We start from the raw sequence: 217,500 nt of genomic DNA on the forward strand, positions 1-217,500 counted from the left end.
GGACAACCTGTCCAGCTGCAATAAATACCAATGAGTTAGGAACCCCAGCATGTTTACCACACCTGTGTGCATGGCCCAGCTCCTGAAGAGAGTGGCGTCTCGGTCGATACTCCAGCTGTGACGAGCTGCGTGTTTCCACGGGATTTGGAAAACTTTCTCTGACTGAAGACAAAAATGAAAGGGGGGTAAAAATGCTACATCAGTACTATTGTTATCGTTTCACTACTCAAAGGCCATTGACCAGACATACATGCACATTTAATTGGATGTATTTAATTGAATTTGTTACATTTATGTAACACATATGTAAGGCGTCTTTTGCGAAGCACTCACTGTAAATTTTTCTGCACAATAAATTTAATTGAATTCAATTTATTGTATTTCAATTTTATTTTATTTTATCTATACAGTTAGATTTATTTTATAAATAAATAAGGTATGTTTTGCACATCATTCACTTTATATTCAGTGGCATAATACATTTAATTTAATTCATATAGTTACTGATCATTGAAAAATAATGACATCTTTTGCACAGTACTCACTGAATATTCATACGCACAATGCATTTAATTAAATTTAATTCAGTTTAAATAAATTGTTACGGTTGCATTTCACATCAATAAGGTTTCTTTTACACACAACTTACTGTGTATTCATCTACACAAACTTTTTGACTCGGGGGAGCCGCATTGGGTTAAAAAAATTTGACCGGGGGCCAGGCTCAATATATATATATATATATATATATATATACACACACAGTGGGGCAAAAAAGCATTTAGTCAGCCACCGATTGTGCAAGTTCTCCCACTTAAAATGATGACAGAGGTCTATAATTTTCATCATAGGTACACTTCAACTGTGAGAGACAGAATGTGGAAAAAAAATCCAGGAATTCACTTTGTAGGAATTTTAAAGAATTTATTTGTAAATTATGGTGGAAAATAAGTATTTGGTCAACCATTCAAAGCTCTCACTGATGGAAGGAGGTTTTGGCTCAAAATCTCACGATACATGGCCCCATTCATTCTTTCCTTAACACGGATCAATCGTCCTGTCCCCTTAGCAGAAAAACAGCCCCAAAGCATGATGTTTCCACCCCCATGCTTCACAGTAGTTATGGTGTTCTTGGGATGCAACTCAGTATTCTTCTTCCCCCAAACACCACAAGTTGAGTTCAAACTTGGGACTTCCCGCGGGCGGGATTTTGGACGCTGTCGGGCCAGATCTGGGCCGTAGTTTGGGCACCGATGATTGATTCTCAAACTGTGGTAGGCAGAGTGGTGTATGAAGAGAGTGTGGCCAACTAAAAAACAGGCGCCATGTCTGCTACTAAGAATCTGTGCGGCTGTGCTCGGGTGCATGCAATTGTAGTTTTGACGTTAGTTTTTCTGACGAAATAAACCAAAATAATATCTGTGTATATTTACAAACATACTCCAGCTCATAAACTTACAATAAAGCATGCTTTTGTTTCATGAAAGTATAATTTTGCGGCCGTATTTGACGCTCTCTGCTTTTTCATTCCTGCAGGGTTTCGTGACCAGCAGGTACTCTAACACGCACCTTACAGTGCAATAAACATATAAGAAATACACAGAACGACCAAAAAAATAAGTTATAATCCTCATTTTGCCAAACTCTTCATTAACCTTGGATCAACAATCACAGACAAATAATGACTTTTGTGTGACGCATGTCAACTGTGGTGTCGACCTCAAATGTATTTGTAATCACTTACTCATGTTTTATTACAACTCACTTTTTATTTTTCTAACATGCTAAGTGAATAAATGTACTTTTTTCATATTACCCCATATTTCTGCATAATAATTGAGATATGATCACACTATCGAGCGGTAGAGAATATGGAGTGACTATTGGTCCACAACATATTTTGTTTAATCGTTATTGACATTTTTCTCGCCACTTTATGATGTATATTTTTCAATGAGATTTCCAGTTCATTTTTCCATCTACTATTACCCCCCAAATTTGGTTTCTTTTATTCTTTCAAATGTCCGTAGTTGTATTTGTCCTTGACTTTCTTTTCTATTGTTACAGAATTGCATTATTTTAGTTTTACTGAGATTCAAAATCTCTTTTGATTATTAATTTCTTCAGTTATTATTTGTATTATCTTCTGAGTGTTCTCACCTGAAAAAAACGCAGACGTTTTGTGGTGTGTTTACCTGGCACAAGATGCTGTAATTGGTGGTTCTACGGTGTTGTTCACGAACCTTCACTTCCCATACTTGTCTTCTTTCCGGGTTGTGGGGAAAGCGATGTTAAAACTTTCCACAATTTCTACGGTTGAAGCAGCTCAATGCAGCACAACAGGGCATTTTTACAGCTTTTTTTTTTGCCCCCAGCCTTTTTATAGACATATGCATGGTAGTTCTAGCTATTAGGCTGTTCTAGTTTTTATTTAATTTTATTTTTATCATCTTTTTATCATTATTATTATTTTCTTTTCTTTAATTTATTTTTTTAATACACTGTAGCACTTTGAGGTGGTTTGCTCAATGTAATGTGCTTTATTTTTTATTTTTTTATTTTTTTTTACAAATCAAATCTATTATAATTATTATTTTACACTTAGAAAAACTAACAAGGAAGCGCCGCAAACACATAGCATCATCTCAAAGTTGGTAGCAGTCATGGCGCCCTGTAGTCACGTGACTGCCTTTTTAACCAATCATTGAGGAGATCACCTGAAACAGAGTTGGCCATTCTCTTTTTATATGCAACTCTGCCAATAGTGGTACGCGGGCTTCATTTAGTGGTGCGCCAAAAAAAAATCACTTCATAACATGACATTTTTTTATTGTCCTATATTCAAACACGGTATTGCTGTTCAAATTGCATGTAATGTTACAGTGGCCGAAACTACAAACCCTGTTTCCATATGAGTTGGAAAATTGTGTTAGATTTAAATGTAAACGGAATACAATTATTTGCAAATCCTTTTCAACCCATATTCAGTTGAATGCACTACAAAGACAACATATTTGATGTTCAAACTCATAAACTAAATTTTCCTGAGGGATTAAAGGTCTGTAACATCATAGCTTATGTGCATTTATTTCTCCATATTCTCTGAACCTTTTGATGATTTTACGGACCGTAGATGGTAAAATCCCTAAATTTCTTGCAATAGCTCTTGGAGAAATGTTGTTCTAAAACTTTGCCTACAAATTGGTGACCTTCGCCCCATCCTTGTTTGTGAATTACTTAGCATTTCATGGAAGCTGCTTTTATACCCAATCATGGCACCCACCTGTTTCCAATTAGCCTGCACACCTGTGGGATGTTCCAAATAAGTGTTTGATGAGCATTCCTCAAATTTATCAGTATTTATTGCCACCTTTCCCAACTTCTTTGTCATGTGTTGCTGGCATCAAATTCCAAAGTTAATGATTATTTGCAAAAAAAAAATGTTTATCAGTTTGAACTTCAAATATGTTGTCTTTGTAGCATATTCAACTGAATATGGGTTGAGAATGACTTGCAAATCATTGTATTGCGTTTATATTTACATCTAACACAATTTCCCAACTCCTATGGAAACGGGGTTTGTAATAAATATACTTGTTAAATAAAACCTCCGCTTTGTTTTCAATGAATACTTACACCTACAAGGCTACTGTATTTTTAAGTTGGTCAGTATGGTGGTACTTGGAGAGCAAAGTTTTTTTTTTTGAGTTTGAAACCACTGATCCAAACGATACATTCAATTCAATTTAATTAATACTGTAGTTAGGTTTGCATGAACAAAAATATTCACACATCTTTTGCAAAACACTCACTGAATAATAATCTGCACAATGCATTTAATTGACTTAAATTTTACATTCACATTAAAAAATAAATAACGCATCTTTTGTGCAGCACTTGCTGTATATTCATTTGCACAATAAATGTAATTTAACGCACTTACATTTTTACAGTACATTTACATACAAAATTAAAGCTTGGCACAATTCTTTTTTTTTTACATTTACATAAAAACGTAATGAATAAAACATACAACAAAACGATGATTTACTATTTATAAATAAATGTAATTATGATTATCACAAGAGCTGTATCAAAGTTTCTGCCTTTCCAAAGATAATAATGCTCACATTTGATTGACACTTGTGAGACAAGTATTCATATTAAGCTCCATGACAAGGTACTAATATTGAAAGATGCTGTGAAACTTTGCAGCCACAAAAAAAAACAAAAACACCATGTGTTATTATAATGAATATTTGACACAGCTCTTGTATTGGTTTAAACTGTGCAGGTGTCCTTAATTTTCTGGCCGATGAGCGTCTACCTGGTCCAGCCAGCGAACTCCGGGATATTTCCCAGACTGGATCTGCTCCTCCAACCACATCCTCAGCCTGAGGCGCCCGGCTGGTCGCATGCTTCGGTCCAAAGCTTCAGGTGTGTGGCTGCATGTACAGTACAGGTGTATGTAGAGGTGTCAGCATTACACTTCATTTTTTTAACATCCCTCCTATATTCTCCGCCCCTATCAAGCATCTACTTTACTGGCTACTCTAATTACAGGAAATGTTGCACAGCCTTTTTTTTAAAACAACTAAAAAAGGCAGGTTTAAAATGAAGAAAACATATGACAAGTACAAGTTGACATGTCCGTGTTATGAACATCCCCCCATTTTCTACCGCTTATTCCCTTTGGGGTCAGCTACAATCGGGCGGAAGGCGGGGTACACCCTGTACAAGTCGCTACCTCATCACAGTGTTATGAACACATGTACTGTATTTTTATGGACGTTCCAGAGAGGTGGTGAAGAAGCACTACAGTATCTGTTGCGCAACAGTTCAATTGTTGCTGACGCTTCACCATGTTGTGACATGAAATGTGTTTAAAAAGTCACATTTCTCAGACAGAACACAGAAAATATATGATGTGCAGAAATCACCCCTTCCGGGATTTCGAGATTTTTGTGAATGTTTCGGCCTGAAATTCCTGAATTTGCTGCAGATTTTTCAGACTGTTGTGGCTAAAACTGCAATGTTTTGGGGCCTTTTGTCTTTTCAATAACATTTAATCCCCTTGTTATTTCGTTTTTTATGTTTAAAGCAGGGCACCACGGTGGAACAGGGGTTAGTGCATGTGCCTCACAATACGAAGGTCCTGAGTAGTCCTGAGTTCAATCCCGGGCTTGGGATCTTTCTGTGTGGAGTTTGCATGTTCTCCCGTGACTTTGTGGGTTCCCTCCGGGTACTCCGGCTTCCTCCCACTTCCAAAGACATGCACCTGGGGATAGGTTGATTGGCAACACTAAATTGGCCCTAGTGTGTGAATGTTGTCTGTCTATCTGTGTTGGCCCTGCGATGAGGTGGCGACTTGTCCAGGGTGTACCCCGCCTTCCGCCCGGATGCAGCTGAGATAGGCTCCAGTTCCCCCCAAAGGGACAAGCGGTAAAAAATGGATGGATGTTTTAAAGGCCTACTGAAATGAGATTTTATTATTCAAACGGGGATAGCAGGTCCATTCTACGTGTCATACTTGATCATTTCGCGATATTGCCATATTTTTGCTGAAAGGATTTAGTAGAGAACATCCACGATAAAGTTTGCAACTTTTGGTCGCTAATGAAAAAGCCCTGCCTTTACCGGAAGTAGCAGACGATGACGTCACCGGTGTGAGGACTCCTCACATTGTATATAATGTGAGCCTCCAGCATCAAGAGCTATTTGGACCGAGAAAGCGACAATTTCCCCATTAATTTGAGCGAGGATGAAAGATTTGTGGATGAGGATACTGATAGTGAAGGACTAGAGAAAATAAAATAAAAATAAAATAAAATAAAAAAATGAAAAGGCGATTGCATTGGGAGCGATTCAGATGTTTTTAGACACATTTACTAGGATAATTCTTGGAAATCCCTTATCTTTCTGTTGTGTTGCTAGTGTTTTAGTGAGTTAAATAGTACCTGATAGTCGGAGGGGTGTGTCCACGGGTGTGTTGACGCCAGTCTCTGAGGGAAGTCACGGCAGCTGCATGAATGGCGCAAGCTCCGCTGATCTCCGCTGATCTCTGGTAAGAGGCGACTTTTTACCACAATTTTCACACCGAAACCTGCCGGTTGACAAGTGGTCGGGAACCATGTCCGCTTGACCGCTCTGATCCATAGTAAAGCTTCACCTCCGGGAATTTTAAACAAGGAAACACCGTGTGTTTGTGTGGATAAAGGCTAAAGCTTCCCACCTCCGTGTTTCTACTTTGACTTCTCCATTATTAATTGAACAAATTGCAAAAGATTCAGCAACACAGATTTCCAAAATACTGTGTAATTGCGCGATGAAAAGAGGCAACTTTTAGCCGCAAATAGTGCTGGGCTAATATGTCCCCTCCAACCTATAACGTCACAAACACGCGTTATCATATGCGTCATCATTTCGCAACGTTTTCAACAGGACACTTCGCGGGAAATTTAAAATTGTAATTTAGTAAACTAAACCGGCCGTATTGGCATGTGTTGCAATGTTAACATTTCATCATTGATGTATAAACTACCAGACTGCGTCGTCGGTAGTAGTGGGTTTCAGTAAGCCTTTAAGAGTTAACAAGGGGGGATTTTAACGAAAATTGGAAAACAAATACTGTATCGATGTTTTACTCCTTTTATACTACACAGATTCAAAAGTAGAGTCTAGACCAGCGGTGTCAAACGTAGGGCCTGCGAACAGGTTTTATCCGACCCACGAGATTATTTTGGAGAGTATAAAAGTTAGCTGAATTTTTTTGAATGGAAAAAAACTGCTATTCTAAATGTGTCCACTGGATGTCGCAATAGCAATTTTATTTTACCTCCTGCAGCAGTAGTGCGGGTGACTTTAAAGGGGGCGGAGCTAAGTGCCCTGTTAAGATAGAGCAGTGGTTCTCAAATGGGGGTACGCGTACCCCTGGGGGTACTTGAAGGTATGCCAAGGGGTACGTGAGATTTTTTTTTAAAATATCCTAAAAATAGCAACAATTCAAAAATCCTTTATAAATATATTTATTGAATAATACTTCAACAAACTATGCATGTAAGTTCATAAACTGTGAAAAGAAATGCAACAAAGCAATATTCAGTTTTGACAGCTAGATTTTTTGTGGACATGTTCCATAAATATTGATGCAAAAGCTTTCTTTTTTTGTGAAGAAATGTTTAGTTCATGAATCTAGATGGATCTCTACTACAATCCCAAAAGAGTGCACTTTAAGTTGATGATTACTTCTATGTGTAGAAATATTTATTCATATCTGAATCACTTTTGTATTTTTCAACAAGTTTTTAGTTATTTTTATATCTTTTTTTTTTTTTACAAATAGTTCAAGAAAGACCACTACAAATGAGCAATATTTTGCACTGTTATACAATTTAATAAATCAGAAACTGATGACATAGTGCTGTATTTTACTTCTTTATCTCTTTTTTTCCAATCAAAAAAGCTTTGCTCTGATTAGGGGGTACTTGAATTTAAAAAAAATGTTGACAGGGGCTACATCACTGAAAAAAGGTTGCGAACCACTGAGATAGAGGACTGGGCACACATTATCTGGGCGCACATAAATATGCTGAAATAACATGTATCCTCTTATAACTTCCTGTGTGATTCATGAAATGAGTCCAAATTCACAGGTTTTGTTGTAGATGATGCTACAAACAGTATGTACAGAATAAACCACATGATGTTTCTACATCCTTTCAGGAAAATGAGTAAATTACATGAATTACATGCTGTAATTTGATTTTGATATTACTATTTCTTACATCTTCTGATAGATTCAAATTTAACACCAAAGAGAGCATTTTAAAACTCTGCCAGACTCACACCTATTTGACTGATGAACATTATCACATAATTTATTCAGAAATTATAAATCACGACAAAAGAAGATAGACTACTATGAACATCAACATGTAAGTGTATAAAAAACAACAAAAAACATAATGATTTGTATGTTTTCAAATTGTGCTTTGAATAAAGAAAACAATCTGAAGTTGTCTTTATTTTTAAGTTATCATGACATGATTTGACCAGTCTTGCCCACTTGGGAATAAATGCTCCTCTATGTGGCCCCTGAGCTAAAATGAGTTTGACACCCCTGCTGTAGACAGCAGTAAAATTATAAATTATATACTCATAACTTGTTGTCAAATTACTGTACTGTTTTAATTAATTACATCTACAAATAAATAGTTGTAATATTAGAAAAAAGACATCACAGAGGGCTTCCTTATTGTTTGTTGTCATGCAAACTCCATACAGAAAGATCCCGAGCCTGGGATTGAACCCAGGACTATTCAGGACCTTCGTGCAGATGCACTAACCCCTGTCCCACCGTGCTGCCCAACATTTATTGTAATAGGGTAAACAATTAGGAACAGATTTTCATTTGCAATGCTGACCAAGCAATGAGTCAACAGTTACATCAATCAATCAATGTTTATTTATATAGTCCGAAATCATAAGTGTCTCAAAGGGCTGCACAAGCCACAGCATGTTGAGGAGAGATGATCAGCTCTCGTTGTCTCTTTTTTGTTGTTGTTATTCCAAGTTTATTTCAAACATGCATACAGTGACAGTATGATACATCACATATTTTTTTATATTTTCTCATTACAACTTGTCTGAAAGGGAGTAGGAAGAAGCACTCCATAGCAATTACTAACAGATTTGTTCAATTCCTGTTCTAAAATTGGAACGCCATTAATTAATTAAAAATACAAAGTTTCTTTTTACATCCTGATTTACTAAAGGTCTTTAAGTGTTGTACGTACATCCAAATGTTTTAAATTACATTTTTCCCTTAAATCATATTTCTTCTCTTTTTGTTGCGAAGAATTGTTATACATTTTTGGGGTTATAATTTGTCTTGTACTTAGATTTAGCTTTTTGCAAATGCACCACATCATTGAATGTCAATATATTTGATTAAATAAGTAATGGTTTGCTTATTCTCTATATCCAGCATTATGTATTATTCCAGCTGACCTCTTTAGTAATATGGTGAGTGAATGAAATGTACTTATGTAGTTGTTTCCCCATATTTCTGCACAATAACTCAGAAATGGTAACACGAGCGAGCAGTAGAGAATATGAAGTAATTTTTGGTCTAGAACATGTTTTATTCATGCTTTATTCACTATTGATGCATTTTTTTGCCACCTTACAGTATGTTGTATATTTTTACATGAGATTTCCACTTCATTTTATCGTCTATTATTACACCCAAAAATGTGATTTATTTTGTATTTGTGTTTGACTTTCTCTTCTACTGTTCAATCAATCAATCAATCAATCAATCAATCAATCAATCAATCAATGTTTACTTATATAGCCCTAAATCACTAGTGTCTCAAAGGGCTGCACAAACCACTACGACATCCTCGGTAGGCCCACATAAGGGCAAGGAAAACTCACACCCAGTGGGACGTCGGTGACAATGATGACTATGAGAACCTTGGAGAGGAGGAAAGCGATGGATACCAAATAGCACAATTTAATTTTTACTGAGATTTAAAGACTATTTTTGTCAAGCCATCTTTTTAATTTGTTCTTTCTTCTGTTATTATTTGAATTAGCTTTTGTGTCTTCTCTCCTGAACAAAATGCAGTTCTGTCGTCTGCAAATAATTTTGGTCCCAGTATTGATCCCTGAGGTACGCCACAAGATTAATTTACTCTGTAAACCTGTCTATCTTCCCATATTGCTTCCTGTTGGTTAAGTAGTTTCTTACCCAGTTCAAGACCAACCCTCTGATGCCACACCGTTTTGATTTGTTAATTAAGATAATATGATTAATTGTGTTAAATATTTTCGATAGATCAACAAACAATAAAGCTGCACAGTTTACTATCTATTGCATTGGTAATACTCTATCATTTTTTTATTTCGATTGATGCCATCAATGTTTGCTCTGTATCTGTACCGACTATCCGCGAGTATTCCCCTTCTACTTATGAATTTGTCCAATCCGTTGTTGAATAATTTTTCAGTTATTTTAGAAAATTGTAGAAGTAAAGAAACAGGTCTGTAATATGTAAATTGGCGTTTGTCTCCTGTCTTTAAATCAGTACAACTTTTAATATTTTTATTTTTTGTTTGGGGATGTAACAGTTTGAATACATTAAAGGTTCTCAAATCTCTTTAAAAAAACTTTTTTTAATCGTTTCCATATAAATTCTATTGTAGTCAGTTGAGGTCTCGGATTTACATTTTTTCACAATTTTCATTACATGTTTATTTCGAGTAAGGTTTTCAGTCTATGGTGTCATTTAAGCTCTTAACTGACCGAAGTTCTAGAATCTTTTCTTCCGGATTGTGTAAAATTTTACATTGTAGTTTTTGAAACTTTCAACTACTTCATTCATATTGTCATTTTTTTAACGTTTCCATCTGAGAAGTATTGAGGGTAATCCTTCTTAGCACCATTTTCAATGATGCTATTTGGGACGCGCCATGTTGCCAGAAGGCTTCGACTGGAACGAGGACTTGAATTGTACTTTTCACTCGATAAACACAAAAGAACATACGTTTTGATGTGCGCTTTTGAACTGGGATAGTCTCTAACACACCTGTGACCCAAGTGAGGACAAGCGGTATAAAAATGGATGGATGTATTACCAGCAACATAATTAACAAATACATATTGAAATAATGTTGACTCTGATTATTCAATAACAAAAAACTGCACAGCAAAAAAAATGGAGCTTTTACATTAACCAGGGAGGTTATATTTGGCATTGGTTGTCTGGGAGTGAGGGACGGGCTTTTCCCAATTAAGGTTGTCATACGTGGTTGAAGTCTGCATCCACTGAGTGACGTTGTAGTTGATATCATTGAATAGGTCCTCTCCAAATGTCATTTTCTAGCAGGCAACAAGTTCTTACATAAAGGGCTCCAGGTTTTGATTGATTGATACTTTTATTAGTAGATTGCACAGTTCAGTACATATTCCGTACAATTGACCACTAAATGGTAACACCCGAATAAGTTTTTCAACTTGTTTAAGTCGGGGACCACGTTAATCAATTCATGGTAGTCACAAACAAACACACACACACACACACACACACACACACACACACACACACACACACACACACACACACACACACACACACACACACGCACACACACGCACACACACACACACACACACACACACACACACACACACACACGAACACACAAACACACACAATGTACTGTTAAGTAAAACATACGCAAACGATCAAAAGCATTAAAGAAGCAGCACGCTACACATTTTTGTAGCCGCTCACAGTGATAATTTCATGCTGCTGGTCAGTAGCGGGCAAAAAAGGCGTCTGCATGTGATGTGAAACTAAGTCAAGAAACTTCAATTGTTCTTCTCCTCCAGTACTTTTCTGCGCTGCAAATGTATTTCCAGAATGCTTCACTAAACCATTCAATGCTTTGTCCTCCACTAAAAGACTAGCTTCTGATCTTGCGAGCATGAAGCTGTCTGACTTATCACCTTTACTGGACTTTTCTGATGTTTTTCCTCGAAACTTCTCCAAGTCTTCTTCTTTCCCAACACGTTTCTGGTGTGCAGTCATAGAACAAGGTAGCGTCACTAAACCCTGCATTGCTTTGTAGTTGCTATCGACTAGAAGACTATCTTGTGATCTTACGAGCATGATTCCGTCAGACTTTTTACCTTCACTGGCATCTTCTGATGTTTTTTCTAGAAACTTCTCTAAGTCTTCCTCTTTCCTGCTACTTGTCAGGTCTGCAAACTTAATGTCAGATTGCCTATTTAAACCCTGCAATGCTTTGTAGTTGCCATTGACTGGAAGACTGTCTTGTGACTTTGCGAACATGAAGCCGTCCGCCTTTTTACCTTTACTGGCATCTTCTATTGTTTCTAGAAACTTCTCCAAGTCTTCATTATTGCCAGCACTTTTTTGGTCTGCAATCTTAGCACCTGGCTGTTTCACTAAACCCTGAAATGCTTGATAGTCGCCATGCACCAGAAGACTGTCTTGTGATCTTGCAAGCATGAAGCTGTTGACCTTATTGCTTTTACTGGCATCTTCTGTTGTTTCTAGAAATGTCTCCAAGGCTTCATCTTTGCCAACACTTTTCTGATCTGCAATTTTAGCACCAGGCTGTTTCACTATACCCTGAAATGCCTGGTAGTCGCCATGCACTAGAAGACTCTCTTGTGATCTTGCAAGGGTGAAGCTGTCAGCCGTATCACCTTTAATGGCATCTTCTGTTTTTTGTGGAAACTTCCCAGAGTTCTCACCTTTTCCACTACTTTTCAAGTCGGTAAACAAAATGCCAGTGTGCATTCTTAAACCCTGAAACATTTGGTAGTTGCTACAGACTGGAAGACTGCCGTCATCATCACCTGCAAACATCTGCTTCAGGCTCATGTGTCCGTCCCCCGTTTTAGATGCGACGTCTCCATTCACGCTTGCTTTGCTGCAGTTGAGGGACTCGTCAGAGTGTGAAAATCTGCCCGAGTCTCGAGTTCCCTGCTGGCAAAACGTACTAGTCAGTATGTAAGATGAAACCATGGTTGGTAATGCGATGTCTTCGCAAGCCGACGCTTGCTTGTCGGGGCAGGTGGACGTGACACCTGCGTCTTGGTACTCAAATTGGCACATTGTTCCAGACTGGGACTGTTCGGTCTTCATCTGGGGTGGACAGCTTGGCACGATGGAGGAGTATGTTGTTGTATTGTCACATTCGTATGAACCTAAAAAGTGCTCGCGATTGCAGGGACCGAGGCAAGCGGGCTGTAGACTACTGGTCAGGGGATGGTTGGTCGACAGTGACATTGGGCTGATGTTCATCAGGGCTTTGCTGATCGCCACCTGGACACCCGTGATAATGTCAACAGCGTCTGTGCACGTGCCACTGAGAGAAGACGGGCCGCTGCTGATTCCGCTGCTTTGAAGGAGGCTCTCGGTGCTGGAACCTTTAGACCTGCAAGCAAAATGACTTGTTAGATCAAATGGCTACAATAACTTTTATCCATCCATCAATATGTCTGTAGTACATATTCTGTTGAGCCTCACGACTGTGAAAGAGCCTATACCAGCTGACTTTAGGATGAAACACAGACTACACACTGGACTACTTGATGGTCAACCGACAATAGTGTGTACAAATCAAAATCACTAGAGAGTTAACTACGTGAGCCACTGCACTTCCAAAAGTCACCACTGGCAGTTATAAAAAACACAATATAAGTATCTACACTGGATGAGTAGCGACTGTTGGTTTTCAGCTGCTCTTTAAACACGTGTACAGTCTCCAATAACAGATTAAAGATACAAAGATGCTAGATTTTCAAAAGAAAACATCACTTGGAGGATTGTAAAATTCTCTATATAAACTCTGAACAATGGACAGTTGACAAATTATCTGGTAGTGGTTTATATTTCAAAATCGCTGATTTGTTCATGGGATCTGTCTGTGTGGAGTTTGCATGTCCTCCCCGTGACTGCGTGGGTTCCCTCCGGGTACTCCGGCTTCCTCCCACTTCCAAAGACATGCACCTAGGGATAGGTTGATTGGCAACACTAAATTGACCCTAGTGTGTGAATGTGAGTGTGAATGTTATCTGTCTATATGTGTTAGCCCTGCGATGAGGTGGCGACTTGTCCAGAGTGTACCCCACCTTCCGCCTGATTGTAGCTGAGATAGGCGCCAGCGCCCCCCGCGACCCCTAAAGGGAAGAAGCGGTAGAAAATGGATGGATGGATGGATGATTTGTTCATTTAGCCGTCAATCAAAAAGGGATTCCGCCTCAGACAGATCATCCAATCATCATGCGGAAGCTCACCGTCCAGGCCAGCCGAGGTCAAGCCCACTTTCCATAAACGTCCAGAGACGCCCAGCGTGTGATGGGCGAGACAAAGCTGAGCATTTATCTAATGATTGCCTACTGTGGCTGCAGTGGAACTACCCACTTTATGCTCCCACATTGAAGTCCAAAGTTGAACGCATCCTACTTGGTCAATGAAATGTAAACACAAAAGTACCTAATTTGACCACTTGTTTTTTTTTTTTTACATCTTAGGGTAAACTGAGCTTCCATTGAAGTATTACAGCAATCACCACTGCTTTAGAAGTATCACATATTATCCAAAAATGTTTTACAGTAGTGTTGTGTATTACTTCCTTTATGGAATGTACTTGTATAGCGCTTTTCTACCTTCAAGGTACTCAAAGTACTTTGACACTACTTCCACATTTATCCATTCACACACACATTCACACACTGATGGAGGGAGCTGTCATGCAAGGCGCTAACCAGCACCCATCAGGAGCAAGGGTGACGTGTCTTGCTCAAGGACACAACGGACGTGACGAGGTTGGTACTAGGTGGGGATTGAACCAAGGACCCCCGGGTTGCGCACAGCCACTCTTCCACTACGCCACGCCGTCCCTTACGGGATTATGAGACAGACCCTGTTTTTGGAAAACTCTTTTAGAAAATCAAATTACCTTGAGAGGGACAAGCGGTAGACAATGGATGGATAATTAAATGCAAAGCAGTATTTGTTTATTCCATCCATCCATTTCTACCTTTTGGGGTGGCGGGGGGCGCTGGCGCCTATCTCAGCTGCAATCGGGCGGAAGGCGGGGTACACCCTGGACAAGTCGCCACCTCATCGCAGGGCCGTATTTGTTTATTTAAAAATAATAATATCAGTATCACCACCGACACACTAAAGGTCTGTCTAAACGCTCCACACACAGAAATAGCAACCAATGGCAGCTATTGTGGATTGCTCCCAATAGTTGAATTTTCAGCTACCAATGAAGAAACATTTTTTTACAAATTAGAATGAAGAAAATATTAAAAGTTTGTCTTCTCTCATAAGGATTGTGGACGAAAAAAGTGAAGTTCCCCTTTAAAGGGCACCTATTATGATTTATTTGTGGTCGAGGTGGTATGGATCATTGCTGTGTTTGGAGCGTTTGTACTTTGCAGCGTGTTTTGCCCCTGTTGTTTAAACAGGGGCAACAAAATCGCAGAGTAGGATTAAAAAAACATGAATCATATTTTTTAGCTCATCGACCGAGGGTCGCCAACCAATCGATCGCGATCGACAGGTCGATCTTTGTGACCCTACCGGTCGATCCCGAAAGTATATTTAATATAAAAAAGTATTAACATGACATCAGTGACAACCTTACCAGGAGAGTGAATGACAGACCCGCAAACAGGCGTGCATTTTAACTCCTGAACGCGCTTCGCCTCTCTTGGCCTCAACCCCGCTCGTCTCGCAAACGTGGATTTCATGACGTGCTCATTAATCGTTGTGCTGCAACAATGCGTTAAGGCTGACTGTTGCAACGCATTGGACTTTTTGTAGTCTTGCATGCGAGGACTTGCATTTTGGGGACGCATCAGGAGAAAGGCCCCCACACTTTCTGGGGAACAATCAACTGGGTTCCATTCTCCAGCAATGCTGGAAATTCTGCCACGTCTTCCACAAACTGTAAGGTTCCGCAAAGGCGAGTGGCCCGTTCTCCGATCACGCAGCCCACCGTCATCATCATCATCATCGCTCAACTCCAATAGGAAGCTAACAAGCCGAATAATCAAGTCCTTGAACATTGTTCCAAAGTACGAATTTTGTGTTGATTTATATACAAAAGTAAACATTGACATATGCTAAGGCAGAAATATATGATAAAACAAGGTGGAGGCTAAAGAAGGACTCTCCCGTTTCTCCCCTCTTTATCACACAGGAAAATCCCGCCAAGTGAAGAGCTGATTTTACTACTTCTTGCGCTGACGTAACCTGACTCACATCCCATTTGTGACCATGGGATGAACAAATATAGTACAGCCCAAGGACTATATAAACCATAAAGAGTTAGTTAGTTTGTACAGCAGCGGTACTGTAGACATGTTGACATCAGCCAATAAAAGACAACTTTTTTTTTTTTACTATGTATATATATATCCATCTATCCGTGTTCTACCGCTTGTCCCTTTCGGGGTCACAGGGGGTGCTGGAGCCTATCTCAGCTGCACACGGGCGGTGGGCGGGGTACATATGTATATATATATATCTACATGTATATATACACATATACATATATATATACTGTGTATATATATATATATATATATATATATATATATATATATATATATATATATATATATATATGTATGTATATATATATATATATATATATATATATATATATATATATGTATGTATGTATGTATGTATGTATGTGTGTATATATATATATATATATATATATATATATACATGTATGTATGTAAAGTGATGTATTAAACCAGGGATAGAAAAGGTTGGTGATCACTGTGCTAGACAGTTATTTGACAATTCTTCTGACTTCTTCATTGATCAACATTAGCATCATAACTCCTCCTCTGTTGCTTAATAACTTTTCCAGTCATGGATATTACATGTCACTAGTGTGTGTGTGTGTGTGTGTGTGTGTGTGACTGGAGGAAAACCTCTGTTTCCTGTTGTACAAATCACTGGAATCTCTTTTTGAAGTTTTTATACAGAAAAAATACTGTATAGTTGGTGGTTTTAGACAAAAATGTGCCATGTTTTGGTCAAATAGGGACGCACAAAGGTAGCTTAGGTTATCGAATCAGACGTCTTTGTGTGTAGTTTTTGTTCTGTATCTGGATTTTCTCTGCATACTCTGGTTTCCTCCCTCATCCCAAAAACAAGTTAGTTAAATGGAGACTCTAATTTGTCCATACATTAATTGTCCACAGGTGTAAATATGAGTGTGAATGGTTGTGTATATGATTGAGGTTGTTTCTTTGTTCACAATACCAACCATGATTTGATGTTATCTGTGGGCGGCTCAACATAGATAGATGAGATGATGGGCGCTGTAGGCTTCAAAACCTTCAACAACAACAAAATCTCCATCAACTTGCTGTCCATTTTAAGAGTTAAATAAACATTCATGAAGAGGGTCAAAGTTCATGAGGAAGTACGGTCAACAAACCTCTTGTTCACTACGATTTAAATCGAGAAGTTTGGAATTTTGATAATCTCCGACCGAGTCCCAGTACTTGGCTCGACACCTAAAATAAAAACCAAGACAGGTGTGAATAACCGCCATCTCTGTGGTATCTATTATGAAAGAGGAAAAAAATAACTTACTTCACATAACAGCCATACGTCGCACAGGTGGCAATGACGGCTACCAGGCTGAGGCTGATGATGACTGCCACCAGTAAGCGTTGAGGTGATGGGGCTGAAGAGTTAGAAAATGTACAAAGTACACCATTGGTTTCCATTTCATGATGCTGAAACAATAGAATAGCGAGTCTCTCTAGGATTTTGCTAAATTATGATCGCGACAATCCCTGCAATTTTCTCCAATGACCGCACCTTCACTGCAAATTTGACTTGGACAGTTAGGCCCTGATTCACTAAGTTCCAAATACCACGTGCTAAACATCATGTGCATTGTGTGTATGGGCATTTTGGAAGCCATCCTGCAGTGACTCTACATTGAAAACACATTTTTTTTTTTTTTTTTGCCGGTGTAAATGCGCTCATTGGAGAGAGGCAGCACTTACTCCACTCGAGGAAAAAAATGCACACTTAAAATATTTTTTATATGTAAGATCATATTTTAATAATATATATTCTATGTCAGTGTTTCTCAAACTTTTTTTTTTTTTTTTTTACCAAATACCACCTCAGAAAAAAACACAATATTTACTGTACTACTCGTGGTACATGTACCAGATTTTAACAATCCCTGATGTGCGCCACAGGTGCCAAATTCCCAGAAAAAAAAAGAAAACAAATGAAAACTGTGCAAATGAAAATTGTTATTTTTAAATTAAAATCATTAGGGAACCCACTGCGTGGGTCCCCTCTGGGTACTCCGGCTTCCTCCCACCGCCAAAAATATGCACCTGGGGATAAAATGATTGGCAACACTAAATTGGCCCTAGTGTGTGAATGCGAGTGTGAATGTTGTCTGTCTATCTGTGTTGGCCTTGCGATGAGGAGGCGACTTGTCCAGGGTGTACCCCGCCTTCCCCCCGATTGTAGCTGAGATAGGCACCAGCACCCCCCCGCGACCCCAAAGGGAATAAGCGGTAGAAAATGAATGGATGGATAACTTCTTACCCACGGGTTTTTAGGTTGGTGCACTAATTGTAATTGTATCTTGTGTTGTAAATGTTGATTTGTTAATAACAATAAAACTTAAATTACTAATGAGAACTTATTATATATGTAGTCATCTGTACATCGAACTGTGGGTTACATTCTTTTTACATGCCGTTGACGACAATTCATTTTTTTAAAAATCCCAAACTTCTCCACTACTTCCAATCGGTTGGACAGGGTGCCTGTTGATTAGATTGCGGCCAAGCTTTAGGCTTGTGTATCTTTCTAACATGAATATTGGCGTGTAGATGCAAATAACATAAATCCCAGGGGGCCCCAACTCACTATTCGAAAAACACCGCTTTACACGATACTATACAATGTCCTGTAAGGTGCATTCATGGGACTACCCAGGAGTTATAAACGTACATTGTTGAAATATTTTAACTCCAAACATATTTATCATACAAACAGCCTTCACAGTAAAACATTGAACACACATTGGTAACACCATATGCTCACAAAATGATGTTACAAAAAAAGCCTCAAAACATTGCAACTTTTCCCGCAACTTTTTGAAAAAGCTGCTGCAAATTCATTTTTGACCAAAACGTCCAAAAAAAAAAATCCTACAAAATGCTGAAGGGACTGAACAGAATTAAAACTGAACAGAATTAAAAGCCAGACTACACAAGTTTTGGCTGAAAAACTATTTTTCTGAAACATATTTTCTGCAGCTCTTTTCTTCAATCGGGGTCTGCTCACAATACGAACTGAAAATGTGCAAATTTTGCCTTCGACATAACTTAATAAAAAAAATAATAATAATGGATTAGATTTATATTGCGCTTTTCTATTGTTATATACTCAAAGCGCTCACAGAGAAGTGGGAACCCATCATTCATTCACACCTGGTGGTGGTAAGCTACATCTGTAGCCACGGCTGCCCTGGGGTAGACTGACGGAAGCGTGGCTGCCAGTTTTCGCCTACGGCCCCTCCGACCACCACCTATCATTCATTCATCATTCATTCACCGGTGTGAGCGGTACCAGGGGCAAAGGGTGAAGTGTCCTGCCCAAGGACACAACGGCAGCGATTTGGATGTCAATAGGTGGGAAGCGAACCTGCAACCCTCAGGTTTCTTAAGCTAGCTTAGCAGGTTTAAAAATATTGTTTTCTTTATTTTCTTAAAGCCGTCTCACACTTTGAAAATTGATAGCGCATCGGGTAGTGACTTTTATGATGCCGATGAAGACTCACGGCTCGTAAATCTGTACTCCTCGCTGCGGTCGCTCGGCTGGTATCCCCGTTCCAGAAAGTTCTGCGCGGTGACCACATATGTTGTGCTGGGCGCCAAGTGTTCCCCGAGTATTTCAAGGTAACACGGCTCATCTGCTGTTAGAACCCTGACAATTTCAGACACCTGGTGATGAGAAAGGGGAGAAATGAGTCAAAACAGTTCAAATTCTGAAGTCCAATATAAACCAGGCAGCTTTTTTCTCACCTCTTTTGTGTCTCCTTCTTTGCGATAAGTCACATTTGTCATCATGTCTTCCCTTAAACTGATTCTATTGATGTGTGACTGCCACTTCACTACAACATTCCCATTTGACTCCTTCACTGAGACGATGGATGGGGCGTTTGGTTTTACTGCAACAAGCCAAGACATATCAATCAATCCATTTTTTTTTGTATAGCTCTTTTCATACACATTCAATGTAGCACAAAGTGCCAAGCTCAACCAGTTAGCCAGTCCGTCGTATGTGACTGAGAACGGAGGAACCAGGTGAAAAAACACTGTCATTAGGACTCTGACCCAGGGTACACAGCAGTTGCAGCACATTAGAGCTCCCAGTGCAGAAGGCTCTTCAAGGGGAGCAGCACTTGTTTGTTTTTTGTTTTTTTTAATTTTGCCTATCATTCACAATCATTACGAAAGGCATGATAACGGATGTATTTTGTTTTTTAATGCATTTTAACTTGTAAATAAACATAAATAAAAGTCCACTTACAATGGAGCCTATGTGAGCCGCTCTATTCTGCCTATGTAGCCTCTAAAAAAACATCCAAACACCAAAATTATGGTTTTAGATACATGATGTAAGCATACATGTAGTGTAGTAACTGGTACATTCATATTAACATTTAGTATTTAAATTTTTGCCCATATTAAGCATATGTGGCACATTAAAAACACATCACTACGTTCGCTTTTTTTCAACAACGTCACTTACTGTACAACGTCTGCTGTCATTAGGATTCCAACAGCTAGGATGCTAATATATTCCCACTTAGATGAGGAATGATTCTTAATTCTCGCAAAAAAAAGCGTCTTTTGTGTCGTTCTCGCCATAAATTGGCTTTTAAAGTGTGCCAACTTGTCAGAACACGCCCTCGTCCTTCTACTATCCAAGTGAGAGGCATGATTTATGATCTACAATAAACGTCCACGAGCAAAGAAGCGAGGAAGTAGCTTACCACTCAATTATGTAAACATTATACACACGCTCGTGATCACGGTACCGCTAAAAATAGTTAATCTGCATTAGCGCTTATAAAAACAATATCACTAATACTTGGTTAATATTCAAATCACAAAATGTAAATTAAGTATTGTGGGCGCTTTTTGGACAGTTTTTTCTTATGTTATACTGGCGGAAAAGAGGACCTCCCATTAGCTCCGCTGTAATCAGACTTTTATTTAGGTTTATTTAATATTTAGAATACATTAAAAAAATACAATGATGATTGTGAACGAAAGGGAAAATTCCCAAAAAAGTCCCCCTTTCATACCAAATACTATAAAAATGTGCCCCATTACCTCCCTGCTTGGCACTCAGCATTAAGGGTTGGAATTGGGAGTTAAATCACCGTAAATGATTCCCGGGCGCTGCACCGCTGCTGCTCACTGCTCCCCGCACCTCCCAGGGGGTGATCAAGGGTGATGGGTCAAATGCAGAGAATAATTTTGCCACATCTAGTATGTGTGTGACAATCATTGGTAATTTAACTTTAAGTCTCTTAAGGGTCAATGAGAGACTCTGAGTTGTGAACTCACTGTGGTATTTTACTGTGATGTTTTTGGATTCCACATCTTTTCCGCCTCTCTGAAGAGATGCCAGGTGAGTCTCGTCTGGTACCAGAGTCATATCCACGGAGCAGAGACATATTCCACTCGCAGACTGAAGAGGAAGACAGTAGCGCTCACTGTGGAGCCAAAACAAAACCAATCATCATTAGCTCATTACCACCACTGATGGATTGCTTCCAGTGGTTTTTGGGGGATAGTGGACAAGCTTTTTCATTTGGGGTCATGTCAAGAGTATTGTACACTGCATTGATGTCACACATTCATAGGTGCATTTATGTACATAGATTACTCACCCATACCCTTCGTGGCTCCAGAGGGACACGTTGTAGTCAGTGCAATTTTGAGCCTCAAAGTTACATGTCATCAGCCTCTCACCGTTGTTGGTACAATCAAAATTCACTCCTGTTGGGGTGGATTGACAAAATTGAAGGTCACTGCACTGGAATACAATCTGTGGGTATTTTTCCTCTACCTGCAATATTGCAACTATTTATGTACAGTATATTTCCTCTACCAGAGGTTCTCAAACCTTTTCCCCCAAGTATCACCACAGAAAAAACTTGGCCCTCTAAGTACCACTACAATGACCAATATTAAAATACTGTACGGCAGCGTTGTATGCCTAAATATTCATTAAAAACAAGGCAGAGGTTTTATTTAAAAAGTATATTTAATATTTGTAGCCACTGTAACATCACACACAGTTTGAACAGTAAGACTGTTTGAAGGAAAATAAAACATCAAGTGATTCTTTGGTGTACCACTTGATGAAGCCCACATACCACTAATGGTAGACCTACCACAGTATGAGAATCACTGATCTACACCACAGGTTCAAACTCCCGCCAGCGAGACAAAATGAAAATCAACATGCATCTGGTCAGTATGACAAACTTCAGCATGTAAATACCCTGATTTACCGGGGTATCACTACCCATTAAATCTGGGGTGCCAAACGTATGGCCGGCGGGCCGAATCCGGCCCGTAAACAGGTTTTATCCGGCCTGCAGGAGGAGTTTGCTAAGTATAAAAATGAGGCAACATTTTTGAATAAAAGAAACTGCTGTTCTAAATATGTCCACTAGATGTCGCAATCACAATTCTTTGTATCGTTGTAGATTATGCTACATATGTAAAAAAAAAAAATTAACCACATGTTAGTGCACCAGTCGAGGAAAATGAGCAAACTACATTCTGTGATTTGATTTTGATATTATTTTTTTATTTTGAAAGATTGAAATTAACAACAGTGGGTTGACTGATAAACATTATCACATAATTTATTCAGAAAGTATAAATAATGACAAAGATAGAATACGATTAATTGCATCATGTAATTGTAAAAAAAAAACAACAACATTATGATTTGTACCTTTTCAGAATGTGCTTGTTCTATTTTTCAACAAAGAAAACAATCTGAAGTTGTCTTTATTTTTAAGTTATAATGCCATGATTTTAACAGTACAGCCAACTTGGGAGTAGATTATTCCCCATGTGGCCCCCGATCTATAATGAGTTTGACACCCCTGCATTACATTCTATACGAATACTACTGGTCGCTACAGTGGTATTAATAGGATGCATTACACTAACTCTTCTTATAAAGTGTGTCATATTACCATCAAAAGTAGCAATAATGTAATTGTGCACAACTAAAAACGACAGCACTTTAACTAGTAAACACTGTCTGTACAAAATAACACATTAATGATGCATGATAACACAGTCACAAGTGATACAGCGGTACGTCAACTTAGGAGTGTTTTGAGATAAGAGCTGTCCCTCAGCTAATGGACTATAAGTTACAAGCATTCCCGCCATTAGTTGGCCTAGCAAAATGTCACAGTAAGATTCGTCAAAAACATCTGGTCTTACTTGCTAGCATTATCTTATAGCTGAAGATGGACACAACTTTATTTTTCAACCACGGCAAAAAAAAAAAAGTCAGTGTGAAGGATAAAGCTGAGGAGAAGCGAATGATATTCATTGAATTAAAGAAAGAAATCATCAAAAACATGACCGAGTGTGTCACAGACTTGGCGAAGTAGTTCGATCTTATCACTGCTAGTCTGCGCTGTATTCAAGTAGAAGTAATCTAAAACCAACCAAGGATGTTAAAATAATATCTAAATAGCGGAAATGTATCTGTGAAAATATGGAGAAGCAGCTGACGGTGTGTTTGACAGAGAAGCAGGTGGAAGGAGATACGCAGAAGTCCACTCTCCAAGGTAAATACTGTACAATATTATTAAATTACGGCATAAAACTACTGTAGTTTTTATATAGTATTTCGTATCTAAAATTTTGTTGTTTTTTTTTAAATCGGATTTTACATGTTAAACTTATGCTGTTTTAACAACAAATAATTTGATTTCAATTAATTTCGATGGGTGCCTTTGATTGTTTTGAGTTAAGAACTCAGTCAACGACCAACCAATTGAGCTCATATGTTGGAGTACTACTGTAATTGTAATGACAACAAGGATAATTGGGGAATTGCTTGCTTTTCAGACACATTCTCAGACTTGCCAATTCTCCTGGATTCAGCGGAAGACTCATGGAAATTGCACAACATCCAGACTGAAGTTATAAACCGCCCGGATTTTTAATCAATCAATCAAAGTTTATTTATACAGCCCTAAATCCCGAGTGTCTCAAAGGGCTGCACAAGCCAAAACGTCATCCTCGGCTCAGATCCCACATCAGGGCAAGGAGAAACTCAATCCAATGGGACTACAATGAGAAACCTTGGAGGGGACCGCAGATTTTGATGTTTTTGTGTTTACATATTGTGCTGTAATATTCTTTACTCAATAAATAATGTATTTGTCAAAAACTAACATGATGTTTTATTCCAACTAGAGATGTCCGATAATATCGGACTGCCAATATTATCGGCCGATAAATGCTTTAAAATGTAATATCGAAAAATATCGGTATTGGTTTCAAAAATTAATATTTATGACTTTTTAAAACGCCGCTGTATAGAATGGTACACGGACATAGGGAGAAGTACAGAGTGCCAATAAACCTTAAAGGCACTCCTTTTGCGTGCCGGCCCAACCACCTAATATCTACAGCTTTTCACACACACAAGTGAATGCAAGGCATACTTGGTCAACAGCCATACAGGTCACACTGAGGGTGGCCGTATAAACAACTTTAACACTGCAACAAATATGCGCCACACTGTGAACCCACACCAAAAAAGAATGACAAACACATTTCTGGAGAACATCCACACCGTAAAACAACATAAACACAACAGAACAAATATCCAGAAACCCTTGCAGCACCAACTCTTCCGGGACGCTACAATATACACCCCCACCCCCCTATGCTTGAATTGCCGCAGGTAATTTAGTATGCACCTGCCTTGAATTACTGCCGGGTCAAACTCGCTTCCCAAAATAAATTAGGGCATGCTTAGTATTACCGCCTGGTCAAACCCGTGACGTCACGAGTGACACTTCCCCTGTCATCATTTTCAAAATGGAGGAGGCTGATTTCCATACCGGTAATTTGAAATCGCATAAAGGGAAGAAGATTAAGAGCTATTCAGTAGGATTTAAGGTCCAAGCTTACATCACACTCAAATTTTTACTGCATGCCTTTGGTAAGTGCCGTAGAGACAAGAGGTTTTAAAGTAATTAGCGCATACTTACTTTTACCGCATGCCTTTGGTAAGCGCAGGAGTGGGAAGAGGTTTTAAATTAATTAGCGCCCCGGCGGCAATTCAAGGAAATACGGTATGCTATTTGTACAATCTAAACCCGGGTTAGAGTATACTATCAGACGCCAACATCATTTAAGATGTTTATGTTGTTCCATGTAATGGCTACGCGGTTACATGTGTGATACAATCTGTTGACATACTGGATGTTATACACTCACCAGGGAGAGCTGCTGAGGTTGCAATGGTTCCAACATGAAGAAAAAGAACAGCAAACATTTTCAGCCAAAAAAAAGCAATGGTCTCTTTTTCCTTTCTCTTTTTGATCCGAGCGGACACTTTGCTGCAATTGTGTTCCAACTCGAATATGTGCGGGCGTACTTCCTCATTTGGGAAAGTCTTACTGGAATTGTGAGCGATAGTTCCAGAGAAAAGCGTCACTCCCATTTTCTCTGAACTTACTTGATTATTCACGCAAAGTAATGATAAACATGGCAATACACACGAAATAAGTCGTTTGAATTTAAGTTGTAAAATAAGTAGGGAGGACATTATTTAAGCTATTAATACAGGAGTAGTATTATTAGTAGTAGTGGCCATAGTACGTATTTCAACTAAATTAAAAATTTAAACTACGTAAGAATTGTAGTTTTTGCAGTAATGATTATGAAATTTATATTTTAAAAATGCTGCATGACGTCATTACGTCTTACGCGATGACGCATGATTGTGTCGTCAACACGTAGCTCAGCGTACGTCGTGCGTGCGTAAACATTTGTATGGCGGCTCGCGCGGGCTTATATAAAATATAATAAACCCGACTATTAATGGCGTCCAGGTTGGAGCGCTTTGTAAGCCCGGGGAAAGGTTACGGCCTGCGGGCGACAACCGGCATTAAACGTGGCCAGTTGCTCTTTTCCTCAGAGCCCATGGCGAGCTGTGTTTCCAACAAAGTGGCCAAAGATGTCTGCCATCGCTGCTTCGCACAGTAAGAGACGCATTTTGCTGGTATTCAATGTTAGCTGTCTGCCTGTTGTAAACACAAACTACTGTAATGTGTGTTAGCGCATGTCAATTATTTGTGAGGAAGACTTCCGGCTACTATGGTTTTGGGCCACTAGATGGCGACATTTGCTCATTTTCTCGAAGGCAGCTATGTGACATGACGTATTTTTGTACTCTGAAAATGGACAAACCTTTTACAGACCTGAGTTAATGCCCCCCCCAAAAAAATAGTTGAGAAGAGGACACCTGGGCTGTCCAGTGATATGTGATTTTTTGGGAGATTTTAAAAAAATGGCTGCCATACCCACCAGTGCCATCCATCCATCCATTTCTACCGCTTATTCCCTTTGGGGTCGCTGGTGCCTATCTCAGCTACAATCGGGCGGAAGGCAGGGTACACCCTGGACAAGTCTCCACCTCATCGCAGGGCCAACACAGATAGACAGACAACATTCACACTCACATTCACGCATTAGGGCCAATTTAGTGTTGCCAATCAACCTATCCCCAGGTGCATGTCTTTGGAAATGAGAGGAAGCCGGAGTACCCGGAGGGAACCCACGCATTCACGGGGAGGACATGCAAACTCCACACAGAAAGATCCCGAGCCCGGGATTGAACCCCAGACTACTCAGGACCTTCGTATTGTGATGCAGACGCACTAACCCCACCGTGAAGCCTACCAGTGGGTTTTTTTAATATGTGTTTTTTATTTATCTCGTGATTGTGCTTTCAAAGACAAACTCATTTGGGAGCAGCTATTGATTAGTTTTAGTAATTGAGTTATCTAAATATTATTTGTACAATTAGTCGAGTAATTGGATAAAACACACTTGATATATTCAAACCTATAGCTCTGTTGATAGAGTGGCTTTGATTGATTGATTGATTGATTGATTGATTGATTGATTGATTGAAACTTTTATTAGTAGATTGCACAGTTCAGTACATATTCCGTACAATTGACCACTAAATGGTAACACCCGAATAAGTTTTTCAACATGTTTAAGTCGGGGTCCACGTTAATCAATTCATGGTAAATGGCAGCATGGCATGCCATGGCAGCAACTTGAGGGTTCCAGGTTCGATCCCTGCTTCTGCCACCCTACCCACTGCCGTTGTGTCCTTGGGTAAGACACTTTACCTACCAGCTCCCAGTGCCACCTTACACTGGTTTATAAATGTAACTTAGAGAAAAGCGCTATATAAATATAATTCACTTCAATGCGCATTATAGGGAAAATATTACAAAAAAAACTTTAAAGGGGGCAGGCATATTGTGATTTTTTTTCCTTCTAAATATGAAACACATTCTTGTGGTTTATATAACATGTAATGGTATTATTTTGTCAAAAATTTGAGTACCGTATTTTTGGAATTATAAGGCAAGCTTAAAATCCTTTCTATTCCTCAAAACTCGACAGTGCGCCTTATAACCCAGAGCGCCTAATGTACGGAATAAATTTGGTTGTGCATATCGACCTCAAAGTTATTTTATTTGGTAGATGGTGAAATAAGTGTGGCCAGTAGAGTGCAGTACATATAACAGATATGTGTAGACTCCAATACGATGGCACTCACACATAAGAGATGCGTAGATGGCAATATGACTCAAGTAAACAACATCAAAATTTTAAAAGGTTCCATTGAAAATATAGAACATTAAACATAGCGCTCAAAAATCCATCAACATGTTTTAATACGACTTTGGTAAGCTATGAAGCCGTGCCACTTGATGGATCGTACTGTGCTTCAACATACAAGTATTATTATGGTGTGTGTATAAGGCAAGACATATTATCTGGTGTTTAGTTTTGCAATTTTATTCAAAAGCAACTTTTCTTACTTTCTGGTACCTGCTGAGCTGTATTTAAGATCTGCATAAGTCCTGAAAATTTGCGCACGTCCAACTATGTAGTCCGTGTTATTGAGATACTGAATAAGGGGCATGGGGATTGTAGTGTACAGTCCAAGCCTGATATTATTCATTGATTTGGTATTAGTGAGAGCCAGTGGTGTGTAAAGTTGAACTGCTGTCATCCAACAGCGGTAGGACACACACACACACACACACACACACACACACACACACACACACACACACACACACACACACACACACATACACGTACACACTTATTTACACACTCAAAAAGCCAAAGGCATAGATTAATTTGCGAGGTGTAAGTGTTTTACTAGAACACCATTAGTGACACAGCATGACACCAAGATGTGTGAGTGTGCACATTCGTGTTGTGTGACAAGATGTTTCTTATCTTGGTGTGTGTGCATATGTGTATAGGTAGAAGTGTGGGGCACGATGGCATCAAAGCTAAAGGTAATTACAGGGCTCAAAAGCTTGGATGTAAGTAAGGACTGATATGCTTAAAGAAACTATACACACACATTAGCAGCAGGGAAAGAGCCTGAGGTCAACAAACAATTATTACACTTGAGAGCAGCTGGGCGAGGAGGGTTAATCATGGTAATAAAGACGGGAAAAGGTCTTATACTAAATGCTTCAATTGCTAAGTTAAAAATAAGTACCATTTTCAGTGTAAAGTCTTTACTGCATTGACAGAGTTTAAGCATTTTGTGCTGCCTACAACTTCCTTTCACATTTTGGCTAATCATCATCATTTTTGCCAATCGAATTTGTGCCGCTGTAGTAGAGGTGGGAATCTTGGGCAACTCATGATTTGATTACAATTACGTCTCAAGGCTGGCAAGTATGTGCCCGAACCACCTCATTTGGCTCCTCTTGATGTGGAGGAGCATCGGCTTTACTCTGAGCTCCTACCGAATGACAGAGTTTCTCACTCTATCTCGGAGGGAGAGCCCTGCCGCTTGACAAAGGAAACTCATTTCGGCCGTTTGTACCCGTGATCTTGTCCTTTCTGTCATAACCCAAAGCTCATGACCAAAGGTGAAGTTAGGGATGTAGATCGACCGGTATATTGAGAACTTTGCCTTCTGACTCATCTGTTTTTTCACCACGACTGACTGCAGACGTCGCACCAATCCGCCTGTCGATCTCATAATCCACTCTTCCCTCACTCGTGAACAAGACTCCGAGGTACTTGATCTCCTCCACTTGGGGCAATTGCCATCTTCGTGTTGGGGACTCCTCCCCAACACGAAGATGGCACTTCACCCTTTTCCGGGTGAGAACCATGGACTCGGACATACTGATTCTCATCCCAGTCGCTTTGCACTCCACTGCGAACCGATCCAGTGAGAGCTGATGATCCTGGTCAGATGAAGCCAGCAGGACCACATCATCTACAAAAAGCAGAGACTTGATCATGCAGCCACTGAACCGTATCTCCTCAACACCATGAATGCGCCTAGAAATTCTGTCCGAAAAAGTTATGAAAAGAATCGGCGACCAAGGGCAGCCTTGGCGGCGTCCAACCCTAATTGGAAACGGGTCAAACTTACTGCCGGTAATGCAGACCAAGCTCTGACACTGATCATACAGGGAATCACAATCAGGTGGTATTCCATACTCTCTGAGCACTCCCCACAGGACATACAGAGGGGCATCGTTGAATGCCTTCTCCAAGTCCACAAAACACATCTCAATTGGTTGGGAAAACTCCCATGCTCCCTCGAAGATCGTGCTGAAAGTATAGAGCTGGTCCACTGTTCCACAACCAGGACGAAAACCTCACTGCTCCTACAGAATCCGAGGTTCGATTATCCTGTGGAGCCTCCTCTCCAGTACACCCGAACAGACCTTACCAGGGAGACTGAGGAGTGTGATCCCACAATAGTTGGAACACACCCTCTGGTTCCCCTTCTTAAAAAGAGGAGTCACCACCTCGGTCTGCCTATCCAGAGGCACCGCCCCCGACGTCCAGGCATTGTTGCAGAGTCTTGCTAACCAAGCCATCCCCACAACATCCAGAGCCTTAAGGAACTCTGGGTGTATCTCATTCACCCTCAGGGTCCTGCCGAAGAGTTTTATACTTATCTCAGCAACCTCAACTCCAGAAATAGGATATTCCACCAAAGATTCCCGAGAAACTGCTTCCTCAAAGGCAGACGTGTAGGTGGGAATGAGGAGGTATTCCAAGTATTCCCACCCCCGTTCCACAACATCCCGAGTCGAGGTCAGCAGCACACCATCCCCACCATACAGGGTATTGACAGTCCACTGCTTCCCCCTCCTCAGTCGACGAATTGTGGTCCAGAATTTCTTCAAAGCTGTCCGGAAGTAATTTTCCATGGCTTCCTCAAACTCCTCCCATGTCCGAGTTTTTGCCTCTCCGACTACCAGAGCCACACAACCGCTTGGCCTTTCGGTACCTGTTCGCTGCCTCCGGACTCCCACGAGCCAAATGGATCAAATAAGACTCCCTTCTTCAGCTTGACTGCATGAGATTACCGCCATGACAGGCATAAACTACCTCGCGGCTACAGTTCTGATCGACTGCCTCAACATTAAGGGCCCGGAACATGGCTCACTCGGTCTCAATGTCCAGCGCCTCCCTCTTGACATGTTCAAAGTTCTTACAGAGGTGGGCATTGCAACTCTCTCTGACGGACACTCTGCCAGACATTCCCAGCAGACCCTAACAATGTGTTTGGGCCTGCTAGGTCTGATTGGCATCCTCCCCACCATCGTAGCCAAGTCACCACCAGGTGGTGATCGGTAGAAAGTTCCGCCCTTGTCTTCAAAACATGAGACCGCAAATCTGATGACACAAAAACAAAGTCGATCAACAAACTGTGGCCAGGGTCTTCTGATGCCTAGTGCACATATGCACACACTTATTTTTGAACAGGGTGTTTGTTATAAACAATCTGTGAGGAGCACAAAAATCTAATCAAAACACAACTCAAGCTTACATCTGGGCAGCCATTTCTCCCAATCACGCCTCTCCAGGTTTCACTGTCATTGCAGCAAAACAAGGGAATCACCCGAGGAAGCACTCTCTAGTACTTCCTTTAGTGAATCCAAAAAGGGCGTGTAATCTGAACTGCTGTTTGGTGCGTAAGTACAAATAACAGTCAGGACCCTTCCCCCCACCTGCAGGCAGAGGAAAGCTATCCCTTTCTTGTACTGGGTTAAACTCCAACGTACAGGCTCTGAGCTGCGATGCCACACCCGCCCGTCGTCTCTCTATTTTCAGTGCCAGAGTGGAAAAGACTCCAGCCCCTCATGCGAGGACTGGTTCCAGAACCCTTGTTGTGCGTCGAAGTGAGTCCGACAACATCCAGCCATAACTTCCCCACCTCGCGCACCAGCTCAGGCCCCTCCCTGACCCCCAGCGAGGTGGAGTTTGACATCCCATGAGCTTTCTTCTGTAGCTAAGGATTGGATCGCCAAGAGCCCCGTCACATTGCACCCAACTCTATGACCCCACGTGTGAGTGGTGAGCCCATTGGAGGGGGGACCCACGTTGCCCTTTCGGGGAAGCCCGGTTACCAGGCGCTCGCCATCGAGCCCCACCTCCTCAAAGGGAATCTGGGTCCTTGATTGTGTTTTTTCATTGAGGTCTTAGACATACACTTTTTCTGGTTCCTCACCTATTTGTTTTGGGAGACACTGCCATGGGGCATAGAAGACTCCAGACAACATAGCTCCTAGGATCATTGGGACACTCAAACTCCTCTACCACAATAAGGAGGCAGTTCAGGAGAGGTAAGAGTTAATGTATTGTATATTATTATTATTATTATTACATACTCTAAACGTATAGATTTAATTATAAGTTATATGTCGACAAGGTTTCGCCTTTGGCTACTGACATATGCAGTAATGTGCCATTTCTGGATAATGGATGTCAACAGTATATATTGGAAGACTAGATACATGAGAACTGTAGTTGCCTGCTAAGTGATAAAATAAATAAACGGCCCTATTGGCAAGCAGGCATCCTTTATTTAATTCTAGTGCCTTCTAAAACCAAAGAATATTCAGACACTTTGGCCCCAGTCGCCACAAACTCGCGGCTCAAACACGAGTGTCAATTATTAACTCATTTATGTCTATGGCCGAAAGTTTTTCCAGCCGGCGGCGACACTGTACGGTTATCATTGTTCAACTTGCTAATTTCCTCATTTTAACTGGTTACTCTGCTGTAATGCATTTCCTATCAGCCCTTTGTTGAAGTGTAGAAATAATTTATTCTTTAGTTTTTTCACTACTTCGCATTCAACCCAGTTTAACGCTGTGGCCAGCATAGCTTGTCCTTTCCTCACTCCTCTGTGTGTGTTCGCACTAACCCAACTGATACACAACGTTAAAAGAATGTTGGCTAATGGTTCTCCCATGATTAGTTAGAACCAAACGTAGAACAAGTGTTTAGAGAACATTAGCATTAATGCTGCATTTTAGAACCCTCTGTGTTACTTTATTTAACGTATGTAAATAATACATTTTCGGAAATTTGTCTATTGAATCATGACTAGCCCACGTTCTAATCGGGATGCGTTGGAGAATCAATCATTTTCCCCCACCTCTACCGAGTAGCACTCAAATACACTCTGTAATTCAACTGTTCAATCCAGGCATCTTAATTTTACCTGAGGGAAGCTGGAGTACTTACTGTATCAGTTTTAGAATATATTTTTGACTACTTAACTATTTTCATCCACCAATTCTACCAGAAGCACATAGTACCACTGAGTTATGGTAGGCATTAGCAGTCATGAGGGAATTCATTTTGAGCTTGTCAACACATTGGAAATGGCAGAAGGTCATTACTCAACATAGTCATACTCAAGATGTCAGAAAAGAAATCGCAGTAACAAGAACACATACAGTATACTACTACTATTACAGGCTAAAAAGACAACTACTGTCTAATTTCTAAGTATGTTCTTTGAGTAAATATTTGCAAAAAGATGCAGAAAATCTGGCTGGGAACCAGCATCTCTATTACTGCTGGCAGTCCTTCCTATTTCCCAGCATGCTTTCAATCATCAATCAAAGATTACTTGTGTAGCCCTAAATTCTGAGCGTCTCAAAGAGCTGCACAAGGCACAACGACATCTTCTGCTCAGATCCCACATCAGGGCCAGAAAAAATTCAACCCAATAAGATGACAATGAGAAACCTTGGAGGTGACCGCAGATGTGGGGACCGTCACCCCCCTGGGCGATCGGTGCAATGGACGTCGAGTGGATCTAGCATAAGTCTGTGAGAGTCTAGTCCATAGTGGATCTAACATTTGCGGCACTTGTTTTGTAGAATTTTGATAGTCACATGTTTAAAGGTAATGTAATTGTTGATTATTATTCCCCATAGTAATAGTTGCCCTATATGTGTTTGTTGCATTTGCCCTTTTTTGTAATTGTTGTTCTGTCAAGTGTGGTTCAAGATCACCACACTACATTTAACCGTTAGCCGCCCAGCGTGTCCTGCTTGCTTTTACACTAAACTTTGATGTAAAATAGTGGGGTTAAAATATTGGCCTGCAGGCTGTAAATGGCCAAAGAGTCGTGGGTTAAAGCATTGGTTCTCAACCTTTTTTCCCTGATGTACCCCCTGTGAACATTTTTTTTTATTCAAGTACCTACTAATCAGAGCACAGCATGTTTGGTTGGAAAAAAAGAGATAAAGAAGGAAAATAAAGCACTATGTCATCAGTTTCTGATTCATTAAATTGTATAACAGTGCAAAATATTGCTCATTTGTAGTGGTCTTTCTTGAACTATTTGGAAAAAAAGATGTACAAATAACTAAAAACTTTTTGAAAATCAAACAAGTGATTCAATTATAAATAAAGATTTCTATACATAGAAGTAATCATCAACTTAAAGTGCCCTCTTTGGGGATTGTAGTAGAGATCCATCTGGATTCATGAACTTAATTCTAAACATTTATTCACAAAAAAATAAATATTTAACATCAATATTTATGGAACATGTCCACAAAAAATCTAACTGTCAACCCTGAACCCTGTCAACCCATTGTTGCATTTATTTTCACAGTTTATGAACCTAAATTCATATTTTGTTGAAGTATTATTCAATAAATATATTTTTAAAGGATTTTTGAATTGTTGCTATTTTTAGAATCTTAAAAAAAAAATCTCACGTACCCCTTGGCATACCTTCAAGTACCCCCAGGGGTACGCGTACCCCCATTTGACAACCACTGGGTTAGAGACTACTTGCCTAACTCAGCATCCACTGTATGTTTGTTGTGAAGACAAACCAGGAACAGGAACATGTAGCAAAATCTCACCTATTTATTTCACTGACAGTAAAATAATTCAGTCCCTCCCAGCTGTGAAGACAACGCGCTTTTTAAAACATCCATACATTCGTTTGTTGTGATTCCTAAATTAGGAAGAAAAAAAATCCTAATATTTTTTACTTTATTCTAAATGTTAAAAAAAAAATACAGTTAGACATAATAAAGCAAAGATACTTGCATAAAAAAAAAATCACATTATACCAACAAAAATACAGGATATCAACAGAACAAAATTGAAACTGATAACAATGGAAACTATCTACTGAGACGTTTTCATTCATCACACTTTGTGTGTCTGGGCATGAATGTGACTGTGTGTCTTTTTTTACATGACACCAATAGCTCACTCATTCTCTCTCTTTGGACTGCTCCAAAAGAAATTACACCAATGCACATGTGAGAACAAGGCACACCATAAACAGCATGTCTAAAACCTTTTAATAGAAAATATTTTGATTGAAAAGTCAGATAAACTTATTTCCCATGTGGCCGTGTATCACTTCCAAACATGAACCCACTTTGGCAGACGGCCCACTCTGGAGCTTTGTGCTCAATTTCAACCCTCAAGCTAGTGGTGGTGCACAAAGCAAGCAACAAAAAAAAAATCTTGCATTGGTGCAAACGTTGAAAATCTGAGTTCATCAGACAAAACCCTCCTTTTTTCATATTACACATGCAGTGCGAAACGGAAGCAGTGCACTGTCCCCACCATACACGATGGATGCTTCCATGGTGTGCTGCTGACCTTGACTTGGAATGTTGTGAATCAATCCCACTGACTCGTCTTCTGGTGAGGAAGCGATGCCCGTGCCTCAGTCGCAGAGCCCCCGGGAGTGAAAGAGGGGAACCACACTTTTTTTGCTTAAAAAAGTAAAATACATACATGTGCTTGTCTTACACAAGGATTGTGAATGATGGGAAAAAATCCCCAAAAAATGCAGTCCACCTTTTAGGCTCTGCATGAATGCTGTGGGCCTGTCTTGATTGACAAGACTGCAGTATGGTGTTGACATCGATGTCTGTGGTTTTGGATTGACAAAACACAGTGGTGGTTTTTCTCTTTGAAATGGAGGGCCGGGGGAGTGTGTTCCAACTATTACGGGATGACACTCTTTAACCTTCCTAGTAAGGTCTATTCAGATGTTCTAGATAGGAGGCAAAGCCGGAGAGTTGAACCTCTTGCTTATCCAGAAGACATACAGTTGATATTTTGAAAAAAAGTTAAGTTAAAGTACCAATGATTGTCACACACACACACTAAGTGTGGTGAGATTATCCTCTGCATTTGACCCAACAATATGTCCCTGTTCAAAAATGGGAAAAAATATCCCTGTATTATTTTATAGATCTTTATTTCAAGAGCAATTCAGCTATCTGTGCTCAATTGCACATTAAATGCCCTGTAACAATTAGCAATCCGACATGCATTTTGGACAGTACATGTTTATGAGCATTTGTCCATTCTCAGGATGGTGAGCGGTCTAAAACGCTAGTTGCAGCCGACTCTGTAAGCGTCGGTTTGAATCCCACTTCATACATTGTTTTTTTTCTGTGTATGTTAGCAGCTCATAAACATCATTATCTCAGTCTGTAAGGAATCTTGAGTGTCAATGTTCCAATTTCACTGAATTATGAAAAGTAAGCAAACAAATTTGTGAAGACTTGTTAGTCACCTTACGCTAGAGCAAGGCTTCTCAATTATTTTCTGTTACACCCCACCTAGGGAGAAAAAAAATATTTTCACCCCCCAGTCTCCACTGTGTCTATAAATAGTTTGATTTGTATACAAAATTGTTATAATTATACCTGTGCATAACATTGTAAGTTTCCATCCATCCATCATCTTCCGCTTATCCAAGGTCGGGTCGCGGGGGCAGCAGCCTAAGCAGGGAAGCCCAAACTTCCCTCTCCCCAGCCACTTCTTCTAGCTCTTCCCGGGGGATCCCGAGGCGTTCCTAGGCCAGCCGGGAGACATAGTCTTCCCAACGTGTCCTGGGTCTTCCCCGTGGCCTCCTACCGGTTGGACGTGCCCTAAACATCTCCTTAGGGAGGCGTTCGGGTGGCATCCTGACCAGATCCCCGAACCACCTCATCTGGCTCCTCTCGATGTGGAGGACCAGCGGCTTTACTTTGAGTTCCTCCCGGATGGCAGAGCTTCTCACCCTATCTCTAAGGGAGAGCCCCGCTACCCGGCGGAGGAAACTCATTTCGGCCGCTTGTACCCGTGATCTTATCCTTTCGGTCATGACCCAAAGCTCATGACCATAGGTGAGGATGGGAACGTAGATCGACCGGTAAATTGAGAGCTTTGTTTTCCGGCTCACCTCCTTCTTCACCACAACGGATCGATACAACGTCCGCATTACTGAAGACGCCGCACCGATCCGCATGTCGATCTCAAGATCCACTCTTCCCCCACTTGTGAACAAGACTCCTAGGTACTTGAACTCCTCCACTTGGGGCAGGGTGTCCTCCCCAACCCGGAGATGGCACTCCACCCTATTCCGGGCGAGAACCATGGACTCGGACTTGGAAGTGCTGATTCTCATTCCGGTCGCTTTACACTCTGCTGCGAACCGATCCAGTGAGAGCTGAAGATCCCGGCCAGATGAAGCCATCAGGACCACATCATCTGCAAAACGCAGAGACCTAATCCCGCGGCCACCAAACCTGAACCCCTCAACGCCTTGACTGTGCCTAGAAATTCTGTCCATAAAAGTTATCAACAGAATCGGTGACAAAGGACAGCCTTGGCAGAGTCCAACTCTCACTGGAAACGTGTCCGACTTACTGCCAGCAATGCGGACCAAGCTCTGACACTGATCGTACAGGGAGTGGACCGCCACAATAAGACCGTTTGTACCCCATACTCTCTGAGCACTCCCCACAGGACTTCCCGAGGGACACGGTCCAATGCCTTCTCCAAGTTCACAAAGCACATGTAGACTGGTTGGGCAAACTCCCATGCACCCTCAAGAACCCTGCCGAGAGTATTGCGCTGGTCCACAGTTCCACGACCAGGACGAAAACCACACTGTTCCTCCTGAATCTGAGGTTTGACTATCCGGCGTAGCCTCCTCTCCAGTACACCTGAATAAACCTTACCGGGAAGGCTGAGGAGTGTGATCCCACGATAGTTGGAACACACTCTCCGGTCCCCCTTCTTAAAGAGAGGGACCACCATCCCCGTCTGATAATCCAGAGGTACCGCCCTCGATGTTCACGCGATGCTGCAGAGTCTTGTCAACCAAGACAGCCCCACAGCACACTATAAGTTTATTAACACTAAAAGAAAGAACTTACCGGCATTTCCTCGTCTCCCACCGTGGTTACAGTGAAGCCGAGTGCTACATACACTTCATCATATTCTGGTATGACAAAAAAGCATGTTCCAGTGACGTTTGTTTATATTGGGTCTCGGAGGAGTTGGTGCTGCAGGGAATTCTGAAATTTGTTCTGTAGTGTTTATGTTGAGTTGCGGTGCAAATATTTTGTTAAAATGTGTTTGGCGTTGTTTAGTGTGGTTTCGCAATACGGCACATGTTTAGGAAAGTGTTGGCGTTGTTCATACGGCCACCCTTAGTGTGACATGTATGACTGTTTAGTAAGTTTGCCCTTCATTCGCTTGTGTGAAGTGTGTTTAAAGTTAAGGTGATCGTTTTAATGGTTGATGATCGAACATAATGAAATCTTCAATCAGTCAATGTTGATTTATATAGCCCTAAATCACAAGTGTCTCCAAGGGCTGGCCTAGCCAAAACGACATCCGCGGTACAGAGCCCACATAAGGACAAGGAAAAACTCACCCCAGTGGGACGTCGGTGACAATGACTATGAGAAACCTTGGAGAGGACCGCATTTGTGGGCAACCCCTCCATTCTAGGGGAGACCGACAGCAATGGATGTCGAGCGTGTCAAACATGATATTGTGAAAGTCCAGTACATAGTGGATCCAACATAACAGTGAGAGTCCAGTCCATAGTGGATCCTAGATAGTAGCGAGAGTCCCGTCCATAGTGGAGCCAGCAGGAGACCATCCCAAGCTGAGACGGATCAGCAGTGCAGAGATTTCCCCAACCGATGCACAGGCGAGCGGTCCATCCCGGGTCCCGACTCTGAACAGCCAGCACTTCATCCATGGCCACCGGACCTGTCCCCTCCCCCAGCCCCGGTTCACAAGGGAGAGGGGGACAGAGGAGAAAAAGAAAAGAAACGGCAGATCAACTGGTCTAAAAAGAGGGTATATTTAAAGGCTAGAGTATACAAAGGAGTTTTAAGATGAGACTTAAATGCTGGGCTTCACGGTGGAAGAGGGGTTAATGCGTCTGCCTCACAATACGAAATTCCTGAGTAGTCAGAGTTCAATCCCGGGCTCGGGATCTTTCTGTGTGGGGTTTGCATGTTCTCCCTGTGAATGTGTGGGTTCCCTCCGGGTACTCCGGCTTCCTCCCACTTCCTAAGACATGCACCTGGGGATAGGTTGATTGGCAACACTAAATTGGCCCTAGTGTGTGAATGTGAGTGTGAATGTTGTCTGTCTATCTGTGTTGGCCCTGCGATGAGGTGTCGACTTGTCCAGAGTGTACCCCGCCTTCCGCCCGATTGTAGCTGAGATAGGCACCAGCGACCCCAAAGGGAATAAGCGGTAGAAATGGATGGATGGATGGATGGACTTAAATGTTTCTACTGAGGTAGCATCTCAAACTGTTACCGGGAGGGCATTCCAGAGTACTGGAGCCCGAATAGAAAACACTCTATAGCCCGCAGACTTTTTTGGGGCTCTGGGAATCACTAATAAGGGAGTTCTTTGAACGCAGATTTTTTGCCGGGACATATGGTACAATACAATCAGCAAGATAAGATGGAGCTAGACCGTGTAGTATTTTATACGTAAGTAGTAAAACCTTAAAGTCACATCTTAAGTGCACAGGAAGCCAGTGCAGGCGAGCCAGTATAGGCGTAATATGATCAAACTTTCTTGTTCTTGTCAAAAGTCTAGCAGCCGCGTTTTGTACTAACTGTAATCGTTTAATGCTAGGTATAGGGAGACCCGAAAATAATACGTTACGGTAATCGAGACGACACGTAACAAACGCATGGATAATGATCTCAGCGTCGCTAGTAGACAAAATGGAGCGAATTCAAGCGATATTACGGAGATGAAAGAAGGCCGTTTTAGTGTGTGACTCAAACGAGAGAGTTGGGTTGAAGATAATACCCAGATTCTTTACCGAGTCGCCTTGTGTAATTGTTTGGCTGTCAAATGTTAAGGTGGTATTATTAAATAGATGTCGGTGTCTAGCAGGACCGATAATCAGCATTTCCGTTTTTTTGGCGTTGAGTTGCAAAAAATTAGCGGACATCCATTGTTTAATTTCGTTAAGGCACGCCTCCAGCTGACTAAAATCCGGTGTGTTGGTTAGCTTTAAGGGCATGTAGAGTTGGGTGTCATCAGTCAACAGTGAAAGCTAACACCGTATTTGCGTATGATGTCAGCTAGCGGCAGCATGTAGATGCTGAAGAGTGCAGGGCCAATAACTGAACCCTGGGGAACTCCACACGTTACCTTAACATAGTCCGATGTCACATTGTTATGGGAGACGCACTGCATCCTGTCAGTAAGATAAGAGTTAGACCAAGACAAGGCTAAGTCTGACATACCAATTCGTGTTTTGATACGCTCTAATAAAATATTATGATTGATGGTATTGAAAGCAGTGCTAAGATGAAGGAACAGCAACATAGATGACTCATCAGAATCCATCCTTACCAATAGATCATTAGTCATTTTTGCCAGGGCTGTCTCCGTAGAGTGATTTGCCCTGAAACCGGATTGAAAGGTTTTACAGAGATTGTTAGACGCTAAGTGTTCATTTAGCTGCTGTGCAACAATTTTTTTGAGGATTTTCGAAATAAAGGGAAGGTGAGACACCGGTCGGTAGTTTACCATGAGGTCTGGATCGAGGTTAGGTCTTTTAAGGAGAGGATGGTTTGACTTAGTCAACTATAGACCATTCTTAACATATCCATTGTCATGACTCCTGTGTGCTGCAGTGTGTAGTGGAAGATGTATATTTATCACTTGTTGTACAGGGATAATATTTGAAATGAATGTACTTTATTTGTTTCCATGGAGACAAGAATTAGTGATTTAGAACCAGTTACAACACTGCTGACTGCGGCTAGACATTAGCCATAAGCTAGCTAGCCATGTCTTAAAGCACCTTCAGTGTCACAGCTTCACCTTTATCTTCAGTTTTTAAGCCAAAATGTGTCCGTTCTCCCCTTTCTGTCTACACACTGTGTCTGCTTGTAAATACTCTGTGATTGTGCACTGCCGAACATGCTTGACGTGACGACAACGACCGACTGGTACTTTTTAGAGGCGATATAGTACCGAATATGATTCATGAGTATCGCGGTACTATACTAATACCGGTATATCGTACAACTTTATCCCCAACTTATTTATTTTTTTGCACCCCCTTTCTGTGGAAACCCAAGTCACTCTTACATGTGTATGTCAGCATTTTTCAGGTCAGAATAGTAGTTTTAAGAAATAGTCATTAACTAAATTATTAATTGTTTTGTATCCATACTTGGGCACCGTATTTACCAACACTAACACATCTATGTACGCTGCAGTCTTCTTGCTTACACTCCCCGGTGATAAGAGTGTGAGTGCAGTGCTATACGACACATACAGATTGCTACTTTAGATGCGCATAATGTAGACTAGCATACAAGAAAAGATGAGAAGAGGGAAATCATGCAAGTTAGCACTTCCCCATCTCCGCCTTCACCCCCTGTCCCTTGTTGCCTCATCTCAATTTATTCTCCACCTGCTTCTACTGGCTTCCCTCGCTCCTTATCAGTTTTTTTCTCATCATTCCTCCCACTCATCTGCCCATCATTCACATGTTTTTTTTTTTTTTTTACTGTTTCTCTCACGCAAAGGCATATTGTTGATGGAGTCAATCGTCTTCCTCTTCATTCTGCCCAACTTTTCTAACCTCTCGGAGACGTGTATGTGTGTGTATTTGTTTGCATGTTCTCACGTCTTCAGGATAAAACACAACCTCATGCACGTGCCCTCCGGTGTTAGTGAATCATGCTCTAAACAACCATTAAGAACTCAGCAAGGGTTCTGAGATGGCTCTCAATGCCGCACAGCTGGCAGCTTTTTTCATTGAAAACACACACACACACACACACACACACACACACACACACACACACACACACACACACACACACACACACACACACACACACACACACACACACACACACACACACACACACACACACACACACACACACACACAGCAAACCTGCAACACTAAATGGCAGTTGATATGTGTCACTGTCTTGCTGGTCTTTTTGGCATCTTATTCAGTGTACAAATAATTGAGCTTTTTCAGCAGTGGTTCTCCAACTTTTTCACCAAGTACCACCCCAGAAAAAAACCTGTCTCACCAACTACCACCATACGCCTAGTTTACACTGCACACCAAATCTGTTATATATTTTTTTTTAGATTATTTTTTGCCAGTCTAAATGCTCCAAAATACTTCAGATTTGATATTTTTTGCATCATATTTGGGCCACACTGGAGGTAGACTAAATCTGATTGGAATCTGGTTCAGTCTGAAACAGGGGTGTCAAATTCATTTTAGCTCCGGAGAAAAATCTATTCCCAAGTGAGCCGGACCGGTAAAATCATGGCATAATAACTTGAAAATAAAGACAACTTCAGATTGTTTTCTTTGTTTAAAAATAGACCAAACACATTCTAAAAATGTACACATGATAATGTTTTTTTTTTTACACTTACATGTTTCTGTTAATAGTATTATATCTTCATTTGTCGTAATTTATACTTTCAGAAAAAAAATATGTGATCATGTTCATCAGTCAAATAGGTGGAATTGAGTCCAGCAGTTCTAAAATGCTCCCATTGGTGTTAATTTTTTATCTATCAGACGATAAAATAAATAATATCCAAATCAAATTAGAGGATTTAATTCATGTAATTTACTCATTTTCTTCATGTGATGTACAAACATCATGTGGTTTATTCTGAATTTGGACTCATTTCATTAATCACACATGAAGTTAGAAAGGGATACATATTATTTGAGCATATTTATGTGCGCCCAGAAAAACGTGTACACTGTACAACACAAAATGTATAGATTATGAAAAGCATTTTTTGGGGTAGAAATGTAACAGGTTACATTACTAACAATTGATTTGACAATCAAGACATTATCGTAACAATCCACATTTTCAATACTATCACTAATAAGCAGCGTAAGTACGTCGTGTTATGGACATGTTGAAACGGCACATAGCTCGGCCCCTTCTGAAATCATGGGCGCTTTCACGGCAGGTGATACAAAGAATTGCTATTGCGTTCGCCAGTGTAGAACATCCACTATTAGAACATCCATCCATCCATCAACTTTCTACCGCTTGTCCCTCTCGGGGGAGGGGGTGACTGAAGTCTAGCCCAGCTGCATGCTCTTTATGGGCCTAATACGGCCCAGAGGCCGTATGTTTGACACCCCGGCTCACAGAAATGCGATTTTTTTTTAAATCTTTGGGCAAACTACGCCATTCGTGTGCATGCGGAAAGTCACATTCCGCCAGTGGAAGTGGATATGTCATCATAACATCCGGTTTGTGAGAGCCAAGTCTTTTTTTCATGGGCTGAATTTTTAGTGCATCACCAGTCAATAGTGCGCATATAATAGACTTTATGTAATATACAGTATATGCATGTAATATAATGTGTGTGATTTATGGTATGCATGTGATGTACAGTATGGTATTTATGTAATATATGATATGTATGTGATGTATGTACCGTATGTCTTTAGTTTGTGTGAGTATATGATCTTGATCGATGATCGTGATTAGTTTCAGTTTGATCGAAAAATCTGATTTGAGCCACTTTGGCCTGCATTTTAGACATAGTTATAATGACCAACATTAAAATACAGTAGCGTAGTAGGCTTAAGTATTCATTAAAACAAGGCAGAGGTTTTATTTATTAGTATATTTAATATTTTGGCCACTGCGACATTACACAGTTTAAATATAGAAAAATTAAAGACTGTACTTTTTTACAAAAAGGAGAGTCCATTTTATTCTTTGTTTATTTATTTCGGGTAACTAAAAGTTTTTTACCTTCCAATTACAGTACAGTGTTAAACAGTTTAACAGTAGCGAAAAATAAAAGTGTATATCTTTTTTTTTTTAATATTACTTGCATAATTATTATTATATGTTATGATCACATATCAATAGGATCACTGTATAGTTTTTAGTGGTTATGTTTTTAGTTTAAGAGCATTTAATTGTAACTTATATATTTGGTTTCACTATGTAAAGCGCTTTGAGTCACTAGAGAAAAAGCGCTATATAACTATAATTCACTTCACTTCACAAGTAGTCGAAAGCTATGAGTTTGTCTGCATAAACCCAACTATTTTTAAAGGAAATCATTGCATGTTTTTATAATGTCTGGCCTGCAATGAGGTGGCGACTTGTCCAGGGTGTACCCCGCCTTCCGCCCGATTGTAGCTGAGATAGGCACCAGCGACCCCAACGGGAATAAGCGGTAGAAAATGGATGGATGGATAATGTCTGGCACCTTGGGATGAGAATATGTTGATTGGCAGTCTAAGGTTACATGTCTTCCTTCTCTTTATTTTCACAGTTTAATGTATTTTTATGTATAAGATATAAAAATCGCATATCTAATTGCAATCTCACTTTTTGAGAGAAAAATTGCAATTAGGTTTTCTCTCAAAATTATGCAACCCTGGTGGGTACCCATCAGATTTTTCCAGGGACCTGTTGGTCCTGGGGCCTCACTACATTGAAAACGTACAACATTACTACATTATAATAGGAAAATTGGTCGACGGACAGTCAGACAGTGCCCTTTGACTGAACTCTTACTTTGTGTGCATTTGTAATACCTGATTTCCATATAAAACGTAAGAATTGCATATAATCAATTAAATGTTTACAAATGGCAACATGGTGGACATAGAGTAGGTCCAGCATGTGGAAATTCAACAGTTGATGAATGTTTGTTTTTAATTTACATGCATTATACTTCTTTGGTGTAAGTGAGAAGCTGAGCATGGCATTTTAGCCATTCAGCCTGCAAATGAGAAAATCCACTCAGGCACGACCGGACAGTGCAGCAGAAACGGAGACCCCACAAATTAATAATCTAAAGCACACCCGGGCATAGAAGTAACTCCTGCTTTAACAGCATGGTAGTCTTTTACTCCCGGGAAATTAATTAACATGCAACACACACACACAAACAGACATGCTGAGGTAGGCCTAATTAGGCGTCTGATAGGAGGGACTTAAAAAAAATAATAATGTACTCTCATTAAGTGCATGCTTTCAGGCACTTGCATATTAAAGGTGAAAGTCAGTGTCCATTACATTTGTTATTCTTGTGATTTGTTATTCTTGTGAATTCATTCACTACCACACTTTTTGTTTCATCTTATTAAAGAAAAAACTGCTCATTTTGAATTTACTTTTGCATTAAAAATATATAGTTAGAATTTTTGTTTAGAGGAAGGCTAGAAGGCATCATGATAGTGTCATAATTCCACAAGTCGGCCTTTTTCTAATGAAAGCCATCTAATGTTATTCATGAGTTTTTATAGTGTGCCCGCATTCCAACACCGGACCTGCCATCCACGCAGCGTCACATCAAAAAGCATTTAGTTGGGAGGGCAAATTGGTTGTAGGTGGAAGGCTGTGGAAGATGGGAAGTAAAGTAAGAGGGAAAGTAGAAGATTGAAAGAGAATGATGAGAGGGAACAGAATGAAGGAAAAGGCATTGGAAAGATGGCATTAGCCTTGATGAAAATGTGAGGTCACTGTACTGTGCCAACTACCAAGTTCATTAAAAAAAAAAAAGGGAATTTATTGATTTCATCCCCCCAAAAAATGTTATTCCCAATTTGGCTTCTTTCGACCCAATTGCCTCTGGCTTTAAGATTTCGTCAAACTTAAATGATTAATAATTGTATTTTTTTATACCAACAAAATTAAAATAGGAAAAATCCATCCATCCATCCATTTTCTACCGCTTATTCCCTCAATTAAAACTTTTTATGAAATATATATATTTTTTAATTGTTAAAGGTTCCTGAAATTTAATTTTGTTTCAATCATATAACATTTATTAACTAAAGAGGACATTTTTACATGTAGCATTATAACATGGGCAAGTGTAAAAATTAGTTGCCCCTGTACTTTAAATTTTTTGGTTTGGTTATATCGCAGATACAGCCAACACATTTAACTGTCATACAAATGTAAAAAGAAATGTACAGTTTAAAACAGTTGTTGTCTCCAAGGGCCAAAGTGAAAAAATGACACTGGGCCATAGGGAAAAACCAGCAATTTTAAGCTTAGCGCAGCACCATTAATGAGAAGTTTAGCTTCATGCCGCTACAAGGTAGTGGAGATTGCCATGTTCAATAGATGACAACTAGTTAGCCTTGTAGAAATGCCATCAGTGATCAAAGGTCCCTATGAATGGGGGATAAAATCAAATCAATATGTATCGTGATTGACATGTAATCGCAGTACAGACACAGTGGTTAGCACTCGTACCTCACAGGGCGAAGGTCCTGGGTTCGATTCCCAAGCTCTGGGTTTTTCTGTGTGGAGACATGCACCTGGGAATAGGCTTATTGGCAACACCAAATTGACCCTTGTGTGTGAATGAGAGTGTGAATACTCATCTGTCTCTCTGTGTTGGCCCTGTGATGAATGGGTAAATGGTCTCAGTTGTACCCTAACTTCAGCCCCAGTGCAGCTGGGATAGGTTCCAGCCCCCCTTTTGACCCTGAGAGGGAGAATTTAATGGATGGATAGACACGTAATTGATATCAATTAAAAATGTGTTTAATAAAACGTCCGATATAGTTGGTTTTGGCAACAGTATCAACTATTAACTTTGGTTGTGCCATCCTGTTGTCTTGGGGTTGATTCTTTTCATGGACCGGGAAGAGAAACTAAAAATGAGTGCCGCAAAGAGCAAAAAAAATGTTGATATAACAGGAAAATTCACCTCGACAGTATGGCAGTTTTTTGATTTTTAAAAAACAGGCCGTAGTCAGACCAAGGCGCTCTTAATCAATAATAACTCGAGCCGAGCTCACTCCTGAGCACAGTCGACACAAAACCTGCGGAAGATAGTTCTCAGGTTTCTCTGTGTTTACATTTTCACACTTTGTATTAATTTGTTATACTTTATTAAGCATTTCTTACGTATTCCTAATTATTGCATCGTAATTTTAAAAGGTTATTGTTTAGAGTAGATGTGTTCTTAGAATTGAGTTTACATTGAGTGTTTTCCATGGTTGTGTTGACATTTCCTTACCTTTCTGCCTTGATAGCTGGGGGATTATAATCAGAGGAAGGTTACATTTTAGATACAAATGTTTACATTTAATATATTTTTTTAATGATAAGATAGTTCATAAAAAAACAATAGTTTTCGATATAGACCGATAAAAGACACTTGCTTTGTGATACAGTTTTCACCCATATCGCCAAGCCCTAAGTATGAGTATGTATTCAATTTGGGAAGCCACCCTTTGGTGGTACAAACAAAACAACTCGGTGAGACGATTTGTGTGCCCAATTCACTTTGGGCACACCTGGTTAAACGCCAAAATTGCTCCAAGTGACCGAGACATTTCAGCTAGCTATTTGCGGCTAGATATCTAGCATTAGCACTCTTGGGTTTAACGAACATGATCATCACCTTGGCATGTGGAGTTTTCTCATTCGATGATGACCTCACATGTAAACAAAGCCTCTTTTCATTACAATTTACATTTCTTCTCTGCGGAGATCCATTTGTATTTACTCCATAAGTCCTGCTGACAACCTTTTGTGATGTACATAATAGCTCACAAATAGTACATAGCGTATGTGTAATGTAGAGTAGGTGCCTAGAAGCCGTCTCCATAACAACAGTTGCTGTGGTGCAGTTGTGATCACCACTGTACACTTAATATCCAGTACTATATTAAAAAAAACACACACTGAACGGCATATTAGATACACATGCTAATCTAATGTGTAGATGGTAGTTACTGCCTATTTTTCAAAAATATAGATTTACAAAATAACATAAAATAAAGTGTTGGCTTGTTACATATTACTAGATTCTGGCTTGGTTGCTAGGTTACACCTTTATGTCTCTTTAATCATGTTTAACACCGGAGAGTAATTGATTTTTCTTCTCATTAAATGTCTTTGCGTGACACCTCCTCGGCTTTGGTTCTCACTGGCATGTCGATTCCTGCTGATATAGCACGTTTACCTCTGTGCAACATGACTGTCGTTTGGGTCAGACTATTCTCTGAGGAGGAGAGTTGGCTGTAGTGTATTTTTCAATCCATTATTCCTTAAGTGTTTTTTTCCCGCATTGTGGTGTCAGCAGAACTCCTCAAGTGTTTAATCACCTTGAGAGGCAACATTTCCAATTTTAGAAGAACACAAAATGGGTTCGTGGTCAGCATCAGTCTTCCTATTTGAGTTTACTTTTAAGATGGTTGGACTACCTGCCATAGTCTGCTTGTAATGTGACCAAACTCCAAAGTGTCGGACTTAAGCTCACTCAGTGGTTCTGCTGAAGCTAAGCAGATCACTGCTGTGTTTTGTTCTGGCACTGTCCTATCTGTTGTTATTGCCTTGTGCCTCGTCGTGGGTGGCTTTTCGTGTTCCTGCACCACCAGGAATAGCCATGTTTTCACAAACCTTTGCCCCAGCATAGGGCTATAAATTTAAGATGGGAAAGGGGAGGACAGGAGGAGATGGATGGAGGAGACTGTGATAAATAACACTCAAAAAATAGGGCTGTTTTGGATCTTTTTTCGTATGAACTTCAGGGGCTTTAAGCAAATACGGCATTTGAGTTGTGTCCCACCCCGATAGGCCCACATCGGAAACGCTGAAGTTCTATGGCTACCTTATTTTTTGGATTATAAATCGCTCCGGAGTATAAATGGGTTATGAATGGTAAATGGGTTATACTTGTATAGCGCTTCAAGGTACTCAAAGCGCTTTGACACTATTTCCACATTGACCCATTCACACACACACATTCACACACTGATGGCGGGAGCTGCCATGCAAGGCCCTAACCACGACCCATCAGGAGCAAGGACAAAGTGTCTTGCTCAAGGACGAGGTTGGTAAAAGGTGGGGATTGAACCAGGAACCCTCAGGTTGCTGGCACGGCAACTCTCCCAACCGCGCCACGCCGTATATGTCGCACCGGCCGAAAATGCATAATAAAGAAGGAAAAACATATATACGTCGCACTGGAGTATAAGTCGCATTTTTTGGGGAAATTTATTTGATAAAATCTAACACCAAGAATAGACATTTGAAAGGCTATTTAAAATAAATAAAGAATAGTGAACAACAGGCTGAATAAGGGTACGTTATGACGCATAAATATCCAACTTAGAACGTGCCTGGTATGTTAACGTAACATATTATGGTAAGAGTCATTCAATTAACTAACATATAGAACATGTTATACGTTTACCAAACAATCGGTCACTCCTAATCGATAAATCCGATGAAATCTTCTTCTTCGATGTCGCTTCTAAACAACTCTGCCAACTGCCCTTCTCAGTTTTTATAATTTACAGCCAACGATGAAATGATCCATTTTAATAGCTATGGCAGTAGCATATAGCAGTTAGCATTCGATGACCCACAATGCACTTCTGCTATGACCCTCCCCCGCCAAATTCTTATTGGTTGACGTGTATGTGACAATTGCTGACGTGTGTGTGACGATTGCTGACATTTTCTTTGTCTCTTTCGTGATTTAGATAAATAATATTTGCTATTGTGTAATCTGCAGTACATTATTTCCTTTTAGGTGCCATTTTTGTTCAGCCCTTCTCAGTTTTTCTAAGTTACCACCAACGATGAGATGATCCATTTTAATAGCTAAGGCAGTAGCATATAGCATATAGCAGTTAGCCTTCAATGACCCACAATGCACTTCTGCCATGACCCTCCCCCGCCGAATTCTTATTGGTTGACGTGTATGTGACGATTGCTGACATTTTCTTCGTCTCTTCTGCGAATGAGATAAATAGTATTACTTGATATTTTACGGTAATGTGTTAACAATTTCACACATAAGTCGCTCTGAAGTATATTTCGCACCCCCGGCCAAACTATGAAAAAAACTGCGACTTATAGTCTGAAAAATACGGTAAAGTTGACATCCAAGAAGGTTTTCATATTATAGCACTGCTTTACCTTTTAAGAATATTATAATATTGTATGACCTATAGTATAGGTCATACAATATGCTATATTATATCATAGACCGTACAGGTTCTATACGGTCTATTATAAGATAAGCCTGAGACAAAATTTCCTTCATAAATATGCAATTTAACTGTAAGCAAATATCATTGGCTATCAAAAACCTTTATAATTATAGACAAAATATTTTAAGTAACATTTTTACCTTTTATACCATAACTCCATCTATCCATCCATTTTCTACCGCTTGTCCCTTTCGGGGTCGTGGGGGTCGCTGGAGCTTATCATATTTAATAATATGATAATAATTTGTACTCAATTTTGTTGCTCTTCCAACTATTTTTCAACAACTTTATATAAGTCTCAGAGGTCCCACAAAGAATATTGTATTGAAAGTGTGTTGGCCAAAATCTAGTACTAATGCTGGTATTTAGATCGTTTGAAAGCGCTTTTAGTAATCCTACTGGGAACACACTGTTTAGTGTGTCTGTACTTTTACTGCTAATGAGCTGTGTTTATCCACAGCAGAGTGTGTGGCTCCAAGATGTGCTATTTGGCACTTTATTTACATTTACACACTGTAACTGAACTTGTCCAACCTAATATGTGTCATACATAGCATCAAGCAATGTAAAATTATGTTACAGTGCTAATACTGTATATCAGTCAGATAAAAAAAACTATCATGCTTTTTCTAGCTAAAGCAAAATGATCAAACCAACAGCTCCCACTTGTATGACCTTTTCAAAAGCTGCTGTTTTAGTGTATTTTTCTGAAATTCACACACTAGGGCCAATTTAGTGTTGCCAATCAACCTATCCCCAGGTGCATGTCTTCGGAGGTGGGAGTAAAGCGGAGTATCCGGAGGGAACACACGCAGTCACGGGGAGAACATGCAAACTCCACACAGAAAGATCCCAAGCCCAGGATTGAACTCAGGACTGCTCAGGATCTTCGTATTATGAGGCAGATGCACTAACCCCGTGCTGCCTCGTAAGCATTCCAGTCAGTTGTAAACAAATGGCATTCCGGTCACGTTCTGTGACCAGAATGTTTTTAGCTCCTGTTATTGGTTGGAGGGTAAATTGCAGAGTCTTAGGAATGGTTGAAAGGACAGTGTTGTGTGTGGGAGACAGGTGGTGTTGCCGATAACTTCCTCTGTTCACAAACAGGCTCTATGAACAAATATTACTGTTGGCACATCGTTAAAAGTAAAATTTGCAGAAGACAAGACCTTTTAATCTCAACATATTTTACCAAGCAGCCAGGACAAATATGTGTCTCCCATAAATTACACTCAAAAACAGGACTGTTTTAAATCATTGTAGTACGGACTTCAGGGGCTTCGAGCCAAATACAGCAGAGTTGTGTCCAACACTGATAGGCCCACATAGGAAAATCTGAAGGTCTATGGCTAATGTGGACATCCAAGTATGTTTTCAAAATATAGCACTGCTTTACCCTTTAAGAATCTTATAATATTGTATGACCTGTACAGTCTATTATATGATAAGCCTGAGGCTACAGTTCCTTCATACATATGCAATTTAACAGTAAGCCAACATTATTGGCCATCAAAAACCCTTATAATTATTGAGAAAATATATTAAAGAAGATTTTTAACTTTTATACCATAACTATATTTAATAATACAATAATTATTTGTACTCTCTTTTGTTGCTTTTCCCACTATTTCTTAACAATTTTGAATAAGTCTAAGAGGTGTTATAATGTTATATGTCACAATATTGTATTGGAAGTGTGTTGGCCAAAATCTAGCACTTATGCTGGTATTTAGAATAGAATAGAATAGAATAGAATAGAAAGTACTTTATTGATCCCTGGGGGAAATTCAGATCGTGTAAAAGTGCTTTAAGTAATCCCACTGGGAACGCACTGTTTTGTGTGTCTCTACGTTTACTGCTAATGAGCTGTGTTTATCCACACCAGTCTCTGACAGAGTTTGTGGCTTCAAGATGTGCTATTTTGCACTTTATTTGCATTTACATACTGTAAATGCTCTTGTCCAACCTAAAATATGTCATTAATCACATCTAACAATGTAACATTATGTTACATGCGTTATCAGTCACATAAAAAGACTATCACGGTATTTGAGCTTTTTCTAGCTAAGGCAAAACGATCAAACCAGCTCTAACTTTTATAGATGCCAGATAGCTTTAGATGTGTAATGAAGCCTTCCTTTCCACAAAGCTGTCCTCTGTAAAGTTGTGGGCATATCCACGGGGCAAGCTCATCTAGTTCGGTACGTGTCGTATCATGTCCATCAGGATGGAAGTTTTTTCTCTGTGATGTCATGAAACCAGGACCTTTTGTAAAAGCTGCTTTTTTTAGGGTATCTTCTCTCAAAAGTGAGGGAGATGATAGATTTTTCCCACATTTGGTTCTAATAAACAGGCTATATGAACAAATATTACTTTTGGCACATCGTTCAATTAAGAAATGAATCACCTAGTGTGTGTGTGACAATCATTGGTACTTTAACTTAACTTATATAGACCTTGATCACAATAATCTCAAAGGGCTGCACAAGCCACAACGACATCCTCGGCCCAGATTTACATCAGGGCAAGAAAAAACTAAACACAACAACGGACAATGAGAAACCTTGGAAGGGACCGCAGATGTGAGTACCTCCCCTTGGTTGACCGGTGCAATGTATACAGAGTGGATACAGTTAACAATGCGAGAGTCCAGTTCATAGTGAGGCCAGCAGGGGATCCTTTTGCATGTAGACAAGTCAGCAGCGTAGCGACGTCACCAACTGATGCATAGAGCAGTGGTCCATCCTGGGTTCTCAACTGAAATAGCTTGCGTCTCTTTCGTGGAAGCACATCTGTGGCTACCTGATAACTTCTCCACGCAGGAGAGGGGGGCAGAGCAGAAAAGAGAGACAGCAGATCAACTGGTCTAAAAAGGGGCCTATTTAACGGCTAGGGTGTATAAATGAGTTTTTACCTTTTAATTCTTCTACTGAGGTAGCATCTCTAACTGTTACTGGTAGGGCATTCCAGAGTAATGGAACCCGAATAGAAAACGATCTATAGCCCGCAGAATTATTTTGGGCTCTGGGAATCACTGAGTCTGAGTTCTTAAAACGCAGCCTTCTAGCCGGGACATATGGTAAAATACAATCAGCAAGATGGTTAAAAGTCAATTTTGCAGAAGACAAGACATTTTAATTAAAACATAGTGTGCCCCATTCAGCAACCGTTCTTAAGAACAAATGTTGTTGTTACGCCCACTTACGAAGTTTTTAAGGAGATTTTTGTATTCACCAATGTTTTCTTACCTGGTATTTGTTCGTAGGTAAGAACAAAATCTACGAGTGCTCCAGAGCACTCTTACGGTGGCCTATTTGTTCTTAAGTGACAAGTTTCCTTACTTATATTGTCTAATGTAAAATTAATATCATAGATAGATAGATAGATAGATAGAGAGAGAGATATAAAGATAGATATAGATAAGACAGACAGACAGACATATAGCAAAATGAGCAATATAAATACATTTCAAAACACACACTCACACACATGCACGCACACACACACACACTCACACACACACATACACACACACAATCATTAATTACCGGGGCGTTGATTTAGTGATTGGTGACTCTTTAAAAGACTCAACTCACACAATGGTAATGCTTTTGCTGCTACTGCAAGATGCTGTAGATCGTGCTTTGGGGAGGGAGCGCATATTTCACAACCATGGAGACATATTTGCCCGAAGTGACGAATATTTATTTGAACACTTTAGACTACAGAGAGCACTCCCCCCTTTTTTAAACTTACGTTTTGACATTATGTATTTCCCCCGCGGGATAATACAAATTTCTCTTCTGTAATCTGTTTTTGTTTTTCCGTATGTTTGATGTTTGGCTTTACCGCGGGAATTGTGCCCTTATTTGGGGAATTAAAGCCTTTACCTATGCAAATTACGGAATTAACGGTGTTTACATATACATATTGGGAAATAAAGTAATGTTTATATGCAAATTATCATAGACACGCACGCGCTAATCATTTGGCATTGAGCAACTGAAGAACAGCAGGTGGGAACAGTTTGGAAATCACTTAGGAAGAAAGATAAGAGGAAAAGTTAGGAACTTATTGTTGAATGGGGCCCATTGTACTGAGCAGCCAGAACAAAGATGTGTCTCCCAAAATGTGGAACTTGAAACTGAGCATAATTGGTTCTTGAACAGGCTTTGTGAATAGAAAAGTTAACACATTGAAGTAGGGCTGGGTGATATATCGATATAAACGATATATCGCAGGTTTGTCTCTGTGCTATATAGAAAATGACTATATCGTAATATTCAATTTAGGGCTGGGCAATATATCGATATATACAATATATTGCGGGTTTGTCTCTGTGCGATATAGAAAATGACTATATCGTAATATTCGAGTATACGTTCTCACGCAGGACTTTTAGCTGCGGGCGTACACTTCAGGCTCTCCTCGCTCTTTCCTGTGTCTCCTCACAGACAAGCAGGCGCACATTCTTACATACGTCACAAACTGTCACGTCATACGTCACAAACACGTCCTCACCCAGCAGAGAGGTAGCGGCATGGCTAACGTTAGCTGCTAACGTAGCGGTACAAGAGAAAGAAGGTGCGGATCTGGTAACAAATGAAGGAAGACTTAATTCCCAATAAAAACAGCAGGGTTTCCCTCGTCCGGCAATGGTTCGGCTTCAAGTGGGAATATGTCGAACAGACAACCGTAATTTGTCAAGTGTGGGGGAAAAAGCGTTTCTATAAAAAGTAGCATTAATGCTAATATGTGGCATCATTTGAAAAGTCACTCACTAGAGAATGAAGAACATTTCATAACCTTAGTAACATACCACATAGTGAAGGACGAATACTATTTGATTTCCCATTATGCAGCTAATTTTTATTTGACACTTAAAATGTCTCTGACAATCTTGCAACTTATGTTTTGGAAATGACTTAAATGTTTGTGCCATTGCTTAATAACTTTAATAAATACACTTTTGGTCAATTGACTTAGTTGTGATTTCTCTCTCTGCATGAAAGTTTAAAAGTAGCATATATTAATGCAGTCTGAAGAAGAATATTTTAATGTATACACATATAATCATCATACTGATGTTATTATATGCATCAAGTGTTCATTCAAGGCCAAGGCAAAATATCGTAATATATATCGTATATCTCAATATGGCCTAAAAATATCGCGATATTAAAAAAAGGCAATATCGCCCACCCCTAATTCGATTATATGTTCTCACACAGTTGCTTTTAGCTGCGGGCATTCCATTACTGGCGTTTCTCACTCCTTATCGTCTCTCCTTGTCACAGACACGTAAAACAAGCCCACCTTCTTACATACGTCACATACTGTTGTGCATGTAGCGCAGTGGTTCTTAACCTGGGTTCGATCGAACCCTAGGGGTTCGGTGAGTCGGCCTCAGGGGTTCGGCAGAGCCTCCGCCTTAGCGGTCAAGACACACCAGATTCATGAATTGATTAACGTGGACCCCGACTTAATTAAACAAGTTGAAAAACTTATTCGGGTGTTACCATTTAGTAGCCAATTGTATGGAATATGTACTGTACTGCGCAATCTACTAATAAGTCTCATTCAATCAATCGTATAAATAAAAACCTCTCCCTATCCGCGCATCTGTACTGTGAAGTTAAAATTTGATTGACAATAAAAAGAAAATCTAAATCTAAGTATTATGGATACTCCCAAACAATGTTCCCTCCAATTTTCCATCTGATTCGCAAGTGTATAATTTGCTGTGAGTTCATGTACTGTGTTGGTTTTGTTCTTTGAACAAGATGATGTTCATGCACAGTTCAATTTGTGCACTTGTAAAAAAAAAAAAAAACACATAACTTCGTCTTGATTTTAAAAAAAAAATATATATATATATATTTTTCACTAAAGAAGGGTTCAGTGAATGTGGATATGAAACTGGTGGGGTTCGGTACCTCCAACAAGGTTAAGAACCACTGGTCTAGCGTCATACGCTCTCGCCGAGCAGAGAGGTAGCAGCATGGCTAACCTTAGCTGAGGCAGGTCGTGCAAGCGGAGTGGAGCTTGTGACAATACAACAGAGAGAAGGTGCGAAACTGATCACAAATAGAGGAAGAACAATAAATGCCCAAAATAAAGAGCAGGGGATCCATCATCTGGCGGTGGTTTGGCTTCAAGTGGGAAGACCACAGCAATATGCAAAGTATGCAGCAGAAGTGTTACTACAAAAAGGTATCAACACTATTAATTTGTTCTTTCATTTAAAAAGTCAACCGTGAGACAATGAAGAGTATTTAATAAATACAGTTTTGGTCAATGTACTTAGTTGTGATTTTCCTCTCTGCATGAAAGTTTAAAAGTAGCATATATATTAAGGCAGTATGAAGAAGAATTTTTTAATGTAGACACATAGAATCATCATACTTCTGTGGTTATATGCATCAAGTTTTCATTCAAGACCAAGGCAAAATATCGTAATATATATCGTATATCGCAATATGGCATAAAAATATCGCGATATTAATAAAAGCTAATATCGCCCAGCCCTACATTGAAGCAAATTTCTCCATAGGCAACAATGTAAATATGAATAATGGGTTACAGCCTTGACAAAAGTCCATAGTTTAGTAAAGGTACCGTACTGTATATCAAACAATCATAACAAGGAGGTCAGACATAACAAGTGATGGATCAGCTGTCCATTTAATAACAAAGCCGCCCTGCCGACACACACGCACTGATACTAATTAGCCGTGTGGCACATTCACAATTTTTGAAATCACAAAACCTCTTAACATTAACAGCCAGGTTGCTACAATGATTAGGAATTAAAAATAAAATCCACTTTACTTTGTCGGTTAATTATTGTTGCGTTAAGCGGAAGGGAGAGTGAGGGGAGTAGGCGATGTCGACAGCTCTGTAGATACTTCCTAATTGTTTGCAACCACATTTCACTTGCCAATTGCTTTCTTTTGACTTATATTAAGCTAGGACAACTAAGAAAAACTTTTTTAAAAGGCTAAAAACACTTAAAAAGCAAACAAAGTCGCACAGTAGCTAATAGCAGCACTGTGCTTACTGAGTGAGCAGGGCACAAAATGGCTGTGCTGCAGGCACACAATTGTTATATGGTGCGGTGCATTATAAAGATGACAAGAGTCCTGCTGTGGCTCAGTACCGTGTATTCAGGCTGCATGTAGGAAGTACAACTGAGGTAAACACACGTGATGCAGGGATATTTTATAGGTGAGGGCACCGTTGCTGCCGCAGGGTGGCACAGTATGTCAATACAATCACCCTGTAACAACAATGGGTGGAAGAAACGTTGGTATACAAAGTCAAAGTTTATACAGCAAAGAATATTTTTATTCGGCCTGTGTTTCGTAAATCGAAATGTTTGTGTAGCGAGGGGTTCAGAAATAGAGGTTTCACTGTACGCAACTTGTTAACATTTGAATGCAGTTTCCTCCGTACTGAATTCTATAGGCATGGTGCTGTGTCTGTTTGTCCACACGCCAAACTACACATGCGAGTAACGACTATCCCTGAGAGTTTGTGTGTGACTCAGACCATGTGTGTGTTCTGTTGATGCTCTTCCTAGTGACTGTAATTGGCTCCAGGGAGAACACACACTGCAGTACTCTAGCTTGTTATCATACTGACAAGCATTGAGAAAAGGGCAGCAACACACCTCGAAGCCAGGCAGAATGTTCATGAAATAAGCATTAAAGTAAAAAAAAACAACTGAATAATGGGGAAAGGGTTCTCTTACGGGTCTTGCTTTCAGATGACAATCTGGATAAAGATGGGTTGATGTTAGAAGGATATTCCTTGACAAAGCAAACATAGGTGTGTGTAGAAAAATTGTTGTAGCCATATTTTCAAAGCAGCTCTTTCGTACATTGGTTTTTAAATGGAATACAATGGATTTGATAGTATGTTGTACAGTCGCATATCGCTTTTAATTGGTTCCGGACATAACCCCGATATATGAAATTTTGTCAAGTACGAATTATCAATTACTAATCAAATCTATTCACTGCTTGAGCATAGAAAAGTGTTTACTACTTTGTAAATATGTTTTTCAACATTATGAGAGCCCAACAGATGTGAAATGTTACCTTTTAGTCACCTTTAAAGGCTGAGCCAATCAGTGGCCATGATACTGAACAGTGCACTCTGATTGTTTTAGTCTTTTTTGGTGGCCAATACTACTGTAGTATTGATATATTTTGTTTAATTAGGCATTTTACGCTTGAAAATTCCTAATTTAGGACTGAAAAATGGTAGAATATGCTTTGAAAAAATTAAAATATATCCAAAGATATCTGCGATGTGGTGAATACGCAATATTTGTAGTGCAATGTGGCGATAGCCGATTGTAAATGTTCATGTTGAATATTCAGTGCTCCCATTTCTCTTTATTTAATTGACTTGGCTTATCAATTAACACTTAATGTTGTGTTATGTCCATGTCTGTTTCTTCTGTCCAGGAATAACACCTTACTGAGGTGCTCCCAGTGCAAGATGGCTCACTATTGCAACATCACATGTCAGGTATGTACAAAACCCATAACCAGTGAAGTTGGCATGTTTTGTAAATAGTAAATAAAAACACAATACGATGATTTGAGGAATCCTCATCAAACACTTATTTGGAACATCCCACAGGTGAACAGGCCAATTGGGAACAGGTGGGTGCCATGATTGGGTATAAAAGCAGTTTCCATGAAATAGCTCAATCATTCACAAACAAGGATGGGGAGAGGGTCATCACATTGTGAACAAATGCATGAGCAAATTGTCAAACAGTTTAGAAACAACATTTCTCAACCAGTATTGCAAGTAATTTAGGAATTTCACCAGCTACGGTCCGGAATATCATCAAAAGGTTCAGAGAATCTGGAGAAATCACTGCACGTAAGCAGCAATGCTGAAAACCAACATTAAATGCGTGTGACCTTCGATCCCTCAGGCGATACTGCATCAAAACCTGACATCGGTGTGTAAAGGATATCACCACATGGGCTCAGGAACACTTCAGAAAAGCACTGTCAGTAACTGCAGTTTGTCGCTATATCTGTAAGTGCAAGTTAAAACTTTATTATGCAAAGCGAAAGCCATTTATCAACAACACCCAGAAACATCGCTGGGCTGAGCTCATCTAAGATGGACTGATGCAAAGTGTAAAAGTGTTCTGTGGTCTGACAAGTCCACTTTTGAAACTGTTTTTGGAAAATGTGGACATCTTGTCCTCCGGACCAAAGAGAAAAAGAACCATCTGGATTGTTATAGGCGCAAAGTTCAAAAGCCAGCATCTGTGATGGTATGGGGGTGTATTAGTGCCCAAGGCATGGGTAACTCACACACATGTAAAGGCTGCATTCATGCTGAAAGGTACATAGGTTTTGGAGCAACATGTGTTGTCATCCAAGCAACGTTATCATGGACGCCCCTGCTAATTTCAGCGAGACAATGCCAAGCCACATGTTACAACAGTGTGGCTTCATAGTAAAAGAGTGCAGGTACTAGACTGGCCCACGGCAAATCCATGCCGCTTACAAAATCCAATAAAAAAAAAAAAAAAGCAATTTTCAAAGTAACTGACAAGAGGGCCACAACAGAGACAGAAGTTTTCGTCATCACTGTTCAATTATTGTAACGTCTGTCGAGACTCTTTGAGGAGGACATGAATTCCATCAATCACTTTATTGAGCAAAACTCTTTGTAAACACATGACCAATAACATTGCTAAACAATTTCTATCTAGCAAAGCTGGTCATTTTCTGTCGTACAAACCAGACCAAAACCAACTTTGCCATCTGTCATATCAACAGCACCCGCTCGCTCTTTCTCACTTGTGCCAACACATGCACATATGGCACTGAGCCAGTGATGCGTTTACAGCCACACAAAAAGTCGGACATTTCCTACACCACACATTATGTTTAATTCCAGGTCGTTACACTATGAGTTACCAATTAAGCATTACATCAGAAAGTGTGGAACCAAGCCACTTGCAACATGCTTTAGAGAAGAACATGCAAGGCCACAAACCTCATGTGAAGTGGCCAAAGTCCAGCAGCAAGAAAGAGTGGGAAATAATCGATGCAGACCTGGTCAAGATCCTGGACGGAATCAAAGGAACGGTGGAGAAGAAATTAGAGAAGATGGGAGATCTGATCTACTCCTATGGAGCAGAAAGATTCGGAACACACGTGACAGGGAAAAAGGACATGCCTTTAACAACCCCTCCAAAGTCCAGAAGACAAAAGGAAATAGAGCGACTGGTCAAAGAGAGAAGGGTTTTCAGGAAGGAATGGAAGAGAGCCTCATTGGAGGAAAGAGTGAGCATTGACCTTCTGCAAACAGACCTGAAGGGACACCTGGGAAGATTGCGGAGAGCTGAAAACCTCAGGACTCGGCGCAAGAGGAAGGAAAGGGCGAGAACATCCTTCTACAAGGACCCTTTCAGATTTGTGAAAGGCCTCTTCACTAAAGAAAAGAGTGGGTCACTTAAGGTGCCAAAGAGGGAACTGGAAGACCACCTGAAAACCACTCACACAGACAATAAAAGATTTGAACAGAGAGAGATACCATCAGACATGCCACCAATACCTCAACCAGAACACCAGCTGGACGACAGTCCCCCAAGGTGGAGCGAGGTTCAGGAAGCAGTGAGGAAATCAAGGGCAGCTTCAGCTCCAGGACCAAATGGAGTTCCATACAAGCTGTACAAAAATTCCACAAATGTCTTACGCTTTCTGTGGAGGCAGATGAAGGTGATGTGGATGAAGCAAATCATCCCAAAAGTGTGGCGCAGAGCTGGGGGAGTGTTAATCCCAAAGGAAAAAGATGCCGCAAACATCGATCAATTCCGGCAGATCAACCTGGTAAACGTTGAAGGGAAGATCTTCTTTAGCATCGTTGCCAAAAGGATGACAACGTACCTGAAGCAAAACAGCTTGATCGATACATCCGTGCAGAAAGCTGGAATACCTGGTTTTTCAGGCTGCTTGGAGCATACAAGCATGATTTGGCACCAAATCCAATCTGCCAAGAGGGAAGGAAGAGACCTGCACGTCTTATTCCTAGACTTAGCCAATGCTTTTGGATCCGTCCCTCATTCTCTCATCTGGTCAGCCATCAACTTCTTCCACATCCCAAATACCATCACAAACCTGGTGAAAAACTACTTCCGTGATCTGCAATTCTGCGTTAAAACAACAGAATACACAACATCATGGCAATCGCTGGAAGTGGGAATAATGGCTGGATGTACCATCTCCCCTCTAGCCTTCACCATGGCAATGGAAGTGATCATTCGAGCTTCCAAATGGGTTGTGGGTGGAGAACGTCTGAGAGGGGGAGAGCGTCTACCTCCCATCCGTGCCTACATGGACGACATGACCACCTTGACCTCAACCGTTGCATGCACTAAACATCTGCTGGCAAAGCTTCATGCCAACATTACATGGGCACGGATGAAGTTTAAACCCAGCAAGTCCAGGAGCATATCTATCGTCAAGGGGAAACTCACAGACCAGAGGTACTACATCGAGGGTACTTCCATTCCGTTGGTGTCAGAGCTGCCAGTCAAGAGTCTAGGGCGATTGTACAACGCAAGTCTCAAAGACTCGGACCAGAGCAATCAGCTGAGGGAAGAAACCATCAAAGGCCTTGTCCGCATTGACAAGACCTTACTTCCTGGCAAGTTGAAACTGTGGTGCCTACAGTTTGGATTGCTCCCCCGTTTGATGTGGCCACTAACAGTCTACGAGATCCCCATGTCCAAAGTCGAGAAGCTGGAGAGAACAGTCAGTGCATACATCAAGAAGTGGCTTGGCCTTCCACAGTGCCTCAGTAACATCGGCCTATATGGTCATGGTGCCCTGGAACTGCCCATCTCTAGCCTCACGGAGGAGTTTAAATGCACCAAGGTGAGGCTGAGCATGACACTGACTGAGTCTCAAGATGAGGTGATCCGATCGGTTGCTCCCAGACTGGCAACCGGGAGGAAATGGATCCCATCTGAGGCTGTGAAACAAGCCAAATCTGCTCTCAGGCATGGAGACATTGTAGGACAAGTGCAGCACGGAAGAGTTGGGTTTGGACTTGGGGCTAGTCGACCCACATGGCACAAGGCAACATCAGCCCAGAGGAGGAAGCTAGTGGTTGATCAGGTTCGACAACAAGAGGAGGCAGACAGATGTGCAACAGCAGTGGCACAATCCAAACAGGGACAGTGGACTAGCTGGGAAAACCTGGAGCATCGTAAGCTCACATGGAAGGATCTTTGGGAAATGGAAGGGAGCCAAATCAGCTTCATCATCAGAGCCACCTATGATGTTCTTCCCACACCCAAAAACTTGAACCAATGGTTTGGAGAAGATCCTTCTTGTGCACTCTGTCAAACCCCTGCAACACTCAGTCACATCCTCACTGGCTGCAAATTCAGTTTGTCTCAAGGTCGCTACACCTGGAGGCACAACCAGGTCTTAAGACAACTGGCGATCACCCTGGAGGAAAGGAGAAATAAAAACAAAGCCCTCTCTCCCCCAATCCCTAGTCACTCAATCACCACTCAGTTTGTAAGAGCAGGACAACTACCACCAAAACCATCTGCAAGAGTGGAGGCAACCCTTCTGGACTCTGCCCGGGACTGGAAAATGCAGGTTCACTTGGACCAGAAACTCATCTTCCCGCCTGAAATCATTACAACTAGCTTCAGGCCGGACCTGGTCTTGTGGTCAACCTCCCAGAAGATTGTGTTCATTGTTGAACTAACTGTACCATGGGAGGCAGCAGTTGGTGAGGCATATGAGTGCAAGCATCTGAGGTATGCGGACATAGCAGCCGAGGCAGAGCAGCGCGGCTGGCGTGCCGGAGTACTACCAGTTGAAGTCGGGTGCAGAGGTTTTGTTGCTACATCCACAACCAAGCTCCTGAAAGGAATGGGATTGAGAGCTCAGGCCTTCCGGCGGGCTGTCAAATCGCTGTCTGATGCTGCTGAACGAAGTAGCAGGTGGATATGGTTCAAGAGAAAGGACCCAAACTGGGCTGCTAAATGACATCGAGGGGTAAAGGCATAGGGGGGCACACTTCGGACGCCAGATGTCGCCGTTGAGCCCTCCGGAGGTGTCGTGGGCCTATCAACGAAACACCAATGAAGGAGGGTGCCCACCTGAAGACCCCAGTGAAGCTTTTGCCTCCAACCCCCCACTCAACACTAAGTGCTGATTAATCTGAGGGATTGTATTACCTAGTCCTATGAGCTCTACTACTGTGCTCATTCTACTGTCATTTATTAAGAATCTTAATTTATAAATATTAATCATGAAATGCTGTGATTATATTAAAGAAATACTAATAAAAAGATATATATTTTACAAACGGAAAGTTACAGCAATGTACACATGATCCAGTACTTACAGCTCATTGTGCAACATGTGAATGTTTTAATGGGAACTAAATGCAATATCTGAAAGGGTTACACATTATTTCCAAAGCAAGACCCCCACCTAGCCACACAATACTAGTACACAGCTCATTGAAAAACAATATTTGTTGTTCTAGTCATTGTAAGTGGGCCAAAACACTTACATTAGAAAATGATCACATGGAAGTGACTGCTGTCATTTGATTAGAATAATAAGAAATTGAACTTGTTATTTAATCAGGTTTGGGACAGGTGTGCTGCAGGTGTGGCCTCAATGTGCACGTCTGATGTTGCTCACATGTGCTCCACTGAATGCTCAAGGAGTTTTTGCGTTAAAATTAGAGGGAACATTGCCTGCATGTAGTCCAGACGTGTCTCCCATTGAAAATGTGTGGCGCATTATGAAGCCTAAAGTAACACAACGGAGATCCCGGACTGTTGAGCAACTTAAACTGTGCATCAAGCAAGAATGGGAAAGAATTCCACCTGAAAAGCTTAAAAAAATGGTCTCCTCAGTTCTCAAACATTAACTGAGTGTGGTTAAAAGCAGTGGTCCCCAACCTTTATGTATCCGCGGACCGGTCAACGCTTAATAATTTTTCCCGCGGCCCGGGGGGTATCCTTTTTTTTTCTTTTTTTTTCTTTTTCTTCTTTGTCATGAAAAAAGGACGTTTTTGTCATGAAAAGGGGAGTTTTTTGTGGTTGGTGCACTATTTGTAAGTGTATATTATGTTTTTTATGTTGATTTAATAAAAAAAAAAAAAAAAAAATATTTTTTAAAAATTTTTTTTATTTTCATTTTTTTAAATAAAAAATTCTTCTGCGGCCCAGTACCAATCGGGCCACGGTGGTTGGGGACCACTGGTTAGAAGGAAAGGCCATGTAACACAGTGATAAAAATGCCCCTATAGAGAAGTTAAGTCCCTACCTTTAGTCAAAAGTGATTTATGACCCCCCATAAAACAATGATTTATGACCCTCAAGGTCAAAGGTCAATGATTTATGAGGGGTCAAGTTCAAAGGTTAATGATTTATGAGGGGTCAAGGTTAAAGGTCAAAGTCAAAGGTCAGGTTCAAATGTCAGGTTCAAATGTCAAGGTCAAGTGGGTGTGGCTTACCCGGAAGAGGGTGGAGTTAAGACCTGTGGTGGGAGTGGTTAAACCAGGAAGAGGGTGGAGTTTTAAACAGAAAGAGGGCAGAGTTAAGACCTGCGGTGGGAGTGGTTAAACCAGGAAGAGGGTGGAGTTAAGACCTGACAGGGAACAGAGGAGGGTTCAGTTTTTTTAAGAAAGCAATGTCATCTGAGCAGCATGTGACCATATATTTGATAGTTTAAATGTTTACGATCGTTTGAAACAACTTTCAGATTTCGATGTATTGATGGCTGGGAATGTTACGTGTGGAGATGTGGACACGCACGCACTTCACACACACACACACACACGCAGAGGAGGTGGAGCTTTATACGTTAGCGTAAAGACTTTGTTCGATTCGGTCATGATTAGTGAAACGCCTGTTTCGATTTATAAAAATAATAAAACTTACATTGACGCTCCGCAAAAAAGTCGAGTGTTTCTAAATCGTATTCAGATGCCGCCGACCGAATCTTTGCGTGAGAAATGGGATTTGGAAGGGTTAGGGATGGAGGGATCTTTTGGATTTGTATTCAGATACGAAATGGGTGATATCTGCTTATTTCAGCTAAAAGAAAGAAGAGACGGAAGCCCTTTCTCGATATTTTCATCGTTATCTACCGTGGATTGGGAAGTTTTTGGTGGACACGCACACACACGCACACACGCACACACACACACACACACACACACACACACACACACACACACACACACACACACACACACACACACACACACACACACACACACACACACACACATTCGTACGCACTGAAACAACTTCCGTACCTCACGAAAACATATTTAAACAGATGGAAAAAACTATCGCAGAACACAGTGTCACGTAGCAACTGGTCTTTACGGTCGTTTGAATCAACAGGTCAGTTTGGGGGACAAAAGGAGGGTTCAGTTTTTACTGACTTCCCATCTGACAGTTTAAATGTTTATGACCGTTTGAATCAACAGGACACGCACGCACACACACACACACGCACGCACGCACACACACACACACATACACACACACACACACGCACACACACACACACACACACACACACACACACACACCATTACCTCTGCTTTACCATGTTATTAGACATTGGTTTAACTCCATTTAAGCATTTAAACGTTAAAAGCATTACACTTGTACGACGATGTAATACCTTTTTTTTTTTTAACAGCTGATGACGACGAAGTGAAAGACGATGAACTTTGCTTAAACGGTCTTACAAAGTTGGAAGATGATTTTCGAGGTGTGTTTAAACCTTCAAATTATTTAATATTATGTGTATTTATTATTTAGTTTCATAGAGGATTTGCCGTAAGATCCTAACGCGATCGTTTTAACACAATCGCAGTCTGGTGAGTCAAATGATTCTCATTTTACAAGAAAAAAAACATGCGGTATACGATACATATATACATATATTTACTTACAGATTTTCCGTTTACATCTCTTGCTCACTGGTCTCCCTTAAAGCTGGCGGGTCCGTCAACGGCCGTTCCAGGCAGAGGAGAAGGCTTGATTGCGCCAAAGACTCCAGACATCGAATCCATGCTCCGAGGGGAAATCATCGAAAACGACGGTGAATGTCCGACAGGCACCCGCTGTAAGTTTTTCTCGTTTTCTGTAAGCTTTTTAAGATTCTCAGGAGCTTTAAAGAGCTCCTCTCATTCCAATGTCTTTCGCTCAAATGAATTTCGCGCCTAAGGGGAATGGGCGGGGACTGATTCCGGAGGTGGGCGGTTGTTTCCGCCAAGCAACCTTCTGGTTGAAATGGAGTGTGGATCAAGATGGATCCCTACTCTATATTCTTTTATTTAACCCAATGTTTTTTAAATACGTGTATAATGCTTTATATCCTATGGGTTGTGAATTCCATCCTACAATATCTTCCAAGGAACCCAAAGAAATGTTACCACACCTCCCGCTTTATTTATTCTATAGATTGCCTGAACTATTTCATAAACTAAATCTTGTCTTGTTTCTGATGCTATGTTTTTTATGCTCATCAATGCACTGTTGGACTGCGAGCACACAACTACTTTCCTTGCTTTGTTTTCCTCTATCCAGTTAACTGCCATATAAATTGCTACCAATTCCCCCGTAAAAACAGATAGTTTATCACTGATTATTTTATTTAATACTATGTTTCCTTGTGGGATAACTGCTACAGCTCTTACCTTTATTTTTTTTTATATAGTTTTTGATGCATCCGTATATATCATATCTCAATCCATTTTTCTATCCGGTAACTATTTAAATTTCTATTCTTTAGTAATTGCATGTTTTCTTTTGGGTTATCAAACATCCACGGTGGTATTGCAGGCATTGGTACTGTAGGACTAACTTTAATATTGTCAATTTTAACTTTATTACATATGTCTCCTATAATCCACCCAAAACTATTCTTTTTTGTTTTCTCTTTTTCTTGGCAGATTGGTAGCACTGGACAAGTCGGATATCCTTGCTTGGATCCTTTTAAAGTTGCCCGATAAACTGCTGAGAGTTGATCTCTCCTCTTGTCCAAAGGTTTTTCGTTCATTTTTACTTGTAATACTGGCACTAGGGTTGATGTAGTAGCTCCACAACATAACCTTAAAGCCTGTGACTGGATCCGGTCTATTTTCCCAAGTCATGTTTTTGAAGCAGATTGGTAAATAATGCATCCGTAATCAATAACAGATGGAATTAAAGTTATAAATATATACATGTATTGTTTTCAACGTTAACCTATCAGCCCCCCAATCATTACCCCTCAAAGACCTCATTATATTTAACACCTTTTTACTTTTTCCCCTATTTTTTTATTTTCCGGAAGGAACACTCCTGAAGGAATAAATAAAGTACTATCTAATCTAATCTAATCAAATCTATTTTGCTGATGTGGGTTGACTAGTTCATATTTTTATCAAACCATATTCCTAAATATTTAAATACTTGTACCTCTTCTATATTTTCACCTTAGAGTTTTTATTTGGAGCTTGTTTTGTACTTTTGTCTTTGTAAAATGTATGACTTTTGTCTTTCCAACAGAGAATCTTAAACCTCAAGCCGTTCCCCAGTCTTGAACATTATTTACCACTTTGTTAGTTTTTTGATTATTTCTTTTGACTCTAAATAATATACTAGTCTTTCATTAATCTTTTTTTTTTTCCATTACTTTTCCCCAAATTTATAATTTCCTGCCTCTTCCGGGTCTTACCCTGACTTGCATATTGGAATTGTTACCGCTAATTTTCCCCTCTGCCGGTCATTCTCCTTCTTCATATATCCTGTCATATCATTTCAAGACCACTTCTTTGACGATGCCACCTAAGTTTTTGATCATTTGATAACCCGCTAGGTCTTTCCCCGGTGACGTATTTTTAACCTTTTTCAAAATTCGAACCATTTCATTCAAAGAAAATGTCATATCCATAGTGTTGGTAAAGCTATTAACGTTGTCTTCCATCATTTCCCCAATATTTAAACTCATTGTTTTTTCTCTCTTTTGTTTTTCCACATTTCTCAAATTATCATTACTGTGCACTTTAACACATTTTTTTTGCTAAAGGTTCTGCTGTTTCTTTACCCGTGACTACATCTTCTTTAATAAATGTGGCACATCATCCTCTTTACCCTTCATTCCTATCTTTACGAATCGTTATATATCCTTTTATTATAAAGTTTAATTTTGGCTTCAGCCCTGTTTCTTGAATACAAATTATACGTGGTTTAGTTTTCATATTTTTAATATATCCCTTTAATTCATGTTCGGTTGCTATCAAACTTCTGGCATTCCACCGGACCATTAACAGGGTGTTGGAATGTGGTAACATGACTCCGTCACGTCTACTCTCCGTAGTACAGCTTGCACCCGGTACCAAGATAGTTCTTTCAACAACTTTGATGCTGCTTTGACAATTATTTTGATCTTCTCAGTCTTATTTTTACTTTCATTTTGTATCAAAGCTGAGTTGTGCTCTCTGGTTTATTTTGCAAATCAACCGACAGAACATGATCATGTACAAGACTCGCCTACCCACAATGCACTGCAGCCCAACGCTCCTGGTCGGATGTTTTTTTCGGGGTTCATGGAGAGATGCGGTAAAGAGTGGTAGCCAAGACACACGGTCACACACGGTCACACTCGGCAATTATTTTGACCTGGGGAGCAGATATAGAGGAAAAAATGTGTCTGGGGGGCCGGGATATCTGATTTTCAGGTACAAAAAACTTCACAATGACACAAAATAAACACAACAGTTAAACCTCACACTAAAATCAAGACATTGACTTGTACGTTCAAAAGACAGAATAGAACAAGTCAAAACATGCAATGCCATCTACAAAATGTTATGTAAATGTTAGTCATTACACACGCGGCTATGGTTTTGATGTATTTGTTACAGACATGTTTACGTCAAGTAACATCACATGGTTCCATTTGCACCTTTCAACAAATCTGAAAAGGAATATTAAGAAGTAAAACTTATATTTAATCCTACCTCTTCTCCGAGCACACGGTGACTGTACATACGGGTCGAAAAATGTTGACCTAATTCAGCATTTCTCAAAGTGTGGGGAATAGAGACATGACAGGTGGGGCGCGAGGAAAGGGAGGACATTTTTTTATTTTTGATTTTTTTTTACTATGCTTTCATTTTCTATACACACTGTAAATCACTTTGTGATTCTGTCTGTGAAATCCGCCGTATAAATAAATGTAAATTACTTATTTTTCCTGTAGGCTTTACATTTCTCGGCAGGAGCGAAAGTTTGACAGACATAGCAACAGTAACTTTTGCAGGCAGGGCTAAGAGGAACAAACTTTCGCGCGGATGGGTAGCAGGCTAATGTGCGGACCACAATTACACAAAATGGATACATTTGCAACTCGCACCTCAAAGGTCTGCGGAGAAACAAAAATATGACGGGTCTAATCAACCAAAAAGTCAACCTAAAAGAAAATATGGCGAAGGGTATCTTGCTCTTGGATTCACGGCAGCGGAGGTGGGGGCAGAGGAGAGACCCCTGTGTGTTCTTTGTCTAAAACGGCTAGCAGCAGACAGCATCAGGCCCAACAAAGTAAAGAGACAACTCGAGACCACACATGATGTCCAATAAATTGTTTTGTTGGGGCGATGGGGGTAGGTGGGCCTTGAGTCTAAAGTGCTGATGACAGAAAAAAAAAAAGTTTGAGAAGCCCTGACCTAATTGTACGGATCTCACTTTAAACGGCAAACCGATCATTTAAATGTTTTCACTTTGAATATGAAACGAGGAGTAAAATGTACAATGTACAATATTATCAATTATTTCACAAGGACATGTTTTAAGGATATTGTACAGTATCATTAAATCTAAAATGAATGTGATCACTTTCAGGATCATTTTATTTTTAGCCAGTAAACAACTGTTATGTACTTTTGAATCGGGTTTTCAAAAAAAAAAAAAAGGGAGGGACAATCAAGGATCAACAATGGCACGACTTTCACTAACTTGCGTGAGGTCAAAAGACAAGAGATTTTAGACCAATGCTGCTTTGGATCTGTTCCTGCTAAACTAGTAAGTGACTTTCAATGCTCAAATCAGAATAATAATACTAATTTTAGCTACTGGAAATTTGTGTGGTGGCAATAAATACCCACCAGCGCGATACTTTGCAGTTCCACACTGACCAACCACGCAACAAACTCAAAAGAACTGTACAAGGAAAAAACAATGCAGTGACTTCAAACTGCAAATATAAGGTTTGAGTAAAATATGTAGGTTGGTGTGAATGTTGTCCGTCTATGTTGACCCTGCAATGAGGGGGCGACTTGTCCAGGGTGTACACCTCCTTCCACCCGATTGTAGCTGAGATAGGCGCCAGCGACCCCCACGTCCCCAAAAGGGAATAAGTGGTAGAAAACGAATGTAGGTTCCTACTGTGGAAAGTTCAGTAATACAGAATCATTGTGGCATTATCGTGTCAGTTGGACGCTATATGCGCTAGTCCTCATGGTAAATGTGGTTTTCCTTTTGGGAAAACGCCATCGCTTTGGTTCACTGGTGCGGCCAATATAAACCAAAACTGAAAGTTCTTAAGTGGGGGTTTAAGTAGAGTTTATAAATCTTGTATCTGTGCCACATATAGCCTTATTTCAGTGTCAACAGTCTCCAGCTTACTTGCTACACATGTTTTGGCTCTGCCCATCCCTGTGCAGTTATTGGACCGATATTTTTAATACTTTGTCTGTTGTTGTAATTACCTACTAGGCCTTCTTTGCCTTTATTTGTTGTTGTATCTTTATGTTAGCAATTGGGACTTTTTGAATGAAATTGTCTGTGGCTCCATGTTAACGAAGTTGCCTGTACTATTTGACTGATGCATTTTATTGATTGATTTATTAGCAGTAATTGCACAAAGGCATTCTTCTTCTTTTAGTTTTCTGACAGCACGTAGGCGTTCGCATCAACTTTCGTCTTTTTAACAAATGGGTAAAGGGGGGATGATGTATGCCGTAAAACTAGTTGGCACATTTAATATTTAATAATAATGAATATTGTAAAATTCTATAATTTTTGTTATTTAAAGGGGAAAACCCGATTCAAAAGTACATAACAGTTGTTTACTGGCTAAAAATAAAATGATCCTGAAAGTGATCACATTCATTTTAGATTTAATGATACTGTACAATATCCTTAAAACATGTCCTTGTGAAATAATTGATAATATTGTACATTGTACTCCTCGTTTCATATTCAAAGTGAAAACATTTAAATGATCGGTTTGCCGTTTAAAGTGAGATCCGTACAATTAGGTCAGGGCTTCTCAAACTTTTTTTTTTTCTGTCATCAGCACTTTAGACTCAAGGCCCACCTACCCCCATCGCCCCAACAAAACAATTTATTGGACATCATGTGTGGTCTCGAGTTGTCTCTTTGCTTTGTTGGGTCTCAGGCTGTCTGCTGCTAGCCGTTTTAGACAAAGAACACACAGGGGTCTCTCCTCTGCCCCCACCTCCGCTGCCGTGAATCCAAGAGCAAGATACCCTTCGCCATATTTTCTTTTAGGTTGACTTTTTGGTTGATTAGACCCGTCATATTTTTGTTTCTCCGCAGACCTTTGAGGTGCGAGTTGCAAATGTATCCATTTTGTGTAATTGTGGTTCGCACATTAGCCTGCTACCCATCCGCGCGAACGTTTGTTCCTCTTAGCCCCGCCTGCAAAAGTTACTGTTGCTATGTCTGTCAAACTTTCGCTCCTGCCGAGAAATTTAAAGCCTACAGGAAAAATAAGTAATTTACATTTATTTATACGGCGGATTTCACAGACAGAATCACAAAGTGATTTACAGTGTGTATAGAAAATGAAAGCATAGTAAAAAAAAAATCAAAAATAAAAAATTTCCTCCCTTTCCTCGAGCCCCACCTGTCATGTCTCTATTCCCCACACTTTGAGAAATGCTGAATTAGGTCAACATTTTTCGACCCGTATGTACGGTCACCGTGTGCTCGGAGAAGAGGTAGGATTAAATATAAGTTTTACTTCTTAATATTCCTTTTCAGATTTGTTGAAAGGTGCAAATGGAACCATGTGATGTTACTTGACGTAAACGTCTGTAACAAATAAATCAAAACCATAGCCGCGTGTGTAATGACTAACATTTACATAACATTTTGTAGATGGCATTGCATGTCTTGACTTGTTCTATTCTGTCTTTTGAACGTACAAGTCAATGTCTTGTTTTTAGTGTGAGGTTTAACTGTTGTGTTTATTTTGTGTCATTGTGAAGTTTTTTGTACCTGAAAATCAGATATCCCGGCCCCCCAGACACATTTTTTCCTCTATATCTGCTCCCCAGGTCAAAATAATTGCCGAGTGTGACCGTGTGTGACCGTGTGTGACCGTGTGTGACCGTGTGTGACCGTGTGTGACCAAGTGTCTTGGCTACCACTCTTTACCGCATCTCTCCATGAACCCCGAAAAAAACATCCGACCAGGAGCGTTGGGTTGCAGTGCATTGTGGGTAGGCGAGTCTTGTACATGATCATGTTCTGTCGGTTCATTTGCAAAATAAACCAGAGAGCACAACTCAGCTTTGATACAAAATGAAAGTAAAAATAAGACTGAGAAGATCAAAATAATTGTCAAAGCAGCATCAAAGTTGTTGAAAGAACTATCTTGGTACCGGGTGCAAGCTGTACTACGGAGAGTAGACGTGACGGAGTCATGTTACCACATTCCAACACCCTGTTAATGGTCCGGTGGAATGCCAGAAGTTTGATAGCAACCGAACATGAATTAAAGGGATATATTAAAAATATGAAAACTAAACCATGTATAATTTGTATTCAAGAAACAGGGCTGAAGCCAAAATTAAACTTTATAATAAAAGGATATATAACGATTCGTAAAGATAGGAATGAAGGGTAAAGAGGATGATGTGCCACATTTATTAAAGAAGATGTAGTCACGGGTAAAGAAACAGCAGAACCTTTAGCAAAAAAAAATGTGTTAAAGTGCACAGTAATGATAATTTGAGAAATGTGGAAAAACAAAAGAGAGAAAAAACAATGAGTTTAAATATTGGGGAAATGATGGAAGACAACGATAATAGCTTTACCAACACTATGGATATGACATTTTCTTTGAATGAAATGGTTCGAATTTTGAAAAAGGTTAAAAATACGTCACCGGGGAAAGACCTAGCGGGTTATCAAATGATCAAAAACTTAGGTAGCATCGTCAAAGAAGTGGTCTTGAAATGATATGACAGGATATATGAAGAAGGAGAATGACCGGCAGAGGGGAAAATTAGCGGTAACAATTCCAATATGCAAGTCAGGGTAAGACCCGGAAGAGGCAGGAAATTATAAATTTGGGGAAAAGTAATGGAAAAAAAAAAAAAGATTAATGAAAGACTAGTATATTATTTAGAGTCAAAAGAAATAATCAAAAAACTAACAAAGTGGTAAATAATGTTCAAGACTGGGGAACGGCTTGAGGTTGAAGATTCTCTGTTGGAAAGACAAAAGTCATACATTTTACAAAGACAAAAGTACCAAACAAGCTCCAAATAAAAACTCTAAGGTGAAAATATAGAAGAGGTACAAGTATTTAAATATTTAGGAATACGGTTTGATAAAAATATGAACTAGTCAACTCACATCAGCAAAATAGATTTGATTAGATTAGATAGTACTTTATTTATTCCTTCAGGAGTGTTCCTTCCGGAAAATAAAAAAATAGGGGAAAAAGTGAAAAGGTGTTAAATATAATGAGGGCTTTGAGGGGTAATGATTGGGGGGCTGATAGGTTAACGTTGAAAACAATACATGTATATATTTATAACTTTAATTCCATCTGTTATTGATTACGGATGCATTATTTACCAATCTGCTTCAAAAACATGACTTGGGAAAATAGACCGGATCCAGTCACAGGCTTTAAGGTTATGTTGTGGAGCTACTACATCAACCCTAGTGCCAGTATTACAAGTAAAAATGAACGAAAAACCTTTGGACAAGAGGAGAGATCAACTCTCAGCAGTTTATCGGGCAACTTTAAAAGGATCCAAGCAAGGATATCCGACTTGTCCAGTGCTACCAATCTGCCAAGAAAAAGAGAAAACAAAAAAGAATAGTTTTGGGTGGATTATAGGAGACATATGTAATAAAGTTAAAATTGACAATATTAAAGTTAGTCCTACAGTACCAATGCCTGCAATACCACCGTGGATGTTTGATAACCCAAAAGAAAACATGCAATTACTAAAGAATAGAAATTTAAATAGTTACCGGATAGAAAAATGGTTTGAGATATGATATATACGGATGCATCAAAAACTATATAAAAAAAAATAAAGGTAAGAGCTGTAGCAGTTATCCCACAAGGAAACATAGTATTAAATAAAATAATCAGTGATAAACTATCTGTTTTTACGGGGGAATTGGTAGCAATTTATATGGCAGTTAACTGGATAGAGGAAAACAAAGCAAGGAAAGTAGTTGTGTGCTCGCAGTCCAACAGTGCATTGATGAGCATAAAAAACATAGCATCAGAAACAAGACAAGATTTAGTTTATGAAATAGTTCAGGCAATCTATAGAATAAATAAAGCGGGAGGTGTGGTAACATTTCTTTGGGTTCCTTGGAAGATATTGTAGGATGGAATTCACAACACATAGGATATAAAGCATTATACACGTATTTAAAAAACATTGGGTTAAATAAAAGAATATAGAGTAGGGATCCATCTTGATCCACACTCCATTTCAACCAGAAGGTTGCTTGGCGGAAACAACCGCCCACCTCCGGAATCAGTCCCCGCCCATTCCCCTTAGGCGCGAAATTCATTTGAGCGAAAGACATTGGAATGAGAGGAGCTCTTTAAAGCTCCTGAGAATCTTAAAAAGCTTACAGAAAACGAGAAAAACTTACAGCGGGTGCCTGTTGGACATTCACCGTCGTTTTCGATGATTTCCCCACGGAGCAAGGATTCGATGTCTGGAGTCTTTGGCGCAATCAAGCCTTCTCCTCTGCCTGGAATGGCCGTTGACGGACCCTCCAGCGTTAAGGGAGACCAGTGAGCAAGAGATGTAAACGGAAAATCTGTAAGTAAATATATGTATATACTGTATGTATCGTATACCGCATGTTTTTTTTTCTTGTAAAAATGAGAATTATTTGACTCACCAGACTGCGATTGTGTTAAAACGATCGCGTTAGGATCTTACGGCAAATCCTCCATGAAACTAAATAATGAATACACATAATATTAAATAATTTGAAGGTTTAAACACACCTCGATAATCATCTTCCAACTTTGTAAGATCGTTTAAGCAAAGTTCATCGTCTTTCACTTCGTCGTCATCGGCTGTTAAAAAAAAAAAAGTATTACAACGTCGTACAAGTGCAATGCTTTTAACGTTTAAATGCTTAAATGGAGTTAAACCAATGTCTAATAACATGGTAAAGCAGAGGTAATGGTGTGTGTGTGTGTGTGTGTGTGTGTGTGTGTGCGTGTGTGTGTGTGTGTATGTGTGTGTGTGTGTGTGTGTGTGTGTGCGTGCGTGTGTGTGTGTGTGCGTGCGTGTCCTGTTGATTCAAACGGTCATAAACATTTAAACTGTCAGATGGGAAGTCAGTAAAAACTGAACCCTCCTTTTGTCCCCCAAACTGACCTGTTGATTCAAACGACCGTAAAGACCAGTTGCTACGTGACACTGTGTTCTGCGATAGTTTTTTCCATCTGTTTAAATATGTTTTCGTGAGGTACGGAAGTTGTTTCAGTGCGTACGAATGTGTGTGTGTGTGTGTGTGTGTGTGTGTGTGTGTGTGTGTGTGTGTGTGTGTGTGTGTGTGCGTGTGTGCACGCATACGTGTTTGGGTGACATATGAGGACTTATGACAAAAAAGTGACATATGGGGACATGCCTTTCCAATGGTCCTACAGGCCTGGGAATCAGACGGTTAGTGAACCAGAATTTTAGAAACACAGTGGTCTATTGAGATTTTTGCAACTCTTTTGTTTTTTTCTGAACCTGATTTTTATGGTACATATGAGGACTTGTCAGGTTTAGGTGACAAATGAAGACCAGAGTGTTTAAGATTTCAAGTTTATGTGACATATGACGACCATGACGTCACAGAGTGTTTAAGATTTCAGGTTCATGTGACATATGACAACCATGACGTCACAGAGTGTTTAAGATTTCAAGTTCATGTGACATATGATGACCATGACGTCACAGAGTGTTTAAGATTTCAAGTTTGTGAAATATGACAACCATGACATCACAGAGTGTTAAAGATTTCAGGTTCATGTGACATATGAGGCTAATGACATCAGAGACTTAACAAAACAACCTGAGTTGGTTTAGTTGATGTGTTGTCATTTAAAAAAAAATCCCAATCCCATGCTACTGTAATCTAAAACCAAGAAGAGTTTAAAAGAAACATGGGTAAAAATGTAATTGTCGATTAAGTGTAACTGAATTGTTTTTGTGGATTTTGTCGCTAACAATTATCTGGAATAAACACAAAACGCTTGCTCTTTATCTTGCTTTTTTAATTGCTGGTAACATACTCAAACTACCACAGCAGATGTGGAAAAAAAAATTCTCCTTTTTTTAATATGATTCTGTTATGGATGTAGTACTTGATGGCAAGGGAATCTCTGTCCTGTAGAGCTACTAGTTCTTTGTGGAGGGAGGCTTCACAATCTTTTTTACCTGGTACTTTGTTGCCAGTTATAAAATGCAACATGTGTCATTCAACTGCTTCCACTTCTTCACCTTTGCAGCTGTCATAAAGGAGACAAAATACAATGTCTTACTGAAGGAATAATGACTATAACACATTGAAAAGGTGCAAAACGTAATATAATATTCTAGTAAATAATGTGGATTATTTATTTACCTCGCTTTGGAGTGGACCACGTTGAAGAAGCTTGAGACATACCCACTTCCAGCGATTTGTCCTGCTGTCAATCTGAAAGGAAGAATTAGAAAACTGTAAAAGTAAACATTTAACATATTTTGCTTTGTAAAAACAATACACTTTAAGTCACACTAAAACTCAACTCTTTCAGTCACTACAGAATTGTAATACTTTACCATTGCCCATTTTGGGTAATGGTGCAACTTTTATGAAACTTATATTTTGGGAAGTGTTCTCTGAAGAATCAGCGCTGCAACCTGTCTTTAAAGAACTATGACCACTGCTTGCTAATGTTGAACTGAAACTTCCAGGTTTGCTTGAATTGGTGATTTCTCTCTGTGTTTTGACAATCCCAAATGATTTAAAGGTGTCCTTCAAAATATTTTGGGCGAGGCATGGTATGACTAAGATCACTGCTGCAAACACTTGTATCTGAAGAACTGCCTCTTGAGTCTGGAACATAGGTTTGATCTTCAAAATCTGTATTGGCAGAGTATTCAAGATCCGATATCTGATGGAAAATTAAAAAACTTTAAACTACATTTCTAGGCCAACAACTTAAGTCCAACTCTTTGTATATGTACAGGTCATTAAAATGCTACTAGAAATAATATTTGCATTTCTTAATAAGATGAATTTTTAGTATCAGTTTTAATCAGATGGAAATATGTTTCCCAACTACAAATGACACATTCATTATCGCACAACAAGGTCTTCCTCTTAATTTAACTGAAAGTGGCGCACCGCCACATTTTGAAAGTACGGGTTACACGTGAAACATAATTAAAATTATATAATGTATTGTAGCCTTACAGAAATAGTCACTTAAAAAAATCAAAAATTATTTTTAACTTTACTTACCAATCTTTTTGATAACAAACGGCACAATTCTAACAGGTTTTGCCTCCTGTGGAAACACATTCATCTCTATGCTTCCCCAGACACACAACAACAGTTCTAAAAGCCAATACGCTTTCAGGTACGGATGGTGTGATTGAGATCATAGGAACAATGAACATCAAATCAACACCACACGAACGTAAAAGATTTCCACCAGCAGGTGATTACAGTATGAATGGATATATACATCCATCCATCCATCCATTTTCTTCCACATATTGCCTTTGGGGTCGCAGAGGCGCTGGTGCCTGTCTCAGCTGCAATCCTGTGGAAGGCGGCGTACACCCTGGACAAGTCGCCATCTCATCGCAGTAGATATACATATACATATATATATACATATATGTATATATATATATATACATATATATATATATATATAATCCGCAAGAAGCTAATAACCTTGAGGAGAGCGGAGTGGCATAGGAGGAGGAGGAAGGAAAGGTCCAGGAGGAGAGCTGCCTTTCTGGCGAATCCCTTTGGAGTCACAAAACAGCTGCTAGGACAGAAGCGAAGCGGTAGACTGGCCTGCTCCAAAGCTGAGGTCGACCACCACCTCAAGCAAATTTACAGCGATGGATGCAGAGAACAAGACCTAGGCCCCTGCAGGTCCTTGATCAATCCACCAACACCAACGCTTGACTTCGATGGGAAAGAGCCCGGCTGGAAGGAAATCCAGGAGGTGGTCCGCAGGGCAAGGACGAGCTCTGCTCCAGGGCCCAGTGGAGTACCTTATAAGGTCTATAAGAACTGTCCAAGACTACTCCACAGACTCTGGAGAATCTTGAAGGTGATCTGGAGGAGGGGCAAGGTAGCAGACCAGTGGAGACAGGCAGAGGGTGTGTGGATCCCAAAGGAGGAGAAGTCTAAGAACATCAATCAGTTCCGAACCATCTCGTTGCTGAGTGTTGAAGGGAAGATCTTCTTCAGCCTCATGGCCAGGCGACTGACAGACTACCTCCTGAAGAACTCCTACATTGATACATCGGTCCAGAAAGGAGGGATCCCAGAGGTATCTGGATGTCTGGAGCACACAGGCGTGGTCACTCAGCTCATCAGGGAAGCCAGGGAGAATAAGGGGGACCTGGCTGTTCTGTGGCTGGACCTCGAAAATGCCTATGGATCCATACCCCACAAGCTGGTCGAAGAGGCACTGAATCGGCATCACATTCCAAAGAAGTTCAGAGACCTCATTCTGCACTACTATGCCAACTTCCATCTAAGAGTCTCCTCCGGAAAAACAACCTCCGACTGGCACAGGCTTGAAAAGGGGATCATCACTGGCTGTACGATCTCAGTCATCCTCTTTGCGCTCGCCATGAACATGCTGGTGAAGTCTGCGGAAGTTCAGTGCAGAGGTCCCCTCTCCAGGTCTGGAGTCCGGCAGCCACCCATCCGAGCCTTCATGGACGACCTGACAGTGACCACTACATCCGTCCCAGGTTGCAGGTGGATCTTGAATGGCCTTCAGGAGGTGATTTCCTGGGCTCGCATGAACTTCAAGCCGGCCAAGTCGAGGGTCCTAGTGCTAAAGAAAGGAAAGGTTACTGGCAAGTTCTGCTTCTCACTTGGCACCACCAAAATACCATCACTCACCGAGGAACCTGTGAAGAGCTTGGGAAAGGTGTTTAATTGCAGCCTGAGAGACGCAGCCTCCACAAGATCGACCAACCAAGACCTGGAGACCTGGCTGACCGTGGTGGATAAGTCTGGCCTTCCTGGCAAGTTCAAGGCCTGGATTTACCAGCACGGGATTCTCCCTCGGATCCTCTGGCCCCTCATGGTGTACGAAGTCCCCATTTCAACGGTGGAAGGCTTTGAGATGAGGGTCAGTAGGTTCCTGCGCAGGTGGCTAGGACTGCCGCGAAGCCTGAGCAGCATTGCTCTATACGGGCATAACAACAAACTGAAGCTCCCCATCAGCAGCCTGAGCGAGGAGTTCATGGTGACACGGTCCAGGGAGCTCCTACAGTATCGGGAGTCCAGTGACCCAAAGGTTGCACAGGCTGGGATTGAAGTCAGGACGGGGCGGAAGTGGAGAGCTGTCGAGGCTGTGGATGTTGCAGAGGCAAGGCTACGGCAAAAGGTTTTGGTGGGAACAGTGGCGCAGGGGAGATCTGGCTTAGGTAGCAGAAGAACACCTCGCTATGACAAGGCGCAGGGGAAAGAGAAGAGGTCACTGATCCTCGAGGAAGTGCGAGCAGGAGTTGAGGAAAGGCGAGCCTGCCAGATGGCGGGAATGCGGCAACAGGGCGCCTGGACGAGATGGGAACAAGTATCAGAGCGTAAGGTCACATGGACCGAGCTCTGGAAAGCCGAACCCCATCGAATAAAGTTCTTGATCCAGGCGGTCTACGATGTGCTGCCAAGTCCATCCAACCTCTTCACCTGGGGAAAGGTGGAGACACCAGGGTGCCCCCTCTGCCAGAGGAGAGGAACCTTGGAGCACATCCTAAGCTGTTGTCCAAAAGCCCTGGGTGAAGGGCGGTACCGCTGGCGACATGACCAGGTCCTGAAGGCCATGGCTGATGCCATCTGCAGGGGAGTCAGTCACAGCAAGAGCCTCCGCCCAGTGAAGAGTACTGCTTTCATCAGAGCTGGGGAGAAGTCAACACCGGCTGCCCGGAACACCTCGTCTGGCCTGTTGGCAACAGCACGCGACTGGGAGCTGTCAGTTGATCTGGGAAAGCAGTTGAAGTTCCCTGACGTGGTTGCTAAAACAACACTAAGGCCAGATATTGTGCTCACCTCAGTGGCCTCCAAGCAGGTAATCCTCTTGGAGCTCACAGTGCCTTGGGAGGACCGTATGGAGGAGGCCAATGAGAGGAAGAGTGCAAAGTACTCTCAGCTTGTGGAGGAGTGTCGGAGCAATGGGTGGCGAGCGATGTGCCGGCCGGTTGAAGTGGGGTGTCGAGGGTTTGTGGGCAAATCTCTCTGCAGGGCCTACAGAATGCTTGGCATCACAGGGGCCAGCCAGCAAAGGGCCATGAAGTTAGTCACAGATGCAGCAGAAGTGGCATCAAGGTGGCTGTGGATCAGGAGGGGAGAGGCGTGGCATGTAGGGCAGTAGCGCTACCTGGACACAGGCTGGGGCCTGATCAACCCTGGCTGGGTCGCCTAGGGGAGGGGGTCTGATTGTTGAAAGACCCGAAACCCCCTGTGATCCTAGGTTACATCACTGAGGATGTGTCCAGTTGCACCATTGGTGTATTTAAAAAGTTGCTTTTCTGGGACAACCAGTGACTACCAGGAACAGTCTGGTTGACCACCAAGTATAGATTGGTGACAGCTGGAGAGACAGCGGACAGCCCGGAAAGATGGCACCGGGGCAGTGAGGGGTAGCATCCCGAGCTGCACCTTCTGAGAGGAAGGAACCCACAACAAGCTACGAATCGACCTACAGGAAATATACCCCCAGGGATTCCCGAGAGGGGGGGCGGAAGAGAATCCCACTGGACGGATCAAAGGTTGACGACACATGGCAATGGTAACACGACGACGACTATGGAATGCATATGTGGGAAGGTATGCAAGAACCGACATGGCCTGCGGATCCACCAGGCCAGGATGAAGTGTATGCAGAAGGTGGTAGAATCACAGCGCACAGGAACTACGCCTGGTGAGACGCAGGAGGAGCCAGGCCCGGAGTCACCCCACAGTGCCCGGAGCCTCCAGGTGATGCAACCACCAGAAGCACACAGGACATCAGAACATCGTCGGGTAAAGTGGCCCCAAGCTAGCAAGGAGAAAGAGTGGCTCCAGTTTGATGAAGATGCTGATACCATCTTGGAAACAACAGCCAAAGGGGACGCTGATCGACGCCTCAAGACGATGACCACGATCATCATCAGCCTCGCTGCAGAGAGGTTTGGACTTGAGGAGAAGCGGGCAGCGAAGCCCCCCTACATCATGAACAATAGAGCGAGTAAAATCCATCAGCTCAGGCAGGAACTGAAGTGTTTAAGACAGCAGTTCAAGGTTGCACGTGAAGAGGATAGGGGGCCTCTTGCGGAACTACGTTGTATAATCCGCAAGAAGCTAATAACCTTGAGGAGAGCGGAGTGGCATAGGAGGAGGAGGAAGGAAAGGTCCAGGAGGAGAGCTGCCTTTCTGGCGAATCCCTTTGGAGTCACAAAACAGCTGCTAGGACAGAAGCGAAGCGGTAGACTGGCCTGCTCCAAAGCTGAGGTCGACCACCACCTCAAGCAAATTTACAGCGATGGATGCAGAGAACAAGACCTAGGCCCCTGCAGGTCCTTGATCAATCCACCAACACCAACGCTTGACTTCGATGGGAAAGAGCCCGGCTGGAAGGAAATCCAGGAGGTGGTCCGCAGGGCAAGGACGAGCTCTGCTCCAGGGCCCAGTGGAGTACCTTATAAGGTCTATAAGAACTGTCCAAGACTACTCCACAGACTCTGGAGAATCTTGAAGGTGATCTGGAGGAGGCGCAAGGTAGCAGACCAGTGGAGACAGGCAGAGGGTGTGTGGATCCCAAAGGAGGAGAAGTCTAAGAACATCAATCAGTTCCGAACCATCTCGTTGCTGAGTGTTGAAGGGAAGATCTTCTTCAGCCTCATGGCCAGGCGACTGACAGACTACCTCCTGAAGAACTCCTACATTGATACATCGGTCCAGAAAGGAGGGATCCCAGAGGTATCTGGATGTCTGGAGCACACAGGCGTGGTCACTCAGCTCATCAGGGAAGCCAGGGAGAATAAGGGGGACCTGGCTGTTCTGTGGCTGGACCTCGAAAATGCCTATGGATCCATACCCCACAAGCTGGTCGAAGAGGCACTGAATCGGCATCACATTCCAAAGAAGTTCAGAGACCTCATTCTGCACTACTATGCCAACTTCCATCTAAGAGTCTCCTCCGGAAAAACAACCTCCGACTGGCACAGGCTTGAAAAGGGGATCATCACTAGCTGTACGATCTCAGTCATCCTCTTTGCGCTCGCCATGAACATGCTGGTGAAGTCTGCGGAAGTTCAGTGCAGAGGTCCCCTCTCCAGGTCTGGAGTCCGGCAGCCACCCATCCGAGCCTTCATGGACGACCTGACAGTGACCACTACATCCGTCCCAGGTTGCAGGTGGATCTTGAATGGCCTTCAGGAGGTGATTTCCTGGGCTCGCATGAACTTCAAGCCGGCCAAGCCGAGGGTCCTAGTGCTAAAGAAAGGAAAGGTTACTGGCAAGTTCTGCTTCTCACTTGGCACCACCAAAATACCATCACTCACCGAGGAACCTGTGAAGAGCTTGGGAAAGGTGTTTAATTGCAGCCTGAGAGACGCAGCCTCCACAAGATCGACCAACCAAGACCTGGAGACCTGGCTGACCGTGGTGGATAAGTCTGGCCTTCCTGGCAAGTTCAAGGCCTGGATTTACCAGCACGGGATTCTCCCTCGGATCCTCTGGCCCCTCATGGTGTACGAAGTCCCCATTTCAACGGTGGAAGGCTTTGAGATGAGGGTCAGTAGGTTCCTGCGCAGGTGGCTAGGACTGCCGCGAAGCCTGAGCAGCATTGCTCTATACGGGCATAACAACAAACTGAAGCTCCCCATCAGCAGCCTGAGCGAGGAGTTCATGGTGACACGGTCCAGGGAGCTCCTACAGTATCGGGAGTCCAGTGACCCAAAGGTTGCACAGGCTGGGACTGAAGTCAGGACGGGGCGGAAGTGGAGAGCTGTCGAGGCTGTGGATGTTGCAGAGGCAAGGCTACGGCAAAAGGTTTTGGTGGGAACAGTGGCGCAGGGGAGATCTGGCTTAGGTAGCAGAAGAACACCTCGCTATGACAAGGCGCAGGGGAAAGAGAAGAGGTCACTGATCCTCGAGGAAGTGCGAGCAGGAGTTGAGGAAAGGCGAGCCTGCCAGATGGCGGGAATGCGGCAACAGGGCGCCTGGACGAGATGGGAACAAGTATCAGAGCGTAAGGTCACATGGACCGAGCTCTGGAAAGCCGAACCCCATCGAATAAAGTTCTTGATCCAGGCGGTCTACGATGTGCTGCCAAGTCCATCCAACCTCTTCACCTGGGGAAAGGTGGAGACACCAGGGTGCCCCCTCTGCCAGAGGAGAGGAACCTTGGAGCACATCCTAAGCTGTTGTCCAAAAGCCCTGGGTGAAGGGCGGTACCGCTGGCGACATGACCAGGTCCTGAAGGCCATGGCTGATGCCATCTGCAGGGGAGTCAGTCACAGCAAGAGCCTCCGCCCAGTGAAGAGTACTGCTTTCATCAGAGCTGGGGAGAAGTCAACACCGGCTGCCCGGAACACCTCGTCTGGCCTGTTGGCAACAGCACGCGACTGGGAGCTGTCAGTTGATCTGGGAAAGCAGTTGAAGTTCCCTGACGTGGTTGCTAAAACAACACTAAGGCCAGATATTGTGCTCACCTCAGTGGCCTCCAAGCAGGTAATCCTCTTGGAGCTCACAGTGCCTTGGGAGGACCGTATGGAGGAGGCCAATGAGAGGAAGAGTGCAAAGTACTCTCAGCTTGTGGAGGAGTGTCGGAGCAATGGGTGGCGAGCGATGTGCCGGCCGGTTGAAGTGGGGTGTCGAGGGTTTGTGGGCAAATCTCTCTGCAGGGCCTACAGAATGCTTGGCATCACAGGGGCCAGCCAGCAAAGGGCCATGAAGTTAGTCACAGATGCAGCAGAAGTGGCATCAAGGTGGCTGTGGATCAGGAGGGGAGAGGCGTGGCATGTAGGGCAGTAGCGCTACCTGGACACAGGCTGGGGCCTGATCGGCCCTGGCTGGGTCGCCTAGGGGAGGGGGTCTGATTGTTGAGGGACCCGAAACCCCCTGTGATCCTAGGTTACATCACTGAGGATGTGTCCAGTTGCACCATTGGTGTATTTAAAAAGTATATATATATACATAGATATGTATATATATACATACATATATATATATATATACATACATATATATACACATATTTATATATATATATATATATATACAGCAGACATACATATATATATATATATATATATGTATATATATATACATATATATATATATATATATACATATATATATATATATATATATATATACATATATATATATATATATACATATATATGTATATATATACATATATATATACACATATATTTATATATATATATACAGTATATATACATACATGTATATATATATATATATATATATATATATATATATATATACACATATATTTATATATATATACAGTATATATACATATACATATATATACATGTATATATATATGTATATATAAATATACATATATATATATACATATACATATATACATATATATACATGTATATATATATATGTATATATACATATACATATATACACACACATATATATATATATATATACACAAACCCCGTTTCCATAAAAGTTGGGAAATTGTGTTAGATGTAAATATAAACGGAATACAATGATTTGCAAATCCCTTTCAACCCATATTCAATTAAATGCATTACAAAGACAACATATTTGATGTTCAAACTCAAACTTTTTTTTTTTTGCAAATAATAATTAACTTTGAATTTCATGGCTGCAACACGTGCCAAAGTAGTTGGGAAAGGGCATGTTCACCACTGTGTTACATCACATTTTCTTTTAACAACACTCAATAAACGTTTGGGAACTGAGGAAACTAATTGTTGAAGCTTTGAAAGTAGAATTCTTTACCATTCTTGCTTGATGTACAGCTTAAGTTGTCGTATTTTACGCTTCATAATGCACTACACATTTTCGATGGGAGACATGTCTGTACTGCAGGCGGGCCAGGAAAGTACCCGCACTCTTTTACTACGAAGACACGCTGTTGTAACACGTGGCTTGTCATTGTTTTGCTGAAATAAGCAGGGGCGTCCATGATAATGTTGCTTGGATGAAAACATATGTTGATCCAAAACCTGTATGGACCATTCAGCATTAATGGTGCCTTCTCAGATGTGTAAGTTACCCATGCCTTGGGCACTAAGACACCCCCATACCATCACAGATGCTGGCTTTTGAACTTTGCACCTGTAACAATCCGGATGGTTATTTTCCTCTTTGTTCCGAAGAACACCACGTCCCAATTTCCATATATAATTTGAAATGTGGACTCGTCAGACCACAGAACACTTTTCCACTTTGCATCAGTCCATCTTAGATGAGCTCGGGCCCAGCGAAGCCCGCGGCGTTCCTGGGTGTTGTTGATAAATGGTATTCGCTTTGCATAGTAGAGTTTTAACTTGCATTTACAGATGTAGCGACCAACTGTAGTTACTGACAGTGGTTTTCTGAAGTATTCCTGAGCCCATGTGGTGATATCTTTTACACACTGATGTCGGTTTTTGATGCAATACTACCTGAAGGATCAAAGGTCCGTAATATCATCGCTTACGTGCAGTGATTTCTCCAGATTCTCTGAACCTTTTGATAATTTTACGGACCGTAGATGGTAAAATCCCTTAATTCTTTGCAAAAAAAATGTTTATCAGTTTTAACATCAAATATGTTTTCTTTGTAGCATATTCAACAGAATTGGGGTTGAAAAAGATTTGCTAATCATTATATCCCGTTTATATTTGCATCTAACACAATTTCCGAATTCATATGGAAACGAGGTTTGAATGTATATATATATATATATATATATGTATATATATACACATATATATACATATAGCCTATTATCTGCGCACTATTTACAAGTTATGTACCAAAAACACGACCACCGAAAAAATACTCTGATCACTAAAAACAGTGCTTCAGAAACCGGCTGTAAACAAGAAGCACTGCATTTTCTGATTTGAAACACTAATTTTAAAGCTTTTACATTAACATTGTAACACACACTAATCTGGTTCAGAAAATATGAGGACCTTATATGAAACACACCTAGGTCTTTCCTGGTTCAAACAATATGAGGACATGACGAGTGCTCACATGTAGAATTTATGTTGTTGACCTGTAACATATCCTGTTTTGCTAAACATGAGTTCCAAACTCCCTACTGACTAACATGGATGTACCCTTACGAAAATGTTGTCATATAAACTGATCTGTGAGAGATTAAAATTAATAAATGTCTTTCAAAATATAGGTTGGGTCAAATTTAGAGCAGATATAGTAAAAATAGACATGTAATAACCTGTTGGAGGGATGAAGTCGGTTTATGGCTCACATCTGAATCTAGAGAATGTTGAGATAGAACCTCAACAGTTGGTTTCTGCAACAAAACACAAAAATATAATGTCATAACTAATTAATTATAACATTATCAGCACTTTTTGTTGATAGAAATTTGAGCATACAATGCCAGATAAAGAGTAAAGATTATTACAGAGTTTCAGCTCTTAGACAATTCATTAAGAATGTAACACACACAAAAATCTGGTTCAGAAAATATGAGGACCTGAATTGAGACACTCATTTTAAAGCTTTGACATTAGCATTGTAACACACACTAATCTGGTTCGGAAAATATGAGGACCTTATATGAAACACACCTAGGTCTTTCCTGGTTCAAACAATATGAGGACATGACGAGTGCTCACATGTAGAATTTATGTTGTTGACTTGTAACATCTCCTGTTTTGCTGAACATGAGTTCTAAACTTCCTACTGACTAACATGGATGCACCCTTACGAAAAAGTTGTCATATAAACTGATCTGTGAGAGATTAAAGTTGATAAATGTCTTTCAAAATATAGGTTGGGTCAAATTTAGAGCAGATATAGTAAAAATAGACATGTAATGACCTGTTGGAGGGATGAAGTCGGTTTATGGCTCACATCTGAATCTGGAGAACGTTGAGATAGAACCTCAACAGTTGATTTCTGCAACAAAACACACAAATATAATGTCAGAACTAATTAATTATAACATTATCAGCACTTTTTGTTGATAAAAATCTGAGCATACAATGCCAGATAAATAGTAAAGATTATTACAGAGTTTCAGCTGTTAGACCATTCATTAAGAATGTAACACACACTAAAATCTGGTTTAGAAAATATGAGGACCTGAATTGAGACACTCATTTTAAAGCTTTGACATTAACATTGTAACACACACTAATCTGGTTCAGAAAATATTAGGACCTTATATGAAACACACCTAAGTCTTTCTTGGTTCAAACAATATGAGGACATGACGAGTGCTCACATGTAGAATTTATGTTGTTGACTAGTAACGTCTCCTGTTTTGCTAAACATGAGTTCTAAACTTCCTACTGACTAACATGGATGTACCCTTATGAAAAAGTTATCATATAAACTGATCTATGAGTGATTAAAATTAATAAATGTCTTTCAAAATAAAGGTTGGGTCAAATTTAGAACAAATATAGTAAAAATGGACATGTAATAACCTGTTGGAGGGATGAAGTCGGTTCATGGCTCACATCTGAATCTGGAGAATGTTGAGATAGAACCTCAACAGTTGTTTTCTGCAACAAAAAACAAAAATATAATGTCAGAACTAATTAATTATAACATTACCAGCACTTTTTTTCCCTCCGGGTACTCCGGCTTCATCTTACCTCCAAAGACATGCACCTGGGGATGGGTTGATTGGCAACACTAAATTGGCCCTAGTGTGTGAATGTGAGTGTAAATGTTGTCTATTTGTGTTGGCCCTGTAATGAGGCGGCGACTTGTCCAGGGTGTACTCCGCCTTCCGCCCAAATGCAGCTGAGATAGGCTCCAGCACACCCCGCCACCCCAAAAAAGGGACAGGTAGTAGAAAATGGATGGATGGATAGTAAAATAGTCAAGTAATAACCTGTTGGAGGGATGAAGTCGGTTTATTGCTCACATGAATCTGGAGAATGTTGAGATAGAACATCAACAGTTGCTGTCTGCAACAAAACACACAAAAATAATGTTAGAACTTATTAATTATAACATTATCAGCACTTTTTGTTGATAACATTATGAGCATATAATGCCAGATAAATAGTAAAGATAATTATAGAGGGTTTCTGTCTCTTGTCCCGCTCATGTCTTGAGATGAACTTCCCTCGGTACTCGACCACAAAAGAACCTTTTTAAATTGATGCAAGAGCAAATACACCATATCCTGATAAAACAGTTTATCAATTAACAATGTTTGGAATATCTACTTTTAAAAAGGAATAATAATAGTCGTTACTTGACCAAAAATTCAATTACAAACAGAATTACTCTTTCATAAATGTAAATAATTATTAAATAAAGTACAAACCCCGTTTCCATATGAGTTGGGAAATTGTGTTAGATGTAAATATAAACTGAATACAATGATTTGCAAATCATTTTCAACCCATATTCAGTTGAATATGCACAAAGAAAACATATTTGATGTTCAAACTGATAAACATTTTTTTTGTGCAAATAATCATTAACTTTAGAATTTGATGCCAGCTAACATGCGACAAAGAAGTTGGGAAAGTTGGCAATAAATACTGATAAAGTTAAGAAATGGTCATCAAACATTTATTTGGGACATCCCACAGGTGTGAAGGCTAATTTGGAACAGGTGGGTGCCATGATTGGGTATAAAAACAGCTTCCCAAAAAATGCTCAGTCTTTCACAGGAAAGGATGGGGCGAGGTACACCCCTTTGTCCACAACTGCGTGAGCAAATAATCAAACAGTTTAAGAACAACCTTTCTCAACGTTCAATTGAAAGAAATTTAGGGATTTCAACATCTACGGTCCATAATATCATCAAAAGGTGCAGAGAATCTGGAGAAATCACTCCACGTAAGCGGCATGTCAGGAAACTAACATTGAATAACCGTGACCTTCGATCCCTCAGACGGCACTGTATCAAAAACCGACATCAATCTCTAAAGGATATCACCACATGGGTTCAGGAACACTTCAGAAAACCACTGTCACTAAATACAGTTTGTTGCTATATCTGTAAGTGCAAGTTAAAGCTCTACTATGCAAAGCGAAAGCCAATTAACATCCAGAAACGCCGCCGGCTTCTCTGGGCCCGAGATCATCTAAGATGAACTGATTTAAAGTGGAAAGGTGTTCAGTGGTCTGACGAGTCCACATTTCAAATTGTTTTTGGAAATATTCGACATAGTTTCATCCGGACCAAAAGGGAAGCGAACCATCCAGACTGTTATCGACGCAAAGTTGAAAAGCCAGCATCTGTAATCGTATGGGGGTGCATTAGTGCCCGAGGCATGGGTAACTTACTCATCTGTAAGTTACCCATCTGTTTGGAACAACATATGCTGCCATGTAAGGGCCGACTTTTTCATGGATACCCCTGCTTATTTCAGCAAGACAATGCCAAGCCACATTCAGCTTCATAAAAAAAGAGTGCAGGTACTTTCCTGGCCGGCCTGCAGTCCTATCGAAAATGTATGGCGCATTATGAAGCGTAAAATATGACAGCGGAGACCCCGGCCTATTGAACGACTGAAGCTCTACATAAAACAAGAATGGGAAAGAATTCCACCTTCCAAGCTTCAACAATTAGTTTCCTCGGTTCCCAAACGTTTATTGAGTGTTGTTAAAAGAAAAGGTGATGTAACAAAGTGGTGAACATGCCCTTTCCCAACTACTTTGTCACGTGTTGCAGCCATGAAATTCTAAGTTAATTATTATTTGCAAAAAAAAATCAAGTTTGTGAGTTTGAAAATCAAATATGTTGTCTTTGTAGTGCATTCAACTGAATATGGCTTGAAAATGTTTTGCTAATCATTGTATTCCGTTTATCTTTACATCGAAAACAATTTCCCAATTCATATGGAAACGGGGTTTGTAATTAATGTGTTACTTGAAAAATGTTTGTTTTAAATATCTAGCATATACAGTTGGGAGACATTTCATAAGTGCAGAGTGTGTGTGTGCCTTTAAAAAGCCGTGCCTTTTGCCAAGTGACGTGGGACGTCAGCGCCCAGACATAGCAGAATAGTTCAGCTGTATTTTTTAGCTTAGCAGTGGCAGTTAAGATAGTTCTGTTGAATGTTTTTGTTTGCGTGTGGATGAGGCCTCTGTCTATTTGATATCGTGTTCGTAATTACTTCCGGGGGTTGCTTTCATTAGTAAAAAGATATTACCTGCACTAAACCTTTTGTGCTTCTAACGCTGTCTTGTTGACATACAATCACATCAAAAGTAGCATGCCACATTACATCAAACGCATCGTAACAGCGTTGTAGCGTACATAAAAGTTATTAGATTACTCGTTACCGGTAAAAGTAACAGCTTTAGTAACATCGTTTTCATATACCGCTGTTATACCATCCATCCATCCATCCATCATCTTCCGCTTTTCCGAGGTGAAGTCGCGGTGGCAACAGCCTAAGCAGGGAAACCCAGACTTCCCTCTCCCCAGCCACTTGGTCTAGCTCTTCCCGGGGGATCCCGAGGCGTTCCCAGGCCAGCCGGGAGACATAGTCTTCCCAACGTGTCCTGGGTCTTCCCCGTGGCCTCCTACCGGTTGGACGTGCCCTAAACACCTCTCTAGGGAGGCGTTCGGGTGGCATCCTGACCAGATGCCCGAACCACCTCATCTGGCTCCTCTCGATGTGGAGGAGCAGCGGCTTTACTTTGAGTTCCTCCCGGATGGCAGAGCTTCTCACCCTATCTCTAAGGGAGAGCACCCCTACCCGGTCGAGGAAACTCATTCCGGCTGCTTGTACCCGTGATCTTGTCCTTTCGGTCATGAACCAAAGCTCATGACCATAGGTGAGGATGGGAACGTAGATCGACCGGTAAATTGAGAGCTTTGCCTTCCGGCTCAGCTCCTTCTTCACCACAACGGATCGGTACAACGTCCGCATTACTGAAGACGCCGCACCGATCCGCCTGTCGATCTCACGATCCACTCTTCCCCCATTCGTGAACGAGACTCCGAGGGGCCATAGAGGTCGGGTGCATTGTGAACTGGGCGGCAGCCGAAGGCAGGGCACTTGGCGGTCCGATCCTCGGCTACAGAAGCTAGCTCTTTGAACGTGGAACGCTGTTATTCCAAACACTTCTAATTAAAGCCATATAATACAACCTCTATTAGACTGTAAGGAAATGATCCAAATGAGATGTTGATACAGTTACCATTGATATGATACATAACAAGACATACCTTTCCAATCATTGATCCACTGGGCCTTAAAACAAGACTTGTCACATCCAGATCACATAAACTCGGTGGCTTCAGCCTCAGGATTACGTCTCGCTCTTCTTTTGGACACGATGTCTATATCATGTGTTGATGCGCCTAACAAATCCACACATAAAAATGAAAAAAGTCAGTGACACAGAAATAAAACAAAGAACCAAACCCTTCAAAAACTGTTAAATTTAGGCTCAGTGCAGACATGAAGCTTCTCCAACAAAGAACTAATGTAACAATATCAGTAACATGCCAACTCCACAGTGCTTATCAGCTTGAAATATTTGTATTTGAGAAAAAGTATAAACAATTTGAAGAACTCTAGTCTGTCTTGTTTAAAATTAAGAAAAGGTTTACTAGCATAGTGATCAAGGGTGATGGGTCAAATGCAGAGAATAATTCCACCACACCTAGTGTGTGTGTGACAATCACTGCTACTTATAATCTTCCATGCAACTTTAAAAAAAAAAATGTAAATGCCTTGGCCTTGGCCCAGAACTGAAATGCTTTATTTAACCTCATAAAATCAAATCTGGTTGCAATTAATAACAAAAAACATTTAACTGTTCTTTATAATGAACTATTTTCCTATGTTAAAAAACATTGGTCTATTTAATTACGTTAAACTCCATTTTATGCTCACCTGATTCAACCATGCTGCCGAAGACTGTCAAAGATGGTTTGAGGCCAAGATAGATGTCCCCCTCTGGTGCTGCACGTCCCGGAAGTGCTGTTCACTGAGCGCTCTGTTGTGCTCAAAATCGTGTGTGAAGTTTTGTATTTCGATTATAAATGGTCCTTTTGGAAAACCCTTTTTATATATATTCAATATTAAGTGTGATACGTGAGCTGTATAACTTCCATGAGGAAAATAATAAACTAGTGATTTAGCCATCTGTTAGGATCCGACATCATCCACTGGCCAATCAGGCAGCGCCTAACTGAAAATTTGACCAATCAGACGCCGAGACTCTTCAGAGTGGGCGGAAGTAACCATCTTGAACACCATGTAAAGTGAATACCTCCAAAAACAATCCCCAATTGAATCCAAAATTTGTCCCAAAGATAAAAATACCAAAATCATGTGCTATTGTAACCATTTGAAAATATTAAATACTGTATGTAGTTTGAATTCCATTTGAATTATTGCCTTAGTCTCAATCAAAGTTGAGGGTGTTTTTTTTTTTTTTTTTTTTGGAGGGGGTGGAGTGGGGGTGGGCATATATGCAAAAACCTACATTTCAGGCACATTTAAATTAATTATTGTGCGGCATTGTATTTTAGTCAACATAATAGTAAAAAGACCAATACAGTAAAATACTGAATCAAACCGATTAAATCATCACCATAATCCCTTTATTACTAATTGTCTAGCCCAAATCCTCTCCAGATAAACCAAATGAATAGATAAAACTAACATAAAAAAGGTTGAGATAATCAGATCAGCTGAAAATGTGTTATTTGATTTAGAATTCAAAATTATGTTTATTGCTGTAATGATTAGATGTTTTTCAAAATGTTGGAGTGTGTGAGTTTCTGACCTACATGACATATGAGGACATATGACATATGAGGACAAGTGTGTGTGTGTGTGTGTCCTAATAGCAAAGATGGCCACTAGGGGCAAAATCGAAGGTGACCCAAAAAATTAAACACACTTTCACACACTTTTTCTGAAAATTTGACAAATGAAGACTTTAGAGATTTTTGGTCTGGGAACATGCTGGGAGGGTCTAGAACACGATAGCATTGCGGGAAATATGAGGACATGGAAAATGTCCTCATATTTCAACAGGTCCTCATATGTAAGGTGAAATTTCATAAAAATGTCCCCATATGTCACTTTGACAAACGCGTGCGTGCGTGTGTGTGTGTGTGTGTGTGTGTGTGTGTGTGTGTGTGTGTGAAGTGTGTGTGTGTGTGCGTGTGTGTGCGTGTGTGCGTGTCCACCAAAAACTTCCCAATCCACGGTAGATAACGATGAAAATATCGAGAAAGGGCTTCCGTCTCTTCTTTCTTTTAGCTGAAAACTGAATACGATTTAGAAACACTCGACTTTTTTGCGGAGCGTCAATGTAAGTTTTATTATTTTTATAAATCGAAACAGGCGTTTCACTAATCATGACCGAATCGAACAAAGTCTTTACGCTAACGTATAAAGCTCCAAATAATGACTAAGCCTTACACCGCCTTTTGTACCCCTCCTCTGCGTGTGTGTGTGTGTGTGTGTGTGTGTGTGTGTGTGTGTGTGTGTGTGTGTGTGAAGTGCGTGCGTGTCCACATCTCCACACGTAACATTCCCAGCCATCAATACATCGAAATCTGGAAGTTGTTTCAAACGATCGTAAACATTTAAACTATCAAATATATGGTCACATGCTGCTCAGATGACATTGCTTTCTTAAAAAAACTGAACCCTCCTCTGTTCCCTGTCAGGTCTTAACTCCACCCTCTTCCTGGTTTAACCACTCCCACCGCAGGTCTTAACTCTGCCCTTTCTGTTTAAAACTCCACCCTCTTCCTGGTTTAACCACTCCCACCGCAGGTCTTAACTCCACCCTCTTCCGGGTAAGCCACACCCACTTGACCTTGACATTTGAACCTGACCTTTGACTTTGACCTTTGACTTTGACCTTTAACCTTGACCCCTCATAAATCATTAACCTTTGAACTTGACCCCTCATAAATCATTGACCTTTGACCTTGAGGGGTCATAAATCATTGATTTATGGGGGGTCATAAATCACTTTTGACTAAAGGTAGGGACTTAACTTCTCTCCCTATGCCATCTTTTTTGCACTGTGTTGCTGCCAGTGGTAAAAATGCCCCTGAGCCAACGTTTATGCACTGTGTTGCTGCCGTTAAATTCCAAGTTAAGGATTATTTGCAAAAAAAGTTATTTTCTCAGTTCTAACATTAAATATCTTGTCTTTTGTAGTTCATACAATTGTATATAAGTTGAAAAGGATTGGCGAATCATTGTATTCCGTTATTATTTACAAATTACACAATGTGCCAACTTCACTGGTTTTGGGTTTTGTAATCAAACACAATGCATGAGTAACACAAGATATGCGTTTTTTGTGTTAAGGTTGTTGACATGCCTCTCTCTTGTAGAAACAAGCATGGTCTGACCATAAGCGGGAGTGCAAATGTCTGCAAAGTCTCCTTCCCAGAATTCCTACAAACTCCGTCCGGCTTACTGCAAGAATCATCTTTGCCTTGGTAATCTTCATCATTTATTGAATATGGATTTTGCTGATGATATTAAAGTTTTATTGGAATTTGAATCAAACCAATGGATAACTCATTTTATTTTTGTTTGAGCATCTCAGCTGTGTGGAAAGCTTTATAACAGTCATGTTAGCATTGCAACAGAAGATGGAAATCGCTCATCTGTTTAAAAAAGGCCTCATTGGTGCAATAATGATTGGGATGTTGTGATGCTACAAAATGAAGCAGTTACTAACTTTAATTGTTATGCACTGTAGTTAACGCCAGTAAAGAGTTGCAGTGAGGAGCTCTACACTTTAGATGAACACGAATCACGTAAGTCTCTGTTGGAAACCTCACAAAAAGTCTGAGCCAGCATGCTGCCGCCATGAAAAACAGATTTGTTCTCACCGACACAGACCTGACCTCCATGTCTGAGCAGAAGAAACAAGGCCTATCTCAGCTGGCATCCATGCTGGAATTGTACCTACAACAGGAAGTGCCTGACCTCGCACAGGAATTGACATCGAGGCTACCGCAGTCTTGCAGACAACTACTCGACCTGATTGCAAAGGTGGGCCAATTCCACACAAACACATTGGTTTGTTTAGCTCCCGTGTGTACACGTGATTGCATGACACAGGTCCACAAAGGCATACAGACCGATATGGATCATATGCTAACAAATATGCAAGATTGTATCAGTATCGGTGATTATTGCCTGTGTGCGTGTTTGTGTGTGTGCAAGTGTGCCTTCATTCCCAGCACAACCTAGTGTATTGCTTCACAAGAATTCAAACCACATTTTGTCTGGATTTCATCTCTTAACATCATCAACGAGCATGCATGGCTCCTCCAAGATTTTAGGACTGCAGGCCATTGTAATCACAGCAAGGCTTTGTGTGTGCTTTACTTGGTCCAATACAATAGTTGCAAGCATGCATGCATGCATCATAAATGAAAGCAGCCAGGTGAATTACCGCCATAACACATTAAGTGGCAAAACGAACAACAGGCTGCTGTAAGCTCCAGCGTTGAAGCTGCAGCTCTGCACCTGAAAGAATAATTAACGCTTTTTTTCTCATCTCGTTGTTACGTTAAATTACCCACACGTATGTAATTATTTGAGAGATAGCTTTGTTAATGTGGTGCAAACTTCAGCTCACAGAGCTGCGGACAACAGTTTCTCACCATGTTGAGATGAATTGTCTTAAGAAAACGTTGCAGTACCGATTTGTTGCCACTTCTTTGCGTACTTGATTAACTATCATTTAGCTTGAGAGTGAACATATCCCCGGGTGTTATATCTTTTGATGAGACATGGAAAGTAAATGTGCATGAGTGTGTGTTTGGGGGGAGGTGAACTTTGTTATGACAGCAGGGAAAGCTGCTGATTAAATGCCCTTTTTCGAGTTTCTGATGGGAACTGTATCGCAATCGGAGGGAGGTGAGGACAGAACAACGCTGTTGAGATTACTAAAGAGTGAGGATATATAATGTGTGAGGAGATCACAAAGATAGGAGATATTAAAAAAAGAGCACAAAACTGCTGGTCACAGACTTTCACAATAGCAAATCTGAAATGTGAAAAACATTTAAAACTAGACATTTAATGCAAGTTTTGATTTGTTTACTAAATCCAATAGAAGGAATTAGGGAATGACATTTCAACTAAATTGTGGAAATTCTCCCTTCATAATTATTTTTGTTTTGTATACTCTGTAAAACCACAAGCATCCTCTGCAGCGGACATTCCATTTTTGTTTGTATATTTTTTCAGCGTTGCCAAATTCAGGAACAAAATAGCCCTGTCTATTCAACAGGAGCACTGTGCTGTTTTAAGGACCTACTGCTAAAAAGCTAGTCAAAGATCCTCTATATGATTTAAGTATTTTGAAATAAACTGGTTCTTGGTTGCCAGTTGGAAACCACTACAGTAGGCTACAATAATGTGAAAGAAAAAAAACAACAATATTATTAGAATTTTGGATACTGTAAATTGACAACACCCATTTTACTGCTTCTGCCGAGGTCAGGAGCATGTCAGAGGTTGGATTGCCAGAGATGTGGTCAACAATAATAATCAAGAGATGCCGTTATGAATGTTAGTCCGTTATTGGGAACAAACACCTAATGATAGGATAGTAAAATTAACTTCACCAGAAATCTCAATCTGTTCTGATAAAAAATTATATTTGTAGAGATGAACCCAATATTAGCTTGAAAAGAGACTTCAATGTGTCTAGCTCCGACTTTTGCTAGTGTGCTTCCAAAGCACTGAAGTGTGTCACTGCAACCAGAACGGTAGCAAAGGGATTGTGAAAAGTGGGATTATTCACTGAAAATGCAAATATGCATACATTATTCATAATACTGTATGTGAATTTGGACACCGGACACAATGATTGGGCAGACTATAATACTGGTTAACTGTACCAGACAACTTTATAAGCTCATGGACAATCATATATACTGTATGTATATATACAAACCCTGTTTCCATATGAGTTGGGAAATTGTGTTAGATGTAAATATAAACGGAATACAATGATTTGCAAATCCTTTTCAACCCATATTCAGTTGAATGCACTACAAAGTCAAAAGATTTGATGTTCAAACTCATAAACTTAATTTTTTTTTTGCAAATAATAATCAACTTAGAATTTCATGGCTGCAACATGTGCCAAAGTAGTTGGGAAAGGGCATGTTCACCACTGTGGTACATCACTTTTTCTTTTAACAACACTCAATAAATGTTTGGGAACTGAGGAAACTAATTGTTGAAGCTTTGAAAGTGGAATTTTTTCTCATTCTTGTTTAATGTAGTGCTTCAGTCGTTCAATAGTCCGGGGTCTCCGCTGTCGTATTTTACGCTTCATAGTGCGCCATACATTTTCGATGGGAGACAAGTCTGGACTGCAGGCAGGCCAGGAAAGTACCCGCACTCTTTTACTACAAAACCACGCTGTTGTAACACGTGGCTTGGTATTGTCTTGCTGAAATAAGCGGTGGCGTCCATGATAACGTTGTTTGGATGACAACATATGTTGCTCCAAAACCTGTATGGACCATTCAGCATTAATGGTGCCTTCACAGATGTGTAAGTTACCCAAGCCTTGGGCACTAATACACCCCCATACCATCACGGATGCTGGCTTTTGAACTTTGCGCCTATAACAATACGGATGGTTATTTTCCTCTTTGTTCTGGAGGACACCACTTCCACAGTTCCCAAATATAATTTGAAATGTGGATTCGTCAGACCACAGAACACTTTTCCACTTTACATCAGTCCATCTTAGATGAGCTCTGGCCCAGCAAAGCCGGCGGCGTTCCTTGGTTTGGTTGATAAATGGATTTTGCTTCGCATTGCAGAGTTTTAACTTGCACTTACAGATGTAGCAACCAACTGTAGTTACTGACAGTGGTTTTATGAAGTGTTCCTGAGCCTATGTGGTGATATCCTTTACACACTGATGTCGGTTTTTGATGCAGTACCGCCTGAGGGATCAAAGGTCCGTAATATCATCGCTTACGTGCAGTGATTTCTCCAGAGTCTCTGAACCTTTTGATGATTTTACTGACCGTAGATGGTAAAATCCCTAAATTTCTTGCAATATCTCGTTGAGAAATGTTTTTCTAAAAATGTTTGACAATTTCTTTAAAAAATGGTGACCCTCACCCCATCCTTGTTTGTGAATTACTTACCATTTCATGGAAGCTGCTTTTATACCCAATCATGGCACCCACCTGTTCCCAATTAGCCTGCACACCTGTGGGATGTTCCAAGTGTTTGATGAACATTTCTCAACTTTATCAGTATTTATTGCCACCTTTCCCAACTTCTTTGTCACGTGTTTCTGGCATCAAATTCTAACGTTAATGATTATTTGCAACAACAAAAAAATGTTTATCAGTTTGAACATCAACTATGTTGTCTTTGTAGCATATTCAACTGAATATGGGTTGAAAAGGATTTGCAAACCATTGTATTCCGTTTATATTTATATCTAACACAATTTCCCAACTCATATGGAAACTGAGTTTGTAAATGTTATATAGTTTATACGTTGCACTCTCTTTGACACAACCCATTACTTTAATCTTGCTGCTTTCTGACAGTTCAGTCCTTTTTTTTGCGGTAGGTCTGTGACTGGCTGCTTCAAACTATTTCTGTGTCTGACTCCCAACAGTTCATGTCCACCATCAACTATTGATGGGTGAGTGTATTTTTCAGCAGTGCGGATTGTGCAGCCCTTTCTGCTGAAATGTTTTCCAAATAGTTAAATGTAGTGGTTTATATGCCAGACAACCCCTCCTGTTGCCGTCCTTAAATGGCGCATACAAACAACGTAGGTACTGTAGTTTGAAAGACAATGCTGTTTGTGTAAGAGATAAGATATATTGTCTTCTTGTATGCAGTTTCCACGGCAACTGGTAGCTAAAACACAATGAGCTCAGGGACATTTGTATGAGCTATTTGAAATGCCTCTTGTTCAGTGTTTGGTTTGTAGTTGCGAACATTAGTCTATTTAGAGGTAAGTGCAACATTTCTAAGTGGTGTTTGGCCACCGTTAGGGGGCACTGTGATTGCATACATCCACTGTTTCCGGTCTATTGGTGAAAATGACTGAAGAAGTCTCCTGCTTCAACCTCTGCTTCTGCAGATTCTTGATTATTGCTTTTTTACACAGGCTTCCCGGTCCTTTCTTACAGTATCTGTAGCCATTCTCTCCTCGTTAGTTCTCACAACACAGGCACCTCTCGCCCTTCTCTCATAACAAATGAGGAGTTTAATATTGTATACTTGAACTGTTCACTGTGCTTAACCATGCAGGTCGTTACAGTGAGTAATGTGTGACTGGCAGCGTTTTTGCGCTATAAAATCATTCTTTACCCTAATAGCTGCTGCCACCACCAGCACACATTAGTAGTGCACGCTGCAAACACGCTCTGACACATGGAATGAAGTAATGCAACTGCATCGTTACAGCTCTTTGTAATCCCCGGGGAGTAATAACAAGTTACAAAACCATTCCGTTGGTGTATTGGATGTAGAGAGTGTGTGTATATACGCAGATGTATACCTCAGTGTGGATGCTTTGTTGCTATGTGCTCGGACAGTGGTGTAAATATGCACCAGGTTCTAGTCGGTTGTCTGAGTCCAGCAGGATTTGTGTAATTGTATGTGTGTGTGTATTGGTCATACAACAGAGGTGCAATAAGAAGTGACGGATAAACCTGGCCGAAGAACCTGTTATTGCTTCCCTAAAGTAACTGCCCTGTGTGTGTATGTGCGTATTTGTGTGGACGGAGAGAGTATGGGAGCTACTTGTACTATGTTTATGTTTCAATTACATATGATTTTGTGTATGCCTTTGTATATACCGGTACACTCACGTGTGTGTGTGTGCGCGTGGTAACGCCTAAGGGTGTGAGTGTCTTTGTGCATGTGTATGTGTGAACTTATTGTTATGCCGCATCTGGCCGTACTGCATTGAGAGCCATTCCTCACGCGGCTCCCATGGCCCGACATGTCGCCACATAAAATCAGCACACATAAACGACACCATGTGCTCCAAAGCAGCTCCTCTGTGCCTATGCTCCTTGTTGCTGCCTGACTATCATTTTTATAATGTCACAGACATTCCCCTTCTCCACTCCGTGTATGGGGCCAAACATCTTAAACTGCCGCCAAGAACTGTGGTTATGTTTTCGACAAAGACCGATGGAGGTGTCACGTAAATGATAAATGGGTTGTACTTGTATAGCGCTTTTCTACCTTCAAGGTACTCAAAGCGCTTTGACACTACTTCCACATTCACCCATTCACACACTGATGGAGGGAGCTGCCATGCAAGGCGCTACCAGCACCCATCAGGAGCAAGGGTGAAGTGTCTTGCTCAGGACACAACGGACATGACGAGGTTGGTACTAGGTGGGGATTGAACCAGGGACCCTCAGGTTGCGCACGGCCACTCTCCCCACTGCGCCACGCCGTTCCTAAAGCTATCATTAGATATTCTCGCTTTTGTGCAGGTTTTGGGTTCAATTCAACTATGCATGGAAAACCACACAGTATATTTACCGTATTTTTCGGATTTTAAATTGCTCTGGAATATACGTCGCACTGGCCGAAAATGCACAATAAAGAAGGAAAAAAACATATATACGTCGCACTGGAGTATAAGTCGCATTTTTTGGGGAAATTTATTTGATAAAATCCAACACCAAGAATAGACATTTGAAATTAATCTAAAATAAATAAAGAATAGTAAACAACAGGCTAAATAAGTGTACGTTATATGATGCATAAATAACCAACTTAGAACGTGCCTGGTATGTTAACGTAACATATTATGGTAAGAGTCATTCAAAAAACTACAACATATAGAACATGCTATACGTTTACCAAAGAATCTGTCAATCCTAATCGCTAAATCCGATGAAATCTTCTTCCTCGATGTTGCTTCTAAACAACTCTGCCAACTCCAAAGGTATGCGCCGCTTCCTCTTGTTGTTTTCTGCTGCATAATTTACTACGTCCAGCTTGTAATCCAGCTTGATTTCCTTTTCAGGGCCATTTTTGTTCAGTCTTTCTCAGTTTTTATAAGTTACCGCCAACGATGAAATGATCCATTTTAATAGCTACGGCAGTAGCATATAGAAGTTAGCATCCCATAACCCGCCGTGCACTTCTGCCATGACCCTTCCCCGCCGAATTCTTACTGGTTGACGTGTGTGTGACGATTGCTGACGTGTGTGTGACGATTGCTGACATTTTCTTTGTCTTTTCTGCGAATTAGATAAATAATATTATTTGATATTGTGTAATCTGCAGTACATGATTTCTTTTTCGGTGCCATTTTTTTTTTTTCAGCCCCTCTTAGTTTTTATAAGTTACGCCAACGATGAAATGATCCATTTTAATAGCTAAGGCAGTAGCATATAGCATACAGCAGTTAGCATTCATTGACCCACAATGCACTTCTGCCATGACCCTCCCCCGCCAAAGTTTTATTGGTGGACGTGTGTGTCACTATTGCTGACGTGTGTGTGACGATTACTGACATTTTCTTCGTCTCTTCCGCCAATGAGATAAATAATATTATTTGATATTTTACGGTAATGTGTTAATAATTTCACACATAAGTCGCTCCGGAGTATATGTCGCACCCCCGGCCAAACTATGAAAAAAAACTGCGACTTATAGTCCGAAAAATACGGTAGTTTGATTTAGTATTTGCATTATGAGTTGCATTTCCGAGCAAGATATAATCATTTTTGTTCATCTTCTATTAATTTTATTTAAATTGGAACTGCACTTTTTTAGGGAATTTTGCCTATCGTTCACAATTATGAGAGACAAGAAGACAAAAGTTTTTTTTGTTTTTTTCGCTTTCTAACATATACAATTCGGCTCGTTCTAAGTGGCTAACAATGCAGCTACTAAACCACTTTAAAAATGCTTTGAAAAACTGTCACCAATACTTCATTTACATTCCATAGCCCGTATAATAACCGAGCTGTCGCAACATTGTTAATTTAAGACCAAACACTGAGGAACTGTTTTTCTATCATAGTAACACATCGGCATGCTTCGGTGTTAGCCGTAAAAGCTAACTACGGCAAGAGACAAGCTAGCTTCTACAACAACACAAAACATGTTTGAGTCTGTAATGCACAACACTGCGATACGACACCAATTTGTACTGACTGAAAAACATGAACCATCATATTACAGTATCTGTAAAGTGTTAGCCCACATTTCATGTTTTGTTTGTACACAGCTAAGCTAGCCAGACAGTACATGTACTGTAGTTGTAATGACACGCATAGCGTGCTGCGTGTATCATGATTGATTTTTAAGTGACTCACTCAATGGACAGTTATTTGTATGGTACAGCTGGCCCGGGACGTTTCCTGTTGATTGTGGGTAAGCAATCCTATTTTGTTAAAATAGCTTGGCTCCATGCTCCATATTTAAAGCGTCAAAATTGCTTTCATCCCCCTCTCCCGGTTTCAATCTGATCCAACGTCTCACTATTCTTTCGGGCTCGCTTCTATAAGCAGCAGTATATTTAACTTAAAAAATACAAGGTTGTAAATCCTCATTTGTCCAAAAATAGTTGTCTTAGATGTCTGTTACCAAGTATGCCATGATTAGAAAACACACTCATGTTTGATTCCGGAAGTAGGAACACACATATGTTGCCAGAAGTCAGACGTGCGTTGCAATGAAAACAGAAATCAATGCGCGCAGTAAATTATTCCCAAAAATGATTGACATGTTCTTATAAAAGTCTGTTACTACATTATATATAGATTTGCACTGTGTGTACAAAATGATGCTGGAGGGCTTTGAAGGCTACACAGATGACTCCCATTTCCTGCATCTTTCAAGCGTTTTTTGACATGTGTATTCTTCCATCCATCCATCCATTTTTCTACCGCTTGTCTCTTTTTTGAGGTCCCGGGGGGTGCTGGAGCCTATCTCAGCTGCATTCGGGCGGAAGGCGGGGTACACGGCGGCATGGCGCAGTGGGTTGAGCGGCCGTGCTAGAAACCTGAGGGTTGCAGGTTCGCTGCCTGCCTATTGACATCCAAATCGCTGCCGTTGTGTCCTTGGGCAGGACACCTCACCCATGCCCCCAGTGCCGTTCACACTGGTGAATGAATGATAGGTGGTGGTCGGAGGGGCCGTAGGCGCAAACTGGCAGCCACGCTTCCGTCAGTCTACCCCAGGGCAGCTGTGGCTACAGATGTAGCTTACCACCACCAGTGGTGAATGAATGATGGGTTACTACTTCTCTGTGAGCGCTTTGAGTATCTAATAATAGAAAAGTGCGATATAAATCTAATCCATTATTATTATTATTATTACACCCTGGACAAATCGCCACCTCATCGCAGGGCCAACACAGATGGACAAACAACATTCAGTCCGTCATAATGATTGTTAATGATAGCCAAAATTCCAAAAAAGTGCAGTTCCCCTTTAAGCTCTTTTTACACAGTTAGTTTTTTGAGGTAACAATGACAAACACAATTCCAAATGGTTTGGTTTGTATTGATTCATAAATAAATACAAACTAAACATAATGTGTCACAACAAATCACACATTCCAATTCTTGTCTCCTTTTGGTCATTGTGAATTTACATTGTGGCATAAAAGGTCTCTAAACAATTTACAGTACACCAAAAAAAAAACAGAGTGCACTCCAGCATACAGTCTGTCTGAGAAAAGCAGTTTTACATTTCTTTTCGTTTCACTATATAAGCGTTTATCACTTACAACTTTTAAAAACAGTGCTTTTTTAACAAGAAATTCCCATCACATTTATTAAATTAATGGGAATGTGTGCAAAACTGTAAAAGTGCCCATAAAGAAGCTAGTTGGACCTCTCTGTGAGGTGGCTCGTTGCGGGCAGCCAAATTGTAGAACTGTCTGCATTACTTTTAATTTTCCTGAGGGATCTCTCCTGAAGGAATCAAAGTACTATCTATCTCTATCTATTTACAATAAATAAATAGATCGATTGACATTTGATGACTTTCACATCCCAGCCTAACTAACTACATCAGACTTTGCTTGGAACAGTCCAGACACCACTTTGATTTGGTGTATGTTCACACCCAACACCTATCCATCCATCCATTTTTTACCGCTTGTCCCTTTTAGGGTCGCGGCGGGGTGGCTGGAGCCTATTTCAGCTGCATTCGGGCGGTAGGAAGCGTACACCCTGGACAAGCACCCAACACCTAGTATGATTAAAATAGTACTAGTGTTAAAGCCCCATAAACAAAATTTGGTTTGTTTAGTGCAAATAATAGAGCACATATTTAGAGAAAAACCTTAAACATCTCACAGAATATAACCAAATCACATCAAGATACATACAACAAATACTTATTTTGTGTTTTGTATATTTTATCACAATTGAATTTGGCTTTTATTCACATTTTGTGGGTTTACCAGTCTTTGAGATTGCATGATTAATTTTGTAAAAGCAGAATTGTTATATTTCTATTTAATTGAATTAGAATGTTCAAGTGTAAAGATTTGGTGAGTGTAAACGAGAGAACTGTGGGGGACTAGATTTTTTTCTTAGTGTCAGAAGGGAAGTTTGTGGAGTCCATGATAGTGTTGGAGCTTTCCCATAACCCTGTGTAAGTCTGAGACCGACCATGAGCTATTCATCTTAAGTTGTTGGAAGGCGGAAGATTTAAATTCACATACTAAGAGTTACATAAAGGAAAGATGTGGGGAACAAAGTAAATAAGGAGCAAACCTTTTTTACTTGTTATGAAAGAGGGCTTTTAATTGTTGAAAACCCAAAGTAAATCATCTTAAATGTATACAACTGAAAATGAATGAACTCTTTGTTGCTTAGTCCAGACATCCGGAGAAATTTTCTGCTGACTCACGTTAAATCTAATACCACTTTTATATGTTCAAAATGATTTTCAGCATATTCTTTAAAAATCCACCTTCCTTTTAGTGTTGAAGGACCAATGTGTGTTTTTTGTTTGTTTGTTTTTTTCAAAACTGTGTTTGGAATTAAAAATAGAAGATATGGAATCAGTTCATGCAGGCGTCTCTTGAGAAATGTCAAACATTGTTTGCACTTTTCTTCCTACTTATAGTTGAGATGTTTATTCATGATCTTATCACCCGGGATATGCTAATGCAGTAAAATGAATCCGATAACTGTTTTCTTTAAATGTCAACATAAGCAAATATAGCGAAACTGTGTGCACGGCACAGGTTAGTTCTGATTCACATTTGCATGCTGTCTTTTACTCTTGACTATGCAGCACTATTGTCACTCCATTTTAGACTCTCAGCTAATTATCTGTGGTTATGTGAGTGTTGGGGTTATCATATAAATTGTGCATACCTTTGTGTAGGCGTAATTCATTCTATGGACGGATGTTTGTAGTAGTTGTGCAAGTGTAGGAGTAATTTTTTGTCAGGGCTTTCCTTTATAGTTATTTGCCATCTGTTGCACTGTTAAATAGCAGGCAGACAGTCACATACTTGATTACCTTCACAAATGTGGACGTTATCACTCTCCTAATATGATGTCCATGACAAAATTAAGTCAAATGCTTAAGTGCTGCTTACTTAATTACTCTTCTAGAAGGAATCACCACCAACAAAATAACCTGATACAGTGATACCTCAACCTACAAGCTCAGTGTGCTCCATGAACAAGTTCGTAACTCGGAATCTTGTGTGTCAAAACTAAGCATATGTGTATGCATACACTTTTAACCAAACGCGGCTCTATAGTTATTTTTGTGCAAAATGGTCACTTGTGCGTTGTGTCGGGTTGTAGAAACAGCGCAAATTCAGGACAATGAACCACAATATACGATGATATTCCTAAGGTTATTGTAAATCAGGCAAAAGGAACCGAGCCGCTGTCGACAGAAAGGCGCAACTCTTTGGCCAGCGAGAAACAATCAAGTTGCATTTACTCCCGATCCATCAAAACGACTCTACAAAGTTTGCCCTGATCATTTTGTAACAGGTATTGTGCTTTAATTATGTTGTTTACTTGTCGCTGATAAAGGCTGTTATAATGTAATTTAATAATGTGATTTAATGTGTTTACTAGTCTTACATACAGTAGTTGTTGTTTAGTAATATTAGGAAAAAGAGCAGACCTTTGTGATGTTACCAACCTAGACAGGGTAACATCACGAGCAATGAGCGCACATTTATCTTCTTTTCTAGCCAGATTAATTTCCTGTACCCATCTACACACAAAGTAATTGTACGCTTCAAGTGACTTGTAGCCCTTGAGCTCATCCAAAGTACAGGCAATTACATTGTTCACCATCCATCCATCCATTTTCTACCGCTTATTCCCCTTTGGGGTCGCGGGGGGCGCTGGTGCCTATCTCAGCTACAATCGGGCGAAAGGCAGTGTACATCCTGGACAAGTCGCCACCTCCTCGCAGGGCCAACACAGATAGACAGACAACATTCACACTCACATTCACACACTAGGGCCAATTTAGTGTTGCCAATCAACCTATCCCCAGGTGCCTGTCTTTGGAAGTGGGAGGAAGCCGGAGTACCCGGAGGGAACCCACGCATTCACGGGGAGGACATGCAAACTCCACACAGAAAGATCCCGAGCCCGGGATTGAACCCCAGACTACTCAGGACCATCGTATTGTGAGGCAGACGCACTAACCCCTCTGCCACCGGGAAGCCCCCGCATTGTTCACCAAATAGTTAAAAATGTCTGGGTAATTTATATCAGGGTAAGATTCCAAATCGGTAGTCCAATTTCCTTTTTTCATCTCAAACGAATCTTTATCGCCAATGTCCTTTAATTTCTGTAAATACCTGGCTTTGCAAACCCAATCTAAAGTCTGTCTGTAGGAAACTTTCAAATTTCCCGAAGTTGCAATGTTGTCGAAGCAAAAGTACGAAAAAATATTTAGAAATCTGCTGCAGGTGAATAAGCTGCCGTAGGCGAAAAAACAAAGTCATGACACACAAGATGGCGGCTTCTGTGAGGATTACCCATAATCCTTCGCTAACGAAAACCCATGTATACTTGTATATCTTAAAGCAGCCCCGCCAATATAAATGAATCCATTCAATCCGTGTTTTGATATGTCACATGTCTTTTAACCATGTAAAGCGCTTTGAGTTACTAGAGAAAAGTGCTATATAAATATAATTCACTTTTAAAAAGAAAAACAATATTTTTGTATACGAAATACTATTTGGAAAAAAATTCAATAGTTATACAAACAACTGCAGTACAGTCATTTTTGGACTACTATTCCATGCACAGCTATTGCTTGTATTCCGTCACATGACTTCTTTCCGGAAGTCAAACATAGTAGTGGTCAACCAAGCCAAGATGGCTGTACTCTGAGTACACAAAGAGCCTAGATCACCCTGCAAAAATCAATCTGCAATGAAAAAAAAGCCTATACTTTTTCAGAAAAAGAATTGTCTAGTGATATCAACGATTATCCATCGGTGGAGTTGCCAGACCTATCGAGCTATCTTGTTTTCCAAACATCATTCTACACAATTTATTTTACAAAACTGATGAAAACTTGGAAAAGCATGGAAGCCTACAACTACTTAGTGTGTGGCTGGGTCAAGAAAATTTTTATCAAGATTCTCCCGCATAAATATGCATCTTTTTTGCTCAGGTAAAGTTGCATTTTAGGATTCAACTTTGCATCTTGCGAGGACGCGTCCTTGTAAGCACACTTCGGTGACAGCTGACACCTGTGACTGCATATTCATTAAACAAACTAACAATTACTGAATTATCACCATATTTCATTGTTGTCCGGTTGTAACATGCATGGCCGTAACTACCATTGAAGACACTGAGGTTATGTCATCTGTATTTTTTTAGGCAACAAAAGGATGATGATATGTCTGACTGTAAATGTACTTTGTGTCAGACATCACGTGCACTGTACATTACAATGCGGTAGATCATCCTCTCTCAATATACGATTGTGGAAGACTTGCGCTTCCGGTTTCTTCGGACCACCAATCACCAACAGGCCAGGCTTTTCCAGTGTTATAACAATGTTTTATTTTGCAATAATTTGTCTTTGTGCTTTTCAGCAATTGTCTCGCTCGTGCTCATGCTCGTGCTCCGCCATCAATCCCCCCTCTCATTCCCGGCTGCTGCCTTTAACAGAGCAACAGCTGATAAGATAACCACGCCCAGGTGGGCCATTTACGCACCTGTCGCTAATCTCAAAGCCGGTCCTGGCACACCCCGCTTCGCTGCAGGTCCGCAGGCCATGCCCCCCTCCACAACGATCTTTGGTCATCGATAGTCCGCTACAACTCCAACAACATAACCCGATGAAGTCCACTTTTACTTTAAACACTATTTGATCGGAAATGTTCTGTCAACATAACGTTAACATTAAATCATACTTACATAACTAATGTTGCTTTCACCTGAAGTAAATTGATGTGAAACGCTGTCGTTATAATACTGCCGTTGTGTCAGTCAGGTGCTACCCCGCCCTTAATGCATTACAGGCGCTGTGTGTGGTGCTTTGCGATCAGTGTGTGGGAGGTGGGGGGAATGCATTTTGTGTGAAGAAGCACATTAAAATGTAAATTATTAAATGACAAGGCGCTTCGTATAATATTTTACCCCAAATGTTTTCTGGCCTCGTCATGCTTTGTCAATGATTAAAATATGAATGCAAAATTTCCTCCATCGCATCTGGTGATTCAGTGGCGGAAGTCTTTCGTACTTGCAGTGCAAAGCAGAAGATCCTGGGTTGGAACCCTAGTTGTGGTTGAAATGTTGCTATGTTTTTGAAATTTGTTTTAATGATGTAAAAATTGTTTAATTTCTTAAACTTCAGGATATTAATTAAAAACTGGACTGTTGCAAAATCGTGCTGATTATCAAAGAAGATGAGCGATAGTTATAGCTCAATTAAATCTCTTTTTATTCTGAAAACTAATTGTGTTGCTAAAAGAAATATAATGTATCTGGTACTAGGTTATACATGAGTTCAGCTTTTCAAAGTTCCTCTTGGACAACCAATTTTTGACCTCGGTATTTGTTAAAACTTAGTTACGGCCCCGGTCATATGTACTCTGACACATTTGCGTACAAAAAAAACAAGAAGGGAGACGTAGAAATACATTTCTTGACAAAGCATCTTTGATCCTGAATTTCTATTTTTTGCTTTTTGAAAAATAAAATACAAACAATATCAAAATAATGCTTCAATGGGAAATACTACACGGGTAAAGTATGATAAAAAATGATCAAACACACCTTTAACGAAGTTTGTTACTGCAAACTTGTGCATTCTTTGATTGTGATCCCTTGGGCTGGATTGCGTCCCGGTATTATTGTCATCTCAAATAAAATTTTGAAGTCTTCCACTCTTCTTGATTTTGTCTCGAGGAACTCTGAAAGAAACTTTTATCTTTTTTGCGATTTCAATGATTCGTACAGCTGAAAACAACGCAAGCATAAGGCATTTTTCTTAAGGAAAGACGAAATGGCGCATACCACCCATTGAGAAAAGATGCTGGGTTGACCACCACGCACACAGTATTTAATGAGCCGGACGTGAACCGAACGTGTCATCCTATACTGTAAATCCAAGCAATAAACAGACATTTCTGCGTAGCTGAGTAGATAAGCCTGAAGGAAGACTCACTCCATTTCTTGATGGACTGGACTCCCACATTATCTATTAATTACAGTTAACTATCCATCCATCCATTTTCTACCGCTTATTCCCTTTCGGGGTTGCGGGGGGCGCTGGCGCCTATCTCAGCTACAATCGGGCGGAAGGCAGGGTACACCCTGGACAAGTCGCCACCTCATCGCAGGGCCAACACAGATAGACAGACAACATTCACACTCACATTCACACACTAGGGCCAATTTAGTGTTGCCAATCAACCTATCCCCAGGTGCATGTCTTTGGAAGTGGGAGGAAGCCGGAGTACCCGGAGGGAACCCACACATTCACGGGGAGAACATGCAAATATTGTAGGGCAATATTGATGCAAATTTTCTAGCGCCAGCGCTCTTGTGAATGCATCACCTGTGTTTTAATGTGAAACTTGTTTTGATTGATTGATTGAAACTTTTATTAGTAGATTGTACAGTACAGTACACATTCCATACAATTGACCACTTAATGGTAACACCCGAAAAAGTTTTTCAACTTCTTTAAGTCGGAGTCTACGTTAATCAATTAATGGTAAATTTTTATTACAAATAATAATAATGTAAAGCATTTACCTCTTCCAGCAAACTGAAGAGGACTTTGACACCATGTTAAGTTTTTTCTTATTGGTTTCAGTAGATCCAAAATGCATAACAAGCAAAGAAGAAGGAGGGCTTGTCAATTAGGCTAAAATTGTGGCAAATAATAGTGTTAAAAAAGCAGTTATTCCGACTTATGCTATCTCCCTCAATGATTGTTGTGGCAGAAGAGTTCGCACTTTTTAGGCAATGTACTGGAGGTGTTACTCAGCAGCCGTAACAGCTAGGAGATCGATGGTTTGTAACCGACCCCTGTGGACACCCAGAACATCTTCAAGCGTATGTATTAGCCAAGCCATGGGTAAAGGAGCAAGCTTCAGCAGTAGGTGAAGAATGTCGGCAGAAAGGCTGTGGGAGTTAGACCGCTGCTATAGGTTTGGTTTCCTATGGTTGAAAAACAAAGTTATTTACATATTTAGATTTAAGCTAATGCTAGCAAGTTAGACCGAATGTTTTGGGGCGGCTGTGGCATTTGCCATGTCATCGAGTGGCTCGGAGGCTCACAACCTAAATTGTGCTTACAATTTATAGCACAACAAAAAGCTCAAAAACACCGTATCTCAAAATACTCAAAGGTTAAGGTACCACTGAAGTTGCTTTAGAAAAGCATGTGGCAAACTATCTGTTAGAACTGTTTGTAAAATTGTGGGACAGATTCCTTTCCCCACTACATGCTGATTTTAAGATATTTCCAAGTGTTCTGAATGTGCTCGTAAATTGACGTACCTCTGTTCTTCAGTCTCCACTTTTCTGTAGCGGTCCATTTTCATGCTACCCTTTGTCCCTTCTCGAAATAACCCTTTCAAAGGACCACTCCTACGTGGTTGTTACCACAACCAAAAGTGTTGAAGTACAGATTTTTTATAATGGTACCTTTTAGAACTTTGACAGTGCAGTTGCCGAAAATTATTTTTTAGGGCAAACAGGGTTACTGTACTGTGGGACACTAAGTTAACATGCAACGCTATGCCTTCCTGCTTTTATGTGTTCCAGTGTCTATATGCTTCTTTATGGTGTGTTGAAGTCATTACCGTAATCCTTGTGTGAATGTTTCAGTATGTTTTGTCCTTATCTGGCAAACATTAGCCCCTGCTTTGTCATTGCAGCTGGTAGTGGCACGGGCCTAATTAGTGTAGGCTTTACGTAAGCACACACACTCATAACCACACTAATCTGTTAGTGTAGGTTCATACATAAAAGGAAGAAATGACAATAAAAAAATAATTACTTTTAATAGCCTTAGATTGGATGTGTGTGAGGTCGGGTGCATTGTGAGCTGGGCGACAGCCGAAGGCAGGGCACTTGGCGGTCCGATCCTCGGCTACAGAAGCTAGCTCTTGGGACGTGGAACGTCACGTCACTGGGGGGGAAAGAGCCTGAGCTAGTGCGCGAAGTCGAGAAATTCCGGCTGGATATAGTCGGACTCACTTCGACGCACAGCAAGGGCTCTGGAACCACTTCTCTCGAGAGGGATTGGACCCTCTTCCACTCTGGCGTTGCCGGCAGTGAGAGGCGACGGGCTGGGGTGGCAATTCTTGTTTCCCCCCGGCTCAAAGCCTGTACGTTGGAGTTCAATCCGGTGGACGAAAGGGTAGCCTCCCTCCGCCTTCGGGTGGGGGGACGGGTCCTGACTGTTGTTTGTGCTTATGCACCAAACAGCAGTTCAGAGTACCCACCCTTTTTGGGAGCACTCGAGGGAGTACTGGAAAGTGCTCCCCCGGGTGATTCCCTTGTCCTACTGGGAGACTTCAACGCTCACGTTGGCAACGACAGTGAAACCTGGAGAGGCGTGATTGGGAAGAATGGCCACCCGGATCTGAACCCGAGTGGTGTTTTGTTATTGGACTTTTGTGCTCGTCACAGTTTGTCGATAACAAACACCATGTTCAAACATAAGGGTGTCCATATGTGCACTTGGCACCAGGACACCCTAGGCCGCAGTTCCATGATCGACTTTGTAGTTGTGTCATCGGATTTGCGGCCTCATGTTTTGGACACTCGGGTGAAGAGAGGGGCGGAGCTTTCTACCGATCACCACCTGGTGGTGAGTTGGCTGCGATGGTGGGGGAGGATGCCGGACAGACCTGGGAGGCCCAAACGCATTGTGAGGGTCTGCTGGGAACGTCTGGCAGAGTCTCCTGTCAGACAAAGTTTCAATTCCCACCTCCGGAAGAACTTTGAACATGTCACGAGGGAGGTGCTGGACATTGAGTCCGAGTGGACCATGTTCCGCACCTCTATTGTCGAGGCGGCAGATCGGAGCTGTGGCCGCAAGGTAGTTGGTGCCTGTCGGGGCGGCAATCCTAAAACCCCTTGGTGGACACCAGCGGTGAGGGATGCCGTCAAGCTGAAGAAGGAGTCCTATCGGGTCCTTTTGGCTCATAGGACTCCGGAGGCAGTGGACAGGTACCGACAGGCCAAGCGGTGTGCAGCTTCAGCGGTCGCGAAGGCAAAAACTCAGACATGGGAAGAGTTCGGGGAAGCCATGGAAAACGACTTCCGGACGGCTTCGAAGCGATTCTGGACCACCGTCCGCCGCCTCAGGAAGGGGAAGCAGTGCACTATCAACACCGTGTATGGTGCGGATGGTGTTCTGCTGACCTCGACTGCGGATGTTGTGGATAGGTGGAAGGAATACTTCGAAGACCTCCTCAATCCCACCAACACGTCTTCCTATGAGGAAGCAGTGCCTGGGGAATCTGTGGTGGACTCTCCTATTTCTGGGGCTGAGGTCGCTGAGGTAGTTAAAAAGCTCCTCGGTGGCAAGGCCCCAGGGGTGGACGAGACCCGCCCGGAGTTCCTTAAGACTCTGGATGCTGTGGGGCTGTCTTGGTTGACAAGACTTTGCAGCATCGCGTGGACATCGGGGGCGGTACCTCTGGATTGGCAGACCGGGGTGGTGGTTCCTCTCTTTAAGAAGGGGGACCGGAGGGTGTGTTCCAACTATCGTGGGATCACACTCCTCAGCCTTCCCGGTAAGGTTTATTCAGGTGTACTGGAGAGGAGGCTACGTCGGATAGTCGAACCTCGGATTCAGGAGGAACAGTGTGGTTTTCGTCCTGGTCGTGGAACTGTGGACCAGCTCTATACTCTCGGCAGGGTTCTTGAGGGTGCATGGGAGTTTGCCCAACCAGTCTACATGTGCTTTGTGGACTTGGAGAAGGCATTCGACCGTGTCCCTCGGGAAGTCCTGTGGGGAGTGCTCAGAGAGTATGGGGTATCGGACTGTCTTATTGTGGCGGTCCGTTCCCTGTACGATCAGTGCCAGAGCTTGGTTCGCATTGCCGGCAGTAAGTCGAACACATTCCCAGTGAGGGTTGGACTCCGCCAAGGCTGTCCTTTGTCACCGATTCTGTTCATAACTTTTATGGACAGAATTTCTAGGCGCAGTCAAGGCTTTGAGGGGTTCCGGTTTGGTAACCGCAGGATTAGGTCTCTGCTTTTTGCAGATGATGTGTTCCTGATGGCTTCATCTGACCGGGATCTTCAGCTCTCGCTGGATCGGTTCGCAGCCGAGTGTGAAGCGACCGGAATGAGAATCAGCACCTCCAAGTCCGAGTCCATGGTTCTCGCCCGGAAAAGGGTGGAGTGCCATCTCCGGGTTGGGGAGGAGACCCTGCCCCAAGTGGAGGAGTTCAAGTACCTAGGAGTCTTGTTCACGAGTGAGGGAAGAGTGGATCGTGAGATCGACAGGCGGATCGGTGCGGCGTCTTCAGTAATGCGGACGTTGTACCGATCCGTTGTGGTGAAGAAGGAGCTGAGCCGGAAGGCAAAGCTCTCAATTTACCGGTCGATCTACGTTCCCATCCTCACCTATGGTCATGAGCTTTGGGTTATGACCGAAAGGATAAGATCACGGGTACAAGCGGCCGAAATGAGTTTCCTCCGCCGTGTGGCGGGGCTCTCCCTTAGAGATAGGGTGAGAAGCTCTGCCATCCGGGAGGGACTCAAAGTAAAGCCGCTGCTCCTCCACATTGAGAGGAGCCAGATGAGGTGGTTCGGGCATCTGGTCAGGATGCCACCCGAACGCCTCCCTAGGGAGGTGTTTAGGGCACGTCCAACCGGTAGGAGGCCACGGGGAAGACCCAGGACACGTTGGGAAGACTATGTCTCCCGGCTGGCCTGGGAACGCCTCGGGATCCCCCGGGAAGAGCTAGACGAAGTGGCTGGGGAGAGGGAAGTCTGGGTTTCCCTGCTTAGGCTGTTGCCCCCGCGACCCGACCTCGGATAAGCGGAAGATGATGGATGGATGGATGTGTGTGGGCTCATGGATGGTGGGGAGGAGGAGCCAAAGAGGAGGAATCGAGATCGTAAATTAACAATGTTTTAAAAAGTCTGCTTGTCAGCAAGGGTGACTTAAAGGCCTACTGAAACCCACTACTACCCACCACGCAGTCTGATAGTTAATATATCAATGATGAAATATTAACATTGCAACACATGCCAATACGGCCTTTTTAGTTTACTAAATTACAATTTTAAATTTCCCGGGAGTTTCGTTTTCGAAACGTCGTGTAATGATGACGTATACGCAAGACGTCCCAGGTTTTTAGGAAGTATGAGCGCTGCACACACACACAGCTAAAAGTCGTCTGCTTTAACTGCATAATTATACAGTATTTTGGACATCTGTGTTGCTGAATCTTTTGCAATTTGTTCAATTTATATTGGAGAAGTCACATTACAAAGATGGAGTTGGGAAGCTTTAGCCTTTAGCCACACAAACACACGGTTTGTTTAAAATGTTTAAAATTCCTGGAGGTGAAACTTTCCTATGGATCAGAGCGCGGTCAAGCGAACATGAATCAAGATGGAATGTCAACCAGCAGGTTTCGGTGAGAAAATTGTGGTTAAAAAGTCAGTTCTTTCCGGAGAAAAACTGAGCTTGTGCCATGCATAGCTGCCGTCGACTCCCCTGAGACACTGCGCGTCAAGACACCCGTGGAGACACCCTTCCGACTATCAGGTACTATTTAACTCACTAAAACACTAGCTACACAATAGAAAGATAAGGGATTTCCCAGAATTAACCTAGTAAATGTGTCTAAAAACATCGGAATCCGTCCCAATGCAATCGCGTTTTTTTTTTTTTTTTTTTTTCTAGTCCGTTGCTATCAATATCCTCAAACACGAATCTTTTATCCTCGTTTAAATTAATGGGGAAATTGTCGTTTTCTCGGTCGGAATAGGACTTTTTGTTGGAGGCTCCCATTAAAAACAATGTGAATATGTGAGGAGCCATCACACGGGTGACGTCATCGTCTGCGACTTCCGGTAGAGGCAGGGCTTTTCTCTTAGCACCGAAAGTTGCGAACTTTATCATCGATATTCTCTACTAAATCCTTTCAGCAAAAATATGGCAATATCTCGAAATGATCAAGTATGACACATAGAATGGACCTGCTATCCCCGTTTAAATAAGAAAATCTCATTTCAGTAGGCCTTTAAGAAACATGAGTGACAGTACATTAGAATTCTAAATGCAAATCTGGATTCACCAAAGTTGTTTTAATCAGCAATATGCTGGGCCTGATTATACTGCAGTGTTTGGATGTGTGTGTTTGGGGGCGGGGATTGCTTGAAAGACAGCTTCTGGCTCTGGCTGCGACAGCCACTATCTCTCTCGTCTCTTTTATCCTCCCTCACGCTTTCTCCGCTCTCCCTATTGCCGCTGCAACATTTACAGTAATTATTGTTCAGCCGTGTTTTAGACGGATGGAAGCAGGGATGCAGGCTGATACAATCCCAGAGTGTGCATGTTTGCTATTATGTCTAATTTCCTGAATGTTCTCCTGAGAGTTGTGCCAGAAAGAGAAATTTCTCAGCTACAATAGATGTTAACACCTAGTCCCTATTCCTATTAACTATACTTGGGTAAACAAAATAGTGAAGTGCACAGTTTTAGGATGAACAAACTAATTCTAGCCTGCTAGCTGTATAGTATTCAGTGTTAGAAATGTGTGTTACATAGTAACTAGTTATACTAACACTTGGGGTAATTTAATGAATTACTTTTTTAAACGTTACAACAATCAATCCATCCATAATTTTCTACCGCTTGTTCCTTTCAGGGTTTCGGGGGGTGCTGGGACCTATTTGTATTCAGGTGGAAGGCGGCGTACACCTTGGACAAGTGGCCACCTCATCACCACGTTACAACAATGTAACCATAATTTAGTTTAAAGGGGACCTATGATGAATTTGTCTTTTTTGACTTATAAATGTTGTTACAATGTTGGATACTTGTATTAGATAATGCCAAAGCGTCAAATCAGGGCAGCTGTGGCAAAAGGTGTAGCTTACCACCACCCAATATAAATGTGGACTGAATGTATAATGAATTCTCAGCAAAACATACTTGGTGTCACCAAAAAGGCGTATTATTATTTTTTACAGCAAAGTTTAGCAAGTTATTTATTTGGCAATTTCTGTGCAGAACACTGAAGCTTTGCTTTGAGGAAGGTGCACTGAAGTTGTTGAAGGAGCTCCAGAGAAGAGATATCCTGTATGAAAACCAACGCTTCCCATTCCACCTGACGGCGCTTGAGAGGTGCTGCAAAAAGAATGCGTCACAGCCGTTGTGTACTTGGCTAAGACACTTTACCCATTTGCTCCCAGTGGTGGTTTAAGTGGATTTTAGATATTGGCTTTCACAATGTAAAGCGCTTTTAGTCACTATTGATAAGCAATATATAAATATAATTCATTTCACTTCACTTTACTAATTGCGGCCAAAGTTGCATCAACAAAGTAGTGCGCAAATGCTGTGAATACTTATGTACATGTAATTGTTTTAGTTTTAATAAAATAAAACTTTTGACTTTGCCTTTTTAGGGTACTGTTGTAAAAAGTATTTATTCCATTTTGGAAAAAGGCTGTATCACAACAATATGTAGAAAAAGTGAAGCTCTGTGAATACTTTCCGAATAATTATTTTAGTCTGTCTTAGAGTTCTTAGTTTTCTAAACTGTGTGTTTTTCATTGTGTTTAATCCGTGTGTTTTTTTTATTGTCTATTTTATCTCCAGCTTCTGTTGAGAGTCGCCTAACATTTTGTTGTATTCTTTTACAATGACAAAATAAAGTACTCTATTTGGACGCACTGTACATTAAATACACTTGTCTTTTAGTGTTTTAGTATTAGTTGATAAAATGTTTAGTAGTGCCATTTTGTTAAATTCTGAAAACATCACAGTCAAAATGGTATACAGTGTGTTGAATTGTGGCCCATTACTTACTGTACTAAAGTATTTATTTACAAATCATTTTAACCCCTAAGAAGGGTATTCAAAAGAGTTTTGTCAAGCATTTCGTGACATTGTGTTTCCTAAGTGCTATTGCCAACTACTGGCCTGGTTTGTAGGTATTTTTGTGCGCAGACAAATATAATTTTTGAGTAAGAGATGACTCTTACCTGCTTGGTATGCATATTAAAGTAATTTCAGTTTTCTTTGCAGAACAATCTGAATGGGGATATGTTGTCATGGATGTGAAAAAAGCCAATGACCCACTTTTTAGTAGGACAGGAAACGTTATTTTTTTCAGTAGGTTTTGCTTTACCCGGTTACTATTAGATTTTTAGTTACCTTCGGTCCAGTTATTGAAATGTGTTCCCCCATCCGCCCACTTATCTCATTGATCCTTGCTGGTTGTTAGCGAGTTATAGAAAAGCATCAATGACCGCTTTCTTGTTCCGCAAAGTCTCATAAAACCTGGAAAGTATCCAACCTGTAGAACATTCTTACTGTCGTCTTTTCTTTTATTTCCGTCCTGAATATAAATGAAATTCCTCAGGGTTCGTTTTTTCAAATCTGTCCCTCATCTCCCTGTTAGGTTGCAAAACCACAGCGAAGCAATAAGCCACCCACTTCACAACTCAGGGACATAATAATCTTTTATATTTTCAGCATTTGTGTTTCACCATACTTAAAATATGGATACTTTCAGAAATCAATACCATCCCACTCAAATCCTATTTCCTCTAGCCCTTAAAAATTAGTTGCTGGTGTGTGATTGTGGTTTTGTGCAATGAATTGCCGTCCCACCTGCTGTGGTTTGAGATATTTCAGCTCATTTGCAGTTTGTGGTTTGCCTTCTCTCCATTTTGATAGGTATCCATGCTGTGTTTCCTCTTGTTAAAAATCAGCAGCTCATCACAAACACAAATAAGTATTTTTGAGTGCGGATAAAAGCACACATTCCATCCATGCTTCCAATACGACTAAGCATACATTTACAATTAAAGCAAACACTTGACGTGGCGATGATGATAATGATCGGTGACACCTCCAAGCTCTTGAACCTTGAAGCAACACAGGGAATAAATAGTGAAGTAATTTTCCATTACTCATTTCTTATCAAATTACACATTTTATTAAATAATGTCTAAAAACAATCACGCTTGGGAATTTAAATATATTCAAAATTGTAACACCCTGTTTGTAACCATTTGAATATTCATTCATTTTAACATTGGCAAGGCCAGCTGCCGACGGGCCTGGTTCTGTCCAGTTGGAACACTGTGTTCCGATCAACAGCTCTGAATCTTGCCAGAATTGATATGTTTAATCAGTACAAAAATCAAAGTGGGTAAACAGCAAGTTCTGGTTTTATATGGGGGTTATATGGAAGCTTTTTATTTTGGCAGATTGCCCGGCAACCTCGGTGTGATGACAAAGACGTTTTGCGCTCAATTTATTACCCGTTCATTTGCATGCTTTTAGATGCGCTGCTAATTGGGTTTATTTTAATATGGGGTTAGAGCCAGCCCAGCTGTTGCCATGTTCTCGCTCTATATAGCAGCTCTACATGGATCTCCACACTGTAAGTGTGATATTGTCCTTGAATCCAACTTAATAGAGTCCATTTATTATATGATATACAATCATCAAAGAAGTAGTACTGTAGAATCTGCAGATTACGTACTTTCTGTAATGTCAAACAATTAATCACCCGAAACGGCTCACTTCTTTTCCTCCGAGTACGTTTTATAACCTATTCCCATTACCTCGACCATCTTTGGAATACTTATTAAGTACAAAGTCATCCATTGGGAATTTGAGCATCTTGGATTTTTCGAGCTTGTGCAGTTGAGCGAAACAAAGCTGAAACTTTACACGATTGAACTAGCCAGATTAAAGTCAAACCTGTACACTGAATTTGGCTTGTTTCCCCATTGGTTAGAAGCAAGCATAATGGTGGTGATAAGTGGGTTGTCTTAGATTACTATTTCATTTACAAAAATAAAAATAAATGAACGGTGAAAATAACAATTAATACCTAAATCTGGTATTGTATACCTAAGTATTCATCAGTTTCTCTTCATGTCATCTTAATCTCCAGCGAGTGGTGCTGTTTTTTATACAATCAAAATCAAGCTTGCTTGTTGCTAGTGGTGTTTGAAATCTGCCCGTGGCTTTTTGGATCACTAAAGCGACGGTTTGTGCAGTGTAGGTAAACATGGCACATTCTGTTGATAGACAGTTGTGATTGCCTATCATTACACAAGTTGTTTACAATAGGCCTCCCTAGGTTGCCACATGTTGAACCATTAAACGTGACATTGACGCCTCTTCTGATATGTCCCAATCACAAGTTGTGAGTTACGAAAACGAGAAACTTTTGTAGAAGTGCTAATGCACAGTAACGAGCCATACTTGGCTAGTGGAGAAATCTGACATTTACTCGCTGTTTTAACTTACAATGGCCGAAGGAGTGCAAAATATTGACTACGTTGTAGATATAAACTTGCAAGGCCATTTTCAAGAAGGACATTTCAAGAGACGCTAGATCTTGTGAGAAGAGGTCGGCTGACCGGTTAAATTGATTGCCCGCCACTTCAACCAACTATGAGCGGTACCCCTGGCTTACGGATTCTGATGGATGTTGCAAATTACCTATCCATCCATTTCCTACCGCTTATTCCCTTTGGGGTTGCAAAATTATGAGTTCACATATTTTATTTCTTGATCTTTTCACATTTGATATGTTTTTACAATATTTTTAATTTTGACAGTACCATGTAGATATGTTTTAGTTACAGATGCAGGTTTTTGGTATTTTATACACGACAAAAAAAGCCTTTTTGTACACTATTTAGGTGATTCAACGCACATTCATTGCACAGGTGTGTTTTTGTATAGTATTTCTGCAGCTGTAGTTATGTGGTGACATAAATTATGGTATTATTAGAGGTATTTATTAAAATAAAACTAAGTAGGGCATCACCAAAGGCCTAGGTCTGAAATGTACGAGCCGGCACTGCTTTACATTAATTTTAGCAATCAATTATAAACTTCTGTTTTTATGGCATGTCTGCCGTGAAGAGTTGCAACATGTTGGCAGTAATCATATAGTTCAGGTGCCCAGAGCTGATGTCTTTTTGTACTACTATTTTAGTCAGCAAACTAGTTAAAGGGGTCATATTATGTTTTAAACACTTCCATGTGGTTTACATAGAATTCAAAGGTGGTTCTCTGGTCCAAATTTTGGATGGATTATGTTTTACACACCGTTTTTAAGTCCTTTTTGACCATCTTTCATACACATATCTTGGTGATGGAAACGTACTTTCAGAAAGTAATTTGTTATAGTTCCTTGTTACTTTACCAAAATAGTAATTGAATTACTAAATTAACCAACATACTGACAACACTTTTCTTTTCTTTGGAACAAGCGTCTTGCTTTCGTTAGTGTTAAGTAATAATGATAAATGGGTTATACTTGGATAGCCCTTTTCTACCTTCAAGGTACTCAAAGCGCTTTGACACTACTTCCACATTTACCCATTCACACACACATTCACACACTGATGGAGGGAGCTGCCATGCAAGGCCCTAACCAGCACCCATCAGGAGCAAGGGTGAAGTGTCTTGCTCAAGGACACAACGCACGTGACGAGGTTGGTACTAGGTGGGGATTGAACCAGGGACCCTCGGGTTGCGCACGGCCACTGCGCCACGCTGTCCCAGTACCAGTGATTGTCACACACACACTAAGTGTGGCATTAGCCATGTTTTGAATCTCCGCTAAGGAAGTATGAGGCGGACAAGGTCTACGAAAGCTCCTAGGGGTAAAACGAGGGGAAACAAATGTTCTTATTTATTTTTTAAATTGTCTGAAACAAAAAACTTAAATATATCGATGAATTCAATATATATTGCCCAGGTTTAATATATTGTGATATCTGTTGACGCCATACACTCAACGTCCGATATAACGCGGTCCATTAGATTTTGATTGCCTAATTACCAAGATTGCGTACAAGGGCGGCATAGCATGACTTAGTAGGCAGAGTGGCCATGTTATAACTGGTTACAAGATTGAGGGTTACTGGTTCGATCCAGGCCATTTGTGTCCAGAAGCAAGACATTGAACCCCAAACTGCTCTTTATGGGTCGTGGTTTGCGCCTTGCATGGCATCTTCCACAATCAGTATTACGCAATTGTGTTGTTTTCAATGTGCAATGACAATAATTGCCTTTTCCATTCTATTTTAAGTTATATAGTTATATATCTTCTTTTTTTTTTCTCGAAAAAATAAAATAAAACAATCCCCAAACCAGACGTGATGTGAATTGTCCTCCCTATGTCACAGAATGGGTCAGGCAGTAGCCACAGTCGGTTTGGACATCACTGGGTCTTTATTGTTATTTTTATTTAGTAGCATTTTTATTTAGTAACATTTAGTTTCTTCCAACTAGGGCTGGGCGATATATCGATATACTCTGCATATCACGGGTTTGTCTCTTTGCAATGACTATATCGTGATATTAGAGTATACGTTCTCAGGCAGTTGCTTTTAGCTGCGGGCATTACACTACAGGCGTTTCTCACTCTTCCTTGTCTCTGCTTCACACAGAGAGATAAAACAAGCGCACCTTCTTACATACGTCACATACCTATACGCCCTCGCGGAGCAGAGAGGTAGCGGCATGAATAACGTTAGCTGCGGTGAGAGTGGTAATACGAGTGAAAGAAGGTGCAAATCTGGTAACAAATGAAGGAAGTATGAATTCCCAAGAAAAACAGCACTGAGTCCATTGTCTGGCGGTGGTTTGGCTTCAAGTGGTTCTAACAGACAACTGTAATTTGTCATGTGTGGGGCAAAAGCGTTGCTACAAAAAGTAGCAGCACTGCTAATATGTAGCATTATTCGAAAAGTCTTTGGGCAGCACGGTGGAACAGGGCTTGGTACATCTGCCTCACAATACGTAGGTCCTGAGTAGTCCTGGGTTCAACCCCGGGCTCGGGATCTTTCTGTGTGGAGTTTGCATGTTCTCCTCGTGACTGCATGGGTTCCCTCTGGGTACTGCGGCTTCCTCCCACCTCCAAAAACATGAACCTGGGGATAGGTTGATTGGCAACACTAAATTGATCCCAGTGTGTGAATGTGAGTGTGATTGTTGTCTGTCTATCTGTGTTGGCCTTGAAAAGTCACCCGCTAGAGAATCAAGAGTGTTTGAAACTCCGCTTCTCAACGTCTCCGTTTGGTGCCGCACCCACAAAATGCTGAGACAACCATTTCCACATCAACACCATATTAAAAAAATAAGCAACAACAGAAGGAGATAATGTCCGCAGGAACCTACCACATAGCGAAGGACATACACTATTTGATTTCCTATTATGTAGCTCATTTTTATTTGACAGTTATTTGAATATCTTGTGTGACATCATGCACAAAAGTGCACTTTATTTGTTTTAAACTATTGTAGTGGGGTTCTGTACAAAAAGTGCACTTTAATTTAGTGTTGTTTTGATATGTCATCTTAGTGACGTCATGCACAAAAGTGCGCTCATAGCTTGTTTTAAAATGACAATCTTGCACTTTCTGTTTTGAAATTATGTTTGTGCTACTGCTTAATAGCTGTTTAATAAATACAGTTTTGGTAAATTGACTTAGTTGTGATTTCCCTCTCTGCATGAAAGTTTAAAATGAGCATATATTAATGCAGTACGAACAAGAATGTTTTAATGTAGACACATAGAATCATCATACTGCTGTGATTATATGTATCAAGTGTTCATTCAAGGCTATTGCAAAGTATCGAGATATATATGGTGTATCGTGACATGTCCTAAAAATATCAAGATATTAAAAAAAGGCCACATCGCCCAGCCCTAGTTCCAACAAAGAAAAAAATTGTTCAAGCTGTTCACGCTGCTATTGGTTTGCCTGTGGTCCTTAGTGCTGCTTGGTCATCAAAGTTAAGTGCTGTCTTTCTATTTTGGTGAGCTTCTAAATATTGTATAGCCTTGGTAGCCCTTCTCCAACACATTTTTTTTACAATAGATAGATAGATAGATAGTACTTTATTGATTCCTTCAGGAGAGTTCCTTCAGGAAAATTAAAATTCCAGCAGCAGTGTACAGAGTTGAGATCAATTTAAAGAAAAAAGTAAAAAGTAAATAATGGGGGTTTAAAAGGAAACAAAATAGAGAAATATTACAAAAAGAATAAAAACAATGGGAATAACAATATAACAGTAAGATAAGAATATAACAAGACAAAGTAGGCAGTAGTGACCATGTTATGAAAACGTATTGCACTGTTAATGTTTTGCATCCCCTGTCATCCTAATACCCCCCGTCCCCCGTCCCAGAGAGGAATTGTACAGTCTAATGGCGTGTGGGACAAAGGAGTTCTTGAGTCTATTAGTCCTGCACTTGGGATGAAGCAGTCTAGCACTGAACAGGCTCCTCTGGCTACTGATAACGCTATGCAAAGGGTGACTGGCATCATCCAGGATGCTCACTAGTTTGTCAACAGTCCTCTTCTCTGCCACCGTCACCAGTGAGTCCAGTTTCATTCCGATTGTAGAACCGGCCCGCCTGATCAGTTTCTCAAGTCTGGAGCTGTCCTTCTTAGATGCACTGCCCCCCCCAGCACACTACCATGTAGAACAGAACACTGGCAACCACAGACTGGTAGTACATCCACAGGAGTTTTCTACAAATGTTGAAGGAGTGCAGTCTCCTGAGGAAGTACAGCCTGCTCTGTCCTTTCTTGTACTGGTGGTCCGTGTTAACAGTCCAGTCCAGCTTATTGTCCACCCAAACCCCGAGGTACTTGAATGAGTCCACGGTCTGTACCTCAACTCCCTCGATCACAATAGGTTGTGACCGTGGACTCGACCTCCCAAAGTCAATGACCAGCTCCTTGGTCTTTGACGGATTGGGCTGCAAGACGTTCGTGTGGCACCAGACAACAAAGTCCCTCACCAGGTTCCGAAACTCCTCCTCTCTGCCGTCCCTGATGCACCCGACGATGGCTGTGTCATCCGCGTACTTCTGGATGTGACACAGCTCTGAGTTGTAGCAGAAGTCAGCGGTGTACAGGGTGAAGAGAAGAGGGGCCAGCACCGTTCCCTGCGGTGCTCCGGTGCTGCTGATCACAGTGTCAGACGTGATGTCCTTCAGTCTGACGTACTGTGGCCTCTCGGTGAGGTAGTTCGAAATCCAGGCAACCAGGCAGGGGTCCACTTGCATTTTGTAGAGCTTGTCCTGAAGGAGGCGGGGCTGGATGGTATTAAAGGCACTCGAGAAGTCCAGGAACAGGATCCTCACAGTGCCATTTCCCTTATCCAGGTGTGAGTGGGCTCGATGCAGCAGGTAAAGGAAAGCATCCTCCACACCAACGCCTTCCTGGTACGCAAACTGCAGGCTGTCCTGGGCATGTTGCACCTGTGGTCTGAGGAGGCTGAGAAATAGCCGCTCCAATGTCTTCATTAGATGAGAGGTGAGCGCCACTGGTCTGTAGTCGTTCAGCTCACTGGGGCAGTTCTTTTTGGGAACTGGAACGATGCATAACGTCTTCCAGAGAGTGGGCACTCTTCCCAGCTGCAGGCTGAGGTTGAAGATCCTTTGAAGTGGTTCACCCAGTTCTGCAGCACAGGTCTTCAGGAGTCGGGGGCACAGCTTGTCTGGTCCTGCTGCTTTCCTTGGCTGTAGCTTCCTAGCTTTCAAAGCACTTGCTCTCTTTGTTTCACCGTTTTACTTTCAGCTAACTAGAGGAGCAAAGCTAGCCTTGGTCTGATGCCCCCTTTCTTGCACCCTTCTCATGGAGAGGTTGTCCCTGCTAGAGGGACGTGTCCGTCAGTTCGAACAGAACAACTTTGCAACTTCATGTGCCGTGGACATGCTTGCTAGCGTTAGCTGTATTGAGCTAACTAGCCCAGTTTCCAGCCGCCCTAAACGGCATACAAGCTACGTCAAGCCGGCTAGAACGCGTAACAGATTTAACTTATTAACCACCACACCGCAATGTAAACCGGCAAAAATCCGGGGTCCATGGCATGGTCGCGTTTGATAGAATATCGCATTATATTGGGCTGTGTTGTATCAATCTTGGAAGACAAGATTGTAATACCAATATATCAGGCCTGCCCCTGGTTTGATTTAAATTTTTCAGGACTTATGCAAATCCACAATACACAAAAACAGGTACAAATAGGTAAGAAACAAGGTTTTGTGTAATAGATCCCTTTTAGGACTGAATCCATAGCATCTCTGCAGGTCGCAATCGAGTACAGTTATAAATAAATGATAAATGGGTTGTACTTGTATAGCGCTTTTCTACCTTCAAGGTACTCAAAGCGCTTTGACACTACTTCCACATTTACCCATTCACACACACATTCACACACTGATGGAGGGAGCTGCCATGCAAGGCGCCAACCAGCACCCATCAGGAGCAAGGGTGAAGTGTCTTGCTCAGGACACAACGGACGTGACGAGGTTGGTTCTAGGTGGGATTTGAACCAGTGACGCTCGGGTTGCGCACGGCCACTCTCCCCACTGCGCCACGCCGTCCCAGTTGTGCCCTCTTTTTTGCCTCTTTTATATCCATTCACATTGTACCTGAGACTATTAATCATATGAAGACTACTTTTCATTACATCCCATCAAGATACAAGCTTTACTGTTGGACTTCAATGCAAAACTCTAAAATATCAAAGATAAAAATGTGTATGTGTAATATTTTATCCAAAATTACTATTCAACATTTTACTGTACAAAAATGAATGACAAAATACTGTACTTTTTTATATCAGGGCACACACGGATCAGAACTCAGTACTTGTCTTTGTCTATAAGATCTTGTGTTGCCTCTCAGAATTGATCCAATCTTGCGTACCAGGTTTGGTGCAGTCAGCAGTTTTGCCGACCCAAACCCAGCAGGACAAGATAGAGCTGGAGATGAATGGAGTATTGCACAGATGGATGGAGAGGAACGTATGAGCCCCCGAGTGTGTGCTTGTGTGTGATAATCACACAAAAAAATCGACTTGTAAGACATCCCTCTCTACCATTACTGCCGCTTTCTTTCACTATTTCACTATTCTATTTACAAAGATCCCAGTGCTGCAACAGTCTGTGTTTCACTTACCCAGATAAAACGACCGCAAGGTAGATTAAAGCCTAATGAGCCCCTCTCTGAACGCTCTCTCAGGTGGAGATGAAGGTAGACTAAACTCTCAAGTGGGGAGGATGACAGGAGGAAGGACAAACACACTAACACTGGTGTCCCCATTGGCTATGATATCTAACATTGTGTAATTACAATGAGGAGCTCTTCTAATTGACTCCTACCGTGAAGCCCCTGAGTCTGCACAGGTTGTGGGAGCGGGAGAGAAATAATCCCTCTTGAGATGCTTTAATAAACAACTGCTGGTTCAGTGAAAATCTGTTTTGTGAAACAGCATTAATGCACCTCCGTTAAATTGTGCTCTGTTTTTTAATGGGGATACATTTTGCAAGCCAAAGGATGTATGCACTGCCCATCAGTCTTAATAACTTTGGGTCTGTGGTTAGTTTTTTGGATTATTTGACTTAATCCAATCCTTCCCTTGGGCAAAGGTTAATCAATTCTTTGATGCACTCATTTGGGATTAAACTCAACTCTTCATGCTTTAACATCGGTAAAGAATGACCTCCCCCCAGTGCAACAGTGCAAAGCCGAAAGGGATTGTTTTGATCGCTGTTTCTTGCTCTGTTTGTTTTGAGGAAAAACTGCATAACCGATTATCCCAAAACTGTAATGAGAGGCGGAACCTTGTGCTGAGTACGAACCTGTCATGTATTAGTGGATTAAAAATGTAAATCAATGAATTCTCTGTGACCTAAGAAGTGCCGTACTGCCTAACAGTGGAAAAAAACATAAATATGGTTGTCGGAGAGCTAAAGAGAGTTTTTTTTTTTTTTTACATTTCCCACAATGTATTGCAGATATCTATATTTAAGGCCAGAAGTTAGTGAAACGCTAATTGGCGCCGATAGTTTATCCAATAATATTCATAATGCTGATGACGTGTGGCATTGTCAGCTGCCACAATCGAAGTGGAAGGACTACAACAAGCTTGTATCGCATTCTTAAGCGTATTTCTGGACAAACGGTAGCGGCTAAAAAGAAGAGTTAATGGCGAAGGCGAGCATGGATTGCTAAAATCAACCAAGATGTGACGTGCTGACGACTTTGTGTTTGTTCGAATCATTTATGGTTAAACATTTCTAAGTAAAAAAGACTAAAATAAATAGCAGCCTCACTTTGCATTATTTGTATGTGTTTGGTCAAAGAACTTTGATAGTAGCTTTATTGATTAAAAAAAAAAAAATAGTACTCCCTTCTTCTATCCGGACTGTAGTCTCCACACAAAACAAAAGTGAAGCGACATGAGAAGAACATTCTCTCAATCCTGTCTTACAGTTACAGTGTGCTGAGATGACATTATATTGGTTATCTCCATGAATATCCAGGGAGTCAAACTTCTGTCATACTGTATAATTTTCGAGAGTACATTACTTTGGCCTGGCTTAATGACACGATGTCCACTGGGTTTATAGAGATAAACATAAACGTCACAAACTCATTCACAAACAAAGCCGCCATACCACCCTTATACTTTTGAAAGTCCTTGAGGGTGTAAAATGGGCTGTGTTGAACATATAGGGAGTTCACAAAGTCTGGTTATGAGACATGGTGAAGATGTCACGCATGGTCTCTACTCCACTCAGTCTTATTGATCTTGTGTGGCTACTTACATCCAATTACGGCTGTTTGCTCCTTATAACGACCAACAGATTTTCTTACATTGATCATATTTTCCAGAGAACGAGGAGCAGCATTAGTGCATGCAGAAATGTGGCATAAAATATTTATTAAACATGAACATGTTCTTAGGGATTTGTCCCATCATAGGAGGCTGTTCGTTATAAGGTACCTCTTAATTTATGGATAGATGATGGGAAATGGTGTGAATAGTAATTTTTTTATTTCCCCTCAGGGATTAATAAAGTATTTCTGATTCTGATTATCTATTGACTCAAAGTATTTCTCGATCGTGTCACAGCCGGTGCAATTTTATTTTCCACTGAACAGTTCAAAAATATTACATGTAGTGCTGTGAACGATGCCGCTCTTCCTTCCAAATGGATTCCAGCATGTACTTCTGGGAAAAAAATCCAAACTCCTCTGTATTTCCTCTTTTTGCTATCTTGATGAAACCATTTCTTCCCTTTGACCTTTGCCACCATTTCACATCATCATCCATAAATAAAGAGGTACTCTTAAAACAAACAGCTTCCTATGATGGGACAAATCCCTAAGAACATGCTCATGTCTAATTAATATTTTATGCCACATTTCTGCATGCACTAATGCTGTTCCTCGCCTTCTGGAAAAGATGATCAATGGTCAGTTCCCCATTGTCCCCCCAGCCAGTGTGTTGGTGTGTATGAGCTGGTCGTGACTATTCAACTGCATCATCTGTGGTATAAATGTCATCAGTCGTAGGCCAAAGGAGAACTTGTTTTCAATATAATCATAATGTCAATCAGACTGAAATTGACTGCATGTGAGTGGCATGACGGATGGAGAGACAGGTGCTACTATGTGAGTCATGTATTAGTTTTTCAACACGTGTACATGAACACACAGTATAGTGTTGTCCTTGGGAGTCAAGGTCAGGAAGGTATATACTATTTCTGCCAGCAAACTGCTTGGAAAAAGATGACTGGAAGGAGGAGCAAGAGCAGGGAGGGAAAGCTCCATAAAATTCTGAATTATTTCAATAATGCATTCTCTCTACAAAACAATGTCATGCGTTTTAACTGTGGTTCTGTAACAATATCTTGTTTCACACTGACACAACACCCTTGAAAAGACAATAATAAAAAGTGTTTTAAGGGGACTCACAGTATGATGATTGTAATCTGCATCTAACATACTTGCTTGTGGTCTAGATCAGTGGTCCCCAACCACCGGGTCGCAGAAAATTATTATTTTTTTTTAATCAACATAAAAAACACAAAATACACTTACAAATAGTGCACCAACCACAAAAAACTCCCTTTTTCATGACAAAAACGTCCCTTTTTCATGACAAAGAAGAAAAAAAAAAGGACCCCCTCCCCTGGGCCGCGGGACAAATTATTAAGCGTTGACCGGTCCGCGGATACAAAAAGGTTGGGGACCACTGGTCTAGATAATACGTATTGATATTCTTTGGTGTATATATTGTGTGAATTTTGTGCCGCAGTCACATTTCTAACCTATTTTCTGCTTATGTCTGTCATATGTTCGTTTGTGGAGGTGTTTGCCATGAAACCGTCCACACCTCGCCATCTCCAAAATTATCAAAATGTATCTTTTGAAAATGTAAACATTGTAAATATATATCTTAAAGAAAACAACACGGCTATTTCTTATGGTCATGGTTAAAAACGATCTTCATGAACATTATTTAGATATGCCAGACGCAAAATTTATGTGCATGCCAAGATTGGATGACAAATTTACTTTGTCTTACCTTTTCTTGTGTTTCCTCAAACCAAGGTGTAATGTCATAATGCCGTTTTTTTATGTCGGAATTCAGTGGCTCATTAAAAATCCAAATGTTGGAGACATGTGCAAAATTCTGTATTTATTTTATAGTCTAAATTTTTTAGACTTACAACATTCCGGAAGGCATGAAACGACAAGGAATATACCGAATTTCCTGCGACAGCAGTCACTGTGACATCCCAACGTAGTCAATCTTAAAGGGGAACATTATCACAATTTCAGAAGGGTCAAAACCAATAAAAATCAGTTCCCAATGGCTTATTTTATTTTTCTAAGTTTTTTTCAAAATTTTACCCATCATGGAATATCCCGAAAAAAGGCTTTAAAGTGCCTGATTTTCGCTATCTGTGAAGCCACCATCTATATTCCTGTGACGTCATCCAGTGATGCCAATACAAACAAACATGGCGGATAGCACAGCAAGATATACCGACATTAGCTCGGATTCAGACTCGGATTTCAGCGGTTTAAGGGATTCAACAGATTACACATGTATTGAAACGGATGGTTGGAGTATGGAGGCAGATCGCGAAAACGAAATTGAAGAAAAAACTGAAGCTATTGAGCGAATAGCTATTGACGCTATTCGGCGAGGCCCTGCGATGAGGTGGCGACTTGTCCAGGGTGTACCCTGCCTTCCGCCCGATTGTAGCTGAGATAGGCGCCAGCGCCCCCCTTAACTCGAAAGGGAATAAGCGGTAGAAAATGGATGGATGGATGGATGGGCTATTCGGCGATCGCCTTCTAACCAACGATTGAGTGTCGCAGGATATCCATACATCTCTGTGCCATGTCTGCCTTAGCATCGCCAATAAAATGTGCAAGAGCAACTTAAATCCGTCAATTGGTAAGTGTTTGTTTGGCATTAAATATGGGTGGAGGGAAACGCTGGATGCAAATATAGCTACAAATATACATACAGCTAGCCTAAATAGCATGTTAGCATCGATTAGCTGACAGTCATGCCGCGACCAAATATGTCTGATTAGCACATATGTCAATAACATCAACAAAACTCACCTTTGTGATTTCTTTGACTTCATCGTTGGAAATGCATCTACAGGAAATCCTTACATCTGTGTGCCATGTCTGCCTTAGCATCGCCGGTAAAATGTGCAGACCAAACGATTGGGACTTTCGCATCTTGTAACACTGGAGCAACTTAAATCCGTTGATTGGTAAGTGTTTGTTTGGCATTAAATGTGGGTGGAGGGAAAGGCTGGATGCAAATATTGCTACAAATGTACATACAGTTAGCCTAAATAGCATGTTAGCATCGATTAGCTTGCCGTGCTAATAGATGCACACTCCACGTAAGACAATTTGAATCCGTCCCTGATCGTGTTGTTACGACAACACACCGACGAGGCATGATGTCTCCAAGGTACGGAAAACAGTCAAAAAAACGGAAAATAACAGAGCTGATTAGACTCGATGTTTGTAATGTGTTTGAGAAAATGGCGGACTGTCTACCTAGGTGACGTCACAACGTGACGTCATCGCTCCGAGTGCGAATAATAGAAAGGCGTTTAATTCGCCAAAATTCACCCATTTAGTGTTCTGAAATCGGTTAAAAAAATATATGGTCTTTTTTCTGCAACATCAAGGTATATATTGACGCTTACATAGGTCTGGTGATAATGTTCTCCTTTAAAAAAAACAACTGCATAACACCGTGGACAAAGGCATTCAAAACTGCTGGCAAGCTTATGCCCAAAAGCATGAAACTTTGACACTTTTAACATTTAACATAAGAAAAAAAATCATCATAGGTCCTCTTTAAGCACTGGTGTATGGTGCGAAAAATAGGCAGTGTAACTTAAAAAAAAAAACTAAAAAAAACTGTCACACGTGCGAAAACAGATTTGAACCCTTTCATCCCATTTTGCTCCTAAAATAATCCATTTAAAATAAATTTAAACCATAACCAAATGATTGATCACTCCCACTAAGAGCTTTGTGTCTTTAGGTAATGCTTTTGTTACTGTTGCGGAAAGTTAGAAGTAAGGAGTAATGTGTTAGTGGAATTTGCTGCAACCCCACACAGACACTCCAATCAAAAAGTAACATAGCCTTGCTGATGAATCACAACACCACCTTGTATACAGCTTGATTTGGTTTTACATTTGTCTGATTTTTGGTATTTACATTTATTTGTCTGTCTGGTATCCGCAATAAACAACAGTAGAATAAGAACGTGTGCTTTTTTAATAAAGCGTTTTTTATCGATGTCACAATTCAGGCCAGGAAACAGATGCCGCTCCATCTTTGACGGAAACACATCACACATTATCAACCACTTTAAAAGCAAATGGAACCATGATTAAAAAGTTGAAAATCAGGGGTAGGTTGTCATCAAATGATGCCAAAACTCCTTGAAAGTCTGCACAGCTGTAAAGGAATCAGCTTAAGACGAAAGAGAAGGAATGTTGTGTGAGCAAACTGATGCTATTTGGAGAAGAAAAAAAAACAGTATGAAATGTCATATAAAAGTTTGTTAGATGGCGCAATTCCTCTACAGTAGACTTCCTTGAGCCGGTGAACCTTTTAACGTCGTTTTCATAGACTATCGTCACAATTATAACATTATTTTTGATATTGTTTGAATGATCTTTATTTACTAATTGTCTCGGATAATGTAATGTAATATATACAGGACACATTGATGTTTAATTAGCTGTCTGAATGGTAAACATGTTAAGACCTTCAATACAAATAATGGATTGTCCTTTATTTGATATCAATATATTTTTAATGGTTAGTTGCTGTATCAATCAAAAACTATTCCATTATTATAGGTAAAACATTTTGTACAGTTATTAGATGGTGCTGGGGTACATACCGTAATGGTGTGGCCACTAAGTGTAGATTATAAAATGTAACATTGTCTCTGGTCAATCAAGGTTATTTGTGATGACAGACAATGATGAATATCTATCAAATGGAATATAAAAGAATTGAACCCAACTGAACCTCATTAAAACCATTTTTTTTAAACTAAGGATGTAAAATTAAAAGCCCTCTCTCCCTGTCTGCGTGGGTGGTTTCCCTACTCAGCCAGTTAGCTGACACCTCACAAGATTACTCTGTGATCGTTTATTCACATCACAATCTGTGCTCGCCACACCCATCCCCCAAACTCCCTCGGTTCTGGCCCCCCTCCTCGTCCTTTCATCATGCCACATTTAGACCATGGCAGTGTGCTTATTGAAGGCCTTCACCTCTCTGAAGGAATCTTCAATGAGCTGATGCAGAGAACAGGCAGGGGGAACAGAAAGAATGAAGATGATAGAAAGTGCAGTTGGGGCTATTGATGCTTTTTCGCGTTGCCAAAAATGGGTACAAGCGGGCACTATATGTTTTCCAGCTCAACAAATGAAGTAAGTGACATGTTGCCTTAGCTCCTGACACTGCAGTATTACACACCACAGCCTCCACTTTGCTGCAGGTGTCTGTTTTCTTGGTGCTCTAGATCTCCTTTCGAGTAAAAGTTGCCTCTTACTCTCCACATGCCGGGTAGCAAACACAGAAGACCTTCATTCAAATCCACTGTTGTTGTTACCGTGTCTCATTTTGGTTGATGCTTTCCTAAGTGGCATGTTTTCTGGGGGGTTTCCATTGGTCATATTTTGAAATAGACAAACTGATGGAATAATAGCAATCCGATGTGTCAACAAGCAGAGGCGCTGTTGATACAGTCTCAACCAGTTTTCATTATAAAGAAGAAGAGGACATCATATTTGGTTTAATTTCATGGTAGAATTTTCCTCATAATACAGGGGTTTCCAAACTTTTTCCACTGATGGCCACATACAGACATACAGGATGCAACTTTATATGTTAATATTCACCTTTTGTTTCCGACGGTCTAAAACAAAGGCAATATAGTTAAAGATTAGGGGTGTAACGATTGGTTGACAAAAATCGACAATGAAAGTTGTTGTCGACTATAGTCTGTGATGTCATCGCTTGTGTTTATGCACAAACATAAGTGACTGTAATATTACGGGGACAGAACTCGCGGTAGTTTGTTCTCCGCAGAGAAAGTGTAACTTGAATCTGCTTTAAATTGGCTTAAGAGTTCAGACAAATGGATGACCGCAACTATCGTCCGTGACTGCAAATCAGTCGTCAAAGCCATCGGCAACCTGTTTGAACAGGATCCTGCCATTGTCTCACTCCATAAAGCCGTCGCTCAACTCGTCTCAACAAGAAGGCTGCAAATCATCAGGGTTTCCGGGCACTGTAATCTTCAAGGCAACGAGATGGGATCCTTTTCTCGCCAACCTGCCAAGACAATCCCGGATCCTTCATCAAGGAAGGCGGTTATCTCGCAAGAAGACAAATTCCTTCCAACTCCCTAGATTCCTATCCCTTTTCCACTGCAAATTTTCCCCATTTCATCGCCGGGACAGCTGAGCCAGCTTCCGGGGTCGGCTGACATTGTCTCACAGGATGTAGTTTCTCTTTAAATATGTTTCTTAAAAATGGCCTTGCACATATACTGAATATCTTCCACCTAATCAATGTTTTGTTCTCATTTTTTGTGGGTTAAAAGAGTTAGTATCTGTGATTTCTCTGCTAGCCCGGTATGGCTATGGTGCAACAGTTCCTGCTTTAGTAAACTGAAATTGCAACTAGTGATTGGATACTCACTTTGGAACGACAAGTGAGTATGGCTTATCGCAACCGTCTATCAACTGTATGTGTTCTCAAATTCATCCCCTGTGGCTCTGCTGATCTGCTTAGCACTGCCGCGGCTCAAACCAGTGAGTATCCAATCACAGAACGAGAAAATGTCACGTGTATTTTGATTTTGTCAGCACTTTGGTTGTCTTTGCTTTTAAATGGACACCACTGATATTAGGGCTGGGCGATATGGCCTTGTTTTAATATCTCAATATTTTTAGGCCATGCCACGATACACCACATATATCTCTATTTTCCCTTAGCCTTGAATGAACATTTGATGCATATAATCACAGCAGTATGATGATTCTATGTGTCTACATTAAAACATTCTTGTTCATACTGCATTAATATATGCTAATTTTAAACGTTCATGCAGAGAGGGAAATCACAACTAAGTCAATTGTATTTATTAAACAGTTACCAAGCAGTGGCACAAACATTCATGTCATTTCAAAACAGAAAATGCAAGATTGTCAGAGACATTTTAAAACAAGCTACGAGTGCACTTTTGTGAATGATGTCACTAAGATGACATATCAAAACAACACTAGATTAAAGTGTATTTTTTGTACAGAACCCCACTACAATAGTTTTAAAACAAACAAAGGCACTTTTGTGCATGATGTCACACAAGATATTTAAATAACTGGCAGAAAAAATGAACTGCATTATAGGTTCCTGCGGACGTTATCTCTTTCTGTTGTTGAATTTTTATTTTCATACGCTGTTAATGTGGAAATAGTTGCTTTGGCACTTTGTTGGTGTGGCACTGGCTGGAGATGTAGACATGCAGAGTTTCAAGCACTCTTCATTCTCTAGCGCACTGGTTCTTAACCTTGTTGGAGGTACCGAACCCCACCAGTTTCATATGCGCATTCACCGAACCCTTCTTTAGTGAAAATAAAATGTTTTTTTTTTTTCAAATTCAAGACAAAGTTGTATGTTTTTGGTAACACTTTAGTATGGGGAACATATTCTAAGTAACAAAGACTTAATATAGAGTTATTTGGACACTAGGAGAACATATTCTAAGTAATAAAGACTTAATTTAGAGTTATTTGGTTAGGGTTTTGGTCAGGGTTAGAGGGTTAGGGTTATAGTAAGGCCATGCCAAATAAGGCATTAATTAGTACTTAATGACTAGTTAAAAGCCAATATGTTACTAATTTGCATGTTATTAAGTAACTAATTAATGGTGAATATGTTCCCCATACTAAAGTGTTACCATGTTTTTTTTTCTACTGGTGCACAAAATCAACCGTGCATGAACATCACCTTGTTCAAAAACAAAACTAAGACAGTGCATAAACTGACAACAAATTACACACCTGCAAATCAGTCAGCTGTTGCCGAATCCGTAATATGACAACAGGGAGAAATTTGTATTTACACGAAGAGTCGGGTGTGTTTTGACCTCGGCCGAACCCCTGAGGTCAACTCACCGAATCCCTAGGGTTCGATCGAACCCTGGTTAAGAACCACTGCTCTAGCAGGTGACTTTTCAAATGATGCTACATTAGCAGTGGTGCTACTTTTTGTAGCAACGCTTTTGCCGCATAAATGTTGAACATATTTCCGCTTGAAGCCAAACCACCGCTGGACGATAGATCCCATGCTGTTTTTCTCGGGAATTAATTTTTCCTCCATTTGTTACCTTATTGGCATCTCCTCTCTCTCATTTTACCACCCGCACCTCACCGTTAGCATCACAGCTAACGTTACCATGTCGCTACCTCTCTGCTCTGCTCATATATATATATATGTATATATATATATATATATATGTATATATATATGTATATATATATATATATATATGTATATATATATGTATATATATATATATGTATATATATATATATGTATATATATATATGTATATATATATATATATATATATATATAATGTGTATATATATATATATATACTGTATTTATATATTGTTATATATTGTTATATATATTGTAATATATATACATATTTTGATTTTGTTAGCACTTTGCTTGTCTTTGCTTTTAAATGGACACCAGTTAAATTGTTTTTTGTAGCAGCTTAATGAGCAGCACAGTTACAGTATAAATATTAATTTCTAAATAAATCATTCATATGTTGGCACATGCTTAAAAATATTTTAAGAGTACTTTGATAGTCAATGACTAAATTAGAGCTCTTATTTAGGTTTACGCTTTAATGCGATTAGTCGTTAAGATAGTCATGAGTCGTCGAGTATCAACATATTTGTTAGTTACAGCCCTATTGAAGATACTACAGTATGTGCTAAGCTGACACATATTTAAAGAAACAACCCTCTCTCTCAACTTTTTTATATAGTTGACAAAATAGATAGTTTGAAATTGTTCTGATGTAAGGACGTGCTTAATTGTATTTCAAGAATATGCTGCAGGCCAATAAAAAAAGAGCTGCTGGCGAGATTGTGAACACCCCTTCTAAAATCTATCAAGGAAATGTAGTCAGTGCAGCTCTCAATTTGCTCTCTTTTGCCTGACCTTTTATTTTTTTCTAATCTTCCACTTTTGCTGCAATTCTTCTGTTGAGGTCACCTTTAACATCGTATTCCTTGAGGGGATCTTTGATTCAATAACTCAGTCAGGACACACATCCACACATGCACAAACACACCATTTATGTCATGCCAGGTTCAAAGGGACTTTTGATATTTTTTCCTCTTCACTCATGTTTCTTACTTTTGCTTTCAATGAGGTTCCCTCCTCATTCTTGCGGCATCGAATCAGACAAATGGTTCCTAAGGCAACTTAAAGAAACATGAATTACAAACCATCCAGGCAAAGTGGAGCATCCATTCATGGACACTTACTCGGCATTCCTGGTGATGAAGGGATTAACCTACCTGGGCAATTGTACAGCTGGTGTCTGTGAGCTCCACTGAGCAGGAAAGAAAAATATTTTCTCGAATGAGGTCCAATTTTCATACACACACCAGTTGCTCCTATGCTGCCTCATGTTTTATTTCTAGGAGTTGTGCATTGGGAGCTAAGGTTTGACAAGCAGTGTCATTATGTTGACAAAAACAGGAGATGTTGAGAAAAAAAGAAAAGTGTTTTCTTTATTTTCCAGGTGAATTGAGACTGTGAAACAGAAGGATTATTCTTCTAACCACTGTGAGCGATAGGTCTAAGCCCTTACTGCAGGTGTGAGTTTGTGCGTCATATATCCAGCCTGAAGCAAACTTCTTTTGTCATCTCTTAACTTTTTTGTTTTAATTTTCTTTTATAATAAGTATCCACAGGAGCTTGATGACTGAAACCAGTATTCCATGTAGACTATTGATGTGGGAGCAGTGGAGAGGTGAAAAAATTTTGAAAGGAAAATTTTCAGAAAGTTAAAAGTTGGCGGACCGGACTTCTCCCTTCAGTATTATTCTTGTTTTATATATACAGTGCATCCGGAAAGTATTTACAGCCCTTTTCCAAAATGTTGTTTCAAAATGGTGGAATCATTTTTGTCCTTAAAATTCTAAACACAATACCCTTTAATGATATTTTGAATATATATTTATATATGTGTGGAAATGTATGTATGTATGTATGTATTTGTGTGTATATATGTATATATATATACATATATAGTGTGCGTATATATATATATATATATATATATATATATATATATATATGTATATATATATATATACACACACTATATATTCATATATACACACACACACATATATATATATATATGTGTGTGTGTGTATATATGAATATATAGTGTGTGTATATATATATATACATATATATATATATATATATATGTGTGTGTGTGTATATATATATATATATATATGTATATATATATATATTGTGTGTGTGTGTGTGTATTTTTATATATATATTTAGTGTGTGTATATATGTATATACAGTGGGGCAAAAAAGTATTTAGTCAGCCACCGATTGTGCAAGTACTTGCACTTAAAATGATGACAGAGGTCTGTAATTTTCATCATAGGTACACTTTAACTGTGAGAGACAGAATGTGAAAAAAAATCCAGGAATTCACATTGTAGGAATTTTAAAGAATTTATTTGTAAATTATGGTGGAAAATAACGAGGTACGTACCGAACTGATTTTTTTGCTTATTGTTACATCCCTAATATATATATACAAACCCCGTTTCCATATGTGTTGGAAAATTGTGTTAGATGTAAATATAAACGGAATACAATGATTTGCAAATCCTTTTCAACCCATATTCAATTGAATGCACCACAAAGACAATAAATTTGATGTTAAAACTCATAAACTTTATTCTTTTTTGCAAATAATAATCAACTTAGAATTTCATGGCTGCAACATGTGCCATAGTTGTTGGGAAAGGCCATGTTCACCGCTGTGTTACATGTTACATCACCTTCTCTTTCAACGACACTCAATAAACGTTTGGGAACTGAGGAAACTAATTATTGAAGCTTTGAAAGTGGAATTCTTTCCCAATCTTGTTTTATGTAAAACTTCAGTCGTTTAACAGTCCGGGGTCTCCTCTGTCGTATTTTACGCTTCATAATGCGCCACACATTTTCGATGGGAGACAGGTCTGGACAGCAGGTGGGCCAGGAAAGTACCCGCACTCTTTTACTACGAAACCACGCTGTTGTAACACGTGGCTTGGCATTGTCTTGCTGAAATAAGCAGGGGCGTCCATGATTCCCCAGATTCTCTGAACCTTTTGATGATTTTACAGACCGTAGATGGTAAAATCCCTAAATTCCTTGCAATAGCTTGTTGAGAAATGTTGTTCTAAAACTGTTAGACAATTTGCTTACAAATCGGTGACACTCGCCCCATCCTTGTTTGTGAATTACTTAGCATTTCATGGAAGCTGCTTTTATACCCAATCATGGCACCCACCTGTTCCCAATTAGCCTGCACACCTGTGGGATGTTCCAAATAAGTGTTTGATGAGAATTTCTCAACTTTATCAGTATTTATTGCCACTTTTCCCAACTTCTTTGTCATGTGTTGTCATGTGCATCAAATTCTAAATATATTGATTATTTGGAAAAAAAAAATGTTTATCAGTTTGAACATCAAATATCTTGTCTTTGTAGCATATTCAACTGAATATGGGTTGAAAATTATTTGCAAATCATTGTATTCCGTTTATATTTATATTTAAAACAATTTCAATATCATATACAGTATATATATATCCATCTTCTTCCACTTATCCGAGGTCGGGTCGCGGGGGCAGCAGCCTAAACGGGGAAGCCCAGACTTCCCTCTCCCCAGCCACTTCGTCCAGCTCCTCCTGGGGGATCCCGAGGCATCCCCAAGCCAGTCGGGAGACATAGTCTTCCCAACGTGTCCTGGGTCTGCCCCCTGGCCTCCTACCAGTCGGACGTGCCCTAAACACCTCCCTCGGGAAGCGCTCGGGTGCCACCCATACCACCTCATCTGGCGCCTCTTGATGTGGAGGAGCTGTGGCTTTACATTGAACTCCTCCCGAATGACAGAGCTTCTCACCCTATCTCTAAGGGAGAGCCCCGCCACCTGGCGGATGAAGCTTATTTCGGCCGCTTGTACCCGTGATCTTGTCCTTACAGGCATAACCCAAAGCTCATGACCATAGGTGAGAATGGGAACATAGATTGACCGGTAAATTGAGAGCTTTGCCTTCCAGCTCAGCTCCTTCACCACAACGGATCGATACAGCGTCCGCATTACTGAAGATGCCGCACCGATCCCCCTGTCGCCCTCACGATCCACTTTTCCCTCACTCGTGAACAAGACTCCGAGGTACTTCAACTCCTCCACTTGGGGCAAGATCTCCTCCCCAACCCGGGCGAGAACCATGGACTCGGACTTGTAGGTGCTGATTTTCATCCCAGTCGCTTCACACTCTCCTGCGAACCGATCCAGTGAGAGCTGAAGATCTTGGCCAGATGAAGCCATCAGGACCACATCATCTGCAAAAACTAGAGACTTAATCCTGCAGCCACCAAACCAGATACCCTTAACGCCCTGACTGCGCCTAGAAATTCTGTCCATAAAAGTTATGAACAGAATCGGTGACAAAGGGCAGCCGTGGCGATGTCCAAGCTCTGACACTGATCATACAGGGAGCGAACCGCCACAATCAGACAGTTCGTTACCCCATACTCTCTGATGGATGGATGGATGGATATGTGTGTGTGTGTGTGTGTGTGTGTGTGTGTGTGTGTGTGTGTGTGTGTGTGTGTGTATACGTGTATATATATATTATATATGTGTGTGTATATGTGTGTATATGTATATATGTGCAGTACAGGCCGAAGGTTTGGACACACCTTCTCATTCAATGTTTTTTTTTTAATTTTCATGATTATTTACATTTTAGATTGTCACTGAAGGCATCAAAGCTATGAATGAACACATGTGGAGTTATGTACTTAACAAAAAAAGATGAAATAACTGATAACATGTTTTATATTCTAGATTCTAGTTTCTTCAAATAGCCACACTTTGCTCTTCTTACTGTTTTGCAAGCTCTTGGCATACTCTCGATGAGCTTTAAGTGGTAGTCACCTGAAAGGGTTTTTCACTTCACATGTGTCAAAGTTTTGATGCCTTCCGTGACAATCTACATTGTAAATAGTCATGAAAATATAGAAAACCCATTGAAATGAGAAGGTGTGTCCAAACTTTTGGTCTATAGTGTATATAATGTGTGCGTGTGTTTGTGTGTGTTATTAACAATAAAAAAAGTCACATGTGCATAGGTGGACGTCGGGGCGGTGCCTCTAGATTGGCAGACTGGGTTGACTGGGGTTGGTCCTCTTTAAAAAGGGCAACCGGAGGGTGTGTTCCAATTATCGTGAGATCACACTTCTCAGCCTTCCTGGCAAGGTCTATTTCGGTGTACTGGAGAAGAGGGCTACGTCGGTTAGTCAAACCTCAGATTCAGGAGGAGCAGTGTGGTTTTTATCCTTGTTGTGGAACTGTTGACAAACTCTATACTCTCGGCAGGATACTTGAGGGTGCATAGGAGTTTGCCCAACCTGTCTACATGTCTTTTGTGGTCTTGGAGAAGGTATTCGACTGTGATCCTCAGGAAGTCCTGTGGAGAGTGCTCAGCGAGTATGGCGTATCTGACTGCTCGACTGTGGCGGTACGCTCCCTGTATGATCAGTGTCAGAGCCTGGTCCGCATTGCCGGCAGTAAGTCGGACACATTTCCAGTGAGGGTTGGACTCTGCCAGGGCTGCTCTTTGTTAACGATTCTATGTACAACTTTTATTGACAGAATTTGTAGGCGTAGTCCGGGTGTTGAGAGGATCCGGTTTGGTGGGTGCAGGATTAGGTCTCTGCTTTTTGTGGATGATGTGGTCTTGATTTCTCACTGGATCTGAGTGTGAAGCGACAGGGATGAAAATCCTCACTTTCAAGTACGAGTCCATGGTTCTCGCCCCGAAAAGAGTGGCGTGTCATCTCCGGGTTGGGGAGGAGATCCTTCCCCAAGTGGAGGAGTTCAAGTATCTCGGGGTCTTCTTCACAAATGAGGGAAGAGTGGATTGTGAGATTGATAGACAGATCGATTTAGCGTCTGCAGTGATGCAGACCCTGCATCGGACCCATGTGGTGAAGAAGGAGCTAAGCCGAAAGGCAAAGCTATCAATTTACCGGTCGATGTACGTCCCCGTCCTCACCTATGGAAATGAGCTTTGAGTTATGACCGAAAGGACAAAATCACAGGTACAAGCGGCCAAAATTAGATTCCTCCATTGGGTGGCCAGGCTCTCCCTTATAGATAGAGTGAGAAGCTCTGTCACTCGGGAGGAGCTCGAAGTAAAGCAGTTTCTCTTCCACATCAATAGGATCAGGCATCTGGTCAGAAATGCCCCCCGATCGCTTCCCTGAGTTGTTTAGGGCGCGTCCAACCGGTAGGAGACCACAGGGAAGACCCAGGACACAGTGAAGAGACTATGTCTCCCAGCTGGCCTGGGAACACCTCGGGATCCCATGGTGAAGTACTAGATGAAGTAGCTAAGGGGAGGGAAGTCTGGGTTTCTCTACTTAAGCTGCTGCCCCCGCGACCCGACCTCAGATAAGCGGAAGAAATTGGATTGATTGATGGATATACTTCTTTTTAAGAACTTTAGCTGGCGGTTAGCAAATCCTCCTGCAGTGTGTAATGTCGCATGTTTAGCTATTTCTTGTCCTCCAAGGATGTTGTATATAAGAAACTTAGTTTATTTGCCGCCATAGCAGCGCGGATTGTTGACTTACAAGTGGCTTTGCACTATGGAGGGAGGTTGCGTTGGTGGCACGTTGGTTTGTCTGTCGCTGTCAAGTTGGCGGGACACTGCTTGGATGTGTCATCAACATGCATTATCATATATAATAATAAAATCTCTATTGTCAGCCAAATTTATTTTATATTTTATAATGTCTATATTGTGCAACCCTAATTTGTATGTCTCCTTGTGTTTTGGGAAACTTGTTGCAGAAATGTTAATCGTTCACGAGTTTTGAACTGAAATGGAGCCTAATGTCATTTATGTGCTGGATTTGGCCCTAACCTACAACATCCATTACTGTGACATTCAGCAGTAGAATACTGTAAGTTCCCTATGTGCAAAGTGAAAACAAATCTGCAGATTACTCTGGAATTTCATTAAAGGTCATTAAAATAGAAAATCAACTTAATTCTTTCATTTGCAGTTTATTAATTTCCCTTTCTTCTCCTTCGTGAAGCCTTCGTTTTTGATCCAACCCTTGTTCATCCTGGCCTGCATCTGTTTTCTCTCTCTAGCCAATCTCCTCTATGCCTCAGGGCTCACCGTTTGTTCCTGAGACAAAAATATCAGCCGTGACTTTCCACTAATTAACTTTTGTGTGTGTGTGTGTGGTTGTGTGTGTGTGTGTGAGTGTGTGTTTGTGTTAGTGTCTGTGCGTGTATATGTGCGTGTTTGTGTGTCCCAGGGTAACAATCAGTGAGAGCTTAGTTCTATTTGTTGCATTTGTTCTGCAGAGTTTAATAAGCCAAGTTTGAATAGATAAATGAATTATTGAGTATCATGCATTTTGAATGTGATAGCATCACTACAGACAAAACTAAAGGAGTGATGAATAATATGCTGTTGCTTATTTACTTACTTATTCAACAGTCAATGCCTTTGAAAGTAAAAAAGCAAAAAAAAAAAAAAAAATCCTGATAATTGTGTCGACCTTGAAGGCATTTAGGCATTGCTTTTGTGGAGTAAACAATGTTTCAGTTGTCCTCTTATCCTTGCTTTAATGTCACTCTAGCGTCATTGTCTCCCATTGTGCACACAAGGAGATGGATGGCAGCAATTTCCATTGTGTCAGCCTCTGTTTTATCACTGTAGTGTACGCACACATATTGTTTATACTGCACATTGCCGAAAGCAACCCTTATTGTTATAACTAAACAACTGTTGTCAGAACCGGATTACTTTATCTATCTTGTCAATCTCACAAATACAGCCATAGTCTGCTTGATAATTGTTGAGTTTTACATATAGTGGCAATTATCATGCATGCAATTGTAAAATTGTTGTTAATTGCTAAAACCAACAATTTGTAAGGATGGTTGGGTGCTTATAATGTATTATCCATCCATCCATCCATTTTCTACCGCTTATTCCCTTTGGGGTTGCGGGGGGCGCTGGTGCCTATCTCAGCTACAATCGGGCGGAAGGCGGTGTACACCCTGGACAAGTCGCCAACTCATCGCCGGGCCAACACAGATAGACAGACAACATTCACACTCACATTCACACACTAGGGCCAATTTAGTGTTGCCAATCAACCTATCCCCAGGTGCATGTCTTTGGAGGTTATTCAGGACCTTTGTATTGTGAGGCAGATCCACTAACCCCTATGCCACCGTGAAGCACTATAATGTATTATACTTGTCTTTAAAATGTCACAGTTAAGCTAACACTGATTGCATGTATCCATACTAATTACACATTTGGAATTAGGAGTTTCTCTTGTGTGAAGGACAGTCATGTAGTTGGTGTGTTGGTTTAAAAGTGCTTGATGGGCAGAGAGGAAATTTAGGCTACATGCACATATGGTACAGCATATGGATACAGACATGTTTGACATTGACAGGAACAGGAAACGTAAGAATAATGCTTGTTGACTGCTGTTCCCAAATCTTACTTTCAACATACATTCATGTGGCATGACTTTATGTATGTATGTGTTTGTGTAAGTCAACTTGTGCAGGTATTTTATTGACAGATAGATAGATAGTACTTTATTTATTCCTTCAGGACAGTTCCTCCAGGAAAATTAACATTTTCAGCACAATCCCATTCAAGATCAGACAAACATTATAGGGAGACAGAACAGGATCGCTGACGGGTCTGCCGACTTCCGGCGCCCCTCACAAAAAGGTGAGATACAAGTAAACAAAGGGGAGAATGGGAGGGAAAAAAAAGATTAAAATAAAATAAAATACACAAATATATAGTGGTGCTGTTGTGAAATCCCAAAGCTTGTGTTATGTTTTGTGTCAATGTTGTTTGGTCTTGACACCAAGATGCAGAGACGGCAGGCAAAGAGGACAGGGCTGGCATAAAAAGCACATGTGAGGGAATCAGCTCTCAGTCATTTGGAGGCAAACAAAAACAAGAGAGCTGGATAGGAAATAACGCAAAATACCAGAAACTAATAATAATTGCTACATCATTATCAGTTTGACTCTGTACTTAAGATTGACGTGAACTTTGTCACACAGCTCAATGCACTTTACAAAACACCCACTCCAACAATAGGGTGTTGAGCTGAATCACAGTGAAATATGATACACACCTTTTGGTGATTGACAAGCAGAAGTTTGTCAAATCTGGGCAAGACTGGTTTAAAACATGGTTGCCACAAAGCAAAACATAATTGCAGGGGCACATGGGTCTTATTGGTAGCTATTAATTGGCCATACATTATTGATCATCTGTCCAATTAATATAAATCTTTGAGGATATATGTATTACATGTATGATAGCCAGTCTTTCAAAGCCTTTTGGAATCAACTCATCGGGGACGCAACACATGTCATTTACAGTCACTCGAACAATTATCTCATAGAGTAACTTCAAGCATAATTACATACCAAATATGACTAAAAACTAGAGTAACTTCGAGCATAATTACATACCAAATATGACTAAAAACTAATTCAAATGCTGATGGAAAGTACTTGCGTGGCTATTGTCTCATAAAACACCATTATAGCCACACCCCTTTAGAGCATGCAGGAACACACATGTCACATATCAATTTGTGAGCACTCATTTGTGCAGTTGTAATGTCTAAGCATTGCAACACACACATAAACTCACATAATGGATATACAACAGATAATTACATGAAGCATTTGCCCTGTAACCTAATGGTCAACCTAGGATGGGAAATAATTGCAGTTTTACAACCTGAGGGATTAAGTGTGTGTGGGTGTGTGAAGTGAACACACAAATCTAAGCTATACAAAAGGTGCTTTGTTTGTAATGAGGCTAATTATGTCATGTACTGTATGTCTAATGACAATGTATCTACAAAGGAAGCAGGACATAAATCTTGATTACGATAATGCTTTCTATATGATAGTCTACATGTAATCTATCTGGAGTAGGTTGTTAGAGCAGTGTTAAAGAAGTCGGGTCATCTGGAAACTACCAAACAAGGAGCTCCAGTAATCTGTTGTTAAAGTATAATCAATATGAAATAGATGACTAAAATTTGTGTTAAACCTTGCTGTTTTCCAAAATACTTAATATTCTCAAACATTCCTTCAGGGTATATTTGAATTTTCCAGTTCACAATGTTGGCATCCTTTGTAAAGCCTCTTTATTGAAATTGGGAAAAGAGAGTAGTGATGTGGTACTACACAAATCTGATCCAATCCAAATACTAGGGCTTGAGATGTAGCAATGTAATTGTATTAGTTCTCCCTCTAGCTGATGAGTGTATGAGAAAGACGTTATTACGGAGTTAATACTATAAGTGCTTTTCATGTTGGCCATCCCTGTGCAGAAAATAATCGGATTACTAGAGTTCATCTGTCTACATACAACAGGGCTGCTTAACTAAATTTTTCTAAGGGCCACTGTGACAGACTTCCTACCGTCCATGTGTGGGTTTTAGTGACGATGGATACAGGACGCATCATAGCAGGTTTGACTTTCATTTATTATTTCAATATTTGTTAAGTCTTGCCTGGTTGTCGCGGCACTTTGCAGTGCGCGGGCGTTTCCTGCTTCTGTCTGCGGTGCACCCTGCGGTGTCCGGGGTTTGCGTCTGTTGCGGGGTCGCATCGTCTCTCGGTCTGATCGCTTCTTCGTTGGTCGTGGTCGGTCTCCTCCAGTGGGTTCCTTCTCCTACTCTTTCCTCTCTGTTCCTCCTTCCCCCTGTTTATGCTGGAGGAGCAGATGACGTGATTGCGCGCTCCCAGTGCGACACGCCTCCTCTCTCCCCCGCACGCCCCGCCTTCTCGCCTCCATCTCGGCTAGGGATGCTGCTTTCCTCCGCCCGCTGTCGGCTCCGTCTCTCCACAGCCACCTTTCTAGAAAGTTTAGGACAGGGATCTGGACTTCTCCTTTCATTATTTTTCTTATTTTGGTAAATTTTTTTGTCAGTTAATAATTTCTGGGAAAAAAAGCCAGTGTGCAAAATACAAGTGTCCGCTAAAGTGGAAGCCGGCCTTTAGGAGGTAAAAATGTCAATGAGAGGATCTGCCTCTGTGTAAACACTGGTTCAGGTTTCTCTATGCAACAGAAACGCTCTTGTGTTTTATAACATTTGAAGCAAAACATTTTCTCCCAATTTTGGAACTGAACTTGTAGGCTGGTCTGGATTTGGCCTCTGGGTCGCCAGTTGATAAGCTCTGACGTATGAGTTTTGTTGTTGTTTGTGACGTTTTAGTTTAAGTCAAGATTTTTACTTAATTTCTCATAAAACCTAAATTAACACCTAAACCGGGGTACACAGATAAAGATTTTCAAAATTTAAAGAGGTTTCTAATTTGTTACACACACACTAAAAGATAGAAAATCAGGCATTGAACAGTTTTGACCGTTGTCTGTGTTTTGTGCCACAATATCAATGCAAACCACCACAAATAACAATTCTGTTCCTCCACCAATTCAGACTCTCGCCTTACTAGCCCAAAATCCCACGAGAATGACTGTTTTTTTACAAAAATGAAGAAGAAAAAACATAGCAACCACCACAGCAACTGTAACACAAAAACACAACATGGAAAACTGCTCAAAAAGGTTAATTATGTCTCCTCATGTGTATACTTTTTGTATTTGCTTTTAGTCAGACAATAGTTGCTGTGTATCGGGTAGAATTTTTACCTGACCTTTTTCAACATGGAGTCTAAAAGTCAACATGGTTATCTTTAGACTATTTTTGACATTAAAATCGAAAAAAGAAAAAAAGACCTGTAAAAAAATCCGGAACACAAACTTTATAATTTACTGAAAAAGTTAGAGGGTTAGTTTTTTCTTGATAAACTATCGACTGGTGTCACTAGTGTAGTACCACTAAGACTTCAATGTAATCGAGCTAAATAAATCTGGCAAACATGAAAAAGAGACACTTTGCGGGGTTTATTGTATTAAAACACAATGATTGACTACTTTTTTTGCCACATCACAATTCCCTAAACAGTGACTTAGAAGACGTCAGCTTTCCCCACAGACATGAAGAGTTTTGATTGTCGGACCCGACCTGTACTGGAGCCAAATATGGGGACAAATTCACGCTTAACCCACCTTAGACCACAGGATAATTTTACAAAAACAAACTTATAAGATTGAGGAGCACATAAATGTCTGAAAGACCCACAGAGCCAATCAATGAGCTTATGGGCGATTTAAAGGAAAACAGGCTTTAGCTTGAGCGGCCGTTTTCCACATGGTGCTATTCCTTGACTCGTCTCCATTCACTAAAGCGTAACATTATTTTTGGTTTGTTACAAGACCCCTTTCTCCACGTGGAATACCTGCCAGTAAGTTGAAAGTGAAAAAGAGGAAAAGTGAATATGAAACAGAAACAGAAAGTGAAAAATTTAAACTTTGACACTTAAAAAGATATCTTAGATTAGATAGTACTTTATTTAGAGATAGTACTTTATTTATTCCGTCAGGAGAGTTCTATGACATGTCAATGCCAATCTTCGGATTGGCATTGACATGTCATGATACAACAAATTACCTGTTATTTTTATAACTGTATTTTATTTTTTAATTCAACATTATTTCAACGCTTGTTTCAGTGGCGATGCAATTTTTTCTACAATGTCATTTTTTCATACTCCATATAGTGTTCGGACTCCATATTATTGTGGGTACTATGTATTCTTCTGTTGAGCGCACATAAAAGAAAACATTTTTTCTTTTATGTATAGTACTGATAATTTAAATTGAAAATAATTTCAAATTATTATAAATCTTGTTTACCTGAGACCAGGGATCTTGGTCTCATAAAGGTTGGTGACCACTTCTTTACGCTGTCATTTAAATAGCGTTTTTATTCAATCAAGGAATAGTAGTGGAACAGAGTTAAAATCAATACAACAATTTCATTTGATATTATTCTTCACATGCTAATGTATTTTATTGTAAATGGTAAATCGGTTATACTTACAGTAGATAGCAATGTTCTACCTTCACGGTACTCAAAGCGCTTTGACACTAGTTCCACGTGTCATCGGCCAAATTTATATAATTTATATCATATGTCATGTATATCGTCCAACCCTATGTTAAATGATGTAAAGTGGAGCCCAAATGTCGACAAAAAAGATTAAATCTGTGTTTTGGGTGTGTGTTTCTTTATTTATTAGTAAATATAAATAACTCTACTTTTAAACAGATATTTCTGTGTGCCACCTTTATTTTTATTTGAATGTTGATTGGCAGGTGCTTTTTCTGGATCTTAGTAAATATTGATAATGAAATTCAAAATATGACCTTTTAGTAAAGTAGTCGGCTTAAGACGGATCATGTGAACACAACTGACTATACTGTTGGCTGAAAGGGTTGTAGGACATCCACCAATGTTTCACGTTAACATACACAAAATGCACATACGAAGGTAGACGCATGGTTGCTTGTAGATATGATTGTAAGTGACGCATGGAATGTAGGATGACTGTGTGGGAGTGTGTGTACTTAACATATGTTTGAGCTCATCAGCTGATAATCAAATCAAGTTCATAAAAACACGTCATCTTTCTTTTCCTATTCCTTTCAAGAGATGATAGGATATGGGTAAAGAAATGAGTCATTAAAAAGCAAAACCGAGAAGTGTCACATTCCATTTCAAACACCCCGAGGCAAGTGATGATGTTTGGTGTATTTAATTACTCCATTTGTGCGTGCACACTGTTTGCTTATATAAATTGTGTCTAGTCATTAATGTACAGTATGTCGTGTGTAATGTACTTTACATGTTGGAATCCAATCACAGTAACTACTTTTTAGTAACTAGATTTGATGTTTTCTTATTTTAATACTGCTGAGTGTCACAATAATGTAAAAAGAAGTTGACCCTTAAAATCTAAAGCAATAAAACGTATTAACTTTAATTAAAAGTGAGGACACGTGGTTACACTGGAGTCTTTTGAAAGTGAGTCGGCTATTTCATGTTATATTGTAAATATCCAGAATATTCTTTCCGCCTCAAGTCTTGTTCTTCTTTTCATAGTGCTGCTTGTTGAAGCTGGTCTTGTCTTACAGCATTCATTTTATAATAAACCTAATATTCTGCCATTGTTATTTTGTAGCCTTGAATATGATTTATTTCACTAATATGTCAACAAAGAACAAATGAACTGCCACTATTTCAAGAACAAACACAGCTCTGAAATATTTATAGAGACAGGAATAAAGACACTACTTTGATTGTGATGGGCTTATTTTGGTACCCGTGGCCCAGTTAGAGTGACAGGCAGCCAACACAACTGAGCCGAGACAGAAAGCGACATTAAAGATAGTTAACACTTTGTTGTGGTGTAGGCACGCCTGCAACAGTGACAAGTATGCTGTTTTGGGGAATGTTTGTCCTTTGAGGAATGAGAAAGCAATTATTAAAGGCCTACTGAAACCCACTACTACCCACCACGCAGTCTGCTAGTTTATATATCAATGATGAAATATTAACATTGCAACACATGCCAATGCGGCCTTTTTAGTTTACTAAATTGCAATTTTAAATTTCCCGTGAGTTTCGTCTTGAAAACGTCGTGTAATGATGACGTGTACGCAAGACGTCACGGGTTTTTAGGAAGTATGAGCGCTTTTGCAATTTGTTCAATTAATATTGGAGAAGTCAAAGTAGCAAGATGGAGTTGGGAAGCTTTAGCTTTTAGCCACACAAACACACTGTGATTCCTTGTTTAAAATTCACGGAGTTGAAACTTTCCTATGGATCAGAGCGGACATGGATCTCGACCATTTGTCAACCAGCAGGTTTCAGTGAGAAAATTGATGTTAAAAAGTCGCCACTTACCGGATATCAGCTGAGCTTGCGCCTCCCGTACAGCTGCCGTCAACACCCAGCCGTGGATGTACACTTCGGACTATCAGGTACTATTAAACTCACTAAAACACTAGCAACACAATAGAAAGATAAGGGGTTTCCCAGAATTATCCTAGTAAATGTCTCTAAAAACATCTGAATCTGTCCCAATGCAACGCGATTGCAATCGCGTTTTTTTTTTTGTTTTTTTTTTTCTAGTCTGTCCCTATCAATATCCTCAAACACAAATCTTTCATCCTCGGTCAAATTAATGGGGAAATTGTCGTTTTCTCGGTCCGAATAACTCATTTTGTTGGAGGCTCCCATTAAAAACAATGTGAATATGTGAGGAGCCCTCAACATGTGACGTCGTCTTCTTCGACTTCCGGTAGAGGCAGGGCATTTCTCCTGTTGCGAACTTTATCGTGGATGTTCTCTACTAAATCTGTTCAGCAAAAATGTGGCAATATCGCGAAATGATCAAGTATGACACATACAATGGACCTACTATCCCTGTTTATATAAGAAAATCTCATTTCAGTAGGCCTTTAAATCATCAATACTTAATCAAAAGAATAATAGAACGCTCTCTCTTTGTCTCTTACACAACCTTTTATTGTATCTAATGGCATTTGTAGTACGTTCCAGATTGGCAAGAAATATTTCTGCTTCTCAATTTCCGCCCCGTTAAGGACATAAACCATCCACTCAGGACTTCTTTGAACTGGCATGACAGAAGCGAGCAAAGCAGCCTATAATGAGACGTCTCTCATATTGCTTCATGTCGCTTAGTCTCCCTATCCAGCTCCAGCGTCATCAAAATGATTATCTAATGTGTGAATACTTAATGCAACACTCGCATTTGAGATACATCGAATGCGAACTTGCAGCAATGGATGTGTTACTTAGCTTACGTTAACTTATTGTCACGATTTCTCATATAAAAGTTATATGTTTAGAGATGCTGAGGAGCATTTCCTTGTTCCCATCATGTCTCACTGCGCATACTAATAAGGTGTAGTTAGTGTAGCGCTTAGCTGTATTGGTTGCGCTAAGTTGCCTCTTGATTGTTTCCTCCATTAAGTAATTGCCTCTCTGTGTGTTATTGTACTTTTTTGGTAGTGTGCTTTTGATGTTATGTGTTTGATTGGTGTTCTGTGTCATGACCCACCCGCGATTTTCCCTATAGTAAGTCATTGTTTCCTATTGTTGGTGCAATAAAGTGCATTCCTTTCCGAGCGAGCAGTAGTGCAATTAACCATTCTCCAATTAGCTCAAGTTTGCCACAATAAATTCAATAAGAAATCATAATGAACCTATTTGGGCTTTATACTGTATGTATGTTTGTTTGAATTTGTTTTCTCATAACACATAATACAAATACAATGTGATACTTCAACTTATGAGCATAATTTGTTCTACGACCAAGCTTGTAACTCAAGACACTCTTATATAAAATCAGCCCTGCCCATTGAAATCCGTGCTTTGCCACCCCAAAACACCACACATTTAAGATGTAACATGCATTAAAAAAGAAAAATGTACTTTTAGATAAGAGTGTTGAACTGTTTGAAAATCAATACAATAGGATGTACGGCAAACAATTACAGGAGTTTTGTAAAATGATGTAATGATATTGTACAGCATTTACCTTGGGGATCGGACTAATGGGGTGTTTGTTTCCTTCGGGCTGCTTCTCCGTCCAGTGTTGCCAAGTCCGCTTTTATCAGAGACTTTGGGCTTGTGGTCATAAGAGCTGGTTCCTTGTTTCTCTCGCGACACCTGGCAACAGCCGCAACACTCTAGCATGTGACAATAGGAACTAGAAAATTGTTTATGTTGCACACAGACGTTTTGTTGTTGACAGCAACAGATATCTGCATTAGACCGAGTGAGCACGGCTATAATCGCTCATCCAGATTGACAAACTTAAACAATTAGGGCAGACCTTTCGGAAGCTTCTCTATATTTTCATTGATTAATGCCCTGTGTGGATGTTGTTTTGGCACGGAAGCTAAATCCTACTTCGTAGTGGTACAGACTGACAGTGATGCGGTAGGGCTGCTTCACAGAGTCTATACACAGTAGGACATGGACATGTTTTATGGTTTATTTTTCTGATTTGGCGGGTGTGGTCCTTCGCGCTCACCTACTGTTCTTAGTTCTAGTCGTCGGAAGGTAGGATTGTGTCGATATCTGGCTGTGGGCTCTTTATTTCTTTATTTGATAGGGACATTGCAAAATGCTTGACCTGCGCCCCGTTTTGTGGGCGGTCTTAGTTACGTGGCTCACCTTCGACAGCGTCTTCGCTCCGTCATCTTTGTTGCACCACTGTACCGTGAAAGGACGGGAGTCAAAGAAGTGTCGAAAGATAGAGCTAACTGTTCTATTGACATTCAGACTTTACTTAGCAGTATCTCCTCATCCGTGACTAACTAGTGCAACAACAACGCCGGAAATGTGTCCCGTGAAAAAACGTCCGACCGGAACTGTCTTAATAACTAAAGTTCCGTGGGTGAATTAACCCACTACACCGGTAGTTTTTAGTGCTTCCATAGCGAGATATAAGTTAGAACGTTCCGCTACTCTATATTAGAAATGGCAACAGGGGAGGATGAATGCCTCATAACAAGAAGATAGATAAATAGAAGAACGGACTACAAGACTTATGCAGATTGTGTTGTGTCCTGTTACAAACTCATTGGATTCAGGTACTGACCTAGAAACTAGCTTATCTCTTGCTGTTGCTCGATTTTACGGCTAATATTTAAACATGTGAATGAATTACTCCGCTAGAAAATGAGTTCCTCCGTGTTCGATCTTACAAAAACAATCTCGTTACAGCTCGGTTATTATACAGGTTACAGAACATAAAAGTATAAAAGTATTGTTGGTGGTTTTTGAATGCATTTTAAAGTTATTGTGAATGATGGGCAAAATTCCCCACAAAAAGTGCAGTTCCTTCAAAATCACAACAAAAAGACAAAAGACAGGTCATATCTAGACTTACTCACAAGTTAGGTTAGTTGTAATTTGAGTTACCACTGCAATGGAAATAGAATCACTCCTTTTGTCATCATAAACATGTAATCAACCCTATAGGTATTATTTTAAATGTAGAAATAAGCTAATCAGTTATAAGTGCAATATGACGAACTACAAGGACATAATGCAAGTCACATGCCAATGGTCACGTTTTGTGCAATTCCGTGGCCATATTCATCACAAAAAAACTGTGGTTGAATTTGAATGTGCATGACTTCCGGTGTCTAGCGGTTCACTGTAGGACAATTTTACGTCACAGTAAAATATCAAATATATACCACTATTGCTTTCAAAGCCGATGACTATGACTGTTTTCAAAACCTGCTGAATGAGGTCAAAAATGTATCTCAAGGAAATGATTTTTTTTCTTTCCCCTCTGTGCCTGACATTTCTGAAGGCAGGGTGTGTTTCTCCATTTTCCACATCACAGCCTTCTCACCACACCCTTCAGCGAGACAGTCTTTCTATCTCACTTTCTCTGCAGGTTTGAAAGAAAGAAAGAAAAAATACAGATAATGTGAAAATGTTTGGCAGACAGAAGAATAAAGAAAAAAAACAAAAAGCTGATGTGTGCACTGAGATTTAAAGCACCATTTAGAAGAAGAAAACCGCCTCCAGACAAAATGTTTGATGATGTAGGGAATGGATAATGGTGTCTTTTGTGAAGAGAAGCTCAAATTCTATTACGGCAGTGATGCGCAATAAAAACCTACTGCTATGAACGCATGCTTTATTGTTTGCTGCGGGATCCTCTTATTTCATTGTGTTAAATTAGAATTCATTGACTCAAGATGGATCGAAATAAGCCCGCCAGATGCCTCACATTCCCTCCACCGCTTCACCAATGTCTACTACATAAAAACAAACACTCACACAGCTGCCATGCATCCTTTATTAACACCGGCATTTCAATAAAGCGGTCAGTAGCGTCAGGCCCTAGTACCTTAGCATTTGAAAATAGGTAAATAGGAAATAAAATAAAAAATCGATTTCCAGGCCCACAAAGCTGACCATAATGCTAAATTTTGATTAACAGTGACACTATTGTTACCATATCTGAGTTATTGTGCAGAAATATAGGGAAACAACTACAAATGTGCGCTTCATCCACTAACGGTGTTACAAAAAAGATCAATTAGAATAATACATAATGCTGGATATAGAGAACATACACACCCTTTATTTATTGATTCACAAATATTGAAATTCAATGATTTGGTGCATTTGCAAACTGCTAAACTGATGTACAAAGCAAACTATAACCTTCTACCCAAAAATTTACAGCAATTCTTCTCAATAAAAGAGGAGAAATATAACATCCATCCATCCATTTTCTACCGCTTATTCCCTTTTGGGGTCGCGGGGGGCGCTGGCGCCTATCTCAGCTACAATCGGGCGGAGAAGGCGGCGTACACCCTGGACAAGTCGCCATCTCATCGCAGGGCCAACACAGATAGACAGACAACACTCACACTCACATTCACAAAAACAGTAATATTTGACTCTTGAATCGATAGAGCCACATTTTAAAAGATCCAGCATAAGAGGAAAATCTAATTTAAAACATTTGTATGCTTGTAAAACACTTAAAATCTTTAGTATATCTGAATGTGGAATTCAATTATGGAATGGATTAAGAAATCAAACAAAGCACCAATATGATTCAGTCCGAGAGACTGTTCAAACTACAAGTGTTCACAAAGTACACAGAACAAGAATTATGGTTGATATCCCGAATGCAGCTGAGATAGGCTCCAACACCCCCGTGACCCCAAAAAAGGGACAGGCAGTAGAAAATAGATGGATGGATGGATCTTGAAACTTTTTTTTATTATTGAGACACAGATCATTTATGTATTTAATATTTGTTTACTTGCTACGGTATATTATTTGTTTATTACAAACCCCGTTTCCATATGAGTTGAGAAATTGTGTTAGAAGTAAATATAAACGGAATACAATGATTTGCAAGTCATTTTCAACCCATATTCAGTTGAATATGCAACAAAGACAACATATTTGATGTTCAAATAGATAAACATTTTTTTTTGCAAATAATCATTAACTTTATAATTTGATGCCAGCAACACGTGACAAAGAAGTTGGGAAAGGTGGCAATAAATACTGATAAAGTTGAGGAATGCTCATCAAACACTTATTTGGAACATCCCACAGGTGTGCAGGCTAATTGGGAACAAGTGGGTGCCATGATTGCGTTTAAAAACAGCTTCCCAAAAAATGCTCAGTCTTTCACAAGAAAGGATGGGGCGAGGTACACCCCTTTGTCCACAACTGCGTGAACAAATAGTCAAACAGTTTAAGAACAAGGTTTCTCAGAGTGCAATTGCAAGAAATTTAGGGATTTCAAAATCTACGGTCCATAATATCATCAAAAAGGTTCAGAGAATCTGGAGAAATCACTCCACGTAAGCGGCATGGCCGGAAACCAACATTTATTGACCGTGACCTTTGATCCCTCAGACGGCACTCTATCAAAAACCGACATCAATCTCTAAAGGATATCACCACATGGGCTCAGGAACACTTCAGAAAACTAAATACAGTTTGTTACTACATCTGTAAGTCCAAGTTAAAGCTCTACTTTGCAAAGCCATTTATCAACAACATCCAGAAAAGCAGCCGACTTCTTTCGGCCCGAGATCATCTAAGATGGACTGATGCAAAGTGCAAAAGTGTTCTGTGGTCTGACGGGTCCACATTTTAAATTTTTGGGGGAAATATTCGACATCGTGTCATCCGGACCAAAGGGGAAGCGAACCATCTAGACTGTTATCGACGCAAAGTTCAAAAGCCAGCATCTGTGATGGTATGGGGGTGCATTAGTGCCCAAGGCATGGGTAACTTACACATCTGTGAAGGCACCATTAATGCTGAAAGGTACATACAGGATTTGAAACAACATATGCTGCTATCCAAGCATATGTTGGCCCCTGCTTATTTCAGTAAGACAATGCCAAGCCACATTCAGCACATGTTACAACAGCGTGGCTTTGTAAAAAAAGAGTGCGGGTACTTTCCTGGCCCGCCTGCAGTCCAGACCTGTGTTTCCCATCAAGAATGTGTGGTGCATTATGAAGCGTAAAATACGACAGCGGAGACCCTGGACTGTTGAACGACTGAACCTATTCATAAAACAAGAATGGGAAAGAATTCCACTTTCAAAGCTTCAACAAATAGTTTCTTCAGTTCACAAATGTTTATTGAGTGTTGTTAAAAGAATAGGTGATGTAACACAGTGGTGAACATGCCCTTTCCCAACTACTTTGGCACGTGTTGCAGCCATGAAATTCTAAGTTAATTATTATTTGCAAAAAAAGAAATTAAGTTTATGAGTTTGAACATCAAATATCTTGTCTTTGTAGTGCATTCAACTGAATATGGGTTGAAAAGGATTTGCAAATCATTGTATTCTGTTTTTATTTACATCTAACACAATTTCCCAACTCAAATGAAAACGGGTTTTGTATTTATTTGTTCACTGTTATGTTACAGAGAACAAGGAAATGGGATAAAATTGCTATCGTATGAAAAAGAGTAGGATTAAATAAGATCAATTTCTTCCTACTCCTTTTCGGATGTGCTGTAATGAAAAAACTGGAATTATGTGATGAATTACATTGTAATGTATACATGTTCGAAATAAACTGAAACTGAACTGAACAAGTCATAATCGTTCAAATTTTTGTTATTGTGGTCTAGATCTGAACTGTTTAGTTTAACATTAAAACATAAACATTATTGAAGTTACAGTATTTTGAAATTTGATTTTACAATTTTACTTGATCAAGACAGTGAGATGAAGTACATTTAACACAATGAAGGTATCCAAAATAGTATTGTAAATGCCATCTGTAAATTTAAAGTTTATGGTGGAGTTCAAAGAGACAAGGATCAAAAGCTTCTTAAAATTCCAACACTAGTTTTTGACTTAATATTTCAATATACACCAGATATTGTAACATTTTGTTAGATTTTCCTGGTTGGTTAAGGACAAGGGTTCGATTCCCAGACAGGAAGAACATTGGACTTAAAAACTAAACCAAAACCGTTCATGTGATTGACTTGCTGAGGCGACAGTGTGAAAAGCTGAAAGTGTGAAAAAAATATATAAATTGTATTAGATTACAGGTACTCTCTTCAGTTGAATAGATAAACTCCCCACTATATGAGAACAATAAAAATAAAATGTTTAAATATACTCGTCAAACTATCAAATTTTCCTAGAAAAAACTAATCCAAATCATTTTTGTATAATAATTTATAATTAATCAGCCCTTTATTCGGCTAGAGAAAACATTATTTTTAAGCTATTGTTTTAGTTGGTTTATGGTCTGTGCAGGCAAATTAAATAAACAATACATGAGTAAAATATATCACTACTACAATCATGGCCGGCTCTATGCAGGGGCAAGAGGGGGCAGAGCCCCCTAAATAAATGTCTTGCCCCCTCAAATCTAAATTTGAGAAAGCAAATTTTAATAAACTCACAAAATTACTACATTACAAGTTGACAAAATTATCTGAATTAGCGGAAAAATCCGCAGAAAAAGGGACACACACGATATAGTAGTGTCTGCTTCCCTCTCATCCCTCCCTCCGCTGTGCGTGTATTCAACATTCCACAGGCTGCGAAGCAGACACACACCCGCTCACACCCCTTAGCCCTCAGTAAACATCCAATCACTGTTGCAGTATGAAAGTAAAATAAAAGGAAAAGTTGTCTACATGTATCATATACTTGTTAGGATGGGTGTATTTGTGTAGTCTTATCTGTCATAAACACGTTTATCGTCGCGGACTTTCGGTGCTACGGAGTTCCTTTTTTTTTTTTTTTTAACAACTTGACGAGAGCAGTGACAGCGGAGGCTCTGAGCAGCAGTGGTTTGGAAGGCAGAGAGCCTCCACTGTCCCTGTAACAAGCTACAAGTCATTTATGATGCTGTTAATGATGGTAAAAATTAAACATAAAGTATATATCCTGCTTAGCAGTCCTCCTCTGCTGTCCTCTGTCCAGAGCGGAGTCCCTAGCAACGGCCCGTTTTACTTAGCAACGGTCTGGCAATCGACAGCTGGAATTCTTTTTCTGTTGTTTTTCTTGTAATTCTACATAGTCAACCTTTAATGTTTCAATCTACATTTTGTAATAAACAAATTATAAGTTTCATTTGATATGACCAAGACACCTAAAGACAAAAACACTGCCGTTTTCATCAATTTACAAGCAAGTGGGCAACACACATACATTGGAGTGAATGAATTTTGTGCCCAGATGAGTGCCCACGTCCACTGCATGTGACAAACTGAAGACAAGTGACCTGTGTCTGACAGACCCCTACGTAAAGCCCCGCCCCAGGCTGTAGTCCTCTACTGCTGTTGTTTTTCTTCATGTAATCACAGCAGGTTTTTTCTGTTGTTGTTCAAGCTTACTTATTTTCTGCTCCAGCTTCCAGCAGCTCACAAAGATAAAGTTAATGCTCTGTAATGCATCCATTTTTCAGAGCATTTAAAAAGTCTAGTCCTGCTCCTGCATGTAGTAGTAGCAATGATGCTACTGCTAGTACATCAGGGACAGCAGCTAGCAATACTGCACCTTTAGCACCAGCAAGCACTGTTTCTCCTGCACCAGCTCCCTCCGTCCCCCCAACAAGCGCTCCCCCAAAGCAGCCTGCTCAGCTACCCAGTGACTTAAATGGTAATGCACCATCTCAGCCAATACTGGGTGGCTACCCAAAGCGTGCATTTGGTACAACATTAAGATCATTCAATCCTGCCTGGTACCGCACGCGACCCTGGCTAGAGTATTCTGTGGTGCGAGACACCTGCTCCTGTTTCCCCTGTCGGAAATATGGCAGCGCTGTTAATGTTTCCCCCCTTGAGGGATTGCCACCTTATTGTGGTCAGGGGGTTTGCGTGCCTCAATGACCGTAAGAGCTATACCAGTGGGAGCTTAGTCTTCAGGTGGCACACCCAAGTTGGACAGGTCTGAAGGTAGAGGCCTGACAAAGTGCAATCCACTACTCCAGGTTGGGGTTGGACACATAGCTAAAGACCCATTTCAATGAAGAAAGCATTGTTACTATAAGCACAGAAAAAAAAGTGCTGGCGCATGATGTGTACACATGATGCCCCCTTCACATTTCTGACTGCCCCCTCATATAAGCATGCCTAGAACCGCCCCTGGCTACAATACGATCTTATAATCTTTATTTTTCCTTACAAAACATGTTATTATATTCGAATAAACAAGTAAACTTTAAGTCACACTTTTATTTGCATACCTTCTTTCCAAAGTATACTGGAGATAGACATTAGTTATCGAGCATCCTCTTTCTCAAGCGTGCCAACGTCAATTTGAAAATGATGAAAATTAATGTTGGTTCCCTAAAGCTAGTTAGCTCATATTTTTCTCTCTCTCATCTCTTTACTTTTCAACCTCTTTTTGTCCTTCAGGTGACGTGTAATTGTTTTACCATTAGTGACGGAGAGCTGCAAGAGATTGGAGTTGGGCTGTATCCGAGGTAACACACACATACACACATACAGTCGCAAATACCATCACTTCCAATGTCACTCCTAATTTTTGTGATACTGATAATTAGCATTAAATTCAATACAACTCACAATCTGCCAAATCACTACAACCCAAACGACCCAGCGCATCCTTTACCCGCTCGCTTGCACACAACCCTTTCACTACTCTCGCTGTTTGACAGTTCTTTGTAGTGCACACCAGTAATGATGGGATTTTTTTTTTTTTTTTGCTTCTCCTTTTGTTTTGACAAGGAAAGTTAAAAACTCATACAGACAGATGTTGTGAACTGTTTGGGAGGATGAGGACACATGCAGGGAGTCTAATATGTTATGATTGTCTCCAACATGCATAGGAAGGCGGTACATACAATATTCACTGTATGAAGACCATGATGTACAGTATATTATAGAATTTGGCCTGCTGTTGTGTTACTTCACAAGCATGCATACATACACACACACACACACACACACACACACACACTCCAGGTATCCCAGGCAGCTTATCTGACCAGTGTTGAGATGTCAGATGGTCACAGTAGCTTTCTCACAGCTCAGCCAAACCGTGTGTGTGTGTGTGTGTGTGTGTGTGTGTGTGTGTGTGTGTGTGTGTGTGTGCGTGCGTGTGTGCGTGTTGTCCATTAAAGATGGGCCTGTTCACAGGATGGTCCCCTGCCTATTCATATTTTGGGTTGCCTAGCAACCCTGGTTTTGCCAAGGAGAGGGGGATTACACGGGTGAGGCTCCATTCATTTTCCTCTGCCTGCGGTGCGCCAAAAACTCTTCACCAAATGCTCTGGCTCAATCAGTTTTCTGTGTAAGTTTCAAAATAAGATTTTGTGTCCCACTGAACCACATTTTTAAAGGACAGAATAATGTTTTCATTGATTTTTGTGTGCTCAAAGGTTTTTTGTTTTTTTTTAACTAATATAAGTGAGTTAAATACTAATGATGTCCTCTCAGTGTAAGGACGGACGATGCAAAGAGATCGTTTGATATTAAAACATTAAGGGCCTGATTTCCTAAAGGTTTGTGTGTACTAAAATATGCGCAAACCTGATAGCACACGCAAAGCTGATCTACTAGACGTGTGCAAAGTGGATTTACATTGCAATCCATTTTGCGTCTCTGTTTTCATTGATATAATAATAATAATAATAATAATAATGTATTAGATTTTATATAACACTTTTCTATTATTAGATACTCAAAGCGCTCACAGAGAAGTGAGAACCCATCATTCATTCACACCTGGTGGTGGTAAGCTACATTTGTAGCCACAGCTGCCCTGGGGTAGACTGACGGAAGCGAGGCTGCGAGACCTATTCATTCACCAGTGTGAGCGGCACCGGGGGCTAAGGGTGAAGTGTCCTGCCCAAGGACACAACGCCAGCAATTTTGATGTCAAGAGGCGGGGCGCAAACCTGAAACCCTTAGGTTTCTGGCTTGGCCGCTCTACCCACTATGCCGCGCCGCCCCTAATAATATGCAAAATATATGCTGATAATTAAAAAGCTCGCAACACAGGGAGGAGAAGATGCAAATATATTTATTAGCACGCACAATGTGATTTATCAACACTCATTGCCGTTAGCGAGCACTATTTTGTATTTTATATAGCACGTGTGGGAAGGACGTGCAAACTGGCAGTTCCACACGCCGCTGCAAGATAAGTGCTCGTGCTGCACAGACAAACGATGGACAGATGAGAATCCCCCTTTTTGGATAGTCAGAAATATAAAATATTAGAAATATCATCTATTCAGCAACATAATTTTACAATTTTATAGCAGCGAGAGGACTTAAGGGGCTGTTTAAAACAAATTCAATTGCTTTTTGAGGTCTTTTAATGTTTTTTAATTATTTTTTTTTTTAGATGCCATATATATTATTAAAATTTTTCTTATATGAAAATACCTAGGTGTGCGTGTTGAATGGAGTAATAAGTGCAGCCTCTTTCCAATGAATGTATACTGCAGGGCTCTGTCTAAAATGTTATATGTTTGAAGACATATAAAAATGCCACAGGTAGGAGCATGGTAACATGAATGTGCAGTAAATGTCAGTTTCTCTGTGGTGATGCCTCGTACAGTACACGTACACGCAAAATCCTCATTTAAATAAAGTGGTCTGCGCCTCTTTACAATTGTATACGCAGTGTTAGTAAACCGCACGCAACACGCCCAATAGTAGTACACACTATTTTATAGATTGCACACGCTGTTTAGCGCATGGTATTTGGATCAAACTAAATCAGGACCAGCTCAGTAGCCTTGTGGTTAGAGTGTCTTCCCTGAAACTGGGAGGTCAAGAGTACAAACCCCGATCGAGTCATACCAAAGACTACAAAATGGGACCCATTGCCTCCCTGCTTGACACTCAGCATCAAGGGTTGGAATGGGGGGTTAAATCACCAAATTATTCCTGGGCGCGGCCAGCGCTGCTGCTCACTACTCCCCTCACTTCCCAGGGGGTGGAACAAGGGGATGGGTCAAATGCAGAAGATAATTTCACCACACCCAGTGTGTGTGTGACAATCATTGGGACTTTAACTTTAACTTTTAACTGAAATCCTAGTAAGCCAGTGTGATAGTAAAATGCAAATACTAACAACAGAACTGAAGTTTGTTGCAGTTTTATGTCTAAGGAATAGTACGTTTAATCATATAGTGTAAACACAATTGGAGAAAAATTCTGTTCTTTTACTTTTTCAATATGCCTGCTGTAAATTTAGGAAGATAACATTCCCAATTCATACCTCTGCAACGCCATAAAGTACAAAGATAAACAGTGTTGTTTTCAAAGCCGTTTTTTGGTTTGTTGTTTTGTTCCATCCATCTATCCATCCATTTCCTACCGCTTGTTCCTTTTGGGTCGTGGGGGTCGCTTCCTCCCACCTCCAAAAACACACACCTGGGAATAGGTTGGTTGGCAACACTAAATTGGCCCTAGTGTGTGAATGTGAATGTGAATGTGAATGTTGTCTGTCTATTTGTGTTGGCCCTGTGATGAGGTGGCGACTTGTCCAGGGTGTACGCCGTCTTCCGCCATTAAAAGATAATTACAAAAAAACAACAGGAAACTTTATGAAACTTTGTGGCGTGGTGCCATGTGTTCCAAGGAAGAACCTACTAAAATTTGCTGCAAAAAATGATACCACTATTTCCTCTTTTTGTCTTCTAGAAGCACTACTAAAACTGTAATATAGTTTCCCAAAACCAGAAAAACGATCGGAAGTTTAAGACTCGACAGTCAATCAGACTTTGTTGTGTTGAAAGCAATTGTCGTTCATGAGTATTTTATTTACACTGGTGTCGCCTCAGAGGTAATTATCCGGAGGATGTTGTGTTGCTGTATAAAAACGCACACAAACACCGGCTGTTCTTTGATGGCTTTGATGCCGAAATGTCCGAAATTGGTGGGATCATTGTGTGTCTGTAGTTGTTGAATGTGTTTATGCCCCCATAACCATGGTAAATCACTTTGAAGGTTACTGGATAAGTATGAAAAGAGTCCCCACATTTAACTTCAGGAATTTTTAACCTTTAAATATCAGGCAAACCCTCTGATAAACAGCCAGTGACATTTAACATACTGCACGCTATAGTTAAGTACTTTACCTCTTTAAAAAAAAAAAAAAAAGAGACTATTTAGGAAGCCCATGTGATGTTTAACTCTCTAACGTGCATGTTAAGCAACAGTTAGCATCACTGACTGCCAGCACATCAGTTGCAGTTTAGTTCATTAATCTAATTAGTATGCTAATGATCTGCCTCTTCGTCAGATAAAAGCATTGTTTGGGGGGCTTGATTTCTATTTGATATTCAACCTGCAACTTATGCACTGTTGAACAAAGCCAGAGGCCTGCAGATGGCTTTACAAAGACACACACACACACACACACACACACACACACACACACACACACTCACACACTCACACACACAGAGAGAGAGAGAGAGAGTTTTAATCTTGCCCAGCTTTTGTTTTTTCCCAATGAATATAATAATGAGACCCGTAATGGAGGAGATTCTAAGTGCAGAATGTTTTTATCGATGTGTGTAATAACATTAATGCACTTAGGTCTTAAAATGTACATTTTTGTACATCAGGATTTCATCAAATATGTCAATCATTATAAGTGAAGTGAAGTGAAGTGAATTATATTTATATAGCGCTTTTCTCTAGTGACTCAAAGCGCTTTGCATAGTGAAACCCAATATCTAAGTTACATTTAAACCAGTGTGGGTGGCACTGGGAGCAGGTGGGTAAAGTGTCTTGCCCAAGGACACAACGGCAGTGACTAGGATGGCGGAAGCGGGAATCGAACCTGCAACCCTCAAGTTGCTGGCACGGCTGCTCTACCAACCGAGCTAAACCGAGCTAAAGGTGTCTATGTTCTCTAGTCTAATAGTAATTTTCAATGGTATATGTTTATTCGAATTATTTTTGTCTTCTTTGCACTAGTGGCTGCCACACCAAATGAATTGCATGGTTTACGTATTGTCATTTCGACCACATCCACACTGGGATCAGGACTGCACATCTCTAATGTTGTCTGTGAGGGTCTTGGTTTTGCATCAAACCTGTTTTGTCTGCACAAAAGGCATCACCATGTACCATTATACCAAAAACCACCAGGGCTTTATAATATGGATGCATGATACTTTTTTTTTTTCAAGCCGATACCAATATAGATAAAATGCTGCTTCTCAAAACCAATTCCAATTATAACTTCTTTAAACGTCACATTTTAAAAATGAAGCTTTAACTCTAGTTCGTGCACACCTTTCTTTGTAGCTGGCTTTGAGGGAGCTTCTTTAGCAGGCTTTCATAGGCTTTTAAAACAGTCGTACTAATGCTGGCATTTCAGGCGGCTGACAAACTTTGATGTGTTGAAGCTCAATGTGTTTTTATCTCCTTGCGTAATGTTAGCAGAACATTTGGTATAAATTGCATGTGGAGTGTCTTCTTCTGAAACTGTGAAGAAGTCCCACACGATCTACACCTACTGAAACCCACTACTACCGACCACGCAGTCTGATAGTTTATATATCAATGATGAAATATTAACATTGCAACACATGCCAATACGGCCTTTTTAGTTTACTAAATTGCAATTTTAAATTTCCCGCGAAGTGTCCTGTTGAAACTGTCGCGGTATATTGACGCTAATGATGACGCGTGCGTTTGACGTCACTGGTTGTAGCGGACATTTTTTCCCCAGCCCGATCCAAGCTATAAGTAGTCTGCTTTAATCGCATAATTACACAGTATTCTGGACTTTTGTGTTGCTGAATCTTTAGCAATTTGTTCAATTAATAATGGAGAGGTCAAAGTAGAAAGATGGAGGTGGGAAGCGCTGTATTGCGGCTGCCTTTAGCAACACAAACACAGCTGGTGTTTCCTTGTTTAAAATTACCGAAGGTGAAGCTTTACTATGGAACAGGGTGGTCAAGCGAACATGGTTCCCGACCACATGTCAACCGGCAGGTTTCGGTGAGAAAATTGTGCTAATAAGTCGGCTCTTACCGTAGACATGAGCGGAGCTTGCGTCCTCCTGCAGCTGTGGACTATTACCTCCTCCCACCGGAGACACTGGCGGTCACCACACCCGGGGCCACACGCCTCCGACTTTCAGGTACTATTTAATCTCACTAAAACACTAGTAACACAATAAGCAGATAAGGGATTTTTCAGAATTTTCCTAGTAAATGTGTCTAATAACATCTGAATCGCTCTCACTGCCCTCGCCTTTTTTTTTTTTTACTTATTTATTTATTTATTTATTTTCTAGTCCTTCACTCTCACTATCCTCATCCATGAATCTTTCATCCTCGCTTAAATTAATGGGGGAATTGTCGCTTTCTCGGTCCGAATCGCTCTAGCTGCTGGTGACTATGATTGTAAACAATGTGAGGAACTCTACAACCAGTGACGTCACGCGCACATCGTCTGCTGCTTCCGGTACAGGCAAGGCTTTTTTATTAGCGACCAAAAGTTGCTAACTTTATCGTCGATGTTCTCTACTAAATATCCTTTCAGCAAAAATATGGCAATATCGCGAAATGATCAAGTATGGCACATAGAATGGACCTGCTATCCCCGTTTAAATGAGAGAATCTCATTTCAGTAGGACTTTAAAAGGCCCGTTTCAGCACTTCAGAGAGGAGCGCTTCATTTGCTCACCCTAACCCACCTACAGCAAAGTACAGATAATATTGCCTAATTTTTTTATCTGAGCTATTTTTTCATGTAATCAGATGTATCAGTATGACGTCATATCGCTTCATATCATAATAATTATCTATCGGATATATATCATGCACCTCTACTTCATATACGTATGTATAAGATGTATTCAATTTTCAGTTTTAATAATTGGAATAAACAGCCAGCCTACGATCTCCCAACACTGTCAATCAAGCATATTTTGTGTTGACACTGTTGTGAAATGTAAATATACGTTAGGGAAATAAGCTTTTGTTTTGACAGAAGTAGAGTACATCTTCTGTTGACTTGGTTTGTATCTGCAAGCGCCTGATAGACAGCCCCTGAATAAGGAGTGACATTTATTAGGGTAGAATGATAGCACTCATCTTGTCCCATTGCACTGGGAAACCTCTATTTGTGTGCCTTTCATCAACGTGTTGATTGACTTTTTGGCTCATTGGAGCCTTTAGCTTTTTCTATCATCTTTCCGAATTATAGAGCAAGCAGTGCATAGAACCAACACAATTCATGCCTAAAAACATAAATTAGTTATTTTGTCATTGAAAACAATTAAAACAGAACCATATAACATACTTCAGTTAATGAGTTGCAGCCTGACTTGTCTCTTCCAAGTCTTTTCCACAACAGTAAATCTAGCAGAAATACGGCTCCATTCTGAGTGAAATTGCTAATAAAACCGAAAAAGCTTGTCACAATAGTGGGAATGGATAGCGCACATTAAAGGTCAGTCCACTTTTATTGAGACTGGCCCCTTAACCTGGACATTTATACTCCCAATAAATAGACTAAACTATAAACACAGTCCAGATTGCAACAGACTGTCAGCATATACAGTACACTTATACAAGCTACAAAGTGACTGATGTCTGCTATTTTTATTCAAAAATGTTTTTGAAAACATCTATAATACTGTTTTATTTTATTTTTACTGCCTAACCAGTCCAGGGTTACGGTGAAACTGAAGTCCATTCTGCCTCTAAGCCATGGCCCTATAACGTAATTTACTGACTTTTCTCTCTCGTCCTTTCTTCATCCCCTCATGGCTTATCATTTCCTACCTTTCCTTTCAAACACTCCTCTTTCCATCTCTCTCTGTATTCCTCACCTCCAACCTGGGGCACTTCCCTCATGTCACTCCCCCAGTTTATCGCTCCTAAACCATGACTGCAGGCCAAACTGTGTGATGGTGTTTGAAGGAGCAAAGATACACCTCAGAGCCATTTTGGATATCAAACCTGGAGAGGAGGTATGTGCAAGACCAGAGAAACCCTCACGGACTATATAGTGTATGACATCTTGAATGAAAAATGTTCTTTCTGTGTACAGCTAACTATAAGCTACATAGAAACCTTGTCGTTGACTGAAGAGCGTCAGAAACAGCTGGAGGACCAGTACCATTTCACTTGCCGCTGCCAGAAATGTGACTCTCAAGACACAGTAAGAAAAAAAATGCCACACACATCATCCATGATCATCACCCAAATTTTCAACTTAGGGTTGCAGAATTGACACACCATCCTCAAATATTGACCCTGTCATTGTCACTTATGACAACCAAGAAAGTAAACTCTCATACATAATCAAAATGTTGGCTTTTATTAGGGATGTGGACCTTGGTCTCATTAGTACAGTCAGATTCTTTTCAAATGACAACACTACAGAAGTACTGTAGGTATACTTCAATACAGAAAGCAATATATCCATCCATCCACTCATCCATTTTCTACCGCGTGTCCCTTTCGGCAGTGATCCTTTTATTTTTTTTTTTTTTTTTTTCCTTTGTCATGAAAAAGGGACGTTTTAGTCATGGAAAAGGGAGGTTTTTGTGGTTGGTGCACTAAGTGTATATTGTTTTTTTATGTTGATTTAATAAAAATAAAAAATAAAAAAATATATATATATTATTATTATTTTTTAATAAAAATTAATAAAAAATTCTTCTGCGGCCCGGTACCAATCGGGCCACGGCCCGGTGGTTGGCGACCACTGCTTGCCTTTCGGGGTCGCTGGAGCCTATCTCATCTGTGAATATTGTATTGTTTTCCATACAAACGAACCAAACCGTAGTTGGTTGTACCAATATTATATTTTTTTTAAACAATATTTCTTATCCAAAAGTTTTTCAAATAATAATGATAATAACTTGGATTTATATCGCACTTTTCTAAACACTCAAAGGGCTCACAGAGAAGTGGGACTCAACATTCATTCACACCTGGTGGTGGTAAGCTACATCAGTAGCCACAGCTGCCCTGGGGTAGACTGACGGAAGCGTGCCTGCCAGTTTGCGCCTACGGCCCCTCCGACCACCACCTATCATTCATTCATCATTCATTCACCAGTGTGAGCGGCACCGGGGGAAAAGGGTGAGGGTGTCCTGCCCAAGGACACAACGGCAGCGATTTTTGGGATGTCAATAGGTGGGAAGCGGACCTGCAACCCTCAGGTTTCTGGCCGGCCGCTCTACCCACTACACCATGCCGCCCCAATGCATGTTGCATGTTAAAATTGTGGTGTTTTGTAGGACTAAGCACAGATTTAATCTATATCAATTAATTACAATGGGCGGGGCGTCTTAAATCTATAAGTATTACAAGTTTGGTCGTGGAACGCAAGGTGCTCCTGGATTGAGGTAACACTGTAAATAGTTGAAATGAGTTAAAATCAAGTCGCCGACTTAAAGTCAAACTCAAATGTGTGTAGCAGATCGTGAACAACTAGAGAATGCAATTTCAGTAGAAATTGCAAGTGAATGCTGTATGCGCAAACCTTTGAAACATGCAAGCTGCTGATGCGGGCTGATATCAAGTTAGATGACTCTGAGGCGCATGCATGCAAAATAAGTTAGAAAAATTAGCATGCTAAAAATTAGCATATGTCAAGAACCAATTTATATGACTAAGTTGTAGGGCAGCAATGTTAGCATGTATCACATACCAAGTTATATATGACTGAGATATGACAACATTGGGTAAAAAAGTTAGCATATGTTAAGTACCTAGTTATTTGACTGGGGCAAAATTTGCATAAAAAAAGTTAGCATGCTGGCAGTCAACAAACATGAGCAAGGAGCATTTTTACTTGGGAACTGTTCAAATCTGTTGAGAAATGTGGGATATGTAGGAGTATGTATTTCACCCATTAATTTTCAATGGGGGACCTTTCCTGGTAATTCTGAGTAATCTGTAAATTTTGGGAACCGGGAAACATGTTAGCTTGAATGTCCAGGATGATTTGAGTGTGTGGACGGTGGAACGGTTCAAATCGAATGAGAAATCTGGGAGTGGTTGAACTTTGAAAATCTCCATTTATTAAAATTAAATTTTCAGGAAATAAGGAAAAGTTGGAAAAAAGAGGAAATGTGTGGAATGTGAGGCAGCACAATTGTCTTGAATGATTTGAATGGGTTGGCTTTGATATTTTTCCAAACGGTTGAGAAATGCAGAAGTAATAACTTTGATAGAACATTTTAGATGGAATATTTTGACCGTGGAAAATGATTGAAATCGGATGTAAAATGTGAGAGAACTCGTCAAAAGAAAAAAAGGGACATGCTGTACTGCAATAGAAAAGCGGGAATTCCTGATAATCAGAAATTTCAGAACCGGGAAACATGTTGGTTTGAATGTCCAGGGTGTGTAGAGTTTTTGGATGGTGGAACAGTTTGAATCGGATAAGAAATGGGGGATATGAAGAGGGTTTGTACATTCCCCATTCATTTTCAATGGGGAAGTTTCTTGGTTATTCTGGGGAAAACCGTAATTTTTGGAACCAGTTGCACTGTTGGTATATAGCCTTCACACCGTAATCTTTTGAAATGTTTGACTTGTCAAAAAATAATTGCTGCCCAGTCGACCATTAAAATAATCAATAGTCCTGCTCACTGGCCTTGTGGTTAGAGTGTCAGCCCTGAGATTGGTAGGTTGTGAGTTCAAACTCCGGCTGAGTCATACCAAAGACTATAAAAATGGGACCCATTACCTCCCTGCTTGGCACTCAGCATCAAAGGTTTGAATTGGGGGTTAAATCACCAAAATGATTCCAGAGCGCGGGCACCGCTGCTGCTCACTGCTCCCCTCACCTCCCAGGGTGTGGAACAAAGGGATGGGTCAAATGCAGAGGGTAATTTTACCTCACCTAGTGTGTGTGTGACTATCAGTGGTACTTTAACTTTAGTTGCATTCTTACCTTGAACATAACAGGACCGAAGTGGATATGACCCAATACACATCCACTATTGTCTTAACCTACGTCTTGTGTTAGGGTCGGCACCGACCCGTTTTAGTTTTTAAATGCATAAAAGAACTACATAGATGTATTTGTTTGCATCAAGGCTTTTTGACTTTGTCAGGAACCTCTATTTCAACAAAAATAAAACTTTTTTTTCCACTAAATTATAAAATGCTCTGGTTGAAATTATGACCTTGGTGTTGTTAGGTTCAGTTTCGACCCAGTTATAAAAATAAGATTATCAAGCAATAATTAGAGCCAAAACTGAACACACTGACAGCCAGCTCCTCTACCAATCATGTGCGCTTTAGGGGATTCTCATTTTACCTTGTAATCCAGTACAAAGACAGGCACGTCCAGACATTTGAGGTCAATTCAGTATAAAATTATTAAAATAAATAAAACAAATGTATTTAAGAGATGTGTTCTAATACCCCTCAGTTATAGTCAGGTAACACAACAACCTTTTATTTATTCATACGATTCTCTTGTGGTTCATTTTATCATTTATTTAATTGAAATCGATGGGTATACTTACAAAAAAAGGCCAAATGGCCCACACCAAAAATATTAAAACCAATATTTTCCGTGGATAAGGAAGCCTAATAAGGCAACCAAGAGTTGAGAAACAAATTGGATGATAGATAATTGTTTTTAGGGTATTTTACAGCTTATTTAAGACATGGGTCAAAACCGACCCATTAACATAAGAGATGGTAACAGAAGGCTTACACAAGAGGAAGGTTAATAGCGGGCAACACAGATGAGAAACAAGACTTGTGTGTAGCTAGATCCAAGAAAGTTGCTGGTCGCTGGTAGCGTCAAAGTCTGGAGCCGCATGAGCGCTGCAGGCGCTGGGAGGGGAACAGGAATTCTAATGTGACATTGTGAAGAAGAGCATGATCCCCACCCTTTAAAAACCGGGCTGCATGGCAGTTTTCCAACATGATGACGAGCCCAAACACACCTCCAAGATGACAGATTACTAACCATGCCAAAAAAATTCTACGCTTCCATCTTTGTGGGAACCGTTTGGGAAAAGCCCTTTTCTATTCCAGTGCACAAAGCAATGTCCATAAAGACATGCTTGGATGAGTTTGTTGCGGATGGAAACACAGATGCTGTTTTACTGTTATCTGAGTGCATCAGAGCCGAACATGTCCACCATCTCATTCTCTCCTGTCTCCTAACTTCCTCTCTGTCACTCTTTACTTCCCACCTGCCTCCTCTTCTGACTGACCACCTTCTGAAAAATGGTTTTGCCTTTCACCTGCAGTTTTTTTCTTCCATCTCTCTCAACCTCCATGTTCATAATCAAGTGTCTCCCTTTTTATGTAGCCGCAAGTTTCTTCTTTGCCATTTGCGTTGTCACGTGACTTCTACTGCAGTGCAACACACATGCACATAAAAATAGATTTTGTGCACCTTCTTTTGATGATTAAGTAAAGGAGCGCCTTTATTTCGAGCCTCCTTTGTTCTGCACGCACTCTCCACAGTTTTTTGTCGTTCCGCCGCTGTCTTTAATCTTCTGGTGATGATGGCAGTCTGCTCGGTCGTGACCCAGAGTTGACGTCAAACCTTGAGTTTGTACGCTGTCCAAGCTTTATGTTGTGTGTTTGTGCATGTGTGCACATAAAATACAGTAAGCCATAGGGCTTGTAAAATAGCTTTTCGCGGTTTTATGGTATTGGTGCAGGCTTTTAATGTTTCCATTGAGTGAAACCAACCTTGACTTCCCTGCAGCTTCACCCACAGGCCAATATTTGTGTTTCAAAAGGAAATATGAGTAGAATTGGGGAGGCCACTGTGAAATATGATGTAGAAATTGCAGATTGTCATCGCCTCCTGAGGAAGAAATACAGTATAGGATGAAATATCAATATACATCATTAGTTTAGGAATGTTTTCCTTGAACATTGTCATTATATTGCTAATACACAGCAGCGCATTGTTTTTAATTTTGACATTCTATTTTACTCATTTCATTGAATGTTTCAGAAATAAATCACATTCTTTGCAGTGACCCCATTTTTATATGAGCCTCCTCTCTTTTCCAGGACTGTCTCATGTTGTCAGGTGAAGAGGAAAGATGGCTTCATTTGAAGGAGGCCTTACCTAAACTGGAAGAACTAAAAGCAGTCTCAGGTATGTACAGTATATGTATATATATGATATTTTAGGTCGTGACATTTATTTTCATCAAGGATTTTTGGGGGAGTTGAACTCTCAACTTACGCCTAAGGTATTATTTATTTCCTGAATTACATATATATGTTCTATGTACAATATCATAACCAAAATAATGCCCGATGGTATACAATGTAGTTGAAACTATATTAAATGAATAAATCATTCTTGAAGTAATTAATTATTTGTATTATTCATTAATTAAATAATTAACTAATAATTCAATCATGTAATAATGAATGAAAATGTGAAATAAATACAAACCCAGTTTCCATATGAGTTGGGAAATTGTGTTAGATGTAAATATGAACGGAATACAATGATTTGCAAATCCTTTTCAACCCATATTCAGTTGAATATGCTACAAAGACAACATATTTGATGTTCAAACTGATAAACATTTTTTTTTGCAAATCATTAACTTTAGAATTTGATGCCAGCAACACGTGACAAAGAAGTTGGGAAAGGATGCAATAAATACAGATAATTTGAGGAATGCTCATCAAACACTTATTTGGAACATCCCACAGGTGTGCAGGCTAATTGGGAACAGGTGGGTGCCATGATTGGGTATAAAAACAGCTTCCATGAAATGCTAAGTAATTCACAAACAAGGATGGGGCGAGGGTCACCAATTTGTAAGCAAATTGTCGAACAGTTTTAGAACAACATTTCTCAACGAGCTATTGCAAGGAATTTAGGGATTTTACCATCTACGGTCCATAAAATTATCAAAAGGTTCAGAGAATCTGGAGAAATCACTGCACTTAAGCGATGATATTACAGACCTTTGACCCCTCAGGCGGTACTGCATCAAAAACTGACATCAGTGTGAAAAGGATATCACCTCATGGGCTCAGGAACACTTCAGAAAACCACTGTCTGTAACTATAGTTGGTTGCTAAATCTGTAAGTGCAAGTTAAAACTCTGCTATGCAAAGCGAAAGCCATTTATCAACAACACCAAGGAACGCCGCTGGCTTCGCTGGGCCAGAGCTCATCTAAGATGGACTGATGCAAAGTGGAAAAGTGTTCTGTGGTCTGACGAGTCCACATTTCAAATTATATTTGGAAACTGTGGATGTGGTGTCCTCTGGAACAAAGAGGAAAATAACCATACGGATTGTTATAGGCGCAAAGTTCAAAAGCCAGTATCTCTGATGGTATGGGGGTGTATTAGTGCCCAAGGCATGGGTAACTTACACATGTGTGAAGGCACCATTAATGCTGAATGGTCCATACAGGTTTTGGATGAACATATGTTGTCATCCAAGCAACGTTATCATGGACGCCCCTGCTTATTTCAGCAAGACAATGCCAAGCCACGTGTTACAACAGCGTGGTTTCGTAGTAAGAGAGTGCGGGTAATTTCCTCGCCCGCCTGTAGTCCAGACCTGTCTCCCATCCAAAATGTGTGGCGCATTATGAAGCGTAAAATACGACAGCGAAGACCCCGGACTGTTGAACGACTGAAGCTCTACATAAAACAAGAATGGGAAAGAATTCCACTTTCAAAGCTTCAACAATTAGTTTCCTCAGTTCCCAAACGTTTATTGAGTGTTGTTAAAAGAAAAGGTGATGTAACACAGTAGTAAACATGTCCTTTCCCAACTACTTTGGCACGTGTTGCAGCCATGAAATTCTAATTATTATTTGCCCCAAAAAATAAAGTTTATGAGTTTGAACATCAAATATCTTGTCTTTGTAGTGCATTCAATTGAATATGGGTTGAAAAGGATCTGCAAATCATTGTATTCCGTTTATATTTACATCCAACACAATTTCCCAACTCATATGGAAACGGGGTTTGTAATTAAATGATAAAATAATGAAATCAGTAGTTAATTAAATGATTACAAGTAAATTAATCCATTGGCTTTCAATTGTAATCAATTAATAACACATTTAAGTATCTATTATTTAACTATGTATTTATTCATAAAACTAATTTCCATTTGGCCCTTCATTGTCTGCGAATGTGCATGTCTACTTGCTTTTAACATGATCAAGTAAATCAAGACAAATACCTATTTAGGGGCCTAGTGGTTAGTGTCCGCCCTGAGATCGGTAGGTTGTGAGTTCAAATCCCGGCCGAGTCATACCAAAGACTATAAAAATGGGACCCATTGCCTCCCTTATTGGTGCTGGGATTGGGGGTTAAATCACCATAAATGATTCCCGGGCGCGGCACCGCTGCTGCCCACTGCTCCCCTTACTTCCCAGTGGTGATCAAGGGGATGGGTCAAATGCAGAGGACACATTTCACCACACCTAGTGTGTGTGTGTCAATCATTGGTACTTTAACTTTAACTTTAAATTACCTATTGACCCAAATATAAGACAACCCTTGTTTTTCAAAACCTGTTTTGAGAAGAAAAAAATAATACACAATCCATATTAATGTATTAATAACTGATATAGAAGGCAATAATGGATAATGAATGGATGGACAGATTTATTTGAAAAGTTTTAAATTTAAACATGCCAGCATATCACTAATGATACAAAAGACTTGTAACTTTCTTTTGTTTGCTCAATTTATTATATTAACACAGGAGCGCTTCTTGCTATAGCAGCACATCCCTCCTCATGTGCCAGTGGGCCGTTATCAGCTTCTGCTGCTGCCCGCGGGAGTCACAGATCTGTTGTGTAGGACTAGGGGTCAGTATCCCTTCGTGCATACTTGAGAAGCCTATTAGACTCTGTGGGACGGTCAGAAGAAGAATGGCATCCTTTGGGTTGTAAAGTGGGCGACCCCTTCCTCGATGTTTCACGGATAGGACCATGGCATCTCCGGGGGGTTTAGCAGTGAATCTGTGAGTATTAGGTTCATCCCCTAGATGCCATAAACTTACCTGAACGTCCACGTGGAGTCTATTCTCTTGACCCACAGTCGCTGACTCCCCTTTTCAGCAGCCTTTGAGAGGTCTTTGACTGCCTGCTCGTGAGCATTCCTTCACACTCCCAGCTCTCCAGCCTTGTTGTTGAGCATCGGCTGCAAGCTAAGCGTACCTCAACTTCTTATGCTCAAAAAGCTTCCTCCACTGAACTCTCCCAGGGCACTGTGAGTTCAATGATGTAGACAAGCCTGAGCGAGGCTGACCACAGAACAAGATCTGGCCACAGGCTTGTGGACGCGCTCTTAGCTGGGAAGCAGAGCCTTTGGTCCAAGTCTGCCAACAGCTACTAATCTTGTGAATGGTTTTAATCCTACGTTTGAAAAGATGGCCCCTGCACTGATACAAATAACTACAATTGAGGACTCCAAGGTCATGTCCTCTTTATTTTTTTAAGTTTGGGGGGTGTGGAAGAAACTTTTTTTTTTTTTTTCATAAAAAAGGGACGTTTTTGTCATGAAAAAGGGAGTTTTTTGTGGTTGGTGCACTAATTGTAAGTGTATATTGTGTTTTTTATGTTGATTTAATAAAAGAAAAAAAATGTTTTTTTATTTTTTATTTTTTTTAATAAAAATTAATAAAAAACTATTCTGTGGCCAATCGGCCCGGTGGTTGGGGACCACTGAGTTACGGGAAGAAAAAATATGATGTTTTGGGGAATCGTTTTTTGGTGCCACCTGTTGGGTTGCACAGATAAATTCCGAGACACTGAACATAAGATGACTCATCTTTTTAATATTTTTATCTAGACATTAACATTTTCTTATATTTGTATTTTTAAGGGATAGTCATTCATACCTTTTTGCTGTTGCTTTTACCGGGTTTTTTTTAATTTTTATTTTTTATTTTTTTGCAGAGTTGTACTTTTATCAGTCAGTCAATAAAGATCTTGTTTTCCTCAAATAATCCTTTTTCCATTCCCCTTCCACTACCAGATTGGCGAACCCTCTTTGACAGTTGTACACTTCTGTTATCAACTGTTGGTGCCGATGTGCCCGATGGAAACCTCTACAAGCTCCAATTGACTGATATGGCGCTAGATTCCTCCATTCACCTCGGCCACTGGGAGGACGCTGTAAAATATGGGGAGAGGACACTTCCAATTTACAGGTAGGTGTGTCTCTATGTGATTTCTTTTTTTTTTTTATCCCAAAAATAATTTTATTCTGTCAACTACAAGCTAAAACCAATAACTGCAGCAGAGGCAAACATTAGGTATTAAAATATATGCATGTGGACATACATAATAATAATAATACATCATCTTGAGTCTATAGTCAGTAAATTAATTATTCATGTGACAAATGAAAATCAACTCGATTATGTTGCAATCATTAATAAATTACCATATTCATCTGTTTGTTTGTTTTTGTCACTCGCTGTCAAACAGGGTACAAGAGAGTTCACTCAGTGCATTGCTCTCAGCACCTGAGCGCAGTTTATTCAATAGAATTAAATGAATGAAGGGAATTGTCATGTCAGTCATCCCCAGTCTTTGTCTGGGTGGGCAGAGGCTGAATGCCAGCTGACACACACAGGATGCTCAGACAGGGAGTCTTGCTACCTAGCAAGTGAGGCACCAAATAAGGAGGATGAAATAAATGTATTTATCAGGGGTGTTGGAAAAAATCGATTCGAATACGAATCGAATCGTTTATGTTGTGCAATTCAGAATCGATTCTCATTATTAAAAAATCAAAAAAATAATTTTTCAATTTTTTTTTTTTTTTTTTTTAATCAATCCAACAAAACAATACACAGCAATACCATAACAATGCAATCCAATTCCAAAACCAAACCTGACCCAGCAACACTCAGAACTGCAATAAACAGAGCAATGGAGAGAAGACACAAACACGACACAGAACAAACCAATAGTAATGAAACAAAAATGAATATTATCAACAACAGTATCAATATTAATTATAATTTCAGCATAGCAGTGATTGAAAATCCCTCATTGACATTATCATTAGACAATTTATAAAAATAATAAAAAAGAACAATAGTGTCACAGTGGCTTACACTTGCATCGCATCTCATAAGCTTGACAACACACTGTGTCCAATGTTTTCTCAAAGATAAAATAAGTCATATTTTTGGTTCGTTTAATAGTTCAAACAAATTTACATTATTGCAATCAGTTGATAAAACATTGTCCTTTACAATTATAAAAGCTTTTTTTTTTTTTTTAAATCTACTACTCTGCTGGCATGTCAGTATATTGGGGTAGATCCTGCTGAAATCCTATGTATTGAATGAATACAGAATTGTTTTGAATGGGAAAAACATCGTTTTTGAATCGAGAATCGAATCGAAAAAATCGATATATTATCGAATCGTGACCCCAACAATCGATATTTAATCGTATCATGGGACACCCAAAGATTCACGGCCCTAGTATTTATTACACAGTGTTTATACATGTATGTATAAAATAAAGAAGATGATTGCAAAGCCAAATGTTTGGTGTGGAAATATTTTGGCTTTAAACGAGTGACAAGATGAGCCTATCAAAGTGATTTTCAAACAACTCCACTTTCTTTAATTGGCGAAAAAAAAAGTATTTTAAACTGTTCAAGTGCAATTGTTTGTTAACTTATTTCATAACCTTCCAATTACAATGGAAAAAAAACCCACAGCGTTTATTGTGTCATGAAAGGAACACTTGCATAATTATTATATATAATATTCCATTTGTGCTTACTTTGGTCTCAAAATAACACTGATAATAATATCGCAACAACTGTATCTAATATATTTTTTATCGACCCAGGCCTAACTTGGATATAACATCAGTTAGCAAAAAAAAACCGCAATGATTAAATCAGCTTTTGCAAGGTGTTGAATGCAAAAGTTCTGCATACATTTAAACACATCTTCAAGTTGGCAGGAGTTATGCAGGGCTTTTTGCAGACTGAAGGCCAAACCATGTAATGCAATATAAATATATATCATTGTGTTTGTGTGAGTGCAGCCTGTGCACATGTTGTCAATACACACACACACAATACACACACATATACTGTATATAATAAATGATACGATTCAGTGCAGTAGAAATACTTGGCATCATTGAGGGAAGTGATGCAAATTGTGTAGTGAGGATCTTTACTATTCATGCCATATTTTTTCACCGCATGAGTGCATCGTTTTCCATCTTCCATCCGTCCCTCATTCTCCATTCCTTGCGCCTTTCACTTTGCATTTTCCCCTTATTTCAGTTGAGTTCATATTTCTGAGCACGATCACTTCCTCACTATCTCTTCACTGCAAAACATGGTATAGGCATAGAAACATCCACAAACGCTTTCAGGCATGTATTCATATTTTGCATTATATCAAGTATTATACCAGTGCATGCAGATTGTGAAAAAGTTAGAAACATACTATATATTCATGCACAAGAAACATGTTGAAATTCAACATCCTCTCTACAGCCATTGCAAGTGGGAGACATGAATTTCATGCAAATATATTCCATGTAATGTACTTAGGTTTTAAATTTAGATTAAAACTGCATTTGTTATAGGTTTGCCCAGAATACAAAATACAATTAGGCAAAAGGCAGACTATAACTAATCTTTCCTCCATGTTTGTATTCAGTAAGATAATCCTTGCTTTCCTCTCGCAAACAGCAAGCGATGATTTTTTTTTCAGACAAAAAGAGACGCTTTCTTTCCGCTGGATTTCCCTGGAAATCTGAGTCTCTTTCCACAAACGTCTCCTCTGTGCCCTCTCGCTCTCATCGCCCAGAGCTGTGGTTCTCTAACAAGGCGCCTTCGATGAGACCTTATTTGTTCTTGGCGGAGGAAACAATTTGGGGGGAGAGCATGTTAATGAAATTATTGTAATCGCTGCAAGCGTGTGCATGGAAAGATGGAACATAATTGGAGTTTCTTCCTGTGTTTATTTGCCGGACGTGGCCGTGTGACTTGCCGGCGTGCTAATTAAATCAATATTGTAACTTGTTATTATTCATTCAGCACTAACACCAATTTAGTCTTTCAACGCACTATTTAATGATGAAACTCCCAACAAGAACAGGGAGCCCTTCTGTAATTGCTTGGCGCTACGGTTTGCAGTTTGTTAGCCTTCAAGGCAAAAACAATTGGCCTGTTAGTTAAAATAATAGAATATGTTGTTGCAGCTTTTAATTACTAAATTGCTTTCCAATTATGTTTTTTGATTCAATTACATCAAATGGCCCTACAAAGTGCAGTCAATTCAGATGAAAGTTAAACAAACAAAACATTCAGCGTGTGTTTTTTGTTGTCATTTAAAGCAAAAATAAATTGGCAAAAAAAGTGGAGAAAAAAACCTTACGAAATTATAAATGCTATTGTTAAAGGTCAAATGAGAAATATTTTAATGGGAATTATAATTGCATAATGAAGTGTTGGTTATCTAATATATTTTTTATCGAACCAGGCCTAACTTGGATATAACATCAGTTAGCAAAGAAAAGCAATGATTAAATCAGCATTTGCGAGGTGTTGAATGCACTCGTCTGTGCAAAAGTTCTGCATACATTTAAATCCAATCAAATCAAATCAAATCAACTTTATTTATAAAGCACATTTAAAATAAAAGTATGTTTTTAAGAGAGATTTAAAAACAGGAAGAGAGGAGGCTTGTCTAACACTCAGGGATAGGTTGTTCCAGAGCTTGGGAGCAGCAGCAGCGGAAGCTCTGTAACCTCTAAGCTTCAGCCTAAAAACATCTTCAAGTTGGCAGGAGATATGCAGGGTTTTTTGCAGACTGAAGGCAGAATCATGTAATACAATGTAAGTTTTTATAAAAACTTGTGTTTATGTGAGTGTAGTCTGGGCACATGTTGTCAATACAAACACATTTACTGTATATAATAAATGACACGATTCAGAGCAGTAGAAATAATTGGCGTCATTGAGGGAAGTGATGCAAATTGTATAGTGAGGATCTTCACGATTCATGCCATATTTTTTCACCGCATGAGTGCATCCTTTTCCATCTTCCATCCGTCCCTCATTCTCCATTCCTTGCGTCTTTTAATTAGCATTTTCCTCTAATTTCAGTTGAGTTGAAAAATAAATAAGCAAAAAAATTGGGGGGGAAAGCATAGTAAAGTTTTGGTTATTTTTTACCTTAGCAGTTTGTCAAGTAAGACTTTTGCATGTGCAGCTTCAATGCAATATTTTGAATTAGGGCTGTCAAATGAGTTTTTTTTAACACATTTTGGAATTGGGATTAATCATTATTAAAAACAGGTGATTACTCGCTTGCATAATTAAAATGTGCTTAGGAAAAGGCCTAAATATTTGTACACAAATGCAATTTTATTGTCAGAATGTCATTCAGGAAAGTTTTTAAAAAATTCACATGAATGCACGTCATTTATTTGAACAAAACTTGGTGACAGTTGTATTTATTTATTATTGTTTTGTTCTTTTAGCCTGTATTATTGAGTGAAATTTTTCAGCAAGCACATCAGTACCAGTCCCTTTACTCATTTTTGTACTGACGTGTGCATTGATCTGATCACTGACTGTATAGCGGTGACGGTAAAAGAGTGTGTACGGTTAAAATAAATTGCATGATTAATTTGAAGTGTTTACCTGATTAATGTGATCATTTTTTGTGACACATTTTTTGGGGCGGAGTGGCACAGATGGTAGAGCGGCCGTGCCAGCAACCTGAAGGTTTCGAGTTTAATTCCAGCTTCCGCCACTCTCGTCACGGCCGGCAAAACACTTCACGCTTTGCATGGCAGCTTCTGCCCTCAGTGTGTGAATGTGTGTGTGAATGTGTGAATGTGATGTATAATGTAAAGTGCTTTGGGTATTGTGCAGGTATTGTAAAGTGCTATGAAAATACAGACCATTTACCATTAATCACATGATTTAACTAGTTAATTTTGACAGCCACATCCAGCCGCATCTAGAAGACAGGGTTGGCTTTATAAGCATCCTGATTGGCAACCAGGGACATGTGTGTTCTGATTACCTAACAGGGACAGGTGAGGGAGTCAGCGCTCAGACTAAAGAAGTGGTGGAAAATGGAAGCAAACAGGAAGTTTAAACAAAAATAAGAGCGCTGGACAGGTATTTTAAGAAACTAAAAACTGCCATGCAAGCTCATGACACATATGTTGTAGAAGCTGTACACTGACTACTTTAAAGTATATATACATACACACCAGGAAGCAATTTTATAAGTAAAAACTATTTAGTTTTACTAAAATATTGCCAATTTTGCCAAGTAATTTTGTTCATTAATGTTTAACTTTGTTGTATTATTGTTATTGTTCAGCCTAACTGTCTCCTCGGTCAGCTCACTCTCATGGAATCACTCCAATTTAAGCCTGCACAAGCAGACACAGATTGATCCAACCCTGGAGAGGGGTTTTATTCTCACATCGCTTCATTTGGAGCGTTTTGTCATGGTTGCATCAAATCATTTTGCATTCATAATCAAGACCGTCAAATGGTCTGGGGAAAAGAGGAGGAAATAGAAGGGGAAGACTTAAGAGGGAGGACAGAAGGAAGAATGGAGTGCATCACCCACTTTAATCCCCACAACTCGCAAGCCAAAAAGGACAAAAATAAACGAGAAGGAGCCGAGCAGAGGCCATGATAATAGGAGAATAAAAAATGGAGGAGATTAGACGGGTTGACTCGGGCAAATTAGTGTTTGGAGAGTCAATTTGTTTCCCTACAAAAAAAAACCTTGGTGTGTATTTATCATGATAGAAGCGCAATTGCCTACTTTTCAAGACTTATTTTTATTCTTACAACATTGTAAGTTATGACATCACAAAGCATTTACGGTGTTTTTCGGACTAGAAAGCGCACTTTATAATCCTTTCATTTTGTGGTGCGCCTAATTAGACATAGAAATAATGTAAGTAATTATTCGGGTTGTGCTTACCGACTTCAAAACAGTTTTATTTGATATATGGTGTAATGATAAGGCAGTCACACATAAGAGATACAATTGGACTGCATGTTGACGCCTGTTCATTAAATGAGGCTAGCAATTACCGGTAAGTAAGCAACACCAAAACCTTGCTGTTTCATTGAGAATATAAAACATTACACACTGCGCTCAAAAATATGTCAAAATGTTTTAGTAAAACTTTGGTAAGCGACAAATCCGTACCGTTTAATGGAAAGCGAAGCATTACGGCTACCATAGTCAGCGATACCGTGCTTTATTGTTATGGTGTGTGTATGTGTATAAGGACCCCAAAATGGCACTTGTTTGGAGACCTATTATCTGGCATTTTGTTTTGCAATATTAAAAAAAACCCACATTTTTTAAATATTGGTACCTGCTGATGTGTATTTGCGATCTGCATAAGTCCCGAAAATTGGCGCGCGTCCGCCATTGTAGTCCACGCTCTAGTCAATAAACTCCTTCTTTTTCCCTAACCTCTTGTTGTGGGACGTTCATCCTTCGCTGTTGCCATCTCTGATACAAAGTAGTGTAAAGTTCTAACTTATGTCTGTCAGTCGACTCGCTATGGAAACGCTAAAAACTACAGGTAAAATAAACATGACGGGGAAAACACGCTGTTGATGTGGAGCCACGTGAATAAGACTGCCCACAAAACGGTGCATCCAGAAAGCGACATGAAGATAGTCTGTAATACAAACTCCGTTTCCATATGAGTGGGGAATTGTGTTAGATGTAAATATAAACGGAATACAATGATTTGCAAATCAGTTTCAACCCATATTCAGTTGAATGCGCTACAAAGACAACATATTTGATGTTCAACCTGATAAACTTTTTTTTTTGCAAATAATCATTAACCTTAGAATTTGATGCCAGCAACACGTGACAAATAAGTTGGGAAAGATGGCAAGAAATACTGATAAAGTTGAGGAATGCTCATCAAACACTTTTTTGGAACATCCCACACGTGTGCAGGCTAATTGGGAACAGTTGCGTGCCATGTTTGGGTATAAAAGCAGCTTCCCAAAAAATGCTCAGTCTTTCACAAGAAAGGATGGGGCGAGGTACACACTTTGTCCACAACTGTGTGAGCAAATAGTCAGACAGTTTAAGAACAACGTTTCTCAAAGTGCAATTGCAAGAAATGTAGGGGTTTCAACATCTACGTTCCGTAATATCATTCAAAGGTTCAGAGAATCTGGAGAAATCACTCCACGTAAGCGGTATGGCCGGAAACCAACATTGAATGACCGTGACCTTCGATCCCTCAGACGGCACTGTATCAAAAACCGACATACATTTCTAAAGGATATCACCACATGGGCTCAGGAACACTTCAGAAAACCACTGTTACTAAATACATTTTGTCGCTACATCTGTAAGTGCAAGTTAAAGCTCTACTATGCAAAGCGAAAGCCATTTATCAACAACATCCAGAAACGCCGCCGATTTCTGTGGGCCCGAGATCATCTGAGATGGACCTTTGCAAAGTGGAAAAGTATTCTGTGGTCTGACGAGTCCACATTTTGAATAGTTTTTGGAAATATTCGACATCATGTCATCCGGACCAAAGGGGAAGCGAACCATCCAGACTGTTATCGAAGTAAACTTCAAAAGCCAGCATCTGTGATGGTATGGGGGTGCATTAGTGTCCAAGGCATGGGTAACTTACACATCTGTGAAGGCAACGTTAATGCTGAAAGGTACATACAGGTTCTGGAACAACATATGTTGCCATCTAAGCGCCGTCTTTTTCATGGATGCCCCTGCTTATTTCAGCAAGACAAATGCCAAGCCACATTCAGCACGTGTTACAACAGCGTGGCTTCGTAAAAAAAAGTGTGCGGGTACTTTCCTGGCCCGCCTGAAGTCCAGACCTGTCTCCCATCGAAAATGTGTGGCGCATTATGAAGCATAAAATACGACAGTGGAGACCCCGGACTGTTGAACGACTGAAGCTCTACATAAAACAAGAATGGGAAAGAATTCCACTTTCAAAGCTTCAACAATTAGTTTCCTGAGTTCCCAAACGTTTATTGAGTGTTGTTAAAAGGAAACACAGTGGTGAACATGCCCTTTCCCAACTACTTTGGCACGTGTTGCAGCCATGAAATTCCAAGTTAACTATTATTTGAAAAAAAAATACAGTTTATGAGTTTGAACATCAAATATCTTGTCTTTGTAGTGCATTCAATTGAATATGGGTTGAAAATGATTTGCAAATCATTGTATTCCGTTTATATTTACATCTAACACAATTTCCCAACTCATACGGAAATGGGGTTTGTAGATCATATGCAACATTTTGACGGAAGAACCACCATTATATGTTATGTAGACCACAAAGAAGTGTTTTAAATGTAGAAATATGACCCCTTAAGTTCACCTTATTATTTAGTGCGCCTTTTGTATGAAAACAGAGCTGAACAGACCCGCTCATCGGCAGCGTGCTTTATAATCCGCTGCGCCCTATGGTCCAAAAAATATGATATTTCCATTAGTCAGAAAGCTGCACATATAACAATGTAGTGTGCCAGTATGTGTTCGTTCACGTTTTGCAAATTAATGCTAAAAGGATGTGCATTTGGGAACAGTATGCTCATGAATAAATCCACTTGAGCATTGTGTGTACTCTATACAGTGTATAATAACATCTGCAATATGAGTTTGTACAGTAAATTATTATTTTTTGTCCCCCACTACCTCGTCTACTTTACTGTTGATGTTGTTTGTGAGCGTGTATGCACAGTGCTGCATACATTTTGAACTGTGACACTGTGCAAAAAAACAAACAAGGTATTGTTATTCATCTCACTCCTTCTACTATGAGTGTGACATAATATGGATATGGCGAACTGTCTCAGTTGGTAGAGCAGCCGTCCCAGCAACTAGAGGGTTTCAGGTTCGATTCTAGCTTCCGCCATCATAGTCCCTGCCGTTTTGTCCTTGGCAAGAAACTTTGGTTCTGTGACAGAGCTCTTAACTCAACACTTTTGTATCTCAAATTAATGTTTCTTATTACTATTCAATTGGTCTTTGGCTGCCTCAAACCAGCACAATTTTAACATGTAAAATGCATTTTAAAAAGAAAAACTAGAGATGATAAATATTATATAAAACAATGCAATAGAGTGTACTACTAACAACTACTGTTGTTTTATAAAGTAATGTAATAATGGACAGCATTGGAGAGTGAACTTCCACGGTATCAATTTCCAACTTCTTTTTTGTCAAACACACCATCAGCAGCCTCTCCATATTGTCATGGATGTCTGCAGTTAAGATATTATTTTAACATTATTAGCGGGTGTTATCGACTCATGCTGCTTCAGTATGGGGCGGACTAACAGTGATACGCTCGAATTGGTTCTCCAAGTTGCTGACACAAACTGTCATGTTTTTGATGATTTCTTTTTTAATTCAAAGAACATCATCCACTTCTTTCAAGCACTGTCCTACAAACTCACATTCTTCCTCCCCAAGGTTGGAAAACAAAGTTATATCAAACTTTAGTTCCCAGCTAATCTTAGCGAGTCTGACCATATGTTTTGGTCACTGTGACATTTGCTACATCAATTAAGTTGAGGTACCACTGTATTGCTATTTACACTGCGATTAAATTGTGCTACAAAATATAAACTATGGAATTATTTTTTGTTTGTTTTTGTTTCACCTCTATAAACACATGAATGTATCATATAGGTTATTAAGAGCAATACATAACTAATGGCAGCATCAACATTGAGACATTATTTTTGATTGAGTTATGTATCACGTACTGTATCGTGAGGAACATACCCTTAGATTTCAAGCCTTACCAAAGACCAAGTGTGGAAGGGGGGCGTGGCCTGCGGGCCTGCAGCAGAGCGGGGTGTGCCAGGACCGGCTTCGAAATCAGCGCCAGGTGCCTAAATGGCCCTCCTGGGCCTGGTTATCTAATCACCTGTAGCTCTGTTAAAAGGCAGCAGGTGGGAGTGGGAGTTGGTGCTGAAGGAGAGTCGGAGTGAGAATGAGAAAAAAAGACGATTGCTGAAAAGCCACAAAAAGACTATATTTGGAAAAATTATTGTGAATCTAAATTGGACTCTCATGTCAGTGCCTGGTGATTGTTTAGTGTTTGTGCTCTTGTTTTGGTCTTTGTGTATTGCAGCACCTTGACAATTTGATCCTTGTCCTACCAGCACACCTGTATTTCATTGCCAATTAGTTCTATTTGGTTTCACTTTGTTACCTCCTTTGCTGCTGGTTCGTTATCTTCTGTATGCCAAAGTATCCTGTTGCTTTCTGATTTCCTGCTCAACCTGCGCTATTTTTATTCCAGCCTATACCTGCGAGCACTTTGCCTACCTTCTCTACTTCCTGGTATCACACCAACAGCTGCTATGCGCCATTGTCACAGACATGGTGCCTTTTAGTCATGCACAGGCATCTGGTGGAATGAATATAACCTGACCAACCAACATGTCAGGAAAGTAATTTATGCAATAATACATTTCTAATGAACACCAAGTATTAAGTGCAGTTTGTGCCCTGCATGAGGAAACATAATATTCTTATGTAATATATATCAATTCAATGATTTTGTGTTTCACGAAAACTTGATACGATAGTGAATATTTACATAATCAACAGATAATGTCAGTTAGAACTTAAATAACTCCACTAAACATTTCCTACCTATTTTTATAGTATTTGTGGATGCAAAACTAATTAAGTGGTTCAATTTTTTTTTACCCACTTTGTGACATGTCTGCTTCCCTGTTTTTAAAGACAATACTACCCTGATCCTCATCCTGTCCATGGAGTCCAACTGATGCGAGTAGCAAAGCTGCAGCATTATTTGGAGCGCATTAAAGATGCTCTGGAAACGTATAAACAGGTCTGTATTATCGAGGAGCAATATTTAGATGTTTACAGGTTTTGTTTACTTACTGGTAGAATATAACTTGTGACAGTCTGTATGAAGTATGGGAAAAAAAACTAGAAATGTAGGCAACAATGTGTTTTATTTCTTGACATTATAGTTTGGCCAATTTTCTTTCAACGTGTCAATCATTTTAAAAGCATTTGCTTGTCTCTTTTATCCACCAGGCTTTTGCAATCCTACAGATCACTCACGGTATTGATCACTCTTTAGTGGCGGATTTGTTGGACAAGATGGAAGAATGTCGCTTTGAGATGGGTCAATAACAATCAACCAACAGTAAAGACAGTAAAATGTCAGCAGAATTTGAAAAGTGATTTTTTAAGGCACATATTTTTGGTGTGATGCCATAAAGACAATACTGTTCTTTCTGCACGTGTCTTCTTGTCTATGTTAGATACACTTGTGGGGAATGCATCCAATATGTGTGTGTTTCTTTTACAGTCAGCCACTTAAAACATCCATCTTCCTCCCGCCACGTATCCATCACACATCCACTTCCTGCCGTAATCCCTGTTTTTGTGGCTTCTTCTGTCAGGGTCTGTGATGGAATGTGGTAATGCTTCACACACACACACACACACGCACACACACACACACACACACACACACACACACACACGATGCCTCTTTGCAGGAAGGGGATGACAACATTTCCTGTGGGAGAGAAAAATTGTGTGTTTAAGGGTTATGTGAGGATTACACAGACATCGTGTTTGTTTTAACATAACAAATAAAAAGTTTGACTTTTCTGACACTTTGTGCTCTCGACATTTAACAAAAAAAAAGTCTGGATTAGGTGTGAATTCAAGCTACTTAAGCATGATTATTCATCTTGAATACTACCATAAATGCTCTAATTATAGTTGGAATGCCTCTTTAACTGAACCGCAAAGATGTGTATTTTAGACAATAGCATTTTTCCGGAAAATTGAGAACTCACTATATTTAAAAACTATTGCTGTTTTTAATTAGGTTATATCACACCTGTGAATTTTGATTAATTGTGATTAATTTCTGTCAATTAATTCCTTGCATATTATAAATTAGACCCCAATATTTTGACACAAAGTAATTCTATTGTCAGAGTGTCAAAAAAGAACATTCAAAAGTGGTTTACTTTATTGCACTTAATGTTATCTTTTTAAAACTTGCTAAGAGTTTTATTTAAAGTTCCACCAGGGTGTATTTTGAAGTGAAATTGTCCAACGTGTCTCCTCACTGGTCTTTGCACCGGTGTTTGCATTGCCTTGATCACTGACTGTATAAAAACGCACGCCGCCTTGAAATGAACTATCTGATATTCATGCAAAGGATCTTGCACGCTCAAAATAAATTGCGGGATTAATGTATGTTCTTACATGATTCATGCAATAACTTTTTGTGATCAATCGCATTACTTAATGCGATACATTTACATATATTTAATTAATAAATTAAATATTTTGGACTAATAACAATTTTTTAACTGAAATTATTATTTGGAGTGCATGGCAAGGTAGGAAAATAGCACTTTTTCACCATGTGGTGATTTAACATGTATATCGCACATTATAGCAGCAACAAAACCAAAGTTTTAAGAGTGGACAGGAGCAAAGTGCTGAGTCAGCATCAATACTGCTGATGAGTCCATTGTTATCACGTTTAACAAGCAAGACATTCACACTAACAGCTGATTAGCACCTTTTTAAGTTTTCAAGTAGATAAAGCTGCCTACTGTTGATGCACTCCTGCATTAATAACAAAATCTACTTCGGGAGGTTGCCTACAGCCACAGCTTCTATGGCAAAATTGTTTGACTAATTCAAAAGTTCAAGTTATTTAGTGACTATAAGACACTCTCTGTAATTGGGTTGAGGCATTGATTGTAGCATTTACTGTACAGTTTGTTTTACTTTTACACTCAAATGTGTATGTATCAATGGCTCTTTTGCCGATATCCGATATTCCGATATTGTCCAACTCTTAATTATTGATATCAACCGATACCGATATATATATACAGTCGTGGAATTAACACATTATTATGCCTAATTTTGTTGTGATGCCCCGCTGGATGCAATAAACAATGCAACAAGGTTTTCCAAAATAAATCAACCCAAGTTATGGAAAAAAAATGTCAACAAGGCACTGCCATATTTATTATTGAAGTCACAAAGTAGATTATTTTTTTTTAACATGCCTCAAAACAGCAGCTTGGAATTTGGGACATGCAGGTTGAGGTGGGCGGGGCTCAGGTGGGGGGGGGGGGTATACTGTAGGGTCCCGGAAGAGTGAGTTAGTGCTGCAAGGGGTTCTGGGTATTTGTTTTGTTGTGTTAATGTTGTAAATGAATGGTAAATGGGTTGTACTTGTATAGCGCTTCTCTACCTTTTTTTAAGGAACTCGAAGCACTTTGACACTATTTCCACATTCACCTGACACACATTCACATATTGTGTTACGGTGCAGATGTTCTCCCGAAATGTGTTTGATATTCTTATTTGGTGTGGGTTCACAGTGTGGCGCATATTTGTAACAGTGTTAAAGTTGTTTATTCGGCCACCCTCAGTGTGACCTGTATGGCTGTTGACCAAGTATGCATGCATTCACTTGTGTGTATGAAAAGCCGTAGATATCATGTGACTGGGCCGGCACACAAAGGCAGTGCCTTTAAGGTTTATTGGCGCTCTGTACTTCTCCCTACTTCCATGTACACAGCGGCGTTTTAAAAAGTCATAAATTTTACATTTTGAAATCGATACTGATAATTTCTGATATGACATTTTAAAGCATTTATGGGCCAATAATATCGTCAGTCCGATCTTATCGGACATTTGTAGTATGTATATGAATATTTTTCTTTATGGCTCACTTCCAGTATTTTTTTTTTAATTAAATGTGTTTGATGATAATAACTTGATACAAAAGAGCAGCTGTAGCTACAATGTTGCCATTCTTGTACTTGAAAGTTGCGATTGTTATGACACGATGGTTATGATACGGTAAATCAAAGACCTTTTAGCTTTTTTTTAACAGCAGCAGATGAGTAGAATACATGAAGTGCAAAGTGAAACTGAAAAAAAGATATGTAGTAGAAAGATCACAGTACAACTTCCTCTAACACCACATATCCTCATTTTTTTCCCTTCTAAACATTATCTCACTTGTTCTCCCATCGCCTCATACCAACCATTAAACGTGATTTACTGCCATCGCTCTTTCTTTCTCTCTCACTGCCTGTTACCCTCTTTTTCTCACTCAGAATACTTCAAATGACACACTCTCTCTTTTTCATTTGATTTTTTCTGCACAGAGCCATGTTCCATCCAAAAACGGGCACAATGTGGTTTCCGTTGCTTTTGCCTTTATTAGTCTGCAATATTAAAAGCCATTATGTCTTTAGAAAATATGGTGTCTATATAATGACAAGACACCTCCGCAGTGTGTCAATAAATAGAAAGATCATACGTTTGAGTTGCTTTTCTTCACTGTGTGCTCATTAATATGCAAAATTGACTTTTTAAGGATGTTCTAACAGTACTATGTGTTCCCAGAGCCTTCTATTGTTTGCTCCTCTGTGGTGACAAAAGGTGTTCAAAGCTCCCTTTTGGCGTTTTATGACATCATGAGGGCAAAACTTCTTTCCCCACGGGCTTGATACTGCCTCTGACCCGCCCTAGACATTATCCCGCCATCCATACACCCACCACTTAATGGAAGACAGCATTGTAAAAAAGTAGGCTTCTCTCCACAACTTAAAAATGAAACCTGAAGCTCGCCAACCTTGCGTTAGTCATCCACAGAATGTAAGTTTGAATAATTTTTATTTTTCCTAAGTAAACAGAGCTATGTTAGTTTTGCTATTGTTTGTGTCTTGTCTCACTCCTTAAAGTTGCGTTGTTGTACAGTGTGTGATATATGGAATGTATCACCCTGGACTGTTGTATACTGGTAAAGTTAAAGGCCTACTGAAACCCACTACTACCGACCACACAGTCTGATAGTTTATATATCAATGATGAAATATTAACATTGCGACACATGCCAATACGGCCGGTTTAGTTTACTAAATTACAATTTTAAATTTCCCACGGAGTTTCTTGTTGAAAATGTCGCGGAATGATGACGTGTGTTTGTGACGTTTCAGGTTGGAGGGGACATACTAGCTCAGCACCACTTACGGCTAAAAGTCGTCTCATTTCATCGCGCAATTACACAGTAATTTGGACATCTGTGTTGCTGAATCTTTTGCAATTTGTTCAATTAATAATGGAGACTATAAAGAACAATGCTGTTGGTGGAAAGCGGTAAATTGCAGCTGTCTTTAGCACCGAGACACAGCCGCTGTTTCTTTGTTTGTTGTGAAGCTTTAACACAGAGCGGTCAAGCGAACATGTTTTCTCTACGTCAACCAGCATGTTTTTGGATGGGAAAATTGTGATGTATATCTTACCGGAGACATCAGTGGATTATTCGTCCTCCTGCAGTAGCTGTCAAAAAAGGCAGCTGTGAGCTTGGCTTTTCAGCTTTTCTCTGAGACACTGGCGTGTTCACCGCAGTCATCCGACTTTCAGGTATGTCTTTACAATCTCACTAAAACACTCTTAAAACAATAAGCAGATAAGGGATCTTCCAGAATTATCCCAGTAAATGTGTCTAATTACATCTGAAACGCTCATACGGCTGCCGCCAGGAGCCGTCGCTTTTTATTTTTATTTTATTTTTTTTCTAGTCCTTCACTATCAATATCCTCAGCCACAAATCTTTCATCCTCGCTCAAATTAATGGGGAAATTGTCGTTTTCTCGGTCCGAATAAACAATGTGAGGAGCCCTCACACGGGTGACGTCATCGTCTGCTACTTCCGGTAAAGGCAAGGCTTTTTTATTAGTGACCAAAAGTTGCGAACTTTATCGTCGATGTTCTCTACTAAATCCTTTCAGCAAAAATATGGCAATATCGCAAAATGATCAAGTATGACACATAGAATCGACCTGTTATCCCCGTTTAAATAAGAAAATCTAATTTCAGTAGGCCTTTAAAGTACCAATGACTGGGAAGTGAGGGGAGCAGTGGGCAGCAGCGGCGCCCTGCCCAGGAATCATTTATGGTGATTTAACCCCCAATTCCAACCCTTGATGCTGAGTGCCTAGCAGGGAGGCAATGGGTCCCATTTTTTTAAATAGTTTTTGGTATGACCTCCCAACCTATCGATCTCAGGGCGGACACTCTAACCACTAGGTCACTGAGTAGGTTGTTACAGCCTGGGCCGTCGGTGGCATACACACTCTAGGGGGGCTACATGATCTTGGTTTTGGGCTTTTGTAAAGATGTCAAGATATATTTCTTGCATTTGTAAAAGACTTAACCAGGAGATGTTCAAAAACGAAGTAATAAAACAAGTTTTAATATTTCTCCTTTGGTCGATGATTTCTATGTGGTTTTGGTGTGGTTCCTGTATATTTTGATCATTTTCATGGTCAAAATCTCGGAAATTCCGTGTCCCCTGGTGAAAATAACGCGGCAGACACAGGTGGTACCTCCACGGTTACACACCATGTGTATTGAGCGTGTGCGCGAAGGCAGGCCATGAGGCAGCAAGTACCTCTGCCTCAAGGTAGGGGGCGATATTTTGTCAACTTGCACTTTAAAAGCTCATGAACTGCCAACAGTGGTTAACCCTTAAGAACTAGAAGAAGAAAACAACAGAGAACAACTGCTACGCTCCTCGCAAACTGTGGCGCTTTTTCACCCTAAAAATGGAGGATTATTCGACTTTTAAAATAAGGAATTTTTCAAGATTGGACATTTAATCAAAGCAAGAAATCATTAGTACTGGGAGAGCAACGCCACAGCTGCCAGATTTAATTCTAACGGCTGTGGTCCAAGAACAGAAAATAACTTGTTCATTTCAAAAGGATTGGTATACTGGAAAAGAATGGCTTTGTGGCTGTGCTACTAAAAACATCTTTATTGCTTTCCCTGCCTTTTAGTCTCAACGAATGACCGTGTTTGGACCCAACTGGGATATACTAAGGTGGCGACTTGTCCAGGGTGTACTCTGCCTTCCGCCCGAATGCAGGGACAAGCGGTGGAAAATGGATGGATGGGATGGATCTGAAAAACCTGGGAAGAAACTTCGAAAAACATTAAAACTCATCCGCCCACAACCAAGGTCGTATTGATCTGGCTCTAAATGAGACTGAATATCAGCATCCACAATGCCAGTGTAAAGGAACATGGTGGGATATTAAAAGAGCTGATAAACACCACTTGCTTTTTGGGGAAACAGGAGCTTGCATTTTGTGGAAATTATCTCAATTGAGAAATAGACTTTTAAAACTCAAAAGAAAAAGAGAAAAAGGAGGACTTTTACAACAAAGTCAGAGAAATCTTCATCCAGAAGGAAAGGCAAATGGACTTCATTTAAAAGTTAAGGTAAGATATACTGTCTAGTGCTGTCTAGTGCTGTGGTCCCCAAACTACGGCTCGCAGGCTGGATGCAAAATCTAGTCCTAAAAATATATTGAGCATGGACCCCCCCCCCCCCCCCCCCCCACACACACACACACACACACACACCTCAACCACGTAGAGGTAGAATGTAGTTAACAATGATTCGAGGGTATACATGCCTGGTTTACAACATCATCTAGATATGTTAATCCTATCTTTAAAAATTTCCATCACCCACAAGGTGTTACGTGTATTTTTGTTGGGGTTTTTTAAAGCTAGTTTCAACTGAATCAAGTAGTGGACCGGCTGGCGTCCTGGTCCCTACATACCGGAGCTCTTGTAAAAAGAGCTCAGCAGCGCATACACATTTTGCGTGGGATGAAAAGAGCACAGCTCCCTTCCCCCATTCTCTCCACATTCTACAGAGGCACTATAGAGAGCCTGCTGACCAACAGCATCTCTGTCTGGACTGGAGCCTGCAGTGCCTCAGACTGGAAGTCTCTCCAGAGAGTGGTGAGGACGGCGGAAAAGATTATCAGGACTCCTCTTCCTCCTATCCAGGAGATCGCAAAAAGCCGCTGCCTGACCAGGGCTCAGATAATCTAAAAAAGACTCCTCCCAACCCCACCAAGGACTGTTTTCACTGCTGGACTCTAGGAAGAGGTTCCGCAGCCTCTGTAGCAGAACCTCCAGGTTCTGTAACAGCTTCTTCCCTCAGGCCGTAAAACTCTTGAACGCATCCATCCCTCCAGGACCTGTTCTCCTCCAGGACCAGGAGGCGTGTGGGTTGGATCACAGCTGACTCTTCTCACCCTTGACACAAACTATTCTTCCCTCTCCCCTCAGGCAGGAGACTACGGTCCATCCAGACCCACACCTCCCGCCACCTAAACAGTTTTTTCCCCTCGGCCATCAGACACATGAACAATAACAAGAATCTGATAGCTCAGTTTCAGCTCATTTTATTACCTATTCTGTGTTATATGTCTTCTATGTTGCACGATTGCACCAAGAAAAATTCCTAGTTTGTGAACCCATTCTCAAAACTATTCTGATTCTGATTAGGCAGTAGACTGTTGATGCATGTGAACATACTGAGAGTGTATGTTGGGCATTGCTGTTTTACAATAATTAGGGTTTCACAATAGTAAGGAATATGAAAAAATAAAATGGAGTTTACAAAAAAAAATCTTGTTTCAGGCCATAAAAAACCAAGAGATGGCCCTAAATACAGTGTACAGTATGTGTAAAAAGTGAACACCACTTCATTGGCACTAAAGCTACAGACACAAAATGGTGTGTTTCCAGTAGTGCTTATTTAAAGCACTTTTACATGGTTTAATTTGCAAATTTAATTTGGTCCTGCTAGACACCGACCTCTATTTAATAATACAACTTTAACATTTGACAACCAAACAATTAAACAAGGCGACTCGGTAAAGAATCTGGGTAATATCTTCGACCCAACTCTCTCCTTTGAGGCACACATTAAAAGCGTTACTAAAACGGCCTTCTTTCATCTCCGTAATATCGCTAAAATTCGCTCCCTTCTGTCCACTAAAGACGCTGAGATCATTATCCATGCGTTTGTTACGTCTCGTCTCGATTACTGTAACGTATTATTTTCGGGTCTCCCCATGTCTAGCATTAAAAGATTACAGTTGGTACAAAATGCGGCTGCTAGACTTTTGACAAGAACAAGAAAGTTTGATCACATTACGCCTGTACTGGCACACCTGCACTGGCTTCCTGTGCACTTAAGATGTGACTTTAAGATTTTACTACTTACGTATAAAATACTACCATGTACCATGTGTCCCGGCAAGAAATCTGCGTTTAAAAGACTCCGGCTTATCCAATCCAATCCAATCCACTTTATTTATAAAGCACATTCAAATAATGTTTCCAAAGTGCTGCACAGCCATGTTAAAAACAATATTAAAAACAATATTATACTCCATCAATGACTGAATAAAAACAAAAAATAAATATAAAACCAATATAAAAACAATGTAAAAATAAATAAGACTAAAAACAATTTTAAAGGGTAAAAGCAATTAAAAGAGTAAAATAGAACAGAGGACAGAAGACCACACAACTCACATAGTGTTAAAAGCCAAAGAATAAAAGTGGGTCTTAAGACGAGACTTAAAACAGTCCACTGTGGAAACAGTTCGAACATGGAGGGGCAGAGTGTTCCAGAGTTTAGGGCTGACCACAGAGAAGGCCCTGTTTCCCCTGGTCTTAAGTCTGGTCTTGGGCACCACAAGCTGGAACTGGCTCTCGGACCTCAGAGCGCGCGCAGGAGTGTAAATTTGGATGAGGTCCGAGATATATTGAGGTGCCAGTCCATGTAAAGATTTAAAAACAAACAGCAATGTTTTAAAATCAATTCTAAAATGAACAGGGAGCCAGTGCAAACTGAAGATCCATCCATCCATTTCCTACCGCTTATTCCCTTTTGGGGTCACGGGGGCCGCTGGTGCCTATCTCAGCTACAATCGGGCGGAAGGCAGGGTACACCCTGGACAAGTCCCCACCTCATCGCAGAAACTCTGAAGAATTGGGGTTATATACTGGCGTTTCCTGGCCCATGTTAAAAGTCGTGCTGCAGCGTTTTGGACTAACTGCAACCGGGAGAGAGCTTTTTGGCTAATGCCAGCATAAAGTGCATTCCAGTAGTCCAGGCGACTTGAAATAAAAGCATGCACGACTTGTTCAAAAAGGTTAAAAGATAAAAACGGTTTTACCTTTACTAAAAGACGAAGATGATAAAAACACGATTTTAAAACGCCATTGACTTGTTTGTCAAGTTTAAAATCGCTATCTATAGTGACGCCAAGGCTGGTGACATATTAGTGATTCCCAAAGCCCAAAAAAAGTCTGCGGGCTATAGAGCGTTTTCCATCCGGGCTCCAGTACTCTGGAATGCCCTCCCGGTAACAGTTCGAGATGCTACCTCAGTAGAAGCATTTAAGTCTCATCTTAAAACTCATTTGTATACTCTAGCCTTTAAATAGACTCCCCTTTTAGACCAGTTGATCTGCCGTTTCTTTTCTTTTTCTCCTATGTCCCACTCTCCCTTGTGGAGGGGGTCCGGTCCGATGGCCATGGATGACGTACTGGCTGTCCAGAGTCGGGACCCAGGATGGACCGCTCGTCCAGAGTCGGGACCCAGGATGGACCGCACACCTGTGTATCTGCTTGGGACATCTCTGTGCGGCTGATCCGCCTCCGCTTGGGATGGTTTCCTGCTGGCTCCGCTGTGGACGGGACTCTCGCTGCTGTGTTGGATCCGCTTTGGACTGGACTCTCGCGGCTGTGTTGGATCCACTATGGTATGAACTTTCACAGTATCATGTTAGACCCGCTCGACATCCATTGCTTTCGGTCCCCTAGATGGGTGGGAGGGGGTGGGGGGACGTTTCCCACATATGTGGTCCTCTCCAAGGTTCTCATAGTCATCGTTGTCACCGACCTCCCACTGGGTGTGAGTTTTCCTTGCCCTTATGTGGGCCTACCGAGGATGTCGTAGTGGTTTGTGTTGTGGTTTGTGCAGCCCTTTGAGACACTAGTGATTTAGGGCTATATAAGTAAACATTGATTGATTGATTGATTGCAGCATCAAGCCCTCCAATATTTAAAAAAAAATGTTTTTATTGCAGACATATATGCTCTACTATATATTAAGAAGGCAAATCACATTTCAGATTGGTTGAATACATACCTTTATTTACATTCCCCTCATCACGTTCCTCCAACAACACACTGTGTCAAAGCCTTGAATCATGCACAGAGAATATCACACTTAACATACTTCTGTTTCCCATCCTCTCCTTTATGACATATTTGACTCATTCTTTCCGCAAGACAGATTGGCACTTACGATTGACAAACTGTTTAAAACAATGTGACGACTAAAAATAATTCAAGTAAACGACTGACTTTTTTTGTAAATGGGTGAACATTCCCAGCAGGCACAAGACATTGATACAACGTTGATTATACATACATCTCCTTTTTAAAGTTGATTTAAAAAACAACATTGCAAAATAGTTGTATTTGTAAATTGAGACAACATTGATGTCCACCATTGGATCCACCTTGTTGATTTGGAAACGATCAAATTTCAAAGGTCAAATCAATGTCACAACCTGACATTGAATAAACGTCAAAAAGCATATTGTTTCAACGTTGTATTTGTGTTGTACAATATTGGTTGGGAAATGACCACAGTTCAATGGTCAAACAACTTCCGAACCCGACATTGATTAAACTTAATCAAAAATCATGTTGTTTCCACATTATGTTTGAGTTGCTCAACTTCAGGACCTAATTCAACAAGTTCTCAATGTTGTGTGCCTGCTGGGTTTGTCCATGTCCAATCATCATCAACTTGCAATCACCCATCCAAATTTAAGATGCTATGTGTCAGTTTGCGGTTCATTTGAAGTACCTCGCATTCTCTCAATCAATCACTTATTAGAAAATATTATTCCTGAAAGTTGACATCAGACTGTTGAAAACGTATTGCTGACTAATGAAACCAATCTCGCACATAGCATCTTCACCTTGGAGATATGCATTGTTGGCACACCAGGCCTTACTGTTAAATACAGTACAATGTGTTTGAGAAAAGACAAAACCCTAAATTCACAAAATAAACCAAAGGAAGTAGAAAACTGCATACAACGGTGTGTACAATTTAGTCATGGCATGACAAAGTTGGAGTAAAGTGAATATTTTATTTGTTGAATGGGCTGGAAATGGCACGAGAAAGTGTCAAAGACTGTAAGACATTTTGTTATAAGTACTGTATTTGGGAAAACAAATCCTTTCTTTTTTTGACGTTTTTAAATACGTTTTTAGCCGACAATTTTGACTAAACACAATATTTTGCACCATTCCAAAGGGTCAGAAATGACATGAACATATTCCTTTAGACAGCTACTGTGTGATATGTTTTTTTTAATTAAAAAGTACAAATAATTGAATAGACTTTTCACTTATTCAATGCACTGATACAATATCCCATTTTGTTGTTGTATTTAGTGGCGTTTTTTAATATGAAATTTGACTTATTTTGTGTGCATGCAGTTATCAGCATCCTCATTCTCATAATGATGTCCCCTAAAATGCATTTTGCAAATGTAACCTGTGTATTTTTGCTCCAAAATAAGTACTAAAATGAGGTATGAATAAGTCTTTTGCTATTTGCTTGTGTCATTTCCAGTTAAAAGCTAAAATAAGACCAATATAATAGCGGCTGAAGTAATGGCCAGGGTATTAATCATTTTGGTCTTTACTGTACTTAATATACTGTATGTAATGGGCGCAGCAACATATATTATCTTAAATGCATAGTAATTTTAAAAATGATATTTGAATAAATAAACCTTAATAATCGACTCTTTCTCAACCTACTGAGCTCAAATAAATACTTTTATCCACTATGAAAGACAAAATAGAAAACATTCACCTTCTGTTTATAAACACATCATGGAGACGTTTTATCCAACATACTTTTAGTTTTTACACCACATGACCTTAATTGCCATGCCGTAAATGACTTTCGACATCCAATCTGGAATACATTTAACACCAAAAGGAACAAATGTGACTTAGCAAAGATGTGGTAATGTCCAAGAAGCATTTTAAAGGTTTTTTTCCTCCTCATTCAGATATTTATATTTGTACAAACATGAAGGTGATAAACAGGTCAACCACCAGAGAGAATAGTATAAAACCATCTTACAAAGACGTGGAACACTACAGACCCCACTGCTTCCTAATTAAGCTGTTATCTTTCTTTTTTTTACTTATATATTAATATATCTATTTTTTGTTTTTTTTAAACACGGAATATTTCTACTTATGGTTTGCATTACTACATTTTCTGCAAACTATTGCCTTTTCCCTGGATGTAGAGAACTTGCAACTTTGTCCCAGTAATGCAATAACAATGCAATACCTCATAGTCATGAACTACCACCTACTTCCATGTATAACTACAATTTATAGCTTTCTGAGGTGTACTCTATTTGTGAATCTTAATTAAAAGGCCAACAAGGACTTGATTGGCTGCTGTTTTGCAGATCCATGATGTCGTGAAGGAGGATCATGCCAGCAAATTTGCCGAAACAACAGCTCATCTGGACTGAATGTGTCCCACGAAGAGGTAAATACACAGACTGCTTTCACAACTCTGATATAAAATACACACATTGACAAATCATTCATATTTAAAAAAAAATGGAACACAGATAGATATAACTGATGTGGATGTACTGTAATAACACTGCAAAAATGTCTCACTGCTTTGTAAACATAGTAAAAGACATCACATCCGTTTGAGAGGGTGGTAGACGGATGTATAAGGTAAAAAGAGACACGAGTATACTGTATAATGTATATACTGTATAAGTCAGCCCTGCAGGAGTTTGGTCATGATGTGCTGTTTGGACAAAAATAAAAAAAGCAACAGGCTGTGCTCACACTTGTCAAATTTAGTCACATTTAGTCTGCTCCCAAACGCTAAAATGACCGTCAAAAGTGCGGTATATTGACTTTGTTCTGGATTCTAAAAATGGATGTTAGAAGATTTTCATGACTGTTTTAAACTCCTGTTTAAAACCGTATAAGCTGATTGGATTTTTTGTTGCCTATTGCAATGTGTAATATAGTCTCTAGAAAACATCCCATCCTCTATTTGGGGCCAAGATATTTATGCATGGGAATTGAGAGGTGGCATCAAAAAACTTTTCCAAAGCTTTTCTCACTGTCAATCACACACACACACACGCACACGCACACACACACACAAAAACTCATACTGGTTATCATTTGGAATTGGGACCAAGTTTTTGATCATCACTTGTGGGGACCACGCTTTCTACAGGTTGTGGAGGCTTAAAAAAGAATAGGTAAAATGGCCACTGCCCAGTTAGCTCATACAAGTCTTTAAATCTCTGGATTGATGAAGTAATGTGCAATTATTTTTACTGGGTACCCTGGGAAAAAATAATTAATATGGTTCATGGGGACCAAATGTAAAATATTTTGCATCAATTCATATAAATATGTACGTGGCTACTGAGGACCATTTAAAAAAAAAAAAAAAAAAATTCAAATTAAATATGACATGATCCTTTGAATACAGTACTACATACAGCTGTCCTCTTATAGGAAGTTAAAGCAAATCCTGCATATTCTGTGGCATTATTGAAAACTGCTATTTAGCAGTAATGAAGTTGTCTGCAACTCCAACTACCATATATAGATGGATGGAACATTCTGAATGGGAATCATACTTTAAGGTAATAATGTTTTGTAATTATACTATATGAAAATGTCACCCTAAGGAACACTCAACCAGATTTTGTTTTTGGAAAAATATATTAGTTTTAACGAAGGATGGATACCATACAGAATCACAGTAATATTAATGGTTAAACCTTTTTAAATGATTAACATCATTTAAAAAGGTTTCCCTTTAGGGGACCTGTTTTTTTGTCCCCATACAGCCAGAGGTCTCCACAAGGTGACTGTGTAAACAGCAGAGGTGGGACCAAGTCATTGTTTTGCAAGTCACAAGTAAGTCTCAAGTCTTTGCCCTCAAGTCCCAAGTCAAGACAGGCAAGTCCCGAGTCAAGTCCAAAGTCAATACTGGGAAGTCTCAAGTCAAGTCCCAAGTCCTGCATTTTGAGTTTCGAGTCATTTCAAGTCTTTTTAACCACAGACTGATATATGTACACAGACTGTGTATGCTTTTAAAACACTGTATGTATTATTATAAAAAAAACTGTGCTTACACTGGACTTCATAATAGCACTATTAACCAGTTATTCTAAACATTTAACTCATTCCTTTACAGTATAAACACATTTCAAAAAACAAGTGCAACCGTACTTATTTGCATAAAAGTGTTAACATTGTATTTCCATGGAATATTGCATTGTAACTAGTTCCACAGCAATTTCTATCCTGTTCTTACCTTATCTCATTGATCTCATCTCACACTATATATGTGTTTAAGTGTGCGTACACATAAAAAACATAACAAATACATGAACATAACAATGAACAGTGCTGTACGTTTTAGATGTCAGGGCTCTGTGGAATATGTACTCATATTCTTAATATGGTGTACATTTTAACTGACCTTTATTTGACTATGTTTGTCTTTTTGTAGGTGGCTAAAATATGCGGTGCTGCTGACAGCCGTCTAACGTTACGTTACTGTTTGTGATATGTGTAGGTACCTCATGCAACCCTGCTTAAAAAAAAATCACTTGACAAAAAGTATGAATAAGGTAGCGAACTGCAGTGGACGCAACAGATTGCCGTGTTTGCAATGACGTTATAACCATAGACATTTTATAAGTAGACGCAGAATTGGCTGCTGTGACGCAAGCAGTTTGTCCGCCATCTTGAAGTGGTGATGAGGAGCCGGCAATCAGCCTAAACTGACAGTTGAGAGGTAGAAAACAAAGATGCTGGGCTGGTATTCAGCGTTTTCCTGCTCAAATGAGTGGACTGTTGAAAATAGGAATTGGGGAATTACTTTTCACAAGTAAGATTTAACATTAACATACTATTGGTTGTATTTTGTGAAAAGAATATTACCACAGAGTTAAGCAGGAGCAAAGAACCACAATATTTGTATGTGAAAATCACAAAGAAATCTTCTGGGGGAGGATGACCCCCCTATAGGTATGTGGTTTACAAACTTTCAGGCCAACCTAAAACAAAATTCACCAGCCGCCACTGATTATGATGCATTCTCATTTTATTGTAACCACAGATAAGTCTTCAAGTAACAATATTCAAATACTAACTTTGTTGAGTAAGACAGAATTTGGTTTTATTCTGAATCCAGTGAAACAGATTATTGGTTTTAGCTGAAATAAAGACTTTCAGGTGTTTATATATGTTTAAGTATTTGGCAGACATTTTTATCCAAAGCAACACACATGAAAAATACATACAAAACAATCACTGTAAACATAATTATTTAAGGGAAGAATGTAATAGAAAATATTAATACAAAGTGTCAAGACAGAATAAACTCTTTGCTGTTGCAGCAACAGAGATAAAGTCTATAACAGTGGTTCTCAACCTTTTTTCAGTGATGTGCCCCCTGTGAAATTGTTTTTAATTCAAGTACCCCCTAATCAGAGCGAAGCATTTTTGGTTCGAAAAAAGAGACACAGAAGTAAAATACAGCACTATGTCATCAGTTTCCGTTTTATTAAATTGTATAACAGTGCAAAATATTGCTCAACTTGTTGAAAAATAAAAAAGTGATTAAATTTTAAATAAAGATTTCTACACATAAAAGTAATCAACTTAAAGTGCCCTCTTTGGGGATTGTAATAGAGATCCATCTGGATTCATGAACTTAATTCTAAACATTTCTTCACAAAAAAGAAATCTTTAACATCAATATTTATGGAACATATCTACAAAAAATCTAGCTGTCAACACTGAATGTTGAATTGTTGCATTTGTTTTCACAGTTTATGAACTTACAGTCATATTTTGTTGAAGTATTATTCAGTAAATATATTTATAAAGGATTTTGAATTGTTGCTATTTTCAGAATATTTAAAAATATATATCATGTATATAACCCTTGGCATGCCTTCAAGTACCCCCATTTGAAAACCACTGGTCTATAGGTCCGTTAAATACTGTATATAGATATCTAATGTATTCATACATTGTTTATGTAGGATACACGCATGTATATATAACCTAATCATATTGTTTCTTTAACTTAAAAATAGCTAACTATTTTTTCCCCCCTTCTCTGGGATTATATTCCCAGTTTTGATCTCAGACGTCTGGTCACTTATAGCATATAAGAATATTCGGTTACTGTTAAGCAAATTATGAACACGCCAAGACATGTGTCCTTTATCATAGTTACACGAATGACAAAAAAGCGCGTGAGTATCAGTGGTATTCAGTGAGGTAATATGAATTAAATGCACTGACAGTTCATTGCTCCTGCCAAATGTATTGCACTGAGTGGGGCGGATCACCACTCCAAGATGGCGGCCCCGCATCTCGTTTGCGGCAATAGGCAGTAGCGCTCGATGCTGCGTACCCTTATAAGATGTCTATGGTTCTAACGTTAGCAGTGAGTTTACAGCCTCACTGATTTAACTACACAACAAATAAAAGTTACGTTACTCAGCCAATAAACGTTAGCTTACATTCAAAACATACCCTTCTTTGTGCAACTTCAAATGTCGAATGAAGTTGTAAATTGATGCGTCACCGTCTGTAATCTTCCAACCGCATGATTTGCATACGGCAATTCCTGTTTTGTTGACCAAGTCGTAGTTTTAATGCCCGAACGAAACACTTTATGGCATAATTTTCCTCACTTATTCTTCTGTTGTTTGAGAGCAGTTCTGCTTGGTTTTCCTGCAATTTGATTGGATGAATGCTGTGTGACGAAAATAACGTGGATGTAATTTGATTGGCTGTTGTACTGACAGGTAGCGCACAGGCTGTCATCGCACACATGATGACAACATGCATACACAATGGAAGATACGGAACGCTCCTGAATAACTTTTTAATCGTTGGGGTTTGGGGAAAGTTGCAAGTCATGTCAAGTCAAAAGGCTAAAGTCCAAGTCAAGTCCCAAGTCATTGATGTTAAAGTCAAAGTCGAGTTGCAAGTCTTTTTACATTTTGTCAAGTCGAGTCTAAAGTCATCAAATTCATGACTCGAGTCTGACTCGAGTCCACACCTCTGGTAAACAGAGCGATGTCCCAATTAAGTAAGCATTGCCAGAACACGCACACACACACACACACACACACACACACACACACACACACACACACACACACACACACACACACACACACGACTCGGAGAGATGCAGCTGTGACACATTGAACCGCTGGAAACTAAGAGTCTCTGTAGGTCAATTCACTTTTTTTTTTTCTTTCGTAATGCGGAGATCTCAAACTCAAATGACCTAGGGGTCGCTGGACGTAGAGTCTGACTGAGGCTGGGTCGCACTAAGGGCCTGATCTACTAAAGGTTAGTGTGTTTCAAAACATGTGCAAACTAGACAGCACACGCAATGTTGGTCTTTTAAGCTTAACTTGTGCGCAGAGAATTGTGTCTCTTAGCGGACAGTCTTGTCTTCTTGAATAAGTAGAATATATGCTGATCATCAGAACGCCCACAATACTGGGAGGAAAAAATGCATATGTAATCATTTAGCACACAAAGTGTTGTTTATCAAGACTAAAAGTGTTCTGTGGCTGCTGTTTTTTTTTGTCAATATTGTATTTAGTATTTCTAGAAAGGACGTGCAAACTGGCGTTTGACAGAACTAGCTGTGAGAAAAGAAGCAATCTCTTTGCAGCTCCAGCCTACGTATGTGTGTCAACATATATGAATGTCAAAAAGAAAAATGTTCTGCAATATCATTTTATAATTATATATCTGCAGGATCATTTAAGGGACTTATGTAAAAAAAAATATGCATGTAGGTGTCTGCAGACTTTTTTAATGACATTCTTTTTTCCATAGACATGTAAAAAAACATATTGCAATATGCATTTTCTTGCGCTTGGAACATTCCAACACAGGTTCACAGTTAGTGCCAGAATCTCCCATTAGCGCAACTACAGCGCTAAAAAAGTGTGCTCTGTTGTAAACCACTGCAGTACTGCTTCTAAAATGCCCATAAAAAAGTGCTGCATGTCTGTTGTGTGTTTCAAAACATAGCAAAACACAACAGGTAAGAAGAGCACGATGACATGAGTGTGCAGTAAATGAGTGTCTCCATGGCGAAAGCCGCATATTACACGCAAAAACCTCATTTAAATAAGGTGGTCTGCACCAGTTATCAATTGTACATGCAGTCTTAGTAGATCACATGCAACACACCCATTTATTGTACATGCAATTTTATAGCTTGCATTAGCTGTTTAGTGCGTATGGATCTTAGTAGATCAGGCCCTTAGAAATATGTTTTGACCATGTGACTAAATTAGTTAACTACTCCTACCTGCAGCTATATAAGCTCTATTTGGCCTTGAGGCCTCATGAATGTTGAATTTAACATAAAAATATATTTTGATTTCATATCCAAAAGATGGTCAGAGACATTACTGGTTGCTTAATGGAGGTTGATCTTTGTGTTGTTTGTTGTGCTATCATTTTTGTGTTGTACTGTACCGTTATTGTTGTTAGTGTCTAGTAATATATTGAACTATTAGGGGGCACGGGCCGCAATTACCCTAAACTATGAAGTGAGGTAAAGGGCCACAATATGGCATGTTAGAGATGTCTGCCATAATGTGACATGGATCTGATTATTTCCATGTTAGTGTGACTAGTACAATGGCGTTTTTTTCAAATCAGGCCTATGGTAATTTGTATGTGGTCAAAATCCGATATCCGATGCGACTTTAGTAGGAACCTTCAGGTCTCGCTCATCCGATCTATTGCAGCATGTTGCAAGAAGGAATGGAAAAGGAATGAACCAAAAACGGTGAAAAAAGTTATTTTGGAATGGAACAACATGCAAAAACTATTTCAACAAAACCATTTTGTTGTAACTCTTGCTATGGCTTGTGTTTATCCATTTTTTATGGTATTTATGTTAAGGGACTGCGGATAAATACTATAAGTGACAAGTGTTATTGTTTCCATCAAAGTGCATTGTCCCTTTTAAAAATATATAAACAAGCAAAAAAAACTCTTGGCTCTGACTTCTCACCCACATGCTTCACGGAACAGACGTCCTTTAAGTACCACACAAACTGCAACTGCCACAAGTGTTGTCCTCTACCTTCTTAATTTCCTATGGGAATTAATTCGCTTAAAAAAATGTTGCTAAAACTCTTCCAAAATGCTGCAGATGCACCAGGACTAGGACCGACAAGAATTTAAGCTATGTTGACTCCTACAAACACACTGCACTGCTTGTGACGCCATCTTTCGTGCAGGTGTCTGTCCTTCCATGGACACGAAGATGGAAGATTTGGTCCAAAAAAAATGTCTTGATTAGGACGTGTTGTGTTCTATTCAGTGGCCAATAAATTTTTACATGCAGAATAACAAGTGATGACAACAAAAAAAAAATCCACAGCAAAGCAAAGCTTTTCTTCCTGTCACTCACACTAACTAGTGGCCTGGAGAGACGCAGTTGTGTACAGAGACCTGCTTGTTCTGAAGTCGTCAAGCACGATAGGGATAAGACTCCTACAACCATTTTTTGGGGCCCGATTCTCCATTCAATTCGATTCTTGCAATATCTTGTGTAGAGAAAAAAATGATAATAGAACCTGTTTCAAAAGAAGTTGCAGGCTTCTGACGTAGTTTTACATACATGCACAGCAAGTAAGCACAGAGATGGCATAAAAATGTATTTAAAAAAATATATTCTAAAGAATTTGAATGTTTTTTTTTATTATTATCGATCTTTAAAGTAAATTATGAATACATTTTTAATCTTTATGAATAATAATCGCTATTTTGATGGGAATCGATTTTCTTGAGCACGCCTGGGTTATAATGCTAATTTCTAACTGTTTAGCGGGTAAGACATTGATCTATCTTTTTTTTTTTCTGTAATCCACCAATTATTTCACTGATACTGTATGACTATTGATTTTTTTTTTTTTTACAATAACTGGTCTTTCAGAAGAAGGGTTGTCTTATATTTTGGGTCACTGAGTTAAAAAACAGTTGACCTAGTGAATGCTAAGCAAATTGGACCTACTGTCCGCATCAAGTATCTTTTATTATTGTTATTTCATTACAAGTGTGAACACAGCCTAGCTTGTACATGTCCTTATTCAAACAAGACGTGCTGAAGTTTCTCCATAGTAAACTTCACACACATATTTTTGGTCCCTTTTTGTAAATAAGCTTGCATTCACATTCTGGAGTGTTTTGTTATTTTAAGTCTCACAACCAATGACCTGCAAACACACTGTCTACCACACTGTACGTGTGCCCATATATGGAAACAATGAGCCACAGTAATACATCACATTATGGCAAAGAATTCAAAGACACTAATCTTTTTTTCACTATGCTAGCACCATACTATGCAGTATGCAGATTATAGTCGTGTTCAATTGTTAACAAGGCACTTTTTTTATCATATGTATTCGTCCCCTTGGTCGTTTTTTGTTTTTAAAGAACTGCCACAACAATATCAGACTTTTGTCTGACAGTTTTTGAAAGTGCTCCCCCAAAATGGTCACACCTTTTCACGGCTTTGTCCGTATTAACATAAAAAGAAAAAGATGGCAGTATGGTGGTACATACATTCCTAAGGTAAAGTTACTTGTTTGCAGCCCAGTGAGATAAATCTCGCAGATTCGTCTCTCTCCTCCTCCAACTGGACGTCCTTCTGCTTACTTACAACTGAAGGAGACGTGAGGTGAGTTCATCCTTCATAGTCATCCTCCACCTGGCCGTGTCCTCCGTCTACCGGTGTCTGGACGCCATGTCAAAGCACGTGATCATCATGAGATGAGCTTTGCAGAAGTTCACTCGGGTCTCCAGTTTGTCCGTCACTGTTTCCAGAGCTTGCAGATACTCCAAGGAGTCCACCTCGAAGACCTGCTGCAGCTCGACTAGTACACAAGACGAGAGAACTCGTTAGGCTTCAGTTTGAAAGGTAATATCGCCGTTTATGAGTAACGACTTTGCTTATGAAGCAAGAAAAGTTCCAGAAAACGCCAATTCAGCAAGCACCAAATTAATAGCAACAGTTAGCTTTTTCTTAAGATTTATTCAAAAAGGAGTAGCTGCCTCAACATGAAAAATGTAACAAGACAATAACAATACGCTCCTGAAGATGTGTAACAGAAGTGAACTTTCATTTAAAGTTGAAACACTGATCTTGTTTTTGATGTTCAGGTTGACTGTTTGGTTGCTTTCCTGCTTTAACTTTATTGTTTAAATTGATCAATTTGATTAGAAAAAAGCATCAATTGGTATTTTGTTGCTTTGATGAGTTGTTTAATGAGTAAGCTATGCAGACATTCTTTTTGCAAGACTGTGCGTGTGCATGTGTTTTCTTGTATTTCTACCCTTCTTGAGACATCAACAAGGAAAAGTACTTTCCATATGGGAACTGGTGAACAAGTTAGGACCGAAATCATGGTCCCAATTTAGAAAAAAACGTTGCATCTACTGGAGAAAGTCTCATTTGGATTTTTCAAATAGACTGTCGGTTTTAAAAATGCTTTCCCTCTGGTCAACATATAAAATAACAAGTCGGTGTGAAAAATTGAAGTGCTCTCCCTCTGGCCAACATTTGTAAGAACAAGTGTGTGTAAGAAATTGAAATGCACCCCCTTTAGCCATAATTAATTAGAAAAATAAAATAAATATGTATATAGTAGTAGTACAGTATTATATATATATATATATATATATATATATATATATATATATATATATTGTAATAACGTGAAGTAAATAATGAAGATTAAAAAACAATTATAAACAATAAATTCAAAAGAAAAAATATAAATTAAAAGCTTACCTTGTTTATATTTGCATAGTATGTATATATTATTAATGTTGTAAATACAAATTTTTATATATCCAGAAAGGTTGGTCCGAAAGAGGTAGGCATTCTTCGGAGGTCTCCAGAAGGTAACAAATACAACAGTGTGTGCGTGCGTGTGCGTGTGCGTGTGCGTGTGTGCGTGTGTGCGTGTGTGCGTGTGTGTGCGTGTGCGTGTGTGTGTGTGTGCGTGTGTGTGTGTGTGTGTGTGTGTGTGTGTGTGTGTGATAGTGAGTGAGAAAAGTGAAGTGAATTGAATTATATTTGTATAGTGCTTTTCTCTAGTGACTCAAAACGTCTGTGCGTCTTTGTTAACGTGCGCGTGCCTGCATGTGTGTGTGGCGGGACAGCGGAGTGCCGATAAAGAGAGCTGGCTCAAAGAAAAACAATGACGAGGTGTGAAGAACACTAAGGGCCCAAAGAAAACGAGAGAAGGGTTTTGTTATGGTTTAAAAGTGAAATGTTTGCACTGTCAAATGAAGCTGGTGTTTCACAATAACACAACATCAATGATGCAGCATTGTCACAAATTATCCTGCATATTTTAGAGCAGCAGACAAGCAGAAACAAAGTGAAAGTCTATTTTGGTAGCTGACGCTATTTTATGTTTGACTTGCATAACGATTGTTCTATTCAAACATGTGAGGACGTGTTGGCATCTACAGTTTGTATGTTAATGCAAACCATTTGTCATCATTGTTGTCAACATCATTTCTGTTAAGTCAGTGGTTCTCAACCTTTTTTCAGTGATGTACCCCCTGTGAACATTTTTTTTAAGTCAAGTACCCCCTAATCAGAGCAAATCATATTTGGTTGAAAAAAAGAGATAAAGAAGTAAAATACAGCACTATGTCATCAGTTTCTGATTTATTGAATTGTATAACAGTGCAAAATATTGCTCATTTGTAGTGGTCTTTCTTGAACTATTTGGAAAAAAAGATATAAATATAGCTAAAAAAGTGTTGAAAAACAAACAAGTGATTCAATTATAAATACAGATTTCTACACATAGAAGTAATCATCAACTTAAAGTGCCCTCTTTGGGGATTGTAATAGAGATCCATCTGGATTCATGAACTTAATTCTAAACATTTCTTTACAAAAAAAGAAATCTTTAACATCAATATTTATGGAACATGTCCACAAAAAATCTAGCTGTCAACACTGAATATTGCATTGTTGTATTTCTTTTCACAGTTTATGAACTTACATACATATTTTCTTGAAGTATTATTCAATAAATATATTTATAAAAGATTTTTGAATTGTTGCTATTTTTAGAATATTTTTAAAACATCTCACGTACCCCTTGGCATACCTTCCAGTACCCCCAGGGGTACACGTTCCCCCATTTGAGAACCACTGCTCTAAGTGATACCTTTTCAAATATGCATGTGTTAAATTGTCGAATACATTGTCACTCAATTTATCATACTTTACCAGAGTCGTTTTGTTTGGTTTGGTTCTTTGTTTATTGTTTTTAGGCTACAAAGGCTTTTTTTTTTTAACTTTTTCCACTTTTTTAATATGAGTAATGTACAGTGGAGCAAAAAAGTATTTAGTCAGCCACAGATTGTGCAAGTTCTCCCACTTAAAATGATGACTAGATACACTTCAACTGGGAGAGACAGAATGTGAAAAAAAAATCCAGGAATTCATATAGTAGGAATTTTAAAGAATTTATTTGTAAATTATGGTGGAAAATAAGTATTTGGTCAACCATTCAAAGCTCTCACTGATGGAAGGAGGTTTTGGCTCAAAATCTCCCGATACATTGCCCCATTCATTCTTTCCTTAACACGGATCAATCTTCCTGTCCCCTTAGCAGAAAAACAGCCCCAAAGCATGATGTGTCCACCCCCATGCTTCACAGTAGGTATGGTGTTCTTGGGATGCAACTCAGTATTCTTCTTCCTCCAAACACGACAAGTTGAGTTTATACCAAAAAGTTCTATTTTGGTTTCATCTGACCACATGACATTCTCCCAATCCTCTGCTGTATCATCCATGTGCTCTCTGGCAAACTTCAGACGGGCCTGGACATGCACTGACTTAAGCAGGGGGACACGTCTGGCACTGCAGGATTTGATTCCCTGTCGGCGTAGTGTGTTACTGATGGTAACCTTTGATACTTTGGTCCCAGCTCTCTGCAGGTCATTCACCAGGTCCCCCCGTGTGTTTCTGGGATTTTTGCTCACCGTTCTAATGATCATTTTGACCCGACGGGATGAGATCTTGCATGGAGCTCCAGATCGAGGGACATTATCAGTGGTCTTGTGTCTTCAATTTTCTGATAATTGCTCCCACAGTTGATTTTTTTTACACCAAACTGCTTGCCTATTTTAGATTCACTCTTCCCAGTCTGGTGCAGGTCTACAATTATTTTCCTGGTGTCCTTCGACAGCTCTTTGGTCTTGGCCATAGTGGAGTTTGGAGTCTGACTGTTTGAGGCTGTGGACAGGTGTCTTTTATACAGATAACGAGTTCAAACAAGTGCCATTAATAAAGGTAGCGAGTGGAGGACAGAAGAGCTTCCTTCTTAAAGAAGAAGTTACAGGTCTGTGAGAGCCAGAGATCTTCCTTGTTTGAAGTGACCAAATACTTATTTTCCACCATAATTTACAAATAAATTATTTAAAATTCCTGGATATTCTTTTCACATTCTGTCTCTCACAGTTGAAGTGTACCTATGATGAAAAGTACAGACCTCTGTCATCATTTTAAGTGGGAGAACTTGCACAATCCGTGGCTGACTAAATACTTTTTTGCCCCACTGTATGTATAGTGATGCTCCAATGGCAGAAGTGCAATTTCAATTCTATGTGCATTTACAAGAAATTATAAGCATCCTGACAACATCTATGTTAATTAGTAACTATTTCCTTAAAATACATGTTAAGGGAAGTGTGTTTTATTTGATTACTCGATTAATCAAACAAATTAATCGATAGTTCTATTGAAGTTATTATAATGAGGTTAGATGCATTACATTTTCATCATTTATTTTACAAGTATGTTAACTTATTTGTACATTTGTATGGCTGCCAAGAATGTTAAAAGATGCATGTGAAAGTTCATTTAATTAGTTTTTTACACTTTCTAACCCTTTTTGCACTTTTATGACAGACACAAAGATACCTGCAAAAAGCCTCCCTTTCCACTTAGATGCCACGTCTTTGTCATCTCTCATCAAAGGGTGAGCTATTTTGTTTTATTTTACTTTAGTGTTAATATACTGTGGTTTGATCTTTTTTATACAATCACTTAAACTTAAACCATTGCAGTTACTTTATATGATGTTGACAGTTTATTTTATTTCCAATATTTCTTATGGGGGGAAAACGGTTTCCATTGCACTACATTTCTATGGTCTATCAGCATGTACTTAAGCAATTTTGCAGAGAATGTTGGTAAAATTGCTGACAGAATGATTGCTTTCTACTGGATGATGTGATGTGTAGAGGCGTGAAGTTAAAAAAATGTCAGCGTTGTCAAATGATGTTGCGATCCAATGTCAATGTATTTTTTTCCACTGATCCTGAAATGACACTTTGATCATGTCATCAAGGGCTGTGTTGTGTTGATTGACAGTCTAGTCACTGCTTATGGTTTTTCTCCTGCACTCCATATTTGTAACGAGGCTGTGATGTCCCTCTTTATGTGATCGCGCTGACAATCTTCTCTTGGAGTCGGATCACGTCCTGCAGTCCACGTCTGTCCTCGCTCACCCGAGGAAAAGCGGCGCATTAGCCGCATCTACTTTGTGACCCCTGTTTTTGTTGCCCCCACAATGAACCCTCCAACAAAGGCACATTGAGTTATCTACTGTACTACTTTTCCTTTCATTTGTCGTTAATGTGTAAATGTTGACATTAGCAGCTAGGTTAAGGTTCATCACCTGTTAATGTTGGACAAGTTGACCCTCACACATTAATATTAGACAACCCCTGACTTCCATTCATACTCTACCAGACACACACAAATGTAATAATATAGCAGTGTATTAGGAAGCAGCCTAAAAATATATATTTTTTATGTTTTTTTATTTTTTGTTTTTTTGATGAGATAGAAGACTCGAAGTAAACTCCAGAAAATCAGTCAGATAGCAAGTAGCACAGTATTATTTTTGCTATTCGAATGTACTCTAAATTAAAATGTCAAAAGAGTTTCTCAATTGCCGCAGATTGAAATCTTTGTTAAAACATGATTATTGTATTTTGTTAGATAAGGCTTTAAGTACAGTATTACCTCAACTTACAAGCTTTTAACGCAAATCATTTGTATCTTAAATCATTGTTGCCACTGAAATGAACTCAAATCAATTTATGCTTGCCCCCCCACACACACACCACCGCCACCACCACCCTTTTAACATGTAACTTGCATATTAAAAATAAACAATACAATAGAACGTATTACAAACAACTACATTAGTTTGTTTTTTTAAATTGATGTAATCATGTACAGCATTTACTTTGGAGAGTTCAAGCTGCTCCGTCAAACACACCATCAGCAGCTTTTCCTTATTTTCATGTCAAAATGTCTGCCATTTAGATATCATTGTATCACCCTTAGCTGACTGTTATGACTCATTTTGATCCAGTCTGGTGCAGACTAGCAATGATGCACTCAAAATGCCTCACCAAGTCGACTACACACACTGTCATGTTTCTGATGATTTATTTATCTAATTCAATAAATATCTTCCACTTCTCAGTACTATCATTCACACTCACTTGGTTTCCTCCTGTGATTGGAAAAACATTATGTCAATCTTTGGGTAAAAGCTGATGTTAGCGAGTAAATTAAACACTGCCCACATCATTGTGCAGGAACATGATCAACACACACCACTGTTAATATTGACTACAGGTTTTAATTTAGTTTTAGTCATCTAAATTAATTTAGTTTTACTTTAGTTTTATCAATGACATTACACAACATTTTACTGTAAATTTAGTCGACTAATATATAAAGTGTAAAAGATAAGGCCTCTTTATAAAGTTTATCTAAAAACACCTTTATTTAGACTATCTGCAAAGCATTTGCTTAACATAAAATTAGTATGACCTTGTGGTTAGGAATGATGTAATAAGTCATTTTTTGCTGCAAAGGTAATGCCAATATATATCTTTCAGGCACGTTTTCTATGTTTTATGCTATGTCTCTGGCAAAGCAGGTACAAACAAGTTTTTAGTCAGCCACCGATTGTGCAAGTTCTCCCACTCAAAATGATGACAGAGGTCTGTAATTTTCATCATAGGTACACTTCAACTGTGAGAGACAGAATGTGAAAAAAAAAGTCCAGGAATTCACATTGTAGGAATAAAGAATTTATTTGTAAATTATGGTGGAAAATAAGTATTTGGTCAACCATTCAAAGCTCTCACTGATGGAAGGAGGTTTTGGCTCAATCTCTCGATACATGGCCACATTCATTCTTTCCTTAACACGGATCAATCGTCCTGTCCCCTTAGCAGAAAAACAGCCCCAAAGCATGATGTTTCCACCCCCATGCTTCACAGTAGGTATGGTGTTCTTGGGATACAACTCAGTATTCTTCCTCCAAACACAACCAGTTGAGTTTATACCAAAATGGATACATGGATGATAAAGCAGAGAATTGGGAGAATGAAACCACAATATAACTTTTTCGTATAAACTCAACTGGTCGTGTTTGGAGGAAGAAGAATACTGAGTTGCATCCCAAGAACACCAAACCTACTGTGAAGCATGGGGTTGGAAACATCATGCTTTGGGGCTGTTTTTCTGCTAAGGGGACAGGACGGTTGATTTGTGTTAAGGAAAGAATGAATGGGGCCACGTATCGTGAGATTTTGAGCCACAACCTCCTTCCATCAGTGAGAGCTTTGAATGGTTGACCAAATACTTATTTTCCACCATAATTTACAAATATATTATTTAAAATTCCTACGATGTGAATTCCTGGATTTTTTTTCACATTCTGTCTCTCACAGTTGAAATGTACCTATGATGAAAATTTCAGACCCCTGTCATCATTTTAAGTGGGAGAACTTGCACAATCGGTGGCTGACTTAATGCTTTTTTGCCCCACTGTATGTGTGTTGTAAACCGGAGTTATGATGCATGCCATCATTATAATTTGTTTATGAGCTCAGGAGAACCGGAAGTAGCAAATACACATAGCTTTAATTTACAGTTGTGTCGATGTCACGATCGATGATGACTCGCCTGCTGATGGCATCATACAGCGTCACAAATAAAAGGTGTCCTCTTCACTTTCACCCAGGTGTACACATATTATATTGTGGAGCACGTTAATTCCATATATTCTATTGTTTTGGCGGCAAGAAATCAAACTTCCTCATCTCACAAGGAAAAGCATCTAATTGGCTCTCCTTTGTTACAAACCTGCACACCTTTGTCATACATTCCAAACTTGTCCCACCCCTCAACAAAACCAAATTAAATATGATTGGAACATGAACATTTTCATCCTGTTTTTATTCGGCGACAAAATGTCAGGTAATTTTGTCATGTGTTTGTTAACGTGCCTTTGTTTTGATTCAGTGTGGTCTTATTTTAAAATAGGTTGATGACGATAAATATAACGAAAATTATTAGTTAACAAAATTAATACTGCCGTACACACTCACACTTTTTTAAATTATCGATGGACAATTAAAAGCGTTGCGACACTTACACTCTGTGGTCCAAGTGTGCGGCTCCAGCATCAGGTACTGTTTGGTTTGTTCCAGCTCTTTCTTCAACCACTGGTACTTGGATCGGACCTCGCTGATTCGCTGCTGGCGGTGCTCCAGAAGGCGAAGTTTACCACTGACGTACACCGTCTCCTAATACACGCAAACATGCAAAGTTTTGGGAGTATT

The 217,500-nt window shown here is 40.0% G+C and overlaps 4 protein-coding genes and 1 long non-coding RNA gene across 11 annotated transcripts in view; 1 reads left to right on the forward strand and 4 right to left on the reverse strand.

Annotated features, from left to right (window-relative positions):
• Positions 1 to 4,454, reverse strand: part of LOC133569822 (interferon regulatory factor 2-like) — an 18,170-nt gene extending 13,716 nt beyond the window's left edge. For all 4 annotated transcript variants that reach the window (XM_061922460.1, XM_061922448.1, XM_061922452.1 and 1 more), the window contains exons 1-2: positions 4,328 to 4,454; positions 63 to 162 (exon numbers count right to left, since the gene is read on the reverse strand). In XM_061922460.1, coding sequence (XP_061778444.1) covers positions 63 to 162; positions 4,328 to 4,417 — 190 coding nt within the window. In that variant the 5' untranslated portion in view covers positions 4,418 to 4,454. The remainder of the gene's footprint in view (positions 1 to 62; positions 163 to 4,327) is intronic.
• Positions 4,455 to 10,922: 6,468 nt separating this feature from the next.
• On the reverse strand, positions 10,923 to 25,367 carry il4r.1 (interleukin 4 receptor, tandem duplicate 1). Of its 2 annotated transcripts, none has more exons than XM_061878881.1 (9): positions 25,127 to 25,367; positions 21,532 to 21,634; positions 21,200 to 21,348; positions 19,646 to 19,791; positions 19,402 to 19,564; positions 17,175 to 17,268; positions 17,017 to 17,095; positions 16,843 to 16,913; positions 10,923 to 12,975 (listed from the first exon to the last, which is right to left on the reverse strand). In XM_061878881.1, the coding sequence occupies exons 1-9, from the start codon at positions 25,350 to 25,352 to the stop codon at positions 11,277 to 11,279; spliced, it is 2,730 nt and encodes a 909-aa protein (XP_061734865.1). In that variant the 5' UTR covers positions 25,353 to 25,367; the 3' UTR covers positions 10,923 to 11,276. The 2 variants fall into 2 exon arrangements, with proteins under 2 accessions (XP_061734865.1, XP_061734862.1); XM_061878878.1 differs by having other exon boundaries at positions 21,526 to 21,634.
• A 241-nt stretch (positions 25,368 to 25,608) lies between these two features.
• Positions 25,609 to 189,374, forward strand: smyd3 (SET and MYND domain containing 3). 3 transcript variants are annotated; one of them, XM_061878891.1, is made up of 14 exons: positions 25,609 to 25,893; positions 58,022 to 58,085; positions 94,655 to 94,762; positions 95,029 to 95,086; positions 95,170 to 95,324; positions 161,132 to 161,199; positions 161,860 to 161,949; positions 168,590 to 168,692; positions 168,773 to 168,883; positions 173,734 to 173,821; positions 177,696 to 177,870; positions 188,470 to 188,578; positions 188,791 to 188,918; positions 189,068 to 189,374. In XM_061878891.1, exons 1-13 carry the CDS (start codon positions 25,733 to 25,735, stop codon positions 188,887 to 188,889), a joined length of 1,389 nt encoding a protein of 462 aa, XP_061734875.1. In that variant the 5' UTR covers positions 25,609 to 25,732; the 3' UTR covers positions 188,890 to 188,918; positions 189,068 to 189,374. The 3 variants fall into 3 exon arrangements, with proteins under 3 accessions (XP_061734875.1, XP_061734870.1, XP_061734882.1); XM_061878886.1 differs by lacking the exon at positions 189,068 to 189,374 and having other exon boundaries at positions 188,791 to 188,994; XM_061878898.1 differs by lacking the exons at positions 161,860 to 161,949; positions 189,068 to 189,374 and having other exon boundaries at positions 25,612 to 25,893; positions 188,791 to 188,994.
• On the reverse strand, positions 75,786 to 86,647 carry LOC133569849 (uncharacterized). Its single transcript, XR_009809941.1, has 3 exons — positions 86,567 to 86,647; positions 76,498 to 76,569; positions 75,786 to 76,381 (listed from the first exon to the last, which is right to left on the reverse strand). It is a non-coding gene; the product is annotated as an uncharacterized LOC133569849 (long non-coding RNA).
• Positions 189,375 to 198,771: 9,397 nt separating the features above from the next.
• LOC133535506 (kinesin-like protein KIF26B) overlaps positions 198,772 to 217,500 on the reverse strand; it is a 123,212-nt gene continuing 104,483 nt past the window's right edge. The window contains exons 26-27 of the mRNA XM_061875397.1: positions 217,314 to 217,464; positions 198,772 to 209,687 (exon numbers count right to left, since the gene is read on the reverse strand). Coding sequence (XP_061731381.1) covers positions 209,539 to 209,687; positions 217,314 to 217,464 — 300 coding nt within the window. The 3' untranslated portion in view covers positions 198,772 to 209,538. The remainder of the gene's footprint in view (positions 209,688 to 217,313; positions 217,465 to 217,500) is intronic.

Source organism: Nerophis ophidion, linkage group LG02 (assembly GCF_033978795.1).
Source record: "Nerophis ophidion isolate RoL-2023_Sa linkage group LG02, RoL_Noph_v1.0, whole genome shotgun sequence".
Classification (NCBI taxonomy): Eukaryota; Metazoa; Chordata; class Actinopteri; order Syngnathiformes; family Syngnathidae; genus Nerophis; species Nerophis ophidion.

What these genes read in the sequence shown, in the direction of transcription:
- smyd3 (XM_061878891.1), top strand. Translation starts at nt 25,733, where the DNA reads ATGGCGTCCAGGTTGGAGCGCTTTGTAAGCCCGGGGAAAGGTTACGGC. An exon ending in AATGTGACTCTCAAGACACA is followed by an intron (nt 168,884 to 173,733) that starts GTAAGAAAAAAA and finishes TCTCTTTTCCAG; the next exon opens with GACTGTCTCATGTTGTCAGG. An exon ending in CTCTGGAAACGTATAAACAG is followed by an intron (nt 188,579 to 188,790) that starts GTCTGTATTATC and finishes TTTATCCACCAG; the next exon opens with GCTTTTGCAATCCTACAGAT.
- il4r.1 (XM_061878878.1), bottom strand. Translation starts at nt 25,352, where the DNA reads ATGGGAGTGACGCTTTTCTCTGGAACTATCGCTCACAATTCCAGTAAG. An exon ending in ACGTATGGCTGTTATGTGAA is followed by an intron (nt 17,096 to 17,174) that starts GTAAGTTATTTT and finishes TTTTTATTTTAG; the next exon opens with GTGTCGAGCCAAGTACTGGG. An exon ending in TAAATCGTAGTGAACAAGAG is followed by an intron (nt 16,914 to 17,016) that starts GTTTGTTGACCG and finishes TTGTTGTTGAAG; the next exon opens with GTTTTGAAGCCTACAGCGCC.